Below are 243,987 nucleotides of genomic sequence, written 5' to 3'. Positions count from 1 at the left end.
AGACAGCCCCTCTCTAATCATCTAATTAGAACCTAACATGCTTTAAACTCGCCTCTTTTTTTTGGGATGAGAAATCGTTTTGAGTTTTCGAGCATGTAATGGCCACAAATTCTGCTGCCACTAGTTGGCGCTACAGAGTTAATGCAAGTGACCACTACTGGACTCTTCAGGGTAAGACTGTCACCAAGCACGGGAAGTTTGGAGCAGATATCTTGTATATCTGCCAAGTTATGACTGTTATGACTAGTGGTGAGAATAAATAGCTACAGTCATTTTCACTTTCCTGTTTGGACCTCTCCACTTCAACGAAACCTCATTATATTTCATCAGGCACCTGAACACATGTCTTAAGGCTCCCCTGATACAGGTTTGAGGTGAATAGGTTTTTTTTCCCTTGGAGGAAGAGCCTGTCTTGTAAAGAACAGAATTTCCTGTTCCCACTCGGGGGCGCCAGGCCTAATTGTTAATATTTTAATCCAGTCATGTTCAGGCTGGGATACCTCACATACATGCTAGATATAAAATAGATTGAGCGTTGTATGAGGGAGTTATTAGTCATTTTCTGAATTTGGTATTTTGCCAAAAAAATGGCCGACTTTGGCATCCAGGCCGTGAATGAAAATACACCATTTTGATAACTTAAGATTTCACATGCCTCATGAACAGTCTCGCCAATTTTGAAGAGGATCCAACTAATTCTCGAGGCGCCAAGGTCTCAAATGTGCACCCTGTAAATCGATAAAAATTTCCCATTCAATCCAAAATACCCGATTTCCTGTTGGGTTTGGAATATGCGTGCGAAAGACTTTTTGGAGCAGTTGTGCACAACGTATGGACTGCCCGAATTTCATCGCTCTACGTTGAAAGAACCTAAATGGAGAGTCCTTTTTGAAAAATTCAAGGGGGCGCAACTGAGCCATTTTGTTACATTTTTTCAAAATGTCCAGGATTATCGAAATTTACATATAGCCGCATGTATGTGCAAAATTTGGTGAGTTTTCATGTATGTTCAGGCCTCCAAATGTAAACTGTACTATAAATCGATAAAAATTTCACATTTGATCCAAAATACCCGATTTCCTGTTGGATTTGGAGTATGAGTGCAAGAGACTTTTTGGAGCAGTTTTGCATAAGGTATCAACATCCCTTCACTGTTTTCTGAGTGAATCTCAGATCCATGCGGGCTCCAGTAGGTCTCCTGCAATATTTGCGGCGACTGTGGTGTAATTCATTGGAAGATTCATCTGAAAAATCCACTTTTTGCCATGAAACAGTGAAGTTTGGTGGTGGAAAAATCATGGTCTGGGGTTTCACCCTGTATGAGGGTGTGCGAGAAATCTGCAGGGTGGAAGGCAACATAAATAGTCTGAAATGCCAATAAATCTTAGCTGCCGCTTACATTCCTAACCATAAAAAAGGGACAAATTCTGCAGCAGGATGGTGCTCCATTGCATAATTCAATCTCTATCTCAAAGTTCCTCAAGGCAAAGAAGATCAAGATCGCCCAGGACTGGCCAGCCCAGTCACCAGACATGAACATCATTGAGCATGTCTGGGGTATGATGATAGAGGAAGCTTGGAAGACGAAACCCAAGAATGTTGTTGAAATCTGGGAGGCATGCAAGACTGCTTTTTTTGATGTTCCTAATGACTTCATCAATAAAGTGTATGAATCCTTGTCGAAGCCCATGGAAGTCATACAAAATATATTTGGATCTCACAGCACCAATACTTAATTCGCTTATGTTATGTAACATATTTTTGTATTTGAAGTACATTTTTGTTCAATTTTCACACTACTTTCTGTAGGCGACAAAACTTTTGTCTTGCCAAAATTTCACCTTTATGTCTTCATTAAATGATAAATCTTTTTTCAGTGAAACAAATATATTTTTAGCTTAGCTTTCATATGAGCCATTTCGGAAACCAATTGAACAATTAAAAGTAGAGATGTCCGGGTCCGATCACGTCATTTTCAAAGTATCGGAATCGGCAAAAAAACTATCGGACATGCCTTTTTTTAATATATACATATATATATATATATATATATATATATATATATATACTGTATATTTTTTTAATAAAATCGTTTTCTAATTGTATGTAACGTTACAGACATAATGTGTTACACTCATCCAGAGTCTTTAATTTAGGCTTAAGGTAGGGTTATCGAATTTATCCCGTTAACGGCGTTAATTAATTAAAAAATTTTTTTATCACGTTAAAATATTTATCGTGATTAATGCATGCGCTGCACGACCCACTCATGCATTGTCGCGTTTAATCTGTAATGGCGCCGTTTTACCTAAATATGGAGGTAAAAGGCAGCGTAAAATGAGTAGAGGGAATTCTGGCAGCCTTTGGAGCCTTTTTTAAATTGGCTAAAGCCTTACAATCCCTCTCCATATGATTAGAAATATCATGGGAAGCAATGTGGGGAAGTAAGGTAGTAATTGATTTTTTTCTTAACACCCTATATTATTTCCCAACTATATCATTTCCCAAGAGAAGATATATCAATTGGTACCACTACGCACAGTCATGGGTGCACTTTCCATCATGCATTTGGGCAGAAGAGATGGCTACAGTATCATTTACTGAAAGCTCAACAAATACACTAGATGGCAATATTTAGTCACAATATACAAAGTCACATTTATCCTTTAAGAATTACAAGTCTTTCTATCCGTGGATCCCTCTCACAGAAAGAATGTTAATAATGTAAATGCCATCTTGAGGATTTATTGTCATAATAAACAAATAGAGTACTTATGTACTGTATGTTGAATGTATATATTCGTCCGAGTTTTATTCATTTTTTTCTTAATGCATTGCCAAAATGTATATGATCGGGAAAAATTATCGGGAATGATTGGAATTGAATCGGGAGCAAAAAAAAAAAAAAAGCAATCGGATCGGGAAATATCGGGATTGGCAGATACTCAAACTAAAACGATCGGGAGCAAAAAAAATATGATCGGAACAACCCTAATTAAAAGTCAAGTTATTAGCAACTTTTTCTTCAAAATGGATAAGCGACACGACTTTTGTCAGGGGCTGTAGTCACGTACGGTCGTCTTATTAGCTGCGATACGGCCGCAAATACGCACACAAGAATGAATGCATTTCCTCAAACATCCGCGCGACAACTAAACAGCTTTGGGAATGTCTGACACGTCTCACACAGGCGGCGAAGGAAGACTGACTCACACGGAAAAAGAAAAAAGTCTGCTTTCGGTTTCTGCCAGCCGCAGGTTAGAGAAAGTTTTAAAGCGAACGGCAACACTTGGGAAAAATGTAAATTATAACTCCAAAAGCTCTCCGCCATCTGCAATTCATATCCTTTGGGAAAATGAGCTCGTGCGGCAAAGGAATAAGCGAGGAAAGGCATTTGGGGCTTTGAAAAGGTCAAATGTTGGCTGGGATGCGGCGGCCAAATGAGACCCCCGAGGCCGTGTTTTGAAGCCAGCGTTTCAAATGAGAAGAGTGACTAGCACAAGCGCTTACATTCTCAAGGTTGCAAACTAGCCTAAAAAGATTCGGGCTCACGTAGCTCCAAAAGCTACAAGAGGTGACTCGACTTGACCCTAGTGTGTCACCGAAGGACGCCCGAGGCGGACGTTACTGCCACAATGCATTTTCGTCAATATCGGCGTGCACACCGCTGACATATTACCAACTTGAATGGCTGCAAATCTGAATAGACATGTCTACTTTACAAAGCCTGTAAGGTTTCTAAATACGTCATCCATATTTCAGAACAGAGACAATTCAGAGTGCTTTAGAAGCCTGGCGGGCCGCCAGGGTTTTATTGCATTGTTCAGTGTTTATGTGCGTGTGTATATCTGACGTCATAGAATGGCTGCTTTCGTCAAAATGGCTGTGAATGCAGTGTAAAGATTCTTACAAAATTAGTAGTCCTCGGGATAAATAAGTATTTAGTCAACCACCAATTGTGCAAGTTCTCCTACTTGAAAAGATTAGAGGCCTGGAATTGTCAACATGGGTAAATCTCAACCATGAGAGACAGAATGTGAAAAAAAAAAAATCACATTGTTTGATTTTTAAAGATTTCCAAATTAGTGTGGAAAATAAGTATTTGGTCACTTACAAACACGCAAGATTTCTGGCTGTCAAAGAGGTCTAACTTCTAACAACCTGTTTTAACTCATTATCGGTATATAAAAGACACCTGTCCACAACCTCAGTCAGTCACACTCCAAATTCCACTATGGCCAAGACCAAAGAGCTGTCGAAGGACACCAGAGACAAAATTGTAGACCTGCACCAGGCTGGGAAGACTGAGTTAAAACGCTTGGTGTAAAGAAATCAGCTGTGGGAGCAATTATTAGAAAATGGAAGACATACAAGACCACTGATAATCTCCCTCGATCTGGGGCTCCAATGCAAGATCTCACCCCGTGGCGTCAAAATGATAACAACAACGGTGAGCAAAAATCCCAGAACCACACAGGGGGACCGACTGAATGACCGACAGAGAGCTGGGACCACAGTAACAAAGGCTACTATCAGTAACACAATGCACGGCTAGGGACTCAAATCCTGCACTGCCAGACGTGTCCCCCTGCTGAAGAAAGTACATGTCCAGGCCAGTCTGCGGTTCGCTAGAGAGCATTTGGATGATCCAAAAGAGGACTGGGAGAATGTGTTATGGTCAGATGAAACCAAAATCAAACTTTTTGGTCGAAACACAGGTTCTCGTGTTTGGAGGAGAAAGAATACTGAATTGCATCCTAAAGAGCAAAAGATATCGTCATCGCACACACACCATGTAATTGTCTGCATTAGTCTAACACATATATAGTCTAACACATGCATATGGTACAGGTTGGCACCGTCTAACTGTTTGCATTACTCTAACACACGTAATATAATTAATCAGGAAATAGTATCATTTTCATATTTACGGTAGGACTGCACTACTAATATAAAATAAATAGCACACCATAGTTTAATGAGAAGAAATAGAAGAGGTACACAATGCCGTCTTATCACAAGATTGACGCACCAACCCGTGCAATCAGCTCTCCCAGCAAACTCCAAGGACAAAGCGCTTTGTCCTAAAACAAGTACAACCAGCTTGGACAGCAAAGTTGATAGCGAGTGTCCCAATCCGCGCACGAACCTAAGCCGCCTAAAACCGGCCACCAAGGGGAAGACCCAAAAGCAACGCCCGGACACGCCTTCGACATGACCCGCGTCAGCAAAGACTTTAAAAAGACTGGACACTGAGATAACACAGATTTTTTTCTGCTCGGAAACATGTAGCCTTGTTTTGGATCCAGAATTGTCCCTCCGTCGTCTGTTTTTGCCTTGTTTTTACCATTGTCGACGAATAAATTGTCAACCTGTTTTCGATGAGTGTTCTTCAAGCTTTTGAAACATGGAGTCAGTACAAAGGGTTAAAATAAGAGGACGCGCGAGATTCGGCCTTTCCGGCGGGCGCACGCAGGGCAGCGTCAGCCGAGCGGCACTTGTTTTGGGTTGGTGCTGTCCCCGGGTGCGTCTGGGCCGGGTGGGCGAATTTCAACAGTCCGAAGAACACCATACCCACTGTGAAGCATGGAGGTGGAAACATCATGCTTTGGGGCTGTTTTTCTGCAAATGGACCAGGACGACTGATCTGTGTAAAGGAAAGAATGAATAGGAGAGATTTTGAGTGAAAATCTCCTTCCATCAGCAAGGGTATTGAAGATGAGATGTGGCTTGGTCTTTCAGCATGACAATGATCCCAAACACACAGCCAGGGCAACAAAGGAGTGGCTTCGTAAGAAGCATTTCAAGGTCCTGGAGTGGCCTAGCCGGTCTCCAGATCTCAACCCCATAGAAAATCTGTGGAGGGAGTTAAAAGTCCATGTTGCCCAACGACGGCCCGAAAACATCACTGCTCTAGAGGAGATCTGCATGGAGGAATGGGTCAAAATACCAGCAACAGTGTGTGAAAAGCTTGTGAAGAGTTACAGAAAACGTTTGGCGTCCGTTATTGCCAACAAAGGGTACATAACAAAGGATTGAGATGAACTTTTGGTATTGACCAAATACTTATTTTCCACCAAGATTTGCAAATAAATTCTTTAAAAATCAAACAATGTGTCTCTCTCATGGTTGAGGTTTACCCATGTTGACAATTACAGGCCTCTCTAATCTTTTCAAGTGGGAGAATTTGCACAATTAGTGCTTGATTAAGATACTTATTTACCCCACTGTACCAGACTTTCATGATTTCGACGCTATGACGCTAGAGTCTCCAGTCATTTTTACCTTATTGCAGTGTTTTTCAACCGGTTGCCATGAGCAGTGTTGTGGGTCTGGCGTGCCACGAAAGATGCGCATGCTGAAAAGCACCTCATACCCACTGTGAAGTATGAGGGTGGGTCAGTGATGCTGTGGGGCTGTTTCGCTTTCAAAGGCCCTGGGAACCTTGTTAGGGTGCATGGCATCATGAATGCTTTGAAATACCAGGACATTTGAAATCAAAATCTGTTGCCCTCTGCCCGAAAGCTGAAGATGGGTCGTCACTGGGTCTTTCAGCAAGACAATGACCCTAAACATATGGGCAAATCTACACAGAAATGGTTCACCAGACACAAAATCAAGCTCCTCCCATGGCCATCTCAGTCCCCAGACCTTGTTTTGTTGGCAAAAGGAGGTTGTACAAAGTAGGGGCACACATTATTTGATGTCAAATAATTTTTTCTTTATGTGGGATTTTTTTCCCTACTGAATGAATGCACTTGTATTGAAGGTTGGATTTTTCTCTTTTTTTCCCATTACAGTCCCATAATATTTGAATTAAAAAAAAATATTACAAGCTAAAAAACACATCTTTTTCAGGGGTGTCAATAATTATGGAGGGCACTGTATTTTGCTTGCAATGAAAAAACACAAAAGAGAATTGGGGGAAAAAATTAAATCATGATAATTTTACACAAGACTCCAAAAAAAAATGGGCCGGACAAAAGTATTGCCATCCTTTGAAAAATCATGTGAGGCTTCTCTAATTTGTGCCATTAACAACACCTGTTACTTACCTATGGCACATAACAGGTGGTGGCAATAACTAAATCACACTTGCAGCCAGTTAAAATGGATTAAAGTTGACTCAATCTGTCCTGTGTCCTTGTGTGTACCACATTGAGCACTCATCTTTGAATGACAGTAACATTCATTTGGCCAGTCCGACTCCTTTGGACCTCAGACAGGTTAGGAAGGGGGAAAAACACATCTGGACTTGGTACATTTAATCTTCATGTGGATTTTAATCCCAAGGATTACAAGCCAAAGCTAATGTAAACCTTTGCGTGCTTTTGCACTTCCATTTAGCACAAAAGAATTCCGGGAAATCCAAAATGGCTAGACAGGAATGAGAAGCAGATTCACAGGAAGAAATGATCATCTCTTGAATAAACAGTTCTGTTTTGCAGATTACACCCCAGACAAATTTGTGCGAGGTTTGCAAAGCGCTTTAAAATGACATAAATCCTGCCCCCAGAAAGTATTATACCAAATAAGGCGCCTGTTCCTGGTTGTGTTTGTTGACGCGTCCGCCATTTTTAGCCACGGTCGTAATTAACCTTTTAACGGTACTGCAATTTCTAATCTGGCAATCAAACGCCTTTGGCGGTGCGGGGAAAATTGCTACTTGAGACCATCTTTGAAGCTGATTGGAGGACGCGGACAAAAGCAGACCACAACAAAACAACGTTGGTGATTGAACACGAACTATGATACATGTCTTCAATTAGAGCTGTGTTGCTTGTATACTTAAAAAAAAAAACACTTCTATACAATTAACATGCAGTCCAAATGTTTCCACAGCATGAGAGCACACGCGTAATTAAAGCTGGCACAAGGCTGTGGCGCACCCACCGGGCATGACTAACACGCTTCTCCGTTCAATCTCCGATAGTCGGACAACGCGCGGTATGGATTTGTGTAAAAACAGATGGCAACAACTCGGAAGCATTTCCGTCCAAAATAATTAGCTGCTGTCATCAGTGTTAAGGACGCGCACCCCGAGGTGTCTGCGGTTGGCTGAGAGTTAACCCGATCAACTATTGAGCGCTAGCACGCGAGGCCGTCAATTTCAGGTCATTTGAAGTTCATTAGCCTTTGCCTTGGCAGCTGATTAGAGTTTAGAGAGTCCAAAAACTTGATTGCTCGCGCAAGCTGATGAGAGCAGCTGATCTTCTAAGCAGGCACAGGCAGCAACAGGGCACAGCCATTTTGGCGCGCGTTATGGTATTAGCCTTTAGCCAGCCTTGAATTGATGCGACAAAAAAAGGGCAATGCAACATAAAATGGATCAAATCTTTAAGAGCAACAAAAGAGTTGAGGAGGCTTATTTATCATATTTAGTTTGATTTACTCTGATGGGGAGGTTCAGAACATCTTAGCTGTCAATGAAATGAGGGAAAATAAAAATCAGGAGAGTTTGTTAACTTTTATTTTGCAAATCATTGAAAAAATACAACTTTTAATGAAAATCAGTTTTTGTATGTGTTATAGAAATAACTGTGCTAAAACAGTTTTGTTTGAATTTCAGTAGTTAAAGAGCCCCCCCCCCCAAAAAAAAATGAAAAAAACAATTTAATTTTCTGGCTCTGTGGCGACCTTCACGTTGGGGAGTTCCGGCAAGAAATTCTAGCCACTTTCACTCCTGGTCTTGGCCATAGTGGAGTTTGGAGTGTGACTGACTGAGGTTGTGGACAGGTGTCTTTTATACCGATAAGGAGTTAAAACTAGGGCTGTCAAAATTATCGCGTTAACGCGCGGTAATTAATTTTTTAAATTAATCACGTTAAAATATTTCACGCAATTAACGCACATGTCCCGCTCAGACAGTATTCTGCCTTTTGGTAAGTTTTACAGCAAGGTTTTTTGTGCTGTCAAACAGCGAACTCTTGTGGTCGCTTTGCGACATGGTTTATTGCTTTCTTGCCAGTTCAATATGGCTGCACGACGTCTCGGGCTGACGCCTACGTTGTAATGTTGTGCTTATATGATCCTTGGACAAGATTTGTCCGTAAGTATGGTTGTTGTAAAGAATGTACATATTATGTTAGTAAGCGAAATGTTATATTTTTTGTATGAGATGCTTTTTGTTTATATTTAGTGAACCTGTATAGCGTGCTAAGTAGGGCTGTCAAACGATTCAAATTTTTAATCGAGTTAATTACAGCTTAAAAATTAATTAATCGTAATTAATCGCAATTAATCGCAATTCAAACCATCTATAAAATATGCCATATTTTTCTGTAAATTATATATATATTCTGTAAAATAAATTGTTGGAATGGAAAGATAAGACACAAGATGGATAGATACATTCAACATACGGTACATAAGGACTGTAGTGGGCATTTCACTCTACTGTCATTTAAATCTGTCTATGCTGTCCTCACTCCGAAGCGTCTACTTTTTCCAAAGCTAGACAGCTAGTGAACGACGCCTTAATAATCAGACTTCTTCCTTTTTCATCTGATTTATTAATAAAATGGCCTCAAACCACTGTCCTCTTTAGACCATAGTGAAACAACAAAAAAAAAGTACACAAGGATTGCATTAGCAACAACGTTAGCTTAGCATGCTATACAGGTTCACTAAACAAACAAAAAGCGTCTCATACAAAAAATATAACATTTCGCTTACTAACATAATATTTACATTCTTTAAAACAACCATACTTACGGACAAATCTTGTCCAAGGATCATATAAGCACAACATTATCAGCCCGAGACGTCGTGCAGCCATAATGAAGAAAAGAAGAAAATAATAAACCATGTCGCAAAGCGACCACAAGAGTTCGCTGTTGGACAGTGCAAAAAGCCTTGCTGTAAAACTTATCAAAAGGCAGAATACTTTCTGAGCGGAACATGTGCGTTAATTGCGTCAAATATTTTAACGTGATTAATTTAAAAAATTAATTACCGCGCGTTAACGCGATAATTTTGACAGCCCTAGTGCTAAGCTAACGTTGTTGCTAATGCAATGCTTGTGTACTTTTTTTTTTTTGTAGTTTCACTACGGTCTAAAGAGGACAGTGGTTTGAGGCCATTTTATTAATCAGATGAAAAAGGAAGAAGTCTGATTATTAAGGCGTCGTTCACTAGCTGTCTAGCTTTGGAAAAAGTAGACGCTTCGGAGTGAGGACAGCATAGACAGATTTAAATGACAGTAGAGTGAAATGCCCACTACGCTCCTTATGTACCGTATGTTGAATGTATATATCCATCTTGTGTCTTATCTTTCCATTCCAACTAATTATTTTAAAGAATATATATATAATTTACAGAAAAGTATGGCATATTTTATAGATGGTTTGAATTGCAATTAATTACGATTAATTAATTTTTAAGCTGTAATTAACTCGATTAAAAATTTTAATCGTTTGACAGCCCTAGTTAAAACACATTCCATTAATACAGGTAACGAGTGGAGCCCCGTTAGACCTCTTTGACAGCCAGAAATCTTGCTTGTTTGTCGGTGACCAAATACTTATTTTCCACTCTAATTTGGAGATAAATCCTTTAAAAATCAAACATTGTGATTTTCTGTTTTTTTTCCCCACATTCTATCTCATGGTTGAGTTTTACCCATGTTGACAATTACAGGCCTTTCTAATCTTTTCAAGTAGGAGAACTTGCACAATTGCTGGTTGACTAAATACTTATTTGTCCCACTTGTGAGTGGAATATTCTGACGCAATAATCTGTTAAATAGTCTTTAGCACTCAAAACAAGATGGAGAAAATTATTCGACTAGATTTAAGACAAATAATCTTATTAAGACATGATACATTTGGGGTGAAAAAGAGTTATTTTGGTATTTGTAATTATACTGTACAATATATTTCCAGCTTTGCAGCTGTAGTGACTTGACTTGCTGTTTGTATTCAGTCTGGGAAAAGTCCACCGTCCTTCCTTCTCAGGCTGTTAAGTCATCCTCCCTCTCTCATGTCTTTTCTTCAACAGGCGAATCACCCCCGCCGTCCCTCTTTTACAAATCAACAAAACTGGAGAATTGGCTTTAGGGGAAGAGAATGTAATGTATCTGATTCAGTGCAAGGGAACAAATATTGACATGTAATTCTTTTTTTTCCCCCTCGCCTCATGTGGCCAAAACTCCAAGGGGGGGACGGAGAGCAGGTGTCGCCAGGGAAACGGACGTGACTGATATATTTCCCTTATTCTTTCTCCCCGGTGAGAAAGCAAAGCCCTTTTCCAACAAGGTAAATAACCATTAGCGAGATGAAACTCAGAGAAGGTCATTTGATTTTTTTTTTTTGGGTCTCCCGCAATATCCTCCTCTAGCCAACTTTTACTTCACCCGTTTCTTATTTGTCTTTGGTTGTGTTTTTATGTGGAGCCAGACAGTATTAGCACTCGGGAGTTCCAATATGAGAGCACAATGGACAGCGTCCCTTCATTTATGTTGCCATGCAGCAGACAGCATTGTAGAAAAAAAAAAGGGTGATTCTCTCATGCCCAGCTTCGCACGTTATTGATCGCAGACACTTCAACTATGTTTGCCCTCTGCCGCCTGCCTTTCTTTTCACCTTCTCCTCTCCTTCCAAGTGCCCACTTCTCATCTCCACATCACCCGCCTGCCTCTATTCACGAGGGTCCTCAGGAGACGCTCGCGGACCCGAGCGAGGCCTCGTTTTCTCAGGCGGCGCGTCGCTCCCGCAGCGCTCTTCAAGTGTTTGTTGTGCATCCCGGCTATGAATAATTGATTCAATCACGTAAAACATAATGAGAATGACGAGGGGGCGTCGAGGGGTAAAAAAATTCAAATCAAACAAGCCGCTCTCCCAGAAGCAGATCCCTGACGCCGATTGCGGCTGGCCGCAAAACTGCCGCGCTTACCCGAGCGTGCAGAGAAGAGATTAATTTGAAGATATTATTTTCCTCAGGTGGTTAGGTGTTTGGACGGAATCAAGTGAAGCCTGACAATGTTGCGTTAGACAGCTGCATCCCCAGTGGTCCGAAGTAGCCAAGTACTGGTACTTTGTTACAGTTTCAAAGCGCCTATTGCGTCAAGATGCCTCATATTGCTTTGGAAAATGAAACTGCCCTTTTTCCAACGAAAGACATACTTTTTTATACAGTATATGCATAGGCGGAGTTTAACTTTTGGGACGGAGGGGCACAAGATGTTGATGACCCCGAAATGCAGTGTCAGCCATAAAATTCACTTCAAAAATATTTACAATAATAAGTCGACAATAAGCGTTTTTTTCCCGCCCATCATTCTTGAGGGGAATTCTAAATCGGGCTGCTTAGGCAATACTTTTCGCCAAGATCATCAACCATTGACTATGGTACGCCCACCGGTGTCGTGCCAATGTAGTTACCCCAGTCAAAAATTGTATCCCCTTGGGCGGAGCCATATGGATGTAGATTTGTGTCTTTAGTATTCAATAAAAAATAAAAATAAAAAGTTGCTTCAATCAAAATATATATTTTCAATCAAAAAAAGTCACTTCACTCCAAAAAAAAAAAAAAAAAAAAAAAAAAAAAAAAGCGTTTGAATGCAAAAATAAATTTGAAACAAAAAAAAATGAAACAATTAAATTTATTTTTTTTTTGGATTGGAATCTTTTTTTTTTTTTTTTTTTTTTTTTTTTTGATTGAAGTAATGTTGATTTGTGTTTGGGCCACATTTTGGCTAAGACATTTTTGTCTTTATTATTCAATCAAAAAAAAGTTGCTTCAATCAAAATATATATTTTCAAGCAAAAAAAGTCGCTTCAATAAAAAAAAAAAAAAAAAAAAAAAAAAATGCGTTTGAATGCAAAAATAAATTTGAAACTCAAAAAAATGAAATTTCTTTTTTTTTTTGGGATTGAAGTAATGTTGATTTGTGTTTAGGCCACATTTTGGCTAGGACGTTTTTGTCTTTATTATTCAATCAAGATATATATTTTCAATCAAAAAAAACCTCGCTTCAATCCAAAAAAAACGTTTGAATGCAAAAATAAATTTGGGGGGAAAAAAATGTTTTTTTTTTGGGGGGGGGGGGGGGGTATTGGAATCAAGTTGGTTTTTTTCTGATCGCAGTAATGTTGATTTGTGTTTGGGCCACATTTTGGCTAGGACGTTTTTGTCTTATTATTCAATCCAAAAAAAAAAAAAAAGTTGCTTCAATCAAAAAAAGTCACTTCAATCAAAAAAAAAAAAAAAAAAAATGCGTTTGAATGCAAAAATAAATTTGAAACTAAAAAAAAAATGAAACAAAATGAAATATATATATTTTTGGGGATTGGAATCAAGTATTTTTTTCAAGTAATGTTGATTTGTGTTTGGGCCACATTTTGGCTAGGACGTTTTTGTCTTTATTATTCATTTAAAAAAAAAAAGGTTGCTTTAATCAAAATATATATTTTCAATCAAAAAAAGTCGCTTCAATCAAAAAAGAAAAAAAATGAGTTTGAATGCAAAAATAAATTTGAAAAAAAAAGGGAAAAAATGATTTTTTTGCGGGGGGGGTTTGGAATCAAGATTTTTTTATTCTGATTAAAGTAATGTTGATTTGTGTTTGGGCCACATTTTGGCTAGGACGTTTTTGTCTTTATTATTCAATCAAAATATATATTTTCAAGCAAAAAAAGTCGCTTCAATCAAAAAAAAAAAAAAAAAAAAAAAAATGCGTTTGAATGCCAAAATAAATTTGAAACAAAAAAAAAAAGAAAAAAAATAATTTTGGGGGGGGGTATTGGAATCAAGTGTTTTTTTTTCTGATTGAAGTAAGTAATGTTGATTTGTGTTTGGGCCACATTTGGACGCTTTTGTCTTTATTATTCAATCAAAAAATAAGTTGCTTCAAAAAAAATTCAACCGAAAATTCAAGAAAAATTTCAATCACTGAAATCGTTTTTGAATGCAAAAAATATTTGAGATTGAAAAATTTAACACTTAATTTTTCATTGAAAAAGTTTTATTTGATTGAAGCAATCCTTTACGTGTTTGGGCCATTGGGTAGGACATTTGTGTCTAAATCATTTCAATCCCCCAAAAAGTTGCTTCAATCAAAAAATATATATATATTTTCAATCAAAGAAAAAAACATTTGAAAAATAAAATTGCCCTCCCCTAATTTTTTTTGTGTTGTTGTTGAAAATTATATGCAAAGCAATTGACCGTCTAAGGTGCTAGTCACATGATCTGTTCGAAAAATAATTTTGACCCATTATAAAAATACATTTTTTTTTGTTCATTTCATTCATTTTTGTTGCAGTTTTATTGCTTTACAACTCATATATATATATATATATATATATATATATTAGGGCTGTCAAACGATTAACATTTTTAATCGAGTTAATTACAGCTTAAAAATTAATTAATCGTAATTAATCGCAATTAATCGCAATTCAAACCATCTATAAAATATGCCATATTTTTCTGTAAATTATATATATTCTGTAAAATGTTGGAATGGAAAGATAAGACACAAGATGGATATATACATTCAACATACGGTACATAAGGACTGTAGTGGGCATTTCACTCTACTGTCATTTAAATCTGTCAATGCTGTCCTCACTCCGAAGTGTCTACTTTTTCCAAAGCTAGACAGCTAGTGCATTAGCAACAATGTTAGCTTAGCACGCTATACAGGTTCACTAAACATAAACAAAAAGCGTCTCATGCAAAAAATATAACAGTTCGCTTACTAACATAATATGTACATTCTTTACAACAACCATACTTACGGACAAATCTTGTCCAAGGATCCTTTAAGCACAACATTACAACGTAGGCGTCAGCCCGAGACGTCGTGCAGCCATATTGAACTGGCAAGAAAGCAATAAAACATGTCGCAAAGCCACCACAAGAGTTCGCTGTTAGACAGCACAAAAAACGTTGCTGTAAAACTTGCCAAAAGGCAGAATACTGTCTGAGCGGGACATGTGCGTTAATTGCGTCAAATATTTTAATGTGATTAAATAAAAAAATTACCGCGCGTTAACGCGATAATTTTGACAGCCCTAATATATATATATATATATATATATATATATATATACATATAAATTAATTAATTAATCATAATTAATCGCAATTCAGACCATCTATAAAATATGCCATATTTTTTTGTAAATTATTGTTGGAATGGAAAGACAAGACAAGATGGATATATACATTCAACATACTGTACATAAGTACTGTATTTGTTTATTATAACAATAAATCAACAAGATGGCATTAACATTATAAAGATTCTGTTAAAGCGATCCATAGATACAAAGACTTGTAGTTCTTAAAAGATAAATGTTAGTACAAGTTATAGAAATTTTATATTAAAACCCCTCTTAATGTTTTAGTTTCAATAAAATTTGTTAAATTTTCAATCAAAAATAAACTAGTAACCCGCCATTGTTGATGTCAATAATTACACCATGCTCACTCATGGAGCTGTCATTTTAATCTGTTTGAGCGGGGCATGTGCAGTAATTGTGTCAAATATTTTAACGTGATTAATTTAAAAAATTAATTACCGCCCTTTAACGCGATAATTTAGACAGCCCTAATTATTATTATGTTCTATCCTCGAGAGGTGCCGGATCTGCCCAAATAAGTCCCGGAACACAGGGAGCCCAAAATCAAGAGGTGCCGGATTTTGTTCCGGCAGGATCCGGCACAAATTAACCTCTGACAGTAGCAATCATCCCGATTTTATAGTGAAAATATCAGTTGTTGGTTTAGACGCATTACCTCTACTGCCCCCTGAAGTGAAGGAGGACTAACTCTGACATCATGTAGGCCACACTTAAAACCATACCAAATGTGTACGCCAGGTCTTTATGGGGTAAAGCAATTCAAATGGATTAATTAAGCTTGATAATAAGCATACATACATACTCCTATGACGAAGGTCATGCAATTTGTACCCTAAAAAAAAAACTTTTGATTTTAATAAAGGCGGCATACGAGGCAGATGGTGTATTTTCATGACCGCTGCCGCACTAAACTGCCACTCGGTCTTTGTACGCAGCTTCTATTCAACCCCGTACTCCATAAATCTGCTCCGCACCACACTAACACACGCCGCTGCCCGCTCTTACGCAGCAGTACCCAACGCAGGCATCATTAGCGAAGTAATGGAGGAAGACTTTTTAGTGTTCGCGTGCTGCTACATGCTCTCATTTACTGTCGGTAGCCTGGCCTACCATTTTACTGCCTAAACAATTTTAAATTTCAAGTTTAGAAGTTTAAAATGTCAGCCCTCGAGCGCTGTATTACGTTGACAAATCCTACTAAAATCTCAGGTGATTAAAGTTTGCTCCACATAGCGACGCCGATTGTGCTCAGCGATGTACTCAAGTCACAAATTGTCGTCATTAAAATTTCATCGCATAGATTTGCCTCATTTATATTAATGAGCTCTGCTGTGTTTGCGGCAGTCCATCTGCGTGGAGATCCGCACCCCGAGTTGCATTAAGCACCCCCGCCAGACATGTACTTTCGGAGCCTCTTTTTGTTCCCTTTGCCGCCGTTACCTCCTCGCCCATCACGGCCCGTCACCACAAATCAAGGCAGCAGAAAGAGCAAAATGTTTACGAACATAAAAGGTAAGAAAGGACGTGGGCGTAGGCGGACCTTGGGCTTTTATTTCCGCCGTCACAAAAGAGTAGCGGGCATCCATCTAAGGCCTATCTGTAAACACAGGGCCACTGGTCGAGTGTCCAGCTGGCCCTTTACACACACACAAAAAAGGAGAAAAAGTAGTAGTACATGAGACAACATCCACGCAGCTGCCTTAACAACCACTTTAAAAATCAACAATTAGGGCTGCAAACTCAGTTTCTAAAAACAGCAGCACATTAAATTGTATTGTACAAAGCCTCTAAAAAGGGACATCAACAAAAAATAAAATAAATTTAAGCAATCTGGTGCACACCAGATTGTTTCTGGTGCAAACCATAAACTATCTGGAAAACATCAGCATTATATAGCATTTAACCTACCGGACTTAGCTATATAATGCTAATGTTTACAACAATTGGCTAACTTGCATAGCAAAAAATCTGTTAGCTTAAATGCTATGCAATTCTAATATTTACAACAGTTGGCTTACTTGCATAGCAAAAGTCTGCTAGCTTAAATGCTATATAGTGCTAATATTTACAGCAGTTGGCTAACTTGCATAGCAAAAGTTTGTTGTCTTAAATGCTATGTAACGCTAATGTTTACAACAATTGGCTAACTTGCATAGCAAAAGTCCGCTAGCTTAACTGCTATATAATGCTAACGTTTGCAACAATTGGCTAACTTGCATAGCAAAAGTCCGCTCGCTTAACAGCTGTATAATGCTAATGTTTACAGCAATTAGCTAACTTGCATGGCAAAAGTCCGCTAGCTTAAATGCTTTATAATGCTAATGTTTACAGCAGGTGGCTAATTTGTATAGCAAAAGTCCACTAGCCTTAATGCTATATAATGCTAATGTTTACAGCAGTTGGCTAACTTGCATAGCAAAAATCCGCGATCTTAAATGCTATGTAATGCTAATGTTTACAACAATTGGCTTACTTGCATAGCAAAGTATGTTAACTTAAATGCTATATAATGCTAATATTTACAACAGTTGACTAACTTGCATAGCAAAAGTCTGCTAGCCTAAATGCTATATAATGCTATATTTATAGTTATTGTTTCTAGTTTCTGGTGCTCACAAGATTGCTTAAATGTAATTTATTTCTGTCGATGTCCCTTTAGACCGCCAAAACGTGTCATTTGTTTGCTCATCTTCGCTCCCCATCATCCAGAAATCGAGCCTTAGCGTCAGTGGGAGGTGTGAGGGAGAGAAAATGAAGGACACGCACGTTGGAGTGCAGTTACTTGACATTTACGGCAAAAACGGACACTTTGCACGGGCTTGCATTTTTTATCCCCCTCATTTTAGGTCCAACACAAGTGCTATTATAAGCCATTTGTTTTATTAAACTAAACACTGAGCTCAGCCATCTTTTTCTTTTCATCTGCCAGTTTAATTAGAGAGAGGTGCACTGGCATGGACCGGATCTTAATTACTTTTTTGGGGTGGCGAGTGCATCGTAAAATCGTTAACAATGACTACTTTGGGTAAAAAGGCACACCACGCGATATTTGGCAGGAGCCGATGTGACTAACCGTTCCTCGATTGGCCTTCAGTGCCACTTGTAATGTGAGTCATTTGATATTATTTGTTCAAATAAAGCTCTAAACTACCAGATTAAAATGTTATCATAGTCCACGAAAGTGAGCATTTTAATTAAAGATGCGTTTACTGATTTTGTAGCCGCGAGCTAATAGGAGAAAAACAGTTGTTAATGCATGAAAATATATACAAAATAAACCAAGTACATGCAGCAGGTAACTGAATAGACATGCTTTTATAATACATGTTCACTTTTCCTTGTCAGCATTCCCCTTCAAACACACAAACACACCAGCCTCTCCCTATCTTTCCTTTCATTATGTGGAGGGTGGGCGGAGGTGGGAAGGAAGAATTGAGATTGAAGGTAGTCGCTGTGTGTGTGCGCGAAGAAGGAATGAGCAAAGGGTGGCAAAGCGTTGTCTTGGCAACGGGGAGCGGGGCCCTCGTTAGCCCAGCAGGTGCTAATAGAGATAACAAGCGCTTTTGGAGGCGGTGGGGGCCAGCACGTAGACCGCAATCCCCATTTATAGACCACCTTAGTCCTCCCAGCATCCTTTGCTCTCCTTCTCTCTGTCCATTTCATGTCGGTCTCAAACCATTCAAGTGCCCGTTTCCCGTTTCAGCTGCACTTGCTTTCATTTGTTATGCCCTTCTTGTCCTCCATCCATCTCAAGACGGAACGCTCAATGTCGCCTTCAAAAGGATTCACTATTTTCGATAAAGTGGACCATAAAGTGCAGAGTTTTAGTCAGCCATAATGAAAATATTTAATTGAACAATTTTTTCATGACAATTATGTCACAATGTCGAACTAACTTTTAATCAATTATTTGCATTATACAATGCTGACCAAAAGTATTGCAGATAATGCGTAAAGTGGGTCCTGGTCTTTGTTCCAACAGATCCAGCACAGACAGTTCAACCAATGAGGTTTCTGCTAAAATAAGCAGCACCTGACTCAATCAACTGATTACGCTTGTAAAACTCCAGATTGGTGAAAAGGTATTCATCTTGTTTGGTTGGAATGAAATCCAGCACCCACTGCGGCCCTTTGAGGACCGGTTTGACACCTGTGCTCTAGCCAGACTGCTGGAATCGCGCCAACCGAACTTCTGGACCCACACTGGCGCAGCTCCAACAATCCGACCAGAAGGCCAAACTCCACGTGTCCACCTTAGTCTTAACCTTTTGTGCTGACTCCGTTTTGAAAGGTTTGAAGAATGCTCACTGTCAAGTTCAAAAATAGACCCTTAGGTAGACATTTGTAAAATGACCCAAAAATAAGGAGAGAAGACACTCAGTTTTCTTGGCCAAGGAAGAGCAAGGAGGGACTAGTAAAGAAATGCTAGATTACGCTGTACAGTCACCAAAACTGATCTAAAAAAAACCTCCTTGCTCCTTCTTTTATTAGGGGTTTGTTCTAACACAGAAGGGTGCCGCCCTAAAGGGAGGGGGAAAGCAAGCTGGAGACACCCATGTGATTTTGGTTGGCTATGTGTGAGCATGTAGGTGGAACTAAATACACGTGTGTAAGCAAGGGCACTTAGGTAAAGTGGTCAGAATGACCCAGACACTTCAGTTATGCAACGCTGCGGCCATGGAAGATGTCATCGAATGGAAGATTGTCCTCGAAAGTCTAGACGAAAGTCCAGACGTAAGATGCTGAAGATGTCCTAGAAGGTCTAGTTACGCAATGTTGCGGCCATGAAGCAAGGCGGTTGTCACCCCGACCCTGTTTAACACTTTGTAACACTTAAACATTATACCTAGTATAGCAAGCAATAATCATTTACTGGTTATATCAAATAAGAAAAAATATGGCAATATGTATTAGGTATATATGAGCACAAGCAATCAAGCAAATATTCAATCAACCGTCGATAATTAACTCAACACTCACCGAAAACAAGTTGACAATTCATTCAGGTCGGTCAAAACGGCAAAGCGAAACAGAAACAGTCAGGGAGGCAAGGTCACCCTATCACACGTCAACAAAAGGTTCCTGAGAAAAATGACCACGATTAGTTAAACATTCAGTCTTTTGAAGGCTCTCGCTGGGCGGGCTGTGGGCAGGAAGGAGGGTGTGTTTGGGCGTTGTTTAAGATTATTGCCTGTTTGTGGATTGGACAGGCGGATTCGGGAGTTACTGTTGTCAGGGCAACGAGAGTTGTGGATTTTGCCATCTTAGCGTCAAAGGGGCTCTTAATGTCTTGTCATATTATCGGTTGAATATCGGGTGTTGGGACAGAGCGCCCTGCCATTTGTTCTGGACTGTGCGGGAGAACTGATTGTGAGTCAGTTGCATGACACACACGTCGGGCTTGCGCATTAAGAAGGCGTCATGTATCTTTTATGCCCTATATTCTGCTTGCTTCCCTTAAACTATGGTCTAAGTGTTATTTATTTGATATTGGGTGTGTTAGAGTAATACAAACAGTTGATATGTAAATACGAGAAAAGATACTATTCCCTGATTGATTATATTGTGTTAGAATAATGCAAACATTCTCCTTCAGACCCTACTGTCCCTATGCAAACTTTTTAATTTTAAAGATGTAAACGTTTTGATTAACTGTCGACTCAAACTCGACGAAATTTGTTTGAGATTTCATCGACTAAAACCAAACAAAGACGAACATATTTTGAAATGACTGGAATATGACTAATTTGTATTTTTGTCCAAAAGATTAAGGTAAAAATGAAAACGGCTGCCAAAAACAATACTAATACAGTGAGCCGGCAATTGTGTTTCTGTTTAAATTGTGTGTCCTTCATGCTGTCGGAAATAGGCCAGCAATATAGAACGCGGTTTGTATGTATTCAATCCAAAAATCCTCCAGTTTAGAGCGCTTTTCTTCCCTCAGCTGGCCTTCCCCCGGCCATGTTGTCCTTTTCTTTCTCTTTCCGCCAACCCTTCGGCGAGAGGACAGATATTGCGTGCAATTCCCTGTTCATACAACCTGATGCTAATTAAAATACAAGTGCCCAAGGCCCAGCCACTTATCAGCACAAAGAAAACACGACGATCCGAACGGAGCACTCAACATCAATGAAAGCCCGGCGTGTTCAAATGCAAAGTCCTTCTCGGCTATAATCGTGCCGTATGGACAATACGTATCCTTAAGACTATGAATCGCACGGCCGTCAAACTTGCTGGGAGGGAAATATCTTACTTTGAGTAAGTATCTTTGTCATTTTCTGCTACGGACTTCCGGTTTAGACGGAACATCATGCGCGGTTGAAGTGTGTAGTGTGTAGACAATGTTAAAACTGCAAAAATCAAACCAGAGGAACCCACAGAATCTCCAAAAAATGGATTCAGCACGACGTAGATGAGACGCTGGGACTTTCTGTGCTGTGCGTGAACTCCTGGAAGTGCCTATAATGGAAGTGGAATGTTTTTATCAGCGACCAGCTAGTAGCTACAAAGTGCCAGTGTGGATCTACCTCGCCATACACCTTAAGTCGAAACCAATAAAGTAAACAAGTTAAGGATCTACTTCTCAACCTTAAACATCCACCCAAAAGATTGTATGTATGTTCTTATCACTTTGTGGATCGTTCGTGCACAAAATTCTAACAATCTGAGCAGCCTGTGTTATCATGAGGTGTAGATTAATACGCCGACTACTTGAGTGACCAAAATAGAGTGAAATTACAAATAATATTACCAAAGATGTCCCGATCGATCGGGTCCGATCACGTCATTTTCAAAGTATCGGAATCGGCAAAAAAATATCGGACATGCCTTTTTTTATATACGTATATATATTAGGGCTGTCAAACGATTAAAATGTTTAATCGAGTTAATTACAGCTTAAAAATTAATCGTAATTAATCGCAATTAATCGCAATTCAAACCATCTACAAAATATGCCATATTTTTCTGTATATTATATATATATTCTGTAAAATAAATTGTTGGAATGGAAAGATAAGACACAAGATGGATATATACATTCAACATACGGAACATAAGGATTGTAGTGGGCATTTCACTCTACTGTCATTTAAATCTGTCTATGCTGTCCTCACTCCGAAGCGTCTATTTTTTCCAAAGCTAGACAGCTAGTGAACGACGCCTTAATAATCAGACTTCTTCCTTTTTCATCTGATTTATTAATAGAATAGCCTCAAACCATTGTCCTCTTTAGACCGTCGTAAAACTACCCAAAAAAAGTACACAAGCATTGCATTAGCAACAACGTTAGCTTAGCACGCTATACAAGTTCACTAAACAAACAAAAAGCGTCTCATACAAAAAATATTTCGCTTACTAACATAATATGTACATTCTTTACAACAACCATACTTACGGACAAATCTTGTCCAAGGATCATATAAGCACAACATTACAACGTAGGCGTCAGCCCGATACGTCGTGCAGCCATATTGAACTGGCAAGAAAACAAACCATGTCGCAAAGCGACCACAAGAGTTCGCTGTTAGACAGCACGAAAAGCCTTGCTGTAAAACTTACCAAAAGGCAGAATACTGTCTGAGCGGGACATGTGCGTTAATTGCGTCAAATATTTTAATGTGATTAATTTAAAAAATTAATTACCGCGCGTTAACGTGATAATTTTGACAGCCCTAATATATATTACATTGTTTTCTAATTGTATTTAACGTTACAGACAAAATGTCTAAGTTAAAACTAAAGACATTTTGTCTGTAACATTAAATACAATTAGAAAACGATTTAAATATATGTATATTAAAAAAAAGGCATGTTCGATTCCGATACTTTGAAAATGACGTGATTGGACCCGATTGATCGGGACATCTTAAGTTATGTATTATTGACAAAGAAATAGATTCTACAAAACACTTTTTCCCTCCACAACACTAGGGGGTGCTGCAGCACCTTCAACGCCCCACATCCACTGCTCTTATTGCTTTGTGGTGGCACTCTCCTGGTTCCACATCTGCCTTCATGAACACAAAATTACCAGTTAAGACACCGCTGTAAATGCCCTTTCCTGGCCCAATTTGAGATCTCAGGTGCCCCTATAAACCCGCGAATAAAACCGTGTGCACACACGCATGCACAAATCATAAAACAGTGGAAAAAGGGCTATAAATCTAAAGTATCCCGTTAGCGGGATCAAATGACTACCTCTCAACTTTTTCTCTCTCTATCACTCTGCTTCCCAAAAACCAAACCAGGTGTGCGACGTGGCTCCGCCTTCCCCCATTTGCGCGTGTCACCTCGGGGGTGATGGAGGCCAAAGATAATCAAGTGTGAGAGAGCCGGCGAGGAAAGGAAATTCCCAGAAGAGGAGTCAGAAGCTCAGACATTCCTGGGGTGTGAATTGTAACGGCGGCTCCCTTTCCATTCCGCCCCTGTCAAAAGCCGGTCCAAAACGCCCGGGGCCGATATGACCCAGGAACACACGCACACACAGGTAAAGAGCACAACATCCTCTAAAACAGCTGGATAGAGACATCACTTGTCACGCTTGTCAGCTCGCACCAAAACACACTCAACTGCAGCGTAAACGGGCTCATGTGTGCGACTTCCAGTAAATCACAGACTCAAATGCACATGTTGATCCTTTGCTCTCTCATCTAACCATGAGTGTGGATAGAATGGAGACATCATTCGTCACAGTCAACTGTCAAACGTGCACACGCCGCCGCCCACCTGGATGCACGCACGTAAATACATACACACCCGCAATCTAGGCTGTAAACGCCAATTACCTGAGAGGTTCTAGTTCGGAACTAGGGGAGGAGGGGGGGATAGCTGCTTCATTTCCATAAAGGTTATCATGTCAACCCACATGCATACACATGTGATAGAGATACTGCATATCAGTGGCAGATGCTGGTCTTTCAGTGGGGGGAATCGCTCAAAATGTGTCCGCCTTTGAGTGCTTTGTGATGGTGGAGGGGCTCAGCAGCACCCCCTGCTCGGTTGGGAAAGAAACTAGAGTGCCAGAAGTCAAATCTCTAAACACAAGCAGCTACAGTGCCCTCCATAATTACTGGCACCACTGAAAAAGATGTGTGTTTTAACTTCTAATTTTTTTTTTTAATTCAAATAATATGGGACCTTAATGGAAAAAAAGAGAAAAATCCAACCTTCAATACAAGTGCATATATTCAGTGGGGAAAAAAATCCCACATAAAGAAAAAATTATTTGACATCAAATAATGTGTGTCACAATTATTAGCACCCCTGGTCTTAATTAGTGTTGCACCGATACCATTTTTTGGGCCCGATACCGATACCTGGCTGTGCAGTATCTGCCGATACCGATACCATTCCGATACCACTGTTTGCAAAAAAAAAAAAAAAATATATATATATATATATATATATATATATGTATATATATACTAAAGTGGGAAGAAATAATTGGTCATTTTTAATCATAAAATACAATAAAACAAAGTCCAAATGTCATCCAGACGTGCTGGAAACCAGTCTCACCTTTGCCGCCTTGCCTCCATCCTCTCCGCAGCCTTTGGCCTTCTCCCTCATTAAAGCCCGACCACCTGTCGCCTCAGCCTGGGCTCATAAAGCAGCCCGTTTTGGAGCGGGGCTCTCCCTGACTGGCCGCAGAAATAATATACGCCTTTTCATATGTGCTAGCGAGGCAGGAGAAATGAAATGAAATTGAGTGTAGAGAGCGCCACGGCTCATCAAGATCGACTTTGGAGCCGCGCTCGGCCCTCGGTTCCCGTCGTGACGGATTTAGGAGGCCAGACGTACACTCGATGGCGTCCTGATCACCGTCCAAGCTTGTTATGACGTCCATAAAACGGTCGCCGCCCCAGACCGGCTCATAACAACGTTTTAGCGAAGACGGCGCAACCCTGGGAATCAAACCTTTTGGCAGTGCGCGGACCTTGACAATGACAAAGTTGTTTGTTTTTATGATGATTCTCCCAGCCGGCAGCGGCTAGGTATGACTTTGAGAGGGCTAAAACACTCCTACAGGCCACGGGCTGGAACAAACGCTCGAGGCCATCAAAAGCCACTTGTCACGTGGCGACTGAGAGGCTAACTGACAAGAGGCCAATATAGAGAAGCCGCGAGCTAAATGCGAATGGCTCCAGGCTGAAAAGGGAATGTGAGCATGCATTTACATTTCTTTATTAAGCCATTGAAAGCAAAAGGTTGACAAAAACTGCAACAGGACAATTGATTACCGGCTAATTGGTCGCCGTGGTGACTGATGTAGAATCCGTCAGTCCCCAGAGGCAGAAAAGATGGTCAGCGTGCCCCCCCCAAAAAATCAAAGGGTAATTTTACATGTAAATAACAAATTTGGTACTCAAATCTGGCTTTTTTCCCCATAATAAGTCCCCTGAACGCATCAGGGAACACCCACTTTATCCCGGTAATTCTGGTTGTGACATCACAACCAGAATTGATGTCTAGCTTTCTATTCCTGCGCTAGCTAGTACATGTTAACAGAAGGACAGAGCACAGGGGTTAATTTGCTGGGTTAAAATCCGGCACTAGGGTTGTTCTGATCATGTTTTTTTGCTCCCGATCCGATCCCGATCATTTTAGTTTGAGTATCTGCCGATCCCGATATTTCCCGGTCCGATTGCTTTTTTTTTTTTTTTTTTTTTGCACCCGATTCAATTCCAATCATTCCCGATAATTTTTACCGATCATATACATTTTGGCAATGCATTAAGAAAAAAAATGAATAAAACTCGGACGAATATATATATTCAACATACAGTACATTAGTACTGTATTTGTTTATTATGATAATAAATCCTCAAGACGGCATTTACATTATTTACATTCTTTCTGTGAGAGGGATCCACGGATAGAAAGACTTGTAATTCTTAAAGGATAAATGTGACTTTACATATTGTGACTAAATATTGCCATCTAGTATATTTGTTGAGCTTTCAGTAAATGATAATGCAGCCATTTAACTTCTGCCCAAACGCATGATGGGAAGTGCAACCATGACTGTGCGTAGGGGCACCAATTGATATATCTTCTCTGCGTTGGGAAAGAACATAGGGTGTTAAGAAAAAGATCAATTACTACCTTGCTACTATTACCTTTGTTCCCCACTCCGCCTCCCACGTTATTTTTAATTGCTGAGAGAGGTATTGTAAGGCTTTAACCACATAAAAAAATGGTTCCAAAGGCTGTCAAAATTCTCTCTATTCATTATACGCTGCCTTTTAACGCTATCTATAGGTAAAATGGCGTCTTAATAGATTGAACGCGACAATGCGTGAGTGGGTGGTGCAGCGCATGCGTTGATTATTTAACGTGATTAAAAAAAAATTACCGCAGTTAACGCAATAAATTTGATAGCCCTACTTTAAGCCAAAACTAAAGACTCTGGATGAGTGTAAGACATTTTGTCTGTAACGTTAAATACAATTAGAAACAGTTTTTGCCGATTTCGATACTTTGAAAATGACGTGATCGGGACATCTTTAATACAAAGTATCACGATATATCACCATTTGGGTATTTTGTCACACCCCTACTTGGTAGTTCTAGTGATATAGCTCACAGGTGTCAAACCTGCAACTCAGTGGCTACATCTAGCCCACCGTGTCATTTTCAATGGTCACTAACCCACTCGCTGTAACACCTCGGCATGACGCAAAGCAAACAATCAACAGATCGTGACCATAACAGTACGTAGGTTAAGGTAACACTGTTATTATTTTGATTCAATGATAGCCAAACTAATGATTCAATTCAAGCTAAGGTCTACTTGGTCAAAAAGGATCTATTGGGTTCAGAGCGAGCCACGTGGAGACGGACAAGCTGACTGAAGGACCTGCGGACGAGCCATATTGAGGTCATGTTGACAAAATGGAGGTGGCCGGGCGTATGGCGTCTCATATAGGCGAGCCCCGACGGAAGGACAGAGCGGGAGAAGAGCAGGCAGATAGCAGACAGTCTGCGGGGAAATTACTCTGCTAAAATGTCAACTCGAGACACACACAGACTAGAATACAGATAGCGGAAGTAAAAGTAAAAAGTAGGGAAGATGTGCTTGAATGTATAGGTTTTGAGTTAGCGTGGTCAGGCAACCAATGAATTCCCCCGACGACGTCAAGAACATCCCAATTAGCATGACGACTGATTGGAGGCGCGCACGCAACCTGTCAGACGTTCGACAGCACACGTGCACGTATATGTGTCATGTATTATGGATGCACCACTACAACGTTTGCGATTCCCGTTCCTTTGTATACACACAGAGGAAACCCTTCTTCGCCCACAGTCTTGGCAGGCGTCACGCTGATGTGGGAGGCTGTATTTTTTAAAAACAGCATGTGGGGGGGATGCCTACTGCCGGTGCGAAAAAAAGCTAACAAAGGAATAGCCCATAATTACTACACATCTCCAGTAATGTCCATTTCAAGAAAATGAGTCGTGCAATATTGTGTTTTTTACATGTGCTATGAGACTTGCTTAACTATAGTGCACATTTTTGGCTTGCAGCTGCTTTTCCGATTAGGCTCAAATGTATGATATCTGTGTTTTTTTCCTTTTTTATTCCAATCTCAGCCAGCCAAATAAACAGGTCCTTGTTATTCAGGTTTCCCATTTCCCACTTGTCAGTCAAACACCTTTGGCAGCCGACGACACGCTCGTGTGTTTTGTTAAAGGCTCGCTTTGCAAAAAGATGGATTCGCGCGTTTAAGCTGATCACTGTACATGCTGCTTGTCTTTTTTTTTCTCTTCTCATCACTGCTATTCCCATTATGTCTCCTGTAACCTCCTCTGAAAATGGAGAGAATAAGGTTTAACACTTTGGCAGCCATTGACGACGCTAGACGTCCAATTCTTATTGACCGGGAGGCCTGGCAGCAATTATTCGGCGCTGAAAGAAAAGCAATCGAAACCAGTCCGCTTATCCGAACATTTTGAAATTTCTCACATTTCTGCATAAAATCACCATCAAATGTGATCTTTATTAAAATCACACAGATGAAAAAACAGTGCTTTAACTAAAACCATCCAAACATTTGTTTTTTTTTTCATATTTTAATGAGGATAGCATGCAAACAATTACAGAAGGGGGTACAATAAGTAAGTGCACCCTCTGCCTAAGGAGACTTAAAGTGCGTACGACAGGATTAAAAAAAAAAAAAGTCTTAAATAGCATTAGTATGTGAATTAGAATTTATATATTTTGAGACAATTTGACTATATACAACAATTTGGCAAAGTGCAGATGACGAGAAATTAGTCTTTTAATCTCCCGTTTAGCCACGCCTACCATTGTAGGGCTCTAGCGTCCCCAACAGGAGGATGACATCATCGGGGTCGTGGTTTCATCTGATTTACAATTCAGCCCATTAAGGGGGAATTATTCAGAACAAAGAAAAGAAAAGCCGCAAAATGTCATTGTTTTAGTCTCTCTACCCCAATATTTTTACAGGATATTCTTTTTAATCGAAGTATTTGTCCCCAATTGCTAAATAAATGGTATGGTCTTGATAAATAACAGTCTTGTGCTAAATGGAATATGAAATATTAAAAATGCATTTATTCAGTACGACATGGCAAAATTACTTCATAATGGTCAAAACTGTTCACTTCTTGCAGCACCCAAACTATATTTTATGCCACCGAAGTTTTTTTGTCATTTCCCTGCTTCGGAGAGCGTAAACAAACCAGGACAGCTAGCCGACATGCTAACCCGAACTAAGTGCTGTTTCAATCTTATTCTCGGCTTTCAAAGTGAAAAATCACACAAAACTACCCAGGATCATGTCACATGGCGGCGGGCTTGTCGATTGTCTTTGCCGATCGGCAACCCGCCCGGCGGCGAGCAAGTTACAGCTCGTCCCCTGCTGCTGGAGGAGAGCATGTTTGCCGGGGAAGCAGCTGGAGAATTACTGCCAGACAAACCGGCCGACGTCAGAGGAGCGTGTCACATGGTCAACACGAATATGGCGTAAAATATGCTTTACTACATGGCGAAGGACTTAAACAGTGTGAGATTGGCGTGCAGTTGTTGTGCAGCTAACATGGCAGGAGGAGAGCTTTTCTACATGTCCGTCCACGATGAAACGTAAGTAAATATTCCTTTATTTAAAGAAAGTTTGTAGTGTTCACTTTGTAATTGCTGTATTCGCGGCCATTTTTAACACAAAGTTGCAATTTCTGTTGGGGTAGAAAATTTGACAGAACACCGGGCACACAAAGAGGCAATAAGCCAAATAAAGCGCTCTCTCGGCGGTGGAGGGCTGTGACAAGTCGTCGGCAGAGTGGCATTCTTGGTGGACAAGAAGCATGTCAGCCACAAAATGCAAGCCACCTTCTTATTAAAACGTGTGCCTTGATACCAGTATTTGACATAAGCCCAATGGTCCCACAGTTGTCGCACACTTGTTTTGGCTGATTTCGGGGTGAACGGGAACTTTCTGGAATCCAAAAAGGCTCACCCGCCTCTCCGTGGTGCAGCTACAAAAGCCTGCAGCTGTTTGGCTGGCGTGATGCGAAAATTAATGAATTGGCAAAATCAGCTGAATCCGCAGTCGATCTGCATGCTATAAAGCAATGCTGTATTGTGAGATGCTGACCCGGGTGACGTCACATTCGCATTCATCCTAAACCCGAGACTGGCACACGACGTCACTCGTTTTCATGGCGCGGGATTAAAAAACTGAATATATAAAACCATCGCTTCCACACTAATCCAAGCGGTCCATTTCATTCAGGAGCATAAAACATCGCGTGAAATACAAAATAAACAAGCTTTTTGGTGTCATACGCATTTTAAAGAGCAATAGTAACCAATTTTTACCAAACATTTTAAGTCATGTGTGTGCCCAATCACTGATGAGTGGTATAAAGCTGCCCTGCCCACTATAAAACACACACCTGGTGAGAATTGTCTTCATGAGAAGCATTGTCTGATGTGCATTATGGCTCGGTCAAAAGAGCTGTCTGAAGCCCAAGGATTGTTGATTTGTATAAAGCTGGGAAAGGATATGAGGCCATTTCTAAAAGTCTGGATGTTCATCAATCGACAGTCAGGGAAGTTGTCTACAAATGGAGAGAGTTTGGCACTGTGGCTTCTTTCCCAAGGAGTGGCCGTCCAACAAAGATGACGCCAAGTGTTCAGCGCAGAATACTCAGAGAGGTAAAAAAGAACCTTAAAGTGTCTGCTAAAGACCTACATAATTCACTAGCACAGTCCAATATCTACTGCGCACACATCAACTATATGTAAAACTATGGCCAAGAATGGTGTTCATGGGAGGAATCCACGGAGGAAGGCACTGCTGTCTTAAAAAAAAACATTGTTGCTCGTTTAATATTTGCAAAAAAGCACGTTGAAACCTCGCAGAAATTTTAGCAAAATATTTGGTGGACTGATGAAACCAAAGTTGAATTGTTTGGGAGTAACACACGTCATGTGTGGAGGAAAAAAATGGAACAGCTCACCAACATCAACACCTCATCCCCACGGTGAAGCATGGTGGCGGGAGCATCATGTTTTGGGGCTGTTTTGCTTCCTCAGGGCCTGGACAACTTGCAATCATTAATTGAAGAATGAATTCAAAAGTTTATCAGGATATTTTGCAGGAAAACCTGAGACCGTCTGTCAGACAGTTGAAGCTGAAAAGAGGATGGATGCTGCAACAAGACAATCCAAAACACAAGTAAACTTCAGAATGGTTTCAGAAGAACAAAATACACTTTCATGAGTGGCCAAGTCAAAGTCCAAACTTGAACCCCATTGAGAGGCTGTGGTATGACCTAAAAATAGTGATTCATGCCAGACATCCCAGGAATCTGACTGAACTACAGCAGTTTTGTAGAGAAGAATCGGCCAATATTAGTGCTAATCGATGTGCCTGACTGATCTGCAGCTACAGGAAGCGTCTGGTTGAAGTTATTGTTTCCAAAGCGAGGGCCACAAAATATTAAATATCATGGTTCACTTACTTTTTTCCCGTCCTTCTGTCATTGTTTGCATACTATCCTCATTAAAATATGAAAACCTATACATTTTCAGGTGGTTTTAGCTAAAGCAGACGCTGTTTTTTCATCTGTGTGATTTTGACAAAGATCAGATCACATTTGATGGTGATTTTATGCAAAAATGTGAGAAATTTCAAAAAGTTTGGATACTTTTTCATACCACTGTACCACACCATCAGCTGAACAAAGGGGGCGCCATCTTTCCAAATGCAACTAGCCAATACAATAGGTGACCAGTACAGTTAAAATTAGACTATGAACACAACTTTGATAATGAATAATATGGCTCCAACAATTTGGCAGACCCAAAGTGTGAGCCCCAGGGATCCACTCATGCACCGTTTTAAATAATCTATCCGGACAAATTGAAATACTTACTATACCCAGAATTCCGAAAAAAACATCCACTGAGAATAGCGCATAGGGCTACTACAGCATACACCCGCACACACACACCTCACTGGCCAGGCAGCCGAGGCGGGGTTAGAGTTCAACTCGGTAATGGAGTCTCTCCCACCTGCAGTATCGGATAATTCACAGAGGTGGGAGTGTACAACGGTGTGTGTATGTGCGACTAAAATACAGCCGGCGCGGAATGACTCAAAATTTCGGAGGCAACCTTGAAGAGCTCAGGTGCAGTAAAGTAAAAAGCTGACTGTGAAATTTGCTGTTTTTGACCTTCCGGGTTAACTCTATTGGGTCGTGAACATCAGGTGGGAAAATTACAACAAAAATTGAAAAAAATTGGCTGAGGATATAGAATACAGGTAGTCCCCGGGTTACGAACGACGTAACCTGAATTTCCGTGTAAATCAAAATTAACCCTAAATTTTCCCTAAAAAACCCCTAAATCTCAAAATAACTATCCAAAAACATGTATTATACGTCATTGTACCACTCTTGTCAAGATGTTGGAGCTTAGGTCTGAAATTACGATGTCAGACGTCCGTGTGGTTTGCTGAATTTATTCAGCTGCTCATAATATCAACTAGGGCTGCAGCTATCGAATATTTTAGTAGCTGATTAATCGATGGACTAGTTCGAATAATCGAGTAATTGGATAGGGAACATGAAAAATTAAAATACCTGAGCTGAGCCTCAAACGGTATATATATATATATTTTTTTTTAATGAGGATCTATGTACAACAAAACAACTGGCTAACTTACATAGAAAAAGTCTGCTAGCTTAAATGCTATAAAATGCTTACGTTTGAAGTAACAAAAGTTTCAGACACATAATTCCACAAAAAACAGCTAAATATACCTAGAAACTACGAATGCATTTAGAAACATTAGCTCAAACAAAAACTTAGCTTACGTTGGTCTTAACAGGGAGCAGTTGTATCCATCCTCATCAATAAATTTAATTGCAAACACTTTCAAAATAAAACATTAAAATGCCATTTCAGTTAAACAAATACTCGACGTAACCCGAATTTCCGTGTAAATCGGAATCAACCCTTTAAGTGCCCCTAAATACCCCCTAAATCTCAAAATAACTATCCAAAAACATGTATTGCACACCAAGATGTCGGAGCTGAGCTCCGAAATTACGATGTCAGATGTCCGTGTGGTTTGCTGAATTTATTCAGCTGCTCATAATATCAACTAGGGCTGCAGCTATCGAATATTTTAGTAGCCGATTAATCGATGGACTAGTTAGTTCGAATAATCGAGTAATCGGATAAGGAACATGAAAAATTAAAATACCTGAGCTGAGCCTCAAACGGTATCTTTTTTTTAAATGAGGATCTATGTACAACAAAAGAACAACTGGCTGACTTACATAGAAAAAGTCCGCGAGCTTAAATGCTATAAAACGCTTAAGTTTGAAGTAACACGTTTCAGACACATAATCCCACAAAAAAACGGCTAAATATACCTATAAACTAAATTAAGAATGCATTAAAAAACATTAGCTCAAACAGAAACTTACGTTGGTCTTAACAGGGAGCAGTTGTATCCACCCTAATCAATAAATTTAATTGAAAACACTTTCAAAATAAACAATTAAAACTGGCGTGGACATGGGCTGGACGTACTGCAAATTTCGGCTGAATTTCGTAAAACCGATCCGCCCCAGTGTCTTTTTGAATAATGGACCAAACTAAGTATGGATTCACTTGTCGGATCAGCAAACAGTTATGGGCCTAAGTTGGGCCAAATTTGCAGAAAACACATTAATGTATGGCCCAGATATGGCACACTTGTTACCCAATCTGGGCCAGATTTGTATCAAAACAGTTTTTACTACTAAATTTGGGGTTAATTTTGTTCAATGTATCATAGTGTAATGTGTTTACATTGCTGATTCAATTTGTCTATTAAAAGCAATAATGGCAACACTTCTTTTTCATGCCATTTATTAATGCTAACATATTAATGCACCATAACACTTACTACCCTGGAAAAAGTAGCCTTCAAAAGAAAATGTTTAACTAAGCGTTGTAATTTTTTTATCAGGAACCTTTTGTTGACTTGTGATATGGTGACCCTAGAATGAGTCTGCCTCCTCGTCTGGGTCTGTTGCTGTTTTGTCTTGCCGTTTGATCGCTATCGACCTGAATAAATGGTCAACTTGTGTTTCGAAGCCTTTTTCCAGCTTTCAGAATGGAGTCAGTACAAGAGATTAAGACTTAGGTGAAAGCGCAGAGTTTGGCCCTTTGGCTGGGTTGTCGGGTTTTCGCTGACGTGATTCCAGCAATCTGGCTAAAAGGTCAGATTCGTTTACGGTACATGCCTCTGAATACCGTCTGTTTAGACGCGTTGCTTCATCATTTGCTCTCTATTTATTGGCTCTGGTATTTTTTTTTTCATTTTCTGGGAGAAATTGAGCATTATCTGAAAGAATTGCAGGGGTGCCAATACTTTTGACCAGCACTGTAAATTGCTTTCTCCCTCTAAATGTTGTGCTGCAACAAATGTTGAATTACATAACTCGGGAGACATGGCAGATCACTTGGATTTTGTTAACGCTGGATTGAATAATTTGTTTAAGTTTGGCCTTTTGGTCGGGTTGTGGGGGTTTCGGCTAGCGTGATTCCAGCAATCTGGCTAAAAGGTCAGATTCCTTCACTGTGCATGCCTATGAATACTATCTGTTTAGACTCGATACTTCACCATTTACTCTCTATTCAGCAGCCAATGAGTTAACTTGTGTCCTGGAAATTTTTTTCAGGAATGAGGTGAGGTCCTTTCATCTCATCATGGTTGCTGCTGATTGGAAGGCATTTGAGCCGGGAGCTCCACATGTGTTTGCGCGACCACATGCATGTCACCCATTATTCCCGCTATTTTTTGTCCGAGGCCCAATCACCACTTTTGGCCCCCCGTGGATATGATTAGCAATCATTCCGCATTGTGTCTGCGTTCACGCGTGGTATCAACGACCTCATCAGAGCTCCCCAGCTTGCGCTTATTTGCGCGACTGAATCAGTGCTATAGTGCGGGGACAAAGGCTTTAATGGCAGGTCACATGGTCAAACCACACTGTTTTTTTTGGTGTTTTTTTTTTTAGGGCTGTGAAAGGATTAAAATTTATAATCGAGTTAATCAGAGCTTAAAAATTAATCGTAATTAATCGCAATTCAAACCATCTCTAAAATATGTCATATTTTTCTGTAAAATATTGTTGGAATGGAAAGATAAGACACAAGACGGATATATACATTCAACATACGGTACGGCAAATAAGTATTTAGTCAACCACTAATTGTGCAAATTCTCCCACTTGAAAATATTAGAGAGGCCTGTAATTGTCAACATGGGTAAACCTCAACCACGAGAGACAGAATGTGGGATTAAAACAACAGAAAATCACATTGTTTGATTTTTAAAGAATTTATTTGCAAATCATGGTTGGAAAATAAGTATTTCGTCAATACCAAAAGTTCATCTCAATACTTTGTTAGCAATAACGGACCCATTCATTATTTCCTTTACACAGATCAGTCGTCCTGGTCCCTTTGCAGAAAAACAGCCCCAAAGCATGATGTTTCCACCCCCATGCTTCACAGTGGGTATGGTGTTCTTTGGATGCAATTCAGTATTCTTTCTCCTCCAAACACGAGAACCTGTGTTTCTACCAAAAAGTTCTATTTTGGTTTCATCTGACCATAACACATTCTCCCAGTCCTCTTCTGGATCATCCAAATGCTCTCTAACGAACCACAGACGGGCCTGGACGTGTACTGGGTTCAGCGGGGTGACACGTCTGGCAGTGCAGGATTTGAGTCCCTGGCAGCGCATTGTGTTACTGATAGTAGCGTTTGTTACTGTGGTCCCAGCTCTCTGTAAGTCATTCACTAGGTCCCCCCGTGTGGTTCTGGGGTTTTTGCTCACCGTTCATGTTAGCATTTTGATGCCACGGGGTGAGATCTTGCATGGAGCCCCAGATCGAGGGAGATTATCAGTGGTCTTGTATGTCTTCCATTTTCTAATAATTGCTCCCACAGTTGATTTCTTTACACCAAGCGTTTTACCTATTGCAGATTCAGTCTTCCCAGCCTGGTGCAGGTCTACAATTTTGTCTCTGGTGTCCTTCGACAGCTCTTTTTTCTTAGCCATAGTGGAGTTTGGAGTGTGACATACTGAGGTTGTGGACAGGTGTGTTTTATACCGATAATGAGTTAAAACAGGTGCCATTAATACAGGAAAGGAGTGGAGCCTCGTTAGACCTCGTTAGAAGAAGTTAGACCTCTTTGACAGCCAGAAATGTCATGTGATTTCCTGTTTTATTTTGAAGGCTTCACCCTCCTCGTTTCTGTGTACTTGCCCTTCCTCTGGTCACCTAATCACCTATTGTTTCCACCTGTTCCCCATTACCTCCTGTGTATATATTGCCTTAGTTTCCCTTTTTCAGTGCAAAAGTGTCTTTCTACTCAAGTAAGTCACAGCAGCTTTTTGTCATAGCTGTCATAGTAATTCTGTATAGCTATCCTCCATTTGGAGCGCTTTGTGTTTGAAGATTTTGATCATAGTAATCCTGACTTTTTCCTCTTTTTGGAGCATTTTATGTTGTTACCTTTCCTCCCTTTTGGAGTGCTTTGTATTTTAACTTTTTTTGTTTCTAGTCATCCTGACTCATTCCTCCGTTAGAGCGCTTTCTGTTTGTTTTTTTTCTCATCCCCGCATGTCAGCGGAAGAACCTCTCTTTTCAAAATAAAGGCTTTTTTGCCCGAAACTCCGCAACTGAGTCCACCTCGTCGTCACGATCTGACAAGAAATCTTGCTTGTTTGTAGGTGACCAAATACTTTTCCACTCTAATTTGGAAATAAATTCTTTAAAAATCAAACAATGTGATTTTCTGTTTTTTTCCCCCCACATTCTGTCTCTCATGGTTGAGGTTTACCCATGTTGACAATTACAGGTCTCTCTAATCTTTTAAAGTTGGAGAACTTGCACAATTGGTGGTTGACTAAATACTTATTTGCCCCGCTGTACATAAAACGGCGCTATTGTAGTCTGTTTGCGGCAATGCATGAGTGGGTCGTCCACCGCATGCATTAAATGTAAAGATGTCCCGATCGCGTCATTTTCAAAGTATCGGAATCGTCAAAAAAATATCGGACAAGCCTTTTTTTAATATATATATATATATATATATATATATATATATATATATATATATATTTTTTTTTTATTAAATCGTTTTCTAATTGTATTTCACGTTACAGACAAAATGTCTTACACTCATCCAGAGTCTTTAGTTTTGGCTTAAAGTAGGACTGTCAAATTTATCGCGTTAACGGCGGTAATTAATTTTTAAAAAATTAATCACGTTAAAATATTTAATGCAATTAACGCATGCGCTGCACGACCCACTCACGCATTGTCGCGTTCAATCTATAAAGGCGCCGTTTTACCTATATGTAGAGCTAAAAGGCAGTGTAAAATGAGTAGAGTGAATTTAGGCAGTCTTTGGAGCCGTTATTTAATTGGCTAAAGCCTTAAAATCCCCCTCTCAACAATAAAAAATATCGTGAGAAGCAATGTGGGGAAGAAAGGTAGTAGTTGATCTTTTTCTTAACACCATATGTTATTTCTCAACGCAGAGAAGATATATCAATTGGTGTCACTACACACAGTCATGGTTGCACTTCCCATCATGCATTTGGGCAGAACAGTTAAATGGCTACAGTATCATTTACTGAAAGCTCAACAAATACACTAGATGGCAATATTTAGTCACAATATACAAAGTCACATTTATCCTTTAAGAATTACAAGTCTTTCTATCCGTGAAACCCTCTCACAGAAAGAATTTTAATAATGTAAATGCCATTTTGAGGATTTATTGTCATAATAAACAAATACAGTACTTATGTACTGTATGTTGAATGTGTATATTCGTCCGAGTTTTATTCATTTTCTTCTTAATGCATTGCCAAAATGTATATGATCGGGAAAAATTATCGGGAATGATTGGAATTGAATCGGGAGCAAAAAAAAAAAAAAAAAAAAAGCAATCGGGATCGGCAGATACTCAAACTAAAACGATCGGGAGCAAAAAAAAAAACATGATCGGAACAACCCTAGTTAAATGCGTTAAATATTTTAACGTGATTAATTAACGCGATAAATTTGACAGCCCTTGTTATTTTCTCTACGCATACACAAAAAAATCCTGCTTTTTTTACGAACTAGGCCCTCTGGTCGGCCGCGTTATTTGACACGTGCTGCCGTTGACGGATGTGAACGTGATTTATGGCGTCGCGGCTTGTCTGAGGTGAAAAACAAAAACTATGTCGGAATGACCTTTGGTGGAACTCGTAGAGCTGCAAACAGACGTCAGCCAGATCAACCGTCTTGGGATGTAAAGCGATATACTTTGTTCTCATTCTCACGTCGTCTTACTTTCCGTCTTTTTCAAGCCGCCTCACTCGGTGTATGTGTGTTAACTACTAGCTAATAAACACACTTCATTAACCCACAAAGTCTCATTCATCAGCCGGCCTCCTCTATACGAGCAAGACACACCGATCATTGTGTGTATTTGTGCGCGTGTGTTCCTCCTGGATGATTTATTTACAATTCTGACAGCGTGCTTCCCGGGTACACGCTTGACTTTGAAGGGAGGGATTACTTTCCCAAGCAAGGGCACCAGGCAACAAGCCAGCGTGTGACTTGGCAAATATCAAATAAGTCATTTGCGCTAGGCGCGCACGGCAGATGATGTCGAAAGCCCCATTTTCATCTTTTATTGTTTGTCGCCACAAATAACCCAAAATGAAGGGCCTGAAAACGCAATTATGAGCTCGGATTGGATATCAGCGGCCTTGTTTTTCTTTGACTCGTGTCATTAGAGCATCGCAGCGTGTGAATAAGTGCAGGTTTGCGCCGTAAAGCACGATGAAGACATCCCAAATCAATGTCAATAAAGACATCCGCCAAAGCCCCGGAGACCAATGAAGCGCGCGGCCAATGACTGAAATAAATTACCTTAAAAATGGGGCGAACAAAGAAACGGGTGAAACTTTTCCATGAATAATAAAAGCCAGTCCAAGTGCGCAACTGGATCACAGCAAGGACGCCTCTCCCCGGGTTTATTACTGCCGTTTAACAGATCGCACTCTCGCACATTTCATTCCACCGACGACGCGTTGCATGTGTTTCGCATCAGCGTCGGCACGTTCCCCGTTGCACGCTGCGGGGAAGCTTGCAGGTTGACTTCCCTTCTCGCTTTTAGTGCAGGTGGCCTGCTATTATTAGAACACGTCGCAAATAAAACACGCGTATGCTTGAGGCTTCACCATATGGTATTGCTGTCTTTTGAGTAGAACTACTGCATCTTTTGCAAACTCTTACATGAATGAATACATTAAAATTAGGGGTGTAACGGAACACAGAAGTCATGGTTCGGTACGTAGTAACTCTGCTGAGAATTGCACGAGTCACTATGATCCGAGTCTCGAGTAAGGCAAAAGTCTTACCTGTTGTGGGCAAGTCGAGTAGAGTCACGAGATTATGTCGAGTCGAGTGGAGTCATGAGGTCATGTCGAGTCAAGTCGTGTCAAGTCAGAGGTTAGAAAAACGAGTCAAGTCAAAAGGTTGTCGAGTTGAATCACAAGTTGTTCTGTGAGGGCGTGGTGAGAGTGGCCAACGCGACCAAACGGATCAATGCCAATATGATCCGTGTCTCAAGTAAGTCTAGAGTCTTACCTGTTGTGGGCAAGTCTAGTCGAGTCTCGAGGTCATGTCGAGTCAAGCTGAGTCACAAGGTTGTGAAGACGAGTCGTGTTAAGGCAAAGGTTGCAAAGACGTGTCGCGTCAAGACAAAAGGTTGTTGAGTCGAGTTGAGTACCTAGTTGTTCCGTGAGGGCGTGACAAGAGCAGCCAAAGCGACCAAACGGATCAATGTCACTATGATCCAAGTCTGAAGTCCAGAGTCTTACCTGTTGTGTGCAAGTCGAGTTGAGACTCGAGGTTATGCCGAGTCAAGCAGAGTCACAAGGTTGTGAAGACGAGTCGTGTTAAGTCAAAGGTTGTAAAAACGAGTCGTGTCAAGTCGAAAGGTTATCAAGTCGAGTCGAGTCACAAGTTGTTCCCTGAGGGCATGGCAAGAGTGGCCAAGGTGACCAAGCAGATCAATGTCACTATGATCCGAGTCTGAAGTCCAGAGTCTTTCCTGTTGTGTGCAAGTTGAGTTGAGACTCGAGGTTATGCCGAGTCAAGCCGAGTCACGAGGTTGTGAAGACAAGTCAAGTCAAAGGTTGTAAAAACGAGTCGTGTCAAGTCAAAAGGTTATCAAGTCGAGCCAAATCGAGTCACAAGTTGTCCCCTGAGGGCATGGCGAGAGCGGCCAAGGTTACCAAGGGGATCAATAACACTATGATCTGAGTCTGAAGTCCAGAGTCTTACCTGTTGTGTGCAAGTCAAGTTGAGACTCGAGGTTATGCCGAGTCAAGGCGAGTCACAAGTTGTCCCCTGAGGGCGTGGCGAGAGCGGCCAAGGCGACCAAATTGATCAATGTCAGTATGATCTGAGTCTCAAGTAAGTCCCAAGTCTAACCTGTTGTGGGCAAGTTGAGTTGAGTCTCGAGGTCATGTCGAGTCGAGCCGAGCCACAAGTTGTTCCGTGAGGGAGTGGCAAGAGCGGCTAATGTGGCATTAAATAGGACTCTGGCTTCTACACTGGATGGCTTTGATGGCAGTGCCCTCAGGACCATTGAAAATATCAGGTGGTCCCATTGGATTTCCAACGAAGCGCTCAGAGAGCCAGTCACCTGCCAGCTGAGAGCATCTGTGGTTTGGGTCATGTCCTCCACCTTACTCCCGACCATCCCACAAAGGCCATTCTGCAGTTAGACCAGTGTTTCTCAACCTAGGTTCCATCAAACCCCAGGGGTTCTGTGAGTAAGTCTAAGGGGTTTGGCGAAGGTATTGAAACGCAGAGCCACATTTTCGTACGCTTATTAAATCTAGGCAAAGTGGCTTTTAGACCAGGTTTTGGACTGGTTTTCTCCCAATTTACAGGCTTAATGATAATACAATTTATTTTAGGGCACCTTTCTGGCACTTAAGATCGCTGTACAATCGTTTTAAAACACATTTAAACAGATTAAAGATTGAAAACAGTAAAAATAATACAGTATAGAACGTTTAGCGCAAATTTAAAATAATAAAGAGATGTAGAAACAAAAATACGAATAGATAAATAAATAAGTAGCAGAAAACAAACACAAAGAAATTCGGGATTATCATGGACGAGTTGGTCTGAACAGATGAGCTTTGAATTTGGATTGAAAAAGGGGGAACCATTAATCCATTTCTTTTAACTGCTAGTCCTCGATCTAATGGGAGGAGGCACTGGTTTGCTCAGTGGAAGGTTGACTCGCACTTGATATGAGGGAATGCAACAGACCAATGGGCAGCATGGTCTCAAATTTTCACCTGTTTTTAATCTTGAAGAATTTTGGACGGGGATTTGCGAAATTATTAGCTTGCTAGCTTAGATATATCGGTTTTGAACTTGAAAAAAAAAAGCTTTATTATCTAATTCCGAAGGGTTTGGTTAATCCACATGTGAAACTTGCAGGGTTCGGTACCTTAAGCGAGGTTAAGAACGACTGAGTTAGACCCAAAGTTCGCTGGCTGGAAACGGCCACGATTCATCGATTCGTTATCGCGGATGACCTCCATCACCATGGAGTTAGTCTGGAGGATGCAGAACTCCTGGCTCAAGATCTCTAGCAGTGGGAAAAAAATGGTTTAACTGTGATACTGTGAACTGTTAACTTGTGATTTTTGACCATTTACCATGACAGTCCATTGACGCCCAAGTAAGTCGATGCCATTTACACCCATGCACGTCCATGCCATTGACAGCCATGTAAGTCCAAATTTCCCATTCATTTTCAATGGCAGAAAAACCTGTGTGGTTGTGATTTTTGACCAAAAACTTACCATTACAGCCCATTGTCATTCAACTGGAGGCCAAGTAAGTCGACCAACACCTACCCTGATAGATCTGTATCTATCACAGCAAAGCCCCATCGTAATTTCTCTTGTAATTGCGGTTTCTAGGTAAAATATGATTATTATTTGGGGTTCTAACTCATTTTCTGCCATTAACATCAAGCCAGTCACTTGCGTTTTAACTCAACAAAGTATGCACTGTCACCCTCAAGTGAAAAACTGAGCAGTACATATGCATTATCTTCAAATAAAGTCATCTTGCGTTTGAATGATTCAATTTAAAACATCCCTTTATTTGTTTGCTTGCCATGTTCTAATCTCTTTGCGTACTGACTGACAAATCCCATTCGGAATATTTGCCTTTGTCTGTTCCAACATAGTCAAACATCGCTGTCCTTCAACATGAGAAAAAAATAAAATCATTGGAATTTTTTTTCGAAAACATGAAGAGTTGGCCTTTCAGCTAAGGCATTTTTTTAGAGGGTGTTGGAGTATGATTGAATTAGGTTCCTTTTAGCTTGTCCACAGACTGAAAAAGACACGTGCTAATACAAAGCCAAAGCCCTCATATGAGACAATGGCATCAAATACTGCCACTCATCCGTGATTCTTGTGAGCAAGCCCGGGAGAGAGGAGTGGGAATATTTAGCTGAGGATTCCTTTTTGTTCTGCCAGACTCCGGTTCTGCTTTGCTCTCCTGGAAGGCATTAAAAAGCCAGCAGCCGTCAATTTATCTCTAGAAGCAACAGGACAGCGTTGGGCCATCGGACACATATGGAGACAATACGTTGGACGGGGATTTAAGCAGCTCTATGTGGTTTGTCCAATCACCATCGTGACCCTGACAGCCGTGACTTGACATTCACTCGTTGTGCTCATCTGGTGTTTGTCCCTGTCAACATGGGCGGAGATATCCGATCCGTACGTAGACTGTCAATAGACGCTGTCCACCTCTGCAGATGCCCTCTAAAAGACCTTCCAATTGGCAAACTGTATTTTCGCCTGTTTTATTGCCACATTTTACAACGTGATACGATGTGATAAGAGTCGACCACTTGTCACAAATGCTTTTGATCATCCTTTACATGTCAGAACTTTAAAATACAATTTCACAGCGACTTCATAAGACCAAATGAACCGCCATGAAACTTTGAACCAATTGGCTGTGAAGCTTCATTGCTTCAAGAAGCTTCATTTGGCCATCACTTACGAATATAACAAAACTGCATTAAAAGAATGTCAATAGGAAAATTATGGTACACTTCCCAACACATACCCGAACGGCTTTTGTTAGACTTTGAAATCTTCAGACAAAAAGAACAGATAACAGCAGACTGAAAAGCTGCAAAAACGTCAAAAATGCCAACATGTTCCTGTTGTTTTCCTCCAACAAAAGAAACGCCGCCGGCTGCTCTCATTCGCCATGTCGACATATATCTCAAATGTCAATATATTGCGCAGAGTGCTTCCAGGGTATTATTTGTGTGGTCGCGCTATCTTCTGGCCATCAGTCACTGCGCTATCATGGCTGGAGTCTAAAATCAATGCATGTCTTTAGTATTTGACGGGATAGAGGCAGGAATGACTCATGGAGCCAATTCGGCCAAGAAAACTAAGCGTAGGGCTCCCTCGATATGAACATCAGAGCAGTCATTCTCTCACGAAAGCTGTTAATTATGCGAGGAAGCTTTTTTCCTATGGTGTCCATTCTTTTCTTGTTCGGTATAGCGAACCCTCGTACAACAGGGGCATGTTTTAGAGCCGCCTGCTCCTCCAGGCAAAAGTTGACGAGGAATTAACGCCGCTCCTGCCAAGAGTTCCCATCACATTCTGCCTGGCGTATTCAGACATGAGAATTACTACGTTCAGTGATGGAGTGTCTGTATAAGTGAACAGTGCTCTCTTGTTGCATTTGGCCCGGAATCAGGCTCCCTTCTGGCTGTTTTGCTCGACCTGTTGCAGCCCGTTGCCGTAGCTACTTCACGCCAACTCTGGCAGTGGTAGCTTCAGGCCTCACTGTGTCAATCAGTGATGTCATGAGAAGAGTCAAACTGTGCCTCCAGGTGTGCAAACTGGGGAAGGAATCCAGATCACATCATGGCAAGGCGGTTGCTCTTGCCGGCAACCTTCTTGCCAAGCTAAGCACAAACGTTGGGGTTGAGCTATGGCAGATGTCTTTGGTTTATAGTGATCTTTTTCTATAGGTTTTCACAGTAAACAGCGGAACTACAGCTTTCGCGATTCATTCGTTCCAGAAAATCGGACTGTGGTTGAAATATGGGTTCTAAAAATATCACCTATAGCCCTTTTCAGACATACGCTGAAGTTAAGTCCCGGTATTTAAATGGGTAAGGGTAAGGCATTGGAAGACCGCGTCGAGGCTCGGATCGAGAACTGGCTCCGTGGACTTAAGGTTCGGTCCGAGGAAGGTTGGAGAAAAGTGGATGCTACTGTACCTTGCGCCAGGTGATGAAACTGTCAGGGCAGGTGACCGAACTGACTTAAGGGACCTGAGGTTTTGCCTACGCCATGAGGAGCGCGAATTTGACTGAAGACCAACCGTATTTGGACATATTAAATTCTAATTCGGCTTAAATTCGATTATAATTTTCCTTTACCTTTCCCGAACACCCTAACCCCACCCCTCCCTTTTCTTGGAGAGAGCCGCGCAGATGGCTTTCCAAGGCCGGTAGTTCTTTTTTTTCGTACAAAAAACCCCTGCACGTGACCTGTGCGTCGTGTCATACCCACGCTATGTTGTATGATACATGTGTGTCTACTTGTAACTTGCTCTGTAATTTCTGGAGAGAGAAGTGGTGGCGCGGAACAAAGTCTGCAGCAGCCCGATGCTCACCCATCGAACAGAATTTCATTGCAGAGGCTGAGTGTCTCCCCCAAGAGAGCAGTGATGGCCAAATGAAGCTTCTTGAAGCAATGACGCTTCACAAACTACGAATTTCAATTGGTATTTACATCTAAAGCGCTGCAATGCATGCTAGGAGGCATGTTGGACAACAAAAGTGTTGACACCAGGTGCCAGCAGAGGTTGAGCGTCTCCCCCAAGGGAGCAGTGATTGCCAAATGAAGCTTCGTGAAGCAATAAAGCTTCACAGACCACGAATTTGTTATTTAAATCTGGAGTGCTAGAATGCATTTTAGGAGGCATGCTGGACAACAAATTGTTGACAGCAGGTACAGCAGAGGTTGAGCGTCTCCCCTAAAGGAGCAGTGATGTCCAAATGAAGCTTCTCGAAGCAATGACGCTTCACAAACCACGAATTTCAGTTGTTATTTACATCGAGAGCGCTGCAATGCATTCTAGGAGGCATGTTGGACAACAAAAGTGTTGACACCAGGTGCCAGCAGAGGCTGAGCATCTCCCCGAAGGGAGCAGTGGTGTCCAAATGATGCTTTTTGAAGCAATGAAGCTTCACAGACCACGAATTTTGATTGTTATTTACATATGAAGCCCTGCAATGCATGCTAGGAGGCATGTTGGACAACAAAACTGTTGACAGAAGGTGCCAGCAGAGGCTGAGTGTCTCCCCCAAGGGAGCAGTGATGTCCAAATGAAGCTTCTTGAAGGAATGAAGCTTCACAGATCACAAATTTTGATTGCTATTTACATCTGGAGCGCTGCAATGCATGCTAGGAGACATGTTGGACGACAAAAGTGTTGTCAGCAGGTGCGAGCAGAGGTTGTGCGTCTCCTCCAAGGGAGCAGTGATGGCCAAATGAAGCTTCTTGAAGCAACGAAGCTTCGTAGACCACGAATTTCGATTGTTATTAGAAAATCTGGAGCGCTGCAATGCATTCTAGGAGGCATGTTGGACAACAAAACTGTTGAAAGCAGGTGCCAGCAAAGGTTGAGCGTCTCAGTCCCTTACATTTTTTCGTGATTCCTATGAGAAACCATCTGGACCAGGTGACTTTCCAGGTAATACCAGGAACAATAATTCCCCTATTGACATTCTTTTCATGCAGTTTTGTTACATTCGTTAGTGATGGCCAAATGAAGCTTCTTGAAGCATTGAAGCCTCACAGCCAATTGGTTCAAAGCTTCATGGTGGTTCATTTGGTCTTATGACAGTGTTACCTATTAACCCAAATGAAGGAAAAAAGCGTCTTACAGTCTGAAAATTACGGTAACATGACTCCAACAAAAGACAACAATATGTTTTTCTCCGTTTGAATTCGAGACCAAATTGATTAATATACGATGGATGAACATGAAAGTTAACAAAGTAGACTTCATCAACTATCCTATCAATGGAGAAAACCTAAAAGCTATAAATACAGCAAGTCGCTAGCTGACACGTCCGATTTGCCGTCACGGGAAGAAAATGACATCTCTGCCAAACAAGCCCCTCTACCTCCTGCTTGTTGTCGTAGCAACGACGCAGCAGCCCCATCATCATGGAAGTGGAGCTGCTGTTGCGCTTCCACTCAGGGTTTCTCCGTTTTTCTATCATTGTCCCTCTGAAATAAATAGTGCCTGTGCTGGAAAGCAGCTTTGGAAATTTTGAGAGAGTATTCAGATGAAGACGTGAAGAATAAGAACAAAAAGAGCACGGATGAAACACCTCCATTGCGGTTCCCCTTCGAAACGCGACACCTTCTAATGAGCATCTCAACGAGTGTTTATGACGCGTCTGTGTTAGGTTTTCGTAGACTAACGTGCGAATGTGTGTAATCTTTCCGATAAGGGGGTACAGATAGACCGAGCAGGAACGAGATTGCAGACGGCTTAAAGCTGAAGCTGTAAATCACTTAACCTGGGGCTAATGGGTTTACGGGCTGTAATACTGTACACAACACAGATACAAACACAAACTGGAATCAAACTTGCCTCGCACTTACAATTACAACAACCCACACAGCTGAGCCTTAAGGCTTCAAAAAGTTCTCAGAGGTGTTAACCACTAAATCGTGTTCATGCGCAACATCAAATTAGAGATGGACTAATTGGAAGGGGCACGAATACCGACGACTCCCCGTCAATCATGTTTATGCTCGTGTGAGCGCATTAATTGATTAACCAGCGACCCTAAATTGCCCTGAAATCCAGTGCAAGCCGGTACAAATCGTTGATGTCGCTCGGAAACAGTGGACGTTTAGATTTAGCAATACGGTTCGCCACTAGGTACTATGCTCCTGAAGGCGCTGGTGCAACGCCAACGACCCAGGCCGGTGAGACTCCGACAATCCAGCCAGAAGGCCAAACGCCGCGCGCTCACCGTAGTCTTAACTTTTGTTGCAACGATTAATCGATTAACTCGAGTAGGGCTGCAGCTCTCGAATATTTTAGTAGTCGATTAATCGATGGACTAGTTAGTTCGAATAATCGAGTAATCGGATAAGGAACATGAAAAATTAAAATAACTGAGCTGTGCCTCAAACGGTTTAAATTTATTTGAAAAAATGAGGATCTATGTAAAACAAAAGAACAATTGGTTAACTTACACAGAAAAAGTCCACTTGCTTAAATGCTAGAAAATGCTTTTTTGTGTGTTTTTTTTTTTTTTTTTTTACAATGCTCTAACCAAATGGTTCAGACATATATTCCCCCCAAAAAAAGGCTAAATATACCTATAAACTAAATTAAAAACATTGGCTCAAACAAAAACTTAGCTTACATTGGTCTTAACAGGGAGCAGTTTGATTCAGCCATGTGAAAAGAGGCAGACCAGAGGGCAGTGTATCTACCCTAATCAATAAAACTAAATACAAACACTTTCAAAATAAACCATTACAACGCTACTTTAAACGAACTCGAGGGAACAAAATTTAATTCGAATAATTTTTTTCGAATCGAATACTCGAGTTAATCGATTAATCGTTGCAGCACAGTATAGCACAACAGTATTATTTAGTAGTACTATTTAATCTTAAATCTAAATCTTAAATGTAAAATCTAAATCTAAATGTTCAATCTAAATCTTCAATCTAAATCCTTAATGTAAATGTTAAATCTAAATCCTGAATCTTAGAGTCACTTTTTTTGCACATTTAATCTGAATCTTAAATCTAAATCTTAAATCTAAAATCTTAAATCTAAAATCTTCCATCTAAATCTTCCATCTAAATCTTCCATCTAAATCTTAAATATATATCTTAAATGTAAATCTTGAAACAGGTGAAACTAAATATTTAGCTAATATGCAAACACAGTCTGAGCTGCTCCAACTTGTATTTATTTATTTATTTATTTATTTTACTTCCGATCACCAGTTATATGAATTTACATGTTACATAAATATTTAGTTCCACCCGTTTCAAGATTTAGGATTTACATTTTACATTTACGATTTAAATTTGAGATTTATATTTAAGATTTACATTTAGGATATATAGTTAAAATGTAGATTTAAGATTTAGATTTAACATTTAGATTTAAGATTTATATTTAAGACATATTTAAGATTTAGATTTAACATTTAGAATTAAGATTTATATTTAAGATTTGGATTTAACATTTAGATTTAGATTTAACATTTAGATTAAGGATTTATATTTAACATTTAGATTTAAGATATATATGTAAGATTTACATTTAAGATTTGGATTAAAGATTTAAATTGGTTCTGGATTTAAACATTTAAGCCTATTACTTGTTATTTAAAAATATTTAGCTAATATGCAAACACAGTCTGAGCTGCTCCAACTTAGATTTATATTTAAGATTTAGATTTAGATTTAACATTTTAGATTTAACATTTAGATTACTGATTTATATTTAAGATTTAAAGTTCTGGATTTAAACATTTAAGCCTAATACGTATTATTTAAAAATAAATATTTAAATTGCTATATAATGTCGTAAATGTGCAAAAAAAGTGACTAAAATTTTCACACCACATTGTAAAACACTTGAGCGGCGCTAAATGTGAGAAAATATTGTCGTAATTTTCAGCATGTGCTGCTTTACAAACGGCGCCCCATAGTGTTAAGATATTAGAAACTTCCTAAAACGGTAATAAGGTTCCAGATACTTATCAATACACTGAATGGCATTCATCTCGTAGCGTCAACACGCGTGTGGGCGTCACCGCCATGAATATGCAGTATAAGCTGTCACATCAGACTTCACATAACACTTGTGAATCACCGCAAAAGTTCAGCCAAGATATGTTCATTTCTTAAAGAAATAACCCTTTATGCTGTATTTCCCTCGCGTAAGGTCACATATGGCTTAGCATTCATCGCGCGTTACATTTCTCATTATGTTTTTGCACTCTTTTGGCCAATAAAGCACACCTGTTAAGGTGTGATGCACCTCCTTTTGTTTTCACACCTCCTCCTCGTTCGGCTGCCTCTCACCTCCTGCCCTCCATCTCGCTCTCCTCCCCCTGTCACTCCATCTGTCTACCTGCCTCCCCGCTCGTCTAGAGATGGCGCGCACGCTGTTGCCACGGCGACCGCAGCCATTGTGTACCCGGTTGCCAGGTGACTGGTCGCCGTGGCAATGATGGAGGACTCTGAAGTGTTGCACACACTCCGACGTATAAATCTTTTTGCCATTTTCCCCCTCTTTGACGTCCTCCTACCCTCTGAGAATAAAAGAAAAAGAAACACACACATCGCTTTTCCTATATAAACGGAAAGAAGAAAAACATTCCGACCTTTGAGGGGATTATTAGTTTTGTCTCTCTTCTTCAAACTTTATCCTTTTATCTTTCGTCATTTGTTTGCTTTAAAACAAACTGTACCACACCAATAAGATTGGCCCAGCTTTCTGCCATTCTTTGCTCTAATTCTTGCATTCTATTTATTATATTATTATATTTGATCCAGAGGTCTCATTTTTGTCGTAAACCATGTTGTAGTTATGGTTCCCATATAGGTTGGTAGTAACACGTTATTTACTCTGTTAAATTTACTTCAGTAACTTTTTGGTATAAAAAAATTACTTCTTACAGTAGTTTTAAAACTCAACACTTTTTACTTGAGTAGATTTGTGAAGACAGGAAAATACAGTGATCCCTCGTTTTTCACGTTTAATGAGGACCAGAATCTGCTGCGATGAGTAAAAAAAAAAAAAACACGAAGTAGCGCAAAAAAACAAAAAAAATGTACTACAAAAATGCTTGGCTTTATTAAATACTTCATTGAGTGAGTAATTCATTAATGAATGCTGATGAAGGATGTCATTAAGTGTCATCGTCAAATCATGTCACTAGCTAGGATCGTTCACATCCATCCAAAAGTGAGATAAATTGCCAGATGACTAAAATAAAGTGTTAGCAAATACCATAACTAGCAATTAATGACAGTAACTGAAGAAATAATTACTACAGAACATGAATTTTGATTGTTATTTACATCTGTAGCTCTGCAATGCATGCTAGGAGGCATGTTGGATGACAGCAGGTGGCAGCAGAGGTTGACTGTCTCCTCCAAGGGAGCAGTGATGGCCAAATGAAGCTTCTTGAAGCAATGAAGCTTTGCTGTCCAATTGGTTGAAAGCTTCATGGTGGTTCATTTGGTCTTATGACAATCTTATGGCGCTACTGTCAAATAAAGTGTTACCAAATACCATAACTAGCAATTAATGAAACAACTAGAACAGTAACTGAAGAAATAATTAGCACAGAATATGATTTTTGATTGTTATTTACATCTGCAGCCCTGCAATGCATGCTAGGAGGCATGTTGGACGACAAAAGTGTTGACAGCAGGGGGCAGCAGAGGTTGACTGTCTCCCCCCAAGGGAGCAGTGATGGCCAAATGAAGCTTCTTGAAGCAATGAAGCTTTACAGTCCAATTGGTTCAAAGCTTCATGGTGGTTCATTTGGTCTTACGACAGTCTTATGGCGCTACTGTCAAATAAAGTGTCACCAAATACCATAACTAGCAATTAATGAAACAACTGGAACAGTAACTGAAGAAATAATTGGCACAGAACATGAATTTTGATTGTTATTTACATCTGTTGCGCTGCAATGCATGCTAGGAAGCATGTTGGATGACAACAGAGTTGACAGCAGGTGGCAGCAGAGGTTGACTGTCACCCCCAAGGGGGCAATGATGGCCAAATGAAGCTTCTTGAAGCAATGGTGGTTCATTTGGTCTCATGACAGTCTTATGATGCCGCAGTCAAAGTGTTACGGTTAATATCTTTTGGTGTAAATATCCCATAATACAATGACGACAGCTGCGGTTTGTAGTCCAGTGCAGTTTATCTATGAACATTAAATGTTGTTATCCTGTCAAATTTGGTGGGTGGCGGCTTATAGTCAGGTGCGCCTTATAGTCCGAAAATTGCGGTGTGTATATATATATACTATATATGTATATATATATTTACAGTATATAAGTATATTACACAGTATTTATGATTTTTTTCAATGGAACTTCATTTTAATGTTCCATATTTTTAATAAAAGAAGGAAGCAGTGTTTTATATTGGATTTTTTTGTTTATTTGTTTATTTTTTTGTTATTTTACATTTTAATTAAAGAAAAAAAATGCAAAATGTAAATATTGGACAAAAACGTTTTTAAAAATAAAAATAAAAATAAATCAATAAAAAAAAATTAAAAAATCAAAAAACATAAAACTTCCAAAAATAAATAAATAAAATTTCGAAATTTTTTCAAAAATGTTTTTGAAAAATAGACATTGTATTTTCTAATTTAAAAAAAAAAATTAAAAACGATTTTAAAAAATAGTAAAATTTGCATTTTAAGTATACATTTTTTTAAATTAGAAGATAATACAATATTTACTTTTCAAAAACATTAAAAAAATTTTAGTGAGTAATGCATATGATTTACCATTAATGGCCACACGCTGTAAAATAAGGCAGCCCAGATTTGGCCCCCTGGCCTAGACTTTAACATACGCGTATTACATAAATAACAGTGAAAGAGTCATAATACTGATAAAAGCCAAAGAAATGGTCTGAAAATATTCCAGATGATCATTCAGAACCCGCATATGGATAGCACGCATCAAATGAATGCTGCAGACAGACGCGCATTTTACACATCTCAACTTTTCCACTCATTTGCCGCTTTAACCTTGCTCCTGCTCAAGTTGCATGTGTGTAAAGGGCAAATGACTGTGGTGTTCAGTACCCACATGTCAGGACGTGGTGGGTGGGGTGGTGTGTGCGCTGCTTGGCATTGATTTGTATGGAAATCAAGGCCCATTGGCACAGCAGGTCCAGTGCCCTCATCAGAGTCCAGCTGGGGGGGCGTTCTGTCAGGTTTCAGCATGTGGCTGAATAGCTGTGAAACCAACATGTTGCTTGTGTGTACGTGCCTGTTAAACATGTGTATACTGAATATATTCAATGAATCGAAACAAGAGCAAAACTTTATACAATATCTACAAGAACATCCATCATTTTCTTGTCTCTTGCTCCTATCCGCCTCCGTCTCTTCCATCCCTCGGTATTTCGTATGAGCCGCGACCCCATTCAGTTCACGTTCTCATCACTAAATGACAAACTGGAGACATTTTAAAGGCCACGGTGCTGCGCGCACATTCATCGCTTAGCCCTTTTAGCGCTTGCGCAACACGTGTGACTCCGCAACATTGAAGCGAGAACACTGTTGCGGTCGCCTTTTGACGATTCCGCTTTTGGCATATGGCATTTTTTCATATATGGCAAAATAGCATTATATATAGCATTTTTTTTAAGTCGTAAATGGCAAGGACCTACTTGAGTGCCAGTTGAATGTTAATGCCCTGTTATGGTAAGTGCATGGTGAAAAACTACAATCACACGTTTTTTTTGCAATTGAAAATGGAAATTTTGGACATGCATAGCCGTCAATGGCATGGCCTTACTTGAGTGCCAAATTGAATGTCAATGCCCTGTTGTGGTAAGTGTATGGTGAAAAACTACAACCACACGATTTTTCGCCATTGAAAATGAATGGAAATTTTGGACATGCATAGCCGTCAATGGCATGGCCTTACTTGAGTGCCAAATTGAATGTCAATGCCCTGTTGTGGTAAGTGTATGGTGAAAAACTACAAACACACGATTTTTCGCCATTGAAAATGAATGGAAATTTTGGACATGCATAGCCGTCAATGGCATGGCCTTACTTGCGTGCCAGTTGAATGTCATTGCCCTGTTATAGTAAGTGAATGGTGAAAAACTATAACCACATGATTTTTCGCCATTGAAAACGATTGGGAAATTTGGACGTGCATGGCAGTCAATGGCATGGCCTTACTTGGGTGCCAGTCGAATGTCAATGCGCTGTAATGGTAAGTGGTATGGTCAGAAATTACAACCACACATTTCGTTTTTTTTTTATTTGACAATGAATGGGAAATTTGGATGTGCATAGCTGTCAATGGCATGGATATGCATGGCCTGCAAAAAATGCCATATACCAAAAAAAAGTGCTATATACAAAAAATGCCATGTGCCAAGTCATTTTGCTATATACCACGACAATTGCCATGTACCAAAAGCTTTTCTGTCATATACCCCAAAAAATACAGCAGGGCCGAGAACCAAAAGTGGTATTTGCCATGTGGCAAAATGTATTTTGCCATGTGGCATTTATTTTTTTTTTGCTATGTGGCAAAGTGTATTTTGCATCGTGCCTTTTTTTTTTTTTTTTTTTTTCCATGTGGCAAAATGGATTGTGCCATGTGGCATTTTTTTCTTTACCATGTGGCATTTTTTTTTTAACATGTGGCATTTTTTTGCTATGTGACAAAATTGATTTTGCCATGTGCCAATTTTTTGCCATGTGGCAAAATTTTTTAACCATGGATTTTGGTTTGCTTTTTTGTTTTTCTGCCATTCAATGTGAATGAAAAATTTGAACATGCATAGCCGTCAATGATATAGCCTGACTTGGGTGTCAGTTGAATGTCAGTGTGCATTAATAGTAAGTAGATGGTTAAATATCAAAGCCACGCATGTTTTTCTGCCATTTAAAATGACTGGAAAATTTGGACGTGCATAGCCGTCAGTGGCATGGCATATATGCATATAACATTCAAGATTCAGATCTAAGATTTAAGATTTAAATTCAAGATTTAGATTTAATGTATATATTTAAGATTTAGATTCAGGGTTTATGTTTAAGATTTAGGATTTATATTTAACGTTTGGATTTACTTGATATAAAAGTTGATTTAGAAATAGGATTTAGTTACTAATATAAGATTTAGATTTAATGTAAATATTTAAGGTTTAGATTTAGGATTCGTATTTAAGATTTAGGATTTGTATTTAAGACTTCAATATAAGATTTAGATATGAATATATTATTTAGATTTAATATTTTGATTTAAGACTTAGATTTGAGATTTAGATTTAAGATGTACATTTAATGTATATATTTAGGATTTATATTTAAGATTTAGATACAAAATTTAGATATGAATGTATTTAGATTTAACATTCAAGATATTTAAAATTTAGATTTAACATTTACATTTAAATGAAATATTTAGTTCTGTCGTCACAACATTTAAGTGTAACACTTATTATTTAGAAATAAACATTTAAGTTGCTTAATACTGTTGTACCCGAGGTTTCCACCCCGAATACAATATGGCCGAAACGACTAAAACGGCACATTTTCACACAATCAAACGAAAACTAAAGCCGTCCTTTACGATCCGACAATGACATCAGACAGAGATCCATTTTTACGGCGCCGTTTTCTTTTACGACGCCAGCCCTCCCGCTTTCTGCGCAAACACGGCGGCGTACGGAGATACACACGTAGTAAAGCTGCTTTATTGAGTCGTCTCCAAGCGTGTTTATGTCATTGTTTTTCACTGCTTGTGTGCCATTCATAAAACACATCATAATCTCATGCCTATTGAAAATTTACAGGCAGGCCTGATGAAGCTTCTTTTGAAAACTATATTCGTGCCATGCTCCTTCTTTGGAGAGTTTATTATATTATGATCCCTCCTTTACTTAATTCTTAAAGATTTTCTCCGAGCACTAAACTAGAGAGGGACCCGACTACTTTCCCAACTCTGTAATGCACTGAATATGTATTAAGACTTGGATTACCCAATGAATACATGGAGTAAACTTTAATAAAAGGCAGCGGCATGAGCCAAGGAAGACTTGAATCAACTTAGAAGGTGACATTATCCTTCTTTCTCCGCCTGAAATATTTTTCCTGGGGCTGCTTTGCCCGATCAAGATCCATCAGCGATGACTCAAGTAGCGCTGCAACTTAGCGCAACTGCTTTTTTAAATGGCAACCAATTAAAAAGTGCAGGGCGGGATAACTGCAACCACTTATTGGTAAATATAAATTTTAAATGAAGGTCGGTTTGACCTGAACGGGGCTAAATGGGAGCGCGGCTTCCTGTTTGGCTCTGTGAAAGTTAATTACGAGGTGCAACGGCGTCTCGTTTAGACATTGGAACGTCTTCACGGCTCAATTTACGTGCACTCGTCACATGTGCCACTTTATTGCAGAAAACAACTCAAGACTGTTTTTGCTTGGTAATAAGCCGTCTTTCTGACAGTCTCCTTCGTGCCTTTTTAATCCAGTGTCAATCGTGGAAATTTTTTTGCAGACACCTCCAGACGACCACCCAGTGGTGGGGAGGGTGGGGGCTGGGACAGCGACAGGGCCCGCAGTTCACAACCAGCGGCAGCTAACGTTACTGTTTACATTGACTGACGCTGGGTTGCTGCTGAGGTGTAAACACCCCAGTAATGGCAGCCACCACGAGAGGGTGACGTACAAAAATCTCGGATTAGTCAATACTGGGCTCAAGTCTACGTATGCATGTAAAAAACACGAAAAACACACAATACCCTTTAAATGAAGCATCTCTAAACATGTATTTGAACCTAGATATTGTTTTGTCTTAATGATCCATGACTGCTGCCGTTGTGTAGGTTTTTTTTCCACTAACAACAGTCTTAGCTCAGTCAGCTTTTATTTTGTTAGTTTCGGTATCCGGTCATTTGAATTTGCACTTTAGCTAAATATTTAGTTTCAAAATTTAGGATTTAGATTTAAAATTTAGATATAAGATTCAGATATGAATATATTATTTAGATTTAGCATTCAAGAATTATATTTAGGATTTAGATTCAAGATTTGGATTTAAGGTTTAAAATTTAGATTTTTTTTTTTTTTTAGATTTATATTTAAGATTTAGATGTAAAATTTAGATTTAAGAATTAGATTTCTTGTATATATTTAAGATTTAGATTAGGGATTTATATTTAAGATTTATGATTTATATTTAAGATTTAGGATTTATATTTAAGATTTAGATATGACTATTTAGATTTAACATTCAAGATTTAATGTATATATTTAAGATTTAGATTAAGGATTTATAAGATTTATGATTTATATTTAAGATTTAGATTTAACATTTTAGATTTAATGTATATATTTAAGATTTAGATTAAGGATTTATATTTAAGATTTAGGATTTATATTTAAGATTTAGATATGATTATTTAGATTTAACATTCAAGATTTAACATTTTAGATTTAATGTATATATCTAAGATTTAGATTAAGGATTGATAAGATTTAGGATTTATATTTAAGATTTAGATTTAACATTTTAGATTTAATGTATATATATATATATATATTCAAGATTTAGATTAAGGATTTATATTTAAGATTTAGATTTAACATTTTAGATTTAATGTATATATATATATATATATATATATATATATATATTCAAGATTTAGATTAAGGATTTATATTTAAGATTTAGATATGAATATATTATTTAGATTTAACATTCAAGATTTAGATTTAACATTTTAGATTTAATGTATATATCGAAGATTTAGATTAAGGATTTATAAGATTTAGGATTTATATTTAAGATTTAGATTTAACATTTTAGATTTAATGTATATATTCAAGATTTAGATGATTAATCCTAAATCTTATAAATCCTTATTTAAGAGTTAGATTTAACATTTTAGATTTAATGTATATATTCAAGATTTAGATTAAGGATTTATAAGATTTAGGATTTATATTTAAGATTTAGACATAACATTTAGATATGAATATATTATTTGGATTTAACATTCAAGATTCAGATTTAGACTTAAGATTTAGATGTAAATTTTATATTTAAGATTTAGATTTACTCGATATAAAAGTTAGATTTAGATATAATATCTAGATATGAGTATATCATATAGATTTAACATTCAAAATTTAGATCTAAGAATTAGATTTAAGATTTAGATTTAATGTATTTGTTAGAGATTTATATTCAGGATTTATATTTAAGATTTAGATATAAAAGTTAGATTTACATATGAATATATTATTTAGATTCAACATTCAAGATTTTGATTCAGATTTAGATTTAATGTATATATTTAAGATTTAGGATTCATATTGAAGATTTAGATGTAAGATTTAGATATGAATGTATTATTTAGATTTAACATTCAAGATATAAATTTTTGTTTTAGGATTTATATTTAAGATTTAGATTTAAAATTTACAGTTAAATGAAATATTTAGTTCTGTCATCACAACATTTAAGCGTAACACTTATTATTTAGAAATAAATATTTAAGTTGCATAATACTGTTGTTAAAGTGCAAAATAAAAAAAGTGTGAGTTGAAAATTTCCCACCACATTTTAAACACTGTGAGGCGCTAAATATGACAAAATGTTGCTATAATTTTCGGAATGTGCCGCTTTCCAAACGGCACCCCATAACTACTATCGTCCGAAGACTAAGACGAAAATTAGCCGAAAACCTTTTATACAGTTTCAAATAAATATACACGTTTTGAAAGTTTTAAAATATTTAGTTTTTTTTCATTCATTTTCATTAAAAAAAATTTTTTTTTATTAAGAAATACATTAAAACAGCACAGTTTTCACTTTAACACTTTCTTTCCTTTCCTTTCTTTCCTTTTTGGTTTGGAAAGTTTGACACCCCTGTTCTAAATAAGACTGAAACGGCCACTAGAGGGAAATGATGAGCCTCATTGCAAGAACAGGCTCAAGAGAGAAGTGCGTTTTTTTTCTTTTCTCTTTCTTTGTTCTCCACCTTTCTCGCCATGCCTTGTTTGCCGGTGAGAAGACAATGTTTGCAATGTGTGTGAGCTCAGTTCTGCCCTGACATGGCCTTTCTGGTCTAACATCACCAAAGATACTCCTGACATCTTGTCAAAAGAGAAGCAGCACTCACTGCTAAGGAGGGAGCAACTGTCCGTTTTTTGTCACTTTTTTTTGTCACACGCCAACACTTTTGTCTTTTTTTGTGCATGAAATGACACGTGTCAGAAAAAGCCTGTGAGAACGTGTGAACGTTTAACCCCGCGGGCTCTACGCTAGCAATTCCTGTTCACATTTTTGCTAGCAACGACTCCATCTTAAAAATTACAGAAGGTTAGCAAAATCAAACAAAGCCTTTGGCTTAATTGTGACTAACACCATAGCAGAAGCACACTACAAGTGTTTGCGTGCATGTTGAGCAAGCGTAAATTCTCCCTCCGAAATGGTAATGCTCGGCACATCTGCGGCGCATTACGTCCCTCTGTGTTGTTGTTTGTGGCCCTTTCCGCAAGTCACTTTTCATGCACGCACACACGCAAACAGAGAGCAACAAGCCAGCGTGCTGTTACTAATAGCGCTAATTAATGGGCCCGACTCTGCTAATTGGAGCCGCTTATGCCGGAGCCCTCCCTCGGACTCCTCCGCTTCTCTTTCATTGGCGCTGAACTTGAAGGCTTTTAGGCCTTGTTCACATTTGCATGCTGATTACACGTGACTCCACTGCAGTAACACAATCTCCGGTCAGGGGAGCAACGGGACCACACAGGACTTGGAACTACACCGCCCGCGGTCGTCCAGATTCCGTTCCCGACCGCATTTTTTTTCATCTGGTTTTGACTTATTTGGTCAGGTCACAACTGTGTCAAGCTCTGAGCTCACTGTTACTGACAACTAGCTGCTGATCAAGAGGACAAACTTGTTTAAATACATTTTTAGGATATATATTGTGCTCATATCAGTGGCGGATTGTGCTCTTTCAATGAGGGGCACGTGGCCTAGTATTGATCTCCAGTGCCCAAGTATAAATTTTACTGGCAAAAAATTACCATATTGGCCCGAATATAGGACTATGTTTTTTGCATTGAAATAAAACTGAAAAAGTGGGGGTCGTCTTATATTCGCGGTCTAGACATTATACCCATTCACGAAGCTAGATGGCGCCAGATATCATTGAAGCGATGTTGTGTCATGACAGATCTCAGCTACTCTCAAGTTTAACCAGTTTGCATTATTTTATTGCAATGTTTTTCCTTATTGAGATTTGTTTCAAGACTACAGTTACAGTTCACTTTGATAGTTAATGCAATTTTGTTGTTTTATCACAATAGATTGGTTTATTTACATTTCAAAAACCAGAAGCCATTTATTTACGAATGTGATTGCACTTTAGTTTACATATTTAAATGTTCAGATATTAAGATTTGAATGAGGGAAAATAACATGCTTTTTCTCTCAAATATGTTGTTATCATTTGTAGGGCTGCAGCCATCGAATATTTTAGTAATCGAGTAATCGACTGAAAATTCTATCGGTTAATCGAGTAATCGGATAAAACAAATACATTTTTAGGTGAAGAGCAATTATAAATATACATGCGAAAACAAGACATTTCATCTAATCTTGAATCATTTTCAGTCAATGTCTTTATTTTCGATGTATATTGTTGAAAACAGCCAACAATTGCATCTCAGATGTAACTAGAATTAAAAAAAAAAAAAAAAAAAAGACTAATTCACTGCTTTCACTCAAAAAACCTTTAGACCTTATTAAAAAATATATACATACATACATATATATATATATATATACCTAAAAATGCCTTTACGCTTGATAACACACATCACTTAAAAGTTAGGATTTTTTCCCACGTCTTTCAATTGAATTTCTATTTGTGTCAATACAAGCCATTTTTAAGTTCTAGTTAAGTTTTAAGTTAGTCTAAACTGTAAGTCCTGATAGGATTTTGAGTTTTTGCTGTGTTTAAAATAAATGTATGATACAGGCTGTATTGGAGCACATTAGGGACCAGTGCTACTTGGTGTTTTATCCAGCAATGACTACTGAGCTAAAATTGATAGTTAGCATTATTGAGTTTTTATTTTACATCCTCATCACTCCACAATGCTATGTTATGTTAAAGCCTGTATGTAAGACGTTAGCCACGCATCAAAAGTGGTCATAATTAATAGAAACCTAGCCCTCTGCAGGGCTAACGTTACGTGAGCTAGTCACAGTAACGTTAATCTTATTTATTAGCGCTTTAGCGCTCTTTATTAGCGCTTAGCGCTCTACTGCTTTAAGATAGCGGCTGTTTACTAACGCTGCCCAGACGCGGCCGAGTCTGTCAATGCACATCTAGTTCAACATACATGTGATCTCTATGAGACTCATCAGACGCTACCTGCTACCAACAAAGCATCGTGCGGGCTAGTATTTAGCAACGTCGGCGTTGTTTGTAGTGGCTGTCAGCTGCAGTAAGTTTTTTTTTTCCCCCTTCCTCCTCTCCGCATGTGACATCAGCGCGTTGTCCCGCATTAAAAGTAGTCCGAGCAAAACGTGATGCTTAGAGCTGTCAAAATAAACGATTACTCGAGGTGAATAAAATTACTCGGATCAGTTTTTAAACTCGAGTTACTCGAGTATTCGTTTCAGCTCTAATCATTTGTTTCAGATGTACTGTAATTATTTTCTGTATGAAAATTAATTTGGTGTTCAAAAAGTTTTTTCAAACTTGAGTCTTGAAAAAAGAGGGGGTCGTCTTATAATCAGGGCCGTCTTATATTTGGGCCAATACGGTAAATATACATAAAATACTTTGGAGTTTTAAGTCTACATAACAATCTACAGAATGCATCTATTTAATATGGACATATATACAGGTAGTCCCCGGATTTCGACAAGTTCTGTTCCTACGCTGGCAACGTAAACTGAATTTCCGTGTAAATCAGAATTAATCCTTTAAGTACCCCAAAATAACCATCCATTTAGTTTGAGTATCTGCCGATCCCGATATTTCCCGATCCGATTGCTTTTTTTTTTGCTCCCGATTCAATTCCAATCATTCACGATAATTTTTCCCAATCATACACATTTTGGCAATGCATTAAGAAAAAAATGAATAAAACTCAGACGAATATATACATTCAACATACAGTACATAAGTGCTGTATTTGTTTATTATGACAATAAATCCTCAAGATGGCATTTACATTCTTTCTGTGAGGGATCCATGGATAGAAAGACTTGTAATTCTTAAAGGATAAATGTGACTTTGTATATTGTGACTAAATATTGCCATCCAGTGTATTTGTTGAGCTTTCAGTAAATGATGCTGTAGCCATTTAACTTCTGCCCAAATGCATGATGGGAAGTGCAACCATGTCTGTGCGTAGTGGTACCAATTGATATATCTTCTCTGCGTTGGGAAATAACATAGGGTGTTAAGAAAAAGATCAACTACTACCTTTCTCCCCAACATTGCTCCCCACGATATTTTTAATTGTTGAAAGAGGGATTGTAAGGCTTTAGCCAATTAAAAAAAAGCTTCAAAGGCTGCCAAATTTCTCTCTACTCAATTAACGTTACCTTTTAACTTTATATGTAAAACGGTGCCATTATAAATTGAAGGCGACAATGCGTGAGTGGATAGTGCAGCGCATGCATTAATCGCGTTCAATATTTAAAAGTTATTACCGCCGTTAACACGATAAATTTGATAGCCCTAGTTTAAGCCCAAACTAAAGACTCTGGATGAGTGTAAGACATTTTGTCTGTAACGTTAAATACAATTAGAAAACAATTTAATTAAAAAATATAGATATATTAAAAAAAGGCATGTCCGATATTTTTTTGCCGATTCCGATACTTTGAAAATGACGTGATCGGGACATCTCTATGCATAATATTTTTCGATTACTCCAACAACACGTGAATGCAGCATCAATATTACGGTGCGCGTGCCAAACTGCCAATCATACAGTCTACGGTGCAAATCATATCCCACCTGCTTTAAAATACAATGCAACAATACAATACAATAAATTAATAATTGTTCAGCCACAGCACAAGTAAATTGACTCTGAAACTTTAAAAAAAAAAAAAAAAAAATTTAAGTATTTTATACATGAATTATCTAAAATTTAAAGGGTGGGTCTTAAAATATCCTCCAATTCTGGAACAACCCTTGGATACAGACAGTTCCAAAACAAACTCAACAAGCAACAAACAGTCTTTCCACAACTGAGGAGCAAAGATGTCCATGAGTGGCTTCATCTGTTCCTCTTGCATATTAACAACCGCCTGAAGAACATGGCCGCAAACATGCCAACATGACGGTTAAGTACACTAGAACCTGACTCGGCTGCTCTACATTATACATCGCACTCCTGCAAGATACATGCGGCGTGAAAAGCTCGCTTCACGAAAGATACGCTCATATTTTTGTCCATACGAGCACACCATTGAGATTTATTAAAGAGCGGCGAGGAGATTTACGAGCACTCTAGGATCAGGAAGCTTTAGATTGTCGATATTGGAAGTGAAAACTAGAAAGAGTGAGGGATAGCTTCTTTTTTTCCTTTACTACTTACACATTATGTACTATTTACTAGCACAAAGCAGGGAGATATGAAAGCATGCATGCATTACATCACGCATACATTTTAATGACTCTCTCTGACGTGTTGGTGGTTAAGAGGCTATTGTTACATAATAGATACCAAATGCCTCGCATCTCTGGTGAAAATAACATTCGACGCTAATTAATAAGTTAACATTTCCCAGTGGGACTTGGAAGTCCAATAATAATAACCAGCTCGACCGTGACCCTCACTTTGCCAATTAATCAGTCAATGTACAGTGGGGCAAATAAGTATTTAGTCAACCACTACCGTACTTTTCAAACTATAAGCCGCTACTTTTTTCCTTCATTTTGAATCCTGCGGCTTATAGTCCAGTGCGGCTTATTTGTTGATTTATTTGGGCTAATAGGCAACACATCCCTCCTAGCTTACATTGCATTGCTACAGATGTATATAACAATCAAAATTCATGTTCTGTGCTCATTATTTATTCAGTTACTGTTCCAGTTGTTTCATTAATTGCTTGTTATGGTATTTGGTAACACTTTATTTGGTGGTGTCATAAGACTGTTATAAGACACTATCATTGGCATTACTGAATGCTTATGACAGATGCCATTAAGTGTCATCCGGCAAATTATGTCACTAACTCCATTTATGGCCAGCTCGGATCTTTTACATCCATTCAAAAGTGAGATAATTTGAATAAATTAATGCTCATGACAATGTCATGTCATAATTATGATTGTCGAAAGGTACCACTTTCAAATAAAGTGTTACCAAATACCATCACTAGCGATTAATGAAACAACTGGAACAGTAACTGAAGAAATAATTAGCACAGAACATGAGTTTTGATTGTTATTTACATCTGTAGCGCTGCAATGCATGTTAGGAGGCATGTTGGACAACAATAGTGATGACAGCATGTGGCAGAAGAGTTTTACTGTCTCCCCCAAGGGAGCAGTGATGGCCAAATGAAGCCAATTGGTTCAAAGCTTCATGGTGGTTCATTTGGTCTTATCACAGTTGTATGAGGCCGCTGTCAAATAAAGTGTTACCGGTTAATATCTTTTGGTGTAAACATCCCATAAAACAGTGGGGACAGCTGCAGCTTATAGTCCAGTGCGGCTTATTTATGAACAAATGCCGTTTTCGTGTCACATTTAGTGGGTGGCGGCTTATAGTCAGGTGCGCCTTATAGTGCAAAAATTACGGTAATTGTGCAAGTTCTCCCACTTGAAAATATTAGAGGCCTGTAATTGTCAACATGGGTAAACCTCAACCATGAGAGACAGAATGTGGAAAAAAAAAAAAAAAATCACATTGTTTGATATTTAAATCATTCATTTGCAAATCATGGCGGAAAATAAGTATTTAATCAACACTAAAAGTTCATCTCAATACTTTGTTATGTACCCTTTGTTGGCAATAACGAGGCCAAACGTTTTCTGTAACTCTTCACAAGCTTTTCACACACTGTTGCTGGTATTTTGGCCCAGTCCTCCATGCAGATCTCCTCTAGAGCAGTGAAGTTTTGGGGCTGTTGTTGGGCAACACGGACTTTCAACTCCCTCCACAGATTTTCTTTCTGGGGTTGGAGACTGGCTAGGCCACTCCCGGACCTTGAAATGCTTCTTACGAAGCCATTCCTTTGTTGCCCTGGCTGTGTGTTTGGGATCATTGTCACACTGAAAGACCCAGCCACGTCTCATCTTCAATGCCCTTGCTGATGGAAGGAGATTTTCACTCAAAATCTCTCGATACATGGCCCCATTCATTCTTTCCTTTACACAGATCAGTCGTCCTGGTCCCTTTGCAGAAAAACAGCCCCAGAGCATGATGTTTCCACCCCCATGCTTCACAGTGGGTATGGTGTTCTTCAGATGCAATTTAGTATTCTTTCTCCTCCAAACACGAGAACCTGTGTTTCTACTAAAAAGTTCTATTTTGGTTTTACCTGACCATAAGATCATCCAAATGCTCTCTAGCGAACCACAGACGGGCCTGGACGTGTACTTTCTTCAGCAGGGGGGACACGTCTGGCAGTGCAGGATTTGAGTCCCTGGCGGCGCATTATTTTGCCTTTGTTACTGTGGTCCCAGCTCTCTGTAGGTTATTCACTAGGTCCCCCCGTGTGGTTCTGGGATTTTCGCTCACCGTTCTTGTTATCATTTTGACGCCACGGGGTGAGATCTTGCATGGAGCCCCAGATCGAGGGAGATTATCAGTGGTCTTGTATGTCTTCCATTTTCTAATAATTGCTCCCACAGTTGATTTCTTTACACCAAGCCTTTTACAGTACCTGTTGCAGATTCAGTCTTCCCAGCCTGGTGCAGGTCTACAATTTTGTCTCTGGTGTCCTTCGACAGCTCTTTGGTCTTGGCCATTGTGGAGTTTGGAGTGTGACTGACAGAGGTTGTGGACAGGTGTCTTTTATACCGATAATGAGTTAAAACAGGTGCCATTAACACAGGTAAGGAATGGAGCCTCGTTAGAAGTTAGACCTCTTCGACAGCCAGAAATCTTGCTTGTTTGTAGGTGACCAAATACTTATTTTCCACTCTAATTTGGAAATTTCTCAAAAAAAATCAAACAATTTGATTTTCGGTTTGTTTTTTTTCTCATTCTGTCTCTTATCGTTGAGGTTTACCCATGTTGACAATTACAGGCCTCTCTAATTTTTCAAGTAGGAGAACTTGCACAATTGTTGGTTAACTAAATACTTATTTGCCCCACTGTATCTCGTTTCCTTTATGGTATTTTCATTCAAAAAGAAAACATCCATTCATTACGTACCACTAAATCTAATCTCTAAAGCCCCTTTCACACACTCCGAAACACCGGGAATAACGCAGAATTTAACAGTCGAGCAGTTGTATGTGAAAACAATTCCCCGGGTCGACTGACACGGAGATTACGCGGACATTTCACGGGTCGCGTCTTAGTAAAATGTCCGGGACTTTCCCAGGACGCGGTGTGAGTGAAAACAGGCGTTAAAATTCCCGGGTCACAGCACGATGGCTGATGACGTCAATATCAAGGTGGCCCGATCGTCACTTTCTCTTCGCAGTAAGACGAAAAGCAGTTAACAAACATCGCAATTATCAACATAGCAAGCTGGAAATAGCTAATTATAAACTGACGGGATCGTAGAGCCAAGGAAAAGAGTCCATCGTGCATTGTTGTAAATGTGTGGTTTATTTCGTTGCCGATGTTAGCTACTGCGGACACAAGGTTGTACTTTAAAGCAAAAAACAGCGGAGGGAAGCGTTCAACGGTTTATTAAATACAAACAAGGTTCTACTTTAAAGCAAAAAACAACGGAGGGATGCGTTCAACGGTTTATTAAATACAAAAATACACGCGATCGCTGAAAAGGAGGAATAACACAATGCGTCCATGACAGTAGAAACGAGGATGAGAGTCCATTGTCTATCTTTGGAATTGTGTGGTTTATTTTTTTAGGTCGCTAGTGAGTTTTTCAAAATAGGCCCACTACGGATCGACCCAAAGCCCTGTGTCCCTGATAATCAAGTTTCAGTGTTGTAAATGGTAATATGACAAAGTTACTGTGGTCAACGTAAAAACAGTTCACTATTAGAGCAGATCTGAGTCGTACATCAACATCAGTGACAGTTACTACGTTAATAATTTCATATTGTTCATTATAAAACTGCTCCATTCCTGTCATACAACAGGAAAGGTGATGGGAAACAAAAAAAGGCAAACACGAGCGACGGAGAGTGTCTAGCGTGCGACAAGGGGATGATGCACGACAAACACACAAAAACCCACACGAGAGAGTAATAATGTGAGAGGATACACACACATGCGCGCAAAGAGTCTCTGGTGTTCCTTTGACTTATGGAATCCTATAGGTGGCTGAACGCTGCAATATTGTGGGGAAATGTCAAGGCTTACATGGAAGCCCCTTTGGGACAACACATGCATCAAATAACGTAATGGCAAGTTTATTGGATGTGAACTATGGGTTCCAAACTATTCAAAACACACCTTTTCTTAATTAAAATGGTTTATCCCCTACTGGGATGTAATTTTGGCAGCAAAAATGACCGCTGAGGGTTCATTTTAACCTGCGTTCAGGCTCTGTGGTACCGAATATAAAGCGCAATCTGCCCAGGATTGTTTTTGTCTGATGCTCTCCTAGCACCTAATCATCTGTCTCCACATACCCATAAACCCCTCTGTTCCGCTGTAATTTCCTGTTTAGATTACATGCTGGCATTCGGTCCGGTAAGGTGGTGCGTTATTAGGAACCTATCGGGAGAGCAAAACTTTTCACCTTAGAAAACCACTACAGGGTTCAGTCTGGGGTGGCCAAACATCCCCTTTCAAGCAGGACACTTATTTGTCCTGTCTTTTGAAGCTGCACCTGAACACAACACACTCTAGTGTGTTCGGGAGTGCTAGCTGCATTGAAAGCAGTTGATATGATGTCAACTTAACTTGTAGAGGGCACTGCATTATTATTATTTTTTAACTGTACAAATGAGAGGTGTGGCAATACAGTAATGCCTCATTTTTCACGGATAATGGGGACCCCGCCACCGCAAAAATTGAAAATCTGCTAAGTCAAGGTGGAACTTATTGAAGGAGATAGTACCTTTTCTCGTAGGCATCGTCTCACTGTTTGCAAGAAATTACTCTGGGTATTTGCTGTATGGATATACAGATCTTAGCCCTGCCCAGGTTGGTTTGGGGACATTTCGGGGACAATATCAGATCACTTACTGTTGATTTCGCGACATTTGGGGGACACATTCTGGTCATATCAGGTCATTTGGGGACATTTGGGGGACACGTCCTAGTCATACCCGGTCATTTGGGGACATTTGGGGGGCGTGCCCTGGTCATATCAAGTCATTTGGGGACATTTGGGGGGCGTGTCCTGGACATATCAGGTCATTTGGGGACATTTGGGGGGCGTGTCCTAGTCATATCAAGTCATTTGAGGACATTTGGGGGGCGTGTCCTACTCATATCAAGTCATTTGGGGACATTTGGGGAGCGTGCCCTAGTCATATCAAGTCATTTGGGGACATTTTGGGGGGCGTGCCCTGGTCATATCAGCTCATTTGGGGACATTTGGGGGGCGTGTCCTGGTCATATCAGGTCATTTGGGGGGGCGTGTCCTGGTCATATCAAGTCATTTGGGGACATCTGAGGGGCGTGTCCTAGTCATATCAAGTCATTTGGGGACATTTGGGGGGCGTGTCCTGGTCATACCAGGTCATTTAGGGACATTTCGAGGGCGTGTCCTGGCCATATCAAGTCATTTGGGGACATTTAGGGCGCATGTCCTAGTCATACCAGGTCATTTAGGGACATTTGGGGGGGCGTGTCCTGGTCATATCAGGTCATTTAGGGACATTTGGGGACTTGTCCTAGTCGTATTTGGTAATTTCCTGTAGATTTGGGGACATTTGTTTTTTGCCATTGAAAATGAATGGGTAATTTGGACGTCCATTGTCATCAATGGCATCGACTTACAGTTGCTTCAATAGAATCCAAGTGCATTGGCATCAATAGAATCGACAAACATGGCCGTCAATGGCATTAAAGTAAATGCCATTGAAAATGAATGGTAAAATTGGACGTCCTTGGCTGTCAATGGCATCGACTTCCATATGAGTCAATGGAATCTGGGACATTTCAGGGACACGTCCATCTGGTCATTTCCTGTTGATTTGGGGATATTCATTTTTTTGCCATTGAAAATGAATGGGAAATTTGGATGTCCATGGGTGTCAATGGCATCGACTTACATATACAGTATGTCAATGGAATCCAAGTACATTGGCATCAATAGATTCGACATACAGTGCCGTCAATGGCATCAATGCACTGTAAATTCCGTTGGAAATTCCATTGAAAGTGAATGGGAAATTTGAACCAACGTTGCATCCCATTAAAAATGAATGGGAAAGTTTTTGGCAAATTTCCGGGGACCGTAATTGTTTTCCAAATTCTGTATACTATATAACTTTTATGCCCCTCACCGTCCCAGAATTTTGGACTTGGTCAAAAATTATAGGACTCGATACAATTTTAAAATGTTTTTAAAAAAAAAAAATCTTTGAAAAATCAGCATTTACGGGCGAATGGAAAATTTTTCAGGGTTGTTCGAAAAATACCCTACGTCGCATTAAAATTCTGGGTATTTTGATATTTGAAAGGTGCCAATCGGTCAAACGGTTCAGGCTGTGCGGTGCACCGAAGAAATCCCATTAAAAAAACAAAAAACAAAAAACAGAATGACACTATCTGGGTCTTTTTTTAAAGACCCAGATAATAAATACCACTTATACCATTGTTTAAGGGAAACAAGCAGAATATAGGGCATAAAGATACATGACGCCTTCTTATCACGGAAGCCCAATTTGTGCGTCATTTAACTGACTCGGCATCAGTTCTCCCGGACAGTCCAGAACAAATGGCGGGATGCTCTGTCTCAATACAAGGGACACCGGAGAACGCCCAATATCCAACTGATAAGACGACTGACAAGACTCCGAGAGCCCCTTTGACACTAAGGTGGCAAAATCCACAACCCTCATTGCCCGGACAACAGTAAGTCATGAATCCTCTTGGCCAATCCACAAACAGACAATAATCCCAAACACACCCTTCTTCCTGGCCACGGCCCGCCCCACAAGAGCCTTCGAAAAACAATGTTTTACTAAGCGTCGTCATTTTTCTCGGGAACCTTTTGTTGACGTGTGATAGGGTGACCTTGCCTCTTCGTCTGAGTCTGTTTCTGTTTCGCCTTACTGTTTGATCGCTGTCGACCTGAATAAATTGTCAACTTGTTTTCGGTGAGCATTCTTTAAATTTTTCAAAATGGAGTCAGTACAAAGGGTTAAGACTAAGGTGACCGCGCAGAGTTTGGCCTTTTGTCCGGGATGTCGGGTTCCTGTCGACGCGGGTCCTTGGAGCTTCACCAGCGCGGGTCCGGCGGTTAGGCTGGTGCGATTCCGGCAGTTGGGCTAGAAGGTTAGATTCCTTCTCATGGATAAAGGATAGCTGTGCTCTGGTGTGGCCCATATAAAGCTGTAAGTTGGTTCAGCTGATATATGTTTGTGTATGCATTTGTAATGAAGTTTACAGCTACAGTTTGTGGAGTTAGGTGTGAGCAATTTGCTATGAGAATTGTTAGGCTAGCTAACGTTTGTTAGGCATATTAGGCTAATTTAATATACTTAATTTACATATTGATCAGACAATTTGCACATGCCATGTAACTTTGGCTGTGACAGGCATATGAGTTGATACTTCCGCGAAGCACCTTCGGGAGATATGCTGCGTTCATGTGTATCGGGACATCTGAGTTCTCAAGTTAAAAAAATCGTTCCGATGTGTTTTAAAGTCATAACGTGGGATAAAAAAATGGTTGCTACAAAGAACAGCAGCCTATTTTAATGCTCCAGCGATACATTACAACTTGAGTGACTGTTTGGCACTTTTTTATAAACACCATGTAATAGAGACTCATATTTTTCGATTACTCCAACACCACGTGAATGCAGCATTAATATTACGGTGCGTGTGCCAAACTGCCAACCATACAGTCGACGGTGCAAATGACATCTTTTGAGAGTTTAGCCTTCTGGCCGGATCGTCGGTATCCCGCCGGCCCGGGCCGTTGAAGCTGCACCAGCTTTGATCACTTAGCTTATCAATTAATTAGGTTCATATTTGTGAAAAAAGTAGCCTTTTTTACACCCTTGTTAGAGTGACTGCTGTATCGCCATATCATGAGATCATCGTTATTGTGAGCTTTGTACTACTTCTACTTGCAGTATGAGTACTTTTGTCACCTCAATACCCGACGCAAATCGAGATTGACCTGCATGGCCTTTAAAACCGCACAAAGCCAAAACAAAAATGCGCAGCAGCACAGGCGTACTTCACGAAGAGTCGCTGTGTTTTTTAACGCTAATTAGACCGAAGTGGTCTGTCGCGAGATAAACGCTCCCATGTGGCGCCCTTAGTTGGACTTTTATTGCAAAGCAACACCCACGCAGTCAGTCAAAATACAGCAATGTGGTGCGTGCGTGCCACAAAATATGCACATGTGGACAGCATGCACACGCTCCGAAGTGCTAATTAGGAGTTCTAAAAAGGAAAAGGTAAGAAAAAAAATGTCCCATCTGCTACCGTCGTCTAACCTGCGCATGCATGGGAACACTTATGTGTGTGCGCGGTGACCGCGACAAGGCAACCCCGCCTCCTAAAATGGGAGTTATAAAATGGATCCAAGATGTAGATATGTTGTTCATTAATGGCAGCCATATTTGTTTAGGCCAGAGTTAAGGCGCAGGGGGATGATCGGCCATATTACTGAGGACTTTTTTCACTCGAAGCTTAACCCTCACCCTTTCCCTCTATTCTCCACTTTCCTCCCCTCTGACCTGAACCAATGGAGAGGGTCCTGGGTGTCAAACAGCGTCTGTGAAAACACCGCCAGGCCAGATAAGCAAGGCCGTAGCGCTCCGTGGGACATCGTCCGCCCAAATTGACGTGACTAAAGTGCTTCCACACGAACTTTCAGATGCTTTTTGTGGCTAAACAACAAAAACGTGCATCGTTTTTCAAGCTGAATTAGTCAGTCCTCTCACTTCTTATGGATTGAACGTTTACCCTGGAGAAAAATAAATGTGTTAAGTGTACCAAAACTTGTGGACTTGAAGCCACACTAATCACCAGTATACATCAATCAAGTGTGTTTAATATGGATAATTTAAGTAAAGCATGCTATTTTGGAACAAATACTTGATGCTTGAAAACTCTCTAAAATTTGCACACATATGCGGCTAGACATTGGCGTGAATTTAGAATATTTTGCAACCTTGAGAAAAAAAAAACGTAACAAAATGGCTCAGCATCGCCCTCTTGAAGTTTTTTTCAAGGTAGAACGATGAAATTTGGGGAGTCAATACCTTGTGCTAAACTGCTCTAAAAAGTCTCATTTTTATTTGGTCTGTGGCAAAATGGATTTTGGTGTGTGCCATTTTTTGGGGTATGTGGAAAATAGGGATTTAGGTATGTGGCATTTTTTTGGTATGTAGCAAAACTACATACCAAAAAAATGCCAGCAAAAAAAAAAAAAAAAAAACCAAAAAAATGCCACATCCCCAAAAATTGCCACTAGCCAAAATCCATTTTGCCAAGTCGCAAAAAAAGACATCCCAAAAGCCATTTTGCCACATACCCAAAAAAATGCCGCATACCAAAATCCTTTTCAACACATACCAAGAAAAAATGTCACATCCCAAAATCCATTTTGCCACCAATGTATGGTAAATAGCAAAATTACATTAAAAAAAAAAAAGGCCACTTGCCAAAAGCTATTTTGCCACGTACCCAAAAATGTCAAATGCCAAAAGCCATTTTGGCACATCCCCAAAAAATGCCACATCCCCGAGAATTGACAAAAAAAAAAAAAAAAAAGCCACATGCCAAAAGCAAGTTTGCCATGTACCAAATAAAAATGCCACATACCAAAATCCATAATGCCACATACCCAAAAAAGAAAAAAAAAGACACATGCCAAAAGCCATTTTGCAACAACTCCCCAAAAAGCCACATCCCCAAAAATCCATTTGCCACATATGTATTGATTGTGTCAAAATTACAAAATTTGCCACATGCCAAAAGCCATTTTACCACATACCAAAAAAAAATGCCACATACTACAAACCTTTCTGACGTATACCTAAAAATTGCCACATGCCAAAATCCATTTTAACAAATATGCATTGATTGTGACAAAATTACAAAATTTGCCACATGCCAAAAGCAATTTTGCCACATACCAAAAAAATGCCACATACTGCAAACCTTTCTGACACATACCTAAAAATGGCTACATGCCAAAATCCATTTTGCCACATACCAAAAAATGCCACATCGACAAAAATTGCCACATGCCAATATCCATTTTGCCACATATCAAAAAAAAAAAAAAAAAATGCAACATACCAAATTTTTTTTTGACACATACCAAAAAAAAAAAAAAAAATGCCACATCTCAAAATCCATTTTGCCACATATGTAATGGCATGTGGCAAAACTACATATCAAAGAAAAAACCCATATGCCAAAATCCATTTTGCCACTTACAAAAAATGCCACATCCCAAAATCCATTTTGCCACATACCAAATAAAAATGCCACATGCCCAAAGCCATTTTACCACATACCGAAAAAAAAAAAATCCTACATGCAAAAATCCATTTTGCCACATACCCCTAAAAAACCCTACATCCCAAAATCCATTTTGCCACATACCAAAAAAAAAAAAAAAAGCCACAACATTGCCACATGCCAAATACAAAAAAAAAAATCCCACATGCCAAAATCCATTTTGCCACATAGCAAAAAAAATGTGACATGCCAAAAACTCATTTTGCCACATACAAAATACCACTTTTCATTCCCGGCCCTGCTGAAGAACAGATTATTCAACATGATAGTTTTATGTGAAAGATACAAGTGTCACAGAAATTTCAGATGTCAGTTTCCACTGTGAGGAACATAGTAAGTAAATGGAATACCACAGGCACAGTTCAGGTTAAGGTCCAGAGAGGCACGCCAAGAAAAATCTGGGTAGTAATTTTTCGTATAATTTATCATGACTTTGCTATTCACACATTTTTAGCTCGTTTCGTTATCGTTGAGAAAAATAACAATGCTTAAGCTAAATGCTAACAAACACTGCAAAACTCATAATAATTCAGAACAAGGCCTGTTTGTTACAAACAGTGAAGCAACACATGTAGACAGACAATATAGCAGCATGAGTGTATTTTTTTTTTTTTTTTTTAAATAAATTACAATACTACAGAAATCAAGTGTGAAAAGGAACAGAGAAACGAGAAGAAAAGAGAGGAGGGAAAGGATGATGCGAAGAGTCGTCAGAGTTAAGTTCAAGCCAAAGTCAATTGAACAACTAATGCGAATCGATTAGTTGCCTCTGCCTGAGCTCTTTGGGGAGCCGGTGACATTTTAAAGCCATGTTTTATTGTTGGCGAGGGGGCGGGGCTACCCTCCTGGCAACACAACACACTGACAGCCTGCTGACAGCTGGACGGGATGCACTGAATAGAAGAAATACGGCAAATGGTCCGTGTGTGCGTTCGGGACCCTTTTGTGTAACCTCCATAAGAGTGTGCGTCTTTGTGTGTGTGCATGTTATGCATATCAGATGCAGTGTGCGCGCATCCTCGCTCGAGTTGTATTTACACGCGTAAATACGGCTTGTGCGAGAATCGAGTCATTAAACAGAGTGCGTGTGTGTTTTTATTAGGAAGGTGGGTGCGTAGCTACGTTCTTTGTGTGTAGGGGGCAGTGAGTGGTCGCAGGATTGGAGATCCGCCAGCCTGTAGGGCGACGCCCTCAATAATTAAAAGCACTTTTCGCAGGGAACATCTCGGTCAAGGACACGTTCAAGGCAATGGGACTGAGGCAGAGTTTGGTAAATGTTGCACACCGATGTGAGCTCGACAAGTGTGTCAAAATCATTGCGAAGTGAAAATGAATGAGGAGAGTGTGCTTAGAAACAAGAGTGACTAAAAGTTAAATCTTAGCTCAGAGCTCTGCAGAACGCCAGCGTTTAATATGACCTTGTCCCAAGGAAGGGCCACCCAACATGAATTAATGACTGAATGAGGACCCCTGCGGTCCATTGAGTGTCCTCGTCTCTTTTCATCCCGCGTGTAATCCCGAGGGGAACGTCATCCAACAGCAGCACGTGTGATCACCGCAAACAAAGCTGCCAACCAGCTAGCTGGCCAGCCTGCGCTTCAACCCAAAAGGTTCTCAAGCCCAAGTGGCCGGCCAAGTGCGTGCACTGGGCCAATTGCGGTTTTATTGGAAAGTCCAAGGACCGGCGAGGGAAATTAACGTTTGCATATTAAAAAACAAACAAACTAGCGCCGTTAGCACATCATTTCTCTGCTAAACGTCCTCCCGGTGCTATCATAGCTTATTGACTCAAAGCTGCGTTCACAATCTATCACTGTAAACAATGTTAAGCGCTAATATCATCCATATCTTATCCCGCGGAACCCAGAGGACCATCTCAAAGTCCATTAAGGGTATTGAAGCTCCCTGAAGTCTGGAATAACTCTAATCAGGGAATAAGCGAAAAAGACTCCCAGGAGCCAGAGTATGCAAACACACTATGCTCGAGGTGTGTGTGTGTGTGCTTTTTTTTTTTTTTTTTTTCAAGAACACAAATAGTTTTACAGGGAATAAGCCACAATTGTTCTCTATTACTAAAATATATTATTAGAGACACATATACTGTATTATTGCCATTGATTTAAAATCTATAATATTTAGTACATGTTTTGACCTATGGAGGGCGCCATGTTTTATGCACGCAATGCACGCTGGGGATTGGACTGGGAGAATAGCTGTGCATAGACTTCATTATCAGTTGTCAGTAGAGATGTCCGATCACGTCATTATCAAAGTATCGGAATCGGCAAAAAAAAAATCAAACATGCCTTTTTTTAATATATATATATATATATATATATATATATATACAGTGCCTTGCAAAAGTATTCGGCCCCCTTGAACCTTGCAACCTTTCGCCACATTTCAGGCTTCAAACATAAAGATATAAAATTTCAATTTTTTGTCAAGAATCAACAAGAAGTGGGACACAATCGTGAAGTGGAACAAAATTTATTGGCTAATTTAAACTTTTTTAACAAAAAACTGAAAAGTGGGGCGTGCAATATTATTCGGCCCCCTTGCGTTAATACTTTGTAGCGCCACCTTTTGCTCCAATTACAGCTGCAAGTCGCTTGGGGTACGTTTCTATCAGTTTTGCACATCGATAGACTGACATTCTTGCCCATTCTTCCTTGCAAAACAGCTCGAGCTCGGTGAGGTTGGATGGAGAGTGTTTGTGAACAGCAGTCTTCAGCTCTTTCCACAGATTCTCGATTGGATTCAGGTCTGGACTTTGACTTGGCCATTCTAACACCTGGATACGTTTATTTTTGAACCATTCCATTGTAGATTTAGCTTTATGTTTTGGATCATTGTCCTGTTGGAAGATAAATCTCCGTCCCAGTCTCAGGTCTTGTCCAGATACCAACAGGTTTTCTTCCAGAATGTTCCTGTATTTGGCTGCATCCATCTTCCCATCAATTTTAGCCATCTTCCCTGTCCCTGCCGAAGAAAAGCAGGCCCAAACCATGATGCTGCCACCACCATGTTTGACAGTGGGGATGGTGTGTTCAGGGTGATGAGCTGTGTTGCTTTTATGCCAAACATATCGTTTTGCATTGTGGCCAAAAAGTTCAATATTGGTTTCATCTGACCAGAGCACCTTCTTCCACATGTTTGGTGTGTCTCCCAGGTGGCTTGTGGCAAACTTTAAACGAGACTTTTTATGGATATCTTTGAGAAATGGCTTTCTTCTTGCCACTCTTCCATAAAGGCCAGATTTGTGCAGTGTATGACTGATTGTTGTCCTATGGACAGACTCTCCCACCTCAGCTGTAGATCTCTGCAGTTCATCCAGAGTGATCATGGGCCTCTTGGCTGCATCTCTGATCAGTTTTCTCCTTGTTTGAGAAGAAAGTTTGGAAGGACGGCCGGGTCTTGGTAGATTTGCAGTGGTCTGATGTTCCTTCCATTTCAATATGATGGCTTGCACAGTGCTCCTTGAGATGTTTAAAGCTTGGGAAATCTTTTTGTATCCAAACTTCTCCACAACAGTATCTCGGACCTGCCTGGTGTGTTCCTTGGTTTTCATAATGCTCTTTGCACTTTAAACAGAACCCGGAGACTATCACAGAGCAGGTGCATTTATACGGGGACTTGATTACACACAGGTGGATTCTATTTATCATCATCGGTCATTTAGGACAACATTGGATCATTCAGAGATCCTCACTGAACTTCTGGAGTGAGTTTGCTGCACTGAAAGTAAAGGGGCCGAATAATATTGCACGCCCCACTTTTCAGTTTTTTATTTGTTAAAAAAGTTTAAATTATCCAATAAATGTTGTTCCACTTCACGATTGTGTCCCACTTGTTGTTGATTCTTGACAAAAAAATTAAATTTCATATCTTTATGTTTGAAGCCTGAAATGTGGCGAAAGGTTGCAAGGTTCAAGGGGGCCGAATACTTTTGCAAGCCACTGTATGTACCGTATGTTGAATGTATATATCCATCTTGTGTCTTATCTTTCCATTCCAACAATAATTTACAGAAAAATATGGCATATTTCATAGATGGTATGAATTGCGATTTATTAATTTTTAAGCTGTAATTAACTCGATTAAAAATTTTAATCGTTTGACAGCCCTAATATATAGATTTTAATTAAATAGTTTTCTAATTGTATTTAACGTTACAGACATAATATGTTCCACTCATCCAGTCTTTAGGCTTAAGATTGGGTTATCAAATTTATCCCGTTAACGGCGGTAATTTTTAAAAAAATTTTTATCACGTTAAAATATTTAACGCAATTAACACATGGGCTGCACGACCCACTCACGCATTGTCGCGTTCAATCTTTAATGGCGCCGTTTGACCTATATATAGAGCTAAAAGGCAGCGTAAAATGAGTAGAGTGAATTTTGGCAGTCTTTGGAGCCTTTTTTTAATTGGCTAAAGCCTTACAATCCCTCTCCCTACGATTAGAAATATCGTGGGAAGCAATGTGGGGAAGAAAGGTAGTATTTGATCTTTTTCTTAACACCCTATGTTATTTCCCAATTCAAAGAAGATATATCAATTGGTGCCTCTACGCACAGTCATGGTTGCACTTCCCATCATGCATTTGGGCACAACAGTTAAATGGCTGCAGTATCATTTACTGAAAGCTCAACAAATACACTAGATGGCAATATTTAGTCACAATATACAAAGTCACATTTATCCTTTAAGAATTACAAGTCTTTCTATCCATGGATCCCTCTCACCGAAAGAATGTTAATAATGTAAATGCCATTGTCATAATAAACAAATACAGTACTTATGTACTGTATATTGAATGTATATATTCGTCCGAGTTTTATTCATTTTTTTTCTTAACGCATTGCCAAAATGTATATGATCGGGAAAAATTATCGGGAATGATTTGAATATTAGGAACTACAAGTCTTTCTGTCCATAATTCCCTTTAATGCTATAAAGTTGAGACATGCAACTTGAGAGTAGTTCGCGGATATCGCGTTTTCACCGAGGTCACACACACTGCGCCCTCATAAATCTTACGGCTTCCACTTGGAACGCTAATGCTCCAGAGGCTAACAAAACAATCCACACTTTGGTGTCGTAAATGCACGCCGTGTCGCGCCCAATGCGGACAAAACGTACGTTTTCCCACCACAAACGACAATTAAAGCATTCCGGAATGCCCGCCAAGCAATTATCATTCCTCAGAGTGTGGCATTTTATGGAAAGTGTCTGAATGCTACTCAGAACGTTAGCATCAGCTCTCAAAGGAAAATAAATCCTTATTGCCCGTACACACCCCTCTCCCTCCTCCCTGTGAGTGTCGGAGTGAGAAATTAATTTCTGATGACAACACCTCTCTTTCCGCCCCTTTCCTTAATTTATTCCTTTATTTATGAACTACTAATTAATGCTGGGAGTAGGGAAATTAACAGCGGTGCAGCGGAGCTGTTAGGAGATTAGATGATCATCGCTGAAAGGGGGCGAGACACGCCCATCGTGACAATCGCAAACGCTCGGCGAGTGGGAGAGGCGACGATAGGCGAGGAAATAAATGGTCTGCCAATTGGACGGAAGGATACGGCGCAGGTGGCGGGGGTGTGTCTCGTGTTTACGCGTGTGAAAAATTAACTCGCTGATTAGAATCTCTTCAGTTGTGCTGACAATCAACATCGAAGAGGCATTTACATTTTCTCAAAAAACAATTTGGTAACACTTTACAATAACTATCCATTATAACAACCGTGATTTTCGGACTATAAACTGCTATTTATAATCCAGTGCAGGTTATTCATTGATTTATTTGGGTTAATACGTAATACTTTATTAGACATTGGCATCATAAGACTGTCATAATACCGTCATAATTATGACATGACACTATCATGGATATTACTGAATGCTTATGACAGATGTCATTAAGTGTCATCTGGCAAATTATGTCACCAACTCCATTTATGTCCAGCTTGGATCTTTTACATCCATTCAAAAGTGAAATAATTTGCCAGATAACACTAAATGATAGCAGTTATAAGCATTCATTAATGTTCATGACAGTACAGTGTCATTTCATAATTATGATTGTCTAATAGCAGTCTTATGGCGCCAATGTCAAATAAAGTGTTTCCAAATACCATAAATAGCCATTAACGAAACAACTGGAACAGTAACTGAAGAAATAATTAGCACAGAACATGACATCTGTAGCGCTGAAATGCATGCTAGGAGGCATGTTGGACAACAGTGATTATGACCGACATTTATAATACAGCGAGGACAGCTGCGGCTTATAGTCCAGTGCTGCTTAGCAATGAAAAAAATGCAGTTTTCGTGTCAAATTTGGTGGGTGGCAGCTCCAGACATATTTGTTATTTGTTTGTTTTTTTGGTCCAATATGGCTCTTTCAACATTTTTGGCTCGCCAAATCCTGGCACAAAACATAATTTTGATTGTTTTTTTACTGCCACCTGCTGTCAACACTGTTGTTGTCAAACATGCCTCCTACCATGCACTGCAGCGCTACAGATGGTTGACTGTCTCCCATAAGGGAGCAGTGATGGACAAATGAAGCTTCTTGAAGCAATGAAGCTTTGCACCTAATTTTTTCAAAGCTTCATAGTGGTTCATTTGGTCTTATGACAGTGGTATGATGCCACTGTCAAATAAAGTGTTACCGACTAATATCTTTCGGTGTAAATATCTCATAATACAGTGAGGACAGATGCGGCTTATAGTCCAGTGCGGCTTATCCATGAACAAATGGAGTTTTCGTACCAATTTTGGTGGGTGGCGGCTTATAGTCAGGTGCGCCTTATAGTGCGAAAATTAGGGTAGTCTAGTGCGGCTTATTTGTTGATTTATTTGGGTTAATACGTAATACTTCATTTGACAGTGGTGTCATAAGACTGTAATAAGACCGTCATAATTATGACATGACACAATCATGGGTATTACTGAATGCTTATGACAGATGTCATTAAGGGTCATCAGGAAGATTATGTCACTAACTCCATTTATGTCCAGTTTGGACCCTTTACATCCATTCAAAAGTGAGATAATTTGCCAGGGACACTAAATTACATCTGTTATAAGCATTCATTAATGTTAATGACATTGTCATTTCATAATTATTTTCTAATGGCAGTCTAATGGAGCCACTGTCAAAGTGTTTCCAATACCATAACTAGCCATTAATGAAACAACTGGAACAGTAACTGAAGAAATAATTATGTCTCTCTCTGGCCAAATTTGGTGGGTGGTGGCTTATAGTCAGTTACGGTAATTACCTGCTGATTTTTTCAGTGATGTCACAACACCAATTTTATCTTCCTTTATCGTTGACTGAAACAGAGGCTAGTTGCAGAGTAAGTATTTACACTTATGTTTCACACTTTTTGTGATATTAGGTGTGTAGTCAGATGATTTCAAGCTTAACATGTCCACTCTGTCATTATAAAATATCACTTAATATAAAAACATTTGATACATTTGAAAGATATATGTTAAAATGTCCACAGTCTGCTTGCTATTTGAACCATTTTGCTTGCTGAAGGTCCACCATGTGGTTATTAAATGCTAATATTAGACAAAAATCTCCATCCTGTCATGGTCCTCCCTGTCAGCAAACTTTCCATGACAGGGTGGACGTATTGTCACTAAGTTATTTGATAGAATTGGTCATTTTGATCATGTATAACCTTACTTTCATATTAACATTTTCCCCCAAAATACATTGTCCCTGAAAAAATTGTCCACCCTGCCATTTAGGGAAAACTACCTCTTTAAGAAATCTGCTGATTTTTTCAGTGATGTCACAACACCAACTTTGTCTTCCTTTATCGGTGACTGAAACAAGGGCTAGTTGCAGAGTAAGTATTTAGATGTTGTCAAGCTTAACACGTCCACTCTGTCATTATAAAATATCAATTAATATAAAAACATTTGATAAATTTGAAAGATATATGTTAAAAAGTCCACAGTCCGTTGCTAATTGAACCATTTTGCTTACTGAAGGTCCACCATGTGGTTATTAAATGCTAATATTAGACAAAAATCTCCATCCTGTCATGGTCCTCCATGTCAGCAAACCTTCCATGACAGGGTGGATGTATTGTCACTTAGTTATTTGATAGGTTATACATGATCAAAATGACCAATTCTTTCATATTAATATTTAACATTTTCCCCCAAAATACATAGTCCCTGAAAAAATTGTTCACCCTGCCATTTAGGGAAAACCACCTCTTTAAGAAATCTGCTGATTTTTTCAGTGATGTCACAACACCAACTTTGTGTTCCTTTATCGGTGACTGAAACAGAGGCTAGTTGCAGAGTAAGTGTTTAGATGTTGTCAAGCTTAACATGTCCACTATGTCATTATAAGATATCAATTAATAGAAAAACATTTGATAAATTTGAAAGATTTATGTTAAAAAGTCCACAGTCTGGTTGCTACTTGAACCATTTTGCTTACTGAAGGTCTACCATGTGGTTATTAAATGCTAATATTAGACAAAAATCTCCACTCTGTCATGGTCCTCCCTGTCAGCAAACCTTCCATGACAGGGTGGACATGGTTCTTTAACGTTTGAGCCACATACTGATAATGATGACATGCTAATATGGTAAGAGCAATTACAGTGTCTTTTTCACGTCGGCAATTTCTTTGATTCATTCAACGATCTTTCACAATTTGTCCACTCTGTCACGCTATAGGTCCACCCTGTCAGGTTACTGTCCACTCTGTTATTTTTATTTTCTAAGAAAATTATTTATTTTCACAAATTAGCAAACTATTTCTGTGATTTCTGCATGGACAAGTTGAAAATTTGACCACATATCTTCGTTGTCAGATTTTATAAAGAATGTAGATTTTTTTGCTGATTTTAAGGAGAATCAAATAATTTGCCCTAATTTGATTACCATCCAAATACTTTTCCAATTAAACAAAACGCAGGGTGAAGAAAGGGACAAAAAAAAACCTTTCTTAAAATACACATTTTTTAATCAGTACATACAGTAAATGTAATGTATTTCTTGTGCTTTGAATTTGTCCATGACAGAGTTGACATAATTTACTGTTTACATGTACTTTGTCTGCTTTAAGTTATTATTAAAAAAGTTTGGGAGCTTAACCAATGTGCATTCCTAACAGTTATAACAGCTACTTGATACTATCAATGTGAAGTTAAATGGAAAATCTCAGGTTTTTTTGCAGGGAATTTGGGAGTTCTCAAAGGCACCGTATATTGATAATGACCCCCTTACTTCTCTGCAATCGGCCCTGCACTCGCGCCCACGCCATCCCAGCATGCATCACGTCTATCCAGACAGCCCGTCAGTAAGTCAATTACACCAGCCCGAGTCGGCGTGGGCGGACATGAAACCCGACGATGTGACCCGCCGCTTCACCTTGTTAGGGAGGTTAACTGGCACGTGGGGGTGACCGATGTCTGCGTGGGACGATAGAATGGAGGGGCGGAGCCACAGGGTGAAGGAGGTGGGTGTCATGTCATGTCATAAATGGGCGGATTTTCTTTATCATAGTAAAACACATAAAAGAGCGGTCTAAATTTTGTTTGATATGCTGGAAAATGGAGTTATAATTTGTTCAGGTTCTGTGGCTGAGTGTCCTCACCGTAAAACAAAGCGTTCCAACTTGTGTCCTTAATGGAGTTCAAGAGGCGGCGGGTGGTTGCACAACAACGGCTCTAATTAGCCGAGCGCATCGGAACATTTCTAGATGATAAAACGCTGTCGGCTCAGCTCGCGTGGGACGTCAAAGTGCCCTTGAGCACAGCAGTTAACCCAATATTCGGACAGTGGGAGGTAGCGCTCGCAATGGGTGGCGACATCACCGGGCGTACGCTCGTTCGTGACTTCCAGCCAATTAGCTTGGTATTTTTAATCCAATAATCAAAAAGAATGATTGACATGAGCCCACCTGCTCGTGTTTACATGGTATTAACAGAATGGATCGTAAAGAACAGGAAGTAATAGTTCATCTCGGGTACCAGATGGACTATACAAGCTCAAAATATCTCATTTAGCCCCCCCCCCAGCTCCTCTCCACCAACCAGCCAATGTCCTACATAGACTGAGCCAGACTGGACCTGTCCCTGCTTTTTATGATTGACGGCTTGGCCTAAATGAGCTGCATTAGTGTTGGTGCGCCAGACAGTGTGTGTCTTTGTGTGTGTTGGGGGGGTAGGTAGAAGGGGGCCACCAAAGTCATTTATTGATCTGCGGGGCCCCTTTAGGCTACTAATCAAATGAGGCCGACGCTAAGGGGACACAAGAGGCAGTTGGAAGTTCTTCAACTTTCCAATACACACACAGTAGGCCAATCTGTTGTCCGAGTTCACGTGCGTGTGTGTCTGGGCCGTCCATCAACCCTTTGTGACTTCGCCATGTTCACCCTCACAGATGGACTCCTCCCTTTACCCCAATCCCAGAAGGAGAGGCACTCTTTGGGCCAGAGCTCCCCGAACGGATGGGTGTCTGGATGGATGCATTAAAAGGGTTGATCGATACCTGAAACATGCAGTGGTATGAAACCGTATCTGAACCTTCTGGAATTTCTCACATTTCTGCATAAAATCATCATCAAATGTGATTTTTGTCAAAATCACACAGATGAAAAACTGTCTGCTTTAACTAAAACCACCCAAACATTTATAGGTTTTCATATTTTAATGAGGATAGAATGATAGAAGGGGGAAAACTAAGTAAGTGAACCATCACATTTAATATTTTGTGGCGCCCCCTTTGGCAGCAATAACTTCAACCAGACGCCTCCTGTAGCTGTAGATCAGTCCGGCAAATCGATCAGGACTAATCTGGGCCCATTCTTTTCTACAATATTACTGTAGTTCAGTCAGATTCCTGGGATGTCTGGCATGAATCACTATCTTTAGGTCATGCCACAGCATCTCAATGGGGTTGAAGTCTGGACTTTGACTTGGCCACTCCAGAACGTGCATTTTGTTCTTCTGAAACCATTCTGAAGTTGATTTACTTCCACTTTTTAGCTTCAACTATCTGACAGATTGGCCACAGGTAACCTGCAAAACATTCGGATAAACTTTTGAATTCATTCTTCCATTAATGATTGCAAGTTGTCCAGGCCCTGAAGCAGCTAAACATCCCCAAATCATGATGCTTTCTTTCTATTTCCTTTCAGGCATGACAAATCCAAACAAACACAGCATTCATATGTGTTTACTTCTAATTCAACCCGAAAAGAAAGGGGCAGACGGGAGAAGCCGAAACTTATTGAATCCCGCCCCCAGTATACCATAGGATGCAGAAATTATCGAAAAACAATTTTTGACATTTCAGATTGTGTAGTGATTACAAGGTTGTTGTTTTTTTACCCTCCCCTTGATTTTTCATTTTCCCCAATAGTCCATGTCGATCGCGACGACGTGTTCGTTATGTTGATTAAATCCAGTAAATTAGTTCATAATTCAGAGGTTAGTTCATTCAGTTGATTCGATCCAGAAGATTCCACTGATCTCTTTTGGCTTTCCAACACTTTCATGATGATCAGACGAATCTGGTGGGCTCCAAGCCACTGCAGAAGCAACAAAAAGATACACATCCTCGATATCTTCAACTTCGAATGTGGTCAGACACAACGGCCGCCATTTTCCCCAGCTATCCTCTATTTATCCAGACTTGAAAGTGTTTCCCGGGCAGGCGCGTTGTCCAGGTTCAGATTGCATTGTAGAGAAGATCTTGTCCAGGGCACTCAGTGACCAATTGACCAGTTCAATGTCTTTTCAGAATGTCACAATACTACTATAAAAAGTCAACTGTGTCTGTCATGCTCCCTCCACCATGCTTCACAGTGGGGATGAGGTGTTGATGATGGTGAGCTGTTCCATTTTTCCTCCACACATGACGATGTGTGTTACTCCCAAACCAACTTTGGTCTCATCAGTCCACAAAATATTTTGCATAACTATTGTGGCGTGTCCAAGTGCCTTTTGCGAACATTAAACGAGCAACAATGCAACACCATTCTTGGCCATAGTTTTACATTTCATTGATGCGTGCGCAGAGATATTGGATATTGGAGATATTGTGCCAGTGATTTCTGTAAGTCTTTAGCAGATACTCTAGTTTTTTTTTTTTTTACCTCTCTGAGTATTCTGCGCTGAACTCTTGTATCATCTTTGGTGGACGGCCACTCCTTGGGAGAGAAGCAAACTCTCTTGCCATTTGTAGACAACTTCTGACTGTCGATTGATGAACATCCAGACTTTTAAGGATGGTTTTGTATCCTTTCTCAACAATCCTTGACTGAAGGTCTTCAGACAGCTCTTTTTACCAAGCCATGATACACATCAGACAATGCTTCTCATCAAGACAATTCTTGCCATGTGTGTATTTTATAGTGGGCAGGGCGGCATTAAGTCACTCATCTATGATTGGGCACACACCTGACTTAAATTTTTCGGTAAAACTTGGTTTCAGTTGCTCTTTAGGTCTCCTTAGGCAGAGGGTTCACTTACTTATTTTCCCTTTTCTGTCATTGTTTGCATGCTATCCTCAACAAAATATGACAACTTATAAATGTTTGGGTGGTTTAAGTTAAAGCGGACACTGTTTTTTCATCTGTGTGATTTTGACAGATCACATTTGATGGTGATTTCATGGAAAAATGTGACAAATTCCAAAAGGTTCAGGTACTTTTTCATACCACTGTAGGTCTCACTTCATTTTAAAATTGGTTATAAAGTCCGGACAACACGGTACGAGCAACAAAACGTTGAAATTACGAGTGGGACACATCTAAAAAGGATCAAATTCATCTACGGCCGTTTCAACTTTAAAATCATTTTCAGAAATGATGGCAAATTGCACCCCAAAAAAAAAAAACGCACTGGCCAACAATGACGCACAATTACCGCTCCCGCGCATTAATCAATGATTATACAGCCCAAGCGAATAGACTGCTGATTCCATATGTCCGCTAAAGAATAGGCAATCACGGACTAATCAGAACTTGATGGAAGCCACACAGTGGAAGACAGCTGTAATCACATTATATATTATTGATCAGCTCAAGTGAGCACTGAAAGCTTTGATAGCTCCACTGGGAGCCCACAATGGACAAGGTCACACACCAACCGCTGACTGACACAATATGAAAACTTCATAGTGGTACGAGCTGGAGTGAATCTGCAGAGGGAGAGAAAGGAATATTGATGTCTTAATACAATAAAAAAACAAACATTATTATCCTAATCGTTATCATTATCTTCAGCCCGGAGGCTCAAACTGAATTATTCACACAGTGCTTAATTAAATTGGTAGACTCAGTCTTTCTATTTGTGTGTGTGAAGGCTGACCAATGTCTTTTGAACAGTACTCAACAGGGATAGAACGCAAGGAAAGTACTACATGGAAAAGTACTGCATGTCACTTTGAAAATCACATTTAAGGAGAAAGCCTAGATAAACCGTTTTAACCTCAGGGGGTTATCACAGTTTGTCGTCTATGTACATACAGTATTTGTCTGCGTGGTGCCTGAAGCCGCGACTGTTAACAGTGCACAAACAAAACAGTTTCTTTGACGCGTTGGTCTATGCCAAAATATATTACAAAAAAAATAATTTAAAAAATGGCGAAGATGATGGGTATGTTTGTAGTGGGATCGCACCGACACAATATAAAATTGGCTCATAAAGACGAATGAAAACGGCAAATGTAGCCGCTGTACAAAGTATTAACACCAGGGGTGCTAATAATTGTGACACACATTATTTGATGTCAAATAATTATTTCTTTATGTGGGATTTTTTTCACCAATGAATAAATGTACTTGTTAGGGCCCGAGCACTAAGCGAGCGAAGGCCCTATTGTTTTGCAATGGATTATTTCTTTTTTTTTTCCAGGGCAAATGAAAACTGCTAATTTGGAGGCCTGAACATGCACGAAAAGTCACCAAAATTTGCACATACGTACATGCAGAAAATGGTAAATTTCGATAATTTTGCAACGTTGCAAAAAAATGTAACAAAATGGCTCAGTGGTGCCCCCTTGAAATTTTAAAATTGGCCTATAACATTAGGGTCCGTCAGCGTAGAGCGATGAAATTTGGGGAGTCTATACCTTGTCCAAAACCGCTCCAAAAAAGCATTTACACCCATATTCCAAACCCAACAGGAAATCGGTTATTTTGGATCGAAGATGAAATTTTTATCGATTTACAGGGTGCACATTTGAGACCTTTTCGCCGAGGGAGTTAGTTGGATCATCTTCAAAATTGGTGAGACTGTTCAGGAGACATATGAGATCTGAAGTTTTTAAAATGGTGCGTTTTCATTCAAGGGTCTGACCTGGGCGTGGTGCCAAAGTCTGCCAATTTTTTCGGCAAAATGACAAATGCAAAAAAATGTAACAAAATGGCTCAGTGGCGCCCCCTTGAAATTTTAAAATTGGCCTATAACATTAGGGTCCGTCAGCGTAGAGCGATGAAATTTGGGGAGTCTATACCTTGTCCAAAACCGCTCCAAAAAAGCATTCACACCCATATTCCAAACCCAACAGGAAATCTGTTATTTTGGATCGAAGATGAAATTTTTATCGATTTACAGGGTGCACATTTGAGACCTTTTCGCCGAGGGAGTTAGTTGGATCATCTTCAAAATTGGTGAGACTGTTCAGGAGACATATGAGATCTGAAGTTTTCAAAATGGTGCGTTTTCATTCACGGGTCTGACCTGGGCGTGGACCAAAGTCGGCCATTTTTTCGGCAAAATGACAAATTCAGTAAAAGACTAATAGCTCCTTGACACAATCTTTTTCGTATCTGACATGTATGTGCAGGATCCCACCCTTAACACGAGTGCATTGAAACATTACCCATTAGGCCGAGCGCCCCCTATTGGGAACAGGAAATGCCTTTTTTTACTAAACAGGCTCCTCCTCCAAAGAAAAATATATATTCACTTGAAACCTGCATCAGGGGAGCCATAAGACGTGTTCAGGTGCCTGATGAAAAATACTGAGGTTTGGTTGAAGCAGAAGAGTCCAACAGGAGAAGTGAAAATGATTGAAGCCATTTCGTCTCACCACAAGCTTTGAACAGTCATAACTTCAACATATCTGCGCCAAACATCTCGTGCTTGTCGAGTCATACTCTGAAGGGTCCTGTAGGGGTCATTTGCATCAACCTTACAGCGCCAACTAGTGGCAATAGAAAGTCACTCATTTTTCTTAATATACGTCCAGTTCTTTTCAGGTTGGTCATTATAGTTTCAAGACCTTTTGAAATACTTATTTTACGGCCCATGTCCACATGTCTCTGTCTGTTGCCGTGACGACCCTTTATTCGCTCCTTTTTTGTAGTACTTTGTCCAATCGGGGTTTTTATCTCTTAGGTGTGTGAATGTAAAGAGGCAACTTTCGAGCATGTTCGGTTCTAATGAGATGATTAGAGAGGACGATCTGCCACCACCCTGACACTGTCCAAGTTGCGCTAGATTGCGAGGGCCCGTTCAGCCCTGCTTGCAGGCCTAGTATTGAAGGTTGGATTTTTCTTTTTCCATTAAGGTCCCATATTATTTGAATTTTTAAAAAAAATATTAGAAGCCAAAAAACATCTTAACCAGGGGTGCCATTAATTATGAAAGGCACTGCATTTTGCTATCTGGTTATCTACCTACCTACAAACCTATCAAACATATCTCTAAATTCAAGATGAATTCACTTTAGCGTAATGGTGTCATTCAGACAACGTTAGTGACACAGTTAACACTGTGTACTTCCTTTCCGCTCTTTTTATGCACAAGCAGACACAAGGAGACATACAGTGCACTTCAAGCAGAGTTACCCAGGTGGTGCCAAGCCCCCTGGAGCAATGCCCAGCCTGGCAGGGCACTAGAAACCAAAACCATCCCTCCTACTCCTATATAAAGCGTAGAGAACACTTGAAAACACACACGCGCAAGCTGCACGCGCGCACCAGCAGCGCCCCGCAATTAGCTGTGCTCTTATAGCTGGAGGCCAAGAGGAAATGAGATGTGTTGTAGAAGGATTACGGCTGCAGGAAATATAACGCCGTAATGTACTCGGGGCTCGGTAACGACGCTGCCTACTGAGAGGACGACGTACACTCGGTTCCCGTTTTGTCTAATTGTGCTGCCCAAGTCACGGCTACTCAACTTCAGAGTCTGACAAATGAATGGAAACACATTTCTAATGGAAATTAAGCACCTGCTTACAATAGGAAATGCTTTACAGGGGTTAGTTTCATAAACCGGAGGACGTGACGCACAGTGCGGGCTGCTCAATGCATTTATAGTCGCTATTTTCACTGAAGTCTTTTGTGGAGCACATCAACTTCTATCAGCCTTCTCCGGGAGCCTACTTAAGAACGAGCGCTAAAATATGTTAATGGGAATACAAGTCGTCTGTCAGACAAACCTGCTTTGCATGTACTTACACGCACCGGCAGAAACCTTTTAAGGCACATTTTATCAGGAACCTGCACAATCTATGATATCCAACACTATAGCTGATAAGAAAAAATACAAGAGGAATAGAGTCAACCAGCAATAACCAAATAAGAAACGAGAAATTCCTTTTCTGACCTCGGCGACTTTACATAAAACTCCAAAAATGGGTCGGACAAAAGTATTGGCACCCTTTGAAAAATCATGTGATGCTTCTCTAATTTGTGTAAATAACACCACCTTACTTACTAATCTGTGGAACATAACAGGTGGTGGCAATAACTAAATCACTCTTGCAGCCAGTTAAAATGGATTAAAGTTGACTCAACCTCTGTCCTTGTGTGTACCACATTGAGCATGGAGAATAGAAAGAAGACCAAAGAACTGTCTGAGGACTTGAGAAGCAAAATTGTGAGGAAGTACGGGGAAGCAAGCATCTCCAAAGACCTGAATGCTCCTTTGTTTACCGTGCGCAGTGTCATCAATAAGTGTGAACTAGGGCTGTCAAATTTAACGCGTTAACGGGCGGTAATTAATTTTTTTAGTTAATCACGTTAAAATATTTAACGCATGCGTGGAATGACCCACAGTTGCATTGCCGCAAACAGACTACAATGACGCCGTTTTTAGTTCATTGAGAGCTAATAGGCGAAGAAATGCGAGTGGACACAGGCATTCATTTTACTTTCACAATAATCGTAACTATTGTGGCGACTGGCGTGTGGAAGAATGACAAGAGATGATCTTTTTCTTAACACGCTTCTTTGAAAACAAAGCAGAACATATAGCATTTGCAGCCACCACTGACAGTCATGGTTGCCCAACTTCCCATCATGCATTTGGGCGGAACAGTTAAGTCGCTAGAGTCAGGGGTGAAAGTGGCTAGAATTTCTTGCCGCAACTCCCCGACATGAAGGTCGCCACGGAGCCAGAACTTTTATTTATTTACTAATTTTTTTCCCCTTCATTTTCTTTCGGGGTGTCAAACCTCTTAAACTACTGAAATGCAAATAAAACTGTTTTAGCACAGTTATTTCGATAACACATACAAAAACTGATTTTCATGTTAGGGCTGTCAAACGACTAAATTTTTTAATCAAGTTAATTACAGCTTAAAAATTAATCGTAATTAATCGCAATTCAAACAATCTGTAAAATATGCCATATTTTTCTGTAAATTATTGTTGGAATGGAAAGGTAAGACACAAGATGGATATATACATTCAACATACGTTGCATAAGTACTGTATTTGTTTATTATAACAATAAATCAGCAAGATGGCATTAACATTATTAACATTCTGTTAAAGCGATCCATGGATAGAAAGACTTTTAGTTCTTAAAAGATAAATGTTAGTACAAGTTATAGAAATTTTATATTAAAACCCCTCATAATGTTTTCTTTCTTCTAAAATTTTCAATCAAAAAATAAACTAGTAGTTCGCCATTGTTGATGCCAATAATTACACAATGCTCATGGTGCTGAAACCCATAAAATCAGTCGCACCCAAGCGCCAGCAGAAGGCGACAAAACACCAAAAAACACAAGTAACAAGTGGACATGACACTGTGCTGTCATTTTAATCTGTTTGAGTGGGGCATGTGCGTTAATTGCGTCAAATATTTTAACGTGATTAATTTTTAAAAATTAGTTACCGCCCGTTAATGCGATAATTTTGACGGCCCTAATTGTAGTTATTAAAAGATTAAATGTGAGTACAAGTTATAGTACTTTTATAACACCCCTCGGAATGTTTTCGTTTTCATAAAATTTGTAAAATTTTCAATCAAAAAAATAAATTGTTGACGTCGCTGAACGGTGACGTCACAGCCGTTCTTCCACAGTGTCTTTACCTACGTAAGGTAGTGATTGAAATACACCACAAGGTGTCAAGGGCGAGTTTTAAATTAATTCGAGATCAAGTTTTTCTGGTGTGTTTTGGCCCTCGACTGACGCCGTAGTTTCCGGGTTCATTTACCTTACGTTCATTTGAGTTTTGACTTCACAACATACGAGACCTCTGATAGTTTGTATATTGTGACTAAATATTGCCATCCAGTATATTTGTTGAGCTAAACGAAATGTTTAAATAGAGTTTGACCAAAGTCTGAGTAAGTTTTATGTGTATTTTGCATAGCTATTTTGATTGGGAATGCCAGTTCTCTGCTTTTCTTTTTGTGAACATTATTTTGTTTTTGAGAGATTGGAATATTTGTTGTGCTTTCACTAAATGATACTGTAGCCAATGGTGAAAGTGGGCCAGAACGGTCAGGAACGCAGTTCCGGTATAAGATTCAGAGCCAGAACGCAGTTCCGGTATAAGAATGACAGCACAGTGTAATGCCCACCTGTTACTTGTGTTTTTTGTCTCCCTCTGCTGGCGCTTTGGTGCGACTGAATTTATGGGTTTCAGCACAATGAGCATTGTGTAATTATTGACATCAACAATGGCGAGCTACTAGTTTGTTTTTTGATTGAAATTTTTTACAAAACGAAAACATTAAGATTGGTTTTAGTATAAAAATTCTATAACTTGTAGTAACATTTATCTTTTAAGAACTACAAGTCTTTCTATCAATGGATCGCTTTGACAATGTCAATGTTAATGCCATCTTGTTGATTTATTGTTATAATAAACAAATACAGTACTTATGTACCGTATGTTGAATGTATATATCTGTCTTGTGTCTTATCTTTCCATTCCAATAATAAATTAGAGAAAAATATGGCATATTTTATCGATGGTTTGAATTGCAATTAATTACGATTAATTAATTTTTAAGCTGTGATTAACTCGATTAAAAATTTTAATCGTTTGACAGCCCTAACTACAAGTATTTCTATCCGTGGATCCGAAAGAATGTTAATAATGTTAATGCTTAATCTTTTGGATTTATTGTTATAATAAACAAATACAGTACTTATATACAGTATGTTGAACAGGTGCTGTTAATTACACAAATTAGAGAAGCGTCACATGATCTTTCAAAGGGTGCTAATACTTTTAGCCGGCACTGTATATGTTAATAAAATCTAATGTTTGTCATTGTGCTTTTAAATTCTATCATTATGGTTATTTTATTCAGCAGGAGTTTAACAGAATTGAAATTAACAGCATTAATAAACACACTGTGCATCTTTAAAATACTGGCTTCCGCTCAGAGCTATTTTTTCCCCCTCTAATGGAGAAATAATCTGGACTTCATCTTAATTGTATTAAAGTTTGGACTTCATTTTCCCTATCGGCCCTCATTCATTTGTTCCTTTTTAAAATTACCTCGAGGACAAAGCGTCTGCACGTTTGTCATTTTCGTTTTATATATTGAACTGATCCCAATGTGGGACAGATTCTGTCCCGAGTATGGAATTATTCAAATATGTAAATGTAAGCGGGGTCTGCCCCATAGGTGATAGTCACCGTCTTTGTGTGTAGACATTACACATACATAACATTTGCATAAAGATGATTAGGAAATTAAGCAGGTTAAGGGTAAGCGTGACCATCGTCGTCCTTTGTTATCTCCAACAAGTCACGCTGTTATATAGCAGACGTTAAACGAGGTGTTAATCGAAGAATTATGGACGGACAGTAAAACGATGAAACGGAGTGTGCAGGGAGTAAAACTTTACAACAGATTTTACAAGATTTTTTTTTTCTGTGCTGCCATATTGCCAGTCGAAAGCAATATGTGAATATGATATTTTACCATGTTTCACATAAATGAGTCACCTTGAAAACCGCTTGCGTGTGAAGCCGGAGGTTGTCCGTCCGGCTCAAACCAAAACAAATTGATCATGCGAGTACCGTAATTTTCGGACTATAAGGTGCACCCGACCTTAGGCTGCCACCCACCAAATTTGACACGAAAACAACATTTGCTAATAGATAAGACGCACCGGGCTACAAGCCGCAGCTGTCCTCATTGTATTATGGGATATTTACACCAAAATATCTTAACCGGTAACACTTTGTTTGACATTGGCATCATGAGGCTGGAGAGACAGCGAGAACCAAAAGTGGTATTTGCCATGTGGCAGAATAGATTTTGCCATGTGGCATTTTTTTTTTGCCATGTGGCAAAATCCATTTTGCCATATGGCATTATTTTTGCCATGTGGAAAAATCCATTTTGCCATGTGGTAAAATGGCAAAATCCATTTTGCCATATGGCATTATTTTTGCCATGTGGAAAAATCCATTTTGCCATGTGGTAAAATGGATTTTGCCATGTGGAAAAATGGATCTTGCCATGTCGCTTTTTTTTTTTCTTTCTTTCTTTTGCCATGTGGCAGTTTTTTTGCCATGTGGAAAAATGGATTTTGCCATGTGGCATTTTTTTGCCACGTGGCAAAATTCATTATCTATGTGGCATTTTTTTTCATGTTGCAAAATGGATTTTGCCATGTGGAATTTTTTTGCCATGTGGATTTTTTCGGGCATGTGGCAGAATGGATTTTGCCATTTGGCATTTTTTTGCCATGTGGCAAAATTGATTTTGCCGTGTGGTATTTTTTTGCCATGTGGCAAAATTGATTTTGCCGTGTGGTATTTTTTTGCCATGTGGCAAAACTGATTTTGCCGTGTGGCATTTTTTTTGCCATGTGGCAAAATGGATTTTGCAATGTGGTAAAATGGATTTTGCCATGTGGCATTTATTTTGCCATGTGGCAAAATGGATTTTTCCATGTAGCATTTACAGTGGGGAGAACAAGTATTTGATACACTGCCAATGGGAAACCCCATTGGCAGTGTATCAAATATTTATTCTGCCCACTGTATTTTGCCATGTGGCAAAATGGATTTTTCCATGTGCCATTTTTTTTTTTTTTTTTTTTTGCCATGTGGCAAAATTCATTTGCTATGTGGCATTTTTTTTTTTTTTGCCATGTGGCAAAATTCATTTGCTATGTGGCATTTTTTTGTCATGTTGCAAAATGGATTTTCCCATGTGAAATTTTTTTGCCATGTGGCAAAATGGATTTTGCCATGTGGCATTTTTTTGCCATGTGGATTTTTTTGGGCATGTGGCAGAATTGATTCTGCCATTTGGCATTTTTTTGCCATGTGGCAAAACTGATTTTGCCATGTGGTATTTTTTTTTTTTTTGCCATGTGGCAAAACTGATTTTGCCATGTGGTATTTTTTTTTGCCATGTGGCAAAATGGATTTTGCCATGTGGCTTTTTTTTTGGAGGGTTTGTGACATTTTTGGGGGGGTATATGGCAGTTTTGCAGGCCGTGCACATCCATGCCATTGACGGCTATGCACGTCTAAATTTTCTATTCATTTTAAACGGCAGAAAAACATGTGTGGGTGTGATTTTTGACCATACACTTTACATTATAGCGCATTGACATTCAACTGACACCCTAGTCAGGTTATGCCATTGACGGCAATGCATGCATGCGGAAAAAAAAAAAAATGCCACATGGCAAAATCAATTTTGCCACATGGCAAAAAAATGCCACATAGCAAAATCCATTTTGCCACATGGCAAATACTACTTTTGGTTCTCTGTCCTGCTGTAAGACTGTCATAAGACCAAATGAGCCACCATTAAATTTTGGACAAAATGGCTGAAAAAGCTTCAAGAAGCTTCATTTGGCCATCACTGCTCCCTTGAGCGAGACAGTCATCCTCTGCTGTCAATACTGTTTTCGTCCAACATGCCTCCAAGCATGCATTGTAGCGCTACAGATGTATATAACGATCAAAATTAATGGTCTGTGCTAATTATTTCTTCAGTTACTGTTCCAATTGTTTCATTAATTGCTAGATATGGTACTTGGTAACACCGTCTTCGACAGTGGCGCCATAAAACTGTCATAAGACCATGATAATTATGACATGACATGCATTAATTAATGCTTATGACAGGTGTCATTGTGTGTCATCCGGCAAATTATCTCACTTTGAATAGACCCAAGCTGGACATATATGGAGTTAGTGACATAATTCGCCGTATGATACCTAATGACATCTGTCATAGGCATTCATTAATGCCCATGATAGTGTCATAATTATGACGGTCTTACTTATGGCAGTCTTATGACACCGCTGTCAAATTAAGTATTACCTATTATCCCAAATAAATCACTGGACTGGACTATAAGCCGCAGGTTTAAAAATGAAGGGGAAAAGTAGCGGCTTATAGTCAGAAAATTACGGCAATTAAAAATTGTCATTTGGAATGTAGCTCAACTTAAGTGAGAAAATACTCCGAGGTAAAAAGTACATCTTACTAAAAGCACTCCGTCAGGTCAATTGGCGCCACAAAACTTTGGCATCGGTCAAATTCTTGATTACTTCTACATGGAATGCCCCGTAAAAGTCACCAAATGAACACTTTTTCACTCCGACATTACACCAGAAGCAAACGCTCTTACTCCCCACGGCGCCCCTGATGTCTTTGTTCTCTTTCTGTCCCTCATCTGTTCCACATTCAGGACAGTAGTCAGCCTGCTTCCATGACTATTGGCTTTATTTACCGTAGCGAGGCTTGAGAGGGCGGCGGGTTGAAAAGGAGACAGGAGGCAGTGGAAAGACAAGCCCCGGGCTGAAAGGCATACATGTCCTTCACTGTCTTTGTGTGTGGTGTTGAGTGTGCATAAACCACACTAAAACTTCTCCTCAAAAAGCACATCTGTGCCAGGTCCCGACTCAAAATATACCGTGAAGACACATTCTTCTTCTCTTTTTCTATTGGAACTTTTGGTGCACCAACCCCCGCCCCACGCCCAACCATCCTTCTGCGTTTCTCGGTGGCAGATGGCCCCTGTGTATGACAGCGGGGTCATTAGGTCACATCCACATGGGGTAGGGATCTGCTTTTGTGTATCAATGAGTGTGTGCGTCTATGTGTAGTTTGACCTTTAGGAAGCACGGGTAAGTGTGCTTTTTCCTCTAGGTCACTGTATCAACCCTGGTGAAAAAAAAAGGTACTTAATTGCTATTTCTAGTACATTCACAATTATAATAATATGTTTAAAATGCACAAATTGTACTTTTTCAAAAATATATTTAAAAAAAATCTATAATCATGCATTCGTCCTTATACTTTTAACATACTTTAAAATAATTATACCATATTACACTTGATATAAACAGTGGTGTCACTCAACCTAATACAATACTGGGGAGCGAGCTAATTTTTTTTTTTAGCACTTATCAATTGTAAAAAGTCAGAAATAGCACTTTAAACTAGAAACTGCAATTTCTGAAGAAATTACTCTGGGTCTTTCCTGTGTGGCTATACAGATCTTATCCCTGCCCAAGGCTATCAATAGAATGGACAAACATGCCCGTCAATGGCATTAAACAAATTAAATGCCTTTAGAAATTAATGGGAAATTTGGACGTCCATGGCCGTCAATGGCATTGACTTACATAGGCGTCAATGGAATGGACAAACAAACCCGTCAATGGTATTAAACAAAGTAAATGCCATTAGAAATGAATGGAAAATTTGGACGTCTATGGCCGTCTATGGCAGCACCCTCCATAAGCGTCAATGGAATGAGGGACGTTTGGGGGACACGTCGTATTGATCTCTGGTCATTTCCTGTTGATTTGGGGACATTAGTTTTTTTTGCCATTGAAAATGAATGGGAAAAATTTTGGATGTCCATGGCCGTCAATGGCAGCACCCTCCATAAGCGTCAGTGGAATAGGGAAAGTTTGGGGGACACGTCCTATTGATCTTTGGTCATTTCCTGTTGATTTGGGGACATTTTTTTTGCCATTGAAAATGAATGGGAAAAATTTTGGACGTCCATGGCCATCAATGGCATCGATTCACATATGCGTTAATGGAATCCAAGTACATTAGCATCAATAGATTCAACATGCATGGCCGTCAATGGCATCAATGCAATGTAAATTCCATTGGAAACCCCATTGAAAGTGAATGGGAAATTTTCCCATTGGAAAAGAATGGTAAAGTTTTTGGCAAATTTCCGGTGAACCGTAATTTTCTTCAAAAATTTTTTTTTAATTGCTTCCAACTTCAAAGTGATGTGAAACCACACTAAAAACAATTGAATTTATTATTATTGGCACAATTCTGACCATTTCAATACACATTGTAGCAAGTTAGACAACCGACCCATGGGCCAACTAACCCTGTTCTCGCCTATGTTTATCTGTATACAAAGACAAGCCAACCTACCAACAAAAATTCAAGATCAAGGTTTGCTCACAATAGCAGGTTCTTACAAACACACACACACACGCTCCGTTGTTGAGACTGTAGACACATCAAGACACGCGTGACAGTGAGGAGCAGTCACGCATGTTTGTCGGCATATGTGCGCTTGTGTGTGTTCGAGACCAGCCCCAGGCCATGCTCATCAGCAACGACTCTGAATTTGCATAATGAAATTCCCTCCGTCGCGCCCCTAAAGAGGACAACATAAAACACAGACCTAAACAAAGCCTTGAAATTCTCGCACACGTAGGCGTTAAAATTCCAGCTGCACCTCCAGCGTAGTCGGAGCAAACACCGGCATAGGTGGCTTTTGTGCGTACGGCAACAATGGCGGAGCTGAGAGGGACTTCCGTACACTCGTTTATGAGGTATATGTAGCACAGTTAGTGAACAAAAGTTTGCTTCTATCTTCAACAGCTCACTGTCCAAGTGCCATTGGGCAAGTCAGTGAGTCATAAATTGCTTCCAAAGGTCATGTTTACTACAATATCACACTTGTAGCAAGGTTATAATAGCATTGGATTTTGTTGTTTTGTTTTGAATTTGTCTATGCTAATTCAGTTTAATTAGCTTTTAGGGTAGCATTTTGTAGATTTAAAACAAAAGATTTTTAAGAATTAACTATTAAATGCCATTTCTGGAGAAATTTGCGATGGTAGGCGTAGACATGTATGGTCAGCAATGGAAAGGATGTACATGGCTGTCAATGGCATTGATTTACATATGCATCAATGGAATCCAAGTACATTGGCATCAATAGAATCGACATATATGGCCGTCAATGGCATGGACGTACATGGCTGTCAATGGACTCCAAGTACATTAGCATCTATATAATCGACATACATTACTGTCAATGGCGTAGACATTCATGGCCGTCATTGGTAAGGTTATACATGGCTATCAATGGCCTCAACTTAAATATGTGTCAATGGAATCCACATACATTGGTTTCTATAGAAACGACATATATGGCTGTCAATGGCATGGACGTACAGTGGGGCAAATAAGTATTTATTCAACCACTAATTGTGCAAGTTCTCCCACTTGAAAATATTAGAGAGGCCTGTAGTTGTCAACATGGGTAAACCTCAACCATGAGACACAGAATGTGGAAAAAAAAACAGAAAATCACATTGTTTGATTTTTAAAGAATTTATATGCAAATCATGGTGGAAAATAAGTATTTGGTCTATACCAAAAGTTCATCTCTATACTTTGTTATGTACCCTTTGTTGGCAATAACGGAGGCCAAACGTTTTCTGCAACTCTTCACAAGCTTTTCACACACTGTTGCTGGTATTTTGGCCCATTCCTCCATGCAGATCTCCTCCAGAGCAGTGATGTTTTGGGGCTGTCGTTGGGCAACACGGACTTTCAACTCCCTCCTCACCCCTTGGCGTCAAAATGACAACAAGAACGATACGGGGGGACCTAGTGAATGACCTACAGAGAGCTGGAACCACAGTAACAAAGGCTACTATCAGTAACACAATGCACCGCCAGGGACTCAAATCCTGCACTGCCAGACGTGTCCCCCTGCTGAAGAAAGTACACCTCTAGGCCCATCTGCGGTTCGCTAGAGAGCATTTGGATGATCCAGAAGATGACTGGGAGAATGTGTTATGGTCAGATGAAACAAAAATAGAACTTTTTGGTAGAAACACAGGTTCTCTTGTTTGGGGGGGAAAAGAATACTGAATTGCACCATACCCACTGAGTGGAGAGTGGAAAATAAGTATTTGGTCACCTACAAACAAGCAAGATTTCTGGCTGTCAAAGAGGTCTAACGAGGTCTAATGAGGCTCCACTCGTCACCTGTTTTAACTCATTATCGGTATAAAAGACACCTGTCCACAAACTCAATCAGTCACACTCCAAACTCCACTATGGCCAAGACCAAAGAGCTGTCGAAGGACACCAGAGACAAAATTGTAGACCTGCACCAGGCCGGGAAGACTGAATTTGCAATAGGTAAAACGCTTGGTGTAAAGAAATCAACTGTGGGAGCAATTATTAGAAAATGGAAGACATACAAGACCACTGATCATCTCCCTCGATCTGGGGCTCCATGCAAGATCGCACCCTGTGGCGTCAAAATGATAACAATAACGGTGAGCAAAAATCCCAGAACCACACGGGGGGACCTAGTGAATGACCTACTGAGAGCTGGGACCACAGTAACAAAGGCTACTATCAGTAACACAATGTGCCGCCAGGGACTCGAATCCTGCAGTTCCAGACATGTCCCCCTGCTGAAGCCAGTACACGTCCAGGCCCGTCTGCGGTTCACCAGAGAGCATTTGGATGATCCAGAAGAGGACTGGGAGAATATGTTATGGTCAGATGAAACCCAAATAGAACTTTTTGGTAGAAACACAGGTTCTCGTGCTTGGAGGAGAAAGAATACTCAATTGCATCCGAAGAACACCATACCCACTGTGAAGCATGGGGGTGGAAACATCATGCTTTGGGGCTGTTTTCCTGCAAAGGGACCAGGACGACTGATCTGTGTAAAGGAAAGAATGAATGGGGCCATGTATCGAGAGATTTTGAGTGAAATTCTCCTTCCATCAGCAAGGGCATTGAAGATGAGATGTGGCTGGGTCTTTCAGTATGACAATGATCCCAAACACACAGCCAGGGCAACAAAGGAGTGGCTTCGTAAGAAGCATTTCAAGGTCCTGGAGTGGCCTAGCCAGTTTCCAGGTCTCAACCCCATAGAAAATCCGCGGAGGGAGTTGAAAGTCCGTGTTGCCCAACGACAGCCCCAAAACATCACTGCTCTGGAGGAGATCTGCATGGAGGAATGGGCCAAAATACCAACAACAGTGTGTGAAAAGCTTGTGAAGAGTTGCAGAAAACGTTTGGCCTCCGTTATTGCCAACAAAGGGTACATAACAAAGTATTGAGATGAACTTTTGGTACAGACCAAATACTTATTTTCCACCACGATTTGCAAACAAATTCTCTAAAAATCAAACTGTGATTTTCTGGGTTTTTTTTCCATATTTTGTCTCTCATGGTTGAGGTTTACCCATGTTGACAATTACAGGCCTCTCTAATATTTTCAAGAGGGACAACTTGCACAATTAGTGGTTGACTAAATACTTCTTTGCCCCACTATATATGGCCATCAATGGCATGGATGTAAATGGCTGTGAATGGAATCCAAGTAAATTAGCATAAATATTATCCACATACATGACCGTCAATGTATTTGTATTGCCGTCATTGGCAAGGATGTTAATGTCTGTCAATGGCCTCAACTTACAAATGCATCAATGAGATCCACTTACATTGGCTTCCACAGAATCGACATGTTTGGCCGTCAATGGCATGGACGTACATGACAGTCAATGGAATCCACGTACATTGGCATCACTATTATAAAAGTTGTTTTATTACATAGGGCTTGTCAATACAGTAGTCAGTAGAGTGGTGCGAAATTTCCGATTCTTAGATTATTCGCGATTCGGCCGTGGAAGATTCGAGAACGATTCACAAATATCCAAATTCCGATTATTGAATTATACCAGGTAAAGCAGAAGCAAAACACAGTCAGCGCGGTCTTTAGGACGCAATGAGGAACGGACCGAGAGTAAATATCATGTTCAACTCATGCCGCTAGATAAAAAAAACAATCATACCTGACCAGTGTTGGGCACGTTACTTTAAAAAAGTAATTAGTTACATTACTCACTACTTCTTCCAAAAAGTAACTGAGTTAGTAACTGAATTACTCTATAGTAAAAGTAACTAGTTACCAGGGAAAGTAACTATTTCCGTTACTTTAAAAAGAACTTGTTGTATGTCACCGAATTTGAAATTTTCTGAGCAGTATTCGAGTCAGTGGAATAGAGAAGAACAGACAGGTAGTTAGCAGCAGATTTGAATTGCTTACCACGTATGTCGACAAAAGCTTTGCCCCGGGACTTAAATTACACATTACACGCAGGTTCTTTCCTTTAATTTCGACAAACTTGAAATAGTGTCTATATCTCTACCTCTTAAAGAACAATTTTTCTTCTGAATGCTCTGCCATCCCGACCCTGTGCATCTGTTTTGTGCCTTTGCCGCACGCGCTGTTCCGGTTTGCTTGTGAAATCACCGGCTCTGATTGGCTTACTACGACATATGACTAACCATCAGCCAATCACAATCACTTCCATTGCATCTCTCGAGGGGCTGCAGTCAGGTAGGCTGGTTTCCCGACAATTCACGTCACCTTCAAAGCGTCTGCCGTCCTCAAGATGGAAGCAGAATTATTGCTGGCTGACAGTGGGAGATGGGAACGAGGCTAGTATCAGGTGTAGAAAACACAGAATTGTTACCAAACTTTGGAAAGCATTGTCTAATTGAATGAGCAGGGACAAACAGCTTGGAGTCAGAAGTACGTGCGCTATTCTCGAACCTGAACGCACCCCAAGCCTTGGATGACAAATCAACAGAGCAGAGAAAGTCGACTCGACACGGCTGGTAGTTTCTTCAATTTATTCAGAGTAAGTAAGGCACCGCTTTTGACCGTCAGTAACGGTAACGGCGGAAAAAGTAATTAGTTAGATTACCCCGTTACTGAAAAAAATAACCCCGTTACGTAACGGCGTTACTCCCAACGCTGTACCTGACTGTGCCGACAGCCACTACAAACAACGCCCAGTTGCTAGTTGCTACAAACATACGGCTACAGTAGATATCATATATATGTCGAACTAGATGCAAAATGACAGACAACGTCAGTGTTAGAAGATGTATGATTGAACAGAGAAATGACAGGCTTTCCGGCATAAGTAAACAGCCGCCATCTTAAAGCAGTAGACTCAAGAAGGCTCCTTTGTAGCGAACTTAATTAATTTTTATCTAAAATACTCCTAAATCGGCAGAATCTTGTCTTGATCTACCTTTAAATGATGAAATAGTTTTAAAACTTTGACAAAAGTAGACAGAAAGGAAATTATGGAAAAACGGGAGCAATTTTAACAACTGTAACAGTTGATTCACAACATTAAATTAATTGTAGTTTAAAGCTGCTGATTCAGAATGGGGACTGGAGTTTTTTATTTACTGTTATTTTTGTTATTTTGGAACTAATGTAAAAAACATTAAAAAGGAGGGGGAGTGCATCAATAATCGTTTTATAATCGAATCGGAGCCTCTGAATCGTAATCGTTAGGTGCCCAAAGATTCCCAGCTCTAGTAGGCAGGCTGATTGGTGTGTCGAGAGACACACGCTAGAATACAGTCGTTAATAAATTATTTGTTATTTCTATGCAGCCCGGTAGCATACGCGCCACCGACCCGACCGGTACCTGTTTGGGGACCACTGCACTATGGGATTCGTTTTTTTTTTTATTTTAATGTTTGAAACAATGCCGTTTCAGTTCAAAATTGATTTAGTGAAAAAGTTTTTTAGTCAATTCTAGCTTTCATTTTGTGCATGTTTTTTGTTTGCTTGTTAATGACCTTGGCTTGTATTCGTGCTAATTGGAGAGAAAATGAGAAAACAGGACCGTTTTTTATGTGTGAGTGCATATGTGTGTCAGTTTCTCTGACAGGCGCGATGATGAAGGCGAGCGCGGGGACCTTCACATGTGCAGCAAGACAGGAAATAACCCATCACCATCTCATCGCTCCTCTGCTCCATTGTAATGGCATGTGCTGCATGCATCCACATGGGGAAAAGACAGACTTAGGGAGGTTGTGTGGGGAAAAACAACATTTTTTTTCTCCCTACCTAAAGAGAGGAGAACTGTACGTGTTTGTGTGTGGGAGTGAACTCAAAGTATATTTCTCTCCAAGTGTGAGCGTGCATAATGTGTGATGTGACAGTGTGTGCATAGGTGCACTTGTTTGGATGTGCTCATGTTCATGCATTAACTATGTGCAAGCAGGATGGGTATGTACAGCCTGTCTGTGTGACTGTGTTTACCCTCATGTAGGCGTGACTTTACATAATCTTAGTCATGGTCTCTTTTGAGACACTACACGGCATTTGCGCCATTGCCAACAACAACTTGCACCCTTGCTAGAGAGAATCAATACAACCGTGAACTCAAACGGATTGGACATCTAGCGCAGTCACTGGCAGTGGAAGAGTTGAGTATCACTTGAGGTCAGTGTTGTTTTTGGCGGCCCCTTTTAATTTTCGTCATAGACTTCATAACATATTGAGGTGACACGGAAAACGGGGTCAAAACAGGCACCTACCTAAGCCATATATGAGTCTCCATGAGCGGCTGCATCAAAAAATTCAAAGTCGTTCCTTTATAAAATCCTGATTATTTTTCATATAAGTATAACACAACTCAAAATGGCTATAAAAGTCTCAGATTTTACACTAGATGCACAAAAATTATCAAATGCAGAGATAATCACCTATATTTTCAGGATCAATAGCAATATTTAACATCAAGTTTTTGACCAGAATAGCAACTTAATTTTTTATTTACTGTTTGCAACAGTTAAACTTGAGGAAAACATGCAGAATCAATTATAAATAATATGTAATATATAATTAATAAATTCTATATACAATTACAACTTATTATAGAATTATTATACACTATATACTGTTAGCAGGGGTTAATTTGAGCCGGATCCTGCCGGAACAAGATTTGGCACCTCTTGATTTTAGCCATCCTGTGTTCCGGGACTTATTTGAGCAGATCCGGCACCTCTCGTGTATATAAAATAATAATACTATTAAAAATGTATTGTAATAGCCCCGAATGGGGGGAAAGTACATGAAGCTAGCAGACCACAAGACCAAGACCGCCCTGCTTAACCAGCGCCGCCACCTGAAAGGGTTGAAGATTTTTTTTGAATGACAACTTGACTCGCCGAAATTGCAAGAAAAGCACGTCAACTCAAGAAAGCTTGGAAAGTAGCCAAAACCCGGGTCTCGGATTGCAGGATCCTTATCAAGATGCAAGATATGAAGATTAAAGCTATACGGAGTCTTGATGAGCTGACCCCACTCGAAAATGAATGATGACATCTGAAACCCCACTTCGATTAAAACTGGATCAACAGATTGACCCAAATGATTAGCTTCTACAATAGCATGTTGGATAACTGTAAATACTACACAGCGGTCCAGTATAACATCTCCGTGGATGTGGACGGTAAGCTGAAACTTATCAACGGCAGGAGTCTCTACAAGAATTTTGAGCACATTAAGGATTATCTAATAAAGATAACAAAGGCTCTGATTGTCAATTAGGATTGACAATCTCCTGGAATGTATTACAATTGAGCTCCTTATCCCCAATTGTAAAAACATAATTATCTGCCGTGTCTACCGAGCTCCTGATTCAAATGTCTACTGAGTATATGGAAACGATACTGTTTAAAACGAATAATAAGCATGTCTTTTGTTGTGGAGACATTAATCTTGTGATAAAATATGTACAAGTTGTTTGATTTTTCCTCATATATTCATGTCTGATGAAACTGTTACAGTGATCTTTGTGTGCGGAAATTGTTGCCATCACGTACACCTTCGGAATGTACCTTATAAGAAATGCATTTTGAGTCGCTACTCACACCAGCTGTGATAACACATCAACACTTTTGCCACACACATAGCCACAACAAAATGTTCCCACAACAAATAGATGCTAGAATGTCAGGGACAATGACAAAGCCAGAACCATGTACGCCCTGAAACTCAGACCACTAATTTTGTGCACGAGACTGCTGTATGATCAACAACCGCAATGGAGCTGCTTGACTGGACGCTGAGTTATTGTTCAAACCCAGATTGTTGATTGTGTTATTGTACAGTTTGTGGCCATGTGATGTATGTAACTGTACCATGTCTGATTGTGCGTCTTTAGCTGTATGAAAGGACAGGAAATTGGTAAGCATATGCTTCCTCCTGTCTGCCTTTGTCTTTTTCTTCAGTTCTTCCTTCGGGCAAATCATATCACATTTTGTAATTGTCAATGATTGTCAATGATACCGATGATAATAAAAAAACAAAACAAAAAAAAAGATGGAGAGGAGCGTTGATGGCTTTCTCCACTTTATTGTGGCAACAATAAAAAAATTAAAAAATAAAAGCGGACTGCCGCCACATTTGACAGCTAACTTTTGCTTCTAACTAATCCCCCCGTCGCTTCCTTCTACCTCACAGCTCTCCAGTCCCAGCATCTTTTAAAGGGACCGTGCATAGTTATGGACATTACAGTATAAAATAAATAATATGTATAAATTCATTTACAGAACAAATCCTAAAAATTGCATGTTGTTTATAAAAATTTAACATCGTTTGAAAGAGTCACAGATTTGTTGACGCACTGAAAAGCTGGACCAACAAATCATGCCCCTGTCTTAAAAAACTTTTTTTCAAAAAGAATGAAGATTGTTCAAAATGAAGCAAGAACCGGCAGTGATGAGGGCAGCATGCTAACGGAGGAGGCATGCTAACAGTAGGAGGCTAGCGCCGCAGAAGCTAGCCAGGTTCACGGACAGCCAGCCAAGCCGGGGCAGGAGGCTGCTACCGTGGCAGCAGCTGGTCAGCGCCACACAGAGTGGACTAACAGCCGGAGCAACAGGCCAGTACCCTTATGGGAAATTCTGGTTTGGGCTGCACAATTTGTAAGGCGGTGGGAACTTTGGGGCCAGAGAAGACGGGGGGATGAGACTCACAAAAGAATGGGTTTGTGCAATTTTATTTTAAACTCTGATTATTTAAAAAAAAAAAAATGTTTTACAAGTTAGACTGTACGTTACTGTAAGTCCCACCTGTGGTTATGTGGCCAATTGCCTGTGCTGTGCAGAGTATAGCCTAAATAATTGTAAATTCTTGTCATAACTTTTATACCATGGATGTTATCTGAAATTCAGACTTGTAAATCCCACAATATGGCAAGTGGGCATTTGCGTGTTATTTTCAGCACAATTTTCTGCCTATGTTCCGGGACCTTTGCCTGTCTCGTCATCCCTGCGCTGTCATATGTACTTTGCATTCCGGCACCTTATGATTTACAAATTAAGCACTGGGCATAGGCTGACTCACGTGTGTGTGGGGCATGGGGGTCGGGGGGGGGGCGCAGCATGTACATGAGCGACACGACCAAAACATGCTAAATGTGTGCTAACTACGCATACAACAGGAAAATATGACACATTGTGAATTTATCCCGGAAACTATGGCAAATTTTCATCTCGTCATCACACTGCTTTTATATCTTGAGGGGGTCAGATTGGGAATTTATGACGGCATTTTCATCTCGTTCTCGTCTCGTCAGACGACAACCGGCATTCGTCTCATTATGTTTTAGTCTCCCAAGACACGTTTTTAGCTGTTCACGTCGTCATGAAAATATTGTTGGTTGACGAAATATTTTCGTTATCGTTGACGAAAACAACACAGCTTGGGGTGTAAAATGTATAGCCGAAGTGATGTCACTGGCCCATTTCGGTATGCAGCCCACACACCAGTGCTGGGCGACGTGTTCCGTTTCCTCTAGCAACGGAAGTTCAGTATTTAAGCGTCGTGCTAGACAAAACAAATCGCCTCCTGCGTGCCTCCTCATCTTTTCCACTTTTTTTTTTTAACGTGTGCCCTCTTCTGCGGAGTTCGCACACTAACACGGCTCAGTGCCTCTCTGGACACACACACCATTCTCCATGCTCATTGTTGCGCTCTGACAGCTTTTGTACTCGCACTCCCTCCTCCATTCTCCCTCCGTGGCCGCCATCTCCCTAATTCACCAACTCGGCGCCCCTCTCCTACTCCTCACGCACACACATTCCACAACGTAGAGGTCAAAGGGTGCAGCTGCCTCAATAAAGGGATAGAACGCGGGAGACTCATTCACTTTCTGCCGAGGCTTCACTTTTAGGGGGAGCCCTCAAGGCGGGGGGGGGGGGGAGTTTACCGCCTCGTGTTTGCTTCTTCTCACACTTTGTTTAGCGTGTTTGATGACAAACAATGTTAACACGCTAGATCGGCCGCGACATTTCGGCCCACTGCCAAAAGCGGAGGACAAAACCTAAAGCGGACGTTCAGAATTTTTGACATTAGGATTAATCTTCAAGTTAGCTGGGGTTTAATTAGTCGGTGGAGTTGATTTCAACAAATTCCGTGTAGTTTGTGTCTTACCCTAAAACAGGGCCCACATCCCATCTGATTTTACGGAGTTTAAGTACGTACAGGACACCCTTAAAATTAGGTAGCCGAGCAAAACGCATCCATACGGGTGAGTGAATTTCCTACCTTGAGATGCCTTCAGTCCTTTGGCTTTGCTTCAGATGTGGAGGTGAGGCCAGTACCCTCGCAAACCGAGGCCGTGCACGGACTTCACTGGACGTAGACTTAGCCTCTGGGAACTCCGGGTGTCAGGAAACGGGCAGGTGTGTGGACCCAAATGCAGGGAAAGGACGCGAGGCAGATTGACGGTGCAAAAATGATTTAATTACAGCAAGCAAAAAACAAAGTACCAACAAATAATGACGAGATCCCAAAAAACACAGCAGCAAACAAAACTCAGTCTGGGTATCAAAAACTTTCTGAGGGGAACACAAGGGCTTAGAGAAAACTGGCAAAAACAGGTTCGGACGTGCACATGGACATTGACAACAAAGAGTGAAAAGAAACTGGGAGTTTATATACACACACAGACAAGGGGTAACGACACAACGAGGAACAGGTGAGCACAGGAGGATGCAGATGGAGCAGGGACAACAGGTGAAATCAATGGGCAATCACAGGGACAAGTCACACTACGGCCATGTCCACACATTGCAGGGTTTTTTAAAAACGAGGATTCAGCCCTCATACGTCGGGGAAAAATAATTGCATCCACACCTGCACGTTTGTGTAGAAAAAAAAAAAAAACTTCCACAGCCAACCACTTTCATTCATTTTTAAGTACATTTAAAACAATAAAATAATTGTCCAATATACCCATTATTCAATAAGAAGCACAGCAAGAGTTTGTATTAAAAAAAAAATGGAAGCAAAAAAGCACCCATTTAATATACTCCAAATCAGGGCCGGCCCAGCCTATACGCAGACTATGCAGCTGCTTAGGGCCCCTGACCACTTGGGGGGCCCCTAATCTGGCAATTGTTTAATTTATATTCCATTCTATTGATTACAAGCTTAAAAAAATAAAAGTTCTTCCTTAACTTCTTTCTTTCCTCTTTTAGAAAAAGGTTTGGCGCTATCTACTGTAAGTACTGACAATCATTTGGGGTAAGCTGTTTGAAGTATGCAGTGCAACAAAATCTGATTATTATACAAAATATGGACGTATGGGTTGAATTGCATGTATGGGTTTCACAGTACACTGTGACGAAAAGGTGGGCCAAAAATATGGGTCCCTTTGCATTATTTTGCTTAGGGCCCCCAAATGGCCTGGGCCGGCCCTGCTCCAAATGTAAAAATTGGTCTCATGTGTCATGTGAGGACAAAATTTCTCACAGCCAGTGACGTAAATCTTCGGTTATCAGTGTCCACATGATGGAGCCACAAACACAGAATTCACACTTCTTCACTTTCCTCGTCGTACTTAAAAACCGTGGTTTAAATGTGCGTGTGCGTCTGGATGATAGGCCTATCCGTGGAAAAATGTCTTCTTTTTGCCAAATACCCTGCTACGTGTGAACATGGCCAAGGAGAAAACCAACACATAAGCTAACACCGGGCGATTCTGCTACTCAGTCAATGCGTCTTTGTGTCACAGAGTCGCCATGTAAACTGCCAAAAATGGACACATTCAACATATTTCATTTAAAAATATTATTAAAACAGCCAATTAAAGCCGACATTCCGCCATATTTGCTGTTTTCAATGCTTAGTAGCACCGCTGCGCACGCCCAATGTGACGTGTACGAGCGCTGACGTTAACGGCGCGGTCTCGCGAAGCGGGAGCTTTCGATATTCAAGCCCCCCTCAATCCCCCGCAATCAGACTCTTCCACTTTGGAGGCAGGATTCAGAATTTTTCATCTTTGTGTCGCAGAGTCGCCATGTAAACTGCCCCTAAGATACTGTGAGGTACAACAAGTTATCTTTTATGCGACGAAAAAAAACGACTAGAGACAAAATGGCGTACGGCGTTGTAACATGGGAATTGCGTACATTGTAAAAATAAGAAATAGCTGGTAAACTGCATGGAATTTGTTGAAATCACCTCCATCGACTGATTAAACCCCAGCTAACTCAAATATTAAGCCTAATGTCAAAAATTCTTAACTTCCCCTACTCGTGTCTCAAGGCCATACTGCATTTAGGTGTCGAATGTTCTCTCATGCAGGGAGATCAAGTATTCATGAAAGATCAGAAAAATGGGAAGATTACAGAAGTTGTCAAGTGTCAGGCTGAAGGAGCGAGCAAGTTGAACATTATGAAAATGTATGCGCCGCCATGACCTGGCCGGGCTAATCGTAGCCGGCGCGCTGTGAAATCCGTCTTGATGTATTGAAATGTGGGAAAGCCTCACCTCTCGGAGCATTGGAAAGGGTGTGGCGCTGCCGCAGATCACGCTTGCACTCCTGGGAGTGAAAATTCAATCAGATTCCCTTTGAACAGGATGCGCTTTGAACTTGTCGTTTAAAGGAAAAGGTCTCATGACACAATTTGATGCTGGAAATGCGCGCAGGTGGGAATCCGAATCCTGTGGCTCGTCTCAGACTTTTAAAACTAAATAAGAAAAAAACTTCCCATGCAACCTCTCATCTTGTTCCGCAACGTTGACGCGTTAAGGGCCTTTAATACGTGTGACCTGCATCAAATGGTATGATGAAAAAGACTACTGTCTCTTGCACAGTCCTCTCATTGTCGATTAGTTCGGCTTAAGTACACGGGAAGCTCACCTCCATCAAATATGCGCTCGTGTTGTTTTCTATTTCTCGAGCCGAGTCGGAAAGGCGCATTAGCAATCAGCAAATGCGTCCGCTGATGCGATCTGCATATTTTTTGCGCTCCACTATGCACTATTAGCAAAGACGCGCGCACCTCGGCCCTGAGAGTGCACAAATGAGCCTGAGAAGAAGTAGAAGATGAAGAGGAAGAAGACAGAAGCGCTCATCCACGACGCCTCTTCATCGTCGGCGATCGGAACAGTAAATGGTATGCATCATTTGATAAAATTTTGGCAGCCGGAGAAACAAAATCCACCCTTTTCCTCCCCTATTAAGAAATCACTTTTACTTCTAACAGAGTTTACAGTGGGGCAAATAAGTATTTAGTCAACCACCAATTGTGCAAGTTCTCCTATTTGAAAAGATTAGCGAGGCCTGTAATTGTCAACATGGGTAAATCTCAACCATGAAAACCCCAGAAAATCACATTGATTGATTTTAAAGAATTTAAAGAATCTTGGTCTCATCTGACCAAAGCACACGGTCCCAGTTGACGCCTGGGAGAGCCTGGGAGACCAAGATTGAGCTTTTTGGCAACAAACACTCTAAGTGGGTCTGGCGTGCCACGAAAGATGCACATGCTCAAAAGCACCTCATACCCACTGTGAAGTATGGGGGTGGGTCAGTGATGCTGTGGGGCTGTTTCGCTCCCAAAGGCCCTTGGAACCTTGTTAGGGTGCATGGCATCATGAATGCTTTGAAATACCAGGACATTTGAAATCAAAATCTGTTGCACTCTGCCCGAAAGCTGAAGATGGGTCGTCACTGGGTCTTTCAGCAAGACCATGACCCTAAACATATGGCCAAATCTACACAGAAATGGTTCACCAGACACAAAATCAAGCTCCTCCCATGGCCATCTCAGTCCCCAGACCTTGTTTTGTTGGCAAAAGGGGGTTGTACAAAGTATTAACACCAGGGGTGCTAATAATTGTGACGCACATTATTTGATGTCAAATAATTTTTTTCTTTATGTGGGATTTTTTCCCCACTGAATAAATGCACTTGTATTGAAGGTTGGATTTTTCTCTTTTTTTCCCATTAAGGTCCCATATTATTTGAATTAAAAAAAAATATTAGAAGCTAAAAAACACATCTATTGTGCATTGGGATTTTATAATGGAACGACTTTGAATTTTTCGATGTTGCTGCTCATAGAGACTCATATATGGCTAATGTAGGTGCCGGTTTTGGTTTTAGGTCGATAGCAGCTTTGGTTTTTGAAAAAAAACGCCTATGGATCGGCCCCGTTTCCCATGTCATGTAAATAGGTTGAAGTGCATCCCAGACATGCTGCACCACTATAAAAAGCTGGAGATTTCCCTCCCCGAGTAGAGTCAGCCGTGGATGTCGTACGGATCGCTCGGCCTGTATTCCTCTGCAAGCTCTACCGGGGTGTCGGCTCTCCGCCCGCTTGTCAATGGTAAGGGTTTTGATTGCTATGCTCAAAGGACTATCTTGTGTGCTTTAACAGTAGCGCGGGGATCTTAGAAGTGACAATCTGTATCTAGCTTTATTGTTGTGTTTGCTTTCTTCTGTTTTCTACAATAAACATCGTATATTTCACAAAAGTGTATGTGTTGCTGACTCACTGCAGACCCGGAAATTTTGTAAAACAGAAGTCTATAGCCTAAGATCTTTTGTTAAGGTCATTTGTGTACATTTGCATGTCAGTCAAACTTTATCCTGAAGTTCTTCCTCAAAACACAACCCCACCCTCCACCTGGTTGCCATGGTAACATATTCACATCCTCTCCCTCGCTAGTGTCAAAGTGATACCAAGTGTGTGCATCGGTGAACAATAGGGGTATATTTGTGTAGCTGCGAGCCAATGAAAGTGTGTGTTTGCCTGTGTGTGAGGTGCCCGGTAATCAACTCTCACAGGCACACACACCATCGATCAAAGTGGTCACCCTCAAGCCCACCCTGGTGGGCAAATGAGGATACATTGAAGGGACGCCAACTGTTACCATGGCAGTGGGTAGGGGGATAAAAGACAGGGGGAAGGGGGAAGAGAGAATGAAATCAGCTCCGTCAATAGGTTGCCAGGCAACACTAGTTTGATAAGTTGTTGATAACACTAGCGGGAGTTGAAGCTATTAGGAGAAACACTAAAAGAAACCCTGCTGAGGGGAGTCTATAGGACCGATACGGGCCTCCGATACACACTCGACAAAAGACCCCCACACAATAATGACGCTCACATGACGACCAAAAGTGGTGCTTAAACATTTGTTGTTGTTTTTTTATTCAATTGTTTTTTTTCTCTTTTTCAAAGCAGGAATGTAGTCATCTTTTCCTCCTGTTAGAGGTGCGTTGGGGGTGGGGGGAGGTCGGGCCGTGATGAGCGGTTTCGAACAGAGGCGTTCCAAATACAACACGTCACAATTCGGGGGTCGCGCTATTCGGACGGGCTTCCGTTCACTGGCACATACACACATACACACTTTAACCAGCCAATAGTGGTGACCCCCTCCCATCCCCACCCCCTTTGAGGTCGCAGCCATTTTATTTATTTATTTTTTTTTGTATATAACACACAATTTTGTTGCACAAGTTGTCAACGAAGCCTCGGGGGCTTACCCGCTACTCTCTCTGCGTGTTCGAAAAGACAAAGACGGAACAGCGTACATAAAAACAACGAAACACAAGTTTGTAGTCGTACAAAAGAGCACCCCTCCCCCGCGATCGATCTTTTCAACTCAACTGTCAAATATAGGCCAGAAGCAACCGGGCTACAAAAAAATCCTCAACATGGGTGAATGTGACAATTAAAGCACATCTTCATACAAAGTGTAGGTGATGTTAGGTACTGATACAAAACACAGTTAAGGAAAGATCACATGATAAACGCTGGGGTGTGAGTCTTGTTTCTGTGCGTGTGTGTGTGTATGCCACTGTCAACCAGTTTACACAAAAGCCACAAAATGTTTGCGCAACACAAAACAATTTTACTGTTAAGCACGTGAACAAATAGCGCCTCGGAACGCAGCAGTCGGTCTGGGGGCGAGTTGCGTACCTGTGTTTTCCAAGCAGTCATTAAACAGGCGCGAGTGATGTAACACAATGAGAGGAGTACATTTGAAATGTGCCACCTGTGATTTAGCGAGCGTGAGATCAAGATGCATGAGTTCAACTCTGGGATACGTTTCGGCCGGCGCTCCTCATCCCGTCCGTTGGGATCCTTCATTATCCATTTCCGTACAGTCCTTTCCTAAGCGCCGCATCGTCCTCGACGCCCTCTCCGAAAACAAAAAACGTTTGGAATCGAACGAAACGATAAGCAATCATCGATGGCTCTACCTCAACACTTCCACGAACGAAGTCTAAACTTCAACACTACGGCATCAAACGAGAAGCTCTAAAAAATATACAAACACCTGAAGGCAGGTGTTAAGGTGAGGGGCAGGTCGGCAGGTTAATTAAAAAAAAATCAAGAGGGGTTACAGTGGTATGAAAAAGTATCTGAACCTTTCGGAATTGCTCATATTTCCACGTAAAATCACAATCAAATGTGATCAATCAAAATCACACAGATGAAAAAACAGTGTCTGCTTGAACTAAAACCACCAAAACATTTATAGGTTCACATATTCTAATGACGATAGCATGCAAACAACGACAGAGGAAGAAAAATAAGTAAGTGAACCCTCTACCTAAGGAGACTTAAAAAGCAATTGAAACCAATTTTTACCAAACAATTTAAGTCCGGTGTGTGCCCAATCACTGAGTGGGTTAAAACTGCCTGGTAAAAATTGTCTTGATGAGAAGCATTTTCTGATGTGCATCATGGCTCGGTCAAAAGAGCTGTCTGAAGACCCGCTATCAAGGATTGTTGATTTGTAGGGTCGGTTGCCAACAGGCTTACACTCCCAAGGGATTCACACGATTACTGGGTTCTAGATCACAGAGCTGATTTGTGTACACTCTACCCCTCCCAATCACTTAACTTATAGACTCCCCCATCTTTCCCTGGTCAACAGGCCCCCCAACATTGTGTCAGCCGGAAATACATCTAGCTGACAATAACACCAACATATTAATAGTTAGCTTTTGTTCCCCCATAACCCCTTCCTGTTCGCTGCTTTTTCATAATAAACTAGATATGTTGAACGATCACAATGGGCGTAAGTCATACTCTCAATGTGAAACATTAAAACTGTTCAGACTAACAGCACACTTAGACTTCCATTCTCTGTGTCAAACAGTTGAATAGGAAAGGTTTTAAAAAATAAATTGGAAAAAAAAGGATTGCTAATTTGCTAAGCTGGGAAAGAATACAATACCATCTCTAAAAGTCTGGATGTTCATCAATCGACAGTCAGAGACGTTGTCTACAAATGGACAGAGTTGCTTCTCTCCCAAGGAGTGGCCGTCCACTAAAGATGACAACAAGAGTTCAGCGCAGAATACTCACAGAGGTAAAAAAGAACCCTAGAGTGTCTGCTAAAGACTTACAGAAATCACTGGCACAGTCCAATATCTCTGTGCACACATCAACTATATTTAAAACTATGGCCAAGAATGGTGTTCATGGGGGGACTCCATGGAGGAAGCCACTGCTGTCTAAAAAAAACATTGTTGCTTGTTTAATGTTCGCAAAAAGGCACTTGGACACTCTGCAGAAGTCTTGGCAAAATATTTGAGATACCGCGAGAAACAAAAGTGGTATTTGCCAGGTGGCAACATTGATTTTGCCATGTGGCATCATTTTTTGCCATGTGGCAAGATTGATTTTGCCATGTTGCATTTTGGTTTTGCCATGTGGCATTTTTTTTTTTTTTTTGCTATGCAGCAAACTGGATTTTGCCATGTGGCAGTTTTTTTGCCATATGGCAAAATGGATTTTGCCATGCGGCATTTTTTGCCATGTGGCAAAATTGATTTCGCTATGTTGCATTTTGGTTTTGCCATGTGGCATTTTTTTTTTTGCCATGAGGCAAAATTGATTTTGCCAAGTGGCTTTTTTTTACCATGTGGTAAAATGGATTTTGCCATGTGGCATTTTTTTTGCCACGCGGCAAAATTGATTTTGCCATTTGGGTATTTTTTTGCCATGTGGCAAAATTGATTTTACTATGCGGTTATTTTTTTTTACTATGTGGCATTTTTTTTTTTGGCTATGTGGCAAACTAGATTTTGCCATGTAGCAGTTTTTTTGCCATGTGGCAAAATGGATTTTGCCACGTGGCATTTTTTGCCATGTGGCAAAATTGATTTTGCCATGTTACATTTTTTTGCCATGTGGCAAAATTGATTTTGCCATGTGGCAAAATGTATTTTGTTTTTTTGTTTTTTTTTTTGTATGTGGCATTTTTGAGCATTTTTGATTGAGTTACTGTAGCTAATTCTTTTTTTGTTGTACTTAGAGCTTCATTTATTTATTTTTATACCGTTTGAGGCTAAAAAAAATGCCACATACCAAAAAAAAAAAAAATTCCGCAAACCAAAATACATTTTGCCACATGGCAAAATCAATTTGTGGCATTTTTTTGGGGTATATGGCATTTTTGCAGGCCATGCACATCCATGCCATTGACTTGCATGGCCTGCAAAAATGCCATTTACCCCCCCAAAAATGCCATATACCGAAATACATGTCAAAATCCATTTAGCCACATGGCAAATACCACTTTTTGTTCCCGGCCCTGCTGAAATATTTTGTGGACTGATAAAACCAAAGTTTTGGGGGAGTAACACACAACGTAATGTATGGTGGAAAAATGGAACAGCTCACCAACATCAACAACTCATCCCCACCGTGAAGCATGATTGGAGGGAGCATCATGATTTGGGGCTATTTTGCTGCCACAGGGCCTGGACAACTTCCAATCATTAATGGAAGAATGAATTCAAAAGTTGATCAGGATGTTTTGCAGGAAAACCTGAGGCCATCTGCCAGACAGTTGAAGCTAAAAAGAAGATGGATGCTGCAACAAGACAATGATCCAAAACAAAGAAGTAAATCAACTTCAGAATGGTTTCAGAAGAACAAAATACACGTTCTGAGATGCTGTGGCATGACCTAAAGACAGCGATTCATGCCAGGCATCCCAGGAATCTGAGTGAAGTACAGCAGTTTTGTAGAGAAGATTGGGCCAAGATTAGTCCTGATAGATGTGCTAGACAGATCTACAGCTACAGGAAGCACCTGGTTGAAGTTATTGCTGCCAAAAAATATTAAATGTGATGGTTCACTAACATATTTTTACCCCTTCTGTCATTGTTTGCATACAATCCTCATAAAAATATGAAAACCTATAAATGTTTGGGTAGTTTTAGTTAAAGCAGACACTGTTTTTTCATCTGTGTGATTTTGACACAGATCACATTTGATGGTGATTTTATGCAGAAATGTGAGAAATTCCAAAAGTATATGATACTTTTTCATACCACTGTAAATGAATATCAAAGGTGGATTGTACTACGGTAAGTTGTGAACAAGAGAAAAGGGGGCTAACGATTAGCTGGTAAAATAGAAGAAAATTATAGCGAATAAAAGAAAAACCATCTATTTACTGGATATTCATATATATCATCTATAAGTGTGGATAGCCTTAGAAAAATCTCACTTTATTGGATTTTTTTCGTGATATCCGCTCACTATTTTGTGTTTTGGTATTTTTTAAGACAATTCTAAAGAGCACATTCACGCCCATGTCACACGCACGCATACACATCTTATTAAAATATACAAGAGTCTGAGTGTCAGCGCCGCCCGACTGCTCAGAGACCGCCTCAAGCCCCGGGTCTGGTCAGCTGTTGACCCCCGCCCTGTCTCTGATTGGCTGAGGGGACGCGAGGGGGTTCTAGGCAGGTTTGGCGACTGGGAGTTCTTCAGCAAAGTCTGGGCTTTCATTGATGTACGTTTCCAAATATAGTTTTTTGATACTTTTCAGGTCCAAAAGCCACATTCATGCACTACCAGGTGCATTCTGGGAGTCTCCTCGGATTCCGAAGGGTCGGCGAACCCTCACGCGTACTTGGGAGTGCGACGGTGGAGTTTGGTTAGGGTTGTTTTTTGGCAGGTGAGACGCAGGGGGAGGGGCCGGGGCAGGGCTTGGAGTGGTTCTGTGGGCGCGGAGTCCAGTTTTCATACTTTGTAGTAGATGTTAGCCGGGCTCTGCGGCGGCATTTCCTGCACAATGTAGACGGGGTGTCCGTAGTCGCCGCTGACTTTCTCGTAGTGCGGGCAGTAGGCGGAGTCCGACGTCCTCAGAGGGATGATGATGTCGCTGGGCTCGGAGCCGTTGTTGTTGGAGCTGCCCATGCCGCCGGCGCCGCCGCCCCGCTTGGGGCTGGTGAGCGACGACAGCGACAGCGGCGGGTGGTGGGTGTCCGAGTGCTTGGCGTGCCGCCGCCGGTAGCACACCACGCAGATGACGGCGGTGACCAGCAGCAGGAAAGCGGAACCTCCGGCCGCGCCGGCGATCACGGCGATATTGGACGACTGCAGCGGCCCGTTTTCACCGCCGCCGTCGGCGCCTCCGAAGGTGTTGGGCCCTCTGGAATGGGTGGAGTTACCTAGAAAAAAAAGTATTATATAAGTTTATTGTAAAATAAAAATTTTAAAAAAAAATACCGTAATTTTCGCACTATAAGGCGCACCTGACTATAAGCTGCCACCCACCTAATTTGACAAGAAAAAAACATTTGTTCATAGAGAAGATGCACCTGGCTATAAGCCGGAGCTGTCCTCATTTCATTATGGGATATTTAAACCAAAATATTTTAACCGGTAACACTTTATTTGACAGTGGCTTCACAAGACTGGAGAGACAGCGAGAACCAAAAGTGGTATTTGCCTCGTGGCAAAATGAATTTTGCCATGTAGGATTTTTTTTTTTTGCCATGTGGCAAAATTGATTTTGCCATGTGGCATCTTTTGCCATGTAGCATTTTTTACTTGCCATGTGGTAAAATTGATTTTGCCATATGGAATTTTTTTTTTGCCATGAGGTAAAATGGATTTTGCCATGTGGCATTTTTTTGCCATGCGGCATTTTTGGCCATGTGGCATTTTTTTTGCCATGTGATTTTTTTTACCATCTGGTAAAATTGATTTTTGCCACGTGGCATTTTTTGACATGTGGCTTTTTTTTTTGCCATTCAGCAAAATTTAATTTGCCATGTGGCTTTTTTTTGCCATGTGGCAAAATGAATTTTACCATGTGGCATTTTTTGCCATGTGGCAAAATGTATTTTGCCATGTGGGATTTTTTTTGCCATGAGGTAAAATGGATTTAGCCATGTGGCATTTTTTTTTTTTTTTTTGCCATGTGGCATTTTTTTGCCATGTGGTAAAATGGATTTTACCATGTGGCATTTTTTTGCCATGTGGTATATATTTTTTTGGCCATCTGGTAAAATGGATTTTGCCATGTGGTAAAAATGGATTTTGCCATGTGGCATTTTTTTCTTGCCATGTAGTAAAATTGATTTTGCCATGTGGAATTTTTTTTTTTTTGCCATGAGGTAAAATGGATTTTGCTATGTGGCATTTTTTTGCTATGAGGTCAAATGGATTTTGCCATGTGGCATTTTTTTTTGCCATGTGATTTTTTTTTTTTTTTTGCCATTCGGCAAAACTGAATTTGCCATGTGGCATTTTTTTGCCATGTGGCAAAATGTATTTTGCCATTTGGCATTTTTGGCCATGAGGTAAAATGGATTTTGCCATGTGGCATTTTTTTTGCCATGTGGAATTTTTTTGCCATGTGGTAAAATGGATTTTTACCATGTGGCATTTTTTTGCCATGTGATATATTTTTTTGCCATATGGTAAAATTGATTTTGCCATGCGGCATTTTTTTTTTTTTTTTTCAAATAAACCACCATGAAGCTTTGAACCAATTGGCTGCAAAGTTTCATTGCTTCAAGAAGCTTCATTTGGGAGAAATTGAGCATTATCTGACAGAATTGCAGGGGTGCCAATACTTTTGGCCAGCAGTGCTAGTGTGAAAGCGCTCTAAGCACTAGGCTTGTAGACGAGAGGAAAAAAAACAACGAGGGAAGAGGGGGTTTAGGGGAGGACAGATGGAGGATGTGCAGCGGTGACATCTGCGGATCTCTCTATTTAATTCCATAGTTTTCTCTTCATCCTTCCCCCCTCTTCGGCCCCTCTGAGCTAAGTGCCGCGGGCGGGCAGTGGATGGCTAATAGCTACACTGGGCAAAGGACAAAAAAAAAAAAGACTGATAGTAAAAGACGGAAGAGGGAGGAAGAAGACTGAGGCGAGGAGCCAGGGCGAGACCAGAGGCAACATTTGAGAGAGTTATTACTGTCATTAGATGCTGCAGCTTGGATGGGAGAGCAAGACGCTGGCGGGGGTGGAGGGGGTCCATCAGGGGGTGATGGAGCAGACAGAAGTGTGAGGCGAATGAGTTGGAGTGAGACGAGAATAAGTAAAAAACAAAGCACAATGAGCACTTTTTTAAGGACACACATGGTTCAGTTCGACATGATTTTAATCAGGCTTCATTCTTTGTACTGAATATAAGGCCACGCTTTTAATTATGTTCCCGCTTTGACCTTTAATATCAGAACCCTTTGAAACCGGCATTATTCCCTCACTGTGATCCGCACACAAAGAGCTCTGAGCGAGTGCTGGATGGATCAAAAATAAAAAAAAGAGAAAGGAAAATAGGTGTAGAGGTGACGGAAGAGGGTTTATAATGCAGAGAGCCAGTGAAAGGTGACAGTCATAATGGAGATGGAGAATGAGGGATGTCAGTTAATGGAGAGAGGAAGAAAGCCGGCAGAGGCGGGCATTAGCGCTTTGCTCGCCCTCAGTCCGGCACAACGGGGCGCACACTCGCGAGTGTGTGTGTGTGTGTGTGAGATCAGAGCAAGGTAGGTCATTACTGCTCCAATAAAGCCCAGACCGGGAGAGGATGCGAGAGAAGAAAAATGGGAACGCGTGCCAGGAATAACGTTCCCCCAATCACCGGCGCTTTATCTGGCGGGGACGTGCAGTCGTGACCTTAAGCGAGTCGGCGTTGCAACTCGCGTGTTTGGCCGCTTATTGACGCGCGTTCACCTGCCACATCCAGAGATGAAAGTGGCTTGGAAGGGCGGGACAGACGGCCAGAGAAGGGTTGTCTTCACTCTGTGCGGCCAAGGCCTACAGCCAAGCGGTTCTTGTCACGTGGTCCGGTGGTAGCGCTAAGTCAACACTGTCGTCGGGCTGTGTTATACTCTGTGGCTTTGCTGGTACCTCAATGTCATGGTGTTGAAAAGTGGTCCAGTCCAGAGCTCTTATTTTGATAGCTTTCTTTACCAAAGAGTGCTATCAAAAAATATGTTTAAACTAGGGCTGTCAAATTTATCGCGTTAACGCGCGGTAATTAATTTTTTTAATTAATCACGTTAAAATATTTGACGCAATTAACGCACATGTCCCGCTCAGACAGTATTCTGCCTTTTGGTAAGTTTTACAGCTAGGCTTTTTGTGCTGTCTAACAGCGAACTCTTGTGGTCGCTTTGCGACATGGTTTATTGCTTTCTTGCCAGTTCAATATGGCTGCACGACGTCTCGGGCTGACGCCTACGTTGTAATGTTGTGCTTATATGATCCTTGGACAAGATTTGTCCGTAAGTATGGTTGTTGTACAGAATGTACATATTATGTTAGTAAGCGAAATGTTATATTTTTTGTATGAGACGCTTTTTGTTTATGTTTAGTGAACCTGTATAGCGTGCTAAGCTAACGTTGTTGCTAATGCAATGCTTGTGTACTTTTTTTTGTAGTTTCACTACGGTCTAAAGAGGACAGTGGTTTGAGGCCATTTTATTAATAAATCAGATGAAAAAGGAAGAAGTCTTAAGGCGTCGTTCAATAGCTGTCTAGCTTTGGAAAAAGTAGACGCTTCGGAGTGAGGACAGCATAGACAGATTTAAATGACAATAAAGTGAAATGCCCACTACAGTCCTTATGTACCGTATGTTGAATTTATATATCCATCTTGTGTCTTATCTTTCCATTCCAACAATTTATTTTACAGAATATATATATAATTTACAGAAAAATATGGCATATTTTATAGATGGTTTGAATTGCGATTAATTACGATTAATTTTTAAGCTGTAATTAACTCGATTGACAATTTTAATCGTTTGACAGCCCTAGTTTAAACTTTAAACTAGGGCTGTCAAACGATTAAAATTTAAACTAGGGCTGTCAAACTTTTAAAATTTTTAATCGAGTTAATCACAGCTTATAAAATATTTAATCGCCATTATTCGCAATTCAAACCATCTCTAAAATATGCCATAATAAGAGTCTTTAGTTTAGGCTTAAGGTAGGGTTATCAAATTTATCCTGATAATGGCGGTAATTAATTTTTAAAAAAATGTATCATGTTAAAATATTTAACGCAATTAATGCATGTGCTGCACGACCCACTCACGCATTGTCGTGCTCAATCTGTAATGGAGCCGTTTTACCTATATAGAGAGCTAAAAGGCAGCGTAAAATGAGTGAATTTTGGCAGCCTTTGGAGCCTTTTTTTAATAGGCTAAAGCCTTACAATCCCTCTCTCAATGATTAGAAATAGCGTGGGAAGCAATGTGGGTAAGCAAGGTAGTATTTGATCTTTTTCTTAACACCCTGTTATTTCCCAACACAGAGAAGACTACGCACAGTCATGGTTGCACTTCCCATCATCCATTTGGGAATGGCTACAGTATCATTTACTGAAGGCTCAACAAATACACTAGATGGCAATATTTAGTCACAATATACAAAGTCACATTTATCCATTAAGAATTACAAGTCTTTCTATCCGTGGATCAATCTCACAGAAAGAATGTTAATAATGTAAATGCCATCTTGAGAATTTATCGTCATAATAAACACATACAGTACTTATGTACTGTACATTGAATGTATGTATTCATCTGAATTTTATTCATTTTTTTCTTAATGCATTGCCAAAATGTATATGATCGGGAAAAATTATCGGGGGAATGATTGGAATTGAATCGGGAGCAAAAAAAAAGCAATCGGATCGGGAAATATCGGGATCGGCAGATAAACTAAAACGATCGGGAGCAAAAAAAAAACATGATCGGAACAACCCTACTTTATTTGACATCGGCATCATACAACGGTCATATGACTAAATGAACCACCACGAAGCTTTGAACCTATTGGCTGCAAAGCTTCATTGCTTCAAGAAGCTTCAATTGGCCATCACTGCTCCCTTGAGGGAGAAAGTCAACCTCTGCTGCCACCTGCTGTCAACACTGTTGTTGTCCAATATGCCTCCTAGCATGCATAGCAGTGGTACGGATGTAAATTACAATCAAAATTCATGTTTGTGCTAATTATTTCTTCGGTTACTGTTCCAGTTGTTTCATTCAATGCTAGTTATTGTATTTGGTAACACTTTATTTGAAAGTGGCGCCATAACACTGTCATTAGACAATCATGATTATGACATGACACTGTCATGAGAATTAATGAATGCATATAACAGATGTCATTTAGTGTTTTAAATGATCTCATTTTTGAATGGATGTAAAAGATCCGAGCTGGACATAAATGGATTTAGTGACATAATTTGCTGGATGAGACTTAATGACATCTGTCATAAGCATTCAGTAAAGCCCCTGATAGTGTAATGTCATAATTATGAAGGTCTTATGACGCCGCTGTCAAATAAAGTGTTACCTATTAACACTCGGGGCTACATTTCTCACAAATATTAGCCTAATTAATTGATAGGATTGATTGATTGATAGAATCAATGCAAAATAAATCTGTATTGACTTATACTTACTTTCATGTGTATTGGTTCATGTGATACACCATTCCATTTAAACCATTGTATTCAAAAACTACTAAAACATTTTGAAAACCTCCAGAATAAATGTCTAGATTTTTTTGTTGTTGTTGCAAATTTAAATTGCAATATTTGAACATAACTTCAATCAAATTAACGTACAAAATAAATACGAACGTGTTTATATTCTCTTAACTATCCAGGAATCCCAAAAAAATAAACATTTGTCTTAAGACTACTCAACATTTGTCGACTTGTGTCCCTTTTTTGTCCTATTTTTGATGTAGTGCTGAGCATGCAGTCAACACAGAGCTTGGCGGATCCACACTTTACATCCATCTGGTGTAATTTGGCCTTGACAGTGGCCTAGGCAGGCGGAGCCTCTTGGGCGGCCGTTTCGTGAGTCTCGCTCTCATGGAAGTGGCGACAATTTAACAGTTCAAAAAGTCATGAAAGTGAGAGCGGTTGTGCGCCTGTGTGACTTGAAGTACCAAGCGGTTCTCGTACGTGCCACATTTAAAAAAATGGCCACATGGCATAAAAATACCAAAATCCATTTTGACACATACTAAAAAAATTCCACAAACCAAAATCCATTTTTCAACACAGCAAAAAAAATGCCACGTGCCAAAATAAATTTTGACACACACCAAGAAAATCCCACAAAGCAAAATACATTTTGCCATATTCTCCCCCAAAAAATATCACATGCCAAATTCTATTTTTGCCACATGGCAAAAAAAATGCCACATGACAAAAAAAAAAAAAAGATGCATGCCAAAAATCCTTTTTGCCACACACCAAAAAAAAAAAAAAAAATCACATGGCAAAAAAATGGCACATGCCAAAATCCATTTTGCCACATGCCCAAAAAAAATCCACACGGCAAAAAAAATGCCGCATGCCAAAATCCATTTTGCCACATGCCCCAAAAAATGCCACATTGCAAAATCTATTTTGCCACACACCAAAATAAATGCCACATGCCAAAATACATTTAGCCACATAGAAAAAAATTCCACAGAGCAAAAAAAATGCCACATGCCAAAATACATTTTGACACATACCAAAAAAAAAAAAAAAAATGCCACAAAGCAAAATACATTTTGCCATATGCCCCAAAAAATGCCACATTGCAAAATCAATTTTGCTCACACCCCAAAAAAATGTCACATGCCAAAGTCTATTTTGCCACATACCAAAAATATGCCACATTGAAAAAAAAATGCCACATGCCAAAATCCATTTTGCAACATGGCAAAAAAAATGCCACATGCCAAAATAAATTTTGACACACACCAAGAAAATCCCACAAACCAAAATACATTTTGCCAAATGCTCCAAAAAATAAAAAATAAAATAAATATCACATGCCAAAATCTATTTTGCCACATGGCAAAAAAAATGCCACATGACAAAAAAAAAACCACACAAAAAAAAACGCATGCCAAAATCCATTTTGCCACACACCAAAAAAAAAAAAAAATCACATGGCAAAAAAATGCCGCATGCCAAAATCCATTTTGTCACACACCCAAAAAAATGTCACGTGCCAAACTCCATTTTTCCAAATTCTGTGTGACTTGAAGTACCAAGCAGTTCTCGTACGTGCTTTGCCCTTATGCATTTTTTTATATACTCCAGTTCGCTCGGCATAGAGTCTGGAGGGATTGACCCCACCGCTGAACCAGACCCTGGTCCTATTGGTCTCCCTGAATTTGGCGTGGTGCTTACCTGAGTTCCTGTTGGTGGAGCGCCCCGCTGGTTCTTTCTTGGGAGGTAGCCCGTATGGACCTTTAAAGGGAAAGACAACACCTAGTATAAATGACCTTTCATGTAAAAAACGTTTGCTCAAAGTATTTCACATAAACTGGCAAGATTGAATGCTTATTTTGCCATGCCGGTGGCGACGCTAGACATCCAATCCATTTTGACCCGCAAGCCAATGAGCTTAATGAGTGGCCTATGTAGGGTTAAGTATGCAAAATGCTAATTTATTACGCATCTGATAAAGACTTTGCCTCTGGAAGTACTGTTTTTTATTGATGGTTTTCTATTTGGAAAATACAAATTCAGTTTTTTTCAAGTTCTTAAACAAGATTGAGCTGGACTTGATAAGTGTGTTGTCTTTCCCTTTAAGGAGTGGTGGCAACGTTGGGTCTGGCTGGACTGTTTTCTTGTCTAAATGAGGGCAGACTCATCTGACATGGATAAAGGACAGCTGTGCTCTGGCCGACATAAGGGTGTAAGTTGTTTCAGCTAATATATGTGTATCCATTTGTAATTAAGTTTACAGCTACAGTTTGTGGAGTTATGTTTAAATACGCTAGCATTCGCAAGCAACTATCAGGTGCATACAGCCACCTACTGTACAAGTGTGCGGTGGTTTTTATTGGTCAATACAGTATCTTGTTCACCTGCCTAATCTTGCTTGTACTCGTGTTGCTGCCTTTAGTGTTCAGTTACGGTATAGTTGCATGGGGCTCATCAATTGTGCCAGAGGCATGAAAACGAAGCTATCAATTCACAATGAGAAAAGCAAACAAAATATTATATATACTTGTACTCAAGTAAAGTACAGTTACAAGAAAATGTACTTAAGTACAGTACCGAAGTACTTTTACTTCATTACATTTTACTACTAGTTATGTATACATTGATATTTTTGTCATAAAGGGTCAAATTATTTCCTAAGAAAAACAACAACATAACATTCAAATGTATATTTTTTTAACATCAAATTATTTCCTCTATTTATTGTGTTAGGTGAAGAGGTCGTTTGAAAGCTCTGCAGTAATCCGCGCTCACTAAATCAACCCATCTGCCTCCCAGGCCGTCATTATCATGGTGATTAGAGTGTACGTGCATGCCTAACCAAACAAGTACATGAATATATCATGGCGACACTATGTATGATTGAACTGAAATCATAAATCTGTTGTCTGGAGGCTATCAACAATTTTGCTTGTGTGTAAAGGTGTGATAAATCAACACACAACACAGACATTCAGTGCAAAGCAACAGTTTTGTTTACGTCAAAAATGACCATGACGAAAATATTTTGTCAACGGACAATTTTATCCTGACAATAACGAGCTAAAAACGTGGATTGGGAGACTGGAACGTAACGAGAATAGGTATGTCCTGAGTGATCATCACATTTTGCCACATGGCAAAAAAACACCACATGCCAAAATCCATTTTGCCAAATGCCCAAAAAATGCCACATGGCAAAAAAAATAAATAAATAAAAAAACGCATGCCAAAATCCATTTTGCCACATTTAAAAAAACCGGCCACATGGCATAAAAATACCAAAATCCATTTTGACACATCCCAAAAAAATTCCACAAACCAAAATCCATTTTGCCATATGCCCCAAAAATGTCACATTGCAAAATCAATTTTGCCACACATAAAAAAAAATGCCGCATGCCAAAATACATTTTGCCACAACCAAAAAATGCCACAGGGCAAAAAAAATGCCACATGCCAAAATACATTTTGACACATACCAAACAAAAAAAATGCCACAAAGCAAAATACATTTTGCCATATGCCCCAAAAAATGCCACATTGCAAAATCAATTTTGCCACACACCCAAAATTAAAAAAAAGTCACATGCCAAAGTCTATTTTGCCACATACCAAAAATATGCCACATGAAAACAAAAAATGCACCATGCCAAAATCCCTTTTGCAACACGGCCAAAAAATCCCACATGCCAAAATCCATTTTGCCACATTCCCCCAAAAATCCACACGGCAAAAAAATGCCGCATGCCAAAATCCATTTTGCCACACACCCAAAAAAAATGTCACGTGCCAAACTTCATTTTGCCAAATACCAAAATAAATAAATAAATAAGCCACATGGCAAAAAAAAAAAAGCGCATGCCAAAATCCATTTTGCCACATTTAAAAAAAACTGCTACACGGCATAGAAAATGCCACATACCAAAATCCATTTTGACACATACCAAAAAAATTACACAAACCAAAATCCAATTTGCCACATGCCCCAAAAATGCCACATTGCAAAATCAATTTTGCAACACCCAAAAAAAATGTCACATGCCAAACTCCATTTTGCCACATCCCAAAAAAATGCCACATGGAAAAAAATGCCTCAAACCAAAATACATTTTGCCATATGCTCCAAAAAATGCCACATTGCAAAATCAATTTTGCCACACACCCCAAAAAATGTCATTTTGCCACATGGCAAAAAAAAGTGCCACATGAATAAAAAAAAGAAGAAAAAAAAGCCGCATGCCAATATACATTTTGTCACATATCGAAAAAAAATTACATGGCAAAAAAATGGCACATGCCAAAATCCATTTTGCCACATACGAAAAAAATGCCACATGCCAAAATATATTTTGCCACATACCAAAAAAAAAAAAAAAATTCCACTTCTCGGCCCTGCTGAAAATAAATGTACATGTACATGTACATATACACCAGCAAACTGCTATTGCGATAAAAAATGGTGATGGATTTTTTTCTCTTATGCCCTTGACTTTTTTCAGCTGCTCCCATGAACTCTAGTTTACGAGATATAAACTGACATGTACACACTCTGAAAAACGAACGCTACGTGTGGAGGCACCTGCCCGGATCAATAGTGAGCTGCAAGCGAGTGTGACAGCGAGCGGGCGAGATAGATGTGCAATGAAATAAGTCAACGTGAGCACGCGCTAACACCGCCCGTGCGTGTGTTGTCGAGAGACGACAAACAACACGGTCGTGACCTTTCGGCAGCACGAGTGATAAGATGGAGAGGAAAGAGCAGAGAGCAGATGGAGGACTTGGACAAAGAAATTAAAGGCGGGCGAAGAGCGCAGAGTAAGAGAAGAGGAGTAGAAAATCTAAGGGCGCAAGTAGTAGAAAAATTAGGGCCACGCAATGTAAAAACTTAAATTTACAAACTGCCGCCCTCCCAGTTCAAATGAATTGGACGTCTACTAGTGATAAACTAATTCCAATTCACACTAGAAGCTTGTTTTTCTGTTAATTAGTTGTTTGTAGAATATCCTAGATTGATTTCCTGATCAATGCATCGATAATCGTTGTATCGCCATATCGTCAGATAATCGTTATCGTGAGCTTTGTATCGCAAATCGTATCGTGAGTTACCAAGAGGTTCCCCCTCCTAACTGTGACATACAAACAAAGAGTGAAAATAGCATGCATAAGGACTTACTCTGCCCCACTTTCAGGACCACCTTCATGCCCTGCGTGGCACAAACTCCCCCCCTCATGCTGTCCAGACCTTGACGTGTCCCATCTGATGTAGCTGCAGGGGAGCAAAGACAAAATGGCATTGTTAGCGACATACTCTAGCACAGAGTCCACATCCATTCATACTTCACAATGTCTCTCCAGTTCAAACAATAAATTCTGCTCATATCGTCAACAATTCCGGGCGGCCGACAAGTGACATTTGCAGAAGCGGCAATTTAAAAGCGAGACTCGAAACTTTGAAATGTCAAACTAGAAAGCCGACGAGCACTTTAATAAGTCCTCATTTTAAGCTGCGCGCTGGCATCCATTAACGACGCCGACGGCGTGGCTCGGACTCAACCACTTTCACAGCGCTGCGCCGCGACTCCTGTTCGGGCTGGACAAGCCACATTGGATTAATACCGGGTTTGCGGCTGGCAATTTTGCCTTAAATTGAGATTTAGAATGTGTAATTGCCCTCTATTAAAAGAGCCTGAGAAAGGAATGTCTTTATAGAGATGAACTAGCGAGCTAAAGTACAGCTTTGGCTCATTTTTCTGAGCTAAAATGGTTTTGGAGGGTAGACGTTTGTGGTATTTAGTGTAACCTGCTTCTATATAGCTAACTTTAACTACCTGTAAAGAGAAAAGAAATAAATCTTTCCAATGAGACACACTACCAGGGCTGTCAACAGACTTGCAGGGGCCCGGGGACAAGAGACCATTTTAGGGAGCCCCCACCCCACCCCTGCCACCGGCAAATTATTTGAGATGGACACTTGAATTTAACAGACCGTAATGTCATGTGACACAATATAAACAAACAATTTCCATCTAGGCTACAATACAATACAACTGAGAGTGCTATGACTGCCTGCTAAGCAACAAAACAGTATACCTAACCATCCTGTGCCTGCCCCCTCCACATCCCCTACCCTATGGTCTTGAGGCAAGGGACAGCATACCCGGTTGCCCCCTCTCCCCCCCGTCGACGGGCTTGCACCCTACAGTGAAGAGTGTTGTTAACGTACCAGCTAGGGCTCCAGCTATCGATTATTTTAGTATTTCATTAATCGATGAACTAGTTAGTTCGAATAATCGAGTTATCAGTTAAGGAACATAAAAAATTAAAATACCTGAGCTGAGCTTCAAACGGTATAAAAAAAAATAAAAAAAATTAAATGAGGATCTAAAGTACAACAAAAGAACAATTGGCTGACTTACATATCAAAAGTCTGCTAGCTTAAATGCTATAAAATGCTAAAAAAAATTTCAGGGCTGTCAAACGATTGAAATTTTTAATCGAGTTAATTACAGCTTAAAAATTAATTAATCGCAATTAATTGTAATTAATTAATCGCAATTCAAACCATCTATAAAATATGCCATATTTTTCTGTAAATTTTTGTTGGAATGAAAAGATAAGACACAAGATGGATATATACATTCAACATACGGTACATAAGGACTGTATTTGTTTATTATAACAATAAATCAACAAGATGGCATTAACATTATTAACATTCTGTTAAAGCGATCCATGGATAGAAAGACTTGTAGTTCTTAAAAGATAAATGTTAGATACATGTCATAGAAATTTTATGTTAAAACCCCTCTTATAATGCTTTCGTTTTAATAAAATTTGTAAAATATTCAATCAAAAAAGAAACTAGTAGCCCGCCATTGTTGATGTCAATAATTACTGAAGCCTATAGAATCAGTCACACCCAAGCGCCAGCAGAGGGCGGCAAAACTCCATAAAACACAATTAACTAAATAGCTAAATAACTTTAAACTTTAATACATGCTCAGATAGGCCGGTATCGGTATCGGCCAGTATCGGTATCGGATCGGAAGTGCAAAACAATATCGGATCGGAAGTGCAAAAACCTGGATCGGGACATCCTTAATGACGACAATCAAGCATCGAAAGCTTCCCCTTACCGAAACATCCACCCGCAAACAGCCCATTTGGAGGAAAGAGGAATCGGAAGAGAAAGAGAGGTGTGAAGAAGATGCAACTTTACTTCTCACACCTCCTTCCCTCTATTTCTGCATAATGCAGAGTGTGAAAGCAGGAGGTGGCTTCGGAAAGAAGCGAGACGGGGTCAATGCAAAAAGCGTACTTTCGGAAATAAGGCGACAAGAGTGCATTTCCAGTTCAAAATAGACTCAAGGGATAATGCGCGGTGATGCTGTCATGCGAGTCCTAAAAGGATGGAAGGAAATTCCTAAGCTGTTGTCGAAATCACACTTTATTTGGATGGTAATTGATAAGCGAGGGTGGCTAAATGAGCCAGTCCAATCACCCTCAGCCACTTTGAGATTAATGTCCTCTGACACAAAGAGGGAAGGCAGGGAGGTGAGGAGGATGTGAACGAAGAGACCGCGCGGGGGACGCCGAGCCGCAAGACATGATTGGCCGTGACAAGGTGTTGCTGATATGATGGTGACAAGGAGGTATGTGATGATGGAAAGACATTACGGCAGGGTTGAGCAAAGTAACTAGTTAATATTATCTTCAGAACTGCATTTTTTTTCCCGTAAAAGGGTCACTTAAAATGTATATTTACTGTATATTTACAACATATACACGCAAGTACAAGCTTGTCCTTGTAGTGAAAGTGCACGCAAGTACATGTACTTAATAGTAACTAGCAGACGTAAGAACATAAACACATTAATGTAATATAAGTGCACGCAAGTAAACGTGCTTATAGTACAAGTACATGTACATGTACAGTGGTATGAAAAAGTATCTGAACCTTTTGGAATTTCTCACATTTCTGCATAAAATCATGTGATCTGATCTTTGTCAAAATCACACAGATGAAAAAACAGTGTCTGCTTTAACTAAAACCACCCAAACATTTACAGGTTCACATATTTTAATGATGATAGCATGCAAACAACGACAGAAGGAAAAAAAATAAGTAAGTGAACCCTCTGCCTAAAGAGACTTAAAGAGAAATTGAAACAGATTTTTACCAAACAATTAAGTCCGGTGCATGCCCAATCACTGGGTGGGTTAAAGCTGCCTGGTAAAAATGATCTTGATGAGAAGCATTGTCTGATGTGCATCATGGCTCGGTCAAAAGAGCTGTCTGAAGACCTGCGATCAAGGATTGTTGATTTGTAGGGTCGGTTGCCAACGGGCTTACACTCACAAGGGATTCACACTATTACTGGGTTCTAGATCACACAGCTATTTGTGTACACTCTATCCCTGGCACAGTCTAATTTCTCGTTGCACACATCAAATATATAAAACTATGGCCAAGAAACTAAGGCCATTGTTGCTCGTTTAATGTTCGCAAAAAGGCACTTTGAGACTCCAAAGTTTTGGCAAAATGTTTTGTGAACTGATGAAAATTGTTTGACAGTAACACACAACGTCATGTGTGTGTGTGGGGGGGGGGGGGGGGGGGAACATCTCCCCAACATCAACACCTCATCCCCACTGTGAAGCATGGTGGAGGGAGCATCATGAGTTGGGGCTGTTTTGCTACCTCAGGGCCTGGACAACTTGCAATCAATAATGGAAGAATAAATTCAAAAGTTGATTAGGATGTTTTGCAGGAAAACCTGAGGCCCTCTGTCAGACAGTTGAAGCTAAAAAGAGGATGGATAATGCAACAAGACAATGATCCAAAACACAGAAGTAAATCATTTCAGAAGAACAAAATACACTTTCTGGAGAGGTCAAGTCCAGACTTGAACCCCATTGAGATGCTGTGGCATGAACTGAAGACAGTGATTCATGCCAGACATCGCAGGAATCTGACTGAACTACAGCAGTTTTGTAGAGAAGAATGGGCAAAAATTAGATGCGCCAGACTGATCTGCAGGTATAGGAAATATTGAAGTTGTTGCCACCAAAGGGGGGGGGGCACAAAATATTAAATTTGATGGTTCACTTACTTATTTTCCCCCCTTCTGTCATTATTTACATACTATCCTCATTAAAATATGAAAACCTATAAATGTTTGGGTGGTTTTAGTTAAAGCAGACACTGTTTTTTCATCTGTGTGATTTTAACAAAGATCACATTTGATGGTGATTTTATGCAAATATGTGAGAAATTCCAAAAGGTTTAGATACTTTTTCATACCAATTACGCAACTGCATGTACTTGTAGAACCAGCACATACAAAAATACACGTCACATTCCAAATTTGATTTTTTTTTTCATAGTATTTTAAATAGTGCATGAAATAAGGTTCAAAAGAGGATAAGGAATCTATGACTGTGGACACTGTTATGTGTTAACAGTGGAAAAAAGACGATGTAGCTTTCATAATGTGTAATTGACAGTAAACCTAATGTGACCCAAAGGTTTGCGGCTGCACTTCCTACGCCATCTTGGGGTGTTTGTGGCGGACAGTGACGAGTAATAGCCTCAAAGGAGAAAAGATTGCCGCCCGTGGCTGCGATTTGGGACGAGATGAAAAGGGAAAGCGGGGAAGGAAGAAGGGAGACGAGGGAGGGATGAGTAATTGAGACGATGATGAGCAGTGATGGGGGTGATGTGACGCGCCAGAGGACCGAGGATAGGAAGGCCGTGTACAGAACCTCAACAGGACAAAAAATGTGGAAAAAAAATAACTAAATAAACCCTCTTCCTAACATGCTTCCAGCTCAACACGCCTAATCGTCTCTCCATTTTTGTTTTTCCTCCTGCCTTCAGTCTGTTGGGTCCACTTGCCTCCTGCGTAGCCGCCCCGTCGGTCTGCTGCGAAGTTTTGCGAGTTCACGGCGTGCTCGAGTGCGTGTCTGTGCACGGCGCTCCCGTCTGTGCAACTTTCTCAAGCGGGGTGGTGTATGTGTGCGCATTCAGCCAGGGTAGAATTTACAGTTGCCTTCCTCTTTCAATTTGTTTTGCTCCCTCTCCAGAGCGCCATGTGTGTCATGACGATGATGAAGAACATGGAGCATTTCTCCCCGCCTGTGCCCTTATTCACCCCAAAACTAGAAAAAAAACTGTCGAGAAACCCTTTCATAAATCTGCTGACGCGTTATAACCCGACTGCGAGCATTAATGAAACCATCATAACCCATTAGTTTGCGGGGAAAGGGAATTTGGGTTGAAACAGAACAGGCACTATTTGCTCTCCACATGGCGGAAAAGGGGGAAAAAAATTATTTTCTCTTACATTCCACCCCCGATACACAACGCAGTACTTCTTCCAGCATGGGGTGATGTTTTCTTATATTCTCCACTATATATTGTGATACAATTATGGTATCGGTACAGTATCAGTCGATTCTGATATAGTACCGATACTTTTTGATGTTGGTTTTTTTCTGTAAAAGTCTATACAGGTAGTCCCGAGTTTCGAACGAGTTCAGTTCCTACAAATGTTGCACCAATACCGATATCAGTATCGCCGTCAACAGACTATTCCAATATCCCATGTCGACGACAGTACAATACAACTGAGAGTGCTATGCCTACCTGCTAAGCAACAAAACAGTATCATAGACTTCATTACCTATTGACGTGACACTTTGTCATTCTTTGTGTAACGCCTCATCAGAGCTTCATTTAGTAATAGCCGAAGACGGCAAACGCTCATGTCAGATTTAAGCTTGGATTTTTGAAGAACTACGAAAGCTGTACCCCATACAAACAGGAAGGATTGTCTCAGGAGTGATTTTTTTGTTTTGAGGATTCAGGGTAAATACTATATTTTCGTTCCATGCATGCGTGATTGGAGCATTTATTCGTAGGAATTTTCTTCTTTGTTTACACATGGAGGCGGCTAATTTTCTTAACTGACTAGCCTCATAGTTGGCAATATTTACGCGAAATTAATGTTAACTGCACGTTTTTTTTTTTTTGTTTTAACCAAGAATCGAGACTATTTTATGTCCATATCTATAAAGAATTCGGGGATTTAAGCATTTATTCACGAGAATTTTCGCCAGAAAAGCTCTGTTTACGTCAGCCGACCGCTCACCTCATTCACTAACAGAGTAGCATTGTACTTCGACAATATACGTAAAGTAAACGCTAACTGCACGGTTATTTTGCTTTTAACCAAGAATCTAGATTGTTTTACGTTCATATCTATGAAGAATTCGTGGATTTAAGCATTTATTCACGAGAATTTTCGCCAGAAAAGCTCTGTTTACGCCAGGCGGCCACTAGCCTCATTCGCTAACAGAGTAGCATTGTACTTTGACAATATATGTAAAATAATCACTAACTGCATGGTTTCTTTGCTTTTAACCAGGAATCGAGATTGTTTTACGTTCATGTCTATGAAGAATTTGGGAATTTAAGCATTTATTTACAAAAAATTTCGCCAGAACAGCTCTGTTTACGTCAGCCGACTGCTAGCCTCATTCGCTAACAGTATATAGTATATAATGATTATAAAGGGCTATTCTATTCTATAATAAATTGTGATTGTATATAAAATTTATTAATAATCCAGCTTACCTATTATTTATACTGATTCTGCATGTTTTCCTCGAGTACTGCGCCCCGTGTCATGTCAATATGTTATGAAGTCTATGTTGCGGCTTATAATCCAGTGTGGCGTATTTGTTGATTTATTTGGGTTAAAAGGTAACACTTTATTTGACAGCGGCATCATAAGACTCATAAGAGTGTCATTCAAAATATATATTTATTCTCCAAAGATAAATGTGCTATTGTTTTAAAGTTTTATTCATTTATTTTTAACCCCCCAAAAACAAGAAAAGAAGAATCTACAAAAACAATTTTCTCCCCAACACCAGGGGGTGCTGCAGCCTATGACGTCATTTTAGTGTGGTATCAGTATCGGTTAGGGCTGAACGATATTGGAAAAAACTGACATTGCAACTTTTGGGGGTTTGCGATATATTACTACAGTGGGGAGAACAAGTATTTGACCACATTGCATTCATTAGAAATGTCCCAATCTGATCACATGATCGAAAATCGGGCCGCTCGCACCATTATTTAGATGCTCGGAATAAGGTGAAAAAAATCGGGTTTTATGTTTTTCTGCTTCATGCTCGTACAGCCTCTCACCCTCCCTCATGCTAAGCAGTGCGACCAAACTGATTTTCTTGGTCACCAGTGCAGCTGGCGTTTGGTATTTAAAGTTAGCGATGATTGACAGGTTTGTAGCTTTGATCTGGCAAAGTAACAAATGTGTTAATCATTGTTAAGATTGGTATTTGTCCTACAATGATTAATCGATTAACTCGAGTCGATTCGATGAGAAAAAAGATTTGATTGATTTGGGTGGATACACTGCCCTCTAGTGGCAACAGTGAATATAACTCATTTCACATGGCTGAATCCAGCTGCTCCCTGTTGAGACCAACATAAGTTTTTGTTTGAGCTAATGTTTTTAAAATGCATTCATAATTTAGTTTATAGGTACATTTAGCCGTTCTGAGCATTGCAAGAAAAAAAAAGTTATAGCATTTAAGCTTGCAGACTTTTACTATGTAACTTAGCCAATTGCTCTTTCTTTTATTCATTTATTTTGAACCCCAAAAAACAAGAAAAAAAATCTACCAAAACACTTTTTCTCCCCAACACCAGGGGGTGCTGCACCACCCCACTTCCCGCGCCACTGCCAATGATGTCATTTTAATGCCGTATGTGTATCGGCGCAACGGTAGTAAGTACAAATACCGAAATGCTGTGTTATTTTTAATTTATCAAACAAGATTCTTTCCGCTCGGCTGGACATGATAAATGTGTTGTTGCCCATTTAACAAAAAAGACCCCTGTTGACACTGTTTTGGTCATTCACAAATGAGGAAAAGGGACAAAAACTCGCCAGGATTTTGTGGCCCCTCTGTTTCACGGTGACTGGATGCCATGCATGCGTGCGCTTAGTGTCACATGATGTGGGGAAAAGGTCACCGAATACAATCTAATGACTGACTGTCGTTAAAATTCATTGGGAAAAACCAAGGTGGTTGCCTGACCTTCTTCAGCGAATGACGTGAAAGGCAAACCTGAGGATTCCTGATGGGAGTATGGCATCCGTTGATGTCAAAAGTCGGGACAACAAAGCCACTTTCTACATTTGTATGCGGGAGGAGGTGTCGAACCCACGTGACGTGTCACATGCCAACCGAACGAGCGTGGAAAATCTACCAAGGAGTCACGCAATCCTCCCTAATTTCTCACACGGTCGCCACCGAGATCCGGACACACACATGGCAAAAAAAAAAACTCTGCGTGAAACCCCCGCGCTGCTAGTTACAGCCACGTCGCTGTTTGTCTTCCACTAAATCCATGTCACAATACATAAGATGGCCCAGCTTGAGCCCCGTGTGTGTTTGTGTGTGTCCCTCTGCAGCTGATGTTTCATGTATGAGCGCAAAAGGTCACAGATGTTTTTCAAATATGTTCCTGAGACCAGGTTGTTAAAGATATGAAGACTATGAATCAAACACTTAAGTCAGGCGAGTGAGTTTTTATATGAGAACAAAAAAAAACCGCATAAAAAAATACTATATACAGTGCCTTGCAAAAGTATTCGGCCCCCTTGAATCTTGCAACCTTTCGCCACATTTCAGGCTTCAAACATAAAGATATGAAATTTAATTTTTTTGTCAAGAATCAACAACAAGTGGGACACAATCGTGAAGTGGAACAACATTTATTGGATAATTTAAACTTTTTTAACAAATAAAAAACTGAAAAGTGGGGCGTGCAATATTATTCGGCCCCTTTACTTTCAGTGCAGCAAACTCACTCCAGAAGTTCAGAGAGGATCTCTGAATGATCCACTGTTGTCCTAAATGACCGATGATGATAAATAGAATCCACCTGTGTGTAATCAAGTCTCCGTATAAATGCACCTGCTCTGTGATAGTCTCAGGGTTCTGTTTAAAGTGCAGAGAGCATTATGAAAACCAAGGAACACACCAGGCAGGTCTGTTGTGGAGAAGTTTAAAGCCGGATTTGGATACAAAAAGATTTCCCAAGCTTTAAACATCTCAAGGAGCACTGTGCAAGCCATCATATTGAAATGGAAGGAGCATCAGACCACTGCAAATCTACCAAGACCCGGCCGTCCTTCCAAACTTTCTTCTCAAACAAGGAGAAAACTGATCAGAGATGCAGCCAAGAGGCCCATGATCACTCTGGATGAACTGCAGAGATCTACAGCTGAGGTGGGAGAGTCTGTCCATAGGACAACAATCAGTCGTACACTGCACAAATCTGGCCTTAATGGAAGAGTGGCAAGAAGAAAGCCATTTCTCAAAGATATCCATAAAAAGTCTCGTTTAAAGATTGCCACAAGCCACCTGGGAGACACACCAAACATGTGGAAGAAGGTGCTCTGGTCAGATAAAACCAAAATTTAACTTTTTGGCCACAATGCAAAATGATATGTTTGGCGTAAAAGCAACACAGCTCATCACCCTGAACACACCATCCCCACTGTCAAACATGGTGGTGGCAGCATCATGGTTTGGGCCTGCTTTTCTTCAGCAGGGACAGGGAAGATGGTGAAAATTGACGGGAAGATGGATGCAGCCAAATACAGGAACATTCTGGAAGAAAACCTGTTGGTATCTGCACAAGACCTGAGACTGGGACGGAGAGTTATCTTCCAACAGGACAATGATCCAAAACATAAAGCCAAATCTACAATGGAATGGTTCAAAAATAAACGTATCCAGGTGTTAGAATGGCCAAGTCAAAGTCCAGACCTGAATCCAATGGAGAATCTGTGGAAAGAGCTGAAGATTCAGATTCAGATTCAGAATATTTATTGTCATTGTTACAAAAAAAGCACAACAAAACTTTGTTTGGAGCATCCATCCAGCCCATACAGCTAAGTTGGTAAAGTGCAAAGTGCAAACCCATAAAATAAATACCCATCAGTACCAAGTGTAAACATTGACACAGTTTTGGACATATGTACAGCAAAGATTCAACAGCAGCATGAGGTCGTGTCAGTGCTAGCTGAAGACTGCTGTTCACAAACACTCTCCATCCAACCTCACTGAGCTCGAGCTGTTTTGCAAGGAAGAATGGGCAAGAATGTCAGTCTCTCGATGTGCAAAACTGATAGAAACATACCCCAAGCGACTTGCAGCTGTAATTGGAGCAAAAGGTGGCGCTACAAAGTATTAACGCAAGGGGGCCGAATAATATTGCACGCCCCACTTTTCAGTTTTTTATTTGTTAAAAAAGTTTAAATTATCCAATAAATTTTGTTCCACTTCACGATTGTGTCCCACTTGTTGTTGATTCTTGACAAAAAATTGAAATTTTATATCTTTATGTTTGAAGCCTGAAATGTGGCGAAAGGTTGCAAGGTTCAAGGAGGCCGAATACTTTTGCAAGGCACTGTAGGTAGTCCATGGGTTCCGAACGAGTTCCGTTCCTACGCTGGCGACGTAACCCAAATTTCCGTGTGAGTCAGAATTAACGCTTTAAAATTTAAAATAACTACCCAAAAAGTCCAAAAGTAATTATTTTGTTTAATGATTGAGCATACACTGCCCTCTGGTGGCAGCCTTGGGTCTGGCTGGACTGTCGTCTTGTACGACTCAGCAGCAGACTCAGATGTCTGACATGGATAAAGGATAGCTTTGCTCTGGTTTGGCCCATATAAGACTGTAAGTTGTTTCAGCTAATACATTGGGGCAAATAAATATTTAGTCAAGTTCTCCTACTTGAAAAGATTAGAGAGGCCTGTAATTGACAACATCGGTAAACCTCAACCATGAGACACAGAATGTGGGGGGAAAAAAACTAGAAAATCACATTGTTTGATTTTTAAAGAATTTATTTCCAAATTAGAGTGGAAAATAAGTATTTGGTCACCTACAAACAAGAAAGATTTCTAGCTGTCAAAGAGGTCTAACTTCTTCTAACAATGTCTAACAAGGCTCCACTCATTACCTGTATTAATGGCACCTGTTTTAACTCGTTATCGGTATTAAAGACACCTGTCCACAATCTCAGTCAGTCACACTCTAAACTCCACTATGGCCAAGACCAAAGAGCTGTTGAAGGACACCAGAGACAAAATTGTAGACCTGCACTAGGCTGGGAAGACTGAATCTGCAATAGGAAAAACGCTTGGTGTAAAGAAATCAACTGTGGGAGCAATTATTAGAAAATGAAAGACCACTGATAATCTCCCTCGATCTGGGGCTCCATGCAAGATCTCACCCCGTCAAAATGATAACAAGAACGGTGAGCAAAAATCCCAGAACAACACAGGGGGACCTAGTGAATGACCTACAGAGAGCTAGGACCACAGTAACAAAGGCTACTATCAGTAACACAATGTGCCGCCAGGGACTCAAATCCTGCACTGCCAGACGTGTCCCCCTGCTGAAGCCAGTACATGTCTAGGCCCGTCTGCGATTCGCGCATTTGGATGATCTAGAAGAGGACTGGGAGAATATGTTATGCTCAGATGAAACCAAAATAGAACTTTTTGGTAGAAACACAGGTTCTCGTGTTTGGAGGAGAAAAAATACTGAATTGCATCCGAAGAACACCATACCCACTGTGAAGCATGGGGGTGGAAACATCATGCTTTGGGGCTGTTTTTCTTCAAAGGGACCAGGACGACTGATCTGTGTAAAGGAAAGAATGAATGGGGCCATGTATCGAAAGAATTTGTGTGAAAATTTCCTTCCATCAGCAAGGGCATTGAAGATGAGATATTGCTGGGTCTTTCAGCATGACAATGATCCCAAACACACAGCCAGGGCAACAACGGAGTGGCTTCGCAAGGAGCATTTCAAGGTCCTGGAGTGGCCTAGCCAGTCTCCAGATCTCAACCCCATAGAAAATCTGTGGAGGAAGTTGAAAGTCCGTGTTGCCCAATGACAGCCCCAAAACATCCCTGCTCTGGAGGAGATCTGCATGGAGGAATGGGCCAAAATACCAGCAACAGTGTGTGAAAAGCTTGTGAACAGTTACAGAAAACGTTTGGGTACATACATACAAGGGTAAATTCAATTTTATTGAGTAAATTCTATAGGTTGTTTATTACAGTGTATATTTAAGAAAAATAATCTGATTCAAATGGTATAAATTTGCAGTGCGCCATTGACGTCTCTAGACGAACCAGAAAATCCCCCACACAATTTTCTAGTTGATTTATCGTAACGCTCCGACAGTTTTAGACAGTACGTGTAACTCCCGCCTGACATTTCGTCCCTTTACTTTTCTTTGTTCTTTTTCATTTTCTGCTGACTAACTCCATATAATCACCCTGCCTCAAACACGCATTTGCATATGTACACTGAGCAAGACGTGCCGGTGTGTCTTGTTTGCACTTCCAGGACGCCCGTGTTTTAATTTGCCTTGTCCTCCCAGGCTAGCTGCTTTAAAACACGCGCACATTTTTCTCCCCTCTCAGACTACTTGTTTTCCATGATGGTTTTTGAAGGTTTAGATCCAGCAGTGTTAGAAAGAGTGAATTCTTGGAGCAGCAGGAGACGTGAAGGAAGAAGAGCTTAACCCATTTCTTCCAGGCCTCCAGTCTTTTTGGCTGAAGTAATGGAGTGTGCGCGTGCGTGTACACTGGAATGTACGAGGCACAAACTCACTACTGGCCCACCAAGTTGGGGAATCGTCACGAAGGGTCGGCCTGGCAGGAGGTCACGGAAGTAAACATTTAAAATGCATGCCGCTTCACTCTAAAGGTAGACTGCAGGGCGCGCGCACTCAAGAATGCCCTCGCTGCCCCGGGATGGGAGCGTTGACCCAGTTGCGCAGAACATCGCTTGTGACTGTCCTACATGGCTGCCACTTAAGTGACGTTACATCATGCAGCCAGACACTCACTAGGACACTTTATTTTGCTTCTTGAGCCGTACATTCAATGTTAAAAACGGAGAAAAAAAACAGTCTAAATTCTTTGTTAATTATGAGGTAGCTATATGTAACACCACATCACCCAATGTCCAATATCCATGTACATGCAATATACTATGTGCAATACTTACCAACTGCAATATTCAATGCCTGACTGTCAACTTCTGCTACTTAACTTCTATTTACACATATTCTAAGTGCAATACTTATTCATGTGCAATATTTAATGCCTCACAGTCAACTTCTGCTACTTCTATTCACACATATTCTATGTGCAATACTTATTTACATGCAATATTAATGTGAAATATTGAATGCCTTCACATTTACACTAAAAGATATTAACCGGTAAAACTATATTTGACAGTGGCATTATACGACTGTCATAAGACCAAATGAACCACCATGAAGCTTGAACCAATTGGCTGCAAAGCTTCATTGCTTCAAGAAGCTTCATTTGGCCATCACTACTACCTTGGGGGAGACAGCCAACCTCTGCTGCCACCTGCTATCAACACTATTGTTGTCTAACATGCCTCCTAGCATGCATTGCAGCGCTACTGATGTAAATAACAAAATCCATGTTCTTTGCTAATTATTTCTTCAGTTACTGTTCTGGTTGTTTAATTAATGGCTAGTTATGGTATTTGGTAACACTTTACTTGACAGTGGCGCCATAAGACTGTCATAAGACGATCATAATTATGACATGACACTGTCATGAGTATTAATGGATGCTTATAACAGATGTTCTTTAATGTAATCCGGCAAATTAGCTCACTTTTGAGTGGATGTAAAAGATCTGAGCTGGAAATACTAGTAAATGGAGTTAGTGACATAATTTGCCGGATGACACTTTCAGTAATTCAATAATTCCCATCATAGTGTTACGTATAATTATGATGGTCTTATGATGCCACTGTCAAATAAAGTGTTACCATATACCATAACTATTAATTGATGAAACAACTGGAACAGTAACTGAAGAAATGATTAGCAAAGAACATTACTTTTGATATTTACATCTGTAGCGCTGCAATGCATGCTAGGAGGCATGTTGGACAACAACAGTGTTGACAGCAGGTGGCAACAAAGACTGACTGTCTCCCCTAAGGGAGCAGTGACGGCCAAATGAAGCTTCTTGAAGCATTGAAGCTTTGCAGCCATTTGCTTCAAAGCTTCATGGTGGTTCATTTGCTCTTATGACACACTTATGCAGCCACCGTCAAATAAAGTGTTATCAAATACTATAACTCGCAAGTAATTAAACAACTGGAACAGTAATTGAAGAAATAACTGGCATACAAAATGAATTTGATTGTTATTTACATTTGTAGTGCTGCAATGCATGCTAGGAGGCATGTTGGACAACAACAGTGTTGACAGAAGGTGGGAGCAGAGGTTGACTGTCTCCCCCAAAAGGAGCAGTGGTGGCCAAATGAAGCTTCTTGAAGCAATGGAGCTTTGAACCAATTGGGCTGGAAATTTTCATGGTGTTTCATTTGGTCTTATGACTGTCGTATGATGCCACTGTCAAATAACGTGCTACCAAATACCATATCTAGCAATTAATGAAACAACTGGAACAGTAACTGAAGACATAATTATCACAGAACATGAATTTTGATTGTTATTTACATCTGTAGCGTGGCAATGCATGCTAGGAGGCATGTTTGAGGACAACTGTGTTGACAGCAGGTGGCAGCAGAGGTTGACTGTCTCTTCAAGGGCATAACTGGTCGCCAAATGAAACGTCTTGAAGCAATGAAGTGTTGCAGCCAATTGGTTCAAAGCTTCATGGTGGTTCATTTGGTCTTATGACAGTCGTATGATACCGCTGTCAAATTAGGTGTTACCGGTTAATATCTTTTGGTGTAAATATCCCATAATACAGTGAGGACAGCTGCTGCTTATAGTCCAGTGCGGTTTAAGTTTTTTCTTACAGCATCTTTAGTTTAGCTTTATATGCTGCCTGTATGCATCTAAACAAAACAAGCTGAAAGCACACGGTAGTACTTTGGGTATCAAAATTCACCTCTTGTTGGAGAACATTGTGGCAGAACACCATTTTTTCCCTACTTTTGTCTCGTCTCATCCCGTCTTTCCGGTTCATTTTGCTTTTGCTGTCCTTCTTTCCTACTAGTTAAACAAATTTTACAAAATGTATAAAAACGAAAACATCAAGAGGGGTTTCAACATGAAATTATTTTAAGTCATCATAACGTTTTAAGAACTACAAGTCTTTCTATCCGTGGATCCCTTTAAAATATTTCAAAACAGCACCTTTCAGCGAGACTAAGTAATGTTAATAAATGGCTTATGATAACACATTATAGTCATAATTTCTTTGGGAGTTTTCTGGTTTACACCTTCTGCTTATATTTGGATAATAGACATTTGGCTCTGTCATTGGAAGTCAGCACTCCATAAACACAAACATCCTCTCGTGATGTACCGTTATGTCACTTGAGCGCAGCGAGGGGGAAAAAACGGGAGACAGTGACACCCAACTCCGGGCTTCACATCCCCCGTCACTTGTCAGACTGTCATCACCGAGTGCGCACACACACACAAACGCAGAATCCTCCACTGTGACATTGTCTGTCATTGCTGGCTTATAGTTGGCGTCAGGCCCGCATAAACGCTCAAACCGACACGGGATGAGGGACCTTTGAGCGGAAACCCCTCTGATCCGATTTTGCATTTATTTAGAAACAAACACACACACAAAAACCTCCCAAGATGCCAATTTAAATATTTGGAGCGCGACGGTGCAGGAAAATGACAACGTATCCAGGTGAAGGACAAATTTCTGCTCCTTGGGAAGTGGGTCATCGGCCTGAAGGGAGAAACGATCTGTGACATGCATCTGGAGGGAAATGGGAACGCAAGTGGGAAGATGGGGGGAGCTTTGAAATGAAGATGACGGTATGCAGAAAGGATTGAGGGCTATTAAAGGGTTAATGAGTGACTAATTTGTGTCAAAATTTTGCAATTTAGGTCCTCTACATATGGGAGAAAGAAGAAGAAATCTTCCCTCCTTCGACAGGGTCGGACATGTTTCCTCCCTGCTCCTGCTTGCTGCTATCTTTGTCAGTCTAGTCTGTCTGCTTTTTTTGTATTTCCTCTGTGGATCAATCATGCTGGTCTCTCAAACGAAAATGGATCGGATTAGTTGGATTTTTTCAACAAGACACGGTGCACCGGGAGAGCCATTTTGCCCTGACGGGACCTTCGCCGCTGGATATATGAGAGATTCACTGGATCACCAGGTTTGTGGACGATATCGAGGATATTTGGCTGTTTGTCGTGACGGTTGTGGAATTCCTTCTACTTGGCTTAGGAGGTGCCCTGCTCTACCGGAAAGTTTCCAAGACTGGAGCTTTCAAGGAAATTGAAAAATTGACCACGGATCAAACGGTGCGATTCAAGGCATTGGAAGATCGCGTAAAGGCTCGGATCGAGAACTGGCTCCGTGGACTCACGGTTCGGTCCGACGAAGGATGTTACCTTCCGCCGGGTGACTGAACTGTCGAGGCAGACCGTGACTATTGGCAATGACTTAAGGGACCATAGGTCTCGCCTATGCCATGAGGAGCACGAATTTGACTGAAGACCAACCGTATTTGGACACATTAAATTACTTATTTGGCTTAATTCGATTATAATTTTCCTTTAACTTTCCTGAACCCCCTTATCCCACCCCTCCCCCCTGGAGAGAGCCACGCAGATGGCCCTATCACTTGCCCCCGATCTCTTCCCAAGGCCGGTCGCAGGGCCTTGCGACTCTTATTTTGTCTACAGACACGTACAAATACTGATAGAAAAAAAGCACGAAAACCAATTGTAAATGCTTTGCAGCAGGTGGCAGCAGAGGTTGACTGTCTCCCCTTAGGGAGCAGTGATGGCCCAGTGAAGCTTCTTGAAGTAATGAAGCTTTGCAGCCAATTGGTTCAGAGCTTCATGGTGGTTCATTTGCTCTTATGATGCCACTGTCAAATAAAATGTTCCCAAATACAATAACTATTTATTGATGAAACAACTGGAACAGTAACTGAAGAAATATTTAGCACGAAACATGAATTTTGATTGTTATTTACATCTGTAGCGCTGCAATGAATGCTAGGAGGCATGTTGGACGACAACAGTGTTGACAGCAGGTGGCAGCAGAGGTTGACTGTCTCCCCTAAGGAAGCAGTGATGGCCAAATGAAGCTTCTTGAAGCAATGAATGGCGGTTCATTTGCTCTTATGACACATTTATGATGCCGCTGTCTAAAAAAGTGTTACCAAATACTATTATTAGTAATTAATGAGACAACTGGAACAGTAACTGAAGAAATATTTAGCACGAAACATGAATTTTGATTGTTATTTACATCTGTAGCACTGCAATGCATGCTAGGAGGGATGTTGGACGACAACAGTGTTGACAGCAGGTGGCAGCAGAGGTTGACTGTCGTCCACAAGGGAGCAGTAATGGCCAAATGTAGCTTCTTGAAGCAATGAATGGCGGTTCATTTGCTCTTATGAAACACTTATGATGCCGCTGTCAAATAAAGTGTTACCAAATACAATTATTAGCAATTGATGAGACAACTGGAACAGTAACTGAAGAACATGAATTTTGATTGTTATTTACATCTGTAGCGCTGCATTGCATGCTAGGAGGCATGTTAGACAACAACAGTATTGACAGTAGGTGGCAGCAGAGGTTGAATGTCTCCCCCAAAGGGGCAGTAATGGCCCAATGAAGCCTCTTGAAGTAATGAAGCTTCATGGTGGTTCATTTGCTCTTATGACACATTTATGATTCCGCTCTCAAATAATGTCTTACCAAATACCATAATTAGCAATTAATGAGACAACTGGAACAGTAACTGAAGAAATATTTAGCACGAACCATGAATTTTGATTGTTATTTACATCTTTAGCGCGGCAATGCATGCTAGGAGGCATGTTGGACGACAACAGTGTTGACAGCAGGTGGCAGCAGAGGTTGACTGTCTCCCCCAAGGAAGCAGTGATGGCCAAATAAAGCTTTTTGAAGCAATGAAGCTTTGCCGCCAATTGGTTCAAAGCTTCATGGTGGTTCATTTGCTCTTATGACACATTTATGATTCCGCTCTCAAATAAGGTCTTACCAAACACCATAATTAGCAATTAATGAGACAACTGGAACAGTAACTGAAGAAATATATAGCACAGAACATGAATTTTGATTGTTGTTTACATCTGTAGCGCTGCAATGCATGCTAGGAGCCATGTTGGTCGAAACAGTGTTGACAGCAGTTGGCCACAGAGGTTGACTGTCACCCCTAAGGGAGCAGTGATTGCCAAATGAAGCTTCTTGAAGCAATGAAGCTTTGCAGCCAATTGGTTCAAAGCTTCATGGTTCAAAGCTTCATGGTGGTTCATTTGGTCTTATGACAGTCGTATGATTCCACTGTTAAGGTTCATATGTTTTGGTGTAAATATCTATGAAAAAATGTCGTTTTTGTGTCAAATTTGTTGTTTGGTGGCTTATAGTCAGGTGCGCCTTATAGTGAAAAAAATATCAGTATTTGTTTAAACAGCTAAATGTGCTTCAGTGACTGTTATGACCCTTTTTAATCCACTAGCTTGTTTGTAATTAATATTCTTGTGACATCGAAAACATGTTAGGGCACTTTCAAGTGAAGGTGACTGGATTTTGCCCTCAAAAAACCTCCCAAGTTTGGCAGTAGCGGGAGGCGACATGTCATACGCTACGGCTTTTTCAACACCATCGTTGTAAAACTGCCCGCAAACGCGAAGACGACTTGAGTCACGTCGGCCCTCCCGAAGCAACATCTGCTGTTTACTTAGGCGTTTCGGGACTGACGTGAAAGGTTATCCCTTCGTAAAACACTCCAGTTTTGATCATGATTAAAAATAACGCTAATACTTAGCATTTCGGCTATTTTCCCTAGCACTTTTCCTCATTGGGGTTAGCTGTCAGACCGGTTGACTTGGAATCCGCCTTGGATTGGACATTGGGGTGACTCAAATACAGTTCAACAAAATATACGGAACACACGCGTCGTAACTGTGTTACTACACACACATGCGGGACAATTCAGAGATGTTTTGCTAATCTCCAACAGTCCAGTCTGCTTTCTCTTGCCGACGACCCCCCTCCCGCTCTGCCGTTATTATTGTTTCCAAAAGCACGTGCACGCACACTCGCACACACATACATGAGAGGCAGCCAGCCGAAATAATGCATCTTGACATGTGTGCCTGCATACCGCTGCAGGGAGAGATTGTAGAGAAAGAAAGTGGAAAGAAGGAGGGCGAAATATGAAGGGCGGGATGACGGACAGCGGAAGGCAACTGCAATTACATACTATCTCTGTATTTGTCTCTGTGTGTATGTGCAACAGTAAAAAAAAAGGTGTGATGACAGTTGTGTTTGTTTAGCTCTTCTGCCATTAAAGCTGGCTGCTCTGAACTGTGTATTCAAGCTATATGGCAATCTGTCTGTTTTCTTACACTACATGCCAATGGTTGTGTCTGTTTGCGCAGCTAATGCATCGGTCTGTCTTCAGTTTTCAGAGTGTTTCTACGCGTCTCCTCCCTAAATGTTTTACTATTAAATCTACATTTAGAAACAGTACGTAAAATTGAAGGAATTACACGTGGTGTGTTGAAAAAAATCGCATAAATGTAAGATATGCTTGATTGTATGACCATTATACTCTACGGGTTATACAAGTTTGCTCTGCCACAGCTATTATGAATACAGTTTTAGCCCATAATCATGTGCTTACATTTTTAGGTAACACTTTATAATAACTATCCGTTTTACTAGTTGATAGATCATTAGTAAACTGTTGATAAATGATTTATTATTGATTTGTGAAGTATTTGCTAACAGTTTGTTAAGCATTTACAGGGTGTTCCAATATGGTTGACCCCTTCCTAAATGCCCATGCTAGTTGATGGATCTTAGTAAAACTATATACACTTTATGTTGAAAGTCATAAGTTTTAATGGTTAAATATACAAAGAAAAGTACAAATATTTGCGGTTATATGGCAGATTTTCATAAATGTGCAACATGAGCGCTGCCTGCAAAATGCCTTATCAAAATGCCTTTTCTTTTGAAGTGAACGGCATTTCTTAACCTGAAAAGATAGAAATGCCAAACGTTACACACAAAAACTTGAAACGTTTCTACACAAACTGTGTTTCAGGTTAAGAACGCCCTGTAAATGCTTAACAAACTGTTAACAAATACTTCACAAATCAACATTAAATCATTTATCAACAGTTTACTAATGATCTATTAATTAGTAAAACGGATAGTTATTATAAAGTGTTCCCCATTTTTATTACCGGCAATTGCTCACATTCTGCTGATAAATAGATACACACACATATGTTGATGCATCACACAACGTCTCAGTACTTTTCAACCAAGCTACTTGGAGTGCAAATGTGTGTTCAAAACAAAGTTATCTTGCTCGCTCAAGAGTGTGACTGTTAATTTAGTCAATGAGTGTGACTGTTAATTCAATCAATGACTAGAATAAGGAACTTGCACGAGCGAAACCGCCACGTTGGACAACAGTGTTGTAACTAGAGGTGTGCAAAATTTCAGATTCTTAGATTATTCGCGATTCGGCCGTGGAAGATTCGAGAACGATTCACAAACATCCAAATTCCGATATTGAAATATGCCAAGTAAATCGGAAGTACAATACACTCAGCGCGCCACGCGGTCTTCAGGACGCAATGAGGAAGAACATAGCGAGAGTAGCTAAACATCATGCTTCTCATTACCCGGCGCCTCGGGTAATGCCAATGCTCAACTCACGGTTTTAGCTCAACGCATGCCACGAGATAAAAAAACACAACATACCTGACTGCTGCCGAAAAGCTGCTACAAAGTACATCCACATAATGTTACGGTAGATATCATTTATATAGGATTAGATGCAATATAGATTCAGTAGCGTTAGCAGCACATTTACAAAAAGCTAGATGCGGGCCTTGGTAAACGGCCGCCATCTTAAAGCAGTACACTTCCCAGCAAGGCTGTTGTAGCAAACCTTCCAAGCAAACCTAATTAACTTTTTATCTAAAATACTCCTAAATCGGTAAAATATTGATTTGAATCTATCTTTAAAATAGTTTTAAAACTTTCACATGTCAAAAGTAGACAAAAGGGAAATTATGGAATAACCGGAGCAATTTGAACAACTTTAACGGTTGATTCACAAGATTAAATTAATTGAATGTAGTTTAAAGCTGCTGATACAGAATGGGGACTGGAGTTTTTTTATTTACTGTTATTTTTGTATATTTGTTTACTGTTATATGTTAACTTGATACTGAAATAGTAGTTTGGTTTAGCCTGAGAGTATTTTTGAACAATTTTGGAACTAATGTACAAAACATTTTTTTTTAAAAAAGGAGGGGGGTGCATCAAAAATCGTTTTATAATCGAATCGGAGCCTCTGAATCGTAATCGAATCCTTAGGTGCCCAAAGATTCCCAGCTCTAGTTGTAACTACTGTATATTCTGCCCAGCAACAAGCCCTCAATAAAAGTCAGCAGCGCGGGGAGCTCTGAGAGAGACTTCGATGAGACGCTCTTGGTCACGTTGCCCGATCTCAGACCTCTCCCCAAACTGCACCTTGGTAAAAGTCTACTCTGACTCCTGCCTCCTTGTGTCCTGCCTTTGTCACCTCGCTCTGGGTCAACAGCTAAATTGAAGAAGGTGTTTTAGACCCAACAATAACTAAGTATTTCAGTATGTTAGCTAATGCTAAGGTGAAATAGCATCACTGTTGCATAGTGAAAACTAGACCGGTAATTACTTTTTAATCGATAACCAGTGTTGGGCTTGTTACTTTCAAAAAGTAATTAGTTATAGTTACTCACTACTTCTCCAAAAAAGTTAATAACTGAATTACTCTATAGTAAAAGTAACTAGTTACCAGGGAAAGTACAGTGCCCTCCATAATTATTGGCATCCCCTGGTTAAGATGTGTTTTTTTAGCTCCTAATTTTTTTTTTTTTTTCAAATAATATGGGACCTTAATGGAAAAAAAGAGAAAAATCCAACCTTTAATACAAGTGCATTTATTCAGTGGGGAAAAAAATCCCGCATAAAGAAATAATTATTTGACATCAAATAATGTGTGTAACAATTATTAGCACCCCTGGTGTTAATACTTTGTACAACCCCCACAACGCAGAACATATACCATTTGCAGCCACCACTGACAGTCATGGTTCCCCAACTTCCCATCATGCATTTGGGCGGAACAATGAAGTCGCTACAGTATCATTTACAGAAAGCACAACAAAAATAATATTCCTATTTCTCAAAAAAAAAAAAAATGTTCACAAAAAGAAAAGAGCTTCCCAATCAAAATAGTTATGCAAAATACATATAAAACCTACTCAGACTTTGGTCAAACTCTATTCAAACTAGTTCTGCAACGATTAATCGATCAACTCGAGTATTTGATAAGAAAAAATTATTCTAATAAAATTTTGCTGCTTTGAGTATTTGTTTAATTGAAGTGGTGTTGTCATGGTTTGTGTTTGAAAGTGTTTGCATTTAGTTTTATTGATTTGGGTGGATACACTGCCTTCTAGTCTGCCTCATTTTACATGGCCAAATCGAGCTGTTCCCTGTTAAAACCAACATAAGTTGGCTGTTGTTTGAGCTAATGTTTTTTAATGCTTTAATTATTTAGTTTATTGGTGCATTTGGCCGTTTTTAGCATTGTAAAAAAAAAAAAAAAAAAAAAAAAAAAAAAAAAGTGCATTTTATAGCATTTAAGCTAGCAGATTTTTGCTATGTAAATCAGCCTTAGCATTCGTACTTTCGTTTAAAGGTACATTTAGCAAATTTTTGTGGGACTATGTGTCTGAACCAATTGTTAAGAGGATTGTAAAAAAATTTAAAAAATAAATAAATAACATTAGTATTTTATGGCATTTAAGCTAGCGGACTTTTGCTTTATAAGTTAGCCAATTGTTCCTTTTGTTGTACATCAATCCTTATTTATTTATTTTTTTATACTTTTAGAGGCTCAGCTCAGGTTTTTTTTTTTATGTCTATCTGATTACTCGATTATTCGAACTAACTAGTTCATCGATTAATCGACTACTAAAATAATCGATAGCTGCAGCCCTAATTCAAACATTTCGTTTAGCTCAACAAATACACTAGATGGCAGTATTTAGTCACAATATACAAACTATCAGAGGTCTCGTACGTTGTGAAATCAACACTCAAATGAACGTAAGGTACAATGAACCCGGAAACTACGGCGTCAGTCGACGAGCAAAACGCACTCGTTGGCTAGATCTCTAATTTAAAACTCGCCCTTGACACCTTGTGGTGTATTTCAATCACTACCTTATGTAGTTAAAGACACTGTGGAAGAACGGCTTTTTTGGGAGATTTGTAACTGTAATTACTTTTTTAAAGTAAGATTAAGAACACTGGTGGCGAGTTGGCGACAGAACAAATTCAACTCGTATCTCAAGGCACCACTCTTGAATTCCGAGAAGTACCCTGAGGTGAAGTTTAGCCCTTTTGAAGAATGGCCAAAATGGAAGCGATGTCAAGAACTGAAGGCATCTTACGGGAGCTAAACTAAGAGACCTTGTGAACAAGCCTCGCAATTACCCACAGCAAAAGCGAGATTTCATCACTTGACCACCTGAGTGAGGCCTTGAACAAGGTCAAGTGAAAAACAGCAGACACGCTCCCGGAGGATCAGACGCCTTCGAAGCTGTTGCTTGCCGCTCTTTTGGAAGCCATGATTGCGTAGTCTGCCAAAACATGACAGATGGAAGATATCTGCCTTTGAGTGGCGGACAAATTCCAGCTCGTTTCGTGGAAATCGAAGAACAGCGGCACTCCAAAAAAACTAAGGGGTGGGGTCATAAGACATGATATATAAACTGTATATATATTAGGGCTGTCAAACGATTAAAATTTTTAATCCAGTTAATTACAGCTTAAAAATTAATTAATCGTAATTAATCGCAATTCAAACCATCGATAAAATATGCCATATTTTTTTGTAAATTATTGTTAGAATGGAAAGATAAGACAGATATATACATTCAACATACGGTACATAAGTACTGTATTTGTTTATTATAACAATAAATCAACAAGATGGCATTAACATTATTAACATTCTGTTAAAGCGATCCATGGATAGAAAGACTTGTAGTTCTTAAAAGATAAATATTAGTACAAGTTATAGAAATTTTATATTAAAACCCCTCTTAATGTTTTCGTTTTAATAAAGTTTGTAAAATTTTCACACAAAAAATAAACTAGTAGCTCGCCATTGTTGATGTCAATAATTACACCATGCTCACTCATGGTACTAACCCATAAAATCAGTTGGACCCAAGCGCCAGCAGAGGGCAGCAAAACTCCGCAAAACACAATTAACAAGTGGGCCTTTCACTTTACTGTCATTTAAATCTGTCTGAGCTGGGCAAGTGCGTTAATTGCGTCAAATATTTTAACGTGATTAATTTAAAAAATTTATTAACGCCCGTTAACGCGATAATTTTGACAGCACTAATATATATATATATATAATATATATAATGGTATGAAAAAATATCTTAACCTTTTGGAATTTCTCACATTTCTGTGATCTGATCTTTGTCAAAATCACACAGATGTAAAAAAGTCACATTTATCCTTTAAGAATTACAAGTCTTTCTATCCGTGGATCCCTCTCACAGAAAGATTTAGGATTTAGTGTCATTGTAAACTTATGTACTGTATGTTGAATGTATATATTCGTCCGAGTTTTATTCATTTTTTTCTTAATGCATTGCCAAAATGTATATGATCGGGAAAAATTATCGGGAATGATTGGAATTGAATCGGGAGCAAAAAAAAAAAAGCAATCGGATTGGGAAATATCGGGATCGGCAGATACTCAAACTAAAACGATCGGGATCGGATCGGGAGCAAAAAAACATGATCGGAACAACCCTAATGAAAACCTATATATGTTTGGGTGGTTTTAGTCAAAGCGGACGCTGTTTTTTCATCTGTGTGATTTTGACAAAGATCAGATCACATTTGATGGTGATTTTATGCAGAAATGTGAAAAATTCCAAAAGGTTCTATACTTTTCCATACCACTATATAGTACACCAATTGGCCTAAATAAACAACATAATAATTGGTTTCCAGGTGCTTTTATTTCATCGAAACATCTTGGATTTCTCCATCAAGTAGTCCTGTCGGCTGCGCTGATCTGCACTTCATCACACGTTTCCTAATTGCGCTCCAAAAATAACAAAGCTAGCCGACTCGCGAGACGCGCCAGTACACGTGTATCAATCATTGAAGAATAACAAACTCCACGTTTTGGCTTTTGACACCGTAAAGTAAAATAAAAACAGGACTTCAATCTTTATTAAAGCTCCAAATCATCCCAAATTGACCAGCCGGAATGGAATAGCGGTTTTCCAGGCAAGGTGGAACACGACGAGAGGGAGTAAATAAAGGTTAAAGCAATAAAACAGAGCGGCTATTCTCTATTGTAAAGCTTTGACTAAAAAAAAAAAGATCTAGCTACTCCCCTTCGCAGCGCCTCCGAGAAAGCAGCGGGGGGCGCTGCGGATGAATTAGCGCACTGTTTTCACTCATTAGGCCGCGCCCGATTCCTACTTTTATTTACACTCTTTTCTTGGGTTCCGACTTTCCTGAAAGGGAGCGCTCAAAATGAGATGGTGTGTTATTCCATATGTGTGCGAGTGTAAAGGATTAGGGCGATGAATAGGGGCCCCGCCTGCCTGAATTAATGACGCTAATTAGCTTCTTAATTGCATATATTAACTCTTTCAGTGCCACTGAGTGAATTTTAATGAGTTTATTAGTCGTTTATCATTAGTAAATGTCTGGTTGTCTCAAGGGCGTAGGTTTGGTCTCAACATTGGTAGGGATGATATGGCAAAACCTGAATGTACAGTTTTTGCAGTCTTAATTATCAATGCAAAATAAATCTGTATTGACTTATATTAACTTTTATGTGTATTGGTTCAGCCTACACCGTTCGAGCAAGTTCACACAGTTTAATGTTATGCTAACTTTGATGCAGGTCGGACTTTCAGTAGCAAAATTAGTGGTGTGTTCCCCACTTCCACAACATTGACGTCTTTTTACATGTCTTACAGTGGCTACTGCTGGCTAAAAAAAAATTGTGGTGGGGGGGATGTTCAAGTCATCAGCCAATCAAATGGAAGGCAAATGCAAAAAAATTAAACATTTGTCTTAAGACCACTCGATACTGTCTATATAAAAAAATGAAATATAACTGAAAAAACTTCTTTGTCAGGGAAGAACAAAAAACGTTTATGGTGAGAGGGAGGGGTGAGAGGAGTTCAATCAGCCAATCAAATGTAATGCAAATGACAAAAAATTAAACATCTGTCTTAGGACCACTCAATATTGTCTAAATAAAGAAATGAAATATGACAGAAAAAAACTTATTTGTCCAGGAATAACAAAACACAAATAGATTAAAAAATGGAGCTGCCCTACAGGTAAAACATTACTGCTTTTGCCCACAAGCACAGCCAAACTCGGTTCCCTAAATTTATCGCAGTTTAATTCACATTTAAAGTAGAAAACACACACAGGTGGACGCTTCTCTCTAAGCAGCTTTCTACTTGAGTTTTGCAGGTTAGCATGTTTACACAGTTTAATTTCATGCCAACTTTGATGCAGGTCGGACTTTCAGTCGCAAAATTAGTGGTGTGTTCCCCACTTCCACAACATTGACGTCTTTTTACACTTCTTACAGTGGCTGCTGCACGCTTAAAAAAAAAATGTGTGTGTGTGTGCAGGGGAAATCAAGTCATCAGCCAATCAAATGGACTGCAAATGCAAAAAAAAAAAAAAAAAATTTGCCTTAAGACCACTCAACATTGTCTAAATAAAGAAATTAAATATAACTGAAAAGCAAAATTAGTGGTGTGTTCCCCACTTCCACAACATTGACGTCTTTTTACATGTCTTACAGTGGCTGCTGCTGGCTGAAAAAACTTATAATATCCCTAATATCTCTAATATCTAATGTCTGTGTGTGGGGGTAGGGGTGGGGTTCAAGCCATCAGCCAATTAAATGGAATGCAATGCAAACTTTGTCATAACTGAAAAAATGTCTTTGTTAAGGAATAACAAATAGAAATAGATATAAAATGAAGCTGTCCCACAGGTAAAACACTACTGCTTTTTTCCACAAGCACCGCCAAACCTAGGTTACCAAGTTCACACAGTTTAATGTCATGCTAACTCTAATGCAGGTCGGTAGCAAAATTAGTGGTGTGTTCCCCACTTCCACAACATTGACTTCTTTTTACATTTCTTCCAGTGGCTGCTGCTGGCTAAAAAAAACTTGTAATATCCCTACTGTCGGGAATGACCTATATAAGTGAAGTCATAATACATATATACATATATACTTTATATATCATATTGTGAGGTACCAAGAGGGTCCCACTCCTAGTATGTATACATCCAAAACATGCGGCTGGCAAATTAGCTATTAGCTCCACCTCCACTAATTCCACTTGAGGTGCAAGTGGCGAAATGAGACCGAGTGTCTCCCTCGCCCCTGCGTGATGGGGCTATTCAATTATCCACCCTCAGCTTCATCAATATATAATATGCGCCTAGAACAAGAGCAGATGTGCGGTAATATGGACGATAAGCCCCCTAAGGAGGAGCCGAGGGGATTAATTTGGCATCTACTGAGAGTATTTGAACACTCAAGAGTGAACAGACCTCCCCCAAGGCCTCTAATTTGGATCGGTCCCGTCATACAGTTGAAGCGCACCTCCTGTATTTTGCGATGAATAATAATGTCCCCAAAACAACAAACAATCGTTGGTGGAAAACAAAGCTAATGAGATATTTTAGCCAATGAGCTGGGAGCTTCGGGCCCGAAGGGTCGCGACCTTGGCGGCGCAGTAATTTGGGATGAAATGTAGCCAACGCACAAGACAACAATGAAGATTAGTGAGGAACGAGTCAACAGCTAATGAAGCTTACTTGCATACACAAACACACACACACGCATACACAGTGATAATGACGTCCTTTGTGTAGTTTTGGAAGCAATTAGAGCGCTTAACAGTGACTCAAAAGTATTTGCAGCCAATTGTTTGTCCTTGTTTCTTTGAACGGTGGACCTTGCCGCTCCAATATGTCTCCTCCTTTGTCTCCTAATGTCTATTTGTCTTGTCATAAAAGTGTATTTTCTACCCTCATTGAGCTGTGGATAGTTGGTGGAGGGCTACCAAGTTAGCCAAGCGCAAAAAATAACAAATGACTAAAACATCTTTTTGAAAAAAAAAAAAAAAGCCGATTATGAGGCTCAGAAAATAAGATTCGACCATAGACTTAACTATCAGTTGGCGAGACAGCTCCTACAGACATTGCACCACGGCATCCCGTAAGGGGCCAGGCTAGGCAGAGCGTCGTGACGGTTTTCACTGCGATAAACTCAAACACACTGCGTTCTAACGCCGGATTGAGGTGGAAACAGGACGAAAGTTTTAGTGCATACAAGCAGGCAAAAGTGTCTCAAGAGGGATTTAGTCGAGGATTCAAGGTAATTATTATATAAAATACCACCATGCGTGCACTCTCACACACCCCCATACTGGATGTAACCCCAGATCATGATTTGGCCACCACCAAATCTCGGAGCCATGCGGGCTCCAGTAGGTCTCCTGTAATATTTGCGGTGACTATGGTGTAATTTAATGGAAGATTTATCTGAAAAATCCACCTTTTGCCACTTTTCCAGCGTCCATCCTTTTGACAGTCTGTGGGCTTTGGCAAATGCCACACGTTTTTTTTAATTGTCTGCACCTTGAGAGATCTGCAGGGTGGAAGGCAACATAAATAGTCTGAAATATCAACAAATCTTAGGTGAGGCCTTTAACCCCAAGTACACCATGCCTACCGTCAAGCACGGTGGTGGTGGTATTATGCTGTGGGGCTGTTTTGCTGCCAATGGAACTGGTGCTTTACAGAGTAAATGGGATAATGAAGAAGGCGGATTACCTTCAAATTCTTCAAGATAACCTAACGTCATCAGCCCGAAGATTGGGTCTTGGGCGCAGTTGGGTGTTCCAACAGGACAATGACCCCAAACACACATCAAAAGTGGTAATGGACAGTGTTGTTAATCTTACTGAAAAAAAGTAATTAATTATAGTTACAAATTACTTCTCCCAAAAAGTAATTGCATTAGTAACTCAATTACCTGAATGTAAGAGTAATTAGTTACTTGGCAAAGTTTTTTTTTTTTTCCCTCAAAAAAACAAACAAACAAAAAAACATTGGCCACACTATGTGAAGTTTTTTGTGAAGGTTTTTGGTACAATTGGCCCGAGCTCAATTCTTTACCCTAATTTACCCTTTACCCTTAATCAACTGTTAAAAGTTGTTAAAATTGCTCCCATTATTGCATTAGTTCCCTTCTCTCTACTTTCGACGTATGAAAGTTTTAAAACTGTTTCATCATTTAAAGATAGATTCAAGTCAAGATTTTGCCGATTTTGAAGTATTTTAGATAAAAAGTTACTTAGGTTCGCTAGGAAGGTTCTCTACAACAGAGCCGTTCTAAAAAGTCTACTGCTTTATGATGGCGGCTGTCTACTAACGCATTTAGTGCCATGTCTGTCATTTTGCATCTAGTTATATCTATATACAGTACATGTGATATCTACCATGTCTACCATATCTACCATAACATGCGGGTGTAGTTTGTAGGCTATCGGCTACAACATGTATTATTGGAGCTACCTAGCATTGCCTTTGCTCGGCGTCACAACTTTCTTGCCTCCTCCCCACTCCTGCTCTGCTCTGTCGTCTCGGTGAGTCCGTCTCCCTCAGACTTTTCGACCAATATAGTAACGCAAAGTAACGCATGCCTTTCCGTCCTCAGTAACGGTAACGGCGCTGCCAAGATGAGAAAAGTAATAAATTAGATTACCCACTATTGAAAAAAAATAACGCCGTTAGTAACGCCGTTATATTGTAACGCCGTTATTAACAACACTGGTAATGGAATTGCTAAATCAGGCTAGAATTAAGGTTTTCGAATGGCCTGACTTAAACCCCATTGAGAACTTGTGGACAATGCTGAAGAAACAAGTCCATGTCAGAAACCCATCAAATTTAACTGAACTGCACCAATTCTGTTAAGAGGAGTGGTCAAAGATTCAACCAGAAGCTTGTGGATGGCTACCAAAAGCGCCTAATTGAAATGAAAATGGCCAAGGGACGTGTTACCAAATATTAGCGCTGCTGTATGTATATTTTTGACCCAGCAGATTTGATCACTTTTTTCTGTTCACCCATAATAAAGTCATAAAAGAACCAAACTTGATGAATGTTTTTTGTGACAAAGAAGTATCTGTTCCAATCACTCTATCAGAGAAAAACCAGAGTTGTAGAAATAACTGGAAACTCAAGAGAGCCATGACATTATGTTCTTCACAAGTGTACAGTGGGAAAACCAATGGCAGTGTATCAAATACTTGTTCTCCCCACTGTACGTAAACTTTTGACCACAACTATATGTCTTCATTAATTATGTTTGAATCATTGTTTGAAGGGCTTTGTATGGCGGCCGTATGTATCACGTTCCCGGTGTGACGTATCACTTCCGGGTTCGTCCCCTTTCAGGCTCGAACTTCGGAAACGCGATTATTTTGTCAAATATACAACATATAAATTATTTTTTCATGCTTTATTTGTTGGACAATGTTTAATTACTTTACTTGTAACTAGAGGTGTGCAAAATTTCCGATTCTTAGATTATTCGCGATTCGGCCGTGGAAGATTCGAGAACAATTCACAAACATCCAAATTCCGATTATTAAAATATGCGAAGTAAAGCGGAAGTACACAACACTCAGCGCGCCGCGCGGTCTTCGGGACGGAACGGAGGGAGAGTAGCTAAACATCATGCTTCCCATTACCCGGCCCCTCGGGTAATGCCAATGCTCAACTCACAGCTCTAGCTCAACTCATGCAACGAGATAAAAAAACACAACAACATACCTGACTGCTGCCGAAAAGCTGCTTCAAAGTACATCCATAAAATGTTACAGTGGATACCATTTATATAGGACTAGATGCAATATAGATTTGGTAGTGTTGGCAGCACATCTACAAAAAGCTAGATGGGGGCGTTATAAACGGCCGCCATCTTAAAGCAGTACACTTCCCTGCAAGGCTGTTGTAGCGAACCTTCCAAGCAAACCTGATTAACTTTTTATCTAAAATACTCCTAAATCTTTAAAATAGTTTTAAAACTTTCACATGTCGAAAGTAGACAAAAGGGAAATTATGGAATAACGGGAGCAATTTTAACAAATTTAACGGTTGATTTACAACATTAAATTAATTGAATGTAGTTTAAAAGCTGCTGATACAGAATGGGGACTGGAGTTTTTTATTTAATGTTATTTTTGTATACAGTGGTACCTCTACATACGAAGTTAATCCGTTCCAGGAACTTGTTTGTAAGTCGAAATGGTCGTATGTCGAGCAGGATTTTCCAATAGGAATACATTATAATTCCATTAATTCGTTCCACAGCTCAAAAACCTACATTAAATCCCTAATAAATACTGCTGGTACTATTACAAATTGCAATTACACATAGCAAAACAAATAAATTATAAATAAAAATCGGAATAATTTAATAAAAATAATAAAAATATTTCCTGTATTAATGTAATGAATCGGGTTATAATGTGGCGGATGTTTTATGTGCTACCTGAACGCACCGCGGGGCTGACGTGCCAGAGACAGAGAGCGGTGGGCTTGAGAGTTTCACTTTTAATGTTTTCTTGAGAACACCATCAATTGCAGCACACAGTAGGTGTTTTGTCTTGAATAAGTTGTGAAATAAATGATAAAAACGTGGCGAATCTGGCAATTTATATGGAGATGTTACCACAATAAGAATTGTCAGCTTAATTTATAAAGACTGGCGAACGATGGTCAGAGGAGGACTGTGGAGATTTATTGTTTAGCCATTTCACGGATGCCCAGCCCACGCTCATATTTTTCAATCATTTGCATTTTCATTTAGAAGGTAAGCGTCAACTTTTTCCTTGTTTCACCACCTGTACCAACCTTTTTTTGAAACCTGTGTCGATTTGTCACACAAGAAAATCCGTCGTGCATTCGTCTGCGGTGCTGCCATGTCGTCGTATTTCGAGCTTTTCGTCGGATGTAGAAACAAATGGCGAGTCAAATTTTACGTCGGATGTCGAAAAGATTGTGTGTCGAAGCGATCATATGTCGAGGTACCACTGTATTTGTTTACTGCTATATGTTAACTTGATACTGAAATAGTAGTGTGGTTTAGCCTGAAAGTATTTTTGAACAATTTTGGAACTAATGTACAAAACATTAAAAAAAAAAAAAAGAGGGGAAAAAAGGAGGGGGGTGCATCAATAATCGTTTTATAATCGAATCGGAGCCTCTGAATCATAATCGTAATCGAATCGTTAGGTGCCCAAAGATTCCCAGCTCTACTTGTAACCCTATTTGGCATGTGAAGAAATTACTTCACATTAACTGCTTTAAAAGTCAGGTTATTAGCAATTGTTTCTCCAAAATGGATAAGTGACAAGACTTTTGTCAGGGACTGTAGTATCTCCAGCGTGTCCTGGCTTGTCCCTGGGGCCTCCCGCCGGATGGACATGCCCGGAACACCTCTCCAGGGAGGTATCCAGGAGGCATTTGAACTAGACGTCCCAGCCAATCTCTATGCGGAGTAGTAGCGGCTCAACGCAGACTCCCTCCCAGATGAGTCTCACCCTGGAGAGCCCGGACACCCAGCGGAGGAAACTCATTTCCGCCACTTGTACCCGGGATCTTGTTCTTTCCATCACGACCCACAGCTCGTGACCAAAGGAACGTAAATCGAGAGCTTCGCCTTTCAGCTCAGCTCCTTCTTCACCGCCTTACTGCAGACGCTGCACCGATCCGCCTGTCGATCTCCCGCTCCCTGTGACATTAATTGTGGGACACCCTGGCTAGATTTGATTAAAACTACCTGACGATTGATGATTCGCTAAGCGTTTGTCCGCTACTAGAATTCATCCATTAAGTCTACACTTAGGGGATAAAGGAGAGCGGGTCATGTTTGTGTGATCCTAGCCACTAAATCAAGCGCTATATTAGCGAGCTAATGCTGTCTACCGATGGCAGAGGTCAGCTGTTGAGGTGTGCCTGTTTCAAACACCCCCCCAACACACACATACACACATTTCGTGGCATAGCACAAGGTTGACTGCACACAATAGCGCTTTTGTCCGGAGAAATGTTTGCGTGAGTCTGAGAGAGAGCAAGATGGTGCACGAAGGTTAAATGAATCATACAATGTTAACCAGGCCCTATCCAATTAAGAAGGGATTCGTTGGTGTGTGTCTGTGTGTGTGACCTTTAGCGGGAGAGACGTATTCACACTCTCCCACGCAATCATCGACCCCCCACCCCAACATACACGCACAAGCGCAAACACACAATCTTACAGCAGACAGTAGCCGGGCTCTGATTGCTGACCTAAATCAGCTCGGCGATCTGTCACTTTCTCTTACTCACACTTGCCACACATCTTTTTTTGTTTTTTAGTGCATCTTTTTCTTTCCCTTCACTCCCCGTTTTCTTGTCTAAATGATCCCCCTCTCCGTCCCCTTGTCACTTCTGTTCAACTCACCTCATATCGAGTTGCGTTCTCCCACCGAAACACCTCGTTGGTGTCGCGCGATATTACGATGGCTGTCGACATACACACACGCACGTCGGATGGACATAATTTTGCGCACAATATTAGCTGCTAGTTGACAGTGATCGACATCCTATCCAGTTGAACAAGTTGCTGCCGTAATTTTCCACTAATCGTTTGCATTGAATCAAGAGCTACACACCGGTTCGCACCCTTATTTGAACTAGCTTAAAAAATATATGGAAGAATTTGAGATATTACCAAAAATTCGGCACTGAAAACAGCTCAAATTTTCGGTTAAAAGGCCGAAATTTACCACCCATAAATGTGAAAAACCTTAGTACTCCTGCGATGACGTCATCAAAAACCGGCAAGCTAACACCACTGCTTCCTGAAGCAATGAAGCTTTGCAGCCAATTGGTTCAAAGCTTCATGGTGGTTCATTTGGTCCTATGACAGTCTTATGATGTTGCTGTCAAAGTGTTACCGGTTAATATCTTTTGGCGTAAATATCCCATAATACAGCGAGGACAGCTGTAGCTTATAGTCCAGTGCGGTTTATCTATGAACAAATGTCGGTTTCATGTCAAATTTGGTAGGTGGCGCCTTATAGTCCAAAAATTACGGTACTCGATTACTAAAATATTCAATAACTGTAGCCCTAATTACAAACTTGACTAGTTTTTACCAGTCGTAGTTCTTACCAGATGTTTTTACCGCCAGGGTTGCAGAGCCATAAGCCAAGGCAAATAGCAGTAATCGGAAAATAATGAAATATGAAAATAAAAATGAATTATATGCATGTGTATTTTTTGTTGTTGATGGTTTTTTTTTTTGCCCAATTTTTTTCAATATTAAATGAAAAACTCATGTATAAGTCGCACCTGAGCAAGCCCAACCAAGCTATTTCTAAAAATGCGACTTATTTCTCTAATACTTTAATATTAGTTGCAAACATCTGAAAATATTCCCGCTTTGGCTGCCTTCACACATGAGAGTCAAACACAGGCTTGTTGCCTGAAGTACTGGAAGTGTTTGCTGGAGCGAGAAGAAACGCACTGCATGCTGGGAAAGCCGTCGCAGGGAGCGCCTGGGAAGAAACGCTGATAGCAGAGTTTGTGGGGGCGAGGGTGTGGCGACGGACTTAATGAAAGAATAAGAAAAAAATACAGTGCCATTCACGGAGGTCCGGATGGAAGACTCTGCTCTGCCGGGGCAATATTTGTCATTGGTGATGAAAAAAAACCTTGCCTTGAAATTTCAATAAACGTTTTTCCAGACCACTGAGTCAACCGTGGAAGCCAGCCATTGGAAGGGAGCTGGATTGACTATGATGATGAATGGCTGAAAAAGCCCAAGAGACTGGAAACGTGCTTTCAAGTGAAGAAGGACTTTTTGAAACACACCTGGGCAAAAGCTAGTGAAATCAATGAGCATCCATCTACAGTCTTAATAGCTTAAAAGACGTCAGGTTTTATCTGGATGAAGAGGTAGAATTGGAATTTACATTAGTTTCTGATTCAAATCCAAACTTTTGACCAGTCCGTAGACTTAACTATCAGTTGCAAGGCTCGGGGCTGATCGGTAAGGGGCCTATTTTCAAAAACCAACATCAAAACCAAAGCCGCTAGCGACCTAAAACCAAAACAGCCCCCCTCCCTTAGGTGTATATGAGTCTCCACAAGCAGCGACATCAAAAAATTCGTTCACGAATAAAATCCTGGCTCATTATTTTAAGTATAACAAAATTTAAAATGGCGATAAAATTCTCAAATTTTACGCTAGATGCACAAAAATCACCAAATGCGGTAATAATCATCTATATTTTCAGGATCAAAAGCAAAACATTTTTTTTTTTTTTTTTTTAATTTAGTGCAAGTTTTCAACAGCAAATTAATCCCTCAATTTTCACATCAGAAACTTAATACTTGAGGAAAGCATGCAGATTCATCTTACTTTTACTCATCAATAGCAAAATTTTTCATTTTTCTAGACACAATCACAACTTCTTTAGGTTGAATTCCGTTATTTTGTAGAGATACAAAATCCAAAACGGCGGCCGTCGCAAAACAAAGAGCTTTTTAAGTTGAAAATTCTTATAAATGAATGCTTAAATCGTGGAATTTCAATAGATATGAACGCAAAACAGTTCAGAGTCTTGGTTAAAAGCAAAAAAACGGGCAGTTATCGTTCATTTTACGTGAATATTTCAAGCCAAAATGACGGTATTGGGTAACCCAACATGGCGGCCGTCACGAAACAAGATTTTTAAATTGAAAATTCTTGTAAATAAATGCTTATATCGCAGGATTTCTATAGATATGAACGTAAAACAGTCTAGATTATTGGTCAAAAGCAAAAAACGGGCAGTTATCGTTCATTTTATGTAAATATTTCAAGCAAAAGTTACGGTTTTGTGGCTATTGTAGCTATTGCAAGCTAATGTTACACAAATTTTTTCCATTTATTCATTTTACGTAAAAATTTCAAGCCAAAGTTACGGTATAGTGTAATCCAACATGGCGGCCGTCACGAAGCAAAGAGATTTTTAAATTGAAAATTCTTGTAAATAAATGCTTAAATCGCGGACATCTTATAGATATGAACTTAAAACAGTCTAGATTCTTGGTTAAAAGCAAAAAAACGGGCAGTTATTGTTCATTTTACGTAAATATTTCAAGCAAAAATTACGGTATTGGGTAATCCAACATGGCAGCCGTCACGAAACAGATTTTTAAGTTGAAAATTCTTGTAAATAAATGCTTAAATCACAGAATTTCTATAGATATGACCTTAAAACAGTCTCGATTATTGGTCAAAAGCAAAAAACGGGCAGTTGTCATTCATTTTACATTAATATTTCAAGCTATTACGATATTACGTAATCCAACGTGACGCACGTAATAAAACAGATTTTTATGTTAAAAAGTCTTGTAAATAAATCCTTAAAATGCAGAATTTGTATACATATAACATAAATCAGTCTAGATTCTTGGTCAAAAGCAACAAAAAAAAAAAAAAAGGGGGGGAAACTTCAATTTAAGTAAATATTTTAAGCCAAAGTTACGGTATTGTGAAATCCAACATGGCGGCATTCAAAAAAAAATTTTTTTTTAAGTTGAAAATTCTAGCAAACAAATGCTTAAATCGCGGAATTTCTACAGACATGAACGTAAAACAGTCTAGATTCTTGGTTAAAAGCATAAATGGGCAGTTATTGTTCATTTTACATAAATATTTCAAGCAAAAATTACGGTATTGTGTTATCTAACATGGGGGTTGTCACGAAACCAAGCGCTTTTTACGTTGAAAATTCTTGTAAACAAATGCTTAAATCGCGGATTTTCTATTAGATATGAAGGTAAAACAGTCTATATTCTTGTTCAAAAGCAAAAAACGGGCAGTTATCATTCATTTTACGGAAATATTTCAAGCCAAAGTTACGATATCGTGTAATCCAACATGGCGGGCGTCACGAAACGAAGATTTTTAAGTTGATTTAAATTGTTGTAAATAAATGCTTAAATCGTGGAATTTCTGTAGATATGAAAAAAAAAAAAACGATTTTAAAATGATTTTTTTCCCCAAAAAAAGTTATTCTCTGCAAATCAACATTGCAAAGTCACCAATGGTCGTTCTTTACAGAGGATAAATAATATATGACTGAGTATTGGTTATTCCTTGGAACCAGGAGTTGAAACGTACGTTTGATATGTCTGTGTGCTGATTTTCAAGATAACTCAAGAACGAATACAGGGATTATTATCGATGTTTCTAACATAAAAGGGCGATTAAATTCTGGTGTGATGAGGTCAAAGTTCACAGAGGTAAAAAAAAGTCGACCATTTCCGTCTCTTCACCAAATAACCGAAAAGTTCTAATAAAAGCAAGCAATTTTCAAGTACTTCCACGGAGGTCATTTTGTCCTTTTCCTTTCACTTAAGCGTCTACAAATCAAAAGGCTTTCGACGCCATCAAATATTTAGCGGGCTATAGATTTGTCGGGACTTTTCATCATTCCCACACAAACACACCTGAGTGCGCATCACGCAGACAGAGGAGGTGGTGGGCGCAGCTCATTTAGTGCGCACTGCAGATTTTCTCCCACCGCATCATCTTCTCTTGTGTCTGTTGTAGCCGCACTCTCCACCCTTGCACCTCGTCATCTGCCGCTCACCTTCACCGGATCCGCCGCCGCTCGTGTCATTTATTTCAGCTTAGCCCTAATAAATAAACCAATGCTCGGCCCTGCATTATTGAGCACTTTGACAACTCTGTCTGCACGTACCGCCACGTCAAACAATTAGACCGCACGCGCGCTCGCTCAATTAATGACTTCAAAACACACCCAACACGCCAGACGGCTTTCACAGCCCGCTCGCTCTTCTATTATTCATTTTAAGGTTGTTGTTTACGTAGATCCGCGTGTGATGGGGAGCGCCGGGCTCTCCGCAAAGCCCCGGGGGTCCTGCTGCATAAAAGCCCGGCTGGGAGTCCTTTGCTTGCTGGTTCATTCGCGCCCATCGGGGGAGACGGCGGTGTCAGCATTCATGCGCACTCGAGAAGCACGTCAACAAAACATGTGCATGCACAACCATTCGCACCATCTGTCTCAGCATGCAACAACAACACTGCAGTCCCGCAGTGAGTGACCTGCCCGTGACAACAAGTCGGCAAACTTTTGGAGCTATTCTGAGGATGTTTAGAGCACAAATTATCTTAGAAGGCCTCCTAACCATGTGAGTGCGCATTCGTTAGCGTTAGCAAGTGAGCTCAACGCACACAAGGTCAAATATATGTTGAACTTGAGGCCGACATCATTTGCTACAAGCGATGAATCGAGTCGAGTTGAGTTGGAATCCATTTAAACCAAAATGTCTAAAACTTACAGCCTGTAAGCCAACTGAGGCCTGCAGGGCAATTTATTGTGGTCTCCTATTTGGCATCAAAATGTAATTTTTATCTATGACTACTGTAATTTTTGGGACTACCAAATACCATAACTAGCAATTACTGAAACAACTGGAACAGTACCTGAGGAAATAATTAGCACAGGACATGAATTTTGATTGTTATCTACATCTGTGGCGCTGCAATGCATGCTAGGAGGCATGGTGGACGAAAACAGTGTTGACAGCAGAGGTTGACTGTCTCCCCCAAAATGAGAAGTAGTGGCCAAATGAAGTTTCTTGAAGCAATGAAGCTTTCCAGCCAATTGTTTTAACACTTCATGGTGGTTCATATGGTCTTATGACAGTCTAATGACATTCTTATGGCGCCACTCTCAAATAAAGTCTTACTAAATGCAATAACTAGCAACTAATGAAACAATGAACAGTAACTGAAGAAATAATTAGCACAGAACATGAATTTTGATTGTTATTTGGATCAGTAGCGCTGCAATGCATGCTAGGAGGAGTCTTATGGCACCACTGTCAAATAAAGTGTTCTCAAATAACATAACTAGCAATTAATGAAACAACTGGAACAGTACCTGAAGAAATAATTAGCACACAAAATGAATTTTGATTGTTATTTACATCTGTAGTGCTGCAATGCATGCTAGGAGGCATGTTGACAACAACAGTGTTGACAGCAGCTGGTAGCTGAGGTTGATTGTCTCCCCCAAAAGGAGCAGTGGTGGCCAAATGAAGCTTCTTGAAGCAATGAAGATTTGCAGCAAATTGGTTCAACGCTTCATTGTGTTTCATTTGGTCTTATGACAGTCTTATGGTTCCACTGTCAAGTAAAGTCTTAGTAAAATACCATAACTAGCAATCAACAAAAAACTGGAACAGTAACTGAAGATATAATTAGCACAGAACATGAATGTTGATAGTTATTTACACCTGTAGTGCTGTAATGCATGCTAGGAGGCATGTTGGACAACAACAGTGTTGACAGCAGGTGGCAGTAGAGGTTGATCGTCTCCCCCAAGGGAGCAGTGATGCCCAAATGAAGCTTCTTGTAGCAATGAAGCTTTGCAGCCAATTGGTTCAACGCTTCATGGTGGTTCATTTGGTCTTTTGACAGTCTTATGGCGCCACTCTCAAATAAAGTCTTACTAAATACCATAACTTGCAACTAATGAAACAACTAGAACAGTAGCTGAAGAAATAATTAGCACAGAACATGAATTTTTATTGTTATTTACATCTGTAGCGCTCCAATGCATGCTAGGAGGCATGTTGGATGACAACAGTGTTGACAGCAGCTGGCATAAGAGGTTGACAGTCTCTCCCACAGGAGCAGTGATGGCCAAATGAATCTTGTTGAAGCAATGAAGCTTTGCAGCCAATTGGTTCAACGCTTCATGGTGGTTCATTTTGTCTTATGACAGTCTTAATGGCGCCATTCTCAAATAAAGTCTTACTACATACCATAACTAGCAACGCATGAAACAACTGGAACAGTAACTGAAAAAATAATTAGCACAGAACATGAATTTTGATTGTTATTTACATCTGTAGTGCTGCAATGCATGCTAGGAGGCATGTTGGACAACAAAAGTGTTGACAGCAGCTGCGGTTGACTGTCTCCCCCACAGGAGCAGTGATAGCCAAATGAAGCTTGTTGAAGCAATGAAGCTTTGCAGCCAATTGGTTCAACGCTTCATGGTGGTTCATTTTGTCTTATGACAGTTTTATGGCGCCATTCTCAAATAAAGTCTTAGTAAAATACCATAACTAGCAATTAACAAAAAACTGGAACAGTAACTGAAGAAATAATAAGCACAGAACATGAATTTTGATTGTTATTTACATCTGTAGCGCTGCAATGCATGCTAAGAGGCATGTTGGACAACAACAGCGTTGACAGCAGCTGGCAACAGAGCTTGTCTGTCTCCCCTAATGGAGCATTGATGCCCAAATGAAGCTTTAGAAGCAATGAAGATTAACAGCAAATTGGTTCAAAGCTTCATGGTGGTTCATTTGGTCTTATAACAGTCTTATGAAGCCACTGTCAAATAAAGTGTTAATATCTTATGATGTAAATATCCCATAATACAGTGAGGACAGCTGCGGCTTACAGTCCAGTCCAGCTTATTTATGAACAAATGTCATTTTCATGTCAAATTTGGCGGGTGGTGGCTAATAGTCAGCTGCGCCTTATAGTCCAAAAATTACAGTTAGATTTCAAAATCAAATTTGGGGAAATGTCACCCTGCAAAGTTTGCCCTAGACAAAATCTTTTAAAATAGTATTTAACTAAACATAACAATTCAAACAAAAATCTGAATTCGAACATATTTTGAATTGCCGACTATAGTTCAAGCTAATGCTAACTTTTAACTGTGTTTTGGCTAACAAGTTAGCTTAAGTAAATAAGCAACATTAATGGCTTTTTTGGTACTCATTGATCAAGTATTGACTCATCTAGATTCAATTTCCATTTTTATAAAATACAATTTTTTTACACTACTCACCCAATTACAGATAATCCACCTTAGCCTGGATTAAACTGTAGTATATGAATACAAGAGATGTCCCGATCGCATATTTTTACACCCGAGGCCAAGTGACCTGATTTTGAGAATCTGCCAATACATAGCCCCGATCAGATACCATAAAAAAGCGGGAGAAAATGGATGGATGGCTAGATGGACATATTCCACAACGTGGTTTGTGTGTATATGTGTATGCGAGTTCTAGCATTTATTCAACTGAGTGTGCATGTGTGTTGAGGACACAGGCTTACATAAACTCTGACCTCATGTTATGAATGAAAACATCCATCAGTGAGTATGACTAATCAATTTTGCCCCTCTTTCTCTCCCCTCCCCGGGGTGCAGGAAGAAAAGAATCACTTTTAATGGGATTCGAGTAATCTGATTACAAAGCAGTGGCATCTGTAATACATTAGTGACCTTCCAAAACAAAGTCATTAGACGAGAATCCCGGCACCACCGCAAGCGCAACTAGATTTGTAGATGAACCCATTAGTACTTGTCAGTGATGAGCGCGCAATAGAATGCTTATGATTTCGAAAGTTTTGAAACATTTCATACTTGTTCAAGTCCCATCAGTCGGTTTTCGAATCGCCTTGTAATGGTCCGTATTAGGCCTGCAGCTATCGATTGTTTAAGTAGTCGATTAATCCATCGTTTGATTAATTTCATTAATCGAGTAATCGGATGAAAAACAATAAATGCTTGCCAGAATAATTATATAAGATGTAAAAGACGTTTGCGCTAACATCAATTTTACCTGTGCATCCATTGGCACTAGGACAAGTTATAGACATTTTATATGAAAACTAGGGCTGTCAAAATTATCGCGTTAACGGGCGTTAATTAATTTTTTAAATTAATCACGTTAAAATATTTGACGCAATTAACGCAGATTACCCGCTCAGACAGATTTAAATGACGGTACAGTGAAACACCACTTGTTAATTGTGTTTTATGGAGTTTTGCCGTCCTCTGCTGGCAATTGGGTGCGACTGATTTTATAGGCTTCAGCCACCCATGAGCATTGTGTAAGTAATTATTGACATCAACAATGGCGGACTTCTAGTTTATTTTTTGATTGAAAATTTTACAAATTTCATTAAAACGAAAACATTAAGAGGGGTTTTAATATAAAATTTCTCTAAATTGTACTAAAATATTTCTTTTAACAACTACAAGTCTTTCTATCCATGGATCGATATAACAGAATGTTAATAATGTTAATACCATCTTGTTGATTTATTGTTATAATAAACAAATACAGTCCTTATGTACCGTATGTTGAATGTATATATTAATCTTGTTTTGTCTTTCCATTCCAAAAATAATTTACTGAAAAATATGGCATATTTTATTGATGGTTTGAATTGCGATTAATTAATTTTTAAGCTGTAATTAACTCGATTAAAAATTTTAATCGTTTGACAGCCCTAATGAAAACCCCTCTTAATGTTTTCGTTTTAATAAAATTTGTAAAAATGTTCAATCAAAAAATAAACTTGTAGCTCGCCATTGTTGATGTCAATAATTACACAATGCTCATGGTGCTGAAACCCATAAAATCAGTCGCACCCAAGGGCCAGCAGAGGGCAAAAAAAACACCAAAAAACAGGTAACAAGTGGACATGACAATGTGCTGTCATTTTAATCTGTTTGAGCGGGGCATGTGCATTGACTACTCAGCTAAAATTGATAGTTAGCATTATTGAGTTTTTATTTTTACACCCTCATCACTCCACAACGCTACGTTATGTTAAAGCCTGTGTGTAAGACACGTTAGCCACGCATCGAAAGTGGTCATAATTAATAGAAACCTAGCCCTCCGCAGGGCTAACGTTACTTGAGCTAGTGACAGTAACGTTAATCTTATTTATTAGCGCTTAGCGCTTTTTATTAGCGCTCAGCGCGCTACTGCTTTAAGATGGCGGCTGTTTACTAACGCTGCCCAGACGCGGCCGAGTCTGTCATTTCGCATCTAGTTCAACATACATGTGATCTCTATGAGACTCATCAGACGCTGCCAGCTACCAACGTAGCATCGTGCGAGCTAAGTAGCAACTTCGGTGTCGTTTGTAGCGGCTGTCGGCTGCAGTAAGTTTTTTTTTTGCTTCTTCCGCTACGCACGTGACATCAGCGCGTTGTCCCGCATTAAAAGTAGTCCGAGCAAAACGTGATGCTTAGAGCTGTCAAAATAACCGATTACTCGAGGTGAATAAAATTACTCATTCATTACTCAGTTTTTAAACTCGAGTTACTCGAGTATTCGTTTCAGCTCTAGTTAAATGTGTCAAATATTTTAACATGATTAATTTAGAAAATTAATTACCGCCCGTTAACGCGATTATTTTGACAGCCCTAATTTATACCATGGATATTATCTGAAATTGAGGCTTGTAAGTCCCACAGCATGGCAAGTGGGCATTTGCGTGTTGTTTTCAGCACCATTTTCTGCGTATGTTCCGGGACCTTAGCTTGTCTCGTCATCCCTGCGCTGTCATATACAGTTGTGGTCAAAAGTTTACATACACTTGTGAAGAACATAATGTCATGGCTCTCTTGAGTTTCCAGTTATTTCAACAACTCTGATTTTTCTCCGATAGAGTGATTGGAACAGATACTTCTTTGTCACAGAAAACATTCATGAAGTTTGGTTCTTTTATGGCTATATTATGGGTTAACAGAAAAAGTGATCAAATCTGCTGGGTCAAAAATACACATACAGCAGCGCTAATATTTGGTAACATGTCCCTTGGCCATTTTCACTTCAGTTAGGCGCTTTTGGTAGCCATCCACAAGCTTCTGGCAAGCTTCTGGTTGAATCTTTGACCACTCTTGACAGAATTGGTGCAGTTCAGTTAAATTTGATGGCTTTCTGACATGGACTTGTTTCTTCAGCATTGTCCACAAGTTCTCAATGGGGTTTAAATCAGGACTTTGGGAAGGCCATTCGAAAACCTTAATTCTAGCCTGATTTAGCCATTCCATTACCACTTTTGATGTGTGTTTGGGGTCATTGTCCTATTGGAACACCCAACTGCGCCCAAGACCCAATCTTCGGGCTGATGACGTTAGGTTATCTTGAAGAATTTGAAGGTAATCTTCCTTCTTCATTATCCCATTTACTCTCTGTAAAGCACCTGTTCCATTGGCAGCAAAACAGCCCCACAGCATAATACTACCACCACCGTGCTTGACGGTAGGCATGGTGTACTTGGGGTTAAAGACCTCACCTTTTCTCCTCCAAACATATGGCTGGGCATTGTGGCCAGACAGCTCGATTTTTGTTTCGTCTGACCACAGAACTTTCCTCCAGAAGGTCTTATCTTTGTTCATGTCATCAGCAGCAAACTTCAGTCGAGCCTTAAGGTGCCGCTTTTGGAGCAAGGGCTTCCTTCTTGCACGGCAGCCTCTCAGTCCATGGAGATTCAAAACACGCTTGACTGTGGACACTGACATCTGTGTTCCAGCAGCTTCTAATTCTTGGCAGATCTGCTTTTTGGTGATTCTCGGTTGAATCTTCACCCTCCTGACCAATTTTCTCTCAGCAGCAGGTGATAGCTTGCGTTTTCTTCCTGATCGTAGCAGTGACAAAACAGTGCCATGCACTTTATACTTACAAACAATTGTTTGCACTGTTGCTCTTGGGACCTGCAGCTGCTTTGAAATGGCTCCAAGTGACTTTCCTGACTTGTTCAAGTCAATGATTGTTCAAGTCAATAATCACTCACAAGAAATTGCTAATTCGTGTTGCTGTATGTATATTTTTGACCCAGCAGATTTGATCACTTTTTCTGTTAACCCATAATAAAGTCATAAAAGAACCAAACTTCATGAATGTTTTTTGTGACAAAGAAGTATCTGTTCCAATTACTTTATCGGAGAAAAATCAGTTGTAGAAATAACTGGAAACTCAACAGAGCCATGACACAAGTGTATGCAAACTTTTGACCACAACTCGAAGGCTACGTTCATACTACAGGTCTTAATGCACGAATTCGATTTTTTCGTGTTTTTCCGACTCGAGTGAGGCATTAACTTGACGGTCTGAACGTGACAAGTCGCATAGAACTGGACCATTTCAAATCCGATCTGGGTCACTTTCATATGTGGTTCAAATCCGATCTGGGCCACATTTTTCCAGACTGTCGCGGCGGTCTGTACTGTCCACTCTCCCAAATCGGATTTCATGCAGCAATTACGTCATCAAATAGCGAGAGAGACGCTTACCATAGCGGTGCCGCTGTGCGTTATTAGCGCCTAGCTTGCAGTGAACACGGCTTTTGGGGAAGGGCTGGGCTTGACAACAGTCAAAAAATAAAAATGGGTTGAGGATAAGCCTGAGAATGCTCAGTTTTCTCTCTGCTCCAAGTGAGCAATATTTCAACATTGCCTAGACGGCCGAGGTCGGGGCAAACTGCCCGTATGTGTGTGTGACGTGCACGGACCGTGCGTGCATGCCATCCATATAAACTTTGAATATAAGCCTAAACGGGGATTATTTATGTCTGTTATTTGTGTCCTCCTTTTGAAAAGCAAAATATGATATCCCTGGAATGACGGACGACGTGTGTCATTTGTTTTGATGCTTCTGCGCATGCGGGTCGTCTTGCTCAGCGCGTGTCGGACTGCGAATTAGTGCGCATGCGTAATACTTGAATGGTCTCAATGGACAAAGGCAGTCTGAACGGGCACGCCAAAAAAACAGATATGACAAAAAATCGGATTCGTGCATTAAGACCTGTATTATGAACGTAGCCTTAGTCCCACAGCATGGCAAGTGGGCATTTGCATGTTGTTTTCAGCACCATTTTCTGAGTATGTTCCGGGACCTTAGCCTGTCTCGTCATCCCTGCGCTGTCATATATACTTTGCGTTCCAGCACCTTATGATTTACGAATAAAAATCTGTGTATATGAACAAAATGATAAGTTTGTCTAAAATGGCCGTAAAGAGAGGCAGGCTAGTTTGTATTTCATGGCTGTTTCAACCCGTCTCACGACTGTTTTTAAAAACAGCGACCGGTGAGTTAATCTTGCTTGATTTAACTCTGTTTATTACTGTGAAAGTCACTGCAAGTTAATGCCATGGAAAAAAATAGTTTCAAAGCCTGTTTGGTATCAGGAGAAATAACGCAAATCCCACAAGGGGGTAGGAAAACAAAAGCAAAACTTGTTTTGAATAATGTCATTTTCTTCCACTTTTTCTATAAGCCAAAGAGAACAATGGACTAAAATCTGATTTCTATGGGGGGATTTGATTTTGAGGCGCCCAGCCGTTGTGTGTGATTTCGAAATCCATTTTTTTTCCCTTACTGGCGCTTGATTTGGTCTTCCTTCCGCAAGGCAGTTGACATCCAACACCTTTATCACCTGCACAGACGCAAAGTGCTCAGACGTATGGATTGACAGCTCCAGCCTGATCGATGGAGGCTGGAGGTCACCCGCACACACACTCACGCATGTGAGTAAGTGAGAAAGTACGAAGCAATCAGAGGAGCTTAAAGCGGAGAGCATCTGGCGCTGATAACTTATTGATAACAATATGGGAGCCTTTATTGGGATGGTTCTTAACGAAGAACAGCGCTTTAATGAAGCGTGGTTCGTAATTAGCTCATCTAATGGCGTTTTAAGGGACCACGGCTACTTACTCTTGAGTTTGCCATTCCCCACCTAAAAATAGGATTATTCCACTTTAAACGAACTATTGTCTAGAAATTTTTCCCATTGTTAATCAGTGTTGTTTTAAGCAGCCTTTACAATTTTCGTCTTAGGCTTCGTCTTTTGGACCAAAATACTTTCAGGTAGTCCCCGGTTTACAAACGGGTTTCGTTCCTACGCTGGCTACGTAACCCGATTTCCGCGTAAATTGGAATTAACCCTTTAAAAATTCAAAATAACCACCCGATAAGTCCAAAAGTCTTCACTATCAGTTGACAGAAGACGGCGCTGGGGGTCGATCCGTAGGTGGCCGAAAACTTAAAATTAGGGCTGTCAAAATTAACGCGTTAACGAGCGGTAATTAATTTCTTAAATTAATCCCGTAAAAATATTTGACGCAATTAACACACAAATACCCCGCTCAAACATATTAAAATGACAGCAAAGTGAAAGGTGTACTTGTTGTGTTTTTCGGAGTTTTGCAGCCCTCTGCTGGCGCTTGGGTGCGACTGATTTTATAAGCTTCAGCACCCATGAGCATTGTGTATGTAATTATTGACATCAACAATGGCGGGCAACTAGTCTATTTTTTGATTGAAAATTTTACAAATTTTATTATTTTTTATTATTTTAATTTTATTATTATTTTATTATTTATAATTTTATTTTAACGAAAACATGAAGAGGGGTTTTAAAATAAAATTTCTATAACTTGTACTAGTTATTATCTTTGATTTATTTTCTATAAATTTTTATAAATATTTATATATTTTATTTATATATTTTATTTATTATTTTTATTTACCTTTTAAGAACTATCTAAGTCTAAGTCTTTCTATCCATGGATCGCTTTAACAGAATGTTAATAATGGTAATGCCATCTTGTGTATTTATTGTTATAATAAACAAATACAGTACTTATGTACCGTATGTTGAATGTATATATCCATCTCGGTCTGATCTTTCCATTCCAACAATAATTTACAGAAAAATATGGCATATTTTATAGATGGTTTGAATTGCGATTAATTGTGATTAATTACGATTAATTAATTTTTGAGCTGTAATTCACTCGATTAAAAATTTTAATCGCTGGACACCCCTACTTAAAATTAAAAAATATTTTCAAAACCAAAGTCGCTAGTGACCTAAAACCAAAACAGACACCTCCTTTGGGCATACATGGGTCTCCATGAGCATCGACATCAAAAAATTCAAAGTCGTTCCCTTATAATATCCAGATTAATTACTTTTTATACAAGAATAACAAAACAAAGTTGCTGTAAAATTCTCAAATTTGACACTAGATGCATAAAAATCGCCAAATACTGACCTATATTTTCAGAATCAGTAGCAATATTTAATATATCATATAAGTTTTTGACTAAAATAGCAACTTTTTCAACAGCTAATAAATCACTCAATTTCCCATCAGAAACTTAATACTTGAGAAAAGCATGCAGAATCATCTTAATTTTACTCCACAACAGTAAAATTTGCATTATTTGAGCAGCAGCATCAAAAAATTCAAAGTCGTTCCCTTATAAAATCCTGATTAATAACTTTTTATATAACACAATTTAAAATGGCTATAAAAGTCTCAGATTTACACTAGATGCACAAAAATCACCAAATGCAGAGATCAATAGCAATATTTAACATATCATATAATTTTTTGACCAAAATAGCAACTTTTCTTTTTTATTTATTTATTTATCTATTTTTCAACAGCAAATAAATCACTCAATTTAACATCAGAAACTTAATACTACAGGAAAACATGCAAAATCAATTATAAATAATATGTAAATAGATTATTAATAAATTAAATATACAATCACAACTTATTGAAGAATAAAATAGCCCTTTATCATCATTATACACTACATACTGTTAGCTAATTAGGATAGCGGCCGCCTGACGTAACAGGAGCTTTTCTGGTGAAAATTCTTGTGAATAAAAGCTTAAATCCCCAAATTCTTAATCGATATGGAAGTAAAAAATTCTTGATTTTTGGTTAAAAGCAAAGAAACCTTGCAGTTAGCATTTATTTTACGTATATTGACGAAGTACAATGCTACTATGTTAGCGAATGAGGCTAGCAGCCGCCTAAAGGAGCTTTTCTGGCGAAAATTCTTGTGAATGAATACTTAAATCCCCGAATTCTTCATCGATATAGACTTAAAACAGTCTCGATTCTTGGTCAAAAGCAAAGAAACCTTGCAGTTAGCGTTTATTTTACGTATATTGACGAAGCACAATGCTACTCTGTTAGCGAATGAGGTTAGCGGCCACCAGGCGTAAAAGGAGCTTTTCTGGCGAAAATTCTTGTGAATGAATGCTGAAATCCCCGTATTCTTCATAGATATGGACGTAAAATAGTCTCGATTCTTGGTTAAAAGCAAAGAAACCGTGCAGTTAGCGTTTATTTTACGTATATTGACGAAGCACAATGCTACTCTGTTAGCGAATGAGGTTAGCAGCCACCTGGCGTAAAAGGAGCCTTTCTGGCGAAAATTCTTGTGAATAAATGCATAAATCCCCGAATTCTTCATAGATATGGACGTAAAATAGTCTCGATTCTTGGTTAAAAGCAAAGAAACCGTGCAGTTAGCGTTTATTTTACAAATATTGACAAAGTACAATGCCACTATGTTAGCGAATGAGGCTAGCAGCCGCCTAAAGGAGCTTTCTGGCGAAAATTCTTGTGAATGAATGCTTAAATCCCTGAATTCTTCATAGATATGGATGTAAGATAGTCTCGATTCTTGTTTAAAAGCAAAGAAACATTGCAGTTAGCATTTATTTTACATTTATATGTCGAATTAGAATGCTACTCTGTTAGCAAATGAGACTAGCGGCTGCCTGATGTAAACCGAGCTTTTCTGGTGAAGATTCTTGAGAATATAAATGCTTAAATCCCTGAATTTGAAGAGTGATGGCCAAATTAAGCTTCTTGAAGCAATATAGCTTTGCAGCTAAAGTATCCTTGACCAAGATACTAAGTTGCCATTGACGGCACATAACGTCCAACTCAGTCAAAATGTATCGGATGTCAAGCCCAGTCAATGGCAGCCAGGGAGCTAAAGTCGACACTATTCTCATCAACCTTTTGGTTCCTTTTTGCCACCTTTTAAAAACGATATATCAGTCCTTGGTGGGAGCATATCGATCCCCAAATATATTTTCACACCCCTAATATCCATCATTTAGCATGTGTGAATTACACGACATCACAAATCACACCCGACACAGAGCAGAGTGACGACACCCTCCTCTTTCTCGCGCTTTCTTGCTCGCTTTTTTTTTTTTTTTTTGGACAATTTCTCAGCACAGACGATAGCATGTGCACACCTGAGAGCATCCCGCCTGCGAGGTGCGTAGGAGGAGAGCAGCAAACAACTCACTCTCATTCCTGAGGTGTTTTTCCAGTTTGTGTGAAAACAAGACAGAATCAAACAAGCCCCCCATTCGGCTTCCGGAATGTTCCATCCCATACGACCGCGGCGGGCCGGATTCGCCTTGATGACCTCATCGTCGGGTCCCCTATGGGCCCGAACGATCTGTTCCGAATCGATCAAAAGTAATGCGCGCTTTCGGCTTTTGTGGCGACTGCAAAGTCAGACGGTAAACAGCAGAAATACAATCATACTTCGCACTGGATTTTGAAAATCCACATTGTTAGAATCATCTCCATGATCAGCCGTTACATATTTAATTGACCGTAACACGGTGCTAATGGAAACGGAACACTTTGGTACAATTTTCAAGCTATTTATTAGACTCCACTTGAGGTAAATTCGAACAGTAAACACACATAAAGAAAATGACAAATACTGCACCTTAAAGTGCCTGTTATTTCAAATTACACGCAGTATTTTATGCTCCTGAATGAAATGTACAGTGGCCGAGAGGTGTCAGGCGAAATGCAAAGTCCAAACACTTTGCAAATAGAAAAAAGCATGAAACCAAATTACAAACGTTTTGCAAAAGAAAAAAGCACGAATGCAAACTGCCACAACACGATCCCCAGTTCCTAAAGCGCAATCGCAAATTGGCAAAAGCACGAACCCCAATTGCCACAACACGGCAGCAAATGGCTCGCAGCACGAATGCAAATTGCCACAACACGATCCCCAATTCCTAAAGCGCGACTGCAAATTGGCAAAAGCACGAATGCCAATTGCCACAACACGACAGCAAATGGCTCGCAGCATGACCGCAAAAGTCTCGCAAGACAATTGCAAAGATGATGACCCAGAAGTTAAAAATAATAAAAATAATAATAAAAAAGACGTCACTTTGTATATTGCTATATGTCAGGGGGTGTCCAAACTTTTTACAAAGGGGGCCAGATTTGGTGTGGTAAAAATGTGAGGGGCCGACCTTGGCTAACGTCCTTTACGTAGAACAATATATTTAGGCAAATTTTAGCAAGCGATTCTGTGTGTCACATTTTCTTTATTACTTTTTTTAATTAATAATTTCAATAATATTGCAACTAGCCTTTGTGGCGTTCTTTTTCGACTCTCGGGCTCTCGTGAAATACTGCTGCTGTAAAATTAAACTAGCTTCAAGTTGCTTCAATTTCTAGCTAAGCATCTTCCCTGTAATGTTGTACATGTCAGCGTGTCTTGTTTGGTAATATCGCCTCACAGTGAACTTTTTAAAAACACCGACTGTCTCTTTGGAAAGGAGGCAGACACTGTTGTTGCGTATTTTAGTCAAGAAATAGTCTAATTTCCACCTATCCTTGAAGCGTTGGCCGTCGCAGTCAACTTTCTTTTTTTTTTTTCTTGTTGATTGTCGCCATCTTAGAATATTGGGAGTAAAGGGTCACACGGGGTAATGTTGCTTAGAGCAGGGGTTTTCAACCCAGTCCTCAAGGCACACTGTGGGTCCTGGTTTTTGTTCCAGCCGATCCAGCAGAGACAGTTGAACCAATGAGGCTTCTGCTAAAACAAGCCACACCTGACTGCAATCAACTGATTGCACTTGTAAAACACCAGATTGGGGAAAAAGTGTTGTCATCTTGTTTGGTAAGAATGAAATCCTGCACCCACAGTGTGCCTTAGTGGAATAGGTTGGGAACCCCTGGCTTAGAGTGCTGCCGCCTTTTCGTGGGTAAATGAGGAGCAGCATTTAGTGTGTAAGCTGGTAGCAGTACTGCTGACTAGAGATGGGACGCTCGAGCCTTCCTGCTCGAATCTGATTCGAGCAAATGAAGTAGAGGTGTGTCAAAGCAGTGTTCCGAAAGCGGCGTCGAGCAAGCCAAAAATCACGTGACCACTGCTGACGAGGCCTTGAACGTCACAGATGAGTCACACCGTTTTCACAGGAAAATGAAAACTAGATGGGAGCCCGCCCGCTCAATCGGTGGGACCACAATAAAAAGCGGCAGAATAACGCAGTTATTCGGCAGTTTTTTGAGAGGAGGGATTTTCATACTTAATACTTAATTAAAAAATAAAATATTTCAGAAACCTTTCCTTACTTTTATTCGGCTCAATTATTTCCATCTTATGATTAACGATTAATAATATCCCTGTTCCCAAGCACTGTGCCTACTGCACTGTAATATTTACAAAAAAATAACAATACAGAGTTACTCCCCGACATCTAGGACGAGCCACTAACAAGACTAGCACTGTCGTGTATTATAAATACTGCTTTGAACACGTCTTCACAAACAAAGCAATGACACGGGCTTAAAAAGGTCAACTTTAATTGTGTAAATCACACTTAATGACGACACCGTCTCACAGTTGAAATAGACGACATCCACTTAATTCTATTGAAGATGTGTAATGCTGAGGCAATTTGACAACTTTAGTTTGAAAAAGAAACATGCACTGTTTATCCAGTAGATGGAGCTCTTGCAGTGTGTCTAACGCCTCGAAACAGTGATTCAATTTAGGGCAATTGTCTCAAAAGTGGTTCATTGTTTCGGAAAGCCTCGGGTTTTCCATCCCTACTGCTGACCAATTTATTAAGTCTGTGTGCGGGCCAGACGTTATTGATTTTATGACAGAGGCTGGGGGCCGGATGAAATTTGACCACGAGCCGGATTTGGCCCCCGGGCCGGACTTTGGACATGTCTGCTATATGTGCTTTGTCACCATCTCTACGGGCCTCCGTAAAGTAGCCCCCCCCCCCCCCCCCATCAGACACAAATTTATATAAAAATGATGTTAATCGTTTGTGCTGCAACGGTTTTGTAGATACAGTACTATGAGTTTAATTGAGATATTAATTTAGAGTGGGGACGTCACTCGTAGCATTTTTTTAGCTTTGCTCCCGCAACTAATGGAGCGTACCAACTCTCTCAATAACAGAGGGGTGTCCTATCAACTAGCACGAACAGAGCACACAAAAAAAATCGGGTCCATTTTGCGGTAAATTGGGGGGCTTGAGATATTAGTTTCGAGTGATGATGTCCCTCTAAGCCAGGGGTGTCCAAACTTTTTGCAAAGGGGGCCAGATTTAGTGTGGTAAAAATGTGGAGGGCCGACCTTGGCTGACGTCCTTTAAGTAGAACAATATATTTAAGCAAATTTTAGCAAGCTATTCTGTGTGTCACATTTGCTTTATTATTATTTTTTAAAATCAATTTAGGGCTGTCAAAATTATCGCGTTAACGGGTGGTAATTAATTTTTTAAATGAATCACGTTAAAATATTTGACGCAATCAACGCACATGCCCCGCTCAAACAGATTAAAATAACAGCACAGTGTCATGTCCACTTGTTACTTATGTTTTTTGTTTTTTTGTCGCCCTCTGCTGGCGCTTGGGTGTGACTGATTATATGGGTTTAGCACCATGAGCATTGTGTAATTATTGACATCAACAATGGCGAGACACTAGTTTATTTTTTGATTGAAAATTTTACAAATTTTATTCAAACGAAAACATTAAGAGGGGTTTTAATATAAAATTTCTATAACTTGTACTAACATTTATCTTTTAAGAACTACAAGTCTTTCTATCCATGGATCGCTTCAACAGAATGTTAATGTTAATGCCATCTTGTTGATTAATTGTTATAATAAACAAATAAAGTGCTTATGTACAGTATGTTGAATGTATATATCCGTCTTGCGTCTTATCTTTCCATTCTAAAAAAAATTTACAGAAAAATATGGCATATTTTATAGATGGTTTGAATTGCGGTTAATTACCATTAATTAATTTTTAAGCTGTGATTAACTCGATTAAAAATTTTAATCGTTTGACAGCCCTAAATTCATTATTTCAACAATCTCGCAACTAGCCTTTGTGGCGTTCTGTTTCGACTCTCGGACTCTTGCGAAATACTGCTGCTGTGAAATTAAACTAGCTTCAAGTTGCTTCAATTTCTCGCTACGTATCTTCCCTGTAATCTTGTCGTACATGTCAGTGTGTCTTGTTTGGTAATATTGCCTCATATTGAACTCTTTAAAAACAGCGACTGTCTCTTTGCAAATGACTCAGACACAGTTGTTGCTTATTTTAGTGAAGAAATAGTTCAATTTCCACCTATCCTTGAAGCGTCGGCCGTCACAGTCAACTTTCTTTGTTGTTGTTGATTGTCGTCATTTTAGAAATGGGGAATAAAGGGTAACACTGGGTAATGTTGCTTAGAGTGCTGCTGCCTTTTAGTGGGTAAATGAGGAGCAGCATTTAGTGTGTAAGCTACTTCATATGCTGGGAGCAGTACTGCTGACCAATTTATTAAGTCTGTGTGCGGGCCAGATGTTATTGATTTTATGACAGAGGCTGGGGGCCGGATGAAACTTGACCACGGGCCGCATTTGGCCCCCGGGCCAGACTTTGGACATGTCTGCTCTAAGCCCTCATTTACAGCAAAATGGTTCCGAATTTGTGCCATTCAGAGGTGGCGAAAATGACCCAAATGCTATTGAATTGGCAAGTCGTTGTCGGACAGACAACAGCCGTCCATATGGAAATGCAACCACTAGACATACATTAACTTCAGCCACAATGACCACAATCCATGCTCCATGCCCCTGATTCAGTCCTTCTAAACTATAGACACAATTACTGCTTTACAATCAAATTGCAGTTCTAAAACGTTTTTTTTTTCTGTCGTTGTGTGTTGAGTATAGGAGAAGTGAATTCAAAAAATGTGTAAAAAGTGTCAAACTTCAAAAATAAATGTAATCAAATAAATGTAGTGTGACTTGAACTGACACAAACTATCACATGAGTCACGGAGGAGAGGCCAAATCGGCCATTGCTAGGGAATATTAGTAGTGTTTGTCTTGGGAAAGGCCAAGTCGGCCTCTGCTGGGTTTTCTAGTGTTAACTCACTCCATGCCATTGATGGCGCTAGATGTCCAATCAATTTTGACTGGGATAAACTGCCATGAGTTAAAAATTATGGGGGAAAAAATTCAACTTTAGAGTGTTACTTGGGCCTGTAACCAGAGTGTTTTTCTGTGGTGTAACTATCTCGCTTCCATCTGTGGCAAACCTGCCCTCGCCATCTCAACGGCCATCAGTAAGTTCAACAAACACAATCAGAAATCAAGCGTGAAAGCATAACAATCGGACCGCGCCACCCACTTACCGATGATGTAGTAGTCGTGCATGCTCTTGAACTCGTGGCCCCACAAGTTAGGCGAGAACTCCTGGAATTTGATGGTGAAGCGGCGCTCCCGCATGGGTTCGTCGCACGTTAGCACGATGTTGGGCGGCCCGGTCACCTCGCAACGGTCCGCCTGTTCCCGCGACGACACCAGGTACAGCTTGTAGAACTCGTACTCCGGCGTGGAGCGGGCCGTGTCCAGCTGAGGGCAGATCAGGTCCAGCCGGTCGCCGATCTGGGGGTAAAGGACGTAGCCCTTATCGTCTCGGAACCTGCGGGGTAACCAGAAACAAAGTGTTGAGTCAGATCCTAGAACATAGTTTGACTTTTGGGGCAGGGGGGGCACAACATGTTGATGACCGCGAAACGCAGAGTCAGCAATAAAATTAACTTACAAGAATATTTATAATAATAAGTTGTTTTTTTGTTTCCCATCATTCTTGAGGGGGATTCTAAATCAGGCTGCTTAGGCAATACTTTTCGCCAAGATCGACATCCATTGAATATGGTACGACGGCCGGTGTCGTGCCAATGTAGTTCCCCCAGTCAAAAATTGTATCCCCTGGGTGGAGCCATATGGAGTAGATTTGTGTTTTTATTATTCAATCCAAAAAAAGTTAATTCAATAAAAAATTGTTTGAATGCAAAAATAAATTTGAAACTCGAAAAACTTTTTTTTTTTGTTTTGAAGTAATGTTGATTTGTGTTCGGGCCACATTTTGGCTAGGACATTTTTGTCTTTACTATTCTATCCTACAATAAGTTGCTTCAAAAAATATATATTTTCAAAAAGAAAAATCACTTCGATCAAAACAAAAATTTCAATCATAGAAAAGGTTTTTGAATGTGAAAAATTATTTCAGATTGAAAAATTTGCATTTGAAGACTTAATTTTTCATTTAAAGAGTATTCTTTGATTGAAGCAATCCTTTTTGTGTTTGGGCCATATTATGGATAGGACATTTGTGTTTAAATCATTCAATCCCCAAAAAACGTTGCTTCAATCAAAAAAAAATATTTTCAATCAAAGAAAAAAATAATTGGAAAAATATTTTATTTTTTTTTTTCAAATTATATGCAAAGCAAATGACCGTATAAGGTGCTACTCACATGATCTGTTCGAAAAGTAATTTTGACCCATTATAAAAATATTTTTTTTTGTTCATTTCATTCATTTTTGTTGCAGTTTTATTGCTTTACAACTTATATATATATATATATATATATTTATATAGATATTAGAGCTGTCAAATTTATCGCGTTAAGAGGCGGTAATAAATTTTTAAAATTAATCACGTTAAAATATTCGACGCAAATAACGCCTGCACGGAATGACCTATTCATGCGTTGCCTCAAACAGTTTACAATGACGCCCGTTTTAGCACATTGAGAGCAAAAAGGAAGAGAAATGCGAGTGGACACAGGCGCTCATTGGACAGCGCCTTTTATCGGCTTAAGCTTTGGCAACCGCTACTAACAGTCATGGTTGCCCAACTTCCCATCCTGCATTTGGGCGGAGCAGGAAAGTATGTTTTTCATAACACGATTGATTGAACAAAACACAGAACATACTGTATTGCAGCCACCACTGACAGTCATGGTTGCCCAACTTCCCATCATGCATTTGGGCGGAGCAGGAGACGATGTTTTTCTTAACATGCTTAATTGAACACAACGCAGAACATACTGTATACCATTTGCAGCCACCACTGACAGTCATGGTTGCCCAACTTCCCATCATGCATTTGGGCGGATCAGGAGACGTTTATTTTTCCAAACAGGCCTAAGTGAACACAACGCAGAACATGCTGTATACCATAGGTCCCAAAACTGCCGAGACGGCCCGCCTCCACATTTGTTCAGGCCCCTGAACAATAACAGAGAGCATTTTGATTTCTTTTTTTTTTTTACCCCCAATAGTGTTTATTTCCTGGCTTTTTTCTGTGAAGAACCTAGAGAGGGTTATTTGGTTATTAACTATTTAATTAATAGTGTTATTATTATTATATTATATTATATTATATTACTACTTTATTTACTTTTGTTCCGTGAAGAATCCAGAAAGGATTATTTGATTCTGGCTTTCTGAAAAACAATAAATTTTTACATTTAGGCACTCCTGCAATCGTCACACTTTTTCTGTTACAACCTGACCCCGGCCCCTCTTCAGAGAAGGGAAAAGTTATGTGGCCCTCACAGGAAACCTGGGACCCCTGCTGTATACCATTTGCAGCCACCACTGACAGTCATGGTTGCCCAACTTCCCATCATGCATTTGGGCGGAACAGTTAATATAAAATTACTATAACTTGTACTCAAATTTATCTTTTAAGAACTACAAGTCTTTCTATCCGTGGATCCCTTTAACAGAAAGAATGTTAATAATGTTAATGCCATCTTGTGGATTTATTGTTATAATAAACAAATACAGTACTTATGTTGTATGTTGAATGTTTATGTCCGTCTTGTGTCTTATCTTTCCATTCCAACAATAATTTACTGAAAAATATGGCATATTTTAGAGATGGTTTGAATTGCGATTAATTACATATATATATTAGGGCTGTCAAAATTTTTGCGTTAACGGGTGGTAATTTTTTTTTTTTAATTAATCACCCGTCTTGTGCCTTATCTTTCCATTCCAACAATAATTTACTGAAAAATATGGCATATTTTAGAGATGGTTTGAATTGCGATTAATTATATATATATATATATACACATATATATATATACGTATATATATTAGGGCTGTCAAAATTATTGCGTTAACAGGCGGTAATTAATTTTTTTTAATTAATCACCCATCTTGTGTCTTATCTTTCCATTCCAACAATAATTTACTGAAAAATATGGCATATTTTAGAGATGGTTTGAATTGCGATTTTATATATATATATATATATATATATATATATATATATATATATATATATATATATATATATATATATATATTGGGGCTGTCAAAATTATTGCATTAACGGGCGGTAATTAGTTTTTTTTACATTAATCACGTTAAAATATTTGACACAATTAACGCACGTGCCCCACTCAAACAGATTAAAATGACAGTATAGTGTAATGTCTTTTTACTTGTTTTTTGGTGTTTGGCGCCCTCTGCTGGCGCTTGGGTCCAACTGATTTTATGGGTTAGTATCATGAGTGAGCATGGTGTAATTATTGACATCAACAATGGCGAGCTACTAGTTTATTTAATATAATTATTTTAATATAAAATTTCTATAACTTTTACAAACCTTTATCTATTGAGAACTACAAGTCTTTCTATCCATGGATCACTTTAAGAGAACGTTAATAATGTTAATGCCATCTTGTTGATTTGTTATAATAAACAAATACAGTATTTATGTACCGTATGTTGAATGTATATATCCGTCTTGTATCTTATCTTTCCATTCCAACAATAATTTACAGAAAAATATGACATATTTTATAGGTGTTTGAATTGCGATTAATTACGATTCATTCATTTTTAAGCTGTAATTAACTCGATTAAAAATTTTAATCGTTTGACAGCTATAATATATATATATATATATATATATATATATATATATAGATATAGATATAGATATATATATAGGAAAGTCAATTACATGCAATGACACTTTTTGGCCACAGGGGGGGCTGGCCCCCCTCTTAAAATCCGTTTATGTCCTAGAACCCGACGCGTTGGAAAAGCCAATTCACGCCGACAGATGGCTTGACGGGAAAGCCGACGGGAGCCCGAACTGTTCTACCATTCCCTCTGTTGTATTGCCTTGCGCATTAAAAATACACCATCACAAAGCACGCACTTCACATCTGTCACAAAAGATTTTAATGACAACGCAGAGGAGCTGCGGGATTTTCAAGAAAAAAAATGACTAACAATTTAGGAAAAACATGTTCATCTTAGAATAAACGTCCTGGATTTCAATTTTCAAGAGTCCAAGCTGAATCCTGAGCCACATTTGGCTTTCTTTTCCCTGTGAATCTCACCCTTTTTTTTTTTTTTTTTTTTTTACCCTCAGCCGTCAACAATGGAGCCATTCATGTGGCCACGCTTTGAAACGTGGTGCGGTGGGACGGCTTGGGGGGCAGAGGTGACACTGATGGAGTTTTAGGGGGGTTTTAGAAAGGAGGAGTGGCTTTCATTTCTTCCTTAGGCTTAAACATCATTTTTTCACCCCAGCGTTGACCTCCGGGACCCCCACTCATCAAGTGTCTCAGCTCCTCACAAAGCCTCCTGCTTTCCAGCTGCCCCTCCCCACCTACTTGACACATTTGAAAGGCAAGGTGGACTCTTCTTTTGCACATCTCCGTGACGGACAGCTCGAACACTTCCAAAATTCCACGGCAGCTATCCGAGCCCATTGTGGATCCCGAGCTGGGCGCGCAGGTGCCACGAGCTATGTGTGTTTGCGCAGAACGTGGAAGTGACACGAGGGTCAGAAGAGGAAAAAAATCCAGATGAAGATAGTTTGCAAAGAAAAAGTACTGAAATGGTTTGATTTTTCTGCCATAAAAAGAAGTTCAACACATGATGAACTTAATTCATTACATCTAATATAGTAGTTTTGACTACAGTAATTTTCAGACTATAAGGCCACCCAACAAATTTGACGCAAAAACGGCATTTGTTCATAGATAAACCGCACTGGACTCTTAAGCCAAAGCTGTTCTCACTGTATTATGGGATATTTACACTTCAAGATATTAACCAGTACACTTTATTTGACAGCCGCATCCAGGGCCGGCCCAGCCTATACGCAGACTATGCAGCTGCTTAGGGCCCCTGACCACTAGGGGGCCCCCAATCTGGCATTTTTTTAATTTATATTCTATTTTGTTTAATACAGTTTGCTTTATTTGACTTCTGTGAGTTTTGATACTTAATTTCAAGCTTCAAAAATAAAAGTTCTTCCTTAACCTCTTTTAGAAAAAGGTTTGGTGCTATCTACTGTAAGTACTGACAATCATTTGGGGAGAGAATTTTGAAGTATGCAGTGCAACAAAATCGGATTAATACACAAAATATAGACTTTTGGGTTGGATTGCATGTATGGGTTTTACAGTACACTGTGACGAAATGGTGTGCCAAAAATATAGGCCACTTGGCATTATTTTGGTTAGGGCCCCCAAATGGCCTGGGCTGGCCCTGGCCGCATCATATGACTGTCATAAGACCAAATGAACCACCATGAAGCTTTGAACCAATTAGCTGCAAAGCTTCATTTGGCCATCCATGTTCACTTGGGGGGGGACAGTCAACCTCTGCTGCCACCTGCTGTCAACACTGTTGTTGTCCAACATGCCTCCTAGCATGCATGGCAGCGCTACAGGTGTAAATAACAATCAAAATTCATGTTCTGTGCTAATTATTTCTTCAGTTACTGTTCCGGTTGTTTCAGTAAGTGCTAGTTATGGTATTTGGTAGCACTTTATTTATTTGACAGTGGCATTATAAGACTAAAGGGCTGCAGCTATCAAATATTATAGTAGTCGATTAACCGATGGACTAGTTAGTTCGAATAATCGAGTAAGCGGATAAGGAACATGAAAAATTAAAATGCCTGAGCTGAGCCTCAAACGTTATTTTTTTTTTTTTTTTAAATGAAAGTCAAAGAAAAAGTCTGCTAGCTTAAATGCTATAAAATGCTAAGGTTTTTTTTTTTTTCAATGCTCTTAACAAATGGTTCAGACACATATTCCCACAAAAACGGCTAAATATACCTATAAACTAAATTATGAATGCATTAAAAAACATTAACTCATACAAAAACTTAGCTTATATTGATCTGAACAGGGAGCAGTTGGATTCAGCCATGTAAAAAGAGGCAGACCAGAGAGCAGTGTATCCATCCCCATTTTATTTATTTATTTTTAAATCAATTTAAATAGCACAGTGAGAATACAGTAAATATTAACTCATTTGCTCCCAAAAACGTATAAATACGTTCTATTTTTAAATGTTTCGGTGTCCCAAAGACGTATTTATATGTCTTTTACGTTGTTTTTTTTTCACAAGAGACATCTCTAGGTTCTGATGCAACTTAGCTCCAAAGCACAATGCTGAAAATCCATTTTAAAGCAATACAACTGGCCACTGGAGGGCAGTAGCGCATTTTGTAGGACCCGCAACCAGATTTAATGAAACGAACGGCCGGGACGCATGGCCGGGGTGCTGGCGGAAGACGACCGAATGGACGACCAGGACGCCAGGCAACGAACGACCAAGTGCGACGACCAGGAGGACGTCCAGGATGCCAGGCGGCGGACGACCGAACAGAACAACCGGGAGGACGCTCGGGATGCCAGGCGCTGGACGACCGAGCAGAACGAACGGGACCACCAGTGTAGCGGACGATGCCGTTGAGTCCGTACTGCTCGCCGAGCAGAGCCCGCGCCGCCGTGCTCGGCCGCTTGCGTCCCCCGCTACCCTCCAGTGTCCCGCGACTCAGCCGGAAACGCGCACGCCAAACCAGTTTTTATCTAAAATACTCCTAAACCGGCAAAATCTTGCCTTGAATCTATCTTTTAATGATGAAACAGTTTTAAAACCCTGTTACATGTCAAAAGTAGACAGAAGGGAACTAATGCAATAATGGGAGCAATTTTAACAACTTTTAACGGTTGCTACAGGGTAAAGGGTAAATTAAGGTAAAGAATTGGGGTAGGACCAATTGTCCCCAAAACCTTTTAAACTTCACATAATGTGACCTATGTTTGTTTTTTTGTTGTTTTTTTTTCTGTTTTGGTGCAAAATGACTTAATTATGGCAAGCGAAAAACAAAGTACCAACAAATAATGACGAGATTCCAAAAAACACAGCGGCAAACAAAACTCAGGTTACTAACAAAAGGCTGGGTATCAAAACTTACTGAGGAGAACACGAGGGCTTGCAGAGACGCGAGAATGCTGACCAGAATGTAGACATGGACGTAGACAGACTTTGACAATGACGCAACAAGGAGTGACAAGAAACTGGGTGCTTATATACACACACGCGGACAAGGGGTAACGAGACAACGAGGAACAGCTGGGTAACACAGTAGGATGCAGATCGCAGGATACACTAGGAGAAGGCACAACAGGTGAAATCAATGAGCAATTACAGAGACAAGTCACACTAGGAGAAAACAAACACAAAACCTAACAGGATTCAACTATGTCTCTAAAAACGAATCGGCTAACAAAATAATCGTCAATAAATGTTATCTATTTCTTGAAGTGCTCCTGAAAATTTCTACAAAGCTTTTTTCAAAAATGTAAAAAACCGTCACCTGAGAGTAAGAAAGCCAACTTCATGATTTAAAACGTACTACCGCTTTAAAATATACAGCTAAATCAAATTCCATACTTTCCGAGGAACCATGCCGTGACCTCTATTGTCGCGTCGTCCTTGAACGCATCGCGGCCCGGCTGGAGGCGGATTTCAAAATAAAGAAAGAACTCAGGTTCTATTAGGGAACAATAAATGACCACGCCACTCCTTTAGATTTATAGCGTCCCGTCCACGTAAAGATGTCTACTCTAATCTCATGGTGTAATCTCACACACGCACGCTAACGTACACACAATGTCAAACGCACAGCAAGGGAGCAGGAAAGGCTTCAGGAGAAACCAAATGTCGAGAAAAAACGCGTAAAATTACAAAGCAAATAGCAAAACGACTGTTGTTTTTTTGTTTTTTCCGCGGGGCTCATTTGCGGCGGCGCTAGCTCGCATGTCATTTTTACCCGCTGACACAAGCAAACATCCTAAAATGACTTTTTGACACATTTCTCCCGTCTCCTGGAATAAGAATAATAATAATAAAATGTCTGCCTCAAGGATGAAGAGGGGAAATGTAGCAAGAAAATGGCGACGGAGGAAAAATATTATTCAAGGTTTGAGCGCTGGCATAAATCAGTGGCTGGAGTGAGGAAAAGACAGCGAGCAAGAAGCAGCTGCTAGCATTTTTCCAATGTTTTGCTGCAGCAATCAGAGAAGTGTAATGGGGAACAGATGCTCAGGAATATGTAATACATAGGAACACGGATTCAATTCCCTTCTCTTTTGACACAACGGTCGCTATTTCTTCGCGAAAGCGTTGACTGCATCCGATGAAGCGAGTAACAGTTTATTAATCTACAGTCGTGTACATATTTGCCAACTACGAGATAATAACTACACTAAGGCTGCAGTTATCTGTTATTTAAGTAATCGGGTAATCTATCAATTAGTTAGTTCGAATAATTTAAGGTGTTACAGAATCAATTTTAGGCGAGGTAAAGCAAAGACTTGCTAAAATTGCACTTTCAAGAGAGCAAAACACAAAACAAATTTCCTGAGTGTTTATTCAAACTATGCAGAGTTGCACTTTCATTTCACAAGAGCAAAAAATGCATTTAAACTTAAAATAGCGGAGTTTAAATTTTCAAAAAATGAGGATCAAAGTACAACAAAAGAACAATTGGCTAACTTCAAAGCAAAAGTCAGCTAGCTTAAATGCTATGGAGCCTCTAAAGGGTCATCAACAGAAATAAAATAAATTCAAACCATCTGGTGCGCACCAGATAGTATGTAGTGCGCACTCGAAACAATCTGGTAAACATTAGCATTATATAGCATTTAAGCTAGCGGACATTTGCTTTTCAAGTTAGCCAATTGTTTTTTTTGTTGTACTTTGATCCTCATTTATTTAGTTTTCTTATATCGTTTGACGCTAAGCTCAGGCGCTAGTTGACTCAAAGATTGAAGTAAAGCTCAAGTAAATCCTGTATTATCATTTTGTAGCATTTAGCATTTTTGGTGTCCGATGCGTGCCTGAGCTTAGTCTCAAAAAACATTACAAAAATGAATAAATGAGGATCTTACAAAAGAACAATTGGCTAACTTGCATAGCAAAAGTCCACTATCTTAAATGTTATATATTGCTAATGTTTACCAATGTTTTTGGTATGCAACAGGTGGTTAAAAATTTATTTTATTTCTGTTGATGTCCCGTTAGGGTCTCTGTAAAATGCTATGGAATGCTAACGTTTTAGTTTCATTCACAATGCTCTTAACAAATCGTCCAAACATGTATTCCCACAGAAAAAAAACTGCTAAATATACCTCTAAACTAAATTACGAATGCACAAACAATCATATTAGCTCAAACAAACTCCTACAACCTTATGTTGGTCTTAACAGGGAGAAGCTGTGGAAGAGTTACGTCATATTCACTGTTGTCACAAGAGGGCAGTGTATCCACCCAAATCAATAAAACTAAATGCAAACACTTGGAACAGAAACAACCACCACTCAGGTGTGCACCAAATAGTATGTGGTGCGCACCAGAAACAATCTGGTAACCATTAGCATTATATAGCATTTAAACTAGCGGACATTTGCTTTGCAAGTTAGCCAATTTTTTTGTTGTCGTACTTAGATCCTCATTTATTCAGTTTTTTTATATCGTTTGAGGCTAATCTCAGGCGTGCATCGGACACCAAAAATGCTAAATGCTAAAAATGATAATACAGGATTTACTTGGGCTTTACTTCAATCTTGGACTCAACTAGCGCCTGAGCTTAGCCTCAAACGATATAAAAAAAGTAAATAAATGAGGATCTATGATAATCTATCAATTAGTTCGAATAATCGAGTCATCATTTCAGGTGTTACAGAATCAATTTTAGGAGAGGTAAAGCAAAGACTTGCTAAAATTGCACTTTCAAGAGAGCATTAAATGTGAATCCAAAACAAGATTAAGATAACAAGTTTAAAATTTTAAAAATGAGAATCGAAGTACAACAAAAGAACAATTGGCTAACTTCAAAGCAAAAGTCAGCTAGCTTAAATGCTATGGAGCCTCTAAAGGGTCATCAACAGAAATAAAATAAATTTAAACCATCTGGTGCGCACCAGATAGTATGTGGTGCGCACTAGAAACAATCTGGTGCACACCAGAAACAATCTGGTAAACATTAGCATTATATCGCATTTAAGCTAGCGGACATTTGCTTTGCAAGTTAGCCAGTTGTTTTTTTGTTGTACTTAGATCCTCATTTACTTAGTCTTTTTTAGGGCTGTCAAAATTATCGCGTTAACGGGTGGTAATTAATTTTTTAAATTAATCCTGTTAAAATATTTGACGCAATTAACGCACATGCCCCGCTCAAACATTAAAAGGACAGCACAGAGAAATGTGTACTTGTTGTGTTTTTCTGAGTTTTGTCGCCCTCTGCTGGCACTTGGGTGCGACTGATTTTATAGGCTTCAGCACCCATGAGCATTGTGTAAGTAATTATTGGCGTCAACAATGGCGGGCTACTAGTTTATTTTTTTAATGAAACTTTTACAAATTTTATTAAAACGAAAACATTAAGATGGGTTTTAATATAAAATGTCTATAACTTGTACTAACATTTATCTTTTAAGAACTACAAGTCTTTCTATCCATGGATAGATGTTAATGCCATCTTGTTGATTTATTGTTATAATAAACAAATACAGTACTTACGTACCGTATGTTGAATGTATATATCCATCTTGTGTCTTATCTTTCCATTCCAACAATAATTTACAGAAAAATATGGCATATTTTATAGATGGTTTGAATTGCGATTAATTATGATTCGTTAATTTTTAAGCTGTAATTAACTCGATTAAAAATGTTAATCGTTTGACAGCCCTAATTAAAATGTGATGGTTCACTTACTGCTTTTAGTTAAAACAGGCTGTTTTTTCATCTGTGTGATTTTGACAAATTTGGTGGTGATTTTATGCAGAAATGTGAGAAATTCCAAAAAGTTCAGATATTTTTTCATACCACTGTATACTGCTTGTTTAAAAATATATACCCCAAAAATGGTAATAAATTAAATGTGGAAGAGTAAATTCTAAAAATTGTGCTATGAGTAAGAATAAAAACACATTACACAGACATACAACTACAGCCACCAAACTATTCCCCGTTTAAATAATCCATGAGGCTAACGTTCTTGGATTTCTAATGGACATCTCGTTGTCCATTAGGATGCGGGTCGGACAGGCGACTTTAAATATCCATAATGGTTATCAGTGTCTTCATTAAAGAAGCATATACCCTGAAGTAGAGAACTCAAGTGCTCTTTGAGTGTGATGGAACAACATTGCGAGCAGAATGGATGAGAAGAGTCTTAATCTTATATTCACACAAAGACAGAATGTATTTTTTTATTTAAATTATTAGGACCCTATTGTATATTACTCTTTCTTCAGGGCAAATTAAAACTGACACTTTGGAGGTCTTAACATGCTGGAACACACACCAAACTTTGCAGATAGATGCTGCCTGGTGTTAACATCGATAATTATGCGACAACGTCGCCCCCTTTAATTTTTCGAAAAAACCTCTCCTATTAGATTTTTCAACATAAAAGTCTCTTTGACTCATATCCCAAACCCAACAGGAAATCGGGTATTTTGGATTAAACGTGCAATTCTTATCAATTTTAAGTGCACATTTGAGACATTGGCACATAGAGATTAGTTGGATCCTCCTTAAAATTGGTGAGACTGTTCATGAGACATGTTAGATCTAAAGCTATCAAAATGGTGAGTTTTCATTCAAGGGGCTGAGCTGCTAAAGACGGCCTTTTTTGGGCAACACGCCAAATTCAGTAAATAACTAATAACTCCCTGATCCAAGGTTCAGTCTTTTTTAGGGCTGTCAAAATTATCGGGTTAACGGGCGGTAATTATTTTTGTTAATTAATCACGTTAAAATATTTGACGCAATTAACGCACACGCCTCGCTCAAACATTAAAATGACAGCACAGTGAAGTGTGTACTTGTTGTGTTTTTCGGAGTTTTGTCGCCCTCTGCTGGCACTTGGGTGCGACTGATTTTATAGGCTTCAGCATCCATGATCATTGTGTAAGTAATTATTGGCATCAACAATGGCGGGCTACTAGTTTATTTTTTTATTGAAAATTTTACAAATTTCATCAAAACGAAAACATTAGGACAGGTTTTAATATAAAATTTCTATAACTTGTACTAACATTTATCTTTTAAGAACTACAAGTCTTTCTATCCATGGATCGCTTTAACAGCATGTTAATAATAGTAATGCCATCTTGTTGATTTATTGTTACAATAAACAAATACAATACGTATGTACCGTATGTTGAATGTTTATATCCATTTTGTGTCTCATCTTTCCATTCCAACAATAATTTACAGAAAAATATGGCATATTTAATAGATGGTTTGAATTGCGATTAATTACAATTAATTTTTAAGCTGTAATTAACTCGATTAAAATTTTTAATCGTTTGACACCCCTAGTCTTTTTCATATCTGGCATGTATGAGAGGTATCCCAGCCTGAATACGACTGCTTTAAAATATTACCCATTAGGCCTAGCATGCTTGATGAGTGTCGTACCTGAAGGGTCCCGTAAGGGTCATTTGTATCAACCCTACAGCGCCAACTTGTGGCAACATAGAGTCACTCATTTTACTTACTTACTGCTCCCTGTTAAGACCAACATAAGCTAAGTTTTCGTTTGAGCTCATGTTATTTTTAATGCATTCATAATTTAGTTTATAGGTATATTTAGCCATTTTTTGTGGGAATATGTGTCTGAACTAGGGGTGTCAAACGATTAAAATTTTTAATCGAGTTAATTACAGCTTAAAAATCAAATAATCGTAATTAATCGCAATTCAAACCATTTCTAAAATATGCCATATTTTTCTGTAAATTATTGTTGGAATGGAAAGATAAGACACAAGATGGATATATACATTCAACTTATGGTACATAAGTACTGTATTTCTTTATTATAACAATAAATCAACAAAATGGCATTACCATTATTAACATTCTGTTAAAGCGATCCATGGATAGAAAGACTTGTAGTTCTTAAAAGATAAATGTTAATACAAGTTATAGGAATTTTATATTACAACCCCTCTTCATGTTTTCGTTTTAATAAAATTTGTAAAATTTTCAATCAAAAAATAAACTAGTAGCCCGCTATTGTTGATGTCAATAATTACTTACACAATGCTCATGGGTGCTGAAGCCTATAAAATCAGTCGCACCCAAGCGGCAGCAGAGGGCAGCAAAACTCCGAAAAACAACAAGTACACTTTTCACTGTGCTGTCATTTTAATCTGTTTGAGCGGGGCATTTGTGCATTAATTGCGTCAAATATTTTAACGGGATTAATATAAAAAATTAATTACCGCTCGTTAACGCGATAATTTTGACAGCCCTAGTCTGAACCATTTGTTAAGAGCATTGTAAAAAAAAAAAATTGTTAGCATTTCCTAGCATGTAAGCTAGCGGACTTTTGCTATGCAAGTTAGCCAATATTTATTCTTTTTTTTTTTTTTTAATAACGTTTGAGGCTCAGCTCAGGTATTTCAATTGTTTATGTTCCTTATCTGATTTCTTGATTATTCGAACTAACTTGTTCATCGATTAATCGACTGAAATAATCGATAGCTGCAGCCCTTATTATTATTACTGTATCTATTTTTATTTTTTATATTTCTTTTGCCCTTGAAAAAATACACCACACTTTGTGAAATACTGGATATTATATTCGATTTGAAATGCCCCAAAATCAACAGTGATTGAAAGTGATTGAAAATCAGCAGGAAACGACCTGAAATGCCCCAAAATGAAACTCGGTGGTTGCCATTGACCACCATAGACGTCCAATCCATTTAAATTGGGAAGTATAGCAGCGAATGAGCAAATGTTCCGGGCAATAAACTCATTTCAAGAGTTTTAAAATAGTTTTTTCAGTCGCATATATTAACCAGCTATCTCCCAGGGACTTCATAAAGGTAACCGTGCCCTTGTCATCACACACGTTTCTCAGACTGGAAGCGGTTGGGAACGCTGCAGCGTCTGTGTCACATCTAGTAAAAATCACAGCACGGTTGCAGGTCGGAGCCACGCTGAATGTCCTGGCATTTGCAAACGCGCGTTGTATACCTCACGCCCTTCATCTCCCATGTCGCGGTGCCCCCGCTGAGTGGCGCGCACGGCGTCGGACACAATGCGGCAGATGAGCGCATCGCATCGGGGTGAAGCGGCGTCAAAGTACGGCGGAGCTTGTTCTTCTCCTCTCTGAGCCATATTCAGGTCAGAAGGAACTTTTTCTCCCTTCGTCATCCTTATTTGCATTCTTACCGTTCCTGACTTAATTTTTTTCTTTGTGGGTGGGGGGATTGTTGTTTCATGTCCCCGCTCCCGCATCTGCAGCTCAGAACTTTTGTTCACAGATTCTTCGCAACTGTCGGCGGTGCAGACGATCCGTGCTCGGCATCTCATGGCAAACGCCTTCGTTTTTTAAATTCGAGCTCGGGCGGAGGAAGAATAAGTCAACAGCGGTGATGAGCAGACTACTAATAATATGAATTTGATTGAGTGGCTTGAAAACTGAGACAAAAGAGTTTTTTTCCGCCCCTCATGTTTAACACATTGATCTCCGTAGCTGCCATTGACGCTGCTAGATGTCCAATCTATTTAGGGAAATGGGTGAGGCTTGGGTGCGCCTTATAGTCCAGAAATTACAGTACAGTACTTTTTTTTTTTCTTTCTTTTATTAATTAATTTATTTAAGGGAGTAAATTTATTTGAATATTTAATATAATTTAATAAGTATTTTAATTTAAAAAACATTATTCATAATTTTATTTCGGCCTTCAAAAAAATATTTTTATTATTTTTTGTTTTTGTTTTTAAATCAAAAAATAAAATGAATATAATGACATATTATAATAGAATACATTATATAATAAAAATAATTATTCTCTTAATTAGTTTATTTTATAGCATAAATTTGTTTAAATTTTTGAAAACGTTATTCATAATTTTATTTCGTCATTCAAAACAACTATTTTTATAGTTTCTAAAATAAAAAAAATATATAATACACTATAATAAATTGTATAATAATAAAAATAAATAAAACAAATATGATATTGTAAAGTGTTTATAGTTTTTTTAAATAACAGTCACAAAATTTAACTTTTTTAAATTTTTGTGTATTTTTTAAAATATTTTTTAAAATATTTTTTAATTATTTTTTTAAACAAATAATTTTTTAGAAATATTTTTAAAAGTGTTTAAATTTTTTATTTTATTGTTTTTTAATAGTTTTTTTTAACATTTAATGAAATATTTTATTCAAAAAAAGGAATTTTCAAAAATGTAATTAATGCTATTTTATTTATTTTGCATTAATTTATAATTATATTTCATCATTGAAAAAATATAATACATATTAAATGGTAAAATATTTTAAAACTATTTTTATAGTTTTTTTTCATTAAAAAATATAATATAATAAAAATAAATATAAGATAATAATAAACATAAATAAAAACTTTAATTTGATATTGTAAAATATTTCTATAGTTTGTAGAATGGCTCAAATAGTTACAAAATGTAACTTTTTTTATTTCATTTTTTACCAGAAGAGAAAATAATAAAAAATGTATTTATTTATTTATTTTAAATAGCGTTTTTTTGTTTTAAACGTTTAATAAAATATTTTATTTAAAAAAAAAAAAAAAGGAATTTTCAAAAATGTGATAAATGCTATTTATTATGCACTAATTTATCATTTTATTTAGTCATTGAAAAATATAATAGGTATCATATAGTAAAATATTTATATAGTTTATTAAATTACTGTTTTTTTAAAAGGGCTTAGTAAATATTCTCCTATTTATGAATTTATTTATTTTTTTTAGTACAGTAAACACAACAAGTACAGTTATTAATTATTTATTATTATTATTATTATGTATTTATTATTGTTCTTAACATTTAATAAAATGTTTTATTTCAAACAAAAGGATTTTTTTTTAATGCTATTAGTGATTAGGCATGTGCCAGTATGAGATTCTGACGGTATGATAACCTGAAGCAAAAATATCACGGTTACACGATTTTTTTTAAAACATCTTTTTAAATTGATGTATTCATTCTTTGGGCTACAATGTATGCCATTTATCACCTTTTTTGATATACCCCGCTTCTATTCTTATGTCACCAAGTCCAGAAAGTTTTTAATAACAGCTCGCTGAGGAAACATTGGCAGATGTTTCAAGCGTGTTGTTTGTTTTGAGAAAATAAGCAACATATTGATTGAACCTGCATTGAAAGGCAATTATATTGCACGGAGAAGGCATGGGAGAATTACCGAGGTTTGATGATTGGCTGTTTGCAAAGTAGACTTAACAAGCAGTCTCTTTTAAGTCAACATGCAGAGCAACAGAAGGGAGGTAAGCCAAGAAGAATCCGAACGTATTTGTTCCAACTTTTTGAACCAAATTAGCTACTCAGTTAATAAATAATTAAATAGCACTAGCCCTACAAGCAGGACTGAACGGGCCCTCGCAGTTTGGCGCAACTCGGACGGCACGCAGGTCAGAGTGGTGGCAGATCGTCCCCCTCTCATCATCTCATGAGAACCTAACTTGCTCGAAACACGCCTCTTTTTTGGGGGGATTAAAAATACATTTGCACACCTAGGAGAAAAAAACCCTATCGAAGAGGGTCCTACAAAAAAGGAAGCGCTAATAAGCGGAGCAGCCACGCCCTTATTCAAAACCAAAATGAATCTTCTAATTGGACCAATTTGACCAAGTGTGCCAAAGTCCATGAAAAAAAATCTTCATTTTCACGGTGAACAAAGGGTCGTCATGGCAACAGAGACATGTGGACATGGGCCTTAAAATGTAGTATTATAAAAGGTCTTGTAACTACAATTACCAACCTGAAAAGAACTGGACATGTATAAGTAAAATTGGTGACTTTCTGTTGCCACTAGTTGGCGCTGCAGAGTTGAAGCAAATAACCCCTACAGGACCCTTCAAGGTATGACTCTCACCAAGCACGGGAAGTTTGGCGCAGATATGTTGTGTATCTGCCAAGTTATGACTGTTCAAAATTTGTGGCGAGACAAAATGGCGTTTGTCATTTTGACTTTCCTGTTAGGACCCTTCTGCTTCAACCAAACCTCAATATTTTTCATCAGGCACCTGAACACATGTCTTAAGGCTCCCCTGATGTAGGTTTGAGGTCAAGTGATTTTTTTTTTCCCTTCCAGGAGGAGCCTGTCTAGTAAAAGAGGGCGTTTCCTGTTCCCAGCATTGGGCGCCAAGCCTAATGGGGAATATTTCAATGCGGTTGTGTTCAGGCTGGGATATTTCACATATATGACAGATAGATTCAACCTTGTATGAGGGAGCTAATAGTTGTTTACTGATTTGGGCGTGTTGCCAAAAAAATGGCTTAATTTGGCCCCCCGCCCAGGTCAGGAACGTGAATAAAAACGCACCATTATGAAAACTTAAGCCCTCATGTCTCATGAACAGTGTCACCAATTTTGAGGACGATCCAACTAACTCCCTAGGCAACAAGGTCTCAAATGTGCACCCTGTAAATCTATAAAAATTTTGAAAACTCGCAAAAGAATGGGTTTTTGTTATATATTGTGATGTCTGATTTATTTTTTATGTTTTACAAGTTAGACCTGTTGAGAAATTAATTGCTGACTGTAAGTCCCATCTGTGGTTATGTGGGAAATTGCCCATGCTTTGCAGAGTACAGCCTAAATAGTTGTAAATTGTTGTCATAACATTTATACTAAAGATGTCCCGATCACGTCATTTTCAAAGTATCGGAATCGGCAAAAAAAATATCGGACATGCCTTTTTTAAATATATATATATTTTTTAATGAAATCGTTTTCTAATTGTATTTAACGTTACAGACGAAATATCTTACATTCATCCAGCGTCTTTAGTTTTGGCTTAAAGTAGGGCTATCAAATTTATCACGTAAACGGCGGTAATTAATGTTTTTTAAATGAATAACGTTAAAACATTTAATGCAATTAACGCATGCGCTGCACAACCCACTCACGCATTGTAGCGTTCAATCTATAATGGCGCCGTTTTACCAATATATAGAGCTAACAGGCAGCATAAAATGAGTAGAGAGAATTTTGGCCGTCTTTGGAGCCTCTTTTTAATTGGCCAAAGCCTCTCAACGACTAGAAATGTCGTGGGAAGCAATGTGGAGAAGAACGGTAGTGGTTGATCTTTTCCTTAACACCCTACGTTACTTCCCAACGCAGAGAAGATATATGAATTGGTGCCACTACGCACAGTCATGGTTGCACTTCCCATCATGCATTTGGGCAGGACAGTTAAATGGCTACACTATCATTTTACTGAAAGCTCAACAAATACACTAGATGGCAATATTTAGTCACAATATACAAAGTCACATTTATCCTTTAAGAATTACAAGTCTTTCTATCCATGGATCCCTCTCACAGAAAGAATGTTAATCATGTAAATGCCATCTTGAGGATTTATTGTCATAATAAACAAATACAGTACTTATGTACTGTATGTTGAATGTATATATTCATCCGAGTTTTATTCATTTTTTTTTTTTAATGCATTGCTAAAATGTATATGATCGGGAAAAATTATCGGGAATGATTGGAATTGAATCGGGAGCAAAAAAAAAGCAGTCGGATCGGGAAATATCGGGATCGGCAGATACTCAAACTAAAACGATCGGATCGGGAGCAAAAAAAACATGATCGGAACAACCCTAAATACAACTTCAACATAAGACAATATGACGTAACGTCATTCAGAAGTACAACAAAGTTAAAACTGGATAGCACAATAAATCAGAGTGAAGCCTCGCCTCGGCCTCCTTTGTGCTCACACGAGCCCTCGACCTCAGAACAGCTCGGCTTTGCCCACATGCTCTCGTTTTTTTTCTTCCCGCCGATGATTTATACAAGTCTGTATTGCTCGCATTAAGGCACACTAGCGGAGGTGTGTGTTGACGGAGCACCGCGGGTCCTGACATGTGTGTACGTGAGTGGATTCACACACATTTAAAAGCCCCGCTGAGGTTTCCCCATTTGAAGTGTGGCGCTGAGGACGACACACACACTTAAATGGATGGCGGCAGCTGGCGTGTGAAGAGTCTTTGAGCTCGTTCAGGCCGACCACCCCGCTAATTTAATTAGGTCACCCGCATGTGGACGCGCACACGCAAACACGCTGAAAAGCGTCCGATGGTGTTCAACGGGGTGAGGCGAGATGTTGATCCTGCCCCTCGGAGGGCGCAGGGTGCAAAAAGTCTGAAATTTTAGCTAAGGACTCCAGAGTGTCTGGGGAGCTTCGTAATCCATCGGAGATCCCACGGGACCACCAAATATGCGCCGGGAGACTCGTGGGTGGGATGTCAAACGTAAGTAAACTTTGTACTTGAAAGGTCGAAAGAATACCCGTAGAGTACACTGTCACTTTAAGGCCAGGAGAGCCAATATGAACGTAGCATGTTTTTTTTTTTAATAGTCAAGACACATCCGATGATTGACTAAATCCACCATTGCACTTTCCCTTTTTCCCAAGCTTGTTGGACTCGAGCATCTTGAAGCTATTTGGGCCTCAAGCCTCAACTGCTTTTTTTTTGGTGTGTTTTTGAACGCACCCCAACCCCCAAACCCCAAACGCCTCTTTTCGTTCTGGGCTGAAGGAAGTTTTAAGCACTTAGGATGACAGCGGTAAAGGGGCAGTACCTGTTCGACACTTGACAGACACATGCGTACGGACAGTTTACCTGGTTGCCCTGACTCTAAATAAGTGGTGGATGCTGGTCTTCCAATGAGGGGAAGCTCAAAGTGTCTGCCTGTGAGTGCTTTGTGATGTCATGCCATTCATTTTGATGGTCTTATGACAGCGCCATTGTCAAATAGTGTTACCAAATACCCATAACAAGCAATTACTGAAACAACTGGAACAGTATCTGAAGGAATAATTAGCACAGAACATGAATTTTGATGGTTATTTACATATGCAGCGCTGTAATGCATGCTAAGAGGCATGTTGGACAACAACAGTGTTCAAAGCAGGTAGCAGCAGAGGTTGACTGTCTCCCCCGAAACGAGCAGTGACGGCCAAATGAAGCTTCTTGAAGCAATGAAGCGTTGAACCAATTGGCTAAAAAAGCTTAATGGTGTTTCATTTGGTCTTATGATGCACTGTCAAATAAAGTGTGACCAGATATCAGCACTAGCAAATACTGAAACAAATGGAACAGTAACTGAAGAAATAATTAGTACAGAACATGAATTTTCATTGTTATTTACATATGTAGCGCTGTAATGCATGCTAAGAGGCATGTTGGACAACAACAGTGTTCAAAGCAGGTAGCAGCAGAGGTTGACTGTCTCCCCCGAAACGAGCAGTGACGGCCAAATGAAGCTTCTTGAAGCAATGAACCTTTGAACCAATTGGCTGCAAAAAGCTTAATGGTGTTTCATTTGGTCTTATGATGCACTGTCAAATTAAGTGTGACCAGATATCAACACTAGCAAATACTGAAACAAATGGAACAGTAACTGAAGAAATAATTAGCACAGAACATGAATTTTGATTGTTATTACATATGTAGCACTGTAATGCATGCTAAGAGGCATGTTGGACAACAACAGTGTTCAAAGCAGGTAGCAGCAGAGGTTGACTGTCTCCCCCGAAACGAGCAGTGACGGCCAAATGAAGCTTCTTGAAGCAATGAACCTTTGAACCAATTGGCTGCAAAAAGCTTCATGGTGTTTCATTTGGTCTTATGATGCACTGTCAAATAAAGTGTGACCAGATATCAACACTAGCAAATACTGAAACAAATGGAACAGTAACTGAAGAAATAATTAGCACAGAACATGAATTTTGATTGTTATTACATATGTAGCGCTGTAATGCATGCTAAGAGGCATGTTGGACAACAACAGTGTTGACAGCAGGTGGCAGCAGAGGTTGACTGTCTCCCCCAAGGGAGCAGTGGTGGCCAAATGAAGCTTCTTGAAGCAATGAACCTTTGAACCAATTGGCTGGAAAGCTTCATGGTGTTTCATTTGGTCTTATGACAGTCTTATAATCCCACTTTCAAATAATGTGTTACCAAATACCATAACTAGCAATTACTGAAACAACTGGAACAGTAACTGAAGAAATAATTAGCACAGAACATGAATTTTGATTGTTATTACATATGTAGCGCTGTAATGCATGCTAAGAGGCATGTTGGACAACAACAGTGTTGACAGCAGGTGGCAGCAGAGGTTGACTGTCTCCCCCAAGGGAGCAGTGGTGGCCAAATGAAGCTTCTTGAAGCAATGAACCTTTGAACCAATTGGCTGGAAAGCTTCATGGTGTTTCATTTGGTCTTATGACAGTCTTATAATCCCACTTTCAAATAATGTGTTACCAAATACCATAACTAGCAATTACTGAAACAACTGGAACAGTAACTGAAGAAATAATTAGCACAGAACATGAATTTTGATTGTTATTACATATGTAGCGCTGTAATGCATGCTAAGAGGCATGTTGGACAACAACAGTGTTGACAGCAGGTGGCAGCAGAGGTTGACTGTCTCCCCCGAAACGAGCAGTGACGGCCAAATGAAGCTTCTTGAAGCAATGAAGCTTTGAACCAATTGGCTGCAAAGCTTCATGGTGTTTCATTTGGTCTTATGACAGTCTTATAATGCCACTGTCAAATAAAGTGTTACTAAATACCATAACTAGCACTTACTGAAACAACTGGAAGGGTAACTGAAGAAATAATTTGCACAGGACATTAATTTTATTGTTATTTACATCAGTAGCGCTGCAATGCATATTAGGAGACATGTTGGATGAAAACAGTGTTGGCAGCAGAGGTTGACTGTCTCCCCCAAGGGAGCAGTGGTGGCCAAATGAAGCTTCTTGAAGCAATGGAGCTTTGAACCGATTGACTGCAAAGCTTCATGGTATTTCATTTGGTCTTATGACAGTCTTATGATACCACTATCAAATAAAGTGTTACCAAATACCATAACTAGCACTTACTGAAACAACTGGAAGGGTAACTGAAGAAATAACTAGTACAGAACATAAATTTTCATTGTTATTTACATATGTAGCACTGTAATGCATGCTAAGAGGCATGTTGGACAACAACAGTGTTGACAGCAGGTGGCACCAGAGGTTGACTGTCTCCTCGAAAGGAGCAGTGGTGGCCAAATTAAGATTCTTGAAGCAATGAAGCTTTGCAGCCAATTGTTTCAAAGCTTCATTGCTTCAAGAAGCGTCATTTGTCCACTGCTCCAGTCAGAGGTTGACTGTCTCACCCAAAGGAGCAGTGAACCAATGCTTCAAGATGCTCGAGTCCAAGGCAAAGCTTTGAACCAATTGGCTGCAAAGCTTCATTGCTTCATGAAGCTTCATTTAGCCACCACTCCAGTCAGAGGTTGACTGTCTCACACAAGGGAGTGGCTATGAGTGGCTCCGTATGTTTGTCGTCTTCCAGAAACCATATTAAAACTTTTTCCATTTTCAAACATTTTTTAAATGTTTGGTTCAAAGCAAATGATTGGTTCAAAGTAATGAAGCTTTGAACCAATTGGCTGAAAAGCTTCATTGCTTCAAGAAGCTTCATTTGGCCACCAATGCTCCCTTGGCTGAGACCATCAACCTCTGCTGCCACCTGCTGTCAACACTATTACTGTCCAGCATGCCTCCTAGCATGCATTGTAGCACTACAGATGTAAATAACAATCAAAATTCATGTTCTGTGCTAATTATTTCAATTGGCAAATTGGCTGCAAAGCTTAATGGTGTTTCATTCATTTTTACACTATGCACAACTCAGATTTTATGATTATTGTGCAATAATCTAATTGTAACATGTATTTGTGATATGTTTTGATGCATTTTTACGGGGTATAAAAGATTAATGTTAAAGATGTCCCGATCGATCGGCATCCCAATCCGATCACGCCATTATCAAAGTATCAGAATCGGCAAAAATATATCGGACATGCCTTTTTTAATATACAGTGCCTTGCAAAAGTATTCGGCCCCCTTGAATCTTGCAACCTTTCGCCACATTTCAGGCTTCAAACATAAAGATATGAAATTTAATTTTTTTGTCAAGAATCAACAACAAGTGGGACACAATCGTGAAGTGGAACAACATTTATTGGATAATTTCAACTCTTTTAACAAATAAAAAACTGAAAAGTGGGGCGTGCAATATTATTCGGCCCCTTTACTTTCACTGCAGCAAACTCACTCCAGAAGTTCAGTGAGGATCTCTGAATGATCCAATGTTGTCCTAAATGACCGATGATGATAAATAGAATCCACCTGTTTGTAATCAAGTCTCCGTATAAATGCACCTGCTCTGTGATAGTCTCAGGGTTCTGTTTAAAGTACAGAGAGCATTATGAAAACCAAGGAACACACCAGGCAGGTCCGAGATACTGTTGTGGAGAAGTTTAAAGCCGGATTTGGATACAAAAAGATTTCCCAAGCTTTAAACATCTCAAGGAGCACTGTGCAAGCCATCATATTGAAATGGAAGGAGCATCAGACCACTGCAAATCTACCAAGACCCGGCCGTCCTTCCAAACTTTCTTCTCAAACAAGGAGAAAACTGATCAGAGATGCAGCCAAGAGGCCCATGATCACTCTGGATGAACTGCAGAGATCTACAGCTGAGGTGGGAGAGTCTGTCCATAGGACAACAATCAGTCGTACACTGCACAAATCTGGCCTTTATGGAAGAGTGGCAAGAAGAAAGCCATTTCTCAAAGATATCCATAAAAAGTCTCGTTTAAAGTTTGCCACAAGCCACCTGGGAGACACACCAAACATGTGGAAGATGGTGCTCTGGTCAGATGAAACCAAAATTGAACTTTTTGGCCACAATGCAAAACGATATGTTTGGCGTGAAAGCAACACAGCTCGTCACCCTGAACACACCATCCCCACTGTCAAACATGGTGGTGGCAGCATCATGGTTTGGGCCTGCTTTTCTTCAGCAGGGACAGGGAAGATGGTTAAAATTGACGGGAAGATGGATGCAGCCAAATACAGGAACATTCTGGAAGAAAACCTGTTGGTATCTGCACAAGACCTGAGACTGGGACGGAGATTTATCTTCCAACAGGACAATGATCCAGAACATAAAGCCAAATATACAATGGAATGGTTAAAAAATAAACGTATCCAGGTGTTAGAATGGCCAATTCAAAGTCCAGACCTGAATCCAATCGAGAATCTGTGAAAAGAGCTGAAGACTGCTGTTCACAAACACTCTCCATCCAACCTCACTGAGCTCGAGCTGTTTTGCAAGGAAGAATGGGCAAGAATGTCAGTCTCTCGATGTGCAAAACTGATAGAAACATACCCCAAGCGACTTGCAGCTGTAATTGGAGCAAAAGGTGGCGCTACAAAGTATTAACGCAAGGGGAATAATATTGCACGCCCCACTTTTCAGTTTTTTATTTGTTAAAAAAGTTTAAATTATCCAATAAATTTTGTTCCACTTCACGATTGTGTCCCACTTGTTGTTGATTCTTGACAAAAAATTTAAATTTTATATCTTTATGTTTGAAGCCTGACATGTGGCGAAAGGTTGCAAGGTTCAAGGGGGCCGAATACTTTTGCAAGGCACTGTATATATATATATATATATATATATATATATATATATATATATATATTTTTTTTTTTTTTAATCGTTTTCTAATCGTATTTAACGTTACAGACAAAATGACTTACACTCATCCAGAGTCTTTAGTTTTGGCATAAAGTAGGGCTGTCAAATTTATCGCATCAACAGCAGTAATAACATTAAAATATTTAACGCAATTAACGCATGTGCTGCACTACCCATTCACGCATTGTCACGTTCAATCCATAATGTATTACGTATACATAGAGCTAAAAGGCAACGTAAAATGAGTAGAGAGAATGTTGGCAGCCTTTAAAGCCTTTTTTTAATTGGCTAAAGCCTCACAATCCCTCTCTCAACGATTAGAAATATCGTGGGAAGCAATGTGGGGAAGAAAGGTAGTAGTTGATCCTTTTCTTAACACCCTATTTTATTTCCCAACGCTGAGAAGATATATCAATTGGTACCATTACGCACAGTTATGGTTGCACTTCCCATCATGCATTTGGGCAGAACAGTTAAATGGCTACAGTATCATTTTACTGAAAGCTCAACAAATACACTAGATGGCAATATTTAGTCACAATATACAAAGTCACAAGTCTTTCTATCCGTGGATCCCTCTCACAGAAAGAATGTTAATAATGTTAATGCCATCTTGAGGATTTATTGTCATAATAAACAAATACAGTACTTATGTACTGTATGTTGAATGTATATATTTGTCCGAGTTTTATTCATTTTTTTCTTAATGCATTGCTAAAATGTATATGATCGGGAAAAATTATCGGGAATGATTGGAATTGAATGGGGAGCAAAAGAAAAGCAATCGGATCGGGAAATATCGGGATCGGCAGATACTCAAACTAAAACGATCGGGATCGGATCAGGAGCAAAAAAACATGATCGGAACAACCCTAATTAATGTCTGGAATTCTTGGTAGGAGCGTATCGATAATCTTTTGAGAAATGACTGTCACTTGCCCTATAAAGGGCTAAAGTGAACAACTAAGCAATTATAGCAGTCATACTCTTGACTTTTTTTTAATGGAACAGTCTTTTTAAAGTGCACCCCCTCCCTTCTCACACAATGGACTATTCCATCCTTTGGTCTGCTATCGGTGTGGGAATGCGTGTGCGCTTGTAGGCGTGGGAGTGCGCTTCAACCACTTCTCACCCACTTTAACTCATAAGGAGCGGTGTGAAAAAGTCACCCGTGCTTGTGAGTGATGATGGAGGCCGGTGGGGGGTCTGTCTAATTCCTGGAGTGCGCCACAGGTCCATCAGTTCCGTGGAGGCATTTTTTTTAAAGCCTTCCTCAAATTCCCAGACTCCCCTCTTCACGGGCACCTCCCCTCCTATGCTCCTTCATCTCCTCATCCTCGACGCCTCCCCCACAAACCTCTCTGCCTCTGTTTGAAGCTGACTGTTTGTCTCCAGGGTTGGATGATTGACAGCTGAGAGAGAGAGCCAGGCAGCTCTCTGGCGACAGATAAGGACTTTGGCTCTATTACTCATTGGTTCACACACAAACACACGCACACACCCCTACCTAACTGCGCCCCAGTTCGGCAAGAAGCACACAAACCCTATTTGCATTAGGAAGGGCCGTGTAAAATAAATAAAGAATTTGCAAAATCGAGGAATAAATAGACAGGAGGTTCGGCTGGGGAGGCGCGTGTGTTCGTTTTCAACCTCCCGAGTGGGGAGCGCCGTAAAAAGAAAGCCTCTGTTGTCCTCGCACACCAACACAGTCAAATATACATGAAATGATGGTAAAAGCCCAAATCATGATGGAGATGCCATATAAAAAGGGGTGTTGAAATACACTTTTAGCCTTTTTCTTTGTTTCCCGGAATGTTGGAATGTCTTTCTCGACAGCAGTGGTCTTTTTTTGTGGCGCAACAGGAGAGCGAGCTAATAGAATAGTGTCTATGTTAACGCAGTGGCTGCCATAGACAGTGCATGTTTGAATGAAATGGCATTGGCATTGTTATCATTGGCAGGGAATGAGTTAAATACTAGAAGTCGACCGATATATAAGATGGCCCATATATCGTTTATTCAACCAAAATGCATATTCTAACTGAGGAAAAGTTAGGACACCCTACCACATATAGACCCCAATCACGTGACGTCACAACTCCGCCCCCCCTGACCGGTGCTCAGTGGCGGTCCTGGCTACTTTCGCGTCCTGGGCGAACCCCCCCCCCCCCCCGACATCAAAACAAATATGATTCAAATTCAACCAAAAAAAATCTTAAAGTTCAGATTTACTTTTTGACTTACGCCTATTCTCGTTCTCAGAATATGCAGCACTTGTGACGTAACAGGACTGGTTGCTATGGGAACGTACGCAGCGGCATACCGCATACCCAAGGAACCTTGCTAAAAGGAGTATTAAAATGGCTAATAAAATCGTTTAGGATTATTTTAGATGCATATATGGTATATTTTTCTTATCGAGTATTCAACGAGGAATACGATAGACCCATTAATAGGAAAAAAATCACCATTTCTTTCAGTAGTCACATGAATAATGAGGTGGCCTGTGAAAACAATCATTGAATGTTACCGTAAAGACTTTTCTTAAAGATCTTGGTTAACCACTCTTTGCACATACTTACAGTGTCAAATATAACGGGCCGAGCTTATGTATGTATACTCGTTGGGACTGATAACAGAACTGATAGATAATCTGCGAAATAATTCTATGGTATTTGATCACACCCAATACTTTTAGCTTTGGCTGCGCGGGGAAGCTGAGTGTGCTAAATCTTTGTGTGGCAAATCTATTGGCCCTCTGGGGGCCCCTCTGAGTAAGGGGCGCCCTAGCGCCCACTCTACTAACTTGACGTGGAAATGAGCGGTATTAGTCTAGAAAACTAGCGGATTTTTTTTTTTTTTTCCCCCGAGGGCGCTTGTGCGCCCCCAAATAGATTGCGCCCTGGGCGGTCGCCCACATTGCCCATAGCAAAAACCGCCTGTGCCGATGCCGCCATATTGTCCGTCAGCTAAGGAATCACCGCCTAGTAAACGAACCCAAAAACCTTCCTGACAATCGTTAACATTGATTAATCAAAATGGTGAAGGAATGTGTGGTGGTTGGTTGCAGTAGCAGAGAAGATAAACGGTCATTTTAGTAGTTACTGTGTGCCCAGGTCAAATCTCGAAAGCAGCATGGTTTGTTTATGTCGGTCCATGATGCGTTTGTGTCGACAGCCGTTAGACAGCGGCGAAAACATCAATATGATGCTAACACGATCGCAGACATCATCAGAAGGAGACTACGAAGCTCGTCGTGTTGTGCCGAAAAATAGCCACCCCGCGTGAAATGTCCCCCCGACGAAAGCGCCCACACGTCACTCATACAAACAGCTTTTTCTTACCAATCGATGGACACGGAAATGACTTTCTTTTACCGTGAATATGTATTATTTTACTCTGCTTGAACTAATGAAACTTGTACTGTGAAGGTGTATTATTTTGCTCGGCTTGAACTAATAAATGTCATACCTGTGTGATTGTCATCGGGACATGGTCGTGAAAACCTGTAGACTGATACATTTCTGTTCAAAGATGGTTGTCAAGTTCAACAATAGACCCTTAGGTAGACATTTGGAAAATTAACCAAAAATAAGGAGAGAAGACACTCAGTTTTCAAGGAGGGACTAGACAGGGAAATGCTAGATTACGCTGTATAGTCACCAAAATTGATCTAAAGAAAAACCCTCTTTGCTCTTTTTATTAGGGGTTTGTCCTAACACAGAAGGGTGCCGCCCTAAAGGGAGGGGGAAAGCAAGCTGGAGACACCCATGTGATTTTGGTTGGCTATGTGTGAGCATGAAGGTGGAACTAACTAAATACACGTGTGTAAGCAAGGGCACTTTGGTAAAATGGTCAGAATGACCCAGACACTTCAGTTATGCAACGCTGCGGCCATGGAAGATGTCCCCGAATGGAAGATTGTCCTCGAAAGTCTAGACGAAAGTCCAGACGTAAGATGCTGAAGATGTCCTAGAAGGTCTGGTTACGCAATGTTGTGGCCATGAAGCAAGGCAGTTGTCACCCCGACCCTTTTTAACACTTTGTAACACTTAAACATTATACCTAGTATAGCAAGCAATAATCATTTACTGGTTATATCAAATAAGAAAAAATATGGCAATATGTATTATGTATGTATTAGGTATATATGAGCACAAGCAAATATTCAATCAATCAAGCAAATATTCAATCAACCCTCGATAATTAACTCAACAATGGTTATGTGGCCCAGTCCACGATTTGTTAACGAAATACATTACTGGTATTTTGTGTAATTTATTTAGGTTAAAACTAGAGATGTCCCGATCGATCGGATGCCGATCGATCGAGTCCGATCGCGTCATTTTCAAATTGGAATCAGCAAAAAAATATCGGCCATGCCTTTTAAAAAAAAAAAAATATATATATATATATTAATGAAACAGTTTTCTAATTGTATTTAACGTTACAGACATAATATGTTACACTCATCCAGAGTCTTTAGTTTAGGCTTAACGTAGGGTTATCAAATTTATCCCAATAATGGCAGTAATTTTTTTTTAAAAATGTATCACGTTAAAATATTCAACGCAATTAATGCATGTGCTGCACGACCCACTCACGCATTGTCGCGCTCAATCTGTAATGGTGCCATTTTACCAAAATAGAGAGATAAAAGGCAGCGTAAAATGAGAAGAGTGAATTTTGGCAGCATTTGGAGCCTTTTTTTAATTGGCTAAAGCCTTACAATCCCTCTCCCTACGATTAGAAATATCATGGGAAGCAAGGTAGCAATTGATCTTTTTGTTAACACCTTATGTTATTTCCCAACGCAGAGAAGATATATCAATTGGTAGCACTACGCACAGTCATGGTTCCACACCCCATCATGCATTTGGGCATGTCTACAGTATCATTTACTGAAAGGTCAACAAATACACTAGATGGCAATATTTAGTCACAATATACAAAGTCACAAGTCTTTCTATCCGTGGATCCCTCTCACAGAAAGAAGGGTTGTTACAACCCTTACATCACCGTTGTTACAATCGTGACAGCGGTGATGCTCAGCTGACCAAATGTCGGTTTATATTCGGGCCGGTGCCGATTTTGGGTACCCAACTCTAGACCAACTAGACCAAATTAATCCTTGAAGTCTCAGGTCATCATTGTAAATTTGGAGCTGTTGATGCATTTTTATTCCGATCAGGCTTTTAATCAGGATAAAAGTGTCCATTGTGGGTTATATGACCCAAAATATGATGTCCACGTATGTGGACGAAAGCTTGAAGCGGCCCATCCCCGCAATGCCTGTGAGGGGTCATGGCTCTCGCTTGAGTGCTGATGCTGCGTGCATGCACACAAAGCAGATTAAACCTTACAAATGCGAGGGAGGGTGTTCCCAGGGGGGTCCGGGCCAGCGCTTTGTCACCCCGCACCCTCATCCTCCGCCCCATTGGCCAAAAGGGCGTCATCTGCTACTCCGAGCGCCAATGAGAGGCGGAGGCCCCGATTGTGCGTGCCGTCGGCGGTCGAACGGCGTCGTGCGGCAGTCCGCGATGTCGCGGCCGGGTTAGTATTCATAGCCCACTAATTGCAGGTTAAGCCTGGGGCGCATTCCTCCAACTTTTGATTTGTTTTCTTACTTGACACTTCTGTCCTCCCAATGCACTCTTATCACAGAGTTCAAAGTTCCGTCCAGGCCCACTCAATCCAGGACCGAAACTCACTAAGTAGCCCCTCGTCGTGAGATGTGGGTGCACATACGTCGCGGATTTAAGACAGTAGGGGTGGGAACCTCTAGGTACCTCACGATACGATTTCCGACACAAGGCTCACGATAGCGATCTCGCGATATGGCGATACAACAATTATCGATACATGTCAGGAAACCACTCTATGATATTCTACAAAATGACTAACTAACTGCAAGCTTTGAAATGAATTACTGTAATTTTCGCACTATAAGCTCACCGGACTATAAGCTGCCACCCACCAAATTTGACAAGAAAACGACATTTGTTCATGGATAAGCCGGACTGGACTATAAGCCACAGCTGTCCTCACTGTATTATGGGATAATTACACCGTACGATATTAATTATTTGACAGCAACATTATACGACTGTCATACAGCCAAATATACCAGAATGAAGCTTTGAACCATTTAGCTGCAAAGCTTCATTTTCTTCAATGAAGTTTTGAACCAATTAGCTACAAAGCTTCATTGCTTCAAGAAGCTTCATTTGGCCATCCCTGCTTACTTGGGGGGGGACAGTCAACCTCTGCTGCCACCTGCTGTCAACACTGTTGTTGTCCAACATGCCTCCTAGCATGCATGGCAGCGCTACAGGTGTAAATAACAATCAAAATTCATGTTTTGTGCCAATTATTTCTTCAGTTACTGTTCCAGTTGTTTCAGTAAGTGCTAGATATAGTATTTGGTAGCACTTTATTTATTTATTCATTGCAGCTATTTTAGTAATCGATTAATCAATGGACTAGTTATTTTGAATAACCGAGTAATCGGATAAGGAACATGAAAAATTAAAATACCTGAGCTGAGCCTCAAACGGTAGATTTTTTGTTGTTTTTAAATAAAAGTCAAAGAAAAAGTCCGCTAGCTTAAATGCTATAAAATGCTAAAGTTTTTTTTTTTTTTACAATGCTCTTCAATGGTTCGGACACATATTCCCACAAAAATGGCTAAATATACCTATAAACGTATTATTATTATGAATGCATTAAAAAAAATAGCTCAAACAAAAACTTGGCTTATGTTGGTCTTAACAGGGAGACGTTGGATTCAGACATGTAAAAAGAGGCAGACCAGAGAGCAGTGTATCCACCCTAATGAATAAAACTAAATGCAAACACTTCCAAAATAAACCATAACAATGCCACTTTCAACAAATACTCGAGGCAACAAAATTTTTGCATTGAGAGAAAATACTTCTCCTTTTTACTTGTAAATTTTGAAGCAAGTACCTTTTGAGTTTTTACCTAGATACGTGTACTTTTACTTAAGTAATTCTTTGCAACTGTATCTGTACTTTTACTTAATAAAAGTGAGTACTTCATCAACCACTGACCTTTTGGAATACAAAGTATCATGATATATCACGATTTTGATATTTTATCTCACCACTACTAGATAGTAAAGTGCACTTGTTGCACTAGCAAGGAAAATCCACCAGAAGTGAATGCATTGTTAGCATAAACATTTAAGCAGTAGTAGTAATTATGTAGCCAGACATTGGAACATTTCAGATGCTGCTGGCCTCTCCTAACACTTGAGATAAAAAACACGGGTCTACCTTCAATGGCATTTGGCACTCTTAATCTCCCATGAGGCCTTGGGGTCGAGTGAAAAATGTGCCTGAGGGCAAAACGGAGACTCATTCATACTCAACACGGAATTATACTGTTTCCACGCATGAAGCTTTGAATAATTTACGGCACTCAATGGCTGGACATTATTCATTCCGTGTGCGCGCGCGACAAGAAGCAGCCAATTTCGCCACCCTCTCAGTGGTACATCAGTACCTTGATTTAGGAGTTGAATTTTTTTAGTGACAAAGCGCCGTTATCCTATATATCAAATCAAAAAGACTTATTGAAATATTTTTAAACCAGGGAGGCGCTAGAATTACTTTTTTTTTTTTTTTTTTTTTTTTTTTACAATGAATTTTCTGTTTCTTTCTTTCAATATTGACTCAAATCTCTCCATGTGTGTTTGTATGTATACATGCATACATATATATATAGATATATAAAACATACATGCAGTCCCCAGGTTATGAACAAGTTCCGTTCCTACGCTGACGTCATAACCCGAATTTCCGCGTACGTCGGAATGAACATTTTAATCAAAATAACTATCCAAAAAGTCCAAAAGTATTTTTTTAATGGTGGAAGATACACTGCCCTCTGGTGGCAGTGTTGGGTCCAGCTGGACTGTCACCTTATGACATGGATAAAGGACAGCTGCGCTCTGGTTGAGAGACAGCGAGAACGAAAAGTGATATTTCGTTTGTGGGAAAATTGATTTTGTCATGTGGCATTTTTTTGCAATGTGGCAAAATGCATTTTTGCATGTGGCACTATTTTGGCCGTCAATAGCATGGACGTGCATGGCCTGTGAAAATGCCATACACCCCCCCCAAAAAAGCCACATACTAAAATACATTTTGCCACATACCAAGAAAAATGCCACATACCAAAATACATTTTGCCACATGCCTAAATCCATTTCGTAACATACCAAAAAAAACATGCCACACGTTAAAGAAATGGCACATGCCCTAATCCATTTTGCCACATACAAAAAAATGCCACACGCCAAAATACATTTTGCCACATACCCAAAAAAAACCAAATGGCAAAAAAAGGCCACATGCTAAAATACACTTTGCCACATACCAAAAAAACATGCCACACGGCAAAATATGCCACATGCCAAAATGCATTTTGCCACATACAAAAAAATGCAACATGGCAAAAAAAATTCCACATGCCTAAATACATTTTGCCAAATGGCAAAAAACATTTTACATGCCAAAATACATTTTGCCACATCCCAAAAAAACATGCCACAAGGCAAAAAATGCCACATGCCAAAATACATTTTGTCACATACCAAAAAAAATGCCACATGGCAAAAATAATTCCACATGCCAAAATCCATTTTGCCAAAATGCAAAAAAACATGCTACATGCCAAAATCCATTTTGCCACATACCAAAAAATGCCACGTCAAAAAAAAAAAAAAGCCACATGCCAAAATACATTTTGCCACATACCAAAAAAATGCCACTTGCCAAAATACATTTTGCCACATACCAAAAAATGCCACACCAAAAAAAAATCGCCACATACCAAAAACCATTTTGCAACTTGACAAAAAAAATGCCACATGGCAAAAAAAATTCCACATGCCAAAATCCATTTTGCCACATACAAAAAAAACCCACATGCCAAAATCCATTTTGCCACTTGCCAAAAAATGTCACATGCCAAAATACATTTTGCCACATACCAAAAAAATGCCACATGCCAAAATACATTTTGCCACATAACAAAAAATGCCACACCGGGAAAAAAATCGCCACATGCCAAAATCCATTTTGCCACATGAAAAAAAAATGCCACATGCCCAAAAAAATTCCACATGCCAAAATCCATTTTGCCACATACCAAAAAAAAGCCACATGTCAAAAAAATGCCACATGCCAAAATACATTTTGCCACATAGTAAAAAAAAAAAAATGCCGCATGCCAAAATCCATTTTGCCACATACCAAAAAATGCCACTCCTAAAAAAAAAAAAAAATCGCCACATGCCAAAATTCATTTTGCCACATGGCAAATTGATTCTTATCAACTTTGGCTTACGGGAATAAATTACCTGTGGACCACACAGACTTGGTGTATAAGAAGTGTCACACCTCAGGAAGATAATTTTACACAGCAAGAGCAGATACGTGTACTTTTTAGTATTATCTTCATATAGTATTTTGCGTGTCCGTCTTTCATATTATTAATTATCAACAACTTTGCCTATTACATAGTTAGCTAGCTAATTAAAATGGCTAACATTACTGTATATGTAGTGTGTGTATTCATTTATATAGCTACATATTGGCTTATAGATCAAATTGTCCTGCAGACGGGTCACACTCATATTTACACTTATATGTCAAACAATGGGCCACATAATATGGTGTCGCGGTCCTCAACTGGACCCCAGCCTGCGTGTTAGAGACTCTCTGATTCAAACCGACCCATCTCCCCTCAAAAATGCCACATTTTCATCTCATCACTCAACATTTGTTCTCATTTTCACAAATGTGAGGGAAGAGGAGGAGAAATAGGCGCGGTGACATTAACGAGATTGCTTGTTAAGGAAGGCGAAAGGAAGAGGAGAATGGCGGGGGCTGTAATTGGCTGGAGATTTTTTTTTTGAAACGCTGAGAAAAGAAAAGACAGAATTGGGTTTCCGTGCCCGCCCGGTGTGTCAAAGTGTGTTCATGTGCAGGGCCAGACACACCTTTCAATCGGGTTGGTACAATGGTTTCAGCTAAGGCCCCACACACACACTCCATCCACCTCCAGGACAAAGACGCAGTGTGCAACACCCCACCCCCTCCGCCCGTCGCGGCTTCTGCAGTGTCAGCGCGTCGGCGACCCAAACCAATTTCACACGACCGGCGTGCACCCGACCTAACTCGATTCTCAAACTGGGCTCTCCCGGGGGTCCGAGAGACACGGCTTGGGATTCCGCTAAAATAATTTGCAATAAATTAGACCGCTGTACTACAAACGCCGTCAATAAAACAAACATAATGAACCAATTAGTCCTCCTTCCCTTCTCTTTGGGCCAGTAAAAGCCCTGATATGACTGTGAAATAACATCACATCCATCAGAAGTGATTAGCAAAGCAGTTTTCCATATTGCCAGCACTTTTACAGCATTTTAACTCAGCTTTTATGATAGAATTGAGTTCTGTTCAAGGGCGGAACTAAGGGGGTTGTTGGGCGTGCGACGGCACCCAGGTGATAAGATAATTACTAGATGCTTATGAAATATTTGCTTTTAACTAGAAACTGCAATTTCTGGAGAAATTACTCTGGGTCTTTGCTCTGTGGTGATACAGATCTTAACCCCGCCCAGGTTGGCTTGGGGACATTTCGGGGACAATATCAGGTCACTTCCTGTTAATTTGGGGACATTTTTTTTTTTGCCATTGAAAACGAATGTAAAAAAATTTGGACGTCCATGGCCGTCAATCACATCGACTTACATAGGCGTCAATGGAATCCAAGTACATTGGCATCAATAGAATGAAAAAACATGATTAAATGCCATTGGAAATAAATGGGAAGTTTGGACGTCCATGGACGTCAATGGCATCACCCTCCATAAGTGTCAATGCAATCGGGGACATTTGAGGTACACGTCTTATTAAATCTGGATTGATATCTGGTCATTTCCTGTTGATTTGGGGACTTTTTTTTTTTTTTTTTTTGGCCATTGAAAATGAATGGGAAAAATTTTGGACACCCATGGAAGTCAATGGTATCGACTTACATAGGCGTCAATGGAATCCAAGTACGTTAGCATCAATAGAATGAAAAAACATGATTAAATGCCATTGGAAATAAATGGGAAGTTTGGACGTCCATGGACGTCAATGGCATCACCCTCCATAAGCGTCAATGCAATCGGGGACATTTGGGGTCCACGTCCTGTTGAATCTGGATTGATATCTGGTCATTTCCTGTTGATTTGGGGACAATGTTTTTTTTTTTTTTTTGCCATTGAAAATGAATGGGAAAAAAATTGGACGCCCATGGATGTCAATGGTATCGACTTACATAGGCGTCAATGGAATCCAAGTACATTGGCATCAATAGAATGAAAAAACATGATTAAATGCCATTGGAAATGAATGGGAAGTTTGGACGTCCATGTACATCAATGGCACCACCCCCCGTAAGCGTCAATAGAATCGGGGACATTTGGGGGACAGGTTCTATAGATCAGGGGTCCCCAACCTATTCCACTAAGGCACACTGTGGGTGCAGGATTTCATTCTTACCAAACAAGATGACAACACTTTTTCCCCAATCTGGTGTTTTACAAGTGCAATCAGTTGATTGCAGTCAGGTGTGGCTTGTTTTAGCAGAAGCCTCATTGGTTCAACTGTCTCTGCTGGATCGGCTGGAACAAAAACCAGGACCCACAGTGTGCCTTGAGGACTGGGTTGAAAACCCCTGCTATAGATATCTGAGCATTTCCTGTCGATTTGGGGACATTGTTTTTTTTGCCATTGAAAATGAATGGTAAAAAATTTGGACGTCAATGGTATCAACTTACATTGGCTTCAATGGAATCCAAGTACACTGGCATCAATAGAATGACAAAACATGATTAAATGCCATTGGAAATGAATGGGAAGTTTGGACGTCCATGGACGTCAATGGCATCACCCTCTATAGGTGTTAATGAAAGGGGGGAAGTTTGGGGGACACGTCCTATTGATATCTGGTCATTTTCTGTTGATTTGGGGACATTTTGTTTTCTCCCCATTGAAAATGAATGGGTAAAATTTTGGACGTCCATGGCTGTCAATGGCATCGACTTACATAGGTGTCAATGGAATCCAAGTACATTGCCATCAATAGAATGGACAAACATGCCCGTCAATGGCATTAAACAAAGTAAATGCCATGAGGAATGAATGGGAAATTTGGACGTCCATGGCCGTCAATGGCAGCACCCTCTATAAGCGTCAATGGAATCGGGGACGTTTGGGGGACAAGTCCTATTGATATCTGGTCATTTTCTGTTGATTTGGGGACATTTTGTTTTCTCCCCATTGAAAATGAATGGGTAAAATTTTGGACGTCCATGGCCATCAATGGCATTGACATCCATATAGTCAATTGACGGCCATGCATGTCTTTTTATTCGACATGCATGGCCGTCAATGGCATCAATACAATGTAAATTCAATTGGAAATCCCACTGGAAGTGAATGGGTAATTATCCCATTGGAAATGAATGCTTTTATTCCCCTCGCCGTCCTGGAATTTTTGATGCCCAAATTGTGTGATTTGGTCAAAAACTGAAGGAGTAGATACACTTTGAAAATTGTCTTTTTTTCCCATTCAAAATGAATGGGAAGTTTTTGGCAAATTTCCAGGGAACCGTAAATGTTTTCCAATTTCTGTGCATACCTTTTATGCCCCTCACCTTCCTGGAATTTTTGATGCCCAAATTGTGTGATTTGGTCAAAAATTGTAGGACTAGATACATTTTGATTTTTTTTTTTTCTCATTAAAAATGAATGGGGGCAAGTTTTTGTCAAATTTCCGGGAAACCGTACGTTTTTTCAAAAAATTTTCCTCTGTCACTTTTATTCCCCTCGCCGTCCCGGAATTTTTGATGCCTAAATTGGGGATGGTGTGGCTCAGTGGTAGAGTAGTTGTCCCCCAACCCAGAGGTTGTGGGTTCGATTCTCTGCCCTGTTGAACTCGCCTAAGTATCCTTGAGCAAGATACTGAACCCCACATTGCTCCTGGTGCTGCGTCACCAGTAGGTAGATGGCGCTGTAGTGTAAAGCGCTTTGAGCGCCTTGAAAGGTGGAAAAGCGCTATATAAGTATAACACCATTTACCATTTAAATTGTGTGATTTGGTCAAAAATTGTAGGACTAGATACATTTTCAATTTTTTTTTTCTCATTAAAAATGAGTGGGCAAGTTTTTGTCAAATATCCGGGAAAGCGTACATTCTTTTAAAAAAAATTCCACTGTCACTTTTACCCCCCTCGCCGTCCCGGAATTTTTGATGCCCAAATTGTGTAATTTGGTCAAAAATTGAAGGAGTAGATACACTTTGAAACTTGTGTTTTTTTCCCTTTCAAAATGAATGGGCAAGTTTTTGGCAAATTTCCAGGGAACCGTAAATGTTTTCCAATTTCTGTGCATAACTTTTATGCCCCTCGCCGTCCTGGAATTCTTGATGCCCAAATTGTATGATTTGGTCAAAAATTATAGGACTAGATACATTTTTTAAGAAAAAATCTCATTAAAAAATGAATGGGCAAGTTTTTGTCAGATATCCAGGAAACCGTACATTTTTTTTTTTTTTAAATTCCTCAGTCACTTTTATTCCCCTCGCCGTCCAAGAATTTTTGATACCCAAATTGTGTGATTTGGTCAAAAATTGAAGGAGTAGATACACTTTGAAACATGTCTTTTTTTCCCATTCAAAATGAATGTGCAAGTTTTTGGAAAATTTCCAGGGAACCGTATATGTTTTACAAATTCTGTGTATAACTTTTATGCCCCTCATCGTCCTGGAATTTTTGATGCCCAAATTGTGTGATTTGGTCAAAAACTGTAGGATTAGATACATTTTGAATTTTTTTTTCTCATTAAAAATGAATGGGCAAGTTTTGTTAAATTTCCAGGGAACCATAATTTTTTGCCAAATTCTGTATACAACTTTTATGCCCCTCACCGTCCCGGAATTTTTGATACCTAAATTTGTAATTTGGTCAAAAATTGTAGGACTAGATACATTTTAAAAATTGCTTTTTTTTTTCGGAAAATTGCTGTTTGCGGCGCAGCGGAAAATTTTTCAGAGCCGTTTCTCTAGAGACGCACGGCGTCCAACCCAGCCTTTTAGGCAATGACTCGTCTCGTTTCCATGTAGTGGAACAATGCACTCTCAACTCTGGAGATGCACAGCGTACACAGTTTAAAGGACTATGAAGCTGCGCGAGTGAATGAAAAGCAAGTTGCATCATAAACACTGAGTCTTGGAGCTATCGCCTATGGTCGGATGCCACTTTGTTGAATGTGAACATCCACGGACCCCCACACACAAAGCTGTATCATCTCCGGCGCCGTCCAATACTGCCAGGAGCGGCTGCGCGCAGACGAAAAAGCGCTTTGCATTTCTTCGAGACGCGCCAACAAAACGGGCACGTGTATGTATGTGTATGACTGAGTTGGTGTGTGCGAGCACGGGTGTAAATCAGCATAATCCCACGCCGCAGGACGCCCTCCCTTCTTCCTTTGCCAGTTTGGGGGGGTACACAGCCAACTTTCAACAAGGGAGCACACTGGCAGGCGCAAAGGCGGCGTCACGGGCTAGCTTGTGATGTCACGCCTGCATGTGGGACAAACTGCGTGTGCGCGGTCAGCATTGTGCATGCATATCTGGAGATTTAGCCAGCATTTCCTAAAATTCATTGAGGTACACATCGGATATTTGAAGGAATTCAGGCAGTTAGATTTGTTTTTCGGGTACGTTTACTTGCAATTAGGGCTGCCAGGAATAATCGTGGCCCAACCACGCCCACTTAGAGCCGGGGGCCCAGGGGCACTATCAACCCAAGCACCACCCTAAGTTACGCCCCTGGTTTTTTCCCCCAAAAATTGTTTTTTTGAACATCTAAAAAGTAAATATTCAACTTTTAATGTCATTATTTTTTCCATTTTTTTCCCTCATATTGTTTAAATTTAAAGGGAAAAAAGATAAACATTATTTTAAATTAAAATACTTTAAAAAAAAAAAAAGGGGGGGGAGATCTCAAATATATATATATGTGTGTGTGCGTGTATATTCAAGTATTTAAAGTATAAAAAAACAAAATAGGACAGAAAAATAAACATAACACATTTTTTTAGTAATATTTTAATTTTATTTCTATGATTTAAAAAATAATTTCTATTATATATTTTTTATAAATAAATCAAAAAACTAATATCTAGTTTTTTTTTAATAATACAAACAAAACTAAAATATAAGTTAAAATATTTACAGTTTTTTTTAAGTATAAATAACAACATTGGAGAAAAAAATAATTATTTATATTTGAAATTTATTTATATTATGAAAAAAAATTGAATATTTTAAAAATAAAAACAAGCAATATTTAGTTGTTGTTGTTTTTTTCAATCAAATAATATAAGTAAAATTAAAATATAAATAAGATTTAGTTTTTAAAAAATTTTTACAAATCTTTTAATATGAAACAAAATAGGCAAATTAACTATTTTTTTGTTAATTATATTTTAATTTTCAAAAAAATTAAATACAAATATTTATAGTATTTTTTATTTATAATTTAATTTGATTTATTATTAGAAAATATTTATATATTTCTGATTAATATTTTAATTTTATTTATATTTCTACAAAAAATAATATAAGTATTTTAAAGACAAATTAAAAGGCATATTTTTTAAAAAATAATTTAAATACAGCTTTAAAAATTTTTTAGTTTTTTTTAAAGTATATGAAACACAATAGGCAAAATAACTAAATATTTTTGTTAATTACATTTCAATTTTATTTATATTATTAAAAAATAATTTGAAATATATTAATAGTGTTTTTATTCATATTTTAATTTGATTTATAATTTTAAAAATATTTATGTATTTTTTATGTATAATTTTATTTATATTACTAAAAAAATTATTATATTATTATTATATTATATTTATATATTTCTGATTAATATTTTAATTTTATTTATATTTCTACAAAAAAAAAAGTATTTTAAAGATAAATTAAAAGACATACATATATATCTATATATACATAGATATAGATATATTTTAATTAAATTATAAATGAAAATTATTTAGTTTTAAGAATATTTTTAGTTTTTTTAGTATATGAAACAGAACAGGCAAAAACAATTTTTTTAAAATTTATATTTTATCTGTATTTATATTATTTTGAAAAATTATTAAATGTTCCTTTTTTATTTTTTAATTTTTTTTTAATTATTCATAAATTTATTTTAATAGAGGGTAAACCAAACAATCTCTGATTCATGTAGTATATGAAAATATTTTTGTAATGAATCAAAATTAGATATTTGCAAAAAAATAAAACAAATAAAGTGAACATTCATAGTCCCATAGTTTACACTTCCAAAAAATATGAACTCATTGGCAGCCATTGACATTTAGTCATGACAAACTAATACGACCTCACAGCAGTACTGTTTTTATCTTCCATATTGCTTTAAAAATTCACACAGAACCAACAAACGCCCACTGAGGCTAAGCGCAGGGTTATTTCAACGATTATCCGACGACGGACCGTGATGACGAAAAGACGGCCAGGAAACGGTTAACTCGGCAGTTTCTAGCACAAGATGGATTATCTACCTCTCTGCGCCCCTTCTCCCATCGCTCCATTGTGTCCCACTACCAAAAAAAGGAGGGGAAGAGAAATTCCCCACTTCTTTCTCCCAGTAAATTAATAATATGAAGTCTCGGGATCCTTCTCAGCTTGCTTTATCCTTTTATTCCCCCACTTTGACGCTTTATCTCAGTATTCCCGGCTTCCATTATTCCCTGGGCTATATGCCGGAGCGATAGGAGTGGATGCCGGCCTGCCCGCATGCGTGCATTCAAAGAAAGAACGGCTCGCTTTGAAAGGGAGGAAGGGCAGGAGAGACGAGAGATGGACGCAAGTGTGACAAAGAGACGGTGTCATAGAAGGATCTTTTGGACACAGAATTCCTTTCTTCCCGCTTCCAAAAATGTATCTCGACTCTTTAAATGGCAGCCAATTAGTTCAAGTTTTGTAAACTGGCCCTCTACATTTTAAAAAAAAAAATGAGATACTGACTATTTTCATTCTTCTTCTTTGGGCAAAATTAACTGAAAGGTAAAGACAACAAGTAAAAAAAAGTACTTCTTAAGACTTTTGATTAGAGCTGTCTGGGGCTGCAGATATCGATTATTTTCAGTTTTCAATCAATCTATCAACCAGTTAGTTCAAATAATCGAGTCATCGGATTCGGAACATTTATTGCGTTGCTGAATCAATTTTAGGGGATGTAAAACAAAGGCTTGCTAGGATTGCACTTGACAAATTAGCGTAACTTTAGCTTGAAATATTTACGTAAAATGAATGGTAACCGCCCGTTTTTTTGGTTTTAACCAAGAATCTAGACTGTTTTGCGTTCATATCTATAGAAATTCTGCGATTTACGCATTTATATCCAAGAACTCTCAACTTAAAAATCTCTTTGTTTTGTGACGGCCACCATGTTGTATATATGTATACACGATAGCGTAACTTTAGCTTGAAAAATTTGCGTAAAATGAATGCTAACTACCCATTTTTTGCTTTTAACCAAGAATCTAGACTGTTTAAATTTCGAGATTTAAGCATTTATGTACAAGAATTTTTAACTTAAAAAGCTTTTTGTTTAGTGACGGCCGCCATGTTGGATGACACAATACCGTACTTTTTGCTTGAAATATTTACGTAACTGCCTGTTTTTCTTTTGCTTTTGACCAAGAATCCAGACTGTTTTACGTTCATATCTATAGAAATTCCACAATTTAAGCATTTATTTACATTAATTTTCAATATAAAAATCTTTGTTTGGTGGAGGCCGCCATGTTGGAGTTCACAATACCGTAACTTTGGCTTGAAATATTTACGTAAAATGAATGACAACTGCCCATTTTTTTTACTTTTAACCAAGAATCCAGACTGTTTTACATTCATATCGATAGAAATTCGGCGATTAAGCATTTACTTACAAGAATGTTCAACTTAAAAATCTTTTTTTTGTGACTGCCACCATCTTGGATTTCACAATACTGTAACTTTGGCTTGAAATATTGACGTAAAATGACTGATAACTGCCGGTTTTTGGCTTTTAACCAAGAATCTAGACAGTTTTACGTTCATATCTATAGAAATTCTGGGATTTACGTATTTACGTCCAAGTACTTTCAACTTAAAAATCTCTTTGTGTTGTGACTGCCGCCATGTTGGAGTTCACAATACCGTAACTTTGGCTTGAAATATTTACGTAAAATGAATGACAACTGCCCATTTTTTTTTACTTTTAACCAAGAATCCAGACTGTTTTACGTTCACATCTATAGAAATTCCACAATTTAAGCATTTATTTACATGAATTTTCAACATAAAAATCTTTGTTTGGTGGAGGGCGCCATCTTGGATTTCACAATACTGTAACTTTGGCTTGAAATATTGACGTAAAATGACTGATAACTGCCCGTTTTTGGCTTTTAACCAAGAATCTAGACAGTTTTACGTTCATATCTATAGAAATTCTGGGATTTACGTATTTACGTCCAAGTACTTTCAACTTAAAAATCTCTTTGTGTTGTGACTGCCGCCATGTTGGATTTCACAATACTGTAACTTTTGCTTGAAATATTTACGTAAAATGAACGATAACTGCCCATTTTTTGACTATTAAACAAGAATCCAGACTGTTTTACATTCATTCCTATAGAAATTCCACAATTTAAGAATTTATTTACATAAACTTTCAACATAAAAATCTTTGTTTTGTGGAGGCTGCCATGTTGGATTTCATAATACTGTAAGTTTGGCTTGAAATATTGACGTAAAATCACTGATAACTGCCCGTTTTTGGCTTTTAACCAATAATCTAGACTGTTTTACGTTCATTTCTATAGAAATTTGGCGATTTACGCATTTATATCCAAGAACTTTCAACTTTTGTGATGGCCGCCATGTTGTATATATACACAATAGCATAACTTTACATTCAAATGATCAGGTAGTTTTCGTCCAACTGCCTGTTTTTTGGCAAAAACATTGTAATTTAGACATTTCTGACCTCTAGTACGGATAGGAGCTCCTAAAATTATAGCTAAAAAGTACCACAAAAAACCTAAAAAAAAAACATTACTTACTAATTAGCAGCGATGCTAACTGATCAAATAACCCTTTCAATTCTTCACAGGAACTTTGACGAAAACTCGTCGTCAAACCTCAACGCCGATATTGCGCCGGGATTAAACTGGCAAGATTACTCGCGGGATTTGGGCAGATTAACCCTTTGCCGTCCTACGACCGGTCAAACTGGTCAGATTGAGGCAAACGATATGCAAAGAAAAAAAAAACTAAACAGTCAGCGAGCAGGTGGGCCAACCGGTTCGAGGTGGTTGCGGTTAAACATCCAAAGATAGCGAGATTATCGGGAAAGGAATAATAAAAACATTATTGTTTCCATAACCATAAAAAGCATAGCTTTGAGAAGCAGGAAAAGCAGGAAAAAAAGGGGTGAAAAGGCAATAGTAGTGTGGGTTGGGGGGGCAGTCCAATGGTTCCTAAGCCCCTTACAGACAGCTTTGTTGAATGATTGACAGCCTAGCGCACCACGTTAGCGCACAGAACATGGCAGGGGGGGTTGAAGAGAATTGAGCTGACCATTACTAGAGGGATTATCTCCTCCCTGGCTCTAAAACCCCCCCGACTCCACATCACCTCATCGCCGCTTGATAGGGTCAAGTGGTCCTAGTCGCTTTCTGTTGTTTTCACGCCCAAAACTGCCTTTGTCTGCCTTGTTTTGCAAATAATGGCAGCGGTAATGACAGCGGGAGTGGCGGGGAGATGCGGGACGGGAGTACATGTTCGGGGGGGGTCCCAGTATACACAAGCAACCCACGCAGGCTAGTACACGAGTCCTCACACCTACGCACGACACTCCTGACAAGCACTCAGAAAAGACGGCCGTTGTTTGTGAACAAAAAGAAGGGGAATGAGTGACCTCTGCAGCTACGAACACGTTTAAACGTGCTTTTGAAAACACCTCGTAAACACATTTAACCCCAATTCCTGAATAAAATACAATAATTAGTCATCTACGGCAAACACATAATGAAAGATGCCATCCAACAAAAATTAGCGACGCAGTATTTAGCTCTTAAAATGAATATTTACACAAAAACGCTGTGGGGAACATTCGCTTCTACGCTGTGAAAAACAAGTTATAGGAGTATAGCTTTAGTGGGACTGGCTGAAACCAGCTACTCCCTGTTAAGACCAACATAAGGTAAGTTTTTGTTTGAGCTAATGTCTCTTTATGTATTCCTGAGATATTTTATAGGTATATTTTGCAGTTTTTGTGGGAATATGTGTTTGGACGAATTGTTAAGAGCATTAAAAAAAAAAGTTAGCATTTTATAGCATTTAAGCTAGCTGACTTTTGCTATGCAAGTTAGCCAATACAATAATTTTTTATCTAATGCAAACATAATGGATTAATGGGACTTCTACTACTACTACTACTACGCCATGTTACTGTCAGTTTTTCACTGTGAGAATTCTTCAGTTTCAGGTGTCGTTATTATCCCTATAAGTGCTGCAACTATTAATCGATTAACAAGTAATTCGATGAGAAAAAGTTGGCGACGTAACCCAAATTTCCACGTAAGTCGCAATGAACCGTTTAAACATTCAAAATAACTATCTGAAAACTCCAAAAGTATTTTGTTTAATGGTGGAGGATACACTGCCCTCTGGTGGCAGCGTTGGGTCTGGCTGAACTGTCGCCTTGTATGACTGAGGAGCAGACACTCGTCTGACATACTGTAGATAAAAGACAGCTGTGCTCTGGTTGAGAGACAGTGAGAACAAAAAGTGGTATTTTTTTTGCAATATGGCAAAATGCATTTTGGCATGTGGCATTTCTTTGGCCGTCAATGGTATGGACGTGCATGGCCTGCGAAAATGCCATATACCCCCCCAAAAAAGCCACATAATAAAATATATTTTGCCACATACCAAGAAAAATGCCACATACCAAAATACATTTTGCCACATGCCTACATCCATTTCACCACATACCAAAAAAATGCCACACGTTAAAAAATTGCCACATGCCAAAATCCATTTCGCCACATGCCAAAATCCATTTTGCCACATACCAAAAAAAAAATGACACACGGCAAAAAACATGATACATGCCAAAATCGATTTTGGCACATACCAAAAAATGCCACATGCCAAAATCCATTTTGCCACATATCAAAAAAATGCCGCACGCCAAAATATTTTGCCACATACCATAAAAATGTGACATGTCAAAAAATGCCACATGCCATAATACATTTTGCCACATGGTTAAAAAAAATGCTGCATGACAAAATCCATTTCGCCACATACCCAAAAACATGCCTCATGGCAAAAAAAATGCAAAAATCCATTTTGCCACGTATCAAAAAAATGCCACACGACAAAAATAATCGCCACATGCCAAAATCCATTTTGCCACATGCCTACATCCATTTCACCACATACCAAAAAAATGCCACACGTTAAAAAATTGCCACATGCCAAAATCCATTTCGCCACATGCCAAAATCCATTTTGCCACATACCAAAAAAAAAAATGACACACGGCAAAAAACATGATACATGCCAAAATCGATTTTGGCACATACCAAAAAATGCCACATGCCAAAATCCATTTTGCCACATATCAAAAAAATGCCGCACGCCAAAATATATTTTGCCACATACCATAAAAATGTGACATGTCAAAAAATGCCACATGCCATAATACATTTTGCCACATGGTTAAAAAAAATGCTGCATGACAAAATCCATTTCGCCACATACCCAAAAACATGCCACATGGCAAAAAAATGCCAAAATCCATTTTGCCACATATCAAAAAAATGCCACACGACAAAAATAATCGCCACATGCCAAAATCCATTTGGCCACAAGACAAAAAAAATGCCACATGGCAAAAAAAAACATCGACATGCCAAAATTCATTTTGCCACATGCCAAAAAAATGCCACATGCCGAGACACGTTTTACCACATGGCAAAAAACATGCCACACGCCAAAACCCATTTTGCCACATACCAAAAAATGCTGCATGTCCAAAAAATGCCACATGCCAAAATACATTTTGCCACTTACCAAAAAAATGCCACATGGCAAAAAAATGCAGCATGGCAAAACCAATTTTACCACATGGTAAAAAAATGCAACATGCCAAAATCCATTTTGCCACATACCAAAAAATGCCACACGGCAGAAAAAATGCCCAAAAAAATGTCACATGCCAAAATACATTTTGCCACATGGCAAAAAAATGCCAAAATCCATTTTGCCACGTACCAAACAAATGCCACACGACAAAAAATCGCCACATGCCAAAATACATTTTGCCACATACCAAAAAATGCTAGATGTCCAAAAAATGCCACATGCCAAAATACATTTTGCCACTTACCAAAAAAAAGCCACATGACATGCCAAAATACATTTTGCAACATGGCAAAAAAATGCCGCATGGCAAAATCAATTTTACCACATGGTAAAAAAAATGCAACATGCCAAAATCCATTTTGCCACATACCAAAAAAATGCCACACGGCAGAAAAAATGCCACCTGCCAAAATACATTTTGCCACACGGCAAAAAAATGCCACATGGCAAAATCATTTTTGCCACATACGAAATAGCACTTTTTTTCTCGGCCAACATAAGGCTAGAAGATGTTTCAGCTAATATATGTTTGTGTATGCATTTGTAATTAAATTTAGAGCTACAGGTTGCAGAGTTTTGCCATTTAGTTATTGGCATACCTTGGGTGTTAAATCCTCGAGTGGGCAAAGTCAGCCACACAGCACTCCACACCAAAGAAGGAGACCCCTGATAGGCCCGCCCACTTCGACCCTTTGCATTCTTCAGTGGGGGTAAAAGAAAAGAAAGGACCAGAAAGGCCATAGCCCATGTGGAATGACAGTAGAGGTTTTGCTCAGGGCAACCAATTAGGTGAAGGTGTTCAGAGGCAACATTTGAATTCAGCCACGTCGAAACCTCCGCAATGGAATATGGCGTTTATGACAAGAATTCCATTCAAGTTATTTTTAGTACAGGAAATGGAGCGTGAGTTTTCTGAGGTCGCGGTACAACAACGGTGGGGTAACGCCAAAGCCAGATGGGCCGCGCTCTTTTAAGCGCTCATTACATCTGTGCTCACACACGCAAATACGAGCCTTAGCGCATGCAGGGAAAGTCGATTTATCGGGAAAAGTTGGACCGTGTAACTATCGTATTTTTGGTTACACTTCAGTTGAACTCGGTGTAACACTGTCATAATGATGACTAGGGCTGCAGGTATCGATTATTTTAGAAGTCGATTAACTGATTAACTGGTTAGTTCAAATAATCGAGTAATTGGATAAGCAAAATAAAAAATTTGAATACCTTGAGCTGAGCCTAAAACGGTATTAAAAAAAAAAAAAAACGATCTAAGTACAACAAAATAATTGGCTAACTTGCATAGCAAAAGTCTGCTAGCTTAAATGCTACAAAATGCTAACTTTTTTTTTCCAATGCTCTTAACAAATGGTTGAAACACATAATACCACAAAAAAATGGCTAAATATACATACAAACTAAATTACAAATGCATTAAAAACACATTAGCTCAAACAAAAAAGCTTATGTTGGTCTTAACAGGGAGCAGCTGGATTCTGTAACTCACTGTAGCAATCAGCCATGTGAAATGACTTATATCATATTCACTGTTGCCACTCGAGGGCAGTGTATCCACCCAAATCAATAAAACTACATGCAAAAATTTTCAAAACAAACCATTACAACGCCATTTTAATTTAACGAATACTAATTTTGAAATCGAATTACTCGAGTAAATCGATTAATCGATGCAGCACTAATGATGAGTGCTTATGACTGATGTCATTGAGTTTCATTTTGAAAATTATGTCAATTTTGATTAGTGCTGCAACGATTAATCGATTAAATCGAGTAATTCGATTGTAAAAAAAAGGATCAATTTCAATTTTGCTGCTTCGATTAATCGTTTGATTAGAGTGGCATTGCAATTGTTTGTTTTGACAGTGTAGTACAGTATTTAGTTTTACTGATTTAGGAGGATACGCTGCCCTCTGGTGGCTATTGTCAATATGACATAACTCTTGTCGGGTTAAAGACCTGCTCCTTGTTCAGGACAACACAAGGTTTGAGTTAATAAGTTTGTTTATGCATTTGTGATTTAGTTTAGAGGTATATTTAGCAGTTTTTAGTGGACATATGTGTTTGAACAATTTAATAAGATGATCGTTAATAAAAAATTATAAGCTAGCATTTTATAGCATTTAAGCTAGCGGACTTTTGCTAGCAAGTTAGGTTAATTTGATCTACTAAATTTATATATCCGACTAATTAGACATTTAAACTCAGAATTTTTTCATTTAAAGTGTTTTATTTTCGAAATGTGTGTCTTTTGTGTTACAGTTTTACTAAAAAATCAAAATGTGGAAAAATTGATAATCACCCAAAAAAAATTTTGTACTTAAATGCTCATTTATTCATTCTTTTTTAATACAATTTTACTGTTTAGTGCTGCTGTAATGGTTTGTTTTGAAAGTGTTGCTTTTTATTTTTTTTATTGATTTGGGTGGATACACTGCCCTCTAGAGGCAACAGCTGCTCCCTGTTAAGACCAACATAAGATAGGTTTTTGTGACATGTATTTTCAATGCATTCGTAATTTAGTATATAGGTATACTTAGCCGTTTTTTGTGAGAATATGTGTTTGAACAATTTGTTAAGAACATTGTAAACAAAATTTTTTTTTTTTTAATTGCATTTTATAGCATTTAGGCTAGTGGACTTTTGCTACAAGTTAGCCGACTGTTCTTTTGCTGTACTTAGATCCTCATTTATTTCATTTTATTTTTTTGCACCGTTTGAGGCTAAGATCAGATATTTTAACTTTTTATGTTCCTAATCCGATTACTCGATAATTCGAACTAATAGAATAATTGATTACTAAAATAATCAATAGCTGCAGCCCTATACTGAACCGTGACTTGTGTGTATCGTGACACCCCTAATATATATATATATATAGATATATTGTGAATCTCCTCCCTTTGCTGTAGTTGTTTTGATTAAAACAACTAGATTGGTTATTATTTTTGGTAATAAAAAAAAAATTATTCTTATACTGTAGCATCTACAAGGACAACTGCAACTTGGCGATAATAATGCACACACAGGAGGAAACAGTACATTAATTCAATCAATCAATTGCAACCACCAGGACGCCATGAACTGTTTGTAAAAAAAGTTGCCTGAGAGTTGATGACGCTCGCCATGCTAATTGCTAATGCTAACGAGAACGCCACCTAGCAAATCATCATCAGTGTCACAACCCCCTTCCCTCCTCCCACTCTGCTCTCTCCCAGGCAGAAATGTGACAAAATGAGACAACTAGAGTTTCATTCAACCAAATTGTAGTAACGCCCCCCTTCACATCCTCGGTAATGGCGTAAAGTAATTAATTAGATTACTCAATAGTGAAAAAAATAACGCCATTATTAACAACACCGTCTTACAGTATGATGCCACTGTCAAATGAAGTGTTACCAAAAATTAAAATTGATATAGATATCAAATAAATAAGCTCAAAAATACTATTAACTCATTGTCTGCTGCTGATGATTTCGCTTTTAAGAGCTGCTTCGTCAACAGAAATTTGTGCATTCTAACCCCTCATTACAAGTCATGCGGTTTTATCGTTATCTAAAGCTTTTCAACTTTCTATTTCCACCCCGCAACTCATCATAAGAAGCACCGAGCTGCCAGTTCTCCGGGGGCTTCATGCCGAGTTGATCAAAGTTCTGCCCGAAAAGTTCCTGGAAAAGCTTAGCGGATTTCACCGGGTCGGACCTCCTGCGGCCGAACGTGACGGGAGGTGTCAGCGATGAGGGATGGGAGCTTTTACTCGGTGGCCTGTGGGCAGGAAGCGGCTCGCTGCGGTTCCGACCCGAAGACCGTCAGTCACTTTGGCTGCTTGGGATCGAACCGCACTTCCTCTCGTTTCTATCTTTCGCGCCGGGTTCAAAGAGGGGGGAGAGTGTCCTCTCCAGTCTCCTAATTGCTTGTTTTGAGACACATACGGCAAGATTTGTTTCCTTATGTTGGCAAAACAGAAAATGATATGTTGCTCTAGCCTGGACTGTGCTGAGTGATAGTCACACACTAAATGTAACACGTAGCGTTAGCGTAGCATTCATGTTCGCATTAGCATTAGGCTATTTCTAACCGCAAGCATCGTCTTAAACAGTACACAGAACAGTTTGATCAATATGTAAATTTACTTGGTTAAATTAGCCTAATTTGTCTCACAAAAGTCCACTAGCTTAAATGCTACAAATGCTAATGTATTTACAATTCTCATAGCAAATTGCTCACACGTAACTCCACAAACTGTAGCTGTAAACCTAATTACAAATGCATACACAAACCTATATTAGCTGAAACAACTTACAGCCTTATGTTGGCCAAACCAGAGCGCAGCTATCCTTTATCCATGTCAGACAAGAGTCTGCTCCTGAGTCATACAAGGAAACAGCTCAGTAAGACCCAACGCTGCCTCCAGAGGGCAGCGTATCCTCAATCATGAATGAAAATACAAAACTTTTGGACTTTTTGGATAGTGATTTTGGGGTACTTAAAGGGTTTATTCCGATTTACGCGGAAATTCGGTTTAGCGCAGGAACGAAACTCATTCGTAAAGTCTGATCAATATGTAAATCTAGTAGATTAAATTAGCTTAATTTGCCTGAACAAAAGTCTGCTATCTTAAATGCTACAAACTCTAACATATTTACAGTTCTGATAGCAAATCACTCACAAGTAACTCCACAAACTGTAGTTGTGAACTTAATTACAAAAGCATACACAAACATCTATTAGCTGAAACAACTTACAGCCTTATGTTGGCCAAACCAGAGCGCAGCTGGCCATTATTAGGACGAGAGTCTGCTCCACACTCATAAGGCGACAGTCCAGCCAGACCCAACGCTGCCACCAGAGGGCAGTGTATCCTCCATCATGAAACAAAATACAATACCTTCGGACTTTTTAGGTAGTTATTTTAGGGATCTTAAAGGGTGAATCCGGACTTGTGCGGAAACTCGGTTTTCGTCACCAGCGTAGGAACGAAACCCGTTCATAATGTCTGAACAATATGTAAATTTAGTAGATTAAAATTAATTTAACTGGCAAAAGTCCGCTAGCTCAAATGCTAAAGTATTTACAATTCCCATAGCAAATCGCTCACATGTAACTCCACAAACTGTAGCTGTAAACTTAAATACAAATGCATACACAAACCTATATTAGCTGAAACAACTTACCGCCTTATGTGGGCCAAACCAGAGTAAAGCTATCTTTTATCCATGTCAGACAAGAGTCTGCTCCTGAGTCATACAAGGCGACAGTTAAGCCAGACCCAACGCTGCCACCAGAGGGCAGTGTATCCTCAATCAAGAAACAAAATACAATACTTTTGGACTTTTTGGATAGTGAGTTTGGGGTACTTAACCCTATATTGCCAAATGTATCAGATTTGATACACCTAAAATTTCATGATTTTGAGACTAATTCAGAACTTTGACATTTCTTTTTGGAAAAAAAAAAAAGATGGATGCAAGTCAACACATGCATCTGCAGGTTCCATGAAAAAAACAAACACGATCTAGCAAGGGTTATAGATATCTGAGTGCTTATTCCATATTCATTTGGACTTTTTGGACCTTATTTTTCAAATTTTGGGATTCTCTGATAATTGCTTCATATTGCTGGCATTAAAGGGTTAAAGGGTTAATTCGGACTTAAGCGGAAATTCGGTTTAGGTTGCCAGCGTAGGAACGAAACTAATTTGTAAAGTCTGATCAGTATGTAAATTTAGTGGGTGAAATTAGCCTAACTTCCTAACAAAAGCCCACTAGCTTAAATGCTACGAATGCTAACATATTTACAATTCTCATAGCAAATCGCTCACACTTAACTCAAAAAACTGTTGCTTTAAATTACAAATGCATACACAAACATATACTAGCTGAAACAACTTACAGCCTTATGTGGGTACTTTACTACAATACTTTTGGAATTTTTTTGATAGTTATTTTAGGATACTTAAAGGGGGAATTCGGATTTACGCAGAAATTTGGTTTACGTCATTGGCGTAGGAACAGAAGTCGTTCGTAACCCAGGGACTACCTGTATTGTACTTTGTTTAATGATGGAGGATACGCTGCCCTCTGGTGGCAGCGTTGGGTCTGGCTCAGTCCTTCTCAAATATTGATTGTCAGACTGTCGCCTTATGACTTAGAAGGAGATTCTATTTCATTATTGACTACCCGATAGTATCAGACAACGCTAATAAACTATGTAAAAATAAATACATGTAAATTAAAAAAAAAGTTTAACCATCATTTTTAATGCCTCAAACACTTTAATGCTTTCTAAGGTCTGAATTTTGACAAAAAAACATTTAACGACTTTTGATACGTTTTAATGACCCGTATTAAGAACCAAGCAATTCCAGATATATTCAAGGTCTGACCTTAACACTGGCTGATCAATGTGTCAGGCTGCTGTGTACATTTAACTTCACACCTCAGAAACAAACCAGATCAACCGACTCAGGTGGTCCCTTCCCCCCGCCTGAAACCCCTCGGCGCGCACCCACTCCCAGCTTGGCCACTTCCCTGTGCCTCTTTAATTAGTAGCCGCATGCGACATATGTTCTCAATTTGCTACGTCTGGTTACTAGTCAGGGGTGTCGATAAAGAGACCAGGTAAGGACAAGAAAGCGGAGCATCACGAGAACTGAAGGTTGACAACGTGAGCTGCGCGTGATATGCAGTTGTCACACTTGCAATTAATCTGGATATAAATATATCAGTACTGAAATCATCAGAAAAAAATAATAATAATAAAGTGAGATTTTGAGTAAGAGTAAAAAAAAAAAGGTCTTCAAAATTCTTTTCAGGGGTTTTATACAGTAGATTTCTAGCTATGAAGGTGCTGCCTTTAAACAGTATGACGACATTGATTCACATTCTTTAGCTAGCTAGTTGAAGCTAGCTGCTAGTTTAGCATTTAGCTCAAATCACAATTTTATGTTGAAGCAACATTGTACACACATACAGTGTTGCCTCTACCTACGAACGTCTCCATACACAGAATTTTGCGCAACACTGAGCCAGTGCTGCAACAATTAATCGATTAACTCGAGTAATTCAATTTATAAAAAAAAAAAAAAAAAAAAAAACTTTGAATTAAATTTTGCTGCTTCGAGTATTCGTTTAATTAAAGTGGTGTTGTAATGGTTGGTTTTGAAAGTGTTTGTGTTTAGTTTTATTGATTTGGGTGGATACACTACCCTCTAGTGGCAACAGTAAATATGAAATAACTCATTTCACATGACTGAATCCATATGCTCCCTGTTAAGACCAACATAAGCTAAGTTTTGGTTTGCGCTAACGTTTTTTTTAATGCGTTCGTAATTTAGTTTGTAGGTATATTTCAGCCGTTTTAGCTATAAAGAAATACCAGAAAGACGTCAAAATACCCCGATACCAAACTGACTATTGGGCTTTGTCAAACAATAGACCACTCAAACAAGCAATCAAGCAGGCAACTCCTGTGGAGTCGCTGCCTAGGTGTGAAGGGGGGGTTTCACTCTGGATAGCTGCAATTAGCATCTTGAATATAAGAGAGACAGGTGACTTCTTGGTGGGTCTTGCAAAGGAATTGGCTCACTCTCATATGGGCGCAAAGAAGGTGCAGAAAGAAAAATTGCTTCGGCAACAACCTCCAACACCTGGCTCCGGGAAAAGGGCAAAGTGTCATATGTCACCACATAAAAATTGTTTTGTTTTTTTATTACACCGTCCCTTGTACTGTAGGAAAACAACAGCTTTTGGAATATGTAAAAAGGTTGTCCGCCCGATTGCCTGCCTGAGCGGTCCACTGTACAACAAAGCCAAGGCAGCCCTCCCCCGCAAACACTCAAGATTGGACCAATCAACCCCAGTGATTTTGCAAGTGTGAATGGGAATGACTAACGCAGACCACAGTGCTCACAAAAGATATGCTGATTAGGGTCAGATGATCCTTCTCTGGTCAAAAAAGTGATTTGTATCAACTGATCCACCCTTGGTAATTCTAGTGTTAAAAAAACAAAAAGTTAGCATTTTTATAGCATTTAAGGTAGCGGACTTTTGCTATGTATGTTAGCCAATTGTTCTTTTGTTGTACTTAGGTCTTCATTTATGTTTTTCTTGATACCGTTTGAGGCTCAGCTGAGGGATTTTTTTTATGTTCCTTATCCAATTACTCGATTATTCAAATTGTGTGTCATCATCTCCTGTTAGTTAAGAGAATAAAACAACCTGTAAAAAGGAAAAAAAAAACTTATTTTTCTTCATAACAATATGTGCTCTTGTTGTTTCTTATTTTTTGGACATTTTCTCAACAAACTTTCTCCTTCGAAACTCAGCAAGTCAGATCGGAATAGCCGTCAAAGTTTGGCTTCTCGGTCCTAAACGACTATTCTAAGAAGCTTTAACAAGCTACGGCATGGAAAGGCAACAGCAGAAAGTGTACGGATGTGTGCGAAACAGAAATGAAGTGAAGGACGGACTAAGCTGATTAAGTATGAACGCTAAGCTTTGTGAAAGCACACAATGGCGTACAACTGGCTTTGTACTTTGCATATACGGGCAAACCCTTTCGCGGATGACTCAGAGTGTGGCGTCAAAGCTCGCTAATTGCAACCCGGGCCACCTCTCTCCAATCTGGAAGCACCCGAAAAACCCGCTAGCCGCTTAACTTGACCCCCCGTCCGACGCCGTGGGCTCGATCCACCCACCGCTGACAACAAAAAGCCTCATTAGGAGCTTCACGCCTGACTCCACTTTGTGATGGAGGGGGCCTCCAAACTAGGGGTGTGACAAAATATCAAAATTTTGCATCCCAAAAGGTTACCGATATGCTCCTGCCAAGAATCGAGATATTGTTTTAAAAAGGTGTCAATGTTTAATACACAAAAAAAAAAAAAAAAAGGAACCAACAAGTTGTTATCAAAATCTTCCACCACAATACAACCCATAGCAAAAAGTATGGAATGCATTGTCCTCTTGAAAAATGACATATTTTCAACTGAAGGGCTAAGAAAGCTGTCTAAAATTTCCAAAGTAAATTTGTGCATTTAACCACAGCCATCTCCCCAGTGCCTTTGCCTGACACACAGTCCCACATCATCAAGGACAGAGGGAATTTTGATGTCTTCTTTCGGCAATCACCTTTGTAAATCTCACTGGAGCAGCACCAAACAAAAGTTCCAGCGTCATCACCTTGTGAAGAGTCAAGAATCAGCATTGGACAAGGTATCAAGAGTCAAGTTCCGGCATCATCACCTTGTGAAGAGTCAAGAATCTGCATTGGATAAGTTGATGATGCTGGAACTTTTGTTTGGTGCTGTTCCAGTGAGACTTTAAATGGCCCAAAATGACCTAATTGCCTGGCATTGACTGCCACTGACAGCTATAGACGTTCAAGCCGTTTAAAGTGGGAGGGATGGCAGCAAATGAACAAATGAAACGAACAATTGGCTAACTTCCATAGCAATAGTCCGCTAGCTTAAATGCTATAAAATGCTAACTTTTTGTTTTCTTAAACAATGCTCTTAATAAATTGTTCAAACACGTATTCCCACACAAAAAAAAAACGGCAAAATATACCTACAAACTAAATTATGAATGCATGAAACAAACATTAACGCAAACAAAAACTTAGCTTAAGTCAGTCTTAACAGGGAGCAGCTGGATTCAGCCATGTGAAACGAGTTATGTCATATTCACTCTTGCCACTAGAGGGCAGTGTATCCACCTAAATCAATGAAACTAAATGCAAACACTTTCAGAACAAACCATTACAACTAGTGCTGCAACGATTTATTGATTAACTCGAGTATTCGATTAGAAAAAAAAAATATTCAAATTTTGTTGCTTCGAGTATTCGTTAAATTAAAGTGGTGTTGTAATGTTTAGTTTTATTGATTAGGGTGGATACACTTGCCCTCTGGTCTGCTTCTTTTCACATGGCTGAATCCAACTGCTCCATGTTGAGACCAACGAAAGCTAAGTTTTTGTTTGAGCTAATGTTTTTAATGCATTCATAATTTAGTTTATTGGTATATTTAGCCGTTTTTTGTGGGAATATGTGTCTGAACCATTTGTTAAGAGCATTGTAAAAGAACTTTTGCATTTAATAGCATTTAAGCTAGTGGACTTTTTCTGTGTAAGTTAGCAAATTATTCTTTTGTTGTACATAAATCCTCATTTAAAAAAATATATGTATATGTATATATATATATAAATATATATATATATATATATATATATGTATATATATATATACCATTTGATGCTCAGCACAGGTATATTAATTTTCATGTTCCTTATCCGATTAGTCAATTAATCGAACTAGTCAGTCCATCGATTAATTGACTACTAAAATATTCGATAGCTGCAGCCCTAATTACAACGGCACTTTAACTAAACTAATATTTGAAGCTGCCACCCTCCCAGTTCAAATGGATTGGACGTCTAACGTCACCATTATCGTGAGCTTGGACGTCTAACGTCACCATTATCGTGAGCTTCGTATCGTAAATCTTATCGTATTGGACAAGGTGATGATGCTGGAACTTCTGTTTGGTGCTGTTCCAGTGAGACTTTAAATGGCCCAAAATGACCTAATTGTCTGGCATTGACTGCCACTGACAGCCATAGACGTTCAATCCGTTTGAAGTGGGAGGGATGGCAGCGAATGAACGAATGTGTGGTACCAAGAGGTTCCTACTCAGACTCCAAACACTGTTGCATCCCTTCTGTAATAGAAGAAAAACAGCCTGGCCTCATGCATATCGACCCCCTCTTTTTAAAAATGTCTAAGAAAGCCTTAAAATGTGATTTTGTGAAGGAAATGTACTCCACGGCGGTTCTTTCTTGACCCCAGTAGCATCTGACAGGCAGGCAAATGATTAGAAACACCTCCAACAAAAGCTATTGTGATCTCATTCTACCGTGCGGGTGTGGGCAGCAGCTGCCATGAAAAAAAAAAAAAGCCCACGGTTGTGGTGTAGCTAACAAAACATCATCCATTCATTCATTTATTTTATTGTCAAGAGACAAAACTCAAAAAAAGAGGTGTAAGGCTCAATTTCGTCCAGCTGATTACTTGTTGCATTTAAGCAGATTTTTTTTTACATTTTTTGACCCATGTGCTTTTAAAGAATAAACCTGAATTCTGTGCTTGTGACAGCAAATTAGTGCTGCGACGATGAGTATTCGAATAGAAAAAAATATTTGAATTTTATTGCTTCGAGTATTCATTTAGGGCTGTCAAACGAAAACAATTTTTAATCGAGTTAATCACAGCTTAAAAATTAGTCGCAATTCAAACCATCTATAAAATATGCCATATTTTTCTGTAAATTATTGTTGGAATGGAAAGATAATACACAAGATGGATATATACATTCAACATACTGTACATAAGTACTGTATTTGTTTATTATAACAATAAATCAACAAGATTGCATTAACATTTTTAACATTGTGAAAGCAATCAATGAATAAAAAGACTTGTAGTTCTTAAAAGATAAATGTTAGTACAAATTATAGAAATTTTATATTAAAACCCCTAATAATGTTTTCGTTTTAATAAGATTTGTAAAATTTTCAATCAAAAAATAAACTAGTAGGTCGCCATTGTTGATGTCAATAATTACACAATTCTCATGATCATAAAATCAGTCGCACCCAAGCGCCAGCAGAGGGTGACAAAACTCCAAAAAACACAAGTAAGAAGTGCACATGACTGTGCTGTCATTTTAAGCTGTTTGAGCGGGGCATGTGCGTTAATTGCGTCAAATATTTTAACGTGATTGATTTTAAAAATTAATTACCGCCCGTTAACGCGATAATTTTGACAGCCCTTAGCTTAATTGTAATGGTTTATTTTGAAAGTCTTTGCATCTAGTTTTATTGATTACGGTGGTTACGCTGCCCTCTGGTCTGCCTCATTTCACATGGCTGAATCCAGCTGCTCCCTGTTAAGACCAACGTAAGCTGAGTTTATGTTTGAGCTAATTTAATTTAGTTTATAGGTATATTTAGCTGTTTTTTGGTGGGACTATGTCTCTGAACCATTTGTTAAAAGCATTGTAAAAAAAAAAAATGTTAGTATTTTATAGCATTTAAGCTAGTGGACTTTTGTAAGTTAGCCAATTGTTCTTTTGTTGTACATATATCCTCTTTTTTTATACCGTGTAAGGCTCAGCTGAGGTATTTTAATTTTTCATTTTCCTTATCCGATTACTCGATTATTCGAATTAATTAGTTCATTAATTAACTGACTGTTAAATAATCGATAGCTGCAGCCCTACAGCAAATATCATTCGATTCTAGTCTGATTTGTCAGAAAAAATGGCATTTTCCGTTTCAGATTTCCACGAATGCAACATCGGGATCTTTAAACACACAATAGTTGCTGCAACGATTAATCGATTAACTCGAGTATTCGAATAGAAAAAAAAATTCGAATTTTAGTGCTTCGAGTATTCGAATAATTAAAGTGGCGTTGTAATGGTTTATTTTGAAAGTTCTTGCATTTAGTTTTATTGATTACGGTGGTTACGCTGCCCTCTGGTCTGCCTCATTTCACATGGCTGAATCCAGCTGCTCCCTGTTAAGACCAACGTAAGCTGAGTTTATGTTTGAGCTAATTTAATTTAGTTTATAGGTATATTTAGCTGTTTTTTTGTGGGACTATGTCTCTGAACCATTTGTTAAAAGCATTGTAAAAAAAAATGTTAGTTTTTTATAGCATTTAAGCTACTGGACTTTTGCTATGTAAGTTAGCCAATTGTTCTTTTGTTGTACATATATCCTCTTTTTTTAACCGTGTAAGGCTCAGCTGAGGTATTTTAATTTTTCATGTTTCTTACCCGATAACTCGATTATTCAAACTAACTAGTTAATTAATTAATCGACTGCTAAAATAATCGATAGCTGCAGCCCTACAGCAAATATCATGATTCTAGTCTGATTTGTCAGAAAAAAATGGCATTTTCCGTTTCAGATTTCCACGAATGCAACAACGGGATCTTTAAATACACAATAGTTGTTTATCCTTACCTTTCATTGAGAGAATTCCAGTAGATGGGCTCCATACTGCTGGCTGTGGTCCCCAGTAAATCCAGTACAGACAGCAGCAAGACCCACAATCCATTCACACTCCATGGACGAGCCATCTCCAGGCGCCCCCAAAAAATATCAAACCAAAACAGTTCCAATTAAGAGAGGCGATCTCCAAAGTCAGAACCTCATGAGCGCACAATTTTTAATGAAATTCTTCAAAAAAGTTTCAACACTATTTCTTCAGCAATCCCATGATTTCCACACAAATATGTCATCCGACCGAATCAGAATCACAAATTTCCCATTACTTTGCACCCCTAAACACAACCAAAAATAGTGTTGTGCAAGGTGCTTGAAAGGCTAGAACTCCCACATCAGGTCCAGTGAGCGCACATGACACAAGTTGTAAATCCACAACATTGAAGAAAAAATCCAAATGTAGTACATCGAGTCTATTTTAAGAAAGATCCACACTTGTCAAGTGCTTTTTTAGACAGAGTCTGGGTCCAAAATGTTGCGATCTGCAACGCCAACACAGCGACGACGTCACAGTCCGACCTGCACGGAGGCTCGAAGCGTACTAGAAGACCAGCCGGGATCCGGACCGGAACACCAGAATCAATCAGGGAGGGTGGGAGGGTTCTTCATGGAACGTTTACCCCCGATCGTTGACTGGCAGGCAGAAGCACAATGCTGACTTTTCCCTGGAAGAGCAAGAGCGCCACTCCGCTTTCCAGAAAAAAATCCTCCAATGAACAAATATTCAATGTGCGCCGAAATAGAGGCGGATGACGCAAACGCTTGA

At 39.4% G+C, this 243,987-nt stretch overlaps 1 protein-coding gene across 1 annotated transcript; it reads right to left on the bottom strand.

The window, feature by feature from the left end:
• Positions 1–110,333: 110,333 nt before the first annotated feature.
• efnb3b (ephrin-B3b) lies at positions 110,334–243,778 on the bottom strand. The gene is made up of 5 exons (XM_057853822.1): positions 243,180–243,778; positions 183,219–183,508; positions 127,914–128,006; positions 124,439–124,498; positions 110,334–117,443 (listed from the first exon to the last, which is right to left on the bottom strand). The coding sequence occupies exons 1-5, from the start codon at positions 243,293–243,295 to the stop codon at positions 117,013–117,015; spliced, it is 990 nt and encodes a 329-aa protein (XP_057709805.1). The 5' UTR covers positions 243,296–243,778; the 3' UTR covers positions 110,334–117,012.
• Between the last annotated feature and the right edge of the window lie 209 nt (positions 243,779–243,987).

This window comes from Corythoichthys intestinalis, chromosome 13, assembly GCF_030265065.1.
Source record: "Corythoichthys intestinalis isolate RoL2023-P3 chromosome 13, ASM3026506v1, whole genome shotgun sequence".
Lineage (NCBI taxonomy): Eukaryota > Metazoa > Chordata > Actinopteri > Syngnathiformes > Syngnathidae > Corythoichthys > Corythoichthys intestinalis.
This window is presented reverse-complemented; position numbering and strand designations above follow the sequence as displayed.

Excerpts from the sequence above, each read along its gene's own strand:
- efnb3b (XM_057853822.1), bottom strand. The coding sequence starts at position 243,295 with ATGGCTCGTCCATGGAGTGTGAATGGATTGTGGGTCTTGCTGCTGTCT. Across the intron at positions 183,509-243,179 it reads TGGAATTCTCTCAATGAAAG|GTTCCGAGACGATAAGGGCT; the intron begins GTAAGGATAAAC and ends GTTACCCCGCAG. Across the intron at positions 128,007-183,218 it reads GCACGACTACTACATCATCG|CTACATCAGATGGGACACGT; the intron begins GTAAGTGGGTGG and ends GCTCCCCTGCAG.